This window comes from Dermacentor albipictus, unplaced genomic scaffold (assembly GCF_038994185.2).
Source record: "Dermacentor albipictus isolate Rhodes 1998 colony unplaced genomic scaffold, USDA_Dalb.pri_finalv2 scaffold_14, whole genome shotgun sequence".
Classification (NCBI taxonomy): domain Eukaryota; kingdom Metazoa; phylum Arthropoda; class Arachnida; order Ixodida; family Ixodidae; genus Dermacentor; species Dermacentor albipictus.
The window spans coordinates 10,940,168-11,202,851 of NW_027225568.1; the positions used below are offsets into that span (position 1 = coordinate 10,940,168).

General features: G+C 46.2%; 4 protein-coding genes and 1 long non-coding RNA gene across 41 annotated transcripts; all 5 read right to left on the reverse strand.

Annotated features, from left to right (window-relative positions):
• Positions 1 to 8,101: 8,101 nt before the first annotated feature.
• LOC135905849 (zinc finger protein ZFP2-like) lies at positions 8,102 to 42,412 on the reverse strand. Of its 11 annotated transcripts, XM_065436938.2 has the most exons (9): positions 31,376 to 31,738; positions 29,095 to 29,165; positions 27,173 to 27,308; positions 22,313 to 22,389; positions 15,394 to 15,520; positions 12,493 to 12,617; positions 11,479 to 11,605; positions 9,285 to 10,461; positions 8,102 to 9,196 (listed from the first exon to the last, which is right to left on the reverse strand). In XM_065436938.2, exons 1-8 carry the CDS (start codon positions 31,495 to 31,497, stop codon positions 9,921 to 9,923), a joined length of 1,326 nt encoding a protein of 441 aa, XP_065293010.1. In that variant the 5' UTR covers positions 31,498 to 31,738; the 3' UTR covers positions 8,102 to 9,196; positions 9,285 to 9,920. The 11 variants fall into 11 exon arrangements, with proteins under 11 accessions (XP_065293010.1, XP_070384840.1, XP_065293009.1 ...); XM_070528739.1 differs by lacking the exon at positions 31,376 to 31,738 and adding an exon at positions 42,310 to 42,412 and having other exon boundaries at positions 8,102 to 10,461; XM_065436937.2 differs by having other exon boundaries at positions 8,102 to 10,461.
• Positions 42,413 to 50,521: 8,109 nt separating this feature from the next.
• On the reverse strand, positions 50,522 to 119,212 carry LOC135905848 (uncharacterized). Of its 5 annotated transcripts, none has more exons than XM_065436932.2 (8): positions 118,899 to 119,212; positions 114,848 to 114,983; positions 110,098 to 110,174; positions 107,399 to 107,525; positions 66,646 to 66,734; positions 66,002 to 66,183; positions 57,031 to 57,080; positions 50,522 to 51,077 (listed from the first exon to the last, which is right to left on the reverse strand). In XM_065436932.2, exons 5-8 carry the CDS (start codon positions 66,730 to 66,732, stop codon positions 50,905 to 50,907), a joined length of 492 nt encoding a protein of 163 aa, XP_065293004.1. In that variant the 5' UTR covers positions 66,733 to 66,734; positions 107,399 to 107,525; positions 110,098 to 110,174; positions 114,848 to 114,983; positions 118,899 to 119,212; the 3' UTR covers positions 50,522 to 50,904. The 5 variants fall into 5 exon arrangements, with proteins under 5 accessions (XP_065293004.1, XP_065293007.1, XP_065293006.1 ...); XM_065436935.2 differs by lacking the exon at positions 114,848 to 114,983 and adding an exon at positions 117,057 to 117,127; XM_065436934.2 differs by lacking the exon at positions 118,899 to 119,212 and adding an exon at positions 118,768 to 118,868.
• An 11,189-nt stretch (positions 119,213 to 130,401) lies between these two features.
• On the reverse strand, positions 130,402 to 199,117 carry LOC135905846 (serine-rich adhesin for platelets-like). 23 transcript variants are annotated; one of them, XM_065436912.2, is made up of 17 exons: positions 198,974 to 199,096; positions 194,981 to 195,250; positions 192,499 to 192,569; positions 190,562 to 190,697; positions 175,521 to 175,597; positions 172,957 to 173,083; positions 170,101 to 170,174; positions 169,027 to 169,153; positions 167,979 to 168,008; positions 153,473 to 153,591; positions 151,929 to 152,055; positions 148,447 to 148,520; positions 145,454 to 145,589; positions 141,350 to 141,426; positions 135,941 to 136,014; positions 134,541 to 134,665; positions 130,402 to 132,558 (listed from the first exon to the last, which is right to left on the reverse strand). In XM_065436912.2, the coding sequence occupies exons 2-17, from the start codon at positions 195,100 to 195,102 to the stop codon at positions 131,958 to 131,960; spliced, it is 2,097 nt and encodes a 698-aa protein (XP_065292984.1). In that variant the 5' UTR covers positions 195,103 to 195,250; positions 198,974 to 199,096; the 3' UTR covers positions 130,402 to 131,957. The 23 variants fall into 23 exon arrangements, 18 of the variants coding, with proteins under 18 accessions (XP_065292984.1, XP_065292985.1, XP_065292986.1 ...); XM_065436913.2 differs by lacking the exon at positions 194,981 to 195,250 and having other exon boundaries at positions 198,974 to 199,117; XM_065436914.2 differs by lacking the exon at positions 198,974 to 199,096 and having other exon boundaries at positions 153,515 to 153,591; positions 194,981 to 195,405.
• LOC139051759 (uncharacterized) lies at positions 177,314 to 181,834 on the reverse strand. The gene is made up of 3 exons (XR_011509532.1): positions 181,468 to 181,834; positions 180,594 to 180,707; positions 177,314 to 178,174 (listed from the first exon to the last, which is right to left on the reverse strand). It is a non-coding gene; the product is annotated as an uncharacterized lncRNA (long non-coding RNA).
• Positions 199,118 to 206,163: 7,046 nt separating the features above from the next.
• LOC135905845 (uncharacterized) lies at positions 206,164 to 232,798 on the reverse strand. Its single transcript, XM_065436911.1, has 5 exons — positions 232,651 to 232,798; positions 225,666 to 225,748; positions 225,019 to 225,200; positions 212,657 to 212,706; positions 206,164 to 206,615 (listed from the first exon to the last, which is right to left on the reverse strand). Exons 2-5 carry the CDS (start codon positions 225,744 to 225,746, stop codon positions 206,473 to 206,475), a joined length of 456 nt encoding a protein of 151 aa, XP_065292983.1. The 5' UTR covers positions 225,747 to 225,748; positions 232,651 to 232,798; the 3' UTR covers positions 206,164 to 206,472.
• Positions 232,799 to 262,684: the final 29,886 nt, after the last annotated feature.

Here is a 262,684-nt window from a genome sequence, read left to right on the forward strand (position 1 = left end):
TTACTTCATTTAGGCAATCATCAATGTTTTTATTGCGTAAGTAACGGTGAAAGGTATACCACAGGCACGAAATGTGATGACCACAAAAGGTAGTGTTCCCAAGAGGGAGCTTTGTAGTCTAGTTTCAGCGCACTAGCAAAGGTCACGCTCGAGACATCACGAGTGAAAAGTGAGGAGACTTTCAATTATATCTTGTAGGCTTGGCTTCGCCCACGAAAACAGGCAGATAGCTGTAAAGATTTCGCTACACTAACGGAGAATGCTTCGCATTAAAATACAGGCGAGCCATCGCATCCCTCACTCCTTTATCGCGTTGCCGTAAGTTCTGCGGATGCTGTTGATGAGTGAATTCCCGCTCGGATTGATCATATCTTAACCACCTATCTATTTTGTGCTCAGAAAAATGCGCACTTGGAGCTTGATTATCAAGAAAGACGGCAGCACAGTGAATATAGTTGCGACGCTTTAAAGTGGTATGTCTGTCTGCAGGGTACCTTTTCCGTCCGAATAAGAGCCGGACTCACGGCACTGATATAGCGTCTAAGCTTTCGACCATCATTCGCAAGCGTCAGACGCTGTTGCGGTATGTGCGATGATTGTCGTATCGCGCGACACGAACGATGCATCCCATTGCTCGCATACGTCAGTCCTCTTGGCGAAAGCAGTTGAACTAATGTATTTGCAAGTGAGACGAACAGATGCAAACTCTACTTTAGAGGTTGCATACCAATTACTGGTCCCCCTGGTCTTCCCTAGTTACTGCACCACTCTTAGAAGTAAATTGAAAACGCGGTCCTAATACACAGAGAGGCTGTGATTACAAGTAGACTGTAACCACTTTTTTGCAGCGAAAGAGGTTGATGCATGCACTAGCACAGTTACGGGAATGCAAGTCGCAGCTTCTATCATCCTACACCCATGTGGACCATTTGGGAGAACCGTAGAAAACAGAATTGCTGTTTTTTTTTTATTAAACTTTCTTGATCTACAAAATTCTGTTCGTATCCTGCCAGAGTAATACAGATGCGGATCCCGACGTTTACACTAGAACGTATTCTTGCATTGTACCACGAAGTAGCACACACAGAGAGACTAGAAGCAGACAGGACTAGCGCAAGAAGCTGCATCGTCATGTCTTCAACTTCATGTTGATTAACGAGCTTCGACTGTTTTTGAAGAAAGTAGTGTTGAAAAATGCGCATGCGTGAATTCGTTCGCACAGTGAAGCAAGCCGGGTTTATTCCATAGTTTCCTAGAATGCACTGGAAGGAATTCGGCCGCTGCAATTGTAAATTATGGGGTTTTACGTGCCAAAACCATTTTCTGATTATGAGGCACGCCGTATTGGAGGACTCCGCAAATTTTGACTACCTGGGGTTCTTTAACGTGCACCTAAATCTAAGTGCACGGGTGTTTTCGCATTTCGCCCCTATCGAAATGCAGCCGCCGTGGCCGGGATCGGCCGCTGCAATTGTTGAGCCGCCATGGGTAGGATGGGATGTACATGGATTAGTCTGGTCATCGTACTTTTTGATCCAGACGCTGTGTTGAATAAGTTTATTACGTTTTATGTGCCTCCCTTACACTCCTAAAAGAAGTGAGCTAGAAACGAGGAACAAGCCGTTTTCCTCCTTCAGGCTGGTGAGTGCCTCCTTCACACGCACTTCATATGTCGCGCAATCTTGTGGCAAACAAAAGGGGAAGAACGTTTATCCCTTGCCTGCGTATCTCACGTCACCGCCGCCGGTGACCCCAACAATGGCGGTAATAACTTCTTTTCGACGGAAAGTAATGCTAAGCAGCATAACCTAAGGTCTATACCTTTCACGACAAGCAACCACCCATGTCAAAGCTAACGGGATGCGATACAAGAATAGTGGAACACAAAGGAGCGCCCAGCTGGTGACACAGAGAGAGACAAGCGCGTACTCAGGCATGTCGGCCTAGGCACCGCCGATATCAGCCAGCCTTTCTCGCTTTGTTGCGTGAAAGTAGGATGAGGAGAAGATTAAGCTATGTCAAATGTATGAATTTGGGTTCGTTTCGAAGCGCCATCCGCGACGTCTTCGAAGCGGAAGCAAAATACGCTTGCTCGCGCCGTTGCCACGTAGCTGGGCGGGGTGAGCGCCTCACCGCCGCCAGCGACGCCGTACGATCCACAGCTAGAACACAAACCGTGCCACCAGAGCCACGAGGCACATGAGCGCACCATGTAACCAGATATACATCAGTATATCCATCTTCACCTGCGTGCCCGTTCGGCACGCAAGTGACGAACTGACATACTCCATAGTCGGAGCTATCCTTTCCTATGACTTGTGAACTTGTGCGTCAGCAAGGGTCGCACCTTTGTTCTAATAGTGCTGAGTTTGTTAGCTGTAGTAGCACGGTTTAAGGCGCACTTGGAGTAAATAGGGACTCGAGTGGCACCGCTAGAATTGCGTGTCGGCCCGAACTATCTCGTAGTCCCGTGCGCACATTCGGCTAATTTTCGTAGTGTCCGAAATAACGTAGCTCTTCACGCAGTCTACGTTGGCTGATCGGGGTGCAAATCAAAACGCAGTCGCCGGGCTTGTATTTCACAAAGCGTCGTCGAAGACTGTGGCGTCGGCGGTCCGTCCATGGCTGGTGCTTGATGTGTAGGCGGGCAAGTTGCGATTCTGCGGTGTGCTGCATAAAGTTGGCAGCGTCCAGATTCTCTTCTCTTCGGTGGTGACACGCCGTAGCATGGCGTTGAAAGCTGCTGTTGGGTTCCTAGCGTGAACTAGCACGAATGGCGCGATATGCATTTTTACTTGCACTGTAGTGTTGTAGGCGAAGGCTCCGTGCGGGAGGGTGGCATCCCACTTCTGGTGTTGGACGTCCGTGCGCATCCCACTCGGCGTTATCATGCACCCTCCAGCTGCCTACATCGAGAAGCATGTCGACGTTGGCTGTTCGTGGTCTTGGGTTAGTTTCTTTGCGACGTCGGGTGATGGCTGCATCGCATTGTGCCGCTATTACGTGGCGTCGTGTGGTCTTCAGGCGGCGTATATTTTCCTTCGGAGCGTCGTCGAAATGGCAGAGCGGCATTGCATCATCATGGAGCTTGATCATGCGTTGGCGCTGGAGGATCTTCAGTATTTCAACAAGCAGCATCCGCACCTCCATCTTTTGCCGTTTTTAGTTTTTTTTTGCAAATTGTTTCACAGACCAGCCACGGATTGGGCCAGTGTACTGTAGCGCTGCAGTGACAGGTTCTGCATTGGCGACAGCGATGAGGAATATCGTCGGAGTCTCCACTGAGTTACAGCCAAACAGACAGCGCTTCGATCACTGTTCGCCGACGTCGGCGTCGACACCGAAAACGTTCACGAAACTCCGCAACTGCAGATAGGAACACACCATCTTTCGTCGGAAGGATTGCTGTATGAACGTATAGTGCCACGAAGACAGATACGAGGATAGCAAATGAAGCGGAAAGGCTTACCCGTCCTGAAGAATGACCTGAGCTACCGAGGGCACAACTCATTGCTAAGTTACCTCACAACGCACCGTCTTCGATGGCTTCGGCACCTGTTGAAACAACGTCAGCTGATGATCTCCAGGTCATCAACGTTCTGCGGTCGCTCATGAATGTCATTCGCGTTATACTTACCAACATAAAACCTTCGTTTGAGCAAAGCGCGCTACAGGTGCTGGACACTTTCATTCCAGTACGTGCAGCTCTTGGTTGAAATCATGGATCTCCAGAAGCCGTCATTTCGTGATGAAGTCCGGAATGGGTCGAAATTTTAGTGGAATACCAGAGGACTTAAGTCCCGCATGTCGGACTTTGGGCAGTTTCTGTTCATGAATAAGTTACCTACCATCATCATCTGCGAGCCCCTATCAGAGAACATCTGATTATCCGGGTATGAGTGTTTCATGTCCACCACTCGCGGAGAAGGCCGGAAGATCATCGTATTCACACGACGTGATCTTACGTATGGTCATCATCCAGTGCCACCGGACCAAGAAAACCAGTACGTATGTCTGACAGTGAAGAAAGGCAAGCTCACTTTCACAGCAGTTGGAGCCGCCCTTTTGCCCTCAAGTCGGCTGGACTGCGAGTGGTTACGGCGAATCACGACAGCGACTCCGGTGCCTTTGGGTATGACTGGAGATTTTAGTGCCCGCCACTATCTCTGTGGAAGGTTTAACATAAATTCGAGAGGCAGAAGATTAGTGTTACTTTTCTCTGAACAAGACTTCTGCTTGTTAAATGATGGAAGTACCACCTTTCAGCGTGAAACTGTCTACTGTAGCTGCCTGGACCACATCTTTATTTCACGCTCCTTCACTAGAAAGGTCAGGTGGTTTCCGGATATTGAAACGCGGAGAGGTGACCAGCTATCCACTTATCTTAGGATATAAGGGTTGACGGGTGCAAAGTTAGCCTGCGTCACGCAATGTATTGACTGGCCAAGGTTCAAAGCAAATTGTCGAAGACGGCTGTCGTGATGAGTTGTCCTCTCGCCTCGACGAAATCATAAAGGGTGCCCTAGAGGTTGCCATACATTCGCTTCCGAGAATTCATACAGGCACCGAATACGACATTAAGCTGAAGAAGCTTCGTGCAATTCGTCGCCGTGATGAGCGAAGATACAGGCGCACCAACTCTGCACATGACTTGAGGTTGGCCAGAAGAACTCAGAAGAAAATTCAGCGTCCTATGGACAAACTTGCATCGCAAACATGGATGTCATTCTGCGACTCTTTGGACTCATGAGAACCTTTGTCTCACATATGGAAAACTGTTCGTGGTGTCCGTGGAACCCCTCAGTAGCGCCACCCATTTAGGTCTTTGGCAATTCACCAACAATGCAGAGAGAATGACGTCGCTGAAGATTTCTGCAGGAGGATTGCGGGCGAAACTAGCCTCACTGGAATGTTGACCCTTTACCTCACCGATTTGACACGACCCCCGCATGGAAAGTCCTTTCTCAAAGCTGCACTTGCCTTGTGCAAGCGTTGATCCTCAGCAGGACGCGATGGTATAACCTACCATGCCCTCTGTAATCTTGGCGAAGAGGCTCGGAAAGGGCTCCTGCTCTTGTTCAACAGCTCCATGCAGACAGGCACAGTTCCCCAGGAATGGAAGACCAGTCGCCTAATTCCGCTGCTCAAGCCTGGCAATTCACCTGTAGACATTGCATCATACCCACCAATTGCGCTTGCCCGTTGCTTCGGAAATCTAATGGAGGGGTTTATTGTAGCACGGCTAGAATAGTACCTCGAACATTACTAGGTATATCCAGATGCAGTGGCCGGTTTCAGGCGTGGCTGTTCTTCGATAGACAGCGTTAACGGCTTGGTGACGTACGTCAAGCACCAGAAGTTCTGCAAAAGCTTATCTGCTGCCCTGTTTCTGGATGTGAAAGGAGCGTACGATAACGTAACGCATGAAGCGATTTTCAACGCTTTAGAGGCAGTAGGACTTGACGGCAAGGTATATTTATTGATAAATAGCTATCTACGTAAGAGATCCTTTTTCGTACACACCGAAGATGGCCCGACCTCCCAGAATTACAGTAACCGTGGGATGCCTCAGGGCGGAGTACAGAGCCCAACGCTCTTCAGTCTAACACTCCTTGGACTCTCCGACATCCTGCCAAGCACCGTCAGGCTCTCCATCTATACTGACGACATTTGCATTTGGATGTTGGTTGTGACGCGACTTGTGAAGCCACGCCCGCGGCTTCAGAAGGCAGCCACTTTAACATCATCCTACCTTCGAGAACAAGGACTTCATATATCATGTGCAAAGTGTGCATTGGTGGCGTTTACCAGAAAATCAGTCTCCATACGTGAAACCCTTCGACCGAAAGCTGATCCCGTACAGCATGACTCAGATTTTTGGGTGTGGTCATTGACAGAAATCGCTTCTGGACCCCTCATGTGAATTATGTGAGGAAACGCCCGACAGAAATTTGCCAATGTTTAGCTTAGTAGCAGGAAAGACATGGGGCGTGCCAATGCAATCTATGCTGCAACTGTACAGGACCGTCTTTATGAGATTGCTGTGGCACAGCCTACCGGCCAGGTCAAACACCTGCAGAACTAACCTGAATATAATCCAAAGCATCCAAATCCAAGCCCTCAAGATGTGCCTTGTTTCATCGCGGAGTGCGTCAACGATGCAAGTTATTGCAGTCGTCCAAGAGGGCAATCTTAGAACGCAAATTACCATTGAAACAAGGCATGTTGCCATAAGACACTTCACCCGGAACCCTACCCACCATCTGGCAAGTCTCCCAGTAGATGGGCCACACACGACATTCAGTGCGACTGTCTTGGTGAACCGTGCCTCTATCAGGTCAGGATACACACCTGCGCAAGACATTCCATTCCGCCATGGTGTGTGCGCCCCACTCAAGTAAACCTTACAATCACTGGAGTTCAGAAGAAGTCGGAGTTGCCGTCATCAGCACTCAAGCAACTAACTTTACTTATCTTGTACGAGAAATACAGCGACTGCACATACGTCTATGCTGATAGATCAACTACATCAACCAGTTCCGGTGGCGCTGTAGTTATACCAACAATGAGAATAACCCAGCAGTTCAAGACTTCCCATGTCACTACGTCTACAGCTGCCGAGCTTGCCGCTCTCCGCGATTCGCTTCCAAGGCCGGCCTTGGAATGTGTGCAGTCGTTTCTCCAACATTACCTCACGATCAGCTCACGTGTGAAATCTTGTCCATCACTTAAGAAAGGCCATGATATCTCTTTTCAATGGATACCAGGTCATTGCGGTATCATAGGAAATGATGACACCGATAAGGCAGCTCGGACGTGAAACTGAGACCGCTGCGTCCCCATTCCTCTCTCAAGGACCGACGCCTTGAGACAACTTCGCATTCTAGCGCGCACGATCTCCTTAGCAGAGTGGAATACCGCACATACAAGGCACACATGACAGACTAAACAGTCTAAACTTGTCGCTGCAACTAAGACCTCCGGCCGGTCTGCACCGCCGCGAAGCGTCTCTTCTGTGTCGGTTGTGGCTTGGAGTGCTTTCACGAATGCCTACTGAGCACTAATTGGAATGACTGATAGTCCTTAATGTAATGTTTGCGGATGCGAGGAGAACACTGACCACTTATTCTGCCATTTGTCCCCAATTTCAGGCACACAGAATCTGTGTCTAACACAATGAGGAAATTAGATGATCGTCATATGAGTGAACAGACAGTACTAGAGCACGGTGCCCACCGATCATCGGCTCAGAAGGCACTTTTGTGTTTCCTCAGAACGTCTGGTTTGCGCGAGCGGCTTAACACAAGTACTGTCCGTACACGCCTCTACACCTCTCTCCCTTCTCTCTTCCCCTGCCCCCTTACCCTAGCGTAGGGTAGCCAACCAGACTCTTGACTGGTTAACATCCCTGCCTTCGTACATTTCTCTCTCTCTCTCTTCGCGACGGTGTTGGCCAGCTTGCGAATTAAATCCGGCGTGAAGCAGTTGCTTCCAACCACGCACGAGGAAACACGTTTTCTTCCGAGACATGACCGGGTCGACGTAAAGAGGGTTCATCTCTTCTGTAATAATCGCGATATTCTCGTTCGGTAGCTGCACGCAGGTTTCAAGCAGAACTTCGGCTCGCTCCTTGCGCACGACTCTCGTGCATGCTTGTAGGAAGACGCTTCGAAACAGCTCCCGCACTTTTAAGCTGAACTTTCGGTTCTGGAACCAGGTCCAGGTGGTGTCTTTCAATGAGATATAGTCATGCCGTAGCTTATCGTCACAGTTTCAATTATTAAATGTAGGGCGTAGGTTTCCAGCCAGCTTTCCAGAACTTGATATGATCTACGGAAGATGGGTGGCTCCCTTTGTTTTTGCATAACAATCGTTGTAGGCGACATAGGGTGTTTCAGTGCGACTGCTCACAGGGCCACGGTATTCCTAGTTTTCTCGGGCACACGTCCGTTTTATTGCGGTAGTTGTAGCTTGCGGCTAGGTCACTGACCCATGGCGACGTTTACACAGTTTACACGGCTTGCATGGTGTATGCGGTAACGAAGAAGCTTGTGTACGAGATGTCGCGTTGTAGTGGCAGTGAAGAACAGAAAGAACCGTGTGCCCCGAAATACTCTTTATTGGGCGAACGTGAACCCACAAAACAAGTTGCACTCGGACAGAAAGATAGTTATGGGCACAAGCGTCGATCACCCAACAAGAGATTTACGGCTAACGAACGTCGCATGAATCATCGAAGATTCCAGCGCAATCCTTGGTGCTTGCATGCCTTCCAGAATGCAGGACTGTATCAGCGTCGCGCGTGCAATCTGATTATACAAGGTTTGACTAGAACGTAGAAAAAAATATATAATCAACAAGAAACCTCGAGAATCATCTGATGCATGCAGGCGCGTCATGCACTGAGTGGTAACCGGCGATTGTAAGCCGGTGAAGCGCATTCACAAGAAGATGTGCAAGTGCGCGTGTCAATATGCCTAAAACCTGCATCTCACATTTCCTGTCATTGCTCGCGCAGATGCGTTTGTCACACGTCACTAAAAAAATTCCACAACTCTAAATACAGAACAGTGGGAGTCATAACAGACGTCTTCCAAGTGTATGAAGGACTGCCCTTGAAAACATGAAGCCGCCACAATAAAACAAGTAAAATTTTCGTAGTGCGAGAACACGTAATCTCCAAATTATTTCAATCTAATAGTCTCACGTCATCAGCTTAGTTTATGGTTTCCAAGAAAGATTTTAGGTATGAATACAAGAGCCAAGAGAACCAAAACAGTCAATACATTGGACAAATTTTAAACGAAATAAATTTTTGCAAGCGCTGGATGCGTCTATACATTGTCGTAAAACCGGACTCTGGAAGGCAGCAGGGCTTAAGTTCCTTAATGACAGTTTACTTGACAGATTACTTTTCAGTGAGGGATGTTCCCTTCTGACCACACTGCAAAATAATTAAGCAGAGGGTCCATTAGAGCTTGCTTACTAGTACATTTCAAAACACTTGCAAAAAAATCTAATGGAACGGGGAGTCAAGGATCTTGTGCGGCCGTCTCGACCTTCTACTTACACAAAACACAAGCTTGCAGCCCATCAAGATTTGTCTTGAAATAAATGTGCTAAAGCTGCTTTCGCGAATGACACATGTAGTTGTGCGAACAGTAAGCGCTGGCCAGGACCTGCAATATACTTCCACCTTGAAGCACCCCAAATACTCCTGGCGACGACGTTTTGTCTCGTAATTTTGAAAAACCAGATGGCATCGATCACATCATGCATTTTACTAGACAGTTTTAAATGTAAAAAGAAGCCGGCCTTTGCACAGGTACGTTTGGTTAGTTTCTCACTCCTGTGAAAGTGTGTCAGCGTTGTTTCCCAGCAATACTTCACTGTCACGTTGTTATGCAAAAGCCGTGGGTGATTTACTTGCGTGCTAGTGAGAATATTACGGCTGCCCATCCCTATGTGTCACGAGGTGCGCAGTTAGTCTAACTTCGTCTCCAAATGAATCTCCGCATAAGTAGCAAGTATTATTCTGGCACAGGTATCCGTCAAGGGTTTCTTTCTCGGTGTAGTGATATGACCCAGACAGTGTTTTGTCCCCGTGTATGCTTTGGCGGTGATGACTGAGACGTGAGTTGTCTAAAAACGATTCATTACATAATTTGCAAACGAAAGCTCTGTCACTACAAGGGATGTTGAGATGACGCCTGAGTTCTTGTTTTGTTTCAAGTGGTGTAGTAGATTTGGGGCATACATTGGGCCTCTCGTCCGTGTGAGCGTACTGGTACCTACAGAGATCCGTCATCCGCACGAGTGATTTACTAAATGCTTCGCAAGTGTACGGTTTCTCGCCTGCATGTGTGGGCTTATGGTCATTTAGATGAGAAGACTGGCGGAACACTATTACAAATATCGCATTAATGGGGTTTCTCGGCTGTATGCGTGCGCTTATGTTTATTTAGATGACTAGACTGGGTGAACGCTTTATTACAAATATCGCATTTGTGCGGTTTCTCGCCTGTATGCGTGCGCCTATGTTCATTTAGATGACTAGACTGGGTGAACGCTTTATTACAAATATCGCATTTGTGGGGTTTCTCGCCTGTATGAGTGCGCTTATGTTTAGTTAGATGAGCAGACTGGTTGAACTCTCTATTACAAATATCGCATTTGTGAGGTTTCTCGCCCGTGTGCGTGCGGCTATGTAGAGTCAGATTATAAGCCTGGCCGAATGATTTGCCACACGTTTCGCACTTGTGTTGTTTGCCTGTTGTGTTCCGGCAGTGTTTTACGAACTTCGAATTCTTTACAGACGTTAGTTCGGATGCTTTGAAAATGTGGGCGGCATCGCCCGTGTCTCCGTCGGCATGCCCATGTGAGGCATCCTGTTTGCTCGAAACATTGCCAGTAAAATCGCAGAATTCTCGCCCTCCCCTTCCTCCAGTTCCAGTAGCGTTCCTGCAAGTAGAAGGACAATGAAGCTGAATATGGGCCACTCTAATTACGGGACGACAAAACACATTTTTCGGCATTGAAAGTTCGACAGACTAAATCGCGCGTTTATAGCAAGGCTATTTGCACAACCTGAGCGCGATGTCGCAGCAAAGGTCCAGAAACGCGCCCTCCGATGTGAGTCGTTTGGCACAGAAACAGACCGTATTACCTGAGCTAAAACAGACTTCCTTTTTGTAGGACCCCTCGTACCTCAGGAAGAGTAACATAATTGGAAATGCTTCAACTGCGTACTATACTATTCACGTTATCTCTAACAAATACAGGAGGTGGTAGACGGATTGAATCCTTGGATATATGTCATAACTCAATACATACATACTAAATACATGTCGAGTAATGTGAAATATTTCGATGTTTTAACGCAGAATCCATAAAATCTGCCACTGAAGAAGTTTTTTAAAGATCATGTTGTGCAAATATACAGTACAACGCTCACTGCAACGTTTGTCAATCTAACATAGAAACCTGTATTTCTTTCTCTTGATTCCATGTCAATGACATTTGCTGCGTTAATTTCATGAAGTTTGCATGCGTGGAGCTTCGGCATTGTAGGTGCGTCATCGTCTCTACCGTTTAGGGCAGAAATGAAAAAAAAAGTCCGGACAGAAAAGGACACATGCACAATTGCCTAGTTTATGCTTTCTCTCCAGTGTATATTTTTTTAATTACTGCTCTATATGCACTGGACGGCATTGTCTGGTGTATGGCTGCTAGTATGCTATTTTTTTGTTTACCTTTATTTATTCTTGTTATTCTTTCCTTAGATCCTGTGCTAATGGGTCCTGTACATGCCAGCGCCATATTGTCTGAACTGCAGATGACATTTGGCAATTCAGGGAACAACACTTCCATCCGTCGCACAAGTTCGTCAGTGCAAGTATAACTGAGTCATAGACAACGTTTCGTGTCGTTTCAGTGAGTTGCTCCATCGAAAGGAATTCATACAAAAGCATGGCTCACCAGGCGTCGTTTCCAAAAATGTTCGATCGTTCCTCCATGTGGGCGTAGCTTGTACTGGCGACTGGGCTGCTGCTATAGACCAGATGTGTGAAAGAAGTGCTCCCGGTTTCTGTGTTGTGCGTATGTCCTGAAAGCAGAGGTGCCGATTTGACATAGTGCGACAACTAGGCTGGAGAATTCCGTGATAGGAACGCGCAGGAAGCACTGCGGCCGTCTGAAATAATTTTCTAAATTGAAACAACAAAAGTGGGAACGTACGACGGGATGTTACAAAAACGACACGCATATGTTTCGGGAGTTGTTGATTGCTGTATTCATTCTTGTCTTTTCTGCCTTGACCGGAGCTTGGTTGACCTGGCAATGGCTGATATTTGTTCACTCGCTTCTTGTCACGCTTTGATAATGGTTGTGCTCTGCGATAAGCGAGTCAGCGCCAGACGCCGGTGCTGCATGTCCTACGACAAAAGGTGACATAGAAGTGCATGTACGCAACAATCGCTGCGTACCTGAATAGTTAACCCTGAAAAGCGATGAATGGTTCACGAAAGAGAAAGTTGTCATTCATTACTATGAAACCTGGACATCTTCGCGAATTTTTTCGGTGATCCTCATATCAGCGCTGAGACAAAGAACATTTACATTAGCAGAGCAAGATCATTAAGGTACGAGCGGATTCATGCTGGCTTGGCTTTCAGAGGGTAAGGGCTGCATATTGGATGAGGCAAAGCATATTTAGCACAAAAATGACTTAACCAAAGCAAGAAAAGGTTAGATCAGCCGAGAACTGAAAGATGTATGAATGACACTTACTCAACCATAATTCAGACAGCGGTGATGCAGTTAACATTGTTGGCATGTTAAAGGTGCCCTGGTGGTCAAAATAAATCCACAGTCCGCTACTACGATGCGCTTCATAATAAAATAACGGTTTCGACGCCTAGAATACCAGAATTCATTCATTCATACTGTTGAAATGCATTGCGTGCGATATCAAAAGTTAGCTTGCTCAATCACCTTGACGGCAAGGCATGGTATACCAGTGACCGAAAACATTCCCGCACCTACCGCAGTCGGTGTATGTGCTATCAGCCAGGTGGTATTGCGTGTTCGCTTTGTCAACACGGGTTGTCTCAGGAATTCTGCAACACAAGACAGATATTCACATGAACACTGAGGCAATAGTGGTTGGACAAAGATTGTAGCGGAAGCCAACGTTTCGACTAGGGGACAGAACAGACGATGAGAAGGTTCTGTGTGGAAACGTTTGCGTCCAAAATCCTTAAGGCGCACAGGCATATTGTACTGAAACAATTTAGCGCCATCTATGATTTCGGAATGAAAGAGGTCCCGTACCATTATAGACGCTGTCTTTGCGGAAAGGCGAAGCTATTACATCTATGATATATTAAAACAATAACGAAAGTAAGGTTAGTATTTCGACAGTGTATATTCCAAGACAAGCTCACGTATTATCTAAATCAGTGTTATACCACGTGCCCAATGACACGCATAACACGTAATTTAATGACCTCTAAAATGCCCGGTCAAAACGATAGCGTGATGAGGAGGGCCGGCGAAGGATACTGTAGGTGCTTGTGCCAGTGTGAACGTTCCCTGATGCTTCCACTCTTTACAAGAGGTTTCTACTGCACAGGTCAAGACAGCAGGAAGACATTGCGTACCAAGGCGTCAGATTTTTCTGCTTGCCGTCTCATGGTCTTCGAAGCGTCCTGGCTTTCAAAAAACGATGCCGATCCTAAGTCTCAATATCCCGCATTTCCATGCATGGAATACAAAGGCGCAGTGGAAATTTTTCTTCTACATACTGTGCTAAAAACCGATGCGGCACCTGTATTTGCAAGGCATAGAGAATGTTATGTCTTAAGCGCCGACCGCGATTTGTATCTCGCTACAATAGTCGATTTAAACTTACGCCTACGGGAACACTGGTCGACGCATTCGCTTTTAGGGCTATGTATATTTTGTGAATGTGTGCCGCAAGGTATAGACTGTATGATTTATGTCGGAAAGTCATGTCAAGGCCGCCGCTTTTGTTCACAGTGCACGGGAACCCTCTTTGCATAAAGTAAGGGAACTGCCGCAGTGTGTACCGAGTCACATCAGCAGCACGGAAGCCAAATTATATTCCGTGGCATGCAGCAAATAGCCAAGTATCTATCATCGGCCGTTCATCCCTCACCTGAAACGTGAGAGGCTATTCGGCCGAAGATCTCACACACTTGCGAACCAACACAGTTACGCTGGCTATTGAACGATTGTTAATGACGAACTAATGTACACCCATCTTGCCATCTCGGAAACTGAAGCCTCGTTTGTCAACATGTCCCAACCTACCTGCCAAGGCTTGTTCTGCCGCTCTTCGGCGAGCTTATTCTTTATTGCAACAACAAGTATATGGACATCCCAGACGCAGTTATGCCGTCGGCGTCACCATCGCCGTGACGTTCTGTATAAATTCCAAGGGCGATACTATGGTATGCGCTCCCACAACGCTGTGTGTGCGATTGTAAGCGCGCGTTTATTTAAATGGTCACGCACATCTTTGACATCACACTAATGGCTTTAATGGGCGAATAATGGACGCGCAAGCCTTTGAGGAATTTATGAATGGGGCATACATGTGCAATTATAAAATATTACGTGGACGTGAACCGAACTGCCAATTCAGCGCAGCATGACTAAGCGAATCTGTGAAACAATCGCGAACGCGCGCTCGAAGGCGAAAAGCAGAGCGGAGAGCAAGTGTGCTTGGTCAGCATTTCCCGCTTCATGTTTTCATGTGTTCATTTTTGTGGGGAAGTCTTACACTGATAATTGCATAACGCGACGTTTTGGTGTGAAGTTCTTGAACACAGGCGAAATCGAGACGAGCATATTGATGTAGCTGTTACCATTTATTTCTTACCTTCTCTGTGGAAAGAATGAAGGAATGGCGAATTCTGGGCAAACTGTGTGGACTGGACTGGTCAGGGTGCTTGCACTTTACACAAGCACTGCAACTTGTCGTATTATAGGTACAAGACTCGCTTGCTCAGTATTCCTAGTAGTTGACATATCATAGCTACGTATCAATCAGGGTGAGAACTTCCCCCAATAATTCATGTTCTCTTACTGAGATATGTGCGGCTAAGCAACTCATTCAATAGCCGTTACCTAATAACTTTCCTCTTATGGCCTTGGAAGCGTTTGGTGAAGGGAGTGACAATAAAATTAAAAAAAAACAGAATTCTGGGGTTTTTATGCACCGAAACTACGATCTCATTATGTTGCAGGCTGTATTGTGAGAGCGCGGAGTAATTTCGACCGCTTCGCTTATTACCAGCGCACTTATGCTACATTGCCTCGGTACACTTACACATCCTCTGTGTCATCGTACGCGCTTTCTTTTAGATGAACATCTCGTTCCTCACTATGTTCATCTCATCTCATTATGAGGCAAGCCTTAGTGTGGAAGTACGGAATACTTTCGGCCACTTTTCTTACTGCATGCGTACCCACCGTACACGGCCCCGGTAAACATAGATATGCTGCGTTTCATTTTGACATCTCTTAGATGAACATCTTCCTCTTCATTATGTCCATATATTTCACAGGGGGAGTGAGTCCCTAAGGTAACCATCCTGAACGCGTGCCTTCAGGTCTAAAAGGAGTAACATACTGACTGTTTTTTTTTTGCTCTGTCCGTGTCCAGTCGCGCTCTTACAACTATTACGTATGTCATGTCAAGCTCCGCATGCCGAACACTCAAAACTGCTGATGCAGCGCCTGTTTCAGGCAACAGAGCTGGCCCTTACCGGGAGAAATTAGCAAGTACAGTCATGATTTTTCCCCGGGTAGCCATCCCTCTTGTCACTGAGTTTCTTTGGAATTAAAATTTTCTAGATGTGGGCTCACCTGGCGCCGCCTTCTGTAATGGCAGGTGCTTGCTCCATGCCTGTGCGGCTTGTGCTGGGCATTGCGTGATCAATGCTGGTGCTGGACCCCAGGTGCAGGTAACTCGTGTTGCCATTGTCAGTCACACCTGTACGGTACAAAAGTACAGCAAAGGTCTTCATTCCCCGCTTTGCAAGGGCAATTCATAGGAAATGAATGCTTCAGTATTATCGACGGTGTGAGGCAAGAAGGTTTAGTTGTGGGGGAACCCTACTGCAGGGATACCGGAGTCTATGCTTTTTCCATATATAACTATGTCTTGAATCGACGCAAGAACTTCGTGCTCAGCGATGGGGATACCGAGGACGAGCTTAATTCTTCTAAAGATTATCACGCTCTATCTCCTATCGCGGACACAATAGGACAGTGTTCGAAGGAAAATAGGACATGTCGATTTCTTGTGCGTGCAACCCTTGACCCACCATAATTGCTGGATTATCTAGATATAGGCGCATTAAATACATGGTGGAGTTCTTTCCTTTTGCTAAACCATTACGAGAACTACACCTAACGCGTTACAGAGGAGGACAAAGCAAAATTAAGAGGGCACATTTCTACAGAGGAAATAATTTTTTAAGCCTGATCAGAGATTCTTGACCTCCTATGACACATGTGTCACGACGTACTCGCCTTTCAGAAACTGGGTATCCGAACCCCATTTGGCCACGCCTGCGGCTGAAGTTCCTGAGCGCAGGCGGCAAGCAATGCAAATATGCAATGCAATGCAAAACGGTTGTCCTCTCGAATGGCCTTGTGTATGCCACCAATAGACTATCAACGGAACATCAACAAGGATTGGTCAATGAGATTATCTATGACACGTGTTGCAGACAGAAGATTAGTTGGAAAGTAATATGCAAGTCTTAATTCACGGGGCAACGTCATTAAATGGTGCAACGGTAAGCGTGAAATTGCTTTAAAAGTGTGGGATGTGCCCATAGCGCTGCAAGGATTGGAGCTAGTAGCGCGTGTTCCCAAAGTGCGCAGAAACTGCATGACATGGAAAAAAAGGAAAACCGGAGAGATTAGAATACGTGAATACGGCATAACCCTTGTCAGGATGCGAGGAAGTTCCCTACAAAACAATGAAGGGCACATCGTATTGCTGAATACACCTTTACGCCTGAGGAGTGGGCAAGGGAGCACCCGAAGGATGCAGTCACGGCTAAACCTGTTCGTCTTTTTCATGCAGGTCTTTGCCTCATGCATCGACACTGCTTCTTTTCATCCCGTCGACTGTCAGTGTGCTGCGCCGTGGAATGAACATCACCATGTGCCAGTGACGATGCTCTTCCATGCCAGCACTGGATTTCGCAACGACACCTATGACTGCTGCAATGAACGTTGTCGGCATTCGCCATGGCTATCCTAAGTAACATCGACATCATCAAATTTCATGGAAACCGCCCCTCAAGATTTCTTCGCCAGTGGGCAAGGCAGCACCCGAAGGATGCAGTCACGGCTAAACCTGTTCGTCTTTTTCATGCAGGTTAGTAGATATCGCAATTCCTGTGAATTTAAAAGCGATTCCCTCTGTTTGGTTGTGCTGCCTTGCCCAGGCGTCTTGCTTCAATGTTTTGCTGAGTGTTTTGACTCATTTTGTCAGCTTGCACTGTTGTTAAGCTTGGACGTTGAGCTTAATCCAGGCCCAGGGATAGCAGATCAACTCGAAGAAATTCTCCGAAATCAAACAGCGTCTTCATGTGAACTAAAGGCTATCGGAGTTAAGCTAGACTCGCACATTACCTCGACAAACGTGAGATTGTCTTCCATTGAAGGTAAACTGGAAGTGCTTTCACAGACAGCTAAAAGGATGGAGACATGCGAGCAAACGCTTGTGGAACTAAACGAAGAGATTGCTTCACTAAGGAGAAATGTGGACAACATTGAAAATTATTCTCGACGAAACAATCTGCTCGTGTATGGGACTCAGGAGTCTGAAGCAGAGACGGTAAATAGTCTTAAAGAACATATTCTAACAGAAATGTTTGAACGTGAACTTGAAATAAAAGTAGAGAGCCTAGAAAGTTTACACCGCCTAGGAAGAAAAGCGGTAGGGAAAGCGCGTCCGGTGATTATAAGGTTTTTTGACTTCAGTGAAAAAGCGGAACTTCTCAGAAATGCTTCGAAGCTGAAGGGAACTCAAACGTACATTTCGGAAGACTTCTCACCTAGGCTAAGAACAATTAGAAAGCTGCTCTGGGCTACTGCTAAAGATAAGGAGCCTGAGGATAAAGTGTACCTTAAGTATGATAAATTAGTCATTAACAAAGAGGTCTACGCGTGGGACGAAAGGAAAAATCAAAGGTTTAAAGTACCTGAAGCCGCTTCACGCGGTATTGATCACAGTTATGAGAGCGGTGTAACGAAAGCCTCACAACCGGGGAAAAATGCAGGTCGTCCGCGAAGGAAACGCGCCAATGCTTCTAGTACTTGACAAGCCACAGGTTCAGAATCACTGTCTTTTTTTACGCCCATGGTTCTTCGAATCAAGCGAAGCATAAACCACCATCGATTAATATTAATGCCGGTAGTTGTCGTGACATCAAGACGACCCCATCACCAGATACGTGCCAGTTACGTGTGATATCCCTGAATGCTAGAAGCATTGTAAACAAAATAGATAGCCTTGAAGTTCTGCTCATTTCTTACGATCCTCACCTACTGGTGATTTCCGAGACATGGTTACATAGCGGTATTCTTGATGAAGAAATTGTGCCACCGGACTACGTCATATACAGACGCGATCGCGGCTCACGTGGTGGAGGCGTTGCTGTGATTGCGAAACGTGCAGTAAGCGTAACGCTGCTTGAACAAATTGATCAGCATGAAAGTTTATTGTTGCACGTTACTGCGCATGGTCTCCCTTTTCTTCTTTGTGCTGTGTATCGTGCACCTGATGCAGCGGATTCTTTCATGTATAGTTTATTTGACGGCTTACTGCCTTACCAAAACCGGAACCTAATTATTACCGGTGATTTTAATTTCCCTGCTATTGATTGGGATAAACCGTATTATGGCCTGTCTGCCTCATGTGATATTATTCTTGATCTGATGTTTTCTTTAAACCTTAAGCAAACCGTTCATGCATACACCAGAGAGACATCTGTCTTAGACCTTTTCTTTGTTAGTCAAACCTTTTTTGATGGAGTGCTTAGTGTTGAAGCTGGAATCTCGGACCATCGTCTCTTGTTCTTCTGTTGTGTTTCGTCAGTTGTTGCCGGGATGCGACCAATTAAAATGATCAAGGACTACGCACGCGCTGACGATAACGCAATCATCGACTCTTTACAATCACAGTTAGATAACCCTTGCAGCAATGACCTTCATAGTTTATGGCAGCACTTTAAGAATACAGTACAGTATACTATTGAACATTTTGTTCCCCTTAGAAAGGTTTGTATTAATCGCCGCAATCCTTGGATAAGTCGTGAAATTATTCAAATGAAATGTAAAGTAAGGCGCTGTAGGAAGAAAAAAATACCTTGCCCGCAACAGTTCCAGGTTCTAAAAGAGGAACTTGCCTATAAGTTAAAACTAGCAAAGTCACGTTATTTTGACACGACGCTCCCCGAATTTATTAGAAGTGATCCCCCAAAATTTTGGAATTTTCTAGGTCGCAGGAGTGACCACTTGACCAAAATTCGAGTTAATAACAGCGTTGTAACCGACTCCATGATCATAGCGCAAAGATTTAACTCGTATTTTCAAAGCATGTTCCTTATGGAACGGGCAACCACAGCAAGAATTCCAGTTGAAGATCCTGGTGACGTACCAACTATCTCTGTGAACGGTGTTGTGTGTATGCTGCGTAAACTCGCAGAAAAAAAATCCGCGGGTCCCGATGGGCTTCCAAATGCCTTTTTGAACCGTTTTGCAGCACAGGTATCTGTTTTCTTAACGAAGATCTTTCAAGTCTCGTTACTTTCGGGAGATGTACCGGAGGACTGGAGGATGGCCCGCGTTGTGCCAATTCTAAAAAAAGGCGACATGCTAACCATTTCTAATTATCGACCAATCTCTATCACTTCCTCTTGTTGCAAGCTGCTTGAACACATAGTATCGGGTTATCTTAACTCTTATCTTGCTGAAAATACCATTTTATCACTTGCACAACATGGCTTTCGGAAAGAAATGTCCACTGTGACACAGTTAGTTACAACAATTCATGATATTTCTGTTGTGCTTGATAAATCGGGGCAGATTGATGTACTTATTTTAAATTTTCGCAAGGCATTTGACACAGTTCGCCACAGTAAACTTATTTATAAACTGGAAAGTATTGGCGTCCCTACTTACCTTGTTAATTGGATTAATGCTTATTTAAAACACAGGACACAGTACGTAGAGGTTAATGGTTGTAAATCTGAAGTGCTTCCACTTACGTCAGGTATACCCCAAGGAAGCGTTTTAGGCCCACTGCTATTCTTAATTTGTATTAATGATTTGCCGGCTGCTATTTCCGAAAATATCTCTGTCAAGCTTTTTGCAGATGACTGCATTCTCTTCAAGAGCATAAACGAGCGTAATGATAATTACCTCTTACAAAACTCACTATTAGCTGTTCATCAATGGTGCCTTAAATGGAATATGCAACTTAACCTAGATAAAACTGTCCTCTTGCGAATTTCGCGCAAAAAACTGGTTTCTCCTTTCTCTTAAAGCCTTTTAAATCATTCTATTATGGAGGTCACACATCATAAATACTTAGGGGTTACAATAACAAATGATTTAACTTGGTCTGAGCATATTGCAGACATTTGTTTCTCATCATTTTCCAAGCTGTGCTTTCTGAGGCGGAAGCTTAGAGGCGCTCCAAGTAAGCTTAAACGTCTTGCATACATAACATTCATCAGATCAAAATTAGAGTACGCGTCGGTCTTATGGGACCCGTTCATAACGAAGGACATTTACCAGCTTGAGATGGTGCAAAGGAAAGCGATTAGGTTTATTTAAAACAAATACAGAAGGCTTGATTCACCTACGACACCAATGAAAACAAATGACATCCAACTACTTCAAGTACGTAGGAAAATGTCCCGTTTGTTGTTTTTTGCATAACCTTTTCGCACATAAACTAAACATTTCGCATCCCACAGAACTTAAACAGCTATCGTCTAGACCAACACACATTTACTGGAACCAATTTTTGCAAGAACTGAAACATTCAAATACAGTTTTTTCCCGAGGACCGTTTCCGACTGGAACTGTCTTCCAGGGGCCATCTTTCAGTCCCCTAATTTTCTTAAAGCTCTAGAAGAGCATTTGTTTGAGTGAATGAGAGCTGCATATGTGCGAAAGCGTATATATATGTATGAATATGTACATGTGTATACATATTTTTCTGCTTGTCTATTAGCGGCAATCTGTTAAACTGCCGTTCTTTCTTTTTATTTTTTGATGTCACAGTGTATTTACATGCCTTGTATAGCCCCTCCTGCATGGGCCATAACTGTTCGCCTGCAGTATTCTGAAATAAATAAATAAATATGCAATCTGATTTACAGAAAGCCGGCTAAGAATGATAATCACATTATTACACCCACTGCCATAGTGTCAACGCCTTCGTAGGTCACAAAAGCATTAAACGCCAATTCCCAACCACATCACTGAAGATACGAGTTGCAATAGCTTTGACATCCAACGAACTACAGTGCGATTGATTAGTCGTAATTTATGGAGTTCATTTTTTTTTAAAGTCCAGCATACTCACTTTTGCTAGTCACGTTATTAAACTCTCAGCGCGTATCAGTCAGTGTTATGAAATAGGTTGCACAGATACATGCAGAACGGAATATGCTTGATATATCTATAGAATGATAATCAGCTTACAGAATAGACCATTCAGTTTGGAAGGCCGTTGTATCAGCAAGGTGCAGACTTTCTTGTTAACACAGCAGTATAATTTTCAGGTGGTGCCACACTTATTGGAAATCGTTGTGTACTGTGATTCTTAATCTATCAATGCGATTGAAGCTCGTTAAAGTTTCAAAAGCATATGGTGGGGATACCTGTTAATGATTTTTGCCCACAGAGCGAAATACCTTGCAAATAATTTTGTCTTACTGAGTTACGGTTTCATTAATTTTGGGATGTTTACGTTGCATTTGTTGCTTTCTTTATGGGTATAAAATAAGGGTTTCAGTACAAAATGATTTGGGCTGCCCCAAATTGTAAACTGGGACTTGTATACAGTGGGATATGTCGGCTGCTGATTACATGCTACACGTGAACAATTCTCACGCTGTGCCGAAAATGTTACAGCACCGTTACAACCCTCCGCTATAGTAGACACCTTAAACGCCACCCTAAATTCAAATCACACGCTGCGATGGTATCAAAACATTTTCTCTTCTAAGTTTCATCGGTTCAAAGAAAAAAGTACCTAAAGGTAGCGCGATGGAGCCACTGAGATTATCCTTGCTAAACAAAATTGTAGACCATTGGCACGCACCACTGGTTCCAGTTGCCAGTGAATTGATCATGGCATCGAACCTAGTCTCGCTTTCTCACCTGACCATCTAGGCGTGTGCATTCGCAATACAGTCATATAAGCACAAATTCGTTCAAAATCTCGAACTGCACGATGTCATATCAATTTGCATGTGTTCCCATCAGCGCAGACAGAGAGAGAGAGGAAGGACAGGAAAGGCAAGGAGGTCAACCAGACGAGGAGCCGGTTTGCTATCTTACACTGGGGCTGTGGGAAAGGGGACACACATTTCTTTCTAAGCACATTGATGAAGTGGCTCATGCGGAAACAATGTTGGCGGTGCTGGTAACTTGTCTCTTTATACGCCATAAGTACACTTCTGCCGCGCAACATGTTGAAGCTATCTTCCTTGTTTGTTGTAAAGGCGAGTGACCTAGGCCTACGTACCGTCGACGTTGTAAGTACCGTCGGTTATTGGCCTTTGATGAGTGTTCCACTGGTAACGCCAGGCATCGCCAGAAATGCTGCAATTATTATACATGTTGGTGTTAGATACAGCTGTGGCGAAAAATTGTAAATACATGTTGTTAAAACAAAGTTCAAGAAAGGCAAAGTACTGTTTAGTAAACGGGCTACTTGAAATGTTTCGTACTCACTAAAGGCACATTGCGCTGGCTGGCATAGAACGAACCGCACACTCGAGGTAATATCTGGTGCAGGGCACTCATCCACCGTAGTCGAAACGTCCCCTACCTTCACTTGAACGAAAATCGTCAGCTTAATGGTCAAATTACAACGGGTATCATGCCTCCGGGTGTAGTTCCCTACATAACATGCGTGCTCCGCTTACCACAGTGGCAGAATCCTAACAATTCCTGAATAAAATGCTCCATGGAACATTTGTTATTCAATAATAATAAACAGGTTGGGGGATAAAGGAGACACTGTGCGGATGGTTTCTGCAAGGCTGATGCAAAGCAGCGCTCATGTTAGAAAAATTTTCCTTTGTACCCTCATGTTGTCGTTCGGCATCGCCATGGAGAATGTAGTATTTTCGCGCTAATTACATTCATGACTGGTGTATCCCGGAGCTGTGAGAAATATATTGCATTTTTGGTAGTATTTGAAGTTATAGGCTTATGTTCCTTGCTCTTAATACAAAACAGATTGTGTCTCATAGCCAAATGTCAATTTGAATAGTTCAGAATGTGAGGATGGATTCGAATGAATTGCCCCTCAACGAAGATGGAGTTCATAAATATTTCTTTGCAAACTGTGCTAAGTTTGCTTCTGCTATGCCAGTCGCAGCTGCTTATCTGATAATTGAATGAAGGATCAAGTTTATTGTGAGAACAGCATGAAAAAACATGACAGTCACTTTAGCATACGCCATAGATGGTGGAAGTTAATGTCTGCGCGCTCAAGAGAGAGCCATCGAATTAGTCGATAGTTTCGTCCGAATGCGTTCTTGCTTCTTATTACTTCTTTTTCCCAATAAAGGTTGTGGGTTCGAGCGCCCTAATTAGGCTACCTTAATTAACTGGGCCTTAGTCATATCCGCCATAATTAACACCAAATGTCGTGGATTCGACTCCTATCCAAGATCCTGAGTTCAAGTGCCTTAATTGACTCTGGAATAATTGACTGTCTTTTTTGGCATGGTTAGTGGCGTCGAATCAGCATAGTCAGTTGCTTAGTAACTCAGGGGACCAACTGCAATGCATGCTCACTGACCTGGAGAGGCAAAGCAGAAGGGTGGGTCTAAAAATTAATCTGCAGAAAACTAAAGTAATGTTTAATAGTCTCGGAAGAGAACAGCAGTTTACGATAGGTAGCGAGGCACTGGAAGTGGTAACGGAATACACCTACTTAGGGCAGGTAGTGACCGCGGATCTGGATCATGAGACAAATTATCAGAAGAATAAAATGGGCTTGGGTGCGTTTGGCAGATATTTTCAGATCATGAACAGCAGGTTGCCATTATCCCTCAAGAGAAAAGTGTATAACAGCCGTGTCTTACCAGTACTCACGTACGGGGCAGAAACCTGGAGGCTTACGGAACGGGTTCTACTCAAATTGAGGACGACGCAACGCGCTATGGAAAGAAGAATGATGGGTGTAACGTTAAGGGATAAGAAAAGAGCAGATTGGGTGAGAAAACAAACGCGAGTTAATGACATCTTAGTTGAAATCAAGAAAAAGAAATGGGCATGGGCTGGACATGTAATGAGAAGGGAAGATAACCGATGCTCATTAAGGTTTACAAACTGGATTCCAAGGGAAAGGAAGTGTAGCAGGGGGCGGCAGAAAGCTAGGTGGGCGGATGAGATCAGGAAGTTTGCAGGCACAACATGGCCACAATTAGAACATGACCGGGGTAGTTGAAGTATGGGAGAGGCCTTTGCCCTGCAGTGGGCGTAACCAGGATGAAGATGATGAAGAGTGGCGTCGATGTGGCAGCGATGTGAAAGACGACGACGACGAACAAGCCAACAGTGATACGAGCACTCCAATTTTCTGTGCAATCACAGCGCGCCTTGAAACAGAGATCTTGGGCTTTCCGCCTTAAAGATGTCCGATGACGGATACACTGTACATGATGAGCGCAGCTGAAACGCTACGTCCTACTGCAATTGTTCTCAAATGGCAAAGGGCAGCATATGGTTACTTTTTGTTTGCTTTTTAAAAAATATTCGGAGCCCTGTAATATAAATTTCAGTGTTAAAGGAACCTTTAAAACAACACTAGAAGTGATTTCATTGGCCCAACTACTCGTAGCGGGAAGAGGGCCAGCTTGCCCAGCACTTTGTCTGCTCTGAAAAATACATTGGTCGCCCTTAGGCAACAGGCAATGAGATAAGCAATCGTCCTAAACCAAACTGTTGCTTTTGCCTCACCGGCCTTATGTTTAAGTTACCGGAATTTAATGTATCTGTTATATTTGTATGAAGTTGGTTAACACTGACACACATGCGTACGATTTATCGCTCCCGCACAGCACACGAAACAACTGACATGTGCATAATCTATTTCAGCATACACCGCGTGTGCTAATAGGTTGAATACAAGTGCGTTCATGTTGAAACGCCCAGTGGATGAAATATGCCGACAATGAAATTTTCTGCTTCTTCAATCTCAGTCTTCAAATCTACATTTCAACACTGATTGTAATCTGCTTTACTGCAACATAGATTACCTCTATTGTTTTATTTCTTTTGCTTTGGTGGCACCTGCTTGTTTTTCCTAATTAAAATAATGAACATTTCAAGCTATACCTTCTGCTTTCTATATTTTATAAATTTGTATATGAACAGTAGGAACAGTTGGGCGAGTTTATGTGCTAACATAATTGTAAATCTGACCTTGAGAGGCAGCGCGCCATCCCGTTGTTTCTATTCTCTGTGTGCGCCACTGGCGCTGTTTTGGAATTAGGATTGCGCAGTCGCTTGTATTCTGTTACTTTTGTTGTGGTGACTCAGCCAAATATGTGCCACGATTCAAACAATGTGATGTTACGTTGCAAGTTTTCGTTAACTCTACTGGCTTAGGTGGTGTCTACATTGCATTATGTGCTTAATAAGTAAAAGGAGGTAAATAAACCACATAATGTAAATCGATAAAATAAGTAAAAATTTATTATTTTGTGAAGAAAAAAGAAATTTTTATTCAGGAAATACATAAATTAAAATTTAGGCAGAATTCTTCGCATGATCAATGTCGACCTTAATTCGACCAAAAGCACTGGTTACTTGTCGGGGTAGAACAACAAATAAAAACCTAAAATCTTTATCTTACAAAAAATTGCACCGACTATTATGTTACTGCCGAATGCCTAATTTGAGCGCAGCTGCATACGTGTTTTCATTTCGCGATATATTGACTGGCGCGGACTTATTATAGCGCGGCGCGTTGCAAACGGAGCCAGTGTGGCGCGACTGCCTCGCGAAACGGGAGATCGCGAGAGGCAGCGCGTGGGTGACGCGGGGGTGCGATTCACAGCAGCCGCCGCAGACATCACTTCATGCCGTGACACCACCCTCATTGATGCGTCGACGTCATTTATTGTTCGTTATTCTGCGGCAGTTGTGCTGTCGCAATTGTGTTGGGATTATGCCGTCGTTGTCATGCCATAGCTGTCATTGCGTCGTTGTCACACAGACGCTATCATGAATTTGATGTCATACGGTATAGTCATCATGCCACCTGTGCGGTGCGGTCGTCGTCATTATCGCTTTTTTATGCGATTGCTTTACCGAGGTCGTCACGTAGTCTTTGTCATACCTCCATCATGGCTTCAGAATGCGCCTGTAATTGTCGTTATGCCGTCGCCATCGTACGACTTTACCATTACATCAATATCATTCCTTAAAATTACAATTAAGTTATGAGGTTTTACGTGCCAAAACCCCGACCTGTTTATGAGGCACGCCACAGTGGGGGCCTCCTGAAATTTTGACCACCTGGAGTTCTTTAACGTGCACCTAAATCTGACTACACGGATATTTTCGCATTTCGCCCCATCGAAATGCGGACACCGTGGCCCAGATTCGATCCGGCTACCTAGTAATACCATTCATTCTTATTCCATTATCATTGCGTTAGCGTCATACCGTCATCATGCGTCCGGGCTCATAGATCACTTTCGTAAGTGAAAGTCATAGCAAAGCGGTACAATATTGGAGCATGTGGCATACAGTCGAATCATCGAAAGTCTAAGATTTGTCGCTGCACTCTGAAATGAACGTCACTTAAGCAATATGGGCCGTCACTGCCTTGCTCGATTGCTTTAGGCACCCGCCGTGGTTGCTCAGTGGCTATGGTGTTAGGCTGCTGACCACGAGGTCGCGGGATCGAATCCCGTCCATGGCAACCGCATTTAGATGGGGCGAAATGCAAAAACACCCGTGTACTTAGATTTAGGGGCACGTTAAAGAGGCCCTGGTAAAAGAACCCCTGGTCCTCCACTACGGCGTGTTTCACAATCAGAAAGTGGTTTTGGCACGTAGAACCCCATAATTTAATTTCGTCTTTAGACGGACGCCTTTCTCTTTAGTAACTTTGCAAACGAATATGGTTTAGTACGTACGCATTTCACAAACTTGCAAGAGTTCTGAGCATGACAGGCATGTTAGCACCACCTACACCATAACCCGTGTTTGTAACAACGGTTGTTATTGTGCGCATTTCACGCATCAGAGATCTTCTCCATAGAAAAAAGACAGTGGAGGCACAGTTGCACCACGGGCAGCATTACGCACTGTCTGTGATTTGCTTTATGCAAAAAAATTTTTCCACACGTGGGCTCACCTAGCAATGTTTCCCGGAATGACCGATGCTTCCTCCATGCCTGCGCGGCTTGTACTGGTCTGTGCATATTCAACGCTGCTCCTGAACTCCGCAGGTTGGGCACTGGCGATTCCGCTTTCAGTGAGATGTGTATGGCCTGATAGAATAACAGAGGTGTTAGCTCGTCACTGTGCAAGGGTCATTCAGCGAGCGTCAACAGTGCGTGCTGAAAAAAAAATAACTACAACGATTAGTTGAAGCTTAGTGACAGGATAACCTGACTTCAGGACTTCCGTGTGTGGTGCTATTTCTGGCAATGTACCTTCAATACATATGACGAAACAGACGTGCTTGGCGGAAATTATGCAACGTTGGCTTTCTTCAAAAGTACGTGCTGTATTTATTACACTAGAATAGAACACGATAGCGTTCCACGCTAGGACAACAGTACGCATTTTTAACGCGATAGCTCTACGGGCATGATGTCGCAGAAAATCCGGTGTCTGCGTCCGGCACCGGCGCTGGCCGTCTTGTGAGCAAAACATCATTCCGAATCAGGCATACCGAACCACGCAGGCCTTTCGTGTAGCGCAAAGGCGTTACTGAACTTAGCGAATTTAAGTAAAATGCGTCGGAAACACCGTAAATTGCGAGTTACACACAACCTACAGACATGATAGCGTAAGATTGTAATTTGAATACACGAGAAAATATTTTTTTAAGCGGACACTCAAACACAAACCCATTTCCCAGCGTTTCTACCACTTATGGAGCGGCGTCCAGATGGCGCTGGCCTCCGACCATAAGCGGCCCACGCAAGAAGCCGCGTTTCTACCAGAAAGCTCGCTTTCGTGCATAGCGTATGCGGCCAGCGTTTCCCGGTAAACAATACTGTTACATAAGATGCAGTTACCGGGAAGCGCGAGAAGCAGCCAGGGATCTTGGAATGGTATCGCGTTCCACTCTTGAAGGCAAAGCTAAAGCGTCCTGCACATATTTTTGTGTGTCTAATCGGAGTTAAATCTTGGCTCTACATTTCCAGCAATAGGCATATTTCAGGTTTTACTAAGGTGGCGATGGGAAATATGCAAAATTCCATAAGCAAGCTTTTGCACTAACCTAACTTGCCTTAACCATAAAGGCCGCGTTCTCGTTATAGTAAAGTTCCATAGTAGCGCAGAAAACTAAAGTTTAGCTTGGGAGATTGTCTAAATACGTTAGAAATACGCCGTAACCATTGCACTAAATTTGCTGAGGTCTGTTTCACTTAAAGGAAAAACTTCAAATGTAGTGACTGGAGCAAACGAAGTTTTGTTTTGACGGTGAATGTTTTTATAAATATCTTTCAATGTTGAATTTCTAAAAGGTGAGCAATATCAAGCTTTCAGATGTAATTGAGCGATAAAAGGATGAGACAGTTTTGGAAACAGCATCTAATAATATACCTAAAATTTTCGAAATGATATATGCAGTGCTCTGCAATATATTACAATGTTGTGGATAGGACTTGCAAAGCGCTCGCAAACATTCAAAAGTCCTGTAACTTAGTAATTTATGAATCAATTTCGGCCGCCTTAGGTGCTTGCTCTAGCACATACAGTTTTACAGAGCTGTGATATCATTTTTCTTTTTTTTTTGGGGGGGGGAGGGGGGCAGAGCTAGAAATTTGTAAACTATGTTCTTATCATTCGTGTTGTCCAAGTATGGCTTTCACGTTGTATGGCTTTAAGGCACCAATTTTCCCAATCTGCTATCCTGTTAATTCGCATTAGGGCTGTTCTTACGGTAACTGACACGGTAACCGACACGGCGACGCGCGTAAAGTCTGTCCTTTTGTGCAGTAAATGCACCGCTGTTGTGGCCTATGTCAATTTTCTTGACTTTGAGGGTGGTCAAGGGTCTTCGCAAGTGGTATTGATAGTCGAAGGCCGTGCCGAACATACCAGTGACGTCCGTGGCATCGTTGTGGCTGTTCATCGCGTTCCACAGGTCTTCGAAGGAGTCATCGCAAATCCTAGAATTGGACATATGTATTATAATCGGACTCTTTGTACAGATAAGGAAGGAAACATTCGCAGAAAGTTTGGTGAAAGCACAATTTGGAACAAAGCAACTGCTATTTTGTTAACGAATGTGATACATGTAAAGTTTAATTTATCCCTATGCTCACTTCTGGCTCGAACAAGGGGAACCTTGTGCAATACATGGAGTGGGGAGCCCGATCATCGATCGTAGAGGATACGCCTCTGACTTGCATGAACATGCAAATCAAGTTTAGTTTAGATTAGTTTAGAACTTATGTTTATGTTCACTTACAACGGTTCTGATTAGTGCTTTGTAGTTGGCTATACGTGTTCGGTTTTCAAGTTGTCGTGGTGCCAATAACTCATGGAGGAGGATCGCAATGATAATTTTGGAATATGCTAACTGGAATATTTTTGTCTAATGGTTCTATGAAATAGGGTGAGGCTCAAAAAAAGAGGGTGCATGAACTCCTTGCATGCTTTGATTCAAAGCAGGGTTGCAATAAAAAGATGCTCGTTGCGCGGCCACTTGGATTCGCAATCGCCGCGGTGGTATTAGGATGTTCAAAGCAATATCAATACGAATCGTGGATCCGCGCCATGAGCAATCAATCTTTTAAATAATTAAAATTAGGAGCAACATGGCTCCCACAGAATAACAGTGAACCGACAGTTGCCTCTTAGGGAACACTCATTTTGAGCGCTTGAAAAGAGAAGGACGCAGTCATTTGAAATTTAGCATATGTGAGAAAAATGTGAGGCTTATAGCGCGTGAAAAGGCAAGGTTGAAAGGAAGACGTGACATGTGTGTGTCACGTCTTCCTTGCGTTTTTGTCTTTCCACGCGCTATGAGGCTCACGATATTGTACCAACAAGCCCATATGACTCACTGCATTACGACAAAAATGCGTTCTTTTGAGTTTCCTTCACAGCTGCCTCTCGGAAAAATTAGGTTGAGCTGCGGGGCATGAACAAGCCACAACGGCAGACATAAGCCTCAGAAAAAAGAAACGCAAATGAAGGGGCGGGCTTCTGTAGTTGTATACCGCAAATCACTCTTACTGGCGACTTCTTTACTGCAGCAGTAAAAAAAAGTTGTCGAAGCTTACTCTGTAAAACCTCACATAGAACTTAAATATACTTATAAGTTTCCCTTCAGCTATAAAAGGAAGAGACATCATCGAGCTGACAGCCGCGCGATGTGCAGCAGGAATGAACGGTGCGAAAGAGTTCTTACGTTATGCGTTAAAGAAACTCTCGTAACGGGGGCGAATCAGTCGTCCGAGACAGCCACCCAGTACGCGATGGCATTTCAGGAATCGCCCGCCCTACTACAGATGAGTAGTTTCTTTGCTCGTTTTGTATGCGTTTCTCTCTATAGTGCCGGAATGGCGGAATGTGGTCGCGCGCTGGCCATGCCCATACGCTAGTTTGTTTACGCTCCCACGCTGGCTGCCAGGGCGGGAAGTCACGTGAAGCAGTGGGCACTGACGGGCCATGTTGTGATCGCTGTGTCGAAAGGTACGTCGTGTGTACGTGAATCCCAGAATCTAAAGGTACGTCAGACGTACCTGATTTACTTCGGTTTTGGTAGCTCCGCGGCTCCCGCCTACCAATGTTTTGCGCATGTTTTTGTGACGGACGTTTATTTAGCTCAAAGGGGACCATTGGAAAAATATGCCTTTAAAATTTCATAGTTCGCAGCATTCGAAAAGCCTGACATGAACGAAATTTTGCTTCACTGCGTGGGTTTCTTTAGCTGGCACGTAGACCGGTGTGCGCTTTTTGCATTTCACCATCAGCGTTGATAGGCCGTGGCTCCAGGAATAACAGGGGTGACCTCGAACTCGGCAGCACAATGCCGTAGCCACTGGGCTACCGGAACAGGTATGCGACGCGGTGACCAAACACGAGCGACAAACATGTTCTTCGATAGAAGCACTTGCTGCCCGCAGTGACATTCCTTTGGACCTTAACGACAAGCAGCCGCATCTGTGCTTACCTTGACGATATTTTGGCATCAGCCGCGCATCGACGTGCGAAAAAAGTTAAACATTTCGCCCACGTACGCAGGCTGAAGTTGTCAGTCAAAGGCCTGCCTTGAAGTAAGAACAAATCTATAGCTATCAACGCCTGCGTTCCGGGTCATTCCCTACGGGAACAATATTCGTCGAGACTTTTTACCAGCGGCAAGACTCACGTAGTGCTACAGTCTGAAGTGCCCGAAGCGCCTTCGAAGAATTCCTGGCTTGTGCTCGGCATTGCTTCGTCGTCGAAGTTAAACGCAGGAGGCGTGTGTCCACTGTTACTTTCTTCAGCCATGGCTGTTTGGGCGCCTCTGGAGCACTAGCGTCTGTTTCGTGACAGAAGCACGTATGATTGCCGCCCATGCGCAGTCAATGCCGATGGGTAAAGGGAAAAAATGAAACGTTTGGCTCTTTGGAAATTAGAAGACAGCCGTAGGGCTCATCTGAAAAAAAAAAAGAGCGGATAGAGTACGTCACTACCTCGACGCTAAAATGCTCATATTTTAACGGTAGAAGAGGCGTTCTAATAACCCGCGCTGTCTTGCCACAACACGATCAAAACCGTGTAGCCCCCTCTCCCAGTTAAAAACCGTTGACATGAAATGTCTTCTTTTTTAAGCCGAAAGTCTAAGATGGCTCGTGGGTCGAAAATTTGTCCGTAGGGCGTTATGGCATCAAAATTCAAGTGCATGCGCCAGTATTTCTTTATCAATAAAAAAAAAGAGTTCGATCACCTTTCCTCGCGTTTAACGGACACCCTTCTATTAAGCAGTGTAGCCTCAAAAGTGTCTGCGTGTGGTTTCCACGGTTTTGTAAATGCCTGGCGAGCAATGTACACGTGTCTTATGAGGTTTTGAGGAGTATCAGTACGTCTGCGTCAACTGGACATATATCTGTCGTATAAGGTTAGCTCTGTCTGTCTGATTTGCCTTTCCGTGTCCGTCTCATTCTGTGCTACGAGAATATATAAAGGTCCCTGTAGCTAGCTTCGTTGAATTAAGCGCTAAAAACATCATTCAGGGAACCTACGTGTGTTTCCCAATGGTCTTCATAGACTTGCCACGGCCGTTCTAGCGGGCCTTTAACCACGCAGAAAGAGTGGCGATGCTTAGGTGACCGAAAACGAGCAACAGCGAAAAGCGAGTTAACATAAAGCAATGATGATGGATATTGTTTCTTGGCGCAAGGGCCAGAAATGGCCAAAGAGTGCCATGACATTTGATTATGAATGGCAATGAGTATCGTTGAATATGGCGTGAAACGACTGGCTGTATATTGGCCTAAAATATTCGCTATAAATAGTGTAAAATCTGTATCTATTAAAATAATGCCAATGAAAAGTGAGTTCTATGGTTGTAAAAGTACGTTGTGAATGAGTAGATACTAAAACGTGTTAATTTATAGCAGCACTAGTGCCTCTGCGGAGCCCTTCAGCGCAAGGGCTGCGAGGCATGTGCTTTGTGAGTGATTCCATTGCAGCTACAGCCTCTAGGCAGAGGCTGTGCTACAAGTAGCCTGGCCAAATAATGTCTATTGTATTAGTTTCTTCTAAGAAGTTCAGTACTAATTTAAAATTAAATAGAGGGTCATTGCCTAAAAAGAAGACTGGGTGTAAAGGTACATTATGACGGTATAAGAATGGGAAGAACTTTTTTCTCTCCCTTTATAATAATGGGCACTGAACGAGAACATGAAGGACTGTAAGTCTACTGCCACACCTAGTGCATGTTGGAGGGTTAGTTCCAGTTAGAATCTACGAGTGAGTGCTATAGGTATGTCCAATTCTTAATCTACAGAGCAGTACTTCCTGATGTCTTGTTGTTTTCTCAGAAATCCAGTTCCCTATCTTTGGTTTGATTAAATGCAGTTTGTTTGATACCTGAGTGTCCCATTGCCTTTGCCAATATTTCCGTAGTTTATATTGTAAAATAGGCTTAAGGTCTGTGTAGGGTACAGGTATATTGAAGTTTGCGTCACAAAAAGCTACAGCCCTTTCGTCAGCAGCTACGTTGCCCTCTATGCCTCTATGGCCAGGCACCCAACAAAGAACAATTATTTGGTTCGACATGTATGCTGAGCATAGAAGGTTGTAGGCTTCATTAAGGATAGGGTTTTTGTGTTTTCGCAGACTTGATATGCCATTAACAACGCTTAATGAATCTGTGAATATGAGAGCCTTTATTATACCTGTTTGCTTTATATGTTTCACAGCAGAGAGGATCGCGTATGCCTCCGCTGTGAAAATGCTGGTGTTTGGATTTAATGCACCGGACGTTGAGAACGACGGTCCGAGAGCTGCATAAGCTACACCACAAGTTGACTTTGAAGCGTCTGTATAAAACTCCGCGCAGGAATAGTTAGCCTGGAGTTCGAGGAAGTGTGAATGTATGTGTACCTCAGGCGCATGTTTTGTTAATGCGACGAAAGACATATCACACTGGATATTCTGCCATTCCCAAGGTGGTGCAATGTTAGTGGGAGTCATTAGGACTCTTTCTCGATGTTGAATACCAGTTTCATGAGCTAGTTATTCTAAGCGCACAGAGAGAGGAGCTCGAACAGATGGGCGGTTATGGTGAAGTCTTGCAGAAGATAAGTCAAGGACAGTTGAGTGACACGGATGTTCGTTATTCGATTTACATTTTAAAAAGTAGGAGAAGCTCAGATACGTTCTGCGCAGATGTAACGAGCATTCGTTCGCCTCCACATACAGACTTTCCACAGGGCTTGTCCTAAATGCGCCTGTTGCCAGCCGTATGCCTAGATTGTGGACTGGGTCGAGGATTCTGAGAGCACTATCCGATGCGGATTGGTATACCACGGCTCCATAGTCGAGGCGTGATCGTACAAGGCTCCTAAATAGGCTAAGCAAACACCTCCTGTCACTGCCCCAGTTTGTTCGAGAAAGTAGCTTCAGCAGGTTCATTGTCTTCAGGCACTTCGCTTTGAGATATTTCAAGTGTGGAATAAAATTAAGTTTTGAGCCCAACATAATACCTAAAAATTTGTGTTCAAGGCTGACCGACAGTCGTTGTCCATTAAGGTGAATAGTGGGTCCTGGTGATATGCCTCTCTTGTTTGAGAAGAGAACACATGTGCTTTTTTGAGGGTTAAATTTAAAACCATTTTCTTCTGACCACTTTGAGAGTTTGTTTAGGCCGAGCTGTAGCTGCCTCTCGCAGATGCTAAGATTGCACGATCTAAAAGCTATCTGTACATCGTCTACATAGACCGAGTAAAAGAGTGTGCGAGGTATGACGGTGTGTAAGGAGTTCATTTTCACAATAAAGAGAGTACAGCTCAGCACTCCACCCTGCGGTACACCTGTCTCCTGTACGAATGATCGTGACTCCACATTGCCAACTCTAACACGAAACGTTCTGTCAGACAGGTAGCTTTCAATATTGGTCAGCAGGTTGCCACGTATACCCATTCCAGAAAGATCCCGAAGGATCCCAAAGCGCCACGTGGTGTCATACGCCTTTTCCATATCAAGGAACACAGAAACGGCAAGCTGTTTGTGGATAAAGGCTTCACGGATGTACATTTCCATGCGGACAAGCTGGTCTGTCGTCGACCTGCCTTCCCTGAAACCGCATTGGTATGGGTCTAATATTTTGTTGGTTTCAAGATAGTGGAGCAAGCGTTTATTCACCATCTTTTCAAAGAGTTTGCATAGGCAGCTTGTCAACGCTATCGGTCTATAACTGTTTGCCAAGGAAGGGTCCTTACCCTGTTTCAAAATGGGAATTACAATGACCTCTTTCCAGACAGAGGGAATCTGGCCAGAAGACCATATACCATTGTAAAGAAAAAGAAGAGTTTTTAGTGTTTCAGATGGCAAGTGTTTTAACATTTCATATATTATGCGGTCAGAGCCTGAGGCAGATTTGTTGCAGCCGTTTAGTGCTGCTTGAAGTTCTGCTATGCCAAATGGTCTATTATATACCTCACATTTTGCAGTTTTTAACGCGATAGCGTTAAGGAGCTCGTGTCGCAGAAAAGCCGGTGTCGTCGGCGTCGGTGTCGGCGTTTTGCGGCGTTGACAGTGAGCGATAAATCACGGCAGGCACTCCATAAATAAAAAGCAACTTCCAAGATGGGCTGGGTGGGAATCGAACCAGGGTCTCCGGAGTGTGAGACGGAGACGCTACCACTCAGCCACGATTTCGATGCTTCCAAAAGGTACAAACGCGCCTCTAGTGAATGCGGTGTTGCCTTCGAAACGAGCCGTGGAAAGTTATACTGTGGTGTATATCGGTAATTATGAACATGTAACTTACAGAAGTCGCAATTACACGAGTAGCGAAGTGCGTTTCGCTGCATTTCTTCTGCGCTTTCCGCACACGGAGAGCCATCTTGCGGCAAACACAGAAGAGCCCCTCCTCTCCATGTACGGCGCTGCCCCGACAGATGGCGTGCCACGCGCGCATTGGAGCTGTCGCGGCTCGGACTCTCTCCCCTGACAACGCTTCGCCTTGCTCCCTCTGTAGAATCAAGCGTCCTTCCTTTCTTTAGATCACTATCTCTCTATCTCTCTGCCCGTGCCGATCACGGCGTTTGGCTGGCGTGCATCGTTTCCCCCTCCGGGATACCGAGTTCTTTGGTTCGCTCCGCTTGCTCAGGCGCACGTTTCGTTGCTGCGCCGAACGCCGCGTTGCTCGACCATATGGCTCGACGCTCACCGCGTCTGATGCGGGGCGCCTCGTAAGCGATGGCTGCCCTGTAGCCCATTGTCTTACACCCATTGGCGGGTCGAAGGGAACGCTATCGCGTTCCACTCTTGAAGGCGAAGCTTAAGCGTCCCTGTGATGGCGGCATGACCGCGAGTATGCGGCATGCTCGCCATCACAGTTCACGCGGTGTGGAGCGTTTTCGCACGTTTCAGAGGCATGGTCACGGGAACTACATTTTGCACATGTCTGGCGGCCTCGGCAGTTCTGTGAGCTGTGGCCGAATCGCTGGCACTTAAAGCATCGTAGGGGATTTGGAATGTACGGTCTCACTCGGATTTTCACATACCCTGTCTCAATAGCGTCGGGTAGGTTGCTTGAGCCAAATGTAAGTATTAGGTGCATGGTATTGATTTCTTTTCCGTCACGTCTTATTTTAATTCTCTTAACATTGATCACGTTCTGATCGTTCCAACCCTCTAGTAGTTCAGCTTCAGACAATTCTAGCAGATCAGCATCAGATACAACGCCACGGGTAGTATTCATGGTACGGTGTGGGGTCACTGTGAGTGGAACACCCCCAAAAGATACAAGTTTGGACAGTTTTTCATATTGTTTCTGATCGCGGAGCTCTAGGAGAAGATCACCGCTAGCCATTTTCGATGCTTTGTATCCGGGACCGAATACTTCCCACAGAGTTTTCGAGACAACGAAAGGCGAGATCATTCTTACTGTCTTCTCAGGCTTATCAGAGTGGATGACATGAAAGCGGGGAAAGTTCTGTGTACGATTGCCAAAAAACTTAAAGACATCTTCGGTGCAACCTCGTTTCTGAGGGCGATCAGGAAGTTTGGGGAAAGAAGTTTCCATGAAAATGTATAAAATTCGGCAACAGCGCCGACCGCCCACCACGGAGCCCAACGAGGCGACGCTGCAGAGCTTGCATGCAAGTCTGCACGACGCCAGCCGTACGCCGCCACTATAACCAAATATGGTGTACCCAAGATTGGATAGTCACACAGGGTTAACCCTTGCCGCCAAGAAGAAGGAAGTAAATAGAAGGGAGAAGAAGACAGGAAAGATGTAAAGTGAGAGATAAAGACGAAGGTTTGAGAAGAGAGAGACAGGAAAAGGCGACTGCCGATTTCCCCCGGGTGGGTCAGTCCGGGGGTGCCGTCTATGTGAAGCAGAGGCCAAAGGGGTGTGTTGCCTCCGCCGGGGGGCCATAAAGGTCCAATCACCCAGCATCAGCTCAACCCCCAGGATACCCCTTTCCCCAGACACGGCTAAGCCGCGCACGGCTACACGCGGGAGGGTCCAACCCTCGTGTGCTCGGGTCCGTGGTGTCGCCACACACCAAACGCCTGCTTGCGCAGACGCCCCTGCGGGGTAACATAAAGCAAGTAATAATAGAAAGTTACAACGCATTCGAATGACAGAGTTCAAGTAATTTAATGAATCTCTTGCGAGCGCGCAGGCTTTCGCTTTCATCCTCTTTACCGCATGCTAAAGAAAGCATAATCTTTTAATTTTTCTTCTTCAATTAAGTACTATGAATTGCAGGGGAGGATTTGTGCACGTTAAGCAATTCGGGAATACATATAATGTAAACATTTTCACTTCCAGAACTCTCTCTCTTAAAGCGGACGCAGTTTGTCCTCGGTCCGTTAGGGGGCGTTGCGGTCGTGGGTGGGGAGGTCGTGCGTTCTGGATGTTGCTGTTAATGAGCTCTCCTTTTACCCTTCTTGCGTTTGCCAGCGGGAGCGTTTGTCATCGTGTTTTTCTTTTTTTGTCTGCCGGCTCGGTGAACACGTGATCCCATTGACAGGTTGAGTGCATTCAGACCATCTAATTAATTACCAAAGATGGCAGCACAATCACAAGCACATTTTATTCATTTTTCTTTCGTGGAAATATTGGAAGTTGTTTCGCGCTATAGGATAGGATAGGGATAACCTTATTAAAGTGCCGGCAAACGACGGTTTAACGCGTCGTGACGCTGGCCAAGCGTCGACCCGGGGTTATACCCTACTCTGCACTAGCCCAGTTGGGCCCGTTTGTAGTTGGTCATGACGCTTGTGCTTTTCGAACGCACACCGGGCCTGCTGGACGGCCCATAGTTGTGAGTCCTTGTCTGCAGACTGCAGTGCATCTTGAAGTTCGGGTGCTGTTGCACCTCAGGGCGGTCCCTCCTTTAGCAACCAGTTTGTTGCATTGGTAGGCGATCCCACTGCAAATGACCTGTCTCCCGAAGCTCCACCGACATTACTTATTGGGTAGCGTGGCGTTCTCGGTGAGCTGCAGGAATCCGGTAGACTATGGCGACCGAGTAAGGGCGAGACGACGTTTTGCTAGGGCGAAACTTGCATTGTTTTATTCCATGTTAGTTGAAAGAAAATAAGAAGAGAATGAATCATCAAGTATTAAGTATGAAGTATATCACAAGTACATTTCGGAGCCCCTTAAATAGGCTCTCTACAATCGTGTGGGCGGGATCTTGCTTTCGTCGATGACACGTGACAAGCACAGAGAGAAGGCCCCTCCGCCTGCAGTACCAAGCACGGGAAGGAGAAGTCGATCCTCTTTTCGACGAATCTGGGGAGAGTGTCGAGTGAGTGACCTCTCGGGTAGCGTGGGGATGACGCAGCACCCACGGGCCCCGAAGAGACTGGTGAAGGGGATGTCGATCCTCATTTCGACGGATCCAGGGAGAGGGTCGGGTGGGTGACCTCTCCGGTAGCGCAGGGATGACGCAGAACCCACGGGGCCCGACCATGAGAGGGGAAGGGGATGACGTAGCACCCACGGGGCCCTTGGCGTCCGGCCATACCTAACAGCGGGTAAGTCCTGGAGGTAGCTGCCGTAGGGCGCTATGATGCAGCCGCGAAGCCTACGTGGCTTGCGATTGGTGTTCTATCGCTTCTGCTGCACGCCTGACCCGTAGGTGCACCGATCATTTGTTCAGGCATGTGATAAGATGCGAATTAAGAGCTGATGCCAGGTCCCGGTCCCTGCGGATCGTTTAGAGTTCCTTCCAGTGATGGCGCCACTGTCGTAAAATTTCTTTCACACTCGCTACAGGCGGCGCTGATCTTGTGGAAAAAAGAATGCCGTGCTACCTGCATCGCCAGTTCGAAAAAATTTTGTTGTGCGAACTTTCATGAAATATGGAATTTAAAGACTGCTGCATACATTCCGAGAATTGTCCAGTAACACGTAACCGTTGTTTGGCTCTAATCTTAGTTCGCTTTTGTTTACTTGGTTTTCATAGCTTTTGCGTGTCTAGCTACCCATCGCTTTCCGATGTCTAAAAATGCATGCGCATTAGTAGATAATTCTCAGAATTTCGGTAGCATCTTGTGTTGGTTATCATGTCTGTCCTGCATAGACCACATCATGCTGCATATTGAAACTGTCGGATTGTAACTTGTTCATCAAGCAACGTTTCAGAAGTAGTCAATAGACCTACTTAGTTGAGAAGTGTGTCTTGTTCAATGTCTGTAGAGTGTGCCCTAAGTGATTCGACGTCCGAGGAAAGCAGCGACAACCCACCTTTTGCTTTGACCGCAGCTACGCACTGGCTAACCTTGCTGTACGCGGTCTGAAGTATCACTTTGTTCAAGCGCTGCACTTCAGAAACGAGAATTTCGTCATTGCGCTTCCCTTTATGTGATGAAATGTGAAAACGTGCTTGGCATTTGTGAGATATAGGCTTTAGGAGCTGGTCGCTCTTAAAGGAGCGGCGTACACAATTTTCACGGGTAGAACATTTCTTAGGCTGCGAATCATCTACAATTACACTATTATCCCAGCTCCCAACCAGCTATTCTATCATCTATCACTAAGAAGAAAATACATTGTCACATGTACAAATTAGACAACGTGCAATCAAAATCGCTCTGTAGGTGGTTGGACCTCCGAAAAGCACAGTCATGGCGAGCTCTCCGTGGCATTCGCGCTTCTCCTCCGCAACGCAATACGTTGGAGGCACTCGCTCTCCACCAAGGCTAACGAGAAGTGAGTGTTGCAGAAGATTTTTATGAGGCAATGGCAGGTGACAGAGTGCTACGAAAGAAAATTTAATTGTACGACGTTTCCTTCATGCAAGTTTCTGGAACGGACGATCCTTTCTCGATGGAACAACCGGAAGCTGCTCTACTGTTTCATTCTCACTAAAGGCACACTGCGCTGACTGGCATAGCACAAACAAAATGCGGGGCAGTTCCTGGTGCAGGCCAATAATCCACCATTGTCGAAACGGCACCTGCCTTGACTTTCACGAGCACTGTCAGCTTAACTGTAAGAGTATTTACAACGGGTATGATGTGTCCATGTGTAGTTTGCTATATAAAATGCTTGCTCTACCTTCCACAGTCATCTAATCCGAAGAACAATTTTGGAATGAAACGTTCTGCTCTATGGAACATTTCTTATGGATTAATAAAATAGGTTGAAAAAAATGGCTGTGGCTTAGGTAAGGTTAAGCCCAGGATGCGAAGCATACTAGCCTTTATTTTAGTTGTTGAACCACTGTTTAGCTTGGGGAACTGCTGTTGCTTGGCTATTTTTTCTTCGGCTAGACGAAGAAACAACTCATGCGTTACTCTGCTTCGCCTTGGACGCCCCGCATTGGACGCGGTGAGCGTCGAGCAACGCAGCGTTCGGCGCTTCAACGAAATGTGCGCCTGAGCAAGCGACGCACGCTTGAGCCTTAGAAACAGCTCGTTTCTAAGGCAACACCGCATTCACTAGAGGCGCTTTTGTACCGCTTTGAAGCATCGTACTCGTGGCTCAGTGGTAGCGTCTCCGTCTCACACTCCGGAGACCCTGGTTCGATTCCCACTCAGCCCATCTTGCAAGAGTTGAGCCAAAGCCACTTCTTCTCTGTCGTGACGTCACGGTGTCACGTGGTATTCAAGGCGACACCGCCGCGCCTGAGGAGCTGGGTTGAGCTCTGGTAATATGCTTCGCATAAAATAAAAATGAGAGTGTGTGGATCGTTTCTCCAATTACGATGCAAACCAGCAGTTGCATTAGAAAATATTCATTTGTACCCGTCTCTGGTGATTTGGCATCGCCGCGGTGAATGTAGCATGTACACGCTATATACATTCAACACTCACGGATGCCGGAGCTATGATGAATATATGGTATTTTGTATATTTGCAAGTATGGACCTGAAAGACTTGCCCTATATAGAAAACAGATTTTTTGTCTTGTAGCCCAGTCTTAATTTGAACAATTCAAAACGAAATGATGAATTCCAATGAATTGAGGATCAATGAGGATGCAGTTCATAAATGATTCTCAACAAGCGATGCTCAGTTTCCTTCTGCTATGCTGCTCGCAGATGGCTATCCGAGAATTTCTTGAAGGATCACGTTTATTGTGAGAAGAGCAGGAAAAATTTCCGATGACAGATGCAATGCTGAGCAAGAGCGTGGCTAATACGCGACGTGCTACTACAGTTGTTCACAAATGGTAATGGGTAGCGTAGTGTACCATGACTTTCCCCTACTTTATCACTGCTCTATACAGTCGCCCGTGTTTGGTAGTTTAAAAACAATTTATAACCCTTTAATATAAATTTCAGTGGTAAAAGCACTCTTAAAAAAACAAAACCAGTAGTGGTTTCATCGGCCAAACTACTCCAAGCGACAAAAGGGCAGCTTGCGCAACGGTAAGTTTTCTCTTTAATACTCATTGCTCACCCTTATGCAACACAGGCAAACGTACAAGCAATCGTTTCATACCAACTTGTGGTTTTTCCACCAACGGGCTTAAGTTTTCTAATGATAGAGTGTTTTGCGGGAATAACGTACTTAGTAACACTTTCTTTACGTGACAAATTACAGTGTTTTTGTGCACTCTGACGATTCGTCCTGAAAAGGCTTACCGGTTCGGCAAAGCAAGCGTGCAGTGCAGTGCTTACAGCTAATAAAATCAAAGGCGCTCTTTCGTGCAAGACACATCACCGGAAAAACTCATGCCGCACTAGGGTGCCTGCACATAAATTTTCACCACCGGGGCTTCTTTAACGAGCACCTAAAAGCATGTAAACGCGAGTCTTTTACAGTACAGGAGTGAGTACAGTACAGGAGAGTGAGTACTAGCACCCAGTTGGGTGTGCGCAGCGCAGTAATTATACATAAGAGAAAAAAAAAATTCTTCGTTAAATATATTCATTTCGCGTTGTGACAAGTCTTATCTTAAGAGCTAAATAGCTGAATTTGCGCTGGACTTTGACACCATTTTCGCACCGCCCATGCATCGACGCGTCCGTATCTAAGAAAGTTGCCTATTTAAAATCTCAAGTTGGCTGTCAACAAAGCCCCGTTTCAGGTAGAAAAATGCATAGCTGGTAAGTCCTTCATTCAGGGCCGTGTCTGCGGGTAACAGTATTCAATTAAAATTTCACAAGCGGTAAATCTCACGTTGTGTAGGTGCCCAGAGTAGAGGAAGCCCCCTGGGTGTCGTTACGGCTTGCACTCGAGGTTACTTCGCCCGTGAAGCTGAACACAAGAGGCATGTATTCATCGCTCCTTTCTTCAGTCATGCCTTGTGTTTCGGTGATTTAATGGTCTGGTATGTATTCACCACTGCGCGGCGCTGAATCACCGCGCATGCGCATTGAGAGCCAAGAACGAACGCGAACAAATAACGCTTTCGGCATTACGCGATTTATAATAAAATGAGATTGTAGATGTTTTAAAAACGAGATGATAGAGTGCGCCGCTACCTTGACGCTAAAGTGCAAATTTTTGAATGCGAACAGAGTCACCCTGATTACCCGTGCTATCTTTCCGCGAAATCATGTAAAAGAACCAACGCTCACTTCCAAAAAAAAAACGTTTATGTGACGATATCGTTACTTTTTTTCGATGCTCTTGTCAACGTGAAGCGCCCAGCTTGCAAGGGAGAAATTGCTGCTTGTGTAAGGACTCTTGAAAATGTAGGAGGTACACCAGGTAAATTAGCCCTAACAAGCGTACGATTATCAGATGTGAAATATAATTCTTTGTTGGTGACACCTATCAACCCATGATTCTGGCGAAATATTTGGAATGACTGCGCAAAGCAGCTATGTCGTCGTTCTAAGTGGTGTTGCTCACTTGAACGCGATGGTTTCGTTAAAGTTTTTTTTATATTTGCTTGCGCGTGTGTTCAAAGTGTTCAAAGTGTGCCGTGCGCTTCACTTTAAATTTTGCGTCACCTAACGCACGGCATTAAATTATTGGCGAAATGTGTGAGTGGAGGCTGTCAGTTATCGTGACAGTTCACGCGTCGGCATCAGACGCGCTGTCTCTTGTCGTGACGATTAAATGCGGAACGCTCGGCGAAGAAGCGTCGCTTTATGTTCGTTCACTCTCCGTAACACAGACACAGAGTGTCCGACGCGCAGAAAAATTAGTTGGTGGAATGTCTTCTAGACACTGTTGCTTTGTCTGAAAACTGTTGGATATGAATGGTGTCGCACGCAATAGCAAATAATTCTTTGAATATATTTCGCATACATTGCTATACATTAGGACTGTGTGCTCGCCATAGTACTTTTGACTAATGAAATATGTTTTGACTGGCCAATTATAATAGTTGCGTTATTCTGGACGAATAAAAGTGAAGTTGCTTTTGAAACCTCTGTGACGTTGGGCTTTCTTTCCTATTTGCTCACATTCTTAAGGAACCGAATGGAGCAATTGCCGCCAATAAAAGCCTAATTATGTTCACATTAAGACATACTCCACTCCCCTAGTTAAATGATACGCTGGCGCTTCAGCTGAGGCGAATTCGAAGCTCGCCTCAGCCTAATAAGGAAGATAACTGCTGGCGTAGCACTCGGCTAGAGAACCTGGTATTTATGAGCTGCACATGTGTGGCCATACATAATTGAGGATGTATAATTTTTTAGGAGGGTTTCCGTACAGTGATAAAATGAAGGAAAAGACATTACAAAGAAAAAAAAGAAAAAAAAGGAACATAACATGTGATTTGAACTCGTGACCCTTCAATGTTGCCCGGAAAGGTAGCTGAGGCGGTTGGTTCGTGAAGCCACAGGTTACTTTCAAGCGCCATAGCTCCTGCTCCGAGCCTCATACTAGAGCTACACGCTAGAGCTAGAGCTATACGATGCCCGCGCAACCTTGAGCGATCGGAAAGCGCGTTTTCCCTTCTTGGCCGGCGGAGAGGGCGGGGGGCTTCGTTCCGGCCGCAAAGCTCTCCACATCTCTGCAAGGTGCCTGGTGGTGGTCTCGTGCTGACGATGACCTCTCGGTGAGCGCATATTCCCCCCCCCCTCATCTTTTAAGAGGTTCAATACATACAAGCATTAGTCTCGCAAACCAGATTTATTTCAAGGGAATTTCCCACGTCTCAATAATTTCTCTCGTCGTATTCGAGTGATGATTGTCGTGTTATAGTTTGTTAACGAAGCTTTCCCTCAAGTCTAAATATTTTAAGGCAGTTTGTCGTGTGCGGATCATGGCCACGCATGCTTATATCGCCTTCCGTTTCTCTACCACGGTTGCGCTTTAAAACCACGGCGCTGCAAGTTTGCTTCAGAGACTTTCCTTCCCTCTTCTCCACCCTTAAACTGGCTCTCTTAACTACTACACGCAGAGACAAAGCAACAACACGCGCATTAGATCCTATAGAGGAGATGAATATTTACAATTATTATTACGGTTATAAATATATTCGAGTGCTGGTTGCCGTGTTATACTTTGTTAACGAAGCTTCCCCTCAAGTCTAAATATTGTAAGGCAGTTTGTCGTGTGCGTATCATGGCCACGCATGCTTATATCGCCTTCCGTTTCCCTACCACGGTTGCGCTTTAAAACCACGGCGCTGCAATATTGTTTTCCTCCCCTTCCTTCTTCTCGGCCCTTAAACTGGCTCGCTTAACTACTACACGCCGAGACAAAGCAACAGCGCGCGCATGTGATCCCATAGATGAGATGAATACATATATATAGAAAAGTATCAGTCTTAGCTCTCGTAGTAAAGCCTTCTGAGCCGTTTCATTTTTTTTCTTTTTTTTCTTTGAAAGAAGTCCTATTAGGGTTATTATAGTTACACGAAGGTATTTCGCCCTCGTAAGCAGCAGTCCTTGAGATAATTACTCTGGCTAGCTTGCCACGCTATGCGTGCCACCCTCGCACCTGTTTAAGCTTTTCCTAGACCCTAGAGCTATACTATGTCCGCGCAACCTTGAGCGATCGGAAAGCACGTTTTCTGCTCTTGGCCGGCAGAGAAAGGAGGCTTTGTTCCGGCCGCAAAGCCCTCCACGTCTCAGTAAGGTGCCTGGTGGTGGTCTCGTGCGGACGCTGCCCTCTCGGTGAGCGCACATTCCCCCTCATCTTTTAAAAGGTTCTATATTTACAAGCATTTGTCTCGCAAACCATACTTATTTCAAGGGAATTTTCCACGTCTCAATAATTTCTCTCGTCGTATTCGAGTGCTGATTGCCGTGTTATCGTTTGTTAACTAAGCTTTCCCTCAAGTCTAAATATTTTAAGGCAGTTTGTCGTGTGCGTATCATGGCCTCGCGCGCTTATATCGCCTTCCGTTTCTCCGCCACGGGTGCGCTTTAATACCACGGCGCTGCAATTTTGCTTCAGAGACTTTGCTTTCATTCCTTCTTCTCCTCCCTTATACTGGCTCTCTTAACTACTGCATGCAGAGACAAAGCAACAGCGCGCGTATTCGATCACGCGCTCGCCGAGTACGTGATCAAGCTTTTCCTAGTCTCTAAAGCCGCTTGAGTTCGCCCTTCTCCACGGGCGGCCTTCGCGGACACCATCAGTCCCTTTCCACACATATGGAATAATTTGGTATATATCTGGATATGAATGACATGACAGGAGTGCATGACCTAACATGAATGGCATGACATGAATGGCATCAATTGCATAACATGATATTACTGACCATGCATGCATCAGCACGTCATTCCGGGTCCTTCTTATGTAATCCACGCATGTCTCACCCCACATGTCCTAATACATACATTAAAGAAATAACCTCGACTTCATCCCCTCCTGTCATTTTGTCAATTTCATGACAATGGTGTCATGACATGCATGCAAATCATGTTACTTCATTTATATTATAGATATCGTGATATATAACTTGGAAGAAAATTAAACCGACATGAATGACAATCATGTCATGACATGAATGTTATAATTGAGATGAGTATAATGGATAGAATCATATTTGTTACATATCATATTCATGTATGTTATAATCATATTTCATGCCATGTATGTCACAAAATGATTGGCAGGAACGCCAATGTCTATGTCAAGCCACTGCATGATTCCAAAGAATGTCATAGCGTGACAAGAATTAGATAAACTCGTGACATGCATCCATGCATGCACCACATCTCATTTCCATGACAAGAACTTATTATGACCAGTGGACCAAGTTGTGTACTAACTTGGACCGATGATTGTACGTATATAATCGTGTTAGGGATACTGCTATTGTCGTTGCATCTTTATTCCAGTTTCGTATTCTGATTCTTGCGTCTGATTCCCTCATGCCATTAGCGCTCGAGCTTGGTGGCACACGTAAAAAAATTTACTTAGTACTTATGGACGTGTCCTAGAAATAATAGACGAAATATGCACAGACAATCCTGGGAAACATTAATGACCAGCTCGAAGGAAGAGGATCAAAAAGAAGTCATCCGCATGGCCATAGACGCCACTGAGCTCCAAGAAGCATCAGCCAGATGAAAAGTGAGAAGCAAGATGGAAAAACTGGAAGAATGACTCCTCGGTACTCTATTTGCGGGTGCAAATAAACGTTATTGCCCTCTCTCTGTCTCTCTCTATTTAGTACATACTGCAGACCAGACTGTGGTCCTTTCATGACGGGCAGACATAATTACCTACAAGACTAGGAAATATAAGTAGAAAGATGCATATAGATACATTCATATACATTCATATTCTAAGGATAGCAATTAGATGAACAAACTATATTTTCTTTGATACATTGCCCACAATACGATTTGTGAAAAGTTTAAAACACAAAGTTTACTCAATCATTGTTACCGGTCGATTGTAGAAAGCGGAAGAGGGTGCGAACAGAGCGACGTAACCTAGATGAAACCACAAGATTAGTGAGAATAGGCAACTAATCGTTACGCACCAAAGGCAAGGGTGTTTGAGAGTGGAGCTTGCCGTGATCATTCAATAGCGAAGAGAACACATTTACGCAGACACACTCCCCAGCGCAACGAAAAAAAAACATACACATTCAAAAAGACAGTCAATAGTTGCACATGACACCTCAGCAGCACGCGTGCCGGGAGATGGTTGCATCTTTTAAAACAGCGTCTGAAAATCAAGTTTCCCGTGAGCGTTGATTTCTGAGCACCGCACAACATCGCGCCTCCTCCCCTTTCCTACCAAAACTCGTACCGGACTTTGACAGCCCTTCTCGTCGATAGCAGGCCGCTTAATCAAACAGAGGTACGCTCGTTCCTGGAGCACAGTGTCCGAATACGAAAACGCTACAGGAACTTCCACCGTGGCAGCGTGATCACGGCTCGGCCAAGGCTGAACGAGGCAGCCTTGCACCATGCCACTCATTCGCATCGCTAAAAAGGACAGAGACGTCAGATTGAACTTGAGTATGGCCGTCAAGGCACCCATTTGTGTCCTCCAAGTGATACCACGGGCAGCCGTTAGCGAACATTTATTTCTGCATTTTCTTACCCATCTCGCTCTCCATGCCCTTCTTTCACAATAATTAGATCGTTCGTAGAAACCATGAAATCGTTGTTACCGTCGTTCTCGACTTGCTGCCGTCGTGAAACGCGCGCACTCGGGTCAATTATATTTAACTGTACGGGCGTCACACACAAAACACACACGTTTAAAAAAAAACGCACTAGTCAACCTGGTAACGCTTTTATGAGCCCCAAACAATGCTACATAGCTAGCTGCCTGTATCGACCGTGTGCTTCGCACAAGGTTGTTCCCTACAGTGAGTGCGATCTGCAGAATTTCTTTCCTCAGGTCACTGTTGCGTCTTACTTCGCTTTCACAACATTTACGCTTGGCTACTGCTACCTACAGACGCTGTGCAAGCGCTCTGTTTGGTCATAACTAACAAAAACAATTACAACACATTTTACAGAACAAAATAAGGCGTAAATTCATTCTAAGGCGCAGTTAGGTTCATTTTTACATCGAAGCTGTAAATCGTTAGGCGATTCGCCCGTCCGTCTGATGCCTGTACGCCGAAAACTCCTCCCGCGCAAACCCATGCATATGTGTCAAATCAGGCGCGAGATTGGCTACGCCAGTAGCGATGTCGTTCCTCTTCGTCGCAGCCGTTTACTCTCGCAGCAGTCTCTCTCCGGATCCGAAACGCGTAGGCCACGGGTCATAGCATTCCTGAGGAGCAGGATTCTTTCGATCAGTAACGCCGCGAGCAGAACCGGGAACGAGCTCTTTTTTAGATAAAATCTTTCATCACCCAGAATTAGAGAAAGAACTGCTGTCACTGCACTGCACATCCCGATGATTACGCCATGCAAATAAGGTCGGCATACCTTCTTTGAGAAGGAATTCCTTTTCGCTTTCCTGGCTCCTACATACACCTTACGAGTGGAATCACCTTCCCGAAAATCTCGCTACAATTCTGAATCATGAAATTTAAAAACCCCATAGCTAATATTTTATAGAGCCCGCTTTTGCACCTGCTATGGTTATGTTCATGTTCAATCTTGTTTTATTTAGTTTCATTGTTTATTTGGTAATAGCGAACTTGTATGTTACATCCGACTTTTGTACCCACTTTTATAGTAGCCATGTTAATCATACATTGATTTATGTTTCACATGCTGCTTTCATTCAGCAATCTTATTCTTTGTATTTATTGTTTCACACGCCCTCTCTACTGCTTCGGCCCCGAGGGTATATCAAGCAAACATGGCTAGCCGATTCGTCCGTCCGTGTGTCACCTGTACGCCGAAAACTCCTCCAGCGCATGAGCGAAAAGAGGCGCGCGACTGGGTGCGCCATAGTGACGTCGTTGCTCTCCATCGGAGCCGACTGCGTTCGCAACAGTTTCCCTCCGGTTCTGAAATGGATAGGCTACGCGTCATAACCACTCCTGAGGAACAGGCAGCTTTCGATCAGGAACGCCGCCAGCAGAACCGGGAACGAGCTCGTCTACGCCGTGATGATGCAGCAGCCCGGGCACAAGAAGAGGCTCGTGCAGCCGAGTGGAATCGGCAACTGCGCACCGAGAATCCGGTAGGCTACCAAGCCATCGCTAAATGAACCGTTGGGATTAATGCAGTGATAAACACCGGGGCCACACGTTTCAGTTTCGCTGGTTAATCATCTGTACGGAGTGTTCGGACGGCAATTTTTAAAGCTTTCTTTCGATGCAACGTAAGCGCCAAGGATATGTGGCGCTTTCTGCCAAGAGCTGAAGCGGAGACCATGTGGCATTCACCCATCTCCCCTGAAATAATTCCTCTGTGAAAGTTCAATGGTCCATGTGCGGAACATTGGTATGCCCGTGTTATATCGGTATTAATCGACGCTGGGCAAGCTTATATCCTTGGCTCTTAAAACTAACCTAAAAATATGACACATTGCGATTATAAAGAAAACCAGTGCTTAGGTTTCACGCGTCGAAAGCACTATCTTATCAGGTACACCGTACTGTCGAACTCTGGTAGAATTTTGACCACGTACACGAAGTACACGAGCGGTCTTGCATTTTGCCTGCATCAAAAGGCCCCTGCCGCGTCAAACAGAATACCCGCGACCTCCGCAAAGCAACACCCAAGTCATTAGGCTACCGCGCAGAGTGATAATGAACAACTTATGTGCTTAGCACATCGGTAGCAACGTTTACGATACTTCTTTGCAAAGGTAATTAATGAATAAAGGAGAACTTCCTGCTGATCAAGTGCAAGTTAAGCTACACCACTTGGTGAAGCTGAAATCCGTTTTCAATGACCCATTTTCTTTGGGAAGCAACTTTTGTCCAGGAAAAGAAAAGGAACAAAGCAGACACGTTTGCAATCCCTTGCGTTTATTTCAAAGCAATTGCATAGGTGGTTACAAGTATACGACACACGGGAAGCAATAATCGCAAAGGATCTAAGTCGACCACAAATGCCACGCTTACTTCTCGAGTTACACATTGGTAATGTCAGTCAAACATGAGATGTCAAACTTCAGTTGTATTGTTAGAAGCACGTTCATATTGTGACACAAGAGTAGAGCACATGGGCGGTAAGGCAATTAACAAGCAGAAAATGCTGACCACTGCAGTATTCAACAGATAATTTTCTGATCAGTGGTACGGTTCCTGTTTGCGTTTACACAAGGTAGCGTATGAGCCACACAAAGAGCCCAGGAGCGGAAAAATTACCACGGCTGATTTCTGGAAGGGAACCGATCGCAGCCTACCTAGAGCAATTTTTGCAATATGCCATAAGAATGTTGTACGTAGCATTCTTCAGCTCTACTTAAAAGGCTAGCAGAACAGCGTTTGTCAGAGGCTTAGACATCCGTAAAGAGTTCGCATCACACCACAAAGGCCCGAAAGGAAGACACATACTGAAGCCCGATCAAGTCATTGTATTCTATGGAAGATTTCTTGCTATATTAGCTCTAAACAACGCCAGGAGACGATGACATGCATCTTTGCCGCGCTGCACCCACGAGTAGAGCAACATGCACATCAAGAGATTATCTACCGGCTGTAATATGGTCAAAAGTTCTTGTCCGCCACATACCCACGAGTGGAATCATTGCGTGCTGCACGCTACGCAAACAGGAGTGCTGCACGCTAGGTAACATTTACCGCCACCTCACGACTCTTATTACAATAAAACCCGAAGAAATAAAATAGGCGTCGTCAACATGTTTAAAATCGGGTATAGGCAAGGGCAAGTAAAAACGTAGGTAAAATCAGGTAGGTAGCGGGTATAAAATCACGTTTGTCTTAAAATGAGTATTAAAAACACGTAAGTATACGGATGTCAATTAAAAGGGTTGCGCCATGAGGTGGCAGCTACAACATGCGAGGTTTTTTTTAGGATAACACTGAAAATGGCTCGGGTCCGAACAGTCAGGAGAGAAGCATCCTTTCTTGACGAGGAAAGAGAAGTCCGGGAGCTCGAGGGGGGCCAACCCACCGGGCGTACGTGATTTGGTCGCTATTGGAGAAAGGAACAGAAGAGCATGTATTGTAGCAGTGCTTGTACATGCAACTTAATGTAGGACCGAGTTATTCGATCACGGTGACTGCACATTCATTCCGCCCGCAAAACTGCTAGGTTAGCGTTCCCACAAAGAGTTGGCGACCCAACACACAGTACACGACTGCGAACTGCAGCTGATTTATTAAAAGGAGACTAAAGACGAACACGAAGTCAAGCGAAAGTGATAGATCAGTGCTCGAGAATATCTAAGGTGCCAATATTGTCGCGACGAGAGCCTTAATAATCAAGACGTTGAGGTAAATGAAATAAGAGACTCCCACGGGACATCCTAGTACTTGCCCGATTACGAAAGCACTCATTTAAATTTTGTCACTAGCACTCAACCACTCACTGCCGAAATATTGCTTGTATGGTGTAGGACTAAATTGCGAGCTACCTAGTTCTATTTCATTTTTAGAACAAGAACTCATCGAAATGCCCCTTGAAAACGACGCGGGTGGTCGAAAGTTTCGTTTTTGCTCGATTCCGCACCGTCGACATTTTCGTGTTTCAGTAGTTTCGTTATCTCGTAGTTCTGCACTGGTTTTTCTGGATCGCGACACTCGCACAAAGTGAGTGGCAGAGAATTCAATTTCGTTGTGATGTAGCGGGATGCCCGAACGGTCTACGCCACATGACCGACACGCAGCTGGCGCGGGCAATCCACCGCACTGTCTTGGCTCGGTACCCGCCGTCTGTCGGGCGCAGATTTACTCATCGAAGGCAGCAAAGTGTGGTGATGGCGCATGCAACGTCACAACTCCCCTGTTGGGTGCCCGGAGATTTTAATTTCTAAAAACGTATTCGCACCCTTCAGATGTAATTTCTTCGTAAACTTTTCTTGGCACGATAAAAGCGTTGCGATGTTTCTGGGACTGTATTTGAAGAATTCACGCCGACTTAATATTTGCCTTTAGTGTCCTTTTAAAGTTTGGCTTGGAGATAAAAGCGCAGAAACTCCCTAGTTGCACGGTCGCTTGATTGAATTGAATGAAGTTTGCGGTATTTCAGACTGCAACTGCCAGTCACAGCCTTGTGTTCGGCAGGTTGTTTCTTTGATGTCATGCTGTAGCCATTACAAAGAAATTGATTAGGGAGAAATTGCTTGCTAGTTTATTTGGAGCGTAGAATTGATAAGTATACAAGTAGACGTATGGGCGTAGAAAGGCAACAAGGACGCGTCGTGGACAGGTCCCCAATCACTAGAGGGATTCGGTATTTCGATAAGAATTTTAACAAGGAGTATTTCATTTTTCATATGGGCATAATGTTTTAATATTTAAGAAGCGCAATCTCACAGAAATATTTATGGTTGGGGAGATTTCAATTGTTTTAGACATCGCCGAGACATGCCCTTTACACATAGAACTGTATAGAGCCGTCCGGCTCTATACAGTTTTATTAAGTTTAATAAGGATGTTTATCAAGTATATTAAGTATAGTAAGTTATTAAGTATATCAAGCTGCAGTTTTTGAGCAAACAAATCAGTTGGGCCTATTACCTGCCAACAAGCCGATTTGCATGTTGGAAGGCTCAAACGGTGATTGTTGGCAACTGCCTTTATCCTGCCATCAAGAACTCCTGGCGACATTTGATTTCGTTTGGTTCTCGAATTCTCGCTTCGCTCATTTTCCAAGAGTAGGACTTACTGAAACGCTCCTACAGAAGCTTGTAAAATGGAGAACTGGGTGGACTAGCACGGAGACCGAACAATTATATGAGGTCTGATGCTGTGCCCTCTCTGTACAAGATTGCCCACAACAGCAAGAAAGGCGTACGGAGACGCGGTGTGCCTCTTGTGTTCTCCGTCCCCACCAAGCTCAAGAATACATTTTCCAATTTGCTATGATGACGTAAAAAGGAGGAAACCACACGAGACATTCTACGACATTCACGCAATGTTGCACAGCAGTGGTGTATGAGGTTCTATTCTCCAGTGGCAAGTGCTATGTTGGCGAGACTGGGAACTGCGCGAGTCAAAATGAGGGAGTATGCGTAAAATTTCAATAAGACTGACTGCGCACAATTGGTGATGCATGTTAACACTCGTGGATGCGAGCTGCAATTCGGTAGTGTACGAATTGTGGGCAGGAGCAGGAACTCTGCCGCAAGAGAAACACTTGAGCATTTGATATTAAGAAACATGGTGATAAGTGTCAGCAGTACGTCTCTTTCTTTGTATGCCACTGAGTTTCCTCTGTCGGAGTCAAATCAGATTCGACACCGCGTCAGGTGCTTCATGTACGGTAAGATGCGCAAGCGTGCACTCGTAAGTAAAATAAACTGCTGCTGATAATGACGCTAGTTCGTGTACTTTTCGAAGTCCTTCGTGCCAACCATACATCTAGGTATCCAGCAACAGGGTATACAGAGTTTTGATTTAGAACCTCGCATGCTCTCCACAAATCTTGCCGAAAATCGATATCAGATTATGCAGAATGCTTACAAATTTACAACTCTGCACCAAACCAGATATCTCAGTTTTGTAAACTGCACCTGTCAAAGAAACTAAAGCGCATGAAGTTAATACAATTTCAACTCTTACTCAATACTGTTGTAATGCTTACAAGTGTTTAGCAAAATCCGAACTCCCAAGCTAGCAGTTCCGTCGGGATCAGTCTATAATACATTATCTTGCCCGCTTTAGTGTCTGTAGGTGCTCTTCAGAGAATTCAGAGCAATATTTACAACCAAAGTGAATAGTTGAAAACAGTGCTTACTTTTGCAATTCAACTTTAGTAATGTCATTAAAAATTAAATTGTGGGGTTTTACGTGCCAAAACCACTTTCTGATTATGAGGCACGCCGTTGTGATGGACTCCGGAAATTTCGCCCATCTTGGGTTCTTTAACGTGCACCTAAACCTAAGCACACCGGTGTTTTCGCATTTCGGCCCACATCAAAATGCGGCCGCTGTGGCCGGGATTCGTTCCCGGCGACCACGTGCTCTGCAGCCCAACACCATAGCCACTGTTTACCCTGTTGAGTATTCGACTTCATACTTGAGAGAACTTCTGCCAGGCTGTCCTCGCGTCTTTCCTATTTAACATGTTGAAATTCTATTAGAATTTCGGCCGTAGGATATTCACGTAGTTTGCCCCCATGCTTAATTTTGTCCCCTTCATGCCTTTCTGAAATCGTCCTTCCACCAAGGGACCCGTCTTTTGAATGAAGTGCCACTTGTTTGAGGAATGAACTTTTCAGCGCCATCATTGATAAAAGCGGTAAAGTATGAAACGGCATGATCTATACTAAAATTATCCATAAAATCTTTTCGCAAGTAGTGGATTCCTTAAAACATTCACAGTCAGCTTTGGCTAGCTTCTAGCGTGGGGCGTCCGGATGGAAGTCAGGTTGGTTTACTAAGTTCAGCGCTAGTTGGACAGATTTCCGGACAGATTTTTAATTACACATCAGTCTAAATCAGAAAAGACAGAAGCGAAGGGGGATCGCAGGTCTAGTGACGAGTATAAATTATGATGTGGATTACAATAAGCATGTTCGTACTTTTGGTGAGGCACGCTCCGGAGGTTAAAAGCAAAGTTACAATGAGTCGATCTATCCGGTTGCATCGCGAGTCTCCGCACATCGTGCTATGAGCGTTAAAACCTCCCAAGAGTATGTTAGGCTTGGGAAGCAGATCAACGAGGTTATACTTTGTCGAGATGATCGTTCGGTGGTATATAAATGGAATATGCAGTGACTGATTAAAAAGAATGTCCCGAACTAGCAGTGCCTCAAGGAGCGTCTGAAGCGTCGACGTGTCGGCAAACTACAGACTTGTCTGCGACTATGCCGACACCACCGGAGGCGTTCCTCGTCTCGCTCTTTCCAGAAGATGCTGTAATTACGAAAAAAATTGGCATTCGTAGGCGTCAGATGTATCTCTTGAACATACACCAACATTGGATTGCGTTAGGGTAGTAGTTCTATAATGCCGTCAAGGCAATGAAGAAGCCCTCCGACATTCCACTGTAGTATTTGTGTTTCCATAATGATTAAGGTATTTTGTGCTATTTGTTTTAGAGACTCATATTAGCTCACGGGCCCTTTCCGGGTACCGTGACGCGAGGTTTTTCTTTTCTGGAGCGATCACGATAATCTAGCCGCTCCTTGTGAAGGCCTCGACAAGCTGGACGAGACCTTTGAGACCACCAGCCCAGAGGTCGATGGCCCCTTCTGCTGAGATGGCGGAGCAGCACGAGCTGCAGCCGCCGAGGGGAGCGGGGGGGGAGGGGGGAGGCAGGCGCTGATGGCGTCACCGCCGGCTCGATACGTGTGGGCCGGACATTCTGTTAACTCAAGATCTCCAAGAGGTCAGCCTCAGTGAGGTAAAGGAAATCAACGCCCGAGAACGCCGCGGGTGGTGTCCATAGCACGGTGCAGGGTAACTGTTACTTGGGTCTCCCCCCAAATGATACTAGTTTCGGCAGTTTCTCATATTGCTTCTGATCACAGAGCTCTAAGAGGAGATCACCGCTTGCCATCCTTCACGCCTTATAACCTGGACCAAAAACTTCACACAACGACTGAAACAAGGAACGGTGAACTGGATCGTACTGGTTTGTATGACTTTTCAGAGTGAATAATGTTGAATCGAGGAAAGTTCAGGATTTGGCGTCCGAAAAAACGGGAAGACATCTTCGGTGCGCCCTCATTGGGGGCAATCAGGGAGTATAAGGAAAGCATTTGCCATAAGTATGCATGGTGTTTTCAGCACCGATGCCAACCGCCCATCATGGAGTCCAAAAGCGGGACGTGACAAGTTCCTGCGAGGGAAGCCCTGCCAACGCCAGCAGGAAATGGCTGCTATAACCAAACACAGCATAACCAAGAATGGCTAGCCACACAAGGTTAACCCTTGCCACTGGGACACTCGGAAGTGAGAAATGAAGAGAGGACAGGAAGCGGCCACCGACGATTTCTTCCAGGCGGATCAATTTGGAGGTACCCTCTATGTGCAACAGAGGCCGAAGAGGAGGTGAACAACGGATTACAGTACTTTCAAAAAGTGTGTGGTGAATCGGTCACAATTGGAGTACTTGAAAATACCGGACCTGATGTTGACGTATCTGCTCTGTGATATCGGGGCGAAATTGCTCTCATTTCCGGCGGTACTATGCTATGAAATAAATTAAAAGTGGTTATTTATTTAGTACTTTAGGAAAATTACTTCAGAATTGCTGATCCGTTTCGCTTTAGTAGTAGCCCACACAAGGAGATTTTACATGCACAAAATAATGGACCATAAATACATGCACCATAACTACGCATAATAACGTCTTATTCACGTTGCCGCACATTTCAGTGTACGTATTGCAGCTAGCGGTGTGCAAGACTTAGAACGAATTCTGAGGATGGCACCGATTTCCAGATATGTGCTGTAAAACTTGCGGCAAAAACTCCCTGTTCCACTTACTTTCGAAAGAATACTGTTTTGTGCGTTGAAGTTTAAAAAATAAGTCAAGGCATTTCATCAGACAGTCTGAAAATCAGTGTTTCCAAACTTGCTTATCCACAGAATTTGTCCCGAGTCGATAAGCTGTGCAGGCTCACTAGCCGCAACTCGCAGATTTAAAAATGCGAGGTAAAGAAATAAATCAAAATGATAATTAGCGTAATTGTGTTAATTATTCTGTGAGGCAACAATCTTTCGTAAAGTAATAGCCGCTACATAGCGCTTTTGCATCAGTGGTTCAAATTGTGCTATCTCCCACAGGCAACTTAAAGATTCTGCGCAGCTAAAGAATAACCTTAATGTTTTCTAATTCAGCAAGTTGAACGCATGTTTTCAGCATGAGTCGTTGCAAAAAAAAATGTGTGCCTTTAAAAAATGCATCTTTGTACGTGTTTCTCATTCTTGCAACGTAGGAGGGATAATCGTAACTGAAATTTAGTGATAGCCACCTTCTCCCTTTGGGTCCATCTCCACCAGACCATCCGCACCCCGTCCTGTCCTGAAAAAAAAGAACACGTCATATGTAAATATAACTACACGATGACAAATGTTATTCACAGTATCAGCACATGACGCCTGCACGCAGAGGGTTCGTCGCGATATCAAATCCGTGAAGTACCGCCAGTGCTTGCGCAAACCGATCCGCGACGAAAGCCTACAACGTGTTAGAGAACGCAGGAGGGCTCTCCTATCGTGCTCTGCTAACCTATGGCGCTTTCATTCAACGAGAGTAGCGCCATCAAAGGCGGACAAGGGCGGATCTTTTCTGCTGGTCCTCATTTATAGCTGCCTGACGCGAACGACAACATTCGGTGCACTGCACGTAATTGGCGACATGAAGTAATAAGTGGCTTCACTGGTCAAGACATTCCTACATTAAGACTCTTTTGGAACAACGGCACGCAGGTTTACTAGCTGCACCTTGAAGACGCTTATTGTACTAAAGTATTAGCCTAGTTAAATGTTCTTTCTCTAGTGCAGAATTAGTATTACGCATGTCTGGGGTACCGCAGCGCATCGTCTCACTCCAAGATTTTATCTTCATCCCTTATAGTTGTCTGCATATTGTTATTTCGAGCTCCGCGTGGTCAAACATGGCTACAGAATCTTTGCGGTGGGCCTTTGTGCCTTTTGGCAAATGTCATGCGCCCAACGTCCACTTGTGCATGTTATGCGCCCAAAGTTCACGGGATATACTTTAGCGAAAATGTAGCAGCCCCGGTTACACGTCGGTTAGACGTCGAGACGTACACGGGTGTTTTCGCATTTCGCCCCACATCGAGATGCGGCAGCGGGAGCCGGGATTCGAACCCGTGACCTCGTGCGTAGCAGCCGAACACCATAGCTATTAAGCAACAACGGCGGGTAAGGGATTGATTGCATTAGAAACGATGGGAGATATGAACGCACACATAGTTGATTTTGACAACCATGCTGATTGCAATGGTTCTCTAATGTTAAATCTGTGGGATCAAGGGAAAATGAGTCATGGACAGGTAACGTGGCAATGCGGAAGCAGGCAGTCATGTATACACTACGCCTTAGCCTCAGAAATGGCCTAAAAACTAGACCAAATGATACACTAACATGGAAGAATTCGCCTGGTAGTGATCATAGACGTTTAACTTCAAATCTTGCGAGAGGTACTATGCAAAGCACGAACCAATAGCATCAGAATTAGTAAAAATAAATGAACAACAAATAACAAGCACAGAAATTACGGGCTGATCCATTCATATGGTGGCGCATTAGCCATCGAAGCTGTCGATCACACACCGAGCAACTATGGCAAAACTCCGCGGCCAGAAACATCTTGAATCTGGAGTTTGCACCGGTGAAACTCGAATGAGGTTGCAACTCGCGCCTCTCGTACTCTGCTTGTTCTTCGGGATGTTCCCATTCATCTTGGCGTTGCAACTGTTGCAGTGATCTACCTCTGAAATGCATAATCCGGTTATCACACAGCCCGGCGGCAACCGCGGCGCACACCGTGTTTTCTTCGCACAAATGCCGCAGCGTTGCATGGAGGGCAGATGACAGGACACGCAGGCAGCAGCAATGGCGGCCAGCCCGGGTGCACTCCCCTACTGCGCAGGCGCGGCGTGCCGTGAAATCACGTGTCCGTTCTGCCGCGCCGTACTATAGTTCGTTATCTTTTTTGGCTCCTTTACTGGCGTAATCCAGCCCGGATAGTCACCCCCTCCCTGCGAAAGCGCACATACGGCTCATCCCTACAGGCTCGTCAGGCACGCAGCTTCGCTGTACGAACAGAAGAAAATGGAGGCTTTTCCTACAGCAGTCAGAATACAAGTTGTAGACGTTACGCAGAAGGAGATAAGACAGACATCCATAAAAACTGCTCAATCACAAAGGGGAAGCCACGTAAGTGATGGAACAAGGAAATAAAGCTAGCTTGAAAGGAGCGTAAGCAGGCGTCTAGGGATCAAGGAGAAGCAAAAAGTTGGGACTACACGCAGAAGAGTTGCTGCTTAGCTGGAACAAATACCGACAAAAAGTGCGGCGAATGACCTTGTGCAACAGAAAGAAATACACAAGCGAACGTTCTGTGAATTACATTTACATCAGGCACAAAGGCGCCCAAAAAAAGATTCTTGAACAACATAACAGCACTCGTAGCTAAACTAAAACTCGCAAACGGCTATAAGAGTTGAAAACGGTAACAACTATGAAGTTGACGATGCACTGGGGTACATTACAGACGTTGTGAGGGATGACTTTGGCACGAAAGAAAGGGTAGTTGAGACACAGATCCAGCAACAACAGAGAAGCCTGGCATAGTCCCAAATGCGGCAGCAGGACCCAGTTAAATTCCAATCAGGCTAATAAAAACTGTCCTAAGAGCAAGGTACCGATGACTAATGCCATAGGGCAAGTGATTTGAACCAGGAAAGTTCCGGCAGATGGTGTGAAAACGAAATGAACATCCACAAAGATAAAGTTTATAAGGATCAGACGAGCTTGTACAGGCCAGTTACAGTAACGTCCGTGATAATGTCACGGGGTCAACAGTAGGCAGAAGTATATTTACAGGATATTGACAATTGCAGCAGCTGACAAGATGGTAGACAGCGCGCAAAGTCCAGAGCGTCGTCTTCTTTCGACCAAGATGAAAAGTGTTCTTAAGGTGTCACATGATCCCTGGCGGCTGAAGCATCGGCTCACTGCTGGTTAGGAGGCAGGCGAGTGGTACGACTTTCTACGACAATGTTCCCATCATCCTTCAACAAATCTGTTACCTGATCCTTCCCCACTGTTTTCCCCCTTTGCATAGCTCCCAAGGCGTTCTTTACTCCTTCCGGTGTTACTTGTGGGATTTCAAATTCCTCTAGACTATTCTCTCTCACATTGTCGTCGTGGGTGCTACTGGTACTGTACAAATATCTATTGAACTCGTCAGCCACGTGAACTATCTCATCCATATTAGTAACAATATTGCCGGATTTGTCTCTTAACGCATACATCTGATTCTTGCCTATTCCACAATCTACGTAAAATCGCAAACTGTAGTCCTTTTTTCCTAGTACAACAGGGGTGCCCATGGGCTTCAAGAAGGTTCAATGATGTTACGAGAAAGTATCTTGTCAACTTCATGGCGGATGATGTGTCGCTCGGTATGCGAGACGTAGTAGGGTCGCCGATGGATCAGACTCGCATCACCCGTGTTCGATGTTTGACGACAGATGTTTGTCCTAGAGGACGCTTTTCAAGGTCCAATATGTCCCATTACAAGGCAAGGAGGCAAAGTAGTTCTTGAGCACACTGGGGCGGAAGGTTGGGAGCAATCATTTTCTTTAGGGTATTCAAGTCTCAAGGGACAGGAGGCGAAGCAAGAGTTGCACACGAGGAGCGGTCACAAGTTCAACCCAAAATGTGGTAGTATCGGGCCAGCGTGACTTGCGCCAGGGATATTCCGCGCGGGGGTGCTTGTGTACAAAGTCCAAAGTTCACAAGCGGTAGGCACGACATGTTGTCCGAAATGGTAATGACGGTGTGAAGAAAAGCGACGTTATACGAGAGCAGGACATCTGCATTAGAGGATACGACGTAGTCACCGTTTGTCACAGATGCAACGGGTGAAATACTTATGTAGATAATGTCATGGGGAGGGAGGCGATATGCTTTGTGAAACAGCCGTGTAAGAGCACTATCGGGAGGGTCAACACCAGCAGGTAGAGCGAGTTGCACAACGCCAGCAGAAGAGCCTCTCAAAGCGGAATGTATCGACAAAATCAATACCCAGGATTAGGTCGTGAGGGAAGTGCTCTAGAACAATAAAATAAAACAAGCACGATGTCCGGCGACACTCACGAGAGCCAGGCACATGCCAATAAGGGCTGGTGTTCCACTGTCGGCGACTCGGATTACAGGCGACGGGGCAGCAGAGGACTTTCTTGAGACGATTCCGAAGCTGAGCATTCATCAGGGATACGTGCGCGCCTCGTCAGTCGGAGCTGTAACTGGTACACCATCCACGTTCACTGATAAGGTTCCGATGTGTGGGCAAGGTCAGAAGAGGATTTTTGGGTCTGGTCGGTTTGGCCGCACTTATTTGAGCAGACGGCCCGCAGAAATCGGAGTGTGTTCCAAGATTTACGCGAAACTACTTACGCACCCAATTATTTAAAAAAACCATGGATAAAAATGAAATGGTGCAGTCTTAGGTTTGAGAACGAATTTCGGGTAAATGATGACACGGAGCATGGCTTATGTCGAAGAGTCAGTGCTGCCCTCTTCTTCAGAGTAGCTTCTTTTCCTTCATTTATCGTCGGCGTCACAGTTCGCCTTTCACGCGACCACGAAAGTTCCACAAAATTTTATCACTGCACCATAACACATCTCATGACAACTTCACTGGTGTGCACTTTTCACACTCGGGACGCATGTATGTATTCCAGTCTAGAGTAGGCTCCAAACGAATAACGATGTCACACGAGTTTATCGATAGAGATACAATACATTCCTGCAACTATTTACAAAGAAACAGGTGGCTTATTCTGCGAACTCCAGCTTTTCTCTTTGCCTTAGACATGGCACCCAATATTCTGTCATTGATCTTGCGGAAGCGAACGCATGATTTTTCTGCCCCGATCTCTAATTGCTCCAGCACTTGGGCACGCAGCAGTTATTAGGCATATCCGGGTATAGACGTAATCCACATTTCATGGCAATGTAAGGCTTGCCGGACGCATAACCGAATCGAAGCACAAACACAAACTACGAGCGCGGTTCACGACCAGAAAATGCGCGCTCGGAAGCATGTCGCCGCATGCCAGGTCTTTTGTAACCCCGAAGCTATCCAAGGAACGGCAGGTGCATCTAATCGAATTGTTATCGCCGTCGTCGGTAACTCGCTCTTCCGCCTCTCATTTTCAACACAGGTGCGCCGCTCGTAGCACGCTGCACGGAACTTCTATGTGGGCCTCTTTTGCGTGACGTAGCTCAAGAGGAAATGTTGTAGGAAGACGGCCTTAAGTTCTCGAGGGGGTGTTGGTGTAGCTGGCTCCTGAAATTATGGGTTCGCGACACTGAAATACTTTCATCTTGCTGCTATGAGCCGATTTGGAAACTTTTTGCAGGAGAACGCTCTCTTGATAGGTAAAAATTTCCAGCGTATAACCAAAGTTTGCTGTGCGGCCTGGTGAGAGGCGCTTGAAGAAAGCCTCGGCAACATGGGTCAAAGTGAGCGGCGAAAGCGCACAAGTATCTGTACCTAAAAGCGTGGACACAAAATGAAGGAAAATGTAAGCAATGTTATCAACCAAGTACAGGTAATTGAAGGCCTAAATAAACAAGCAGCAGTAATCAGAAAGTGGGAGAAACAGAGGCAGCGAATTGGATGCAAAGAATGGAAATGAAAACTACCATGGAAATTTCGAACAACAAAAAAATTACAAGGGAGAACTTGAGGTAAAGTGAAGGGACGTGCATTGCCATTTAAAGCTGGAGCTGAATGCCGAAGCACGCTGAGATACCGAAGGGTATATTAGCAATACGATGAGGCATGTGCACAGCGTAGCAAACGACTGGACGAATGCAAAGGCATTCGTCCAGCGAGACCAGTACGCAGCGTACGCAGTAATGGTGGCCATGGGCGGTGCATTGGCGGGCTGGAGGGGAGAGGCGCGCACTCTCCGCTATAGCCGCGACTCGGCGGTTGGTCCGCGTAAACCTGTAGCTTAAAGGTTCGCACGGAATCGTTTGCCGTCGCATATTCGCCATGGCCGACGCGTGTCGTTATTCGTGATAAACACAGCCTGCGATTCTTGCCGACAACGTTTCTGGATCTGTCAGGAATTTTCCTTTAAGGCATTCCAGAGCGCGGATTTCGCGCGAGTCGCCCGCTCCACACCGACACTGTTAGTCTACATTCGACGTGTGCGATGTAGAGATGCACGAAATGTCTGGAAAATGATGCAGCACCGGAAACAATCGCTCTTTAATATCACCTATGACTGGACTGACGTGCGAAGTGTCCCAAAGCGCTGACTTGTACGAGGGAAAGTTCTAATGGTGTTTTACTCCGACCCTGTTGAGGCACGCGTTCATGGCTTAACGGTTTCGGCATCAGGCTTCCATGCTCTCAGGTCCAGTAAATATACATACCCAAGTTCGTTGCCGGATTGATTCCCATCAGCATAGCACAATTCGTAGTGCAATGCAAGTGTAATGCGGAGGCTGTGGGTTCAGCTCGAACGTGCGACAAGTTTTCTTTTCGTCCACTTTCATTTCCCCTTTTGTTTGCTGCATTTCAGTATCAACCACAGCCAATTTTATCGATGCTTTCATGTCATTATCTGTTGGCTTTATATGGTTATGATTATCCGGGGTGATTTACGCAACTTGAACAAACAATTTTAAAAATTGACTAACCGCAAGTAAATGCTAAGATCAATTCTGCAAATGTTTGAAACTTCATTTTAGGGCCAAGTGCGCTTCGTTACGTTGTAGAGGGCATTCGAAAACGACCGGTCCAATTTCTTTTTGCGGCAGCGTACATGCCGCGTGGCCATTTCTTTTTTCCGACCTTTAAAGAAAGCCCGAAATATAAGATTAAGAACAACCACATGACGGCAAACTCGGTTTCATTCAGTTGCGGCTAACCACTTTTCTTTAAAATCCTTGGTTCAAGTTACGTGAACCACCGTTCATATACAGAGAAGGCAAAAAAGCAGGTTGGCTCCATTGGTGTAGGGTCACAAATGACAACTACGTACGTGGAAACACTTCGTCACTATCCAAGCGTTTCGGCTGGTATTTCAGCCTTCAGTCAAAATAGGCGAAGGCTGGTCCACCAAACGAAACGTCTGGACTCGAGGTAACGAATGCGACGTACGTGCATATACATCTTATAGCGCACCACTGAAGGCGCAAACACGGGCACGCGTCGGCACGGGCCAATGCGTGTAATGCGTCATAAGCGTAGGTAGAGAAAAGGGTTATGCGTGGCGACGCACAAAGATTTTACCGACTACTGATGCTAGAAGATCGGCGATGCGTGGCGAAACATCGACGGCGTCCGCCAATCACCGGCTTCGAAGTCTCCGGCTGCTATACGTATCATGGGGCGAAATGCGAAAACACCCGTGTGCTTAGATTTAGGTGCACGTTAAATAACCCCAGGTGGTCAAAATTTCCGGAGTCCTCCACTACGGCGTGCCTCATAATCAGAAAGTGGTTTTGGCACGTAAAACCCCAAATATTATTATTATTATTATACGTATCATGGCCGCCAATGCGAAGACGCCGATACCAATGATCGTGCGAGTTCTCTGGACGCATGCCGCGTGCGACAGTGTCCATGAAAGACGGTGTTGTGATAGGAGACAACGATACAGTCGACAAGCGTGGGTCGACACTGACTTCAACACTGAAATCTAGCGTGCTGCTTATTTGTCCGTTCGGGGGTAAGCAAGAGTTTGCAAAAACATGAATGCCGACTATGCAAGAATAGAAAATACAAAAACGAACAAAGATTTTCCACGCACACGGGAAATTTCGTATTTGTAACAATTGAGATTTAGAGGTAATAAGCAAAAAATGGAAATGTGGAGGAAGCAATGCGACTATTGCCAGTCGGAAGGCTGCGGTCACTGCGAGTCAGCGTATGCCAAGCTGCTGGAATGTCGTAATACTAGATGAAGACGGGTCATCGCACTGCGTTAAACGGAGATGCGTGCCCAGGGAATATCGATGCCAGTGGGTTCAGCGTGTTCAGCGAAAGTGATACAAACGACATCAGTTCTAACAGCGAAGCTGTATACCCCTACCGTCGAAGGAAATTTTCGTGTCGTATGCAAAAAAAAAAAACACCCCATACGTGGTCCGATACAGAATATAGTGCAATGCCCACCTACCCGCGGCGCAGTTCACCATTAAGGGGCCCAAATGCACAGCTTTGCTGGCCATCCTTCACAGAGTGGAAGGGCACTATGGTCCTTTCGTTTAACCGTATTTTTGTTCTTTTTGACCTTTTATCTGGTGCAACAAAACTCCGTCACGTGGTTTTTACATTGGTGAACAGCTTAATTCTGTGGCAATCCGCAATTTAGTGGAAATGCATTTTCATTGTATTCCACTCGTTAACGATCAGGTACAGCGTTCACGCATATAAAGCTCGATGCATGCCGAACAGTATCGAAGTGGCCTTTACCGACTTCTTTATGCGAGCTTTCAGAAACCGGGCAGAGATTCGATCTAAATAATATGTCAGATAAAAATGTCAGTGGCGTTGTAACGGCAATGCTAAAGAAATTGACGCGAGCATTACGTCGCACCCATTGGAGGTGCCTGATCCATGCTGTAGAACACGTTCATCAATTTGCAATGTTGGTCAGGAGCGCTCTCGACATATCCTGCACCTACGAGGAGCGAAGTGCAACTCACAGTGGGGTCCAGAGCAGACCACCGTCAGTTGCACCACACACACGCGTGCGCTGTTCTAAGCCCCGACATACTCGTCTACCTATACCACACCAGCGGCTCCGCACACTTCACTCGCAGTTTCTTCCACGCCTAATGCTAACGATTAAGAAGCCCCCTTGAGTATCACCTTGAAGCACGTTCAATATCAGGATATGGCATGAAAATATGCGATGCAGCGCCAACTGGCTAACCAAGCACTTTTATACTTTCGTTGCTGGCTGAGATAGACGAATGAAATTTACCATAATTAGGACAAAGCTGCTTTGTCCACTTACAAGCATATATTGCTTTCAGCACCTAACCTGGGTATCTAACCGGGATACAATTGTTGCCATCCTTCACAGCATACCTGCAGGTAATAACAACCAACTTCAAAAGTGATTGTGTCCCTGAGCAGTCTAGCATGAGAATATAAATTTGTGAAGCAGCAAAAATCCGCAATGACAACGAGGCGATCCCTTCCACTTTCCCACTCACCTTCTAGGTGCCTTGGCAGAAGCACGTTCCCTTTTGTGCGCCTCTTTTGTGCAGAACTTGTCAAAGGTAGCCGGGACCTTGGTGCTGTCATTCCATTCGGGGCGTTGCGAAGACGAAGCAGCAGGCCTGCAGCCAGCGTGTCTATCTGGACGCGCTCCGCCTGAACAGAAGTGGCCTTGGAACTGCACATAAACAGATAATTACAGATTTTTAAAACTTCAGGGACATAAGCTACGCAAGCCTATTTGCCGAGGCTTTTCTTGCAACTTATATGCAACTTATAACATTTGAAGCTCTGTTAGCGTGCTACCATTGTTCAGCTTTTTTAATAGCGGAAAATAATAAACTCACTTTCGAGCGTAACGCAACCTTTTTCTTTCACAATTACACGGCAGGCTGTGGACACAGATAACTGCGTTTTGTTTGCGAAATTCTGAACCTTCTCTAAACTGACTCGTTCACTTTTACTTTAGGTGAAAGTTTTTTTTTACCCTCCAAGGCTGTACCTGCAGTTGAAGGATACCTTTTTTTTTGCAAGTACTTGTGAAACAAAATTTTAATGATATTGTAACAGCTCATCACAAGCAATAAAATTGAGACATTCGAAATATCGCTCATGCTTCCAGAAGGGTGTAGGGGCTTACATTTACAGGCTTGCATCTTGAAGGCCTCATGAGACGCTGCTGAGGAGAAGCTTGCAGGCGGCGCTTCACGCGGCAAGCAGGCGACATGGCTGCGTCGAACGTACAGTCGTAAGTTCATTGGCCGGGTTTTCACACGTCGCAAAGCAAAACATTCGAGACGGCACCGTGCAGGACACAAGGAACGGGTGGGGGGGTTATTCTATAAGTGTCCACCTAGTGGAATGTCCGTTTAGGCTAGGTGGGAATTGGCCGAGGGTGCCCGTTTTTCTTCCTAGCTGGTTACGCAACCCAGCCAAACAGCAGTTCAGCAGCAGCTGAAATGGACATGCGCTCCAGGTGGATATTTAGAGAATAACCTTTCTACTAGGATCACTAGGATTAACGCTGACCAAGTGGAATTCGTCAACGCGCACCGGTCATTTCTTGCGCGAGTGTTTTTCATACCGATCCTGTCAACGCGAGTTAGGTCACGAGAAATTGAACTCGCAACTTCGTGCTCTGCGAGCTACGTTTACCAGATCAGCAGCAGTGACTGTGCCAACGTGCTTGCATATTTGATCTGTAAGGCAAAAAAAATGGCTGTGGCTTAGGTAAGGTTAAGCCCAGGATGCGAAGCATACTAGCCTTTATTTTAGTTGTTGAACCACTGTTTAGCTTGGTGAACTGCTGTTGCTTGGCTTTATTTGGTTCGGCAAGACGAAGAAACAACTCATGCGTTACTCTGCTTCGCCTTGGACGCCCCGCATTGGACGCGGTGAGCGTCGAGTCGAGCAACGCAGCGTTCGGCGCGGCAACGAAATGTGCGCCTGAGCAAGCGACGCACGCCTGAGCCTTAGAAACAGCTCGTGTCTAAGGCAACACCGCATTCACTAGAGGCGCTTTTGTACCGCTTTGAAGCATCGTACTCGTGGCTCAGTGATAGCGTCTCCGTCTCACTCCGGAGACCCTGGTTCGATTCCCACCCAGCCCATCTTGCAAGAGTTGAGCGAAAGCCACTTCTCTGTCGTGACGTCACGGTGTCACGTGGTATTCAAGGCGACACCGCCGCGCCTGAGGAGCTGGGTTGAGCCCTCGTAATATGCTGCGCATAAAAGAAATTTGAAGGTGGTAGGGACTACAAGCTTCGACATTCGACAGTTGTCAAATGTAATGCCTAGTGACATTCGTCAACAGCCTAAAACTTATGTGGCATAGAAGAAAAGAGCATAGGAACATATATTTGAGGGAGTTGGTACAGATACATGACGGAAATAAACAGCGCAACTTTTCCGCAAACTGTAGGACACTACAGGGCGGCGCTTGCACCTGTCGTCCTGTCCTACGGTCAGCGTAAACGTTGCACTGGTTATTCCCATTAAGACAGAGCATGGTTCAGAAGAATATGGAGACTTGGATGAGAACAGTGGGTTGGTATTTATCTGGTTATATTAGGTACCTGCAGCCCCGCGTGGGGCTTTGCTGTATGGTAGAACAATCACTGAATACAGTGATGCGATCGTACAAGATGCGGTAGGCAATCGCTGTAAATCTTATACAGCTGGCATAAGCAAAATCCCAAAATATAGAGGAAGGACAATTGCCTTTGATCTTACAGAGGTGGAAGCAATCCCGTCATTTAAACGGAAACTGAGGCGGTGTGGTAAAAATACAATGCAAGAGGCTCTTCCACCCGTTTATTGCTTTTCAAAAGATGCATTTATAGAAGCAGTCATTCGGCAAATGTATTCACGCCGTGTTGAATAGGGACAGCAGTGCCATTTGATAGAGTGAAGATTACTTATGTCGTACATGATGCTGTCGGCTCCGGGAGCAGAGCTTAGACAATCGTTTACGGAAGCCCTGAACTCGGCGACACTAAATGAACGGGCGCAGGATTCGTTTTCATTACACTTCCTGGTCAGGGGACTGTTGTATTGTTTTTGTTTTGGGATCGACTCAGAATAATGTTCGGAGATAGACACACGCTCGAAATGTTGCCTAAGGGCGTTAGCCTGGTCTTCAACTTTGCCTTGTAAGGCAGACGACATTATTTTCTCTACCGGTTTCATACTTGTCCTGGAGGGCAGGTATTAATGCTGCAGGCGTATTTTTCCGAGGTTCCTCTTCTAGCAATGCACAGTGTTCGTCTTCCTTAGAACTGTTTTAAGTTAGAGGTTCAGTTGTTTGAGACTGGAGTAGCATGCCCCAAGCCTTATTCTGTTTTATTTTTTTCTGTGCGTTCCTGCAATCCTGATTACTCGACGACATGAACCTTTTGTTTGGAGCCTCATTCGTTTGCTAGACGCACTCTAATGCACTCTTTTTGGAGCAACCTTTGGTGCTCGCACGATAAACAGAAGGCACGGACGACAGGGTCCACTCAACCTGTTGCTCTGTTTAGAACGAGTCCGTCGGTTGTGCTAGCTGCAAGGATGCGATTGTGTTTTCTGCAATGAAATGCGACATCGTTCGCGAGCGCATGAGTGCCAGAACACAGCTTGTCTTTCTGAAAATTCGCCGTATGCATTGTTGTGCCATTACCACAAGCCCAGATTCCGAATCTGCAAGATGCAGAATTTATCCTGCGAGCGCCCAAATTCTCCCTTGAAAAGTCAAGATGCTGAGCCGTCAGGCAGAGGCGTCCTGAGGGAGAAGCCTCGGCTGGCAACTTGTTCAGACGTGTCACCAAGGGCCAGACAGCCCCGCGCCGCACCTCCTTTTGCCTGGAGGTCACCGCGCGCGCGAACTTTGAACCGTGTGGCCAGCGCGGTCGCTGGTTGGACCTCTCGGACGACCGCCGAGTGCTGACTTTGTATTGGGCCGTTTGAGTGACAATGGTTCCTCGGGGATTATAAAAGCAGCGACGCGTCGCCTCGAAAACCGGATCCGCCGACCCACCGGGAGAGAGTGCCGCTCCCGACTGGGGTGAGATGTGTCACGCGTTTTCGCCGGACGTCGCCGTGCGGGAACAGTCGCGTTTGCTGTGAGATCTCGGCCCCAGTGCCGACACGTTCATGTCCTGTATAATGACCTGTATAGTGTATAAAGTCCCTTTTGTTATTCTCATCGACGCCTGGCTCGGAGTCTTCGCTACCAACGCTCTGTCACGAAACGGGTGACGAGCGCTACGGGACCACAAAGTCGTAATAGTGGTGCAGCGGTGCAAAGTCGTAACAGCGTGGCGAGCCAGCCAAATGTGGACCAACGATGTTCGTGCCATCGAGTGCGACCCTTTGTGTGTGGCTGTAGTGGAAAGTGGTGCACGTAGCAATGAAATACTGCACACATCCGCCGCCAAGGTTTGTGAGTGGTGGCCCTGGCTAACACTGACAAAAATACCCAAGAAAGTGGATGGGAAGACGGTACCGCGGTAGCTGAATTGGCGGAGCATCGCACGCGTAAAGCTGAGACGTAGTGTCGTTCCCCACCTGCGGCAAGTTGTGTTTTCAGCGATGTGCGATTCCATTTTTTGAAATCTATTTGATTCAATTAGTAAGTGCAAGTAATTCCTCGTATGTGGTAATTCCTTGGTGTCTATGTTTGCTTCTTATGATATGATTAATAAAAATCGGGCCCCTTGGTTAATTTCCTATCTTTTCGTTCATTATATATATATGTATAAACCTCATGACCTCGAGCATATATACCGGAATCCACCAAAGACGGTCAGGCACATGTCAGTCGGATCTTATTTAATATGTTACCATATGTGCTGGCTAATTAGAAGAGCGTTAGGAAGGCATGAGACAGTCACAAGAAAACTGCCATGGAGTGCACATTAAGAAGACATCTCAGGCTTGCAAGAATCGTGTGCAACAGAAAGACATCAGAAAATTACAAACGAGCATCAGAAAGCCAAATGATTGATGTTTCACATGAGTCTCGCGAGTTTCAACTCGTCTCATGTTCTTAGGGTATTCTTCCTTTCGCTTCATTTGTTCTGTTGTGTGCTCCGTGTATGACATGTGATGTGACAAGCCCTCTGCTACGCCAACTGACAACAAATCACGATATATTGTAGATTTTTTCCACCAATAAGGTTAAGCCCGCGAGATACAGCTGACGCTACCGTGCCTCCACAAGCGAACATTGCAGGGCGCATGCGCTATGGCAACATCGCTACCATGCGTGCTTATACCTTGATCGCAAGCGTGTGCCGAATTGTACCATCCCACCACCTAGAACATGGGCGCCGGGGTCACCTAACGTCGAGAAATCACGCAGGGCGCGTTCTCGCTTGCCTAAACGTTCCTTTCATTTCAGGATTTGCTCCCCTACAGCTGTCACTGTCGCGTAAGGTGCCTCCCCGCCGGACACGTGCATTGCTCGACAGGATTTCATGGTAGCGGCACCACGTAAAGTAACGCTGGTAACTTCCAGTTGGCGCACCATCACCAATGGCGCTAGCTGCGTCTTAATATGGCCGAGATATGCTGAGCCGTGCTCATTATAAAGCAATGCCTCACGCCAAACTCGCTCATAATAGCGGGGCGCGTCGGGCACCACCAACAGATATACCAGTGTGTACTATACTTTTGGATGAACACGAGCGCGTCTTGATATCAGGCCAAGCGCGAAGTCGCTGGGCGGCGCAATCATGCAATTCGGCTAGCGCTAGCAGTGGTCGTGATTTTGCTCACCATAGTACATATACGTATGTACTCGCGCACCACTTTGTCGAAGTAGAAAAGCACGAAGGCAAACCATGCTCAAGTCCGCGCGCTTGACATTTGCATCCGCGTTTTAGGTTAAGCTAGGGAAGGGAGAAGCACCTTTGAAGACAAAGCACACCACCAAGTGTCAAAGGACCACTTATGCTACTTTCTCCTGCGTCAGAACAAACGCGATACGGTCCACGTGGAAGTAGTGGCGATTCAGCCGGGTGCGAGAAACCAAAAGCGCAGCAAATGGCGCGGTAAAACGCGTGTGCAAGCTGCGCCTGAGCAGCTGTGCCTTTGCCACATAATGATGTCCGCGAGTATAGGCAGGGCTGCCGTGTTGAGAACGGTGCACATGCGCGGTGGAACGTGTCCTGGTTAGGTCGCGCATCGATGAAGAGTCATGCGCTTTCCTGTTTACTATCAAAAACTACACGACTGCAAGTAGGCCACGCTTCGGCGTCAGTGCCGTGGTGCACCAAAGGACGAGCCACAAGCTACAACCTGGTGTTTAATAGGCGGCACAGCAACCCTTTTCTCTGGAGCGCATGACTGCAAGCAAAACACGAGCAAAGAAGCTGTGCTATTGCGAAGGTGCTTGCGTAACACTGCATTGCCCGAGAGCACTTTGTGGCTCCGACTAGTTGCAAACATGTCCCAAACCGGCCAGAAAGTCCTTTCTTTGCACCGCAGGGCATCGATTAAGCGCGCTAGACAAATGTGACCAACTATGCTACCAACGAAGTCGTAACTGTACGGATAGCTCCCGGAGTCAGAATGGCAACAATACCGACAGTCTTCTGACGAATTGGGCTGGTCTGACGTACAAAAATAGGGTAATGGCAGATTCGTTGAAGCATGGCGGGCATGTTATAGAAAACGTGGCGACCCTATATACGCAATGCCTCATGGCCTCGAGCGTACCGAAATTTTGAAAGAACGCCAACATAATCTTAATCCACAAGAAAGGGGAACGCCAAAGATTGAAAAATTATAGGCCGATCACCTTACTGTCCGTTGCCTACAAAGTATTTACTAAGGTAATCACAAATAGAATCTGGAGCACCTTAGACTTCTGTCAACCAATGGACCAGACAGGATTTCGTAAAGGCTACTCAACAATAGAATATATTCAGACTGTCAATCAAGTGAGAGAAATGTGCGGAATATAACCAACCCTTAAATATAGCTTTCATTGATTACGAGAAAGAGTGATTCAGTCGAAACCTCAGCAGTCATGGCGCCATTACGGACTCTGGGTGTAGACGAGCCGTGTGTTAAAATACTGAAAGATATGTATAGTGGTTTTACAGCCACCGTAGTCCTCCATAAAGAAAGCAAGAAAATCCCAATAAAGGGTGTCAGGCTGGAAGGTACGATCTCTGCAATGCCATTCACAGCGTGTTTACAGGAGGTATTCAGACACCTGGATTGGGAAGAATTAGGTAACTCAAGGGACCAATTGCAATGTATGCTCACTGACCTGGACAGGCAAATCAGAAGGGTAGGACTACAATTTAATCAGAAAACTAAACAAATGTTTAACAGGCTCAGAAGAGAACAGCAGTTCACAATAGGCAGCGATGCACTGGACGTGGTAAGGGAAATAATCTACTTAGTACAGTTAGTGACCGCGGATCGGGATCATGAGACTGAAATAATCAGAATAAGAATGAGCTGGGGTGCGTTTGGCAGGCACTCTCAGATCATGAACAGCAGGTTGCGATTATCCCTCACGAGAAAAGTGTGTAACAGCTGTGTCTTACCATTACAGAGTCGATCACACTTGTCTAGAGTGGCCCGAAGGCTGCTCCGCACTGCGCCTGCGACGCCTAGCAACAAGCACCGGATTCGAGATGTGTTGGCTGATAGCGCCACGCACGTGGGCGCTGCGGCATTCGCGGGCGGCCAAGATAAAGGCCTGCGTGATTTACGGGTCTCGAGCACCGGCTTTTTATCACTGGACGATCACTGCCAGCTGAGCTACGAACGTGACACGGCTAGAATGCTGCGGCCTGTATCTTGGCTGCCCGCGAATGCGGCAGCGTGCACGCGCGTGGCGCTATCGGCCAACACATCTCGAACCCGGTGCTTGTCGCTAGGCGTCGCAGGCGCAGTGCGGAGCAGCCGTCGGGCCACTCTAGACAAGTGTGATCGACTCTGTACTCACGTATGGGGCAGAAACCTGAAGGCTTAGGAAAAGGGTTCTACTTAAACCGAGGATGACGCAACGAGCCTGGAATGAAGCATGATGGGTGTAAATTTAAGGGGACAGGGTAGGTCCTATTCTAGCCATGCATTTTGGGCTATGTTCGTGACCCTTTTTCTCGTGATCTGCTGGGATTAGAATATTAATCTTGGTGACATTGTAATCAGCAATGTTAGGTAGTGTTACTGAACCAGGATTATTTTTTTTTAGAAATTAGATTTTTTGCTTTCATTTTTTACTGGACCCACCAAATTTTAGAGCCAAAATCTGCAGTAAATAGCCTGTAAATAAAAATCCCCTACAAGAATATTTATATTCCTGGTTCAGTAGACTTTCTGTAATGTTTGCTCAATATCTGGAAAATGTTATCGTCCTAGCCCTTGTTTCTGAAAAAAAGGGTCAAATGCAGCAAAATTTGGTGTTTTGAGATAATTGGCTTTGAAGTGGAAGAAAGCTTTATTGCAATATAGGACCATAGAAACAAATTGTGGCGCATTTTTGCAATAGCCACCAGCCTGGTAGTCCCCTCCATCGTCAACACTTCTTTTCTGTACTAGCTGCTCTGTTTTCCGGGCCTCCTTAGTTACCAGTCGTCTAGCCCTCTCTGCAAAGTACAGTCGCCGCCGCTCAACTTCGCGCAACCACTGGACTGTGAACCGTCCTGGAGAAACTCCGAATGACCTCAAAATGTCGGCTCGAGCAATGCTGCGGTCAATTAAAGATAGCACAGCATCCATTGTCGCTATTTTCGGCGTCTTGAGGCCACGAAAGACATTCTTCGGAGCGCGGGGGGGGAACGCTGCGTTCGCCGAAGAGTGCGGACGTGCCTCACATGCGCTCCGTGATTTTGGGGTCCTTTGACCCGGTTAATCCCATCGGACTACCGAAATTCTGGTCGGAATCGACGTCGGAAGTGAAGAGGACCACGAGGATACCAATTTCAAGCCGATGGGTCCTTTTTTCGGATTTTATCGGCATTTGAAGTTCCCACGTGGTCGGCAGGGCGTTACGTACGGGGCTCCGCGGCCTTCCCGGCTTCGGCCCGCGGTGAAGACGCATCGGAGCGATGTCCCGAACGAGCAATCCGAGCTACGACCAACCCGTGACCTTAAGACCGACAAGATTTTCGGCTGAATCCCAGGAAAACATGGAAGAAGACTTCCACGACACCATCGAAGTGGCCCACATGCAGCAAGACCGAGACGGCCTCGCTGCAGCAGGGATCCAAGCCCCGGGAAGCAGCACCTCAACGATCCAACGCTCACAAGTAAGCGGAATCGACAGAGAAAAAGAAGACGACTGGATAGTCGCCATGTCGAAGAAACAACGGAAACGCCAAGACGGCGGCGGCAAGCAGCAAGTCTTGGCGGGAAACGGCCTAGATTGCGCGCCTTTTTCAGGGGCGACGAAGAACGCAGCTGGCGCGCCAGCCGCGGCGGAGAAGAAGGAGAGGGAGGGAGCGCCGAGGCGACGCCTGCCTCCGCTCCCCAGAGACGACTTTAAAATCGTCCTCCGGCCGAGAGGACTCGCAGTCAGAGACTTGCACCAACACCACGTGGCGCGGGCGGTAGTCGCAGCTACCGAGCGGGGATGTAAGGAAGAAGACCTGATCATCCGGCTGCGCATTGGATCGAACATCATAATTGTGAGCACCAGCAACGAAGAAGCGGCCAAGAAGATTATGCGCATCAAGCAGCTGAGCTTCGGAGGCAAGAACTACGCCGTAAACGCACACGTGGCGGCGCCGGACGGCACGCTACGCGGGGTGATCCACGGAGTGGATCCGGAGACTTCGCCCGAGGAACTCAAGGCAAGCCTCAGAGTTCGCACGCAAGGCGTGAAGATCCTAACAGCCAGAATGCTCGGGAGATCCAGCACGGCCATCATCACCTTCGACGGCCCCACCCTCCCGAAGCAAGTTCTCTACCACAGCGGAGAATTTTGGTGCTACCCGTACCGGCCCACGAGGCAGGTATGCTACACCTGCGGCCAACAGGGGCACCGAATGGACGTCTGCCCGAATCGGGAGACTAGGGCCTGCAGACAGTGCGGTCTCCAGAACCCGGCGGCAGACCACCCATGCACACCCAAATGCCTGCTGTGTGGCGGCGACCACGTGGCGGGCACGAGAGACTGCAAACAGCGACTCAAGTCGGCGAGCGAGCTGCGGTGGGGCCCCCTGCAGCAGCAACGCCGTAGCCGGGGCCGCAGCCGGGGAAGAACACCAAGATGGTTCCGTGACGAGAGTCAGGAGTCGGGCCGGAGCAGCCGCGGGGGCAGCCGGAACCGGAGCCAGAGCCGGGGATCCGAAAAGGACGAGTCCTTCCCACCCCTGGGCGGCAACGACAAGCAACAGCAGAAGCAGACGCAAGGGCAGAGACAGCAAAAGAAGAAGAGCGGCGGCGTTAAGGTGAGCTGGGGAGACGGCCCTCCCAAATCACTCTTTGCTCCGCACTCGAACACAAACAACACACAAACCGCACGCGAGAAACAGCTAGCGGAGGAAAATACGACACTTAAACGTGAACTTGAGCAGCTTAGGAAGCAGCTAAGCGAGGTTATCAGAGAACTACGTGAATCGAGGACAGGCTATGCCCCGCCTAGGACTCTGACCCCACCGCCTAGGGCGATGGAGACGGGGCAACAACACCACGAGGGAGGGACCTCCAACGATGACCTTAAAACCTTCATGATGAACATGCAGAGGCAGATGCAAGAGCAGATGCAGCAGTTAAAAAGCGAAATGCAGCAGGGACAACAAAAGTTTGCCCTGTTAGAACAGAATGTCAGGACGCACATCAAGAGCCAAAACACACAGAGAATAACCAATGATGCTAGAGACAGATTACTTAACGAACGCAGGTTCGGCACAGAAACCCCCAACGCAAATAATGGTAACCCATCATGGCAGAACGCTTCCAACAATTAGAGATGTGGCAGTGGAACTGCAGGGGGTACAGGCAAAAACAAGGCCTCCTGCAGCAATTCATCTATGCCAGAGGAACCCCACCAGACGTAATTATGCTACAGGAAACAAACTGCACCCCTACGCTTAGGGGCTACACGTGTCAGGAAAATGGCCGTACGGCAACTCTCATTAGCAAACAAGTAGTAGCCATAGCACATAACGAAATAAAGGACACCCGGATCGAACACGTGATCACGGAGATAATCCCCAAAAAGAAAGCACGATCTAAAAGCACTTATATTATAAACCTATACAGCCCGCCCAGACAGAAAGATGGGGACTTTATTAGGCTCTTTACGGAGGCGAAAAAGTTCGCGGGGAACAACACCCTAGTAATAGCAGGTGATTTCAACGCCAAGAGCCCGAGGTGGGGCTACAATAAAGACGACAAGAAGGGACGTGGCATTTGCGCTGCAGCAGAACAGGCAGAGTGCGAATTGCTAACCGACGAACACCACCCAACTAGACAGGGGAACAGCGTCAGTTCAGACACGTGCCCTGACTTAACCTTCGTAAGGGGCGCCAGACAAGCAGAATGGGAGAACCTGCTCGAGAACCTTGGAAGCGACCACCACATAATAAGGATCAGCACAACCGCAAACAATATCAAGCGGAAAATAGGCAAGGTCCGCCTAACGGACTGGGACGCCTTCAGAGCACACTGCAAGCAGATCAAGGGCGACATTGTATCTGCGGAGGAGTGGAGCCAGCAACTCAGACAGATCCAAGAACTCTATACTAAAGAGGTGGATAGAACCGAACAAACTCCGGAGGTGGACAAGCGGCTCCTCAAGCTATGGGAGGCGAGACGCGGCCTCACCAAGCATTGGAAAAGACAGAAGTTCAATAGGAAGCTAAAGATTAAAATAGCCGAAATAACTAAACAAGCGGAGGAGTATGCAACGCAGCTGGCTAGGCAAGGATGGCAGCAATTCAGCAACGCGCTGAACGGCACCCTCAGCACGGCCAGGACGTGGCAGATCCTCAAGTCCCTCATGGACCCGAGCAAGAACAAATCAGAAAGCGGCAAATCGATTCAGAGGCTGGTGCACCAGTACACGGGCACGGACGAACAGCTACTCGAGGAAGTCCGGGTCAAATGCTACGGCAGAGACCAGGTCGAAAGCTACCAAGAAGAGTACCAGGGCGAAGAGAATCCCACCATGGATCGGCCCATAACGAGAGAGGAAGTCGTCGAGGCGATCAGGTCAGCAACAAAAAACACAGCAGCGGGGGCGGACAGAATCAAGAACTCGCTCATAAGAAACCTCAGCGATGGCGCCATAGATCAGCTCACAGCCTACTTCAACAAGCTCTGGCACGAAGGAAAAGTGCCGTCCGAGTGGAAACACGCGGTAGTGGTAATGATCCCGAAGCCAGGCAAGAAACTCCAGGTCGAGAACCTCAGGCCGATCTCCCTCACGTCGTGCCTGGGCAAGATGTACGAGAAAGTAATCACAAAAAGGATCCAGTCGCACCTAGAGAGGAACCAACTGTACCCAGACAGCATGTACGGGTTCAGAGCCCACCTGTCTACGCAGGACGTACTACTCCAACTCAAGGAGGAAGTACTCGAGAAAATGCCGAGAAGTGGCGAAAACGTTGTCATGGCCCTCGACATAAAGGGAGCCTTCGACAACGTGAGCCACGCCGCCATCATGGAAGGCATCAACAACACCAACTGCGGGGGAAGAACCCACGACTACATCAGGGCCTTCCTGAGCGACAGAACAGCGACCGTGGGACTAGGCGAGCTGAGAAGCGACGTCTTCACCACGCCTTGCAAAGGAACACCCCAAGGCTCCGTGATATCGCCCGTCCTGTTCAATATGGCGATGATCGGGCTAGCAAGACGCCTCAAGGAAATCCCGGGCATCCAACACGCGATGTACGCCGACGACATCACGGTGTGGGTCACCCAAGGATCGTTAGGGGAGAAGCAGGACAGACTACAAGAAGCTGCGACCTGCGTAGACACCTACGTCAGGGAGAGAGGCCTCAGATGTTCGACGGAGAAGTCGGAAATCATCAGGATCGGAAGAAATCCTACCAAAGCCTCGCTGGAAGTAGTTCTAGAGGGGCAATTGATCCCAGAGCAGAACATGGTACGAATCCTAGGCATGTGGCTGCAGAGCAGCCGAAAATGCAGCCATACCATCAGCCTGCTGAGAAGAGCCGCGGAGCAGGTTGGCAGAATGATCAGTAGAGTCTCTCAGAGAAGGTACGGGATGAAAGAAGAAGATACCCTCAAACTCGTCAACAGCCTAATCGTTAGCAGAGTTATGTACTCCTTGCCCTACCACGCAACAACAAAGGCGGAGCGAGAGCAAGCCGACTGTATTCTCAGGAAGGCACAAGATTGCTCTACACCTGCCCAGAAACGCATCAAACGAGAAGCTACTCCAACTCGGAATCAGCAATACCTTCGATGAGCTTGCCGAGGCTCAATTGGGGGCACAACTCATCAGACTCAGAGGCTCCTCTACGGGAAGGGCGCTCCTGAGAAGGTTGGGTCGGAACACGTGCGGACTGGTAGACAGATACGCGGACGTACCGGACGACCTTAGAAAGACCTTTAATGTAGGACCCCTGCCTAAAAACATGGATCCTAACCTACACGAGGACAGACGAACAGCAAGGGCCGAGCAGCTAGAAAGGAGGCTAGGCCGGTCAGAGAACACAGTCTATACGGACGCCTCCATGTACGTACATGCAGGGAAGCGCTTAGCCGCTACGGTGGTAGCTAATAGCACAGGAGACATGGCCACATGCGCCTCAGTGGAGGTCGTGGGCATAACGGAGGCCGAGGAAATTGCCGTCGCGCTGGCGGTAGCAGAAGGCTATAGGAAAGGCCGATCCCTAAACATCTTAACAGACTCGAAAGACACGTGTAAAAACTATACGAAGGGCAGAATTAGTGGCATGGCCCTCAGGATAATCAGTGGGGCAGCAGCCTCTGCTGAGCAGACACCCATACAACACATAATCTGGGTCCCAGGCCACGCAGGCGTAGCGGGGAACGAAAGAGCAGACAGCCTAGCTCGAGGGCTTACATACCGAGCAGGCATGTCAGATGTTCTGGAGCTTCAGCTACTAGCATGCGAGGGGGGATACACAGAGACATTACAACTATACAGGGGGACTAGATTCAAGTACCCACCACCACACAAAGCCCTCACGAGGGAGGAAGCAGTCGGCTGGCGTAGGCTACAAACAAACTCCTTCCCCAACTTGTACATCTATAACAAGATGTCACCAACACAATACAGAGCAAACTGCCCCTGGTGCGGCGACACACCCACACTATACCACATCACATGGGAGTGCGAACGAAATAAAGCATTCCACCAACACGAATTCCCGAGTGCGGAGCAATGGGAGAGCCGGCTCACCAGCAGCGAGCTCGCGGCCCAAAGGGCCTTAGTGCGGCACGCTGCTGATGCAGCGCGACTCAGTGGAGCCCTGGACTAGGGGCCCAACCTTGCTGAAGAGAAGCCTCAAGTCGCCGGCGCCAAGAAAGACGACGGAGGCTTCGAATCCGCGAATCTCTTAAACGATCTCATTAAAAGTTTTCTACTACTACTACTTCGGAGCGCGCTCCCATAAAACCTTGTTGAACGCCTCATTCGCGTTCTGAGTTTTTCCATGGAGACATTTCTGGAGAACCTCAGGCTTTGAGAGCTGCTGAAACACCGGCGTTCTGCTTCAAGCGTTCCGCCGAGCGCGAAAGCTTCGATGGAGACGCTCACGTGGTGGCCGCGGCGCCCACTCCTGGATTGTGTTGCTGAGAATTGGCGTCATTGGACGTCTACTTATGCCGGTTTCCGTGGAAGACACGTTTTTTAAAGCATTTCTTTGGCTTCGCCATTGCATTACCGCTAAATACCCAGCACCAAAGTATAAATAAATTCGATTGTCCGCGAAAACACGCCAAAGCACGAGCAAGACGCCGCGCGTTGCGAGTAATCCACTTGCGTCTTAGGATTCGTTTGGCTAAGTGAAATATGCTAGCTAGGTTTTCACTGTTGCCACATGAGTGACAGCCATACCGCTAAACGTGACAAAAAATAGGCGGGGAAAAAAATTTTTTTTCAGTTTAGGAGAGGCAAAGTTTCCGAGCATGTTTCAAAGGGGGCGTGGCTGGATGCTGCCCAGGTTTGGAAAAATGTTGATTGTGAGGTAAATATTTCGCGTCCGCGCAAATGAAACACTGGGCCATGTTAAGGAAAAAATAGAGATTTTAAATAACAGAAAAACAAATCGATTTTTTTCGGAAAATTTGCCTACCCTGTTCCCTTAAGGCATAAGAAAAGAGCAGAATGGATGAGGGAGAAAACGCAAGTTAGACATCTTAGTTGAAATCAAGAAGAAATGGGCATGGGCAGGTCATGTAATGAGGAGGGAAGATAAGCGATGGTCATTAAGGGTTATGGACTGGATTCCAAGGGAAGGGAATCGTAGCAGGGGTGCCAGAAAGTTAGGTGGGCGGATGAGATTAAGAAGTTTGCAGGGACAACATGGCAACAATTAGCACATGACCGGGGTAGTGGGAGAAGTATGGGATAGGCCTCTGCCCTGCAGTGGGCGTAACCAGGCTGACATGACGAACAATTCGTTCCTGCACAATCCTTTGTCTCTCCAACATCACGAGCATACACATTTTTTTCTGCTTCAAATGCATAAGTGGAGACCTCTGAATGAATTGCATATGAGGAAGAGGCCTCTGTGTCCAATGAAGTTCCTATCTTCCGCTTTAACTGCAAGTCGTTCAAGTAAAAAAAACCTGGTTGAACGCCCAAACGGAGCATACGGGATGTAGAGGTACGCTGACAACCACGCCCACATGTTCCTTTATAGAGCACCTAAATTGAAATACATACAGGCATTCATATTTCAACCCAACCAGAGTTCGGCCCCCGGTAGACAGGGACTTGCGACCACGCACTCAGTAACGGCCCAGTCACACAGCGCCGATACTACACCATTTTTTTTTCTACCAACCCACTGCGACAGCTGTCCAAAATTTCAGTGGCCCTACCATACTGTGCGACGCCAATAGCTGGCACATCATTCGCAAGCGGCGCTTCAGCGGGGGCTGAATTCTCCGCAGATGTCAGACTATTTTCTTCAAGAGACGGCCACCCTATCACCGTGCCTGCCGCAGAATTTTTGCTCATTTCTGCACCGGTGCTCGCTTTTTTGTTTATCTTTACCCATCCTCAAAAACATTTGAGAAAATCCTAAATAGTCTGCAAGTAACCTCCGACAGTGCATAACTTCCTGCGTTTTTTTTTTCGATTTGCAGGTATATAGGGCTACCATTGGTCGTTCGCTTCAAGTACGGTATAAACCATGTAGTGCTCACATGAAATCGCAGCAAAATGCTGCGAGACAGATTCGCGCAAATGAGTAGCGTCGCATTATACGTGGAAGAGTGAATATAAGCGACCGGTCTTTGGAAACAGCTGTTTGGCAAACTGATAGGGAGTTCTTGCTTTTCGTGCCATAACCTCGCCCGAGTGCGCACCAAACGAAGTGAAAAGTAGTTGATATTATATCGCTATGGCCATAACTGAACTACACGGAATTGGGCAGCCCGAAATTGGACTGGTCTCGGCCTAGAATCACTGGGCGTTTAGGTCAGGCCGTTCGCTATTGCGTCCACGTGCAGCCGTTGTCCGGATTCGATCCCGTGACACCACAGCCACTAACAACCACGGCGGCTACGACATAAGCAGCGCGCTACCTCGAGACGTAAAACACCTCTAGCACGGCAACAACACACGTACTACAACACAAACTGCAACACTTCTTAAAGGGAGCATTGTAAGACGGCGTCAGGAATAGGAATATAAAATGCCTTCACTGACCGTATCTGTCGCAAGCACTGCCGTTGACGACAGCAGACTGGTCTGTTGGTACACCGATGCGCACAGCACGGCTGATGAAGCGAGTGTGTGACGGGCGTGACCGCCGTAAGGGGCTTTAAACCGTTTAGACCGCCGGCACACTAAACGCTGCGTAACGGCAATCGCTGGAAGCATTGCACATGCGCAGTACACGTATGGTGAGACTGTCTTTTCGGCGCGCGAACACGTCACTGTAGAGGCTCATTCGTCGTCTGCTAGCCGCGCTCTTGGCTTGTGAGCTGATGCTTTCGGCATTTTAATTTCCCTCGTTCTTTAACTCTCTGTGCTTTGAAAAAACAGGGTAGAAAAAAAAAGAAAAAGGACATACCTATGGAGGGCGTGTCTCTGTATTGCCTTCAGTGTTGTTCCAAACGCACTGACGGATATAAAAAATATGCGGGCTCTTCTGTATCCGAGAGCAGATGTAAGCACGGAATGGCTACCGGCAAAGCAGAATGGTTGGAGTAATTACGACGATGACCCACAACCATTTCACGACCACCACAACTATCGGCGACGCGCCGGACCCTGCCGGCATGGTCACACAGCGTGGCGCCATCTCTCGAAGGGGGCGGCGCAAAACGCGCGCCGCGGAAGCCAACCACCACACGAGATGTTCATTTGAGGGATCGCCAGACATTTGCACACAGGCGCGAGTAAGAGGGCGTGAGAGAGAAAATCTGGGGGCTTTTGCTCCTTGAATATATGACACTGCCTAGGCACTACGGGGGAGGTTTTTTTAGCGCGTGTTGCATGCCTTTGTCCCCTAGTTCACTCCGCCGCTGGCTGCCAGCGCGGTGAGGCAATGGGCACGGACGCCCCGTTTGGTGATCGCTGTGACTTAAGGGGCAAGTTTCTGAGTGTGTTGTACAAGTCACGTGTCGCTTTTTGCGTCGCGACGATAGATTCGATTTTTTACAAGCACTGCACCAGGAGGCCACATATTACCGGCAAACGGAGTCCTCAGGAGAGCACCTGAGGTTATAGTAAAGCAGGCCGCGCAGGATTTTCGAGGCACCCAAGGGCTAGCGGGGGCGTCAAAGCTGGAAGCAGGGCGGCACGTGGGTTGGGGCCGCGGAGGCCGAAGCTTGCCCCAACCCACGGACTAGTGATGGTTCTAGCGTTAGTGTCCCCTTTACCGCATTCGTTTCCTGGAGGCGCCACCGCGAAAAATTGACACGTTGTTGCAAATAGCGAGACAAACGATTTAATGAATACAATTACATCGAGCCGCCAACTTCTGACGCTAGGTTCAGCACTACCGCGCCCCGCGACTACTGGAACACCAGTGAGAACTTTGCCTCTTGTTAGGATCGGCCTGCAGCTATTTCAGCCCACTGCACGTGTTCCGATCCAACCGGGACGGTGGCGCACTTCAGAGAACTGCGGATAACCGGCAGCCCCGTGGCGAGGGGTCAGCTCAGGGGTGTTCTCGAGCAGAGGTAATTGGCGGAACCTCCCCATTCGCTTTTCGAGACACCAGACAATGTGCTACCCGGGCGCGCCACCCGGGACGGCTCCGAGTTCGACGAAGCAGGCTTTGTGCGACACACGACAACGCCGCCCTGTTCTGCTATGGGTGGTGGAGTTGCCGCGGGAACGCTGACGAGGGCTCCTTCCTACGCGCCGACCACGACGCAAGACAATGTGCTACTCGGCCGCACTACCCGCGTCGGCTCAGAGTTCTACGAAGCCCCTCTGACGTCGGCTCCGCACCATTGCACCTATGTGTGCGTGTGTGTGAGCCCTCCTCCCCCTCCAAGTCGAGAGCCCGCCTCCTCCAAAAGGGCGGGTCATCTACAATGACGTCGAACTATGACGTCGAGCGGAGTGTTTATAAGCAGCGATTGTCGGCTGCTAGAGTGTGCTCGTTGTCGTGCTCGAAATGTACTCGTGAGCTGTGTGCTCGTAAGCTGTTTGCTGTATGTTCGTCTTGAGAGCTCCATTTGGGAGTCACGCTAGACTGTGTAACATGTAAATAAATCCTGCTCTCTTAAGTCCTGACGAAGACTCAAGCTCCTTCCTACAGCTACGACTGCCAAATCTTACATCTGAATCGCAGCGGTGAGATCGGCCTACAGCTCCTAGATCGTCCAACAACTCTAACAAATGGTGGCAGCTGCGAGATCGTCCGACGAATCTTACATCGGGTTGGCAGTGGTGAAATTGGCCTACGACTCGGAGACAGCAACGGCTGCTGACGGACGTTGGCACATGGTGACCGACCGGTATCCTGATGAAGTTGGAGGCGACTTGGGATTGACCACCTCTTGCAACTGACTGGATACGGCGGAGAAGCACTGGTGATATGGTGCTGCTTCAGTAGGTAAGCGTTTGGTCTTGGCTGTAAGATTTACCAGGCTTCAATTCCTGTGTGTTTTTGAATTTAATTCGCTGGGGATCTTTTACTTGCATTTTGATTTGCGTGGGTATCACAGCAGGTATTGTGTCACCGCAGAGCCATCACATTAGGACCATGGTCCTAATCTGTTTGACGAGAGCTGACCTGTTGTGGTTGTGTGAAGAGATCGAGGTATATGTAGAGGAGGACTTGAAGTAATCAGTGATTCGTAAAACCATTCTAGAAATTAACAACGATTCGAAATTCATAGAACAAATGAGTAAACGAATCCTAAGCAAAAAAGAGGAACAGGAAGCAATTAGGCAAGAACAGGATGAATTTAAGCAAGAACAGAAATAAGCTAGGCAGGAACAAAAGAGTATTTCGCAGGAAGAATGTCTAACATAAGTAAGGAGGTAGTACATTGATGCACTCAACAAAGAGATTGAATGTTTTGAGCAGTTAATCGAGCAAAGTCAGCAGCGGCTTGAGAAATCTGTAAGCTGGACGCAGCAAAAGTGGGAGGAAGTAGACAGTAGATTTCAGTCGAAAGCCGAGAGAAGGAGTAGTACCTGTGAGAGTAGCAGTACGTTCATATGTGAACTCGAAGTGCTAGTAGCTAACGATGCCTTAGTGGCAACAGAGGCCATTAAAGGCCAGACTGAGAGCGACGAGGTGCTGTGCCAACAGAAGACTAGAGACAGCTAGGCCAGCTGCGAACAAATTGGCAAAGTTACCGCGCGTGTGCGTCGCATCTCATGGTATCGAGGTCGTTAGTGAGGTACAGGGTACTGTTGACCCGACAGACACGAGCACCCATGTCGAGTCAGATCTGCGTGCCGAAGTGAAGTGCCAACTGGACGATGCAGTTGAGGGCAGCTCTCAGGATTGCGAGCTGCGTAGCTCACGAAAGAACAACTGCATTGTTCAGGGATCGGTGTGGCTCTCCGCCAGTCTAGGTAGCCAAGAGAGGAATGATTTAGTTAAGGATCATTCGGACTGTGCGGGTAAGAGACCGATCCGGGCCGAAGAGAGGTGTACCGGCAAGCACGAGGCGCCAGAGGACGGCATGAAAGTGAGTGCGAGGAAACAGCACCTTAAAAAGAAGCGCCGTAAAGATCAGAATGCGGTGATCAATGTAACGCCGCCAATGGCGGCGACAAACGCAAAAAAGGCAGAGCACCAAGAAAAGAAGGGTGCGGTCATCGTTGACGACGTGTGCGCGTCAAGCACGTTTTAGACACCGGCCTAAAGGAGACCGAGAAACAGGTCCTGCACGGACGCGGACAAACGGCACGGGGCAGTTATATTCCTCGTCGTTCCGTCGTTCTTTTCGAAGCTCAGCGTGTAGTACAAAGAAGCGCAAAGTGGCAAGACGAAACGAGGTGATAGGGAGTAGCGACGCGGTCAATCGAGTTCGTGATGAAAGGCGAGCGCCAGGACGCAAATTAGCATTAGACTGTAACGTCTTGGGGGAGCTGATAGTGAGTAAGCCCTTTTGTTGTTCCTCGGTAGCCAGAGTCGCTTTCAAACCGCGACCACCTCGAGTACGGCTGAAATAGTACGAGTCAGTTGTGGGAGGCCAAGAGAGCTTCCGTAGGTGGAAAACGTGTTGTTTTGTTTTATTTTTGAACATTTGCAAATTTTCGCGATTTGAGACTAGAGTTTATTTCAGTATGTAAGATATGAGCTTTTTTATGTTTTGTTTGAGAAGCTCGAGATTTGAAAGACGTGTTTTTTTGTAAACATGAACTTTGGCGAGGTATTCATTAATAAGTAGATAGGCTTTCTTTCTTGTGTGTCTTTGAGTAACCTCAAGGTTAAGGTTATCGTTGAGAGGCCTATAGTAACGCGCGTGTGTATTAGTTAACCTTCGTTTTTTGTTTGCCACTTTGTTTATTTCCTAAGGTTAAGCGCATAGGTTTTCAGTAAGTGCATCAAATGCACAAAGAAGAACTCTTAGATCCGTTAGCGTGTGTCCTGCGTCGACGGAAGGAAGCAGGTTTATTACTGGGTTGCTCGTGTGTGTTGAGGGCAGCCGTATTCTGACTTCTCTAATGAGCGTGCGTGGAACATTGTTTAAGGGTTCTGCGGTGTGCGTGAGTTACGCAAGGTGATTGTTCGCTCGCGGCGCCGTATATTTACGTCATTGATCCTCAAAGGGTTAAGAGCGAACAAATGCGATATGTCAACTTATATATCACGTGAAATTCTTACGTTGTCTACAAGGGTTTCGGAAAAGCTGTATTTACAAATTTCTACATTGTTTCAGATGCATGCATAACAGATCATTTTTGTCAGCTTTAAATGTACTATGAGTTGCAATTCACCGAATTGCGATATCATTCGTTTTGCTGAGTTATGGAGTAGTAAACGTGATAGTTTCGTTTTCAAAACATTTCAAAGTTTTTCTTTTAACTGCAACCAATCTCGTCAAGTTTCTTGCTATGGTTGCCGAGAAAAACGAATTCTTCTTTTACATGTATTTAGATAGGAGCACACGAGCTAAACCTTCCTCTTAGCGGATTTGCTGTGAAAGAAAAATATACAAGAACGCCTCAGCCGTCAATATTGGCGCCCCAAATTTCGTCACAATGGCACCATCACCTTCGGCATGGCTCCGTGAGCAGCTGCCAAGCTGTTCACTTTAGTCGTCTTCCTTCCCTCGGCGGCAGCTCATTGTCTTGGTGCCAGCGACGCGATAAATCTCCACCATCATTGCGTGATGCATCGTTTCTGCGACCAAGCAAGCTTTCGGCGGCACATGTTCGCTGCTATATTTACACTGAAACTTTACACTGCTTGCCTTTGAAAAACAGCGTGCATAAACGAAAGAGGACTGGCTACAAGGGACATGCTCACGGGGTCATCTATTGATAGCATCACAAAAGGCTTGTTGCGGTCAGGTTGACTTTACAGGTTTGTAAGGATGGGCACATTGGGTAGTTGGTTCATAATCAAAGAACAGCGCTTCAAGTTGTTAGCGCAGTGTGTGCGGGGTTCCTCCTTTGTGTCCCGCCTTGAAGCGCTGTTCTTTCTGTGAATTTACAGACGTTCTCTTTCTACGTCAGTTACGCTTTCCATGAGTGTTCACTTCGAGAATCACTTACAGAAGCATGTTTATTCAAAATTTCTTTGCTACGCTAGATAATCTCGAGGACCGGCTCCAAAGTGCTAATTTTCTTTACCCACCTAAAATTTATTACCATAAAGTTAATTAACGCAGCTTTGGTAATTACGCACACAAATTATCCACTTACTTCCCATTCACAGTTACAAATTTGAACACTCGTATGATAGAATTACGTCGCCAATATTTGCATTGGTTTAATGGTTCTGTTTGGTGCAAATAATGGCAGTCAGCCTATCGATGATGCTGTAGGGTTCTTATGAAGCTAGTATAAAAGCTTGGGCAGGTTTTCTTGGCGCAAATCAAGTTCATGAGCTTGACCACATGTGCCCAACCATGCACTTCTGTCTTAATAATGGACTAGTCTACACTATACAAGAAGCACCTCAGCGCTACGATAAATCACACAAGGTGTGCGAGAACATTGTGCGTGCTCCCGATCAGATTTCTGAGCGTTGCTGGCATCAAGCTCGGTTTCCTGGCATCATCAGGAATAAAAGCAGCTGCTTGGGGGAAAGCATTGGATAAATTTTCAGTACTTTCTAACATATGGATCAGCACCGACATGTACGTTTGAACAAAAAGTGCTGCAATATCATAATGAGGGTTTTGCTACATATATTTTGGCTGTCTAATGTTAAGATATAAAGAGAAAACACTGATTTTGCGACAAATAGTGCTGACATATGTACAGTCACGTGAAATATGAGCTACGAAACAGTACCCGTGGTGGAACTGGCCCCTGGACTACAGCGCTTCATTGAACTACGATATGCTGGTTTGATTAATACCAGTAAGTGGAAAGTGTTTATCTTTTGAATTTTTGGCATTAATTAACTTTAATTACGGAGTTTTACGTGCCAAAACCACTTTCTGATTATGAGGCACGCCGCAGTAGAGGACTCCGGAAATTTCGACCACCTGGGGTTCTTTCACGTTTAAAGCTAAGCACCACGGGCGTTTTCGCATTTCGCCCCTATCGAAATGTGGCAGCCGCGGCTGGGATTCGATCCCGCAACCTCGTGCTCAGCAGCCCAACACCATAGCCACTGAGCAACCACGGCGGGTAATTTTTGCATGTTGGCGCCGCTGTGCAGTCTTGCGGGCCCTTTTTAACATGAGCACTGTGTTTCAGCTAATATTCTAAGCAACTGTACACTTTTTCTTTTGTGTGTGTGCGGGGGGGGGGGGGGGGAGGAGCGAGTTTTCTTTAGCATCTAACCGCTGTTCCAAAGTGATTGGTTAGCTCAAGATGCGCCCGCATGTGTTTCTAATATCCAGTATGTTGTCACGAACTCAGTTGCGAAAGAGGTTTATCTTATCAGATTGCGTGCGTAAAGTGAATACTGGCGTACAGGCGCCCACATCTTTAACTGGCTTGCGGGAGCGGCGACGTTTCCGGCCGTCAGCGCCGTATGACGGGGCGAGGCTGGAAACAGCGTAGCAGACGATGGGCCCAGCTGAGCGCGCTTTGTCCGCATGCGCTTAGCTTCAGACTGTTTCCTTGCTCGCCCCGTCATACGGCGCTGACGCACGGAAAAGTCGCCGCTCCCGCAAGCCAGTTAAAGATTTGGGCGCCTGTACATTCTCCATCAAACTTGAGCACCAGAGATTGCGCTGAAATGTGCCAGCATTCTAATCTGATGAACCGATGCCTTGATCCATAGATCAGATTCACAGAAAGCACTACTTTGCGAGCAGCCATCGTTAGGGTTTGTTTTCTTTTCCAGCGCAAGCCCGCATTATAATGAGTTATATTCGTGACTCACTCGTTTCGAACAGTTTTGTTTTTCACATCACTACAACTTTGCAGTGCAGACGTTCTATATATTCATTGAGTGAATACTGGGAAATGTACTAAGACATTTCTTGCGTGTGCGTTTGCACATCTACTCTCTCTCATCTACATCTACGTCTATTAAAAATCTCCCAAAATATAAACAGAGGCCGATAAAAATGCGGGCATTTGCGGAAAGGTGAAACCGCTTCAAATCTCAAGACAACATTAAATATAAAAGATCAACTGAATATCAGAAAACTGTCACGTTGACAAGGTGGCCAAATTTTGGCAAAAATAAATTGGCCGTGAAAGCAGTTCATCTGAAACCCGGTGGTGCAAAATAAGTCGAGAATGTCGGCAAGTGTTGAAGAGAGGTCGAGTAGGTCCTGTGGACGATGTCAGCGACCGGCAGCTGTCAGGCGACTGCACGTATAAGTGACATGCCTGGTCGTCAGTCGTTACACGGTGATTGGGGTCTGAAATTTTGGACGCGGACGTGATCACAATAAGTGCAGTGCACTCTACGGTGTCATTCTTCGACGACTTGTACCGATTCTCGCAGAATGAGGATGGGAACAAATTGTCTTACCTGCCGACTGTCACCTTCCTCGAACTGCCAACATTCCTTACTCGCCGTATTTGCTTAGTTGCTATGGGGTTCAGCTGCTAAGCGCTATGTCGCGGGATCAAATATGAGCTACGGGAGCCGTACTTAGACCGGTGTGAAATGCGAAAACACCCGTGTGCTTAGGTTTACGCGGAGGTTAAAGAACCCCAAGTTGTACAAATTATTCCGGAGTTCCCCACCACAGCGTGCCACCTGCGATAGTGGTTTTGGCAATTAAAACCCCTAATTTATTACGTAACATTCGTTAAGGATGTCCTTGGCAGCCGCACAACTCTTGAATAGACGTAAGTGTCAGGAGTTTTGTGCGAGGTGTTTGAGTACGTGGGTAGCTTTTATGGCGTTCGATACTTGCTAGTCTACATTGCGGCTATATTATAGAGGAGGAACGGCAACATGGTAGACAATATGGAGAACAGACAAATCCCACATACTTTTAGATAGCTGTCTTCCTTCACGCACGTGGTTAACTGTGGCGGGAGACTACTTTGGGAACTAACTGCAAGTGCTATGTATGCCATACTCAAAGGTGTACCTGGCCCGGTGGTCAGTAAATGTGACGTAATACTGTGAGCAGCTTCGGCCATTGCATGCTAATGGACCTCCACCCCTTCTACGTCTACTTGTACTCTAGCAAAGCTTACCGTTACCATTGAATAGGAAGGTATACAATTAGTGCACTTTATCGCTGCCAACATATGGGGCAGAGGCTTGGAGTCTAACGAAGAAACTTCAGAGAAAGTTAAGGACTGCGCAAAGAGCTGTGGAACGAAGAATACCAGGCATAACTTTAAGAGGCAGAAAGAGATCGGTTTGGATCTGAGCAAACGAGTATAGACTACATTCCAATTGACATAAAGACGGGGCAAAATGCGAAAACACCCGTGTACTTAGATTTAGGTGCACGTTAAAGAACCCCAGGTGGTCGAAATTTCCGGAGTCCTCTACTACGGCGTACCTCATAATCAGAAAGTGGTTTTGGCACGTAAAACCCCATAAAAAAAAATTGACATAAAGAATAAAAATGGCGCTGGGCAGATCATGTAATGCGTAGAGTATATAACCGTTGCACCATTAAGGTGGCATAATTTGTACCAAGAGAAGAGAAGCGCAGTAGAGGATGACAGAAGACTAGGGGGTGCGACGAAATTAGGAAATTTGTGGGTGCTGGTTGTTGTCAGTTGGCTCAGGACAGGGATAATTGGAGATCGCGGAGAGAGGCCTTCGTCCTGCAGTGGACATAAAATAGGCTGCTGCTGCTGATGATGATGGAGTGCAAAAAATAACAAGCGTCACGACTGCTGTTAGTAAAGTGGCGCTTGTTTGCTTTTGCATGCCAGTGTAACGTTCTCGCATATGAAATTACCATCCGTGACACGCAGTTAGTCGTATGAGCTCTCGCATCAAAGTGGGTTCGAATGTCGAACGGACACCGGGGCTCGTAGCTTCCGCTGGGGGCTCCCGCTGGGTGTCGGCAGGAGCGGCAGCTTCGCGCTGGTGCAGCGAGTGGCTTTATGTGATACGATATCATTGCACGTTAAAAAGGAAAGCGAAGAAATAGGCAAAGGAATCGTTAAAGACTAAAAAGAACAGGCGTGAAGAAACTCGCGCGCGAAGCCGTTTCCCAACTACAAAAAGAGACGGCTTTACCCTCGCTTCACGCGACTCAACAACCGAATGTGACGTGCCTGAGGTGTTTAAACCCACGGTTAATTTGTACCTCTGTGACTCGGGCATCTTGCTGCGACGCTGAGACTAATCTGCATTGGGGTCTTTTACATGGGCACTTATCTACTGTCTACTGAATCCGGGATCCAGTACACAGCGATCGTAGGCTGGTTGCCAGCACCGTAATGCTGAGTGAGCTCAAACAACTCGATACAAATTGTTGGACCGTGCAGCAGCTACTATTCTTGATCGCGACCTCAAAAAATTGATCCGCATCAGGCTTGATTGCGATTTGAAGGGTCCGTGTTTCACGGCTAACAAAAGCGCCTGGGAGTCAAGGCGATTCAAACCACCGCTGCCGTACTCTCGCAACACAACATGCGGAGTCCAGATGCCACACAGAACGGTCCACATTCTTTTTAGAAATGGGTTACCTAAGCATACGCCTGTGCTAAAGCACTCGACTGCTTGCAACTTGCTACTGCAGAACTGGCACTGGTCAAACACGAGATAGAGAGAAAGTGAGAGACAGACAAGACGAGACTCGGATTACGCTGAGTTAAAATCGAAGGTGTAACTTTTTCGGTGTGATCAGGCAGGCGAGGACGAACAACTATTTAAAGTCAAGCGTCGAAAAATCACTTACGAAACAGATAACACAATACTGTTGACGAGCAAATGTATTACAGGTTGCTCATACTAAATTTATTGTCACACAAAACAACTCATACCACTGTCACACCGGCATTTTCAAACCCATTTGAGTCAAACGACGCTCCACTTCAGGGGTTTATTCGCGCTGTCACACGAGTGCATCAAAGGAGGCATAGTCGGAAGGAGCTTTGAGTCAGGGGTGTACGCGTTCGTTCTCTGAATTCTTAAGGACATGTCGTACGCCTTCTTGAGTCCAAAGGGCGTATAAGTGAAAAATTATTTACAGCATAATTATACAAGTTCAACTCTTACTTGTTGAAATCAAGTTTCCCAGTACGATACGAGCTTCTATCCACTAAAAACTGTCGTGACAGCCGGAATCTCAATGTTGCACACGCCGGTGCATGCAGCAGCACCGGCATCAGCCTCTTGCCCGCATCATCATCGACGTCAAATGGGTGTCGTGTGCGGTTTGGCGAGCGGCTGCTACGCATCAAAGTGTCGTAGGTTTCTGCGAGTTAGCTTTTCAATGCGAAGCGTCGTTTGCGAACTTCGGGCGTTCTGCATCTGTCTATTCACGTCTATTTGTCCTCAACTGTATTAATGGTATGAAAAAAATGATGCTGTCGTGGTTGTTAAACGCAATATATATCAGGGTATGAATGAAATGCATGCATGACCTTACATGGATGACATCACATATATATCACGATATGGATGATAGATTTCGTGACATGTAATGTGCGTCATTACATGCATGGCAAGACATACTAGCGCATGTTATGAAAGCGACGACGTGACGTGGCTTGTGATGGCATCTATGCCACTACAAATGGTATGATAACATATTGCTGTAGTTACTCGATAAATATGGAATAATTTGGTATATATCTGAATATGAATTACACGACAGGCGTGCATGACCTAAAATGAATGGCATGACATGAATGGCATCAATTGCATGACATGACATTACTGACCATGCATGTATCAGCACGTCATTCCGGGTCATTCTTATGTAATGCACGCATGTCTCACAACACATGTCCTAATACATACAATAAAGAAATAACCTAGACTTCATCCCCTCCTGTCATTTTGTCAATTTCATGACAATGATGTCATGGCATGAATACATATCATGTTACTTCATTTATATGTTAGATATCGTGATATATACCTTGCAAGGAAATGAAATCGACATGAATGACAATCATGTCATGACATGAATGTTATAATTCAGATGAATATAATGGATAGAATAATATGTGTTACATTACTGACATTTCATGCCATGTATGTCACAATATGATTGGCAGGTACGCCAAAGTCTATGTCAAGCCACTGCATGATTCCAATGAATGTCATAGCATAACAAGAATGAGATAAATTCATGACATGCATCCATGCATGCACCACATGTCGTTTCCATGACAAGAACTTATTATGACCAGTGGACCAAGTTGTGTACAAACTTGGACCGATGATTGTATAGATATGATCGTGTTCGGGATACCGCTATTGTCGTTGCATCGTTATTCCAGTTTCGTAATCTGATTCTTGCGTCTGATTCCCTCATGCTATGTGCGCTCGAGCTTGGTGGCACACGTAAAAAAAAATTACTTAGCACATATGGACGTGTCCTAGAAAAATAAACCAAATAGGCACAGACAATCCTGGGAGACAATAATGACCAGCTCGAAGGAAGAGGATCAAAAAGAAGTCATCCGCATGGCCATAGACGCCGCTGAGCTCGAAGAAGCATCAGCCAGATGAAAAGTGAGAAGCAAGCTGGAAAAACAGGAAGACTCTTGACGCCTCGGTACTCTATTTGCGGGTGCAAATAAACGTTATTTCCCTCTCTCTGTCTCTCTTTTTAGTACATGCTGCAGACCACACTGTGGTCCTTTCATGACGGGCAGACATAATTATCTACAAGACTAGAGATACATAAATAGAAAGATGCATATAGATACATTCATTCACATTCATATTCTAAGGATAGTAATTAGATGAACAAACTATATTTTCTTTGATACATTGCCCACAAAACGCTTTGTGAAAAGATCAAAACACAAAGTTTAATCAATCATTGTTACCGGTCGATTGTAAAAAGCGGAAGAGGGTGCGAACAGAGTGACGTAACCAAGATGAAACCACAAGATTAGTGAGAATAGGCAACTAATCGTTGCACACCAAAGGCAAGGGTGTTTGAGAGTCGAGCTTGCCGTGATCATTCAACAGCAAACAACACATATATGTAGAGACACTGCCCTGCGCAACGAAAAAACAAACGCACATATTCAAAAAAACAGTCCCATGTTGCACATGACACCTCAGCAGCACACGTGCCAGGAGATGGTTGCATCTGTTAAAACAGCGTCTGAAAATCACGTTTCCCGTGAGCGTTGATTTCTGAGCGCTGCACAACAACGCGCCTCCTCCTCTTTGCTACCAAAGCCCGTACCAGACTTTGACGGCGCTTCTCCTCGTTAGCAAGCCTCTTAATCAAACACAAAGGCGCGGTCTTTCCTGGTGCACACAGTGTCCGAGTACGACAACGCTACAGGAACTTCCACCTTGGCAGCGTGATCACGGCTCGGCCAAGGCTGCACGGGGCAGCCTTACACCATGCCACTCATTCGTATGGCTAAAAAGGACAGGGACTTCAGATTGAACTGCCGTATGGCCGTCAAGCCACCCATTTGTGTTCTCCAAGTGATACCATGGGCAGCCGTTAGAAAACATTTAATTTCTGCATTTTCTTACCCATCTCGCCCTCCATGCCCCTCTTTCACAATAATTGGATCGTTCGTAGAAACCATGCAATCGTTGTTACCGTCGTCCTCGACATGCTGCCGTCGTGAAACGCGCGCATTTTGGGGAATTCTATTTCACTGTACGCGCATCGCACACACACATAACACACCGGTTTTACAAATAACACACTAGACAACCTGGTAACGCTTTGCTGAGCCCCAAACAATGCTGCATAGCTACCTGCCTGTATCGACCGTGTGCTTAGCACAAGGTTGTTTCCTATGGTGAGGGGGATCTGCAGAATTTCTTTCCTCCGTCAGTGTTGCGTCTTACTTCGTTTTAGAGCGCAGCTCTTTGGCGTCCGTTCCTGGGTTTCGCGTCGTCGTCGGCGTTGTCGTCGGCCTCGTAACCAGCTCCGCCCCCCTTCACTGGAGTGGGAGACGAAGCACGCGAGCCGCGAATGGCGGAGACCAATGAGAGCGGCCCCTTCAGTGACGTGCGCGCGCGATGCTGGTGTCATGCGGACCCTCCTTACGGCTCGATGCGCACTCGTGTCTGGTCTCAGCGGATCCGCTCGTTTCGTACTATCGTCTGCTCGCGCCACAGCTCTCGCCCGCGCCTGTTTGGTTCTGTTGGGTCGGTCTCGTTCGCGCTTGTTTTGGTTGTTATTGTGTGAGATTGTTTCTTAATCTGATTGTATGCGCTATGCGAATTGTATAGTACTTTCTGGAAGCCAACGGCACCAGCGATCACACTGGAACCTTTGACGAGTCATGTATAAACGCCGGCTCGCTTGAGCCGCAGATCAGATTTTCGACCATTACCGACTCTGCTACATGTCTCTCTCAAATTCTTTGCTTCAAAATATCGCGAAATGGAAACACGTATAGAGCTGCGCTCAAATTTCGCATTAGGGAGTATCGTAATCGTCGGATAAATTTTTTATCACATTTACACTTGGCTACTGCTACCTACAGACGCTGTGCAAGCGCTCAGTTTGGTCATAACTAAAAAAACAATTACAACACATTTTGCAAAATAAAATAAGGCGTAAATTCATTCTAAGGCGCATTTAGGTTGATTTTTAGATAGAAGCTGTATATTGCTAGGCGATTCACCCGTCCGTCTGCTTCCTGCACGCCGAAAACTCCTCCGGCGCAACTCCATGCATATGTATGAAATCAGGCGCGAGATTGGCTGCGCCAGTAGCGATGTCATTGCTGTCCGTAGCAGCCGATTACTCTCGCAGCAGTCTCTCTCCGGATCCGAAACGCGTAGGCCACGCGTCATATGCATTCCTGAGGAGGAGGCAGCTTTCTATCAGTAATGCCGCGAGCAGAACCGGGAATGAGCTCTTTTTCGATAAAATCTTTCATCACCCAGAATTAGACAAAGAACTGCTGTCACTGCACTGCACATTCCGATGATTACACCATGCTAATAAGGTCGGCATACCTTCTATCAGAAGGAATTCCTTTTCGCTTTCCTGGCTCTTACGCACACCTTAAGAGTGGAATCACCTTCCCAAAAATCTCGCTACAATTCTGAATCATGAAATTTAAAAACCACATATCCAATATTTTATAGAGGCTGTTTGTGTACCTGCTATGGTTATGTTAATGTTCAATCTTGTTTTATTTAGTTTTTGTTTATTTGGTAATAGCGAACTCGTATGTTACATCCAATTTTCGTACCTACATTTCTAATAGCCATGCTAATCATGCATTGATTTATGTTTCGCATGCTGCTTTCATTCAGCAATCTTATTCTTTGTATTTATTGTTTCACACTCCCCTCTGCTGCTTCGGCCCTGAGGGTATATCAAGCAAACATGGCTAGCCGATTCGTCCGTCCATGTGTCACCTGTACGCCGAAAACTCCTTCAGCGCATAAGCGAAAAGGGGCGCGCGACTGGCTGCGCCATAGTGACGTCGTTGCTCTCCGTCGCAGCCCATTGCGCTCGCAGCAGTTTCCCTTCGGCTCCGAAATGGGTAGGCCACGCATCATACCCACTGCTGAGGAACAGGCGGCTTTCGATCAGGAACGCCGCCAGCAGAACCGGGAACGAGCTCGTCTACGCCGTGATGATGCAGCAGCCCGGGCACAAGAACCGGCTCGTGCAGCCGAGTGGAATCGGCAACTGGGCACCGAGAATGCGGTAGCCTACCAAGCCATCGCTAAATGAACCGTTGGGATTAATGCAGTGATAAACACCGGGGCCACACGGTTCAGTTTCGCTGGTTAACCGTCTGTACGGAGTGCTCGGACGGCGACGTTTAAAGCTTTCTTTCGATGCAACGTAAGCGCCTAGGATATGTGGCGCTTTCTGCTAAGAGCTGAAGCGGAGACCATGTGGCATTCACCCATCTCCCTTGAAATAATTCCTCTGTGAAGGTTCAATGGTCTATATGCGGAACATTGGTATGCCCGTGTTATACCGGTATTAATCGACGCTGAGCCAGCTTATATCCTTGACTCTTAAAACTAACCTAAATATATTACACATTGCGATGATAACGAAAACCAGTGCTTAGGTTTCACGCGTCGAAAGCACCATCTTATTATCAGGTAGACCGTAGTGTGGAACTCTGGTAGAATTTTGACCACGTGGGGTTTTCGTGCATCTAAACCGAAATACATGAGCGGTCTTGCATTTCGCCTGCATCGAAAGGCCGCTGCCGCGTCAAAGAGAAAAGCAGCGACCTCCGCAAAGCAACACCCAAGCCATTAGGCTACCGCGGCGAGTGATAATGAGCAACTTATTCGCTTAGCACATCGGTAGCAACATTTTCGATACTTTTTGGCAAGGGTAAATAATGAATAAATGAGAACTTCCAACTGATCAAGTGGAAGTTACGCTACACCACTTGGTGAAGCTTAAATCCGTTTTTTGTGACCCATTGTCTTTGGGAAGAGACTTTTCACAAAGAAAAGAAAAAGAACAAATAGACAAGTTCGCAATAACTTGCGTTTATTCCAAAGCACCCAAAGAAATTAAATAGGCGTTGTCAACATCATGTGCAAAATCAGGTATAGGGATCGGGCAGGTAAAATAAGTAGGTAAAATCAAGTAGCTAAAATGAAGTAGCTAAAATGAAGTAGCTAAAATGAAGTAGCTAAAATGAAGTAGCTAAAATTAAGTAGCTAAAATAAGTAGCTAAAATTAAGTAGCTAAAATGAAGTAGCTAAAATGACGCAGCTAATATGAAGTAGCTAATATGAAGTAGGTAATATGAAGTAGCTAAAATGAAGTAGCGAAAACGACGTAGCTAAAACGAAGTAGCTAAAACGAAGTAGCTAAAACGAAGTAGCTAAAACGAAGTAGCTGAAACGAAGTAGCTGAAACGAAGTAGCTGAAATGAAGTAGCTAAAATGAAGTAGCTAAAGTGAAGTAGCTAAAGTGAAGCAGCTAAAGTGAAGCAGCTAAAGTGAAGCAGCTAAAGTGAAGCAGCTAAAGTGAAGCAGCTAAAGTGAAGCAGCTAAAATGAAGCAGCTAAAATCAGGCAGCTAAAATCAGGCAGCTAAAATCAGGTAGCTAAAATCAGGTAGCTAAAATCAGGTAGGTAAAATCAGGTAGGTAAAATCAGGTAGGTAAAATCAGGTAGGTAAAATCAGGTAGGTAAAATCAGGTAGGTATCGGGTATAAAATCACAGATCTCTTAAAATGACTTAAAACACATACGCATACGGATGTCAATTGAAAGGGTTGCGCCATGAGGTGGCGGCTACAACATGCGACGTTTTTTTTAGGCCAACACGGAAAAAACTGGGGTCAGAACAGTCAGGAGAGAAGCATCCTTTCTTGAAGAGGAAAGAGAAGTCCGGGAGCTCGAGGGGGGCCAACCCGCAGGGCGTATTCGATTTGGTCGCTATTGAAGAAAGGAACAGAAGAGCATGTATTGTAGCAGTGCTTGTACATGCAACTTAATGTAGGACCGAGTTATTCGATCAGGGTGACAGCACATTCATTCCGTCCGCAAAACTGCTAGGTTAGCGTTCCCACAAAGAGCTGGCGACCCAACACACAGTACACGACTGCGAACTACAGCCTGTTTATTAAACGGAGACTAAAGACAAATACTAAGTCAAGCTAAAGTGATAGATCAGTGCTGGAGAATATGTAAGGCGCGAATATTATCGCGACGAGAGCCTTAATAATCAAGACGTTGAGGTAAATGAAATAAGACTCCCACGGGACATTCGAGTACTTGCCCGATGACGAAAGCACTCATTTAAATTTTGTGAGTAGCACTCAACCACTCACTGCAGAAATATTCCTTGTATGGGGTATGACTAAATTGCGAGCTGCCTAGATGTATTTCATTTTTAGAACAAGAACTCATCGAAATACCCCTTGAAAACGACGCGGGTGGGCGAAAAGTTTCGTATTTGCTCGATTCCGCAACGTCGACACTTTCGCGTTTCAGTAGTTTCGTTATGGCGTAGTGCTGCACTGGTTTTTCTGGCTCACGAAACTCGCACAAACTGCAAGTGGCAGAGAATTCAATTTTCATGTGATGTAGCGGGATGCCCGAACGGTCTACGCCACATGACCGACATACAACTGGCGCGGGGAATCCAGCGCACTGCCGTGGCTCGGTGCCGCCGTCTGTCGGGCGCCGATTTACTCACCGAAGGCAGCAAAGGGTGGTGATTGCGCATGCAACGTCACGACTCCCCTGTCGGGTGGCCGGAGATTTGAATTTCTAAAAAGGTATTCGCACCCTTCAGATGTAATTTCTTCGTAAACTCTTCTTGGCACGAAAAAAGCGTTGCGATGTTTCTGGGACTGTATTTGAACAATCCACGCCGACTTAGTATTTGCCTTTAGTGTCCCTTTAAGCTTTGGCTTGGAGATAAAATCGCAGAAATTGTCTGGTTACATGATCACTTAATTGATTTGTATGAATTTTGCGGTATTTGAGAGATAGTTAAAATTCCACCAACTGCCTATCACAGCCTTGTGTTCAGCAGGCTGTTTCTTAGATGTCATGCTATAGCCATTACAAAGAAATCCCAAGCGATTTCTCCCTAATCAAGTTTATTTGGAGCGTAGAATTGATAAGTATACAAGTAGACGTATGGGCATACAAAGGCAACAAGGACGCGACTTGGACAGGTCCCCAATCACTAGCGGGATTCGGCAGTTATTTCGAAAAGAATTTCAACAAGGAGTACTTAATTTTTCATATGCGCATAATGTTTTAATATTTAAGAAGCGCAATCGCACAGAAATATTCATGGTTGGGGAGATTTCATCTGTTTTAGACAACATCGCCGAGACATGCACTTTACACACGAACTCCCGCGGTCCGGTTCTATTCAGTTTTATTAAGTATGTTATGTTTACTAAATTTATTAAGTTTATTAGGCATATTGAGTTATATTAAGTTTTATTCAGTTTTATTAGGTTTTATTCAGTTTCATTAAGTACATTAAGCTGCAGTTTTTTCGGAAACAAATCACTTGGGCCTATTACCTGCCGAGAGAGAAGGACCTGTTCTATTGATTTGCATGTTGGAAGACTGTCAAAAGGCGATTGTTGCTAACTGCATTTATCCTGCCATCAAGAACTCCTGGCCACATTTGATTTCGTTTAGTTTTCGAATTCTTGTTTCGCTCCTTTTCCATGAGTAGGACTTACTAAAACGCTCCTACAAAAGCTTGTAAAACGCAGAACTAGCTGGACTAGGACCGAGACCCAACAAGAAAAATGTGAGGTCTGAAGCGATGCCCTCTCCGTACAAGATCACGCACAACATCAAGAAAGTCGTTCGGAGACGCGGTGTGCCTGTTGTGTTCTCCGTCCCTACCAAGCTCAAAAATATATTTTCCAATTTGCAATGATGATGTAAAAAGGAGGAAACGGCAACACATATTCTACGACATTCACGTAATGTTCCACAGCAGTGGTGTCTGAGGTTCTATTCTCCAGTGGCAAGTCCCATGTTGCGCAGACTGGGAATTGCGCGAGTCATATGAGGGAGCATGCGTAAAATTTGAATAAGATTGACTGCGCCCAATTAGTGATGCATGTTAACACGCGTGGAAGCGAACTGTAATTCGGTAGTGTACGAATTCTGGACAGGAGCAAGAACTCCCCCGCAAGAGAAACACTTGAGCGTTTGATATTAAGAAACATGGTGATAAGTGTGTCAGCGGTACGTCTTTCTTTTTATGCCACTGAATTTGCTCTTTCGGAGCCAAATCTGAGATTCGACAACGCGTCAGGTGTCTTTTGTACGATGAGATACGCAAGCGTGCACTCGTAAGTGTCTAGTTTTTTTTGCGTAAAATAAACTGCTGCTGATAATGACGCTCATTGGTGTACTTTTCGAAGTTCTTCGTGCCAACCATACATCTAGGTATCAAGCAACAGAGGATACAGAGTTTTGATTTAGAACCTCGCATGCTTTCCGCAAGTGTTGCCGAAAATTGATGTCTCAGATTATGCAGAATGTTTACAAATTTACAACTCCGCGCCAAACCAGATATCTCAGTTTTGTAAACTGTACCTGTCAAAGAAACTAAAGCGCATGAAGTTAATAAAATTTCACAACTTACTCAATACTGTAGGAATGCTTACAAGTGTTTAGCAAAATCCGAACTCCCAAGGTAGCAGTTCCGTCGGGATCAGTCTGTAATACATTATCTTGCCCGCTTTAGGGTCTCTGTAGGTGCTCTTCAGAGAATTGAGAGCAATATTTACAACCAAAGTGACTAGTTGAAAACAGTGCTTAGTTTTGCAATGCATCAACTTATGTTATGTCATTCACGACTTAGAATATCTGCTTCCGATAGTCAGTAGGCTTGACCTTTTCGTTTTAAATGAAAAAAAAAACTGGCTGTGGATTATCTAAGGTTAAGCCCAGGATGCGAAGCATACTAGCCTTTATTTTAACGCGACAGCGTTAAGGAGCTATTGTCGCAGAAAAGCCGGTGTCGTCGGCGTCGGCTCCGGCGTGCGGGGCTTGCTCAGGCGCAAATTTCATTGTCGCGCCGACCGCTGCGTTGCTCGACGCTCACCGCGTCCGATGCGGGGTGCGTAGCCGCTGCGCCGTAGCAAAGCCACCTAGAAACAGTCCCTGTAGCACGCCGCAACCTTCGCTTCTCATTCCAACGAGCAGCTCTGTCTCCAGGAGGCATCTAACCTCGTGAGTGTCTAGCAGAGGCAAGCGCAGCTGCTTATATACCGCCGCGACGCCGCAAGCGACGGCGTGAGTTGGAGCCCCGTTTCTCCTCTGTCGTGACGTCACGGTGTCACGTGGACAGCCTTGAAGGCGATGCCGCGAGCGACGGCGCGAGTTGGAGCCCCGTTTCTCCTCTGTCGTGACGTCACGAAGTCACGTGGGATTGTAGGCGACACCGCGGCGCCTGAGGAGCTGGGTTGAGCTCTAGTAATATGCTCAGCATAAAAAAGTTCGTTGACTGAATGTGTGGTCTTTAGTGGCGGAAGTGCCGGGTATGGCCAAAGAGCACCATGCCATGGAGTGTTAATGACGTCGATCTGGTGTGCTGTGATGAGTTCTCTGAAGTTGATGTGACGTGACGTGGATGTAAAGGGGCCTAAACATGGTCGCTAAATTGCGCAAAATCTACGTGTAATAAGATTATGGCAATGACTGATGACGTGTGCTATGAGGACTAAAATGCGTTGCGAAAGAATGATGCGATATACAAAATACGTAAGCTGCTAACATTGGCTTCAGCACTACTACTACCCCACCAGTGCCCTTGAAACATGAGAGCCCGGAGGCTCTGTGGCTTTTGCAGGCCTGCTATTTGATTTTCTTTGCGCAATAAGGATTGTACTGTATTGTATGCGCTATAAAAAACGGCTATCAAAGCGGCATCTTCTGGAAAGAGGAAGCGCTACGAAACTGCTGGGCTTATAACATGTAGGACAAAATCAAGATAGCGAGGACTGTTTGCTCTTGAAAAGCTGTTCTTGACCAAGAAACACAGCCGGATGAAGAGGGACACAATAGCGGTAAGCAAAAGGAAAATGCTTCTTCCTCTTACGGCTTCCCCTCACTCCAGGAAGACGAGGAGGATGGTCACTGTCATATCTACCACAGGTTGGGGGCTCGTTGCCACTCAAGAGAAATTTATGAGTGCCAAATATGTGTCCTATTCTGATTCGAGTGAATAGGACATGTGTTCGTGTTTTCGTAGTTGGGGGGCCAGAAACCCAACTTCAGCTTAATCACGTGAAGCGTATTGCTCGTTTCAGCATCCCACAAACGTTGCCAGTGGCATCGCAGTTTGTTTCATATGAAAGGCTTCAGATCTGTGGCAGGGGGAGCAGTAGAACAGTTAATACCTTGCGATTTCGTCGGCAAGCACGTTACCTTCGACTCCTCAATGTCCAGGAACCCAGCATATTACTTGACTACGAGAGGAATAACGTTGAACAGGAGTGAGTAGAGTTCAATAAAAACAGGATTTGTAAAGACATTAACGCTTTTACAAGGCTTTACGAGTGAGAGTATTATTGCTTCCTAAAATTAATTTCTTTACGTGTTTTACCACAGAGAGTACCGCATATGTGCATGGTGGTCAGGTTTGGAAAAATGAGTGGCCAACAGCAGCGTAAGAAACACCAGCCCGTGACATTAACGCGTCCGTGTAGAATTCTGAGCAAGAGTACTTCGATTGCAGTTCATGGAAATCCACTGCAATTTCGGGCTCCGGAGCGTGCTTTGTGAACTGTACAAAGGATGAATCGCGTTCTATCACTTCCCACTCCCGGGGCGGTAACAGCTTCCCGAGAGGCATTCGGCGATGTTCGAAAAGTGCGACTCATTCCTTCGCAAAGTTCTTTCACACGCAGAGAGAAAGGTAGTCTCAGAGAAGGTATATTACGAAAACGTGTTGCACACGGGAAATCGTTAACGGTTGTAGAACACGGACGTTCTGATTACAGTGCACATTGAGAAAGAAGGTGAAGCTCATATATGCTCTCTGCAAGTGGAGTGATGACTCGTTTGATTATACGCATAAGATTTCGGCAGGGCTTGTTCCGAATGCGCTAGTGGTCAGGCGGGTACCTAGAAGGTTGACGGGATCTAGCATCTTCAGCGCGCTTGGGGCGGCACTGATATACGACGGCACCATAGTCCAATTGTGACCGAATTAGGCTCTTGTCAAGATTCATTAAACATTTCCTGTCGCTGCCAGAGAATGTGACGTAAAATTTTCAGTGAATTCATTTTTATGCATTTCACTTTGAGATATCTTATGTGTGGAATAAAATGAAATTTAGAATCAAGTATGATGTAGGGGATACATGTAGGGGATAGGGATAGGGATAGAGGTAGGGGATACACGTCCTTTTTCGTAACTCTGAAAAGCTGCCGATAATCCACGCAAAAGCGCCATGAGCCATCCTTCTTTTTTACCAGTACAACAGGTGACGCCCGTGGACTACATGACGGTTGAATGATGTTCTTGGCAAGGATTTTGCCAACTTCGGCGTGAATAAGTGACGCTCAGCCGGTGACGCTCGATACGGGCGGCAATGAATAAGAGGAACGTCACCGGTATTAATGCGATGTTTAAGAGCTGTAGGTAAAGGATCGTTAAAACGATCGTTAAAGTCAAAAATATCGGTGTAGAAAAACAGAATGCGGTAGAGCTCACAAGCGTGGTCGGACGGCACGTCGGGTGCAATCATTTTCTGTAAGTCGGCGATTGTTAAAGTTGCCGACTGCGATGGCAGAGGAGGGTCGGCTGAATTGTCCTCTACTACAATAAATGCTACTGAGTGATCCTCGAATGAGCAAATCTAGTGCAGAGACATCGCGCGTGGCCGTACTTGTTTCGTCAAGCGAAAATTGAGCACTGGCAGGTAGACGCAATCCGCCGTAATAGATAAAACTGTATGAGGTACTGTGATCCCGTGCGTAAGGAGGTCGTCTTTCATAGGAGCCGCGATGTAGTGACCGGCGGGGACCGTCGGGGACCGTCGGGGACCGTCGGGGACTGGTGGGGATGACACGAAGACAACGTAAGTCAGTGAATAAGGTGGCAAGCGAACGAAGTCGACGGAACTGAGACAACTGGGGTGTGGTACAGAGGGATCCAGAACAGACAGGTCAAGGCGAAGAGTACTGGCGGAACATTCTATGAGAGGAGAATGTGCGGAGAGGAAGTCTGAGCCGACGATGATGCCGTGGGGACAGTGGGCTATGACTGAATAGCACGATAATGGCGAAGGAGACGCGGGCGGCACACATCCCAATTACGGGGATGGTGACACGGACAACAGGCGTCGTGGCGGGCGTAATTATTTTCTTCAGGCGGTCACGAAGTTGAGCGCGCATTACCGACAACTGCCCCCCAATGTCTATAAGAGCAGACACAGAAACACCGTCGACGTGCACGTCAAGAAGGTTCAGGTGTGTAGGCAACGTCAGAAGAGGATTCGGCGCCGTAGGAAGCAATGCAACGTCACCTCGAGGCACTGCATCGTCTGGTTTTCCGGCAGGGAGCGGCGTCTGAAGGGAACCGGCGAATAGGAGAGAAGGGCTGGGGAGAGCGAGATTGTCGTCGTTGAGGCGCAGGCGAACGAGAATAGGGGCGGTTGGGCGCAGGAGAATCAGTGGCGGCATTATCGGAGCGTGCGGCATATGGACGAGAAGGGCCACGTGGGGGGCGAGAGTAGGCAGTATAAGTATACCGGGTCGGGGAACTCCAGCGACTGCGACAGTGCCGAGAAATGTTCTCGATTCGACGGCAGCTGAAACAAATGCGTTTGTCGTCAGCAGTGCGCCATTCAGATGGGTTGCGGATATGTGGTGGGTAATAAGACGCGGGACGGTGCGGAATCGAAGAAGCCGGGTGGGTATCCGGGCGATGGGCCGAGCAGATGGTGTGAAGACCCATGTTTGCGAACTCCTCGCGGACAACCGCCTGGATCAGGGAAACCGTGACTGCAGGAGCGTTGGAGGGGCAGGAATCGAAGGCAGCCGGATAAGCGGCCTCGATCTCACGCCGGACGATCCTGGTAATATCGCCAGTGTTGTTGGGACGAGGAGCGTCGGCAGAGGAAGATGTCGCCAATGTGTTGGGCAGACGGGCAAACTGCTGGTCGATACGTCGGCTTTCAGTGAGTTACAGGCGGCCGCACTCTTTTATAACTGCATCCACCATCGCCACGTTGTTTAAAACGAGCAAGTTGAAGGCGTCATCGGCAATGCCCTTGAGGATATTGGAAACCTTGTCTGACTCGAGTCATGTGCGCGTCAACTTTGCGGCACCGAGCCAAGACGTCCTGAATATACGTGACGTAGGGCTCTGTTGACGTCTGCAATCGGCCGGAATGCGCTTTCTGCGCGGCAAGCTGGTGACCGTAGGGGTTGCCGAACAAGTCTCGGAGCTTTTGCTGAAGCGAATCCCAACTGGTGAGCTCATCTTCATGCGTCCAAAACCAAACTCGAGGTTTGCCACCGAGGTAAAGGAGTACGTTAGCGATTATGATAGCAGGGTTGCACAGATTATTGCGGCTGACGGGTTCGTACAGGCTGATCCAGTCCTCGACGTCTTCCCCATCTTTGCCCGAGAATACGCCAGGATCACGGGGAGCGGGGAGAGCGATGTAGGTCGTCGAGGTGGCAGCAGGTGTCGGGGCCGGTGGAGTCGAGTTGTCGCCGGCAGCCACGAAGGAAGGCTCGACGTACCGCCCACTGCGAAGCTCCATGACGAGGTACAGGGAACGTTCACCTCCACCAGATATGTAGGAAGACGCAGACTAAAAGCTATACACAAGTATATTTACAAAGACACACGCCGCACTTACCCAAGAGCGAACAGCCCACGCTAGCCTCTCATCGTCGTCGTCGTCTTATCACTGCTCTCCTCTTCGTCATCGCAAATACTGTTCCGTAGAGATATCATGGCTTTGCTCCACCTGGTGAACGCTCAGAACTGCTGCTGCAGCGCCTGGTTCAGGCATCAGAGCTAGCCCTTCATGGGACAAATGAGTGAGTACTGGCATGACTTTTCCCCGGTTAGCCATCGCTGTTGTCTCTGAGTTTCTTTGAAATTAATCTTTTCTAAACGTGATCTCACCTGTCGCTGCCTTCTACAATGGTTGATGCTTGCTCCAAGCCTGTGCGGCTTGTGCTGGGCCATGCGTGATCAAAGCTGTTGCTAGACCCCAGGTGCAGGTAACTTGTGCTCCCATTGTCAGTGACACCTGTATGGTACAAAAGTACAGCAAATGTCTTCATTTCCCGTCTTGCAAGGGCAGTTCATAGGAAATGAACACTTCATTATTATAGATGGTGCCAGGCAAGAAGTTTTAGTCGTGGGGGAGCCCTACTGCACCGCTACCGGAGTCGATGCTTTTCCTATCTGCAACTATGTCTTGAATCGACGCAAGAACTTCATGCCAGGCGATAGGGGTGCCGAGCCCGATCTTACGTCTTCTGACAGATTATTACGCTCTATCTCATATCGCGGACAAAATATCTATATCATATCGCGGACCCACTATAATTGTTAGATAAACTAGTTATTGGCGCATTAGAAACGTCTTCGAGTTCTTTCTTTTAGCTAAACTATTACGAGCGCTGCACCTAGCAAGTTACAGAGGAGGACAGAGAAAAATTGAAAGGGCACATTTCTACCGAGGGATCATAATTTTGTGTTTGAAGCTTGATCAGAGATTCGTAACTTCCTACTGCACATATATGTGTTAGCCAAAGACGTACTCGCCTTTCAGAAGCTGGGTATTCGAACCCCATTTGGCCACTCCTGCGGCTGAAGTTCCCAAGTACAGGTGGTAAGCAATGCACATTTAGCAGCTCATTAAGAAATCGAAAACGCTTGTCCTCGCCAATTACCCTGTGTATGCCATCAACAGACTATAGGACAACTTTCTAAACGATTGGCCAATGCGATTATCTAAGATTCGTGTTGCAGACAGCAGATTAGCCTGGAAAGAAATATGTAAGTCCCAATTCACGGGACAATGCCATTAAATGGTGCAACGGAAAGCGTCAAATTGCTTTAAAAGTGTGAGATGTGCAGATAGCACTGCAAGGATTGTAGCTAGTAGCGCATGTTCCCTAAGTGCGCAGAAATTGCATTACATTGAAAAAAAGGAAAACGGGAGAGAATAAAAGGCGAGAATACGGCAGAACCCTTGTCAGGATGCAAGGAGGTTCCCTACAAAACAATGAAGGGCACACCGCATTGCCGAATACACCTTTATATACAATCTGATTTGGAGAAAGCCGGCTAAGAATGATAATCGCATTATTACACCCAATGCCATAGTGTCTACGCCTTCGTACGTCACAAAAGCATTAAAAGCCTGGGAGGCCTTGCTCCAGAGCGAGGCTGAAGACGACCAGCGTCGAGCAATCCGCCTGGCCATTGAGGCCGTGAAGACTCAGCGTCCTAAACGCGCGGGGACTGCTTCGTACCCCCCACCCCCCTACCTGCATGTAGATTAAGAGGCGGGCACCCCAGCTCGGTGGAATAATAAAGTTTTCTATCAGTCAATCAAACGCCAATTCCGAAGCAGATCACTAAGTATTTCAGTTGCATTATCTTTGACTTCCAACGAACTAAAGTGCGATTGATCAGACGTAATTCAAGGAGTTCATTTTTAAAGTCCAGCATACTCACTTTTGATAGTCACGCCGTGAAAATCTCAAGGTGCAGCAGTCGGTGTTATGAAAGCGGTTGCACAGATACTGGCAGGACGAAAAAGGCTTGATATATTCATAGAATGCTGATCAGCTTACATAATAGAGCATTTTGATTGGAAGGCCATGTATCAGCAACGTGTAGGCTTTCTTGTTAACACAGCGGTATAATTTTCAGGTGCCGCCACACGTCTTAATATATCAATGAGATTAAAGCTCATTAAAGCTTCAGAAGCATATGGTGGGGATACATGGTAAAGATATATGGTAGCAGAGTGAAAGAACTAGCAAATAATTTTGTGTTATTGAGTTAGATTTTCATTAAATTTGTCATGTTTACGTTGCAGTTGTTGATATCGTTCTGGGTATAAAATAAGAGTTTCAGTAGAATTGATTTGGGCTGCCGCAAATTGTAAGCTCTAACTTGTATAAAGTGGGATATGTCGGCTGCTGATAACATGCTACACGGGAACAATTCTCACGTTGTGCCGAAAAGCTTACAGCTCCGTTACAACCCTCTGGCATAGACATCTTAAACGCTGCCCTAATTGCAAATCACGCGCTGCGATGGAATCAAAACATTTTCTCCTCTTAGTTTGATCGGTTCAAAGAAAAAAGTATCAGAGTGGTAGCGCGACGGACCCACTGAGATTATGCTTGCTAGACAAAACTGTAGACGAATTGTTATGCACTGATTCCAGTGGCGAGTGAATTGATCATGGCGCATGGAACGTAGTCTGCTTCTGACGCGACGGCCTATAGGTGCGTGCGTTCGCAATTTTCTGATATGAGAAGAAATTCGTTGAAAAATTTGAACTGCATAGATTTCATATGAATTTGCATGTATTCATATCAGTGCACGCAGGGAGAGGGTGCAAGGACAGGAAAGGCAGGGAAGTCAACCAGAGGAGCACCCGGTTTGCTAACCCAAAGTGGGGGTGAGGGAAAGGGCACACACATTTCTTTCAAAGGACATTGATGAAGGGGCTCATGCGGAAACAGTGTTGGCGCCACTGGTAACGTGCCTCTTTCTAAGCAATGAGTGCTGCCAGGGAACACGTTGGAGCTATCTTCTATGTTTGTTGCAAAGGCATGCGACCATGGCCTACGTACCGTCGACGTTGTAAGTCCCGTCGGTTATTGGCCTCTACTGAGTGTTCCATTGGTAAAGCCAGGCGTCGTCAGAAAGGCTGCAATTATTAAAGGTGTTGGTGTTAGATAATAACAGCTGTGGCGAAAAAGTTGAAATTGCACTTTTATAAAACAAAGCTCAAGAAAGGCAAAGTACTGTATGGTAAACGGACTACTTGAAATGTTTCGCACTCACTAAAGGCTCTCTGCGCTGGCTGGCATAGGACAAACGGCACATGGGGCAACATCTGGTGCAGGGCACTCATCCACCATAGTCAAAAGGGCCCCTACCTTGACTTGCACGAGCATTGTCAGCTTAATGGTCAAATTACAACGGGTATCATGCCTCCGGGTGCAGTTCCCTCCATAACATGCGTGCTCCACTTACCACAGTGGCAGAATCCTAACAATTCCGATAGAATATATTTTGCTCTATGGAATTTTTTTATGCAATAATAATAAAACAGGTTGTAGGGTAAAGTAGACACTATGCGGATGGTTTCTGCAATGCTGATGAAAAGCAGCGCTCATGTTAGAAAAATTTCCCTTTGTACCCGCATGTTGTCGTTCGGCACCGCCGTGGAGAATGCAGTGTTTTCGCGCAGATTTTGTCTCATAGCCAACTGTCAATTTGAACAGTTCAGAATGAGAGGATGAAGTCTAACGAACTGCGCCTCAACGAAAATGGAGTTCATAAATATTTCTTTGCAAACTATGCTAAGTTTGTTACTGATCTGCCAGTCGCAGCTGCTTATCTGATAATTCATGGAAGGATCAAGTTTATTGTGAGAACGGCTTGAAAAAAAAATGTCAGTCACTTTAGCACACGCCATAGATAATGGAGGTGAATGTATGCACGCTCACGACAGAGCCATCGAATTACTCGATGGTTTCGTCCGAATGCCCGTTCTTGGTTTTTATTACCTCTTCTTCAAAATAAAGGTTGTGGGTTCGAGCGCCCTAATGAGTGTACCTTATTCAAATGTGCCTTAGTCATATTCGCCCTAATTAACATGAAATGGTGGGGGTTCGACTCCTTTCCAAGGTCCTGAGTTCAAGTGCCTTAATTGACTCTAGAATAATTGACTGTCTTTTTTGGCATGGTTAGTGGCGTCGAATCAGCATAGTTAGTTGCTTAGTAATTCAGGCGACCAACTGCTATGCATGCTCACTGACCTGGAGAGGCAAAGCAGAAGGGTGGGTCTAAAAATTATTCATCAGAAAACTAAAGTAATGTTTAATATTCTGGGAAGAGAACAGCAGTTTACGATAGGTAGCGAGGCACTGGAAGTGGTAAGGGAATATACCTACTTAGGGCAGGTAGTGACCGCGGATCTGGATCACGAGACTGAAATAATCAGAAGAATAAAAATGGGCTGGGGTGCGTTTGGCAGGCATTCTCAGATCATTAACAGAAGGTTGCCATTATCCCTCAAGAGAAAAATGTATAATAGCCGTGTCTTACAAGTACTCGCGTACGGGGTAGAAACCTGGAGGCTTACGAAAGGGTTCTACCTAAATTGAGGATGACGCAACGCGCTACGGAAAAAAAGAATGATGGGTGTAACGTTAAGGGATAAGAAAAGAGCAGATTGGGTGAGGGAACAAACGCGAGTTAATGACATCTTAGTTGAAATCAAGAAAAAGAAATGGGCATGGGCAAGACATGTAACGAGGACGGAAAATAACCGATGGTCATTAAGGGTTACGGACTGAGTTCCAAGGGAAGGGGAGCTTAGCAGGGGGCGGCAGAAAGTTAGTTGGGTGGATGCGATCAAGTTTGCAGGCACAACATGGCCACAATTAGTAAATTATTATTATTTACATTACCCCTAAGGGCCCTCACATGAGGGTATTACATAGGGGGGGGGGAGAACAAACATGAAATATACACAAGAAATAAACTACATAAAATAAACGTACACACACGGAACATAAAATAAATATATATGAACAAGGGGTAAATGCACTTAGTCATGAAAACACAAGAACATTTTACATAATATGTTAATATGTGCATATAGGCATAAGTAATATCTAATCTGCTACCACTAACCGCTTTCTTGCAACAAAGTTTGGAAAGATGGTAGGTTAACTTCAGTAGCTATGCGTGATGGTAGGTTATTCCATTCTATTATTGTGCGAGGAATAAATGATTTTGGGTAGAGCGACGAGCGGCACATTATGCGTTTTACTTTGTTAGCGTGGTCACAGCGCGGGAAAACTGCAGGGGGGGGGGGTGAAAAGAAGTCTTCGTGAAGCGTGGAATGGTGATAAAGTTTATGAAGTAAGGTTAGGCGAGCAAACTGGCGTCGACGTGATAGTGATTCCAACTCGGCACGTTCTTTTAACGATGTGACGCTGGTGAAGCGTGAATTATCGGAAAAGATGAAGCGAACAGCACGGTTTTGCAGATATTCGATGTTGTTAATTATGTTTGCTTGATCGGGATCCCATATGGCAGAAGCATATTCAATTTTTGGGCGGATCAGCGTGATATAAGCCAGTTTTTTTAAAAGAGAAGGTGCGTGCTTGAGGTTACGTTTAGGAAGACCGAGTGCTCGGTTAGCTGATGCTAAGACGGTGTTAATATGGTAATACCAAGGTAAGTCAGACTGAAGATGAAGGCCAAGATGCTTGTAAGTTGGCGCAAGTTCTACTCTAGCATTATTGAGAAAGTAGGTGGTAGGAAGTCGAGTGGAATGGTTGGTAAATAATGTTAGCTTGGTTCTAGATGTATTTAAAGACATTACCCACGAAGAGCGGGAAAAGGGTCAGCTTGCCCGACAGTTTGTTTTCTCTTTAAATACATTGGTCGCCCTTGGGCAACAGGCAATACGAGAAGCAATTGTCTTAAGCCAAGCTGTTGCTTTTCCTGCTCCGGCCTTATGATTAATTTACCTGACTTTAATGGCTCTTATCTTTGCAGCAAGTTGGTTGACGCTGACAGACATGCGCACAATTTAACTCCCCCGCACAGCACAAGAAACTACCGACCTCTGCATAACCTATTGCATCATACAGCGAGTGCGCGAATAGGTTAAATACAAGTACTGTCACGTTTAAACGCACAATGGATGAAATATGCAGACAATAAATTTTCTCCTTCTCCAATCTCAGTCTTCAAATCTACATTTAACCACTGATTGCAATCTGTTTTACTGTAACGTAGGTAACATGTATTTTTCTCTATTTTGCTTTGGTGGCACATCCTTGTTTTTCTTAATTAAAGTTGTGAACATTTCCAGCTATAACTTGCACCTTCAATATTTTATAAATTTGTATATGAATAGTAGGAACAGTAGGGAGAGTTTATGTGCTAACATAATTGCATATCTGGCCTTGAGAGGCAGCGCGCCCTCCAGTTGTTTCTTTTTTCTGTGTGCGCCCCTGGCGCTGTTTTGGAATTAGGATTGCGCAGTCGCATTTATTCCGTTACTTTTGTTGACGCGACGCAGCCAAATATGTGCGACGATTCAACCCACGTGAGGTTACTTGGAAAGTCTTCCTTATATCCACTGCCGTATGTGGTATCGATATCGCAATATGTACTTAAGTAAAAGGGGGTAAATAAACCACTTAATGCATATCGATAAAATTAAGCAAATATTTATCATTTTCTAAGAAAAATGGAAATGTTTACTCAAGAAATATATAAATTAACATTTAGGAAGAATTCTTCGCACGGGCAATGTCGACCTTAATTCGACCAAAAGCATTGGTTACTTGTCTGGGGTAGAACAACATATACAAACCTAAACTCTTTCTCTTACAAAAAATTGCACCGACTATTATGGTACTTCCGAATGCCTAATTTGAGCCCAGCTGCATACGTGTTTTCATTTCGCGATATATTGGCAGGTGCGGACAGTGTCTCGTGAAGCATGTTGCAAACGGAGCCAGGTGCGGCGCGACTGCTTCGCGAAATGGGAAATCATCACTTGCGTGCCGTAATCCCATTGCCGTCATGCCGTGACACCATTCTCGTTGATGCGTCGACGTCATCGTTTGTTCGTTATTCTGCGGCAGTTATGCTGTCACAATTGTGTCGGGATTATGGCATCGCTGTCATTGCGTCGTGGTCACACACACGCTATCATGCATTCGCTGCCATACGGTATAGTCGTCATGCCACCATGGCGGTGCGGTCGTCGTCATTATCGCTTTTTCATGCGGTCGTCTTACCGTCGTCGACACGTCGTCCTTGTTATACCATCATTATGACTTAGAATGCGCTTGTAATTGTCGTCGTGCCGTCCCCGTTGTACGACTCGACCATTACATCAATATCATTCCTTAAAATTAAAGTTAAATTATGAGGTTTTACGTGCCAGAACGACGACCTGATTATGATGAACGCCGTATTGGGGGACTCCGGAAATTTTGACCACCTGGGGCTCCTTAACGTGCGCCTAAATCTAAATATACGGGTGTTTTCGCATTTCGCCCCCATCGAAATGGGGCCGCCGTGTCCGTATCTTTGCACACGAATGTGGTGTAGTACGGATACAGTTGACAAACTTGCAAGAGTTCTGAGCATGACAAGCGTGTTAGCACCACCTACACCATAACACGTGTTTATAATAACTGTTGATATCGGGCGCGTTTCACGCATCAGAGCTCTCCTTAATAGAAAAAGTTTGACAGTGGTGGCATAGTTGCACCACGGGCAGCATTACGCACCGTCTGTGATTTGCTTTATGCAAGGAAATTTTTCCAAACGTGGGCGCACCTAGCAAGGTTTTCCGGAATGGCCGATGCTTCCTCCATGCAAGCGCGGCTTGTACTGGGCTGTGCGTGATTGATGCTGCTGCTGGACACCATAGGTAGGGAACTGGTGATACCGCTTTCGGCGACATGTATATGACCTGAGAGAATAACAGAGGTGTTAGCTCGTAAATGTGCAAGGGTCATTCAACGATCCTCAACATTTCGTGCTGAAAAAAAAAAAACCACGAAGATTTAGTTGAGGTTTAGTGTTAGAGTAACCCGACTTCAGTACTTCCGTATGCGGTGCTCTTTCTGTGAATATGGTTTCAATACTGATGACGAAATAGACGTGCTTGACGTAACTCTTGCAATGTAGAATTTTCCTTAATATAAGTGCTCTATTTAGTACACCAGAACATAACACAACAGTGTTCCATGCTGAATACGAGATTACGCATTTTTAACGCAATAGCCCTATGGGCCTCGCGTCACAGCTAATTCGGTGTTTGCGTCCGGCGCCGGCGTTCACCATCTTGTGAGCAAAAAATCATTCCGAATCAGGCATACCGAATCACGCAGGCCTTCCGTGTTGTTTAGTGACATGGTAACCTGACTTCCGTGCTTCTGTATGCGGTGAGCTTTCTCTAAATATGCCTTCAATACATATGACGAAAGAGACAAACTATACAACTTGGGGTTTCCACTAAAATATGTGCTGTATTTAGCACACCAGAATAGAATACAACAATGTTCCATGCTGAATACGAGATTACGCATTTTTAACGCAATAGCACTACGCGCCTCGTCTCACAGCTAATTCGGTGTCTGCGTCCGGCGCTGGCGTTGACCGTCTTGTGAGCAAAAAATTATTCCGAATCAGGCATACTAAATCATGCGGGTTTTCCATGTCGCGCAAATGTGTCACTGACCTAAATGAATGTAAGTAAAATGCGTCAGAACCATAGTAAAATACGATTTACACACAACCTCCAAAGGTGATAGTATCGGATTGTAATTTGAATATACAAGAAAATCTTCTTTTGCGTGGGAACTCAAGCACAAACCAATTTTCCAGCGCTGCTACCTCTCTTGCACCACGGGCAGTGGCGTACCCATTTCCGTGCAAAACCATCCAGATGGCGCTCGCCTCCGAGCATAAGCGGCCCACGCAAGAAGCCGCGCTTCAAACAGAAAGCTCGCTTTCGTGCATAGCGTTTGCGGCCAGCGTTTTCCGGCAAACATTACGGTTACACAAGATGCAGTTACCGGGAAGCGCGAGAAGGTGCCAGGGATCGTTGAATGGTATCGCGTTCCACTCTTAAAGGCGAAGCTAAAGCGTCTTGCAAATTTCGTTGTGTCTGTAATCGGAGTCGAATCTTTGCTCTACATTTCCAGCAATAAGCATATTTCAGGCTTTACTAAGCTGCGGATGGCAAATATTCAATAGTTCTTAAGTTACCTTTTGCACAAACCTAACTTGCCTTAACCATAAAGGCTCCTTATAGTAAAGCTCCCTAGTAGAACAGAAAACTAAAGTTTAGTTCTGGGAATTCTGTCTAAATACATAAGAAATACGCGGTAAGGTTCGCACTAAATTTGTTGAGGTCTGTTGTACTTGACAGAAAACATTAAAATGTAGGGACTTGCGCAAACGAAGTTTTCTTTTGGCTGTGAATGCTTTTATAAAAATGTTTCAATATGAAAGAATTTGTAAATTATGAACAATATCAAGCTTTCAAATTTAATGGAGCAATAAAAATGATAACACTGTTTTGGATACATCTAATAATATATCTAAAGTGGTCAAAATGATAAAATATCCGGTGCTCTGAAATACGATACTATGTTATGGGTAGGACTTTTGAGAAACGCTCGTAAACATTCAACAATTCTGTAAGTTTGTGATTCATGAACCAATATTGGCCGCCTTAGGTGCTCTAGCTCATGAAGTTTTACAGAGCTGTGATATGTTTTTTTTTTTTGGGGGGGGGGAGAGCTACAAATTTGTAAAATATGTCCTTGTCATTTGTGTCGTCCATGTTTGGCTATCACGAATTATGGCTCTCACGCACTAACTTTCCTATCAGCTATCCTGTTAATTCGCATTGGGGCTGCTCGTACGGAAACCGACATGGTGACGCTCGTAAAGTGTAAATGCACCACTGTCGTGTCGTATGTAAATGTTATTTTCGTTGCGGGTTGTTAAGCGTCTTCGCAAGTGGTATCGATACCAGTGAAGTCCGTCGCATCATTGTGGCTGTTCAGTGCGTTCCACAGGTCTTCGAAGGAGTCGTCACAAATCCTAGAATTAGACATATGTATTGGTATCGGATTCTTTGCTTCCAGGTAAGGCGGGAAATATCTGATGAAGCTTTTGTAAAAGTACAATTTGGAAGAAGCAAACTGAAATTCGTTAATGAACCTGATACATGTAATGTTTCATTTTACACAAATGCTTACGTGCTGGCTGGCATGAGGGGAATAAAACAATGAAAGTTTATTAACTCACGTATGACACGTGCAGCTGCCTTTCCGAATAATTAAGTTGAGTTACAGGGGCACGAACAAAGCGCATTTGCAGACATAAGCATCAGAAAAAAAAAACGTAAATGAAGGGACGTGATTCTGCCGTTGTATACCGAAAATCATTCTAACTTGCGACTTCATTACCGTGGCAGCAAAAAACGTTGTCGAAGGTTTAATAGTTAAAACCTGCTTTAGAACCTAAGTATACTTATAAGTTTCACGTCAGCAATAAAAGGAAGAGACATCAGAAAGGTGACAGCCGCGCGATGAGCAGCACACGTGAATGGTGCGGGAGTGTTTTATGTTATGCCTTAGACTAACTCCCGCACAGGGGGCGAATCAGTCGGCCGAGATAGTCACCCAGCACGAGATGGCATTTCAGGAATCGCCCGACACTTGTGTGCTGGCGTGAGTAATAACGGGTGCGAGAGAGAAAATCTGGGGCCTTCTGCTTCTTGAATATCTGAATTTGCCTAGGTATTACGGAGTAGTACATTCTTTGCTCGTTTTGTATGTGTTTCTTCCTATATTTTCGGCATTGCGGAATGAGGTCGCGCGCTGGCCATGCACTAGTTCGTGTACGCTACCACGCTGACTGCCGGCGCGGCGCGGTGACTCAGTTGAAGCAGCGGACACTGACGGGCCATTTGGTGACCGCTGTGTCAAACCGTACGTCGGACGTACGCGAATCCCAGAATATAAAGGTACGTGGGATGGACTTTCCCGAGCCAAGCGGTGCTCGTGCTGAGTCAGTCAAGCCGGATCATACCATTCTCGCGCTTTACGGTGCTCTGCCTTCGTAATTAAGATCGCTCAATTACGCGGCGGAGCTGTAGGAGCAGTGGTAGAGACCGGGCCTGCTCTCCTGGAGCAGTATCTCCTCTCGTGCCAGGCTTAAGATACGTCGGGCGCGCCAGCAGTGCTTTGCTTCGGTTTCGCTAAAGCTTCGCGGCTCCCGCATACCGATGTTTTGCACATGTTTTTGGTAAGGACATTTGTTTAGCTTTAAGGGGACCATTAAAAAATGCCTTTGAAAGGTGACGGAGAGCAGCATTCGAAAGGCGTTACCCGACCGAAATCATACTTCACCGCCTGGGCTTCTGTAATGGGCATGTAGACTAGTGTGCATTCTTGAATTTCAGCATCAGGGATGATGGGCCTTTGCTCCGAAAGCATTAGGGGTGACCTCGAACTCGGCAGCGCAATTCCGTAGCCACTGCGCCACCGGAACAGGTTTGCGATGCGGTGACCTAACACGAGCGACAGTAATGTTCTTCGATAAAAGCATTTGCTTCCCGCAGTGACATTCCTTTGGGCCTTAACGATAAACAGCCGCAGCTGTGCTTACTGTGAGGATATTTTGGCATCACCCATGCATCGACGCGCGAAAAAAAGCTAAGAATGTCGCCCACTTACGCAGTCTGAAGTTTTCTGCCAAATGCTTGCTTTGAAGGAAGAACAACTCTATAGCTTTCAACGCCAGTGTTCCCGGTCATACCTACGGGGGACAATATTCAGTGAGAATTTTTACAAGCGGCAAGACTCACGTAGTGCAACAGTCGGAAGTGCACGAAGTGCCTTGCAAGAATTCCTGGCTTGTGCTCGGAGTTGCTTCGTCGCCGAAAGTAAACGCAGGAGGCGTGTTTCCACTGTTACTTTCTTCAGCCATGGTTGTTTCGGCGCCTCCGGAGCACCAGCGTCTGTTTCCTAACAAAACCACGCCGAATAGCCGCGCATGCGCAGTTAGTGCCGGTGAGGAACGGGAACAAATGAAATGTTTGGGTCTTTGCAAACTAGAAGGAAGCCGTACAGATCATCTGAAAAAAAGACACGATAGAGTGAGCCACTACGTCGACGTTAAAGTGCTCATATTTTAACGATATAACAGGCGACGTGATAACGCGCGCTGTCTTCCCAACAATTCATCAAAACAGTGTAGCCGTTTCTCCCAGTCAAAAACCATTGACATGAAATTTGTTTATAAAGGCGAAAACCTTTCATAGGTCATGGGTCGAAAATTTGGCCGTCCGGCGTGATGGTATCAAAATTCAAGCGCATGCGCCAGTATTTTTTTATCAAGAAAAAAAAAGAGTTCGATTGCCTTTCTTAGCGTTTAGTGCACACTTTTGTAAATAAGAACTGTAACCAAAAAATGTCTGCGTGTGGTTTCTTCGCTTTTGTTCGTGTTTGCCGAGTAATGTACACGGGTCCTATGACGTTTTGAGGAGTATCGGTATGTATGGTTGAACTGGAAATACATGTGTCGTTGAAAGTTAGCGCTGTCTGTTTGTCTAATTTGCCTTTCCGTGTCCCTGCCTTTCTGTACTAAAAGAATATATATACAAGCCAACGTAGCTACCTTCGTCGATTAAAGCGCTAAAAGCTCATTCAGGGAACCAGCATGTGTCTCCTAATTGTCTTCATAGACATGTCATGGCCATTCTAGCGTGCCTTTAACCACGTAGAATCAGTGAGGATACTTGGCGACCGCAAAAGAGCACAGGGGCAAAACGAGTTAAGAGAAAGCAAGTAATAATAGAAAGTAACAATGCTTTCGAATGACAATGTCAAAGTAACTTATTAAATGTCTTGAGAGTGCGCAGGCTTTCGCGTTTATGCTGTTTTGCTTTAACCGTAATCTTTTGCTTTCTTCTTCCTTAATAGAAGTGCTACGGCTTCCATGGGAAAATTGGTGCACGTTAAGGAATTTCGGAATATATATATATATATATATATAACGTAAACATTTTCATTTCGAAAACTCTATATCTTAAAGCGGACGCGATTTGTTCCCAGTCTGTAAGGGGGCGCTGCGGTCAGGGTAGGTTGCTCGTACGTTCTCGATGTTGGTGTTAACGAGCTCTTCTTTTACCCTCCTTCTCTGGCCACCGGGCGCGTTTGACATTGCGTTTTTCTTTCTTGTCTGTTGACTCCGTGAACACGTGGTAACCATAGACAGCTTGAGTGCATTCAGTCTATAGAATTGACAACGATGGGCTCTGGACCAAGTACCTTTGTTTCTTACTTTGTGTGGAAAAATAGGAACTTTTTTCATGCCCGGCTGTATCAGCGAAGCCTACGTGACTTGTGATTGGGGTTCTATCGCTGCTACTCGACGCCTGACCCATGGATGCACCGATTGTGTGTTCACGCATGTCATAAGGCGCGAATGAAGAACAGATGCGAGGTCCGGGACCCTGCGGTCTTTTTGGAGTTACTGTCGCTGTCACTGTCATAAGCTTTTATTTTTCACACTCGCTACATGGAGTCCTGAAGTCGTGAAAAAAAGAATGCTATGCAAGCTGCACCACCAGCCCGAAACAATTGTTGCCACGCACTTTTACGAAACCGGGAATTAAAAGACTGCTGGATAAATTCCGAGAATTGTCCACTAATGCGTAACCCTTGTTTCGCTCCAAACTTAGTTCGCTTTTTTTTACTTCGTTTCCATAGCTTATGCCGGTCTACCTACCCATCGCTTTTCCGATGTCTAAAAATGCTTGCGCATTAGTACGCAATTCTCAGAATTTCGGTAGCATTTTGTGTTGCTTATCATGTCTGTCCTGCATAGACCACATCATGCTGCATGTTGAAACTCTACGATTGGAACGGGTTCATCAAGCCACGTTTAGGAAGTAGCCAAAACATCTACTTTGTTGAAAACTGTGTCTTGTTCAATGTCTGTATAGTGAGCACTAAGTCATTTAATGTTGGAGGAAACCAACGAAAAGCCACCTGTTGCTTCGGCCTCAACTACACACTGGTTGACCTCACTGTACACGGTCTAAAGTCGCACTTTGTTCAAGCGTTGCATTTCGGAAAGGAGAATTCCGTCATACCGCTTCCCTTTGTGTGACGAAATGTGAAGAAGTCATGGGCATTTGTGAGATATAGGTCTTATGAGTTGGTTGCTCTTGAAGGAGTGACGTAGACAAATGTTAGGGGGAGAAAAGTTTTTAGGCTTCGAATCATCTGCAATTACTTTATTATACCAGCTCTCAACCAGCTATTCTATCATCTGTCTATCACGCTGAAGAAAATACATTGTCAAATGTACAAATTAGACCAACAACACTTGAAATCATTCTGTAGCTAGTTGGACTTCCGCAAAGCGCTGTCTCGCGTATGGGGAACTCTCCGTGACCTTCGCGCTTCTGATCAGCAACGCCAACTCTTTAAGGCACTTGCTGTCCACCAAGGCTGACGAGAAGTAATTGTTGGAGAATACTTTTTTGTGGTTATTGCAGGTGACATAGTGCTACGAAAGGAAATTGTACGAAGTTCCCTTGATGCGAGTTTCACCAACGGACGAACCTTTCTCGATGGAAGAACTGGAGGCTGTTCTAGCCATTTGCAGGCTTTCCTCTTCGCCCCTAAGTAGACACTATATCGTACGTCGCTATCTGCCACCGTGACCATGAAGCGTGTGAGATCGCGCTGTTTCATCCCGATGTTTCATGAAGTCACGATGAAGTTGCCTTTGGGTCGAAGCGTAGCCGTCTTTTCGCAATCCTAAAGCAAGCCTTCCCTTAAACACACATCACATCGGCCTGTTGCTCTCGCCAGATGTGTTCGTAAATTGATAGACAGGGTGATCTCCTCACGCCTCAAAAGGTTTCTTGAACATTACAATGTTTAAGGAGAGGCAATGACAGGCTTTTGACGTGGCCGTTTATCGGTCGACTACATCATTGATTTTTATTCTTCAATTGAACAAGAGAAATGATCCAAACGCCGTGACGGGTGCTGAGGGTAATGATTCTTGCGAAGCCCTCGTTCACACGCTCCTGTCCGCTGAAAACCGTGGCCACCCTTTTCGGTGAATTTGATGGTACCTGGCCTGAAGACTTCCTATCATCGCCAATGATAGTGAAACTACCAACCACTGCACCAGCTGCTGAGTTCCACAAGTTGACGTTTTGAGCCCGGGTTTTTCGACCTAGCTAAGATAAGGCTACTGGAATCCCTGGCACAGTCGGTCAGCCTATAAATCTACGCAGATGAGATTGGCATCTGGATTTAGGTAGTAATTGCCCGCAGGTTCACGCGAGATTACAACGAACTGCAACGCTCACGTCTGCTCATCTTAAGGGACAGTACGTCTCGGCGCCATAACAGCAGGACACGCTTTAGACGTCTCCATGAGAAAATCGATGACAGGATCTCCGGTGTATGCTATTGGCCAGCCTATCTTGTACAAGAGAACTCATCGATATTTAAAGATCTATGTTGACGGCGTACTGTTCCGGAGCCCCCATGCATCTTTCCCAAGCCAGTCATGTCGATCAGTCACCGTTTCAAAGTAATCGCTAGAAAAACATGCGGATCCTTGGTTTCCTAGTGTTAAGGCACTCCGGTGCTGTCAAGCACTCGGAAGAAACATTTGACATTATTTGAGAACATTCAAGCTCATGCGTTTCGAACCTGTCTTGGTCTTCCGCGATGCCCTTCAAGGGCTGCAAGAATTGCCATCGCCAGGCAACATCCCAGCAGTAGTTATGTCACCGCGCACACCCTTAGAAATGATTTCCGGCCCCTTTGCCGACACTAGTCTCAACGCATTGCTTCTCACTGGAAAAGTAGACCAGCGGTAACTTTCTCCGGCATTCTAGCCGCCTACCAATCATCTCTTTCGTTTCATTTCGCCCTTGCAGCAAGATCGCCTTGTGTCCTTTGCAATGTCTCCGTCACCCACAAGTGCGGCTGTGCATTCCGCGAGTTGTAAAGAAGCCTGACTGGCCAACTCGCGTCCTGAATCAAGCCGCTCTACATATACTGCATGATTCTTACACCATTCGAGTTTCCATTTTACCGTTGTCTCTTCGACTGTAACCAGCTCTGCTAGTGAGGCAGACATTTCATCGACCTAAATCTGCACGAAATTCAGGATCAGCCACGTCAGAACACTGACTGGGTCCATACTTTGCGCCCTCTGCAGCGCTATGTCATATGTGCATCAACAGTCAACAAATCGCTGGGCTGTATTCTGTGACACGAAGGCAGCCGTGCAATCGCTGTTATGAGCTCTTCTTCCCAGGCCAAATGAACTATTCGAAGTGGAGATACGATTAAGCTGCCACCCAGCGGTGGAGAGAGGCCATGCAGTTGTATTTCAGTGGCTACGAGGGCGCTGCCAGATTGCTGTAAATAAAAAGGCCGACAAATATGCCCGTGAGACACATGATGTATGTGCGTGCTCCCCAATACTATTGTCGAGAACGGGTGCACCACGTTAACTCAGTGGCCGGGCAAATATTACTATTGCAATGAAAGTGAACACACCGGGGTTCTCTAAGCGGCTCCTAAATGCCATGTACCCGCATATGAGATTACAAATCTTATCCGCTTTTAATTTTTACCTGGTTGATTTTAATTTTACCTGGTGGACCTCCATAAGAGCACAGCAAAAGCTTTCTTTTTCATGGTCGCTGTGCATGCTGGCCTCGATGTTGGAGACTTTTTTGCTTATTCCCAGGGAAGACCTTCATGAGCCGTCATAGTTGCATTGCCTGAAGACAGCGGTTCGTACCGTAATTTATCAAGGCAGGAATTAACGAAGGTGATTTGACGTCTAAGTGCGATCAGCCCTTTATTGACTAGTGTTGCCTACAGACAAAATAGGAGAATGCTTTTTTACTTGCGGAGTTTTGGTAATAATTACGAAGTTTCTGGCGAAATGCCTCAACACTTAATGAGTGGCAGCAAGCGTAATTAATTTGTTGGTATAAAGGAGGAACATAGGACCAGGACGAAAGACGATTGGCATGCCAGTTACTCTTCTTTGAGAGGAGAACAAGCACTGTGAGAGGAGAAAAATAGATGGGAGGTTCCCGATGGAAGATAACCGACAATGAACGTGATGCAAAGGAAGGGATGTGCACGCTTTTGTTCGCATATGACGAGAGCTGTAGGGACAAGTTCCAAACAATAGCACAAGTGACGTCTGGTGAAACATACTTTCAGTTTTCTGAAAGGGGGATTTCCCATTATTTGTGAAAATGTCCCCACCTAATAGTTTTTCTTTGATGAATGCGCTTAATATCGATGTGACTTGCACATTCGGAATGAAAAAAATATATATTTTTTGTTGGGTATTTATATGTAGTGACAATAGAGACAATAGGTGTTTAGCGAGGTATGCTCCACAGCCGTGTCGAACATCTTTCAATACGGTGTTCGCAGGAACTCTATGTTAGAGCACGGAGCTTCTAAAGACACACGCCGGGTAATTTTGTAGCTGGAAATTGTGAATTTTGAAGTTGGAGAGGTGTGGAATTATTTGAAAGTCTATAATAATGAATAATGTGTGTTTTCTATGGAATAGATATTAATAAAGGGCAAAAGAGTTGTCGTCCACCAAGATATAGCACGACTATACAAAGGAAACCCGTGGTTTCCTTCGTGCTATAGTTTGTGCTTAATCAGAATAAATGACAACTTTTCTCTTTCATGATGATTCGTCGACCATGCGGTTCGCATAATTGATTTACCAGAATAGTTGTTATTTGGGATTGCAATTTTTTATTAGTTTACGAGCAGTTTAACCGCCAACTGTGCGTACCCCAACATTATATTGGGGCAAAAGTAGCGGCTACTCAGGTACTCAAATGATTGCTGGGTCTCCCCAGACGAGATCAGCGATTGAGGTTACTTGAGGCTGCGTCAAAAAGAATATCTTGCGGAGTTCTACGTGAGCAATTGTTCTGATGGTCTTTCAGAGCTTGTCGGAACCTAGTCGCAGGATTTCCACTTCGGCGAGGGCACTAGGCGGCTATGTTTCTGAGTGCGCATTTCGAGAATCGTATCCTGGCCCATGGTTTCCGGAAGAAATTTCGCGACGGTCTTAGCCGGCTTACGAATTTAATCCGGTATAAATCTCTTGCTTCAAACCACGCATGATCAAACACGCTTTCTTCTCAGGAAATGAGGGTTGGTATTTTGCTTAAAGATCGCGACATTCTCATTCGGTAGCAGTGCAAGGGTTTCAATTAGAACTTCGACCCGCTCGTCGTGGACGACCCTCGTGAATATTTGTAGGAAGACGCTGCGAGACCGCTCCGAAGCTGTTAGGCTTGACTCTCGGATCTCGGTCCACGTACTGAAGGTGTCTTCCAGTGAGATATAGACATGCCGCAGCTTATGGTCACAGTTTCAATTGTCGATTGTAGCGGTTCTTGCGTAGGATACCAGCTAACTTCTGGGATCCTCATACAATGATCCGCGGAAGATCGGTGGCTGCCTTCGCTTTTGCAGCACAATTGTTGTAGGCATCACGGGGAATGTCATTGACGTTGTTAGCTTAGCCATGATCTTCACAGTCTTTAAGGGCAGACGTCGGTACTTTGGTGGTAGTAGCCTGTGGCTAGGTCTTTGGCCTATGGCGACGTTTATACCACTTTCAGGGCTTTCTGACTGTATCCAGAAAATGTAAGCTCCTCTACAAGATGTCGCGATGTAATGACGGTGAGAGAGAGAGAGGCAGAGATAACCTTTATTAAAAGAATATTTAGAATAATCGCAAGTGATCGGGGCCCATAATCCAGCTCGTCGCTGGCTCTTGCCTACTCAGCTATCTGGATCAGCTTGAGATGTTCGTTGAGGGCCAAGCTGAACGGCAGTGCCTCCCATTGCTCCATTATGGTATTCGTGTCGGGGTGTTCTATGTTGTGTAGCGCGCACTCCCACGTCTTGTGTCATAGAGTTGGTGTGGCCCACCACCACGGGCACTGGAGGCTGTGGGATGTTTGCGATGTAATATGTGTAGGTTCATGTAAGTGCGCGTCTGGAGCCTACGCCAGGCAGTGGCCTCCTCTGTATTTAGATTTCAATGGGGATGTGGATATCGCAAGCGACTCCCTCTTTGGTAGTTCACGACGGCTGACTACTAGAGGTCGACGGGGTCCGGGTCTTCTACAGCCGGCGTGTAGTGCTCGGTTATGCAAGAATCTTCGAGCTGCTCTGTCGGCCTGCAGCTTACTCGTGATGCCAGTGTGGCCCAGTATCCAGAAGGTGGTTTGGGTGGTGATGTCCTCAGGGTCCTCCTTGGGTATTTGGGCTAAGACTTGTGCAGCAGGTCTTCCGATTCTTCCCGGTAGGAAGTTCCGGCAGGCCTGCTGGGAATCCCCAAGGATCTTCAGTAGCTTGTTTGCGTGTTGGACTTCGTGGATGGATAACGCGATGGCTAGCTCCTCGGCTTCCGTGATCGTACAGGGGCGGGTCGATGCAGTGGAGGTAACGTGGTCTCCGCGGTCGCATACCACAGCCACTGTGCCCTTGTTCTTCGTCCCATACGTGGCCGCGTCCATAAAACGGGACTTGGCGTGGAACCTGAATGTTTTCTCCATCTACTGGGCCTTCGCTCTCCTGTCGGAGTGTACGTTCGGGTATATGTTACGTGGTATTGGATCAACGTGATAACTGTCCTGGGCGTGACGACGTATTGAGCAGGTTTCTTGGGTTCGTGTTGGCATTGCTTGGAAGCCCAAGGTTTGTGGCACCTGCTGGGCCGTGTGAGTCCGCGCAAGTCTCTGTTGTTGTGACACGTGAAGGGCTTCTGTCAGTTCGCTGAGGGCGTTGTGTAACCCTAGCGCCAATAATGTTTCAGTCGATGTACTCATCAGCAGGCGGAGAGTGGTCTTGAAAGCCGACCTCAAGATTGTGTAGGCCTGCTTCCTCTCTGAGTGTGCCAGATAGTAGAAGGGAAGGCTGTATGTGATTCTGCTCACCACCCGGCTTCTGACCAGTCGGGGCGTTGTCCCTTTCCTTCACGCCTCTGCCGTTGTATGTTACGCAGGAGCTCATGCGTGATGTCGCCTGGACACAGGTTTTGAGGAGTGTAAGGGCATGTGTGGTATGCTTGTTGAAGTGCAGCCGTACGCCAAGCACCCTGAGCAGTGGCTTCTCTTGTATGTGGCCCCCGTTGAGGTATACCTCGAGTTGTCTTGTTGAGCCTGTGGGGACTGTGTAGGTACCCCGGCGTCGTCAGTATCGTAGGAGCTCAGATTTCTCGGGGGAACACTTTAGCCCCCGTTGCCTTAAGTATTCTTGGATGAGGTGAGCTGCACTATGTAGCCATTCTTTTCCGATGATAGACCCTGTTGTGCTCTACAGTGTTACATCGTCTGCGTAGATTGCGCATCGAAGACCTAAGTCCTGCAGTTTACTTGCGAGGCCAATCATGGCGACGTTCAAGAACGTGGGTGAGATGACCGCACCTCCTGGTGTGCTCAGGAAGCTATGAACATATTTGTACCTTCGCTCTCTGCAGTCGGTGTTGGCGAGCCCTTCTAGGATTCTTTGGTGGCTGACTTTGATATAGATTGCTAGGAAGACGTGTTCGCCGCTGTAGAGAACGCTGCTGAGGATTTATTCCTTCATTTGGAGTAGTAAGTCTTGTGTGAAGAGGCCTGCGCGGGAACTGAACATGGTGTGCGCCAGCTGCTTGTCTTCGAAATGTCTCTGTAGTGTCGCGTTCATAATTTTCACGTGCACCTTGCCGATGCAGGACATGAGCGACATGTGTCTGAGGTTTTCGAATGACAATTTCTTGCCGGACGTGGGGATCATGATTATTCGGTCGTGTTCCCACGTCGCCGGCACCGTACCTTGTTCCCAGTGTTGGTTGAGAAAGGCCGTGAACGTGGAGGTAGGCTAGTCGCTCAGGTTTCCGATCATAGAATTCGTGATGCGGTCCGTGCCCGCCTCTGTGTTACTGGTGGTGGCTGCGATTACTGGTCTCATTTCGTTTACTGTGATAGGTTCGTCTATTAGTGGGTTGGTTTGTCTTGTGTAGGGTGTTGTACATGGTTGTGTGGAAGCGGGATCTCCATAACACTTGGCCTTAATAGTATCACCGAGATCTTGTTGGCTACCTGGGTAGGTATGTAGTAACCGCTCCAGTGCCTTGTGGCCTCTGGGTTTGGTGGGACCCAGGATGGTTTGAGGATGTGCCATGTTTTGGCTGTATCCATGGTGCCACCGATGGAGTCCCAGAATCTATAACAGTTCACCGAGGCGAGTTTCATCGTATAGTCTTCTGCTTCCGCTGTGATTTGTGCTATATGTGTCTTCTGTTTCCTGCTCTTTTGTGCTTTCCGGCAGAGGGTGATGCCCCGTTTGGCATCGCAGAGTTGTAGTAACTGGGATTCACCTCTGGGGTTGGCTCCGTGCTGGCGACTTCCTTTGTGTGGTGTTGTGTATGTCCAGAGGTTGTCGCACCCATCTTCCAGGTTCATGATCGTGTCTGCGTCCTGTTCTTGGGCTTCCCTGATGCGAGTTTTGCTGTGCTGATCTGTCTGCAGAGGCATCCAGTCTGTAGTGTTTATTTAATATGTAGTGCTCGCTGCCCAAGTTTTTGATTGTGCTGAGCCATTCGGCTCGCGTGGTGTGCTGAAGAGGTGGTCGGGAGTGGAGTCGCTGGTTAGGCTGTTCCCTTCACCAGTTGGTATGTTTGGCTCTGTGAGGAGTGTGAGATGACGTAATAGTTTTCCTAGCTGGAAATATTTCTAGCCCGGTATCTAGTACTCCCCCTCCCCCCCCCCCCCCCCCGCGTGCTCTGTGCTTTGAAATTGTCTAGATTACCAGGGGGTTGTCTTTATCGAGGCGGAGGGTGTCCGCAAATAGTTTGCCTACGTTTACCCGCCTTCGGGTGGAGGGGGGGGGGACGCAGTATATGTTTAGGACGAAGGCGCTATGTTTCTGTAGACGAGTTCGAGGAGTACGTGTAGTACGTACCCGTCTTTTCTGGGCTTGTGTTACATGGGTGTGATGTTTCTGTCTACTAGTGCGGCTACCTTCCACTTGTCTTTACTTCTGTGGTATTATTCGTAGCCATGCAGTGTTGGTCGGGTACGGGGCTCTCTAGGGCTATGAGCCCCGGTGGTTTTGAGGAATGAGCGATGACTTTTCTCATCGCCCTTTTTTTTTCCTTCGGTACTCACCGCAGTTACATCACCGTGGGTAAATTTCTAAGTTTTCATCGACTTGGCTTTATGGTCTAGGCATTGTTAGATGTTGCGTTCGGTGATGTTATGATCTGGCCTAATTGGTTCGGTCCTGCCACAGCTGTGACCTTAAATTGGTTGTGTCGTAGGGTCTTTTTAAGTTTTGTGGAGTGAAGCTGGTCCTTAAGCTTGCTGTCTAGAGTGGTTTCCATGCGTTTTATTGCTCTGTCTGTGCGTTGTATCGCAGCCTGTTATTTGTTCAAACTGGGCGCGTGTAGCATCCATGTAGGCGTGCATGTGGAAGCGGATGGCATTGGCATGGGTTTGTAGGTCAGTGATGGCCTTGTGTAGTGCCAGCTCTTGTGGTATTTGTGTTAGCTATGTAACTTGTTTGGGTTGTCGGTTTTCTTGAATGAGCGTTTGTATCCGTGCGTGCATGCGCACGTGTTCCTGCTCAAATTTTACAGATGCGGCGTGTGTGCTTTTTCATACGAGGCGGAAGCTACTGCTGTCCAGGTTACCTCGTTTTCTTTGGCGTTAGTTTTCTTCAGTGAGGCTTCCTTGGTCTTTCGTTGGTGCTGCCTGCTGAGATTGGTTGGGCGTCGACCGAGATCACCATCTGGGCGACCGAAAGTGAGGCCGGGCGCGAGAGCAGGAGTGAGATGTGGACCTTGGGTTGGAACCCGACTGGGATCCATAGACGCTCGAAGACTCCGCGTAGTCAAAGTCGGAGTCTTCCCGCTGAGCTGAACCACGAAGGGAAAGGTCAGCCGCCATGGTCGACTGAGTGACCGGGTGGAGCTGCTGTTGGGTTTTGAGTGTGGTGGTAAAGGCAGGTTTCCCTCTGCCAGAATGCGCTTGGCTTGTTGCACATGGTTGTGGCCGGGAAATGTGCCCCTCTGCAAAGAGCGCGATTCGGAACACAAGTGTGTCCGGCGTCTGGGTTAAGGTGGGTGCAGACGTTGCACGCACAACCATTCGGTTGTGGCAGACGTCTGGTTGGTGTCCAGTGGTTCTACAGATGTAGCAGAATTGCCTTGCCGACTGGCTGTCTCGGCAAGGCATCTCCCCTTCGAAGAAGGGAACAATACAGTAAGAAGAACCGTGAGACAGGAAACTATCGCTTTATTGGGCGAACGTGAACCCACAAAACAAGTTCACTAGGACAGAAAGATGGTCCGATAGATCCGAGCACATGCATTGATCATCCAAGAATTGATTTACAGCTAACGAGCGTCGCATGTTCGTACGTGATTTATCAAAGATTCCAGCGCAATTGTTGGTGCTTGCATGCCTTCCAAAATGCGGAACTGTATTCGCGTTGCGCGTGCGATTTGATTACAGAAGGTTCGACTACAACGTAGAAAAAGTACATCATCGACGAAAAACATTGACAATCTTGTGATAATGCAGTCGCGTCATGCGCTGAGTGGTAACAAGCTTTGTAACCTGCGAAACGCATTCACAAGAAGAACATATACAAGTATGCGTGTCAATATGCCTAAAAACTGCATCACGTTTCCTGTCATTGCTCGCACAGATGCGTTTGTCGCATCAGGGTAAAAAGATTGTACAGCAGTAACTAGAGAACATTGCGAGTCTTGACAGACGGCTTCCATATGGATAAAAGACTGGCTTTTGATGCTTTAAGCCACCACAATAAAACAGCTAAAATTTTTGTAGTTGGTGAACACGTGATATAGTGAAGCTCCCAATTATTTTGATCTAATGCAGTCTCACTACTCTCATCAGCTTAGTTTATGGTATACAACAAAGATTTTCGGTATGAATACAGGAGCCAAAGAGAACGAAAACAGTGCATGCATTCAACAAATTTTAAATGAAATGTTTCTTATGCGTAGACTGTGTGTACATACAGTCATAAAACCTGTCTCTGGAACGCAATAGGGCGCAAGGACCTTAAGTAATGACAGAGATTACTTGTTAGTGTAGAAGAAAACAGTACCTCATTTTTAAATGCTTTCCAATAGGAGATGTTCCCTTCTATGGACATTCGGATATCATAAAGCACAGGGTTCATTAGAGCCTGTTCACTACTAAGCTGTCAAAACACCTACAAAGAAACACTGACAGAACAAGGAGTCAAGGATATTGTGAAAGCACCTCAACCTTCAACACAAACTTGCAGCCCATAAGGATTTGTCTTGAAATAAATTTGCTAATGCTGTGTTCGTGAACAACAAATGCAGTTACGCAAACAGTAAGCGCTGGCTAGGATCTGCCGTATACCCCGACATTGAAGCACTCCAAATACTTTTGGCGACGACATCTTATAACTTGGAGAAACCAGATGGCATCGTTCACATCGCTTATTTGACTAGGCCGCTTTAAACGTCAAAAGAAGCCGGCCTACACACACGATGCGTTTAGTTAGCTCCTGGATCCTCTGAAAGAATATCCGCGTTGCTTCCCCGCACTGCTTCACTTTCACGTTGGTATGCAAAAGCCACGGGCGATTTGGTTAACTTGCGCACTAGTCAGACTTATCTCTGGACACCCCTCTGCGTCACGATGTGTGTAATAAGTTGATCGTCGCCTCCGAATGCATCTCCACACAATTGGCAGGTAATATTCTGGTACAGCTGTCCATCGACGGCTTTCTCTGTGAGAGCAAATGCGCCCTGCGTACACTAATACGGGGTTTCATCCATGCATGTAGCTTCGACGGTGACGATCGAGAGCCGAGTTGTTCTTGAAGAATGCATTACATATTTCGCAAACGAAAGCTCTGTCCCCACAACACAAGTTGTGATGTTTGAGGTTTTTTTTGGTTTTGAATGGTTTGGAACACTTCGGACAGACATGCGGTTTCTCGTCTGTGTGAGTGTAGTTGTGTGTACGGAGATTGCACGACTTCGCGAATGATTTACCACATGTTTTGCAATTGTATGGTCTCTCGGCTGTATGTGTACGTTTGTGGATATCGCGGTGATGAGATTGCCGAAATGATTTTTCACATATTTCGCATTTGTAGGGTCTCTCGTTTGTGTGCGTGCGGTAATGTGTGGCAAGGAGACTAGCCCGGTGGAATATTTTACCGCAGGTTACGCATTTGTGGTTTCTGCCTGTTGTATTCCGGCAGTGATTCACTGAATTATTCACAGGATCACTTGCTTTGCAAGTGTAGGCTGTATCGCCCGTGCGTTCCTTGGTGTGCCCATGTAAGGCATCCTGTCTGCTGGAAACATTGGAACATGCACCGGAGAACTCTTGCTGTTCCCTCCCTCCTGTTCCAGTAGCATTCCTGCAAGTAAACGTGCAATGGGGCTCAAAATGGGTGACTGCTGTTACGGGATGATAAAAACACATTTGCCAATTGAGAGTTGGACAACCTAAATCGCGCGTCCATAGTAAGGCGATTTGCACAATCTGAGCTGTAACCTGCTACATTTATATTTAACGCTCGATTTGGCGTCTAGATTGGCAGCAATTGAACACTGGAGCTTTTGTTGTGTCTATTTCGTTAAACTTGAAAACATGAACTGTGGTCCGTGAAGTGGATATAAATAAAAAGTGTTATATTTATTACATTATGAAAAGCCTAAATGTAACCTGTCCAGACGAGTAGAACTATCTGAAAGCGAAGCTTATGTATGAAACTTACATGCTCTAAAGATTAAAGATAGTCGTACTTCTTGGACACGCTAAGGAGAAGCATTCAGGAAAATGTCCAGAAATGTACCCTCGGAAGTGAGATGTTTGACCCAAACAGACCGTATTGCCTGAGCTAAAACACGTTTGCTTTTTATACAAGCCCTTGTAGGTAAGGAGGAGTAACATAATTGCAAATGCTTAAAAGGCGTACTGTAGTACTCGCGTTATCTCAGTCAAATACGGGGGGGGGGGGGGGGAGGGGGAGCTGCTCTTCGTCGGCCATATGTCAATACACAAATATCAAATACATATCGAATAGTATGAAGGGTGCCAGAGTTTTCAAGCGCAGTGAATGAAATCTGCTGCAGAAGGGTTCCTTTTTTTGAAGATCCTATTCTGCAAATATACAGTACAACGCTCATTGCAATGTTCGCCAATGTAACATAAAAAACCTCTATTTCTTTCTATTCATTTCTTGGCCATGAGATTTCTTGTGCGTTAATTTCATGAAGTTTGCATACATGGAGTTGGCATTGTTGGCGCGTCATCATTCCTACTGTTTAAGGCAGAAATGCTAGAAAAAAATACGAACAGAATACGAAACACGCACAAGTGCCTCTTGTGTGCGTTCTCTCCTGCCTGCTGTTTTTTGAAGTTACTACCCTGTTTGTACTGGATGAAAATTGTTTGCCGTGTTGCTGTTAACATGTTATTTGTTCGTTTACCTGTATTTATTCTATCAAAATTAAGTTATAAGCGTTTTACGTGCCAAAACCACTTTCTAGTTATGAGGCACGCCGTAGTAGAGGACTCCCGAAATTTCGACCACCTTGGGTTCTTTAACGTGCACCTAAATCTAAGCACGTGGGTGTTCTCGCATTTCGCCCCCATCGAAATGCGGCCGCCGTGGCCGGGATTTGATCCCGCGAGCTCGTGCGCAGCAGCCCAACACCATAGCGGGATTTGCGTTTTCAGAGGAACCGGTCTAGGCTGAAGAAAACATTTCTTCAGTGACTTACGTTCGATTTGAAAACTAGTTGGTGGTATTTCATTTAAACAGTTAAATTCAAGCAACCGCATCAATCACAACTTTGATCCATCCATCCATCCATCCATCCATCCATCCATCCATCCATCCATCCATCCATATTTGCGTGAAGTTTGGGTTTGTGAGGATTTCCACAGGATCTGCTCCTAAAATAGTATATGTCAGGGTGCTGCGTAATACATCTATTTTGTGCACTTTAGATGTGGAATTAGGTGCAGTTTAGAGAATCGCGGCGTTCGCTTTATTGCCGAGTTTCTGAATTTATGATACGTGCGAGGCAAATCAAAAATGCAATTCCTTGCAAAATTAATAATTTTTTCAAATGGAGTAACTGGAATACTTGTGCAATGGGTTGTTCAGCAGACTGATCTCATTTTCAATGTACTTAGGTCCTGAGCTCAAGATTCCTGTTACACCAGCGCCATATTGTCTTTACTGTAGACTACATTTCGCATTTCAGGCAACAACGCTTTCATCCGTCGCAGAAGTTCGTCAGTGGAAGTATAATTGAAGCACAGGCAGCGTTCCGTGTCGCCTCACTGAGTTCCTCCATCGAAAGGAATTCATACGAAAGTTTGGCTCACCAAGCGTAGTTCCCAAAGATGTCCGATGGTTCCTGCAGGCGCGCGTAGCTTGTACTCGCCATTGGGCTGCTGCTGCAGACCGGAAGTGTGAAACCCGTGCTTCCGATTTGTGTGGCCTGTATGCCCTGAAATCAAGGTGCCGATTTGCCATCGTGCGACAACAAGGCCGGAGAATTCCGTGGTAAAAACGCGCAGGAAGAAAGAAGAAACCCTGACAGTGCTGCGGCCGTCTCAAGGGATTCTCTAAATTCAAACAACAAAAGTGGGAAGCCACAGCGTAACATTACGAAAAAGACGCCCGTGTGTTTCGGGAGTTGTTCGTTGCTACATTCCTTCGTTTCTTCTGCATAGAGCGGAGCTCGGTTGACCTTAATAATAATACTATTTTGGGTTTTACGTGCCAAAACCACTTTCTGATTATGAGGTACGCCGTAGAGGAGGACTCCGGAAATTTTGACCACCTGGGGTTCTTTAACGTGCACCTAAATCTAAGCACACGGGTGTTTTCGCATTTCGCCCCCATCGAAATGCGGCCGCCGTGCCCGGGATTCCTCGGTTGACCTTGCAAGGGCTGATTTTTGTTCTATCGCTTCTTGGCGCGCTTCCATAACGGTTCTGCTCTGTGATAAGCAACTCGGCGGCAGACGACAGTGCTGTCGGTCATACAAGAACACTGTACATGCAAATGTATGTACGCAACAATCGCTGCATAGTAGGTTGCCGCTGTTATTGAAAAATAAAGTGAAGTAAGCATTCGATATTTTGCCTTTAATATCTCTGGAACGAGATTGGGCTTATAGATATCCCAGTTAACCACAAAAAGCGATGAATAGTTCATGAAAGAAATTTGTCATTGGTTACGATGAAACCTGCACATCTTCGGGTGACCCTAGTATTAGCGCTGAGACAAAGGACATTTGCGTTAGCAGAGCAAGGTCATTAAAGTTCGAGCGGATTCCAGCTGGCTTGGCTTTCAGCGTGTAAGTGCGGTTGGACTTGGGACTTGTTGGCAGACCTTGCACCCCACTCTTAGGCTGTCACAGTATATTAGATGAGGCAAAGAATGCTTAGCAATAAAATTACTTAACCGAAGCAAGAAAAGTTTGGATCAACCAAATAACGAAAAGGTGCATGAATGACATTTACTCAACCATACCTCAGATTATCGGCGATGCTCTTTAACATTGGTGGCACGAGGAACGTCCTCTGGTGGTCAAAATAAATCCGGAGTCCCTCGCTATGGTGTGCCTCATAATACCATCGTGGTTATGACATAAAACCCAGAATTAATTCTTTCATGCTGTTGAAATGTATTGTGTACGATAGCAAACGTTAGCTTCCTCAATCATCTTGACAGCAAGGCATGGTACGCCAGTGACCGAAAACCTTCCCGCACCTACCACAGTCGGAGGATGTGCTATCCGCCAGGTGGTACTGCGTGTTCCATAGGTCAACACGGGTTGTCTCAGGAATTCTGCAGCACAAGACAGCTATTCACGTGAGCACTGAGGCAATAGTGGTTGGACAAAGATTGTAGCGGAAGCCAACGTTTCGACACGGGGACACAACAGTTGAGGACAAGTTCCTGTGTGGAAACGTTTGCCTCCAAAATCCTTAAGGCACACAGGCATATTGCACTGAAAGAATTTAGTGCGATCTATGATACCGGAATGAAAGTGGTCCCGTACCAATATATACGCTGCCTTCGCGGAAGGGCGAAGCTATTACATCTATAATATATTATTAAAACACTAACGAAAGTAACGTTTGTAGTAATTAGACAGTGTATATTCCAAGACACGCTCACGTAATAACTAAATCAATACCACGTGCGCAATGACACGCATAACGCGTAATCTAATGACTTCTAACACGCCCGGTCAAAAAGATGGTGTGATGAGGAGGGCCGGCGAAGGATACTGTAGGTGCTTGTGCCAGTGTGAACGTTCCCTGATGCCTCTACTCTTTACAAGTGATTTCTACTGCACAGGTGAAGGCAGCAGGAAGACATTGCGAACCAAGGCCTCAGATTTTTCTGCTTGCCGTCTCTTGGTTTTCGAAGCGTCCTGGTTTTCAAAAAAACGATGCCGATCCTAAGTCTCAATATCCCGCATTTCCATGCATGGAATACAAAGGCGCAGCGGAAGTTTTTCTTCTACATAGTGTACTAAAAACCGATGCGGCACCTGTATTTGCAAGGAATAGAGAATGTTATGTCTTAAGCGCCGACCGCGATTTGTATCTCGCTACAATAGTCGATTTAAACTTACGCCTACGGGAACACAGACGGACGCCTTCGCTTTTAAGGCTATACATATTCCGCGAATGTGTGCCGCAAAGTATAGACTGTATGATTTATATCGGAGAGTCGTGTCAAGGCAGCCGCTTTAGTTTAAAGTGCACGGGAATCCTCTTTACCTAAGGTAAGGGAACTGCCGCAGTGTCTACCGAGTGACGTTAGCAGCACGGAAGCCAAATTATATTCCGTGGCATGCAGCAAATAGCCAAGTATCTATCATCGGCCGTTCATCCCTCACCTGAAACGTGAGAGGCTATTCGGCCGAAGATCTCACACACTTGCGAACCAACACAGTTACGCTGGCTATTGAACGATTGTTAATGACGAACTAATGTACACCCATCTTGCCATCTCGGAAACTGAAGCCTCGTTTGTCAACATGTCCCAACCCACCTGCCAAGGCTTGTTCTGCCGCTCTTCGGCGAGCTTATTCTTTATTGCAACAACAAGTATATGGACATCCCAGACGCAGTTATGCCGTCGGCGTCACCATCGCCGTGACGTTCTGTATAAATTCCAAGGGCGATACTATGGTATGCGCTCCCACAACGCTGTGTGTGCGATTGTAAGCGCGCGTTTATTTAAATGGTCACGCACATCTTTGACATCACACTAATGGCTTTAATGGGCGAATAATGGACGCGCAAGCCTTTGAGGAATTTATGAATGGGGCATACATGTGCAATTATAAAATATTACGTGGACGTGAACCGAACTGCCAATTCAGCGCAGCATGACTAAGCGAATCTGTGAAACAATCGCGAACGCGCGCGCGAAGGCGAAAAGCAGAGCGGAGAGCAAGTGTGCTTGGTCAGCATTTCCCGCTTCATGTTTTCATGTGTTCATTTTTGTGGGGAAGTCTTACACTGATAATTGCATAACGCGACGTTTTGGTGTGAAATTCTTGAACACAGGCGAAGTCGAGACGAGCATATTGACGTAGCTGCTACCATTTATTTCTTACCCTCTCTGTGGAAAGAATGAAGGAATGGCGAATTCTGGGCAAACTGTGTGGACTGGACTGGTCAGGGTGCTTGCACTTTACACAAGCACTGCAACTTGTCGTATTATAGGTACAAGACTCGCTTGCTCAGTTGTCCTAGTAGTTGACATATCATAGCTACGTATCAATCAGGGTGAGAACTTCCCCCCAAAATTCATGTTCTCTTACTGAGATATGTGCGGCTAAGCAACTCATTCAATAGCCGTTACCTAATAACTTTCCTCTTATGGCCTTGGAAGCGTTTGGTGAAGAGAGTGACATTAAAATTAAAAAAAAAACTGAATTCTGGGGTTTTTATGCACCAAAACTACGATCTCATTATGTTGCAGGCTGTATTGTGAGAGCACGGAATAATTTCGACCGCTTTGCTTATTACCAGCGCACTTAAGCTACATTGCCTCGGTACACTTACACATCTTCTGTGTTATCGTACGCGCTTTCTTTTAGATGAACATCTCGCTCCTTACTATGTTCATCTCACCTCATTATGAGGCAAGCCTTAGTGTGGAAGTTCGGATTAATTTCGGCCACTTTTCTTACTGCATCTGTACCTACCCTACAAGGCCTCGTTAAACATAGATATGCTCTGTTTCATTTTGACATCTATCTCTTAGATGAACATCCTCCTCCCCATTATGTCCATATATCTCACAGGGGGAGTGAGTCCCCAAGGTAACCATCCTGAACGCATGTCTTCAGGTCTAAAAGGAGTAACATGCTGCCTGTTTTTTTTTTTTACTCTGTCCGTGTCCAGTCGCGCTCCTACAACTATTACGTAAGTCATGTCATGCTCCGTATGCTGAACGCTCAAAGCTGCTGATGCAGTGCCTGTTTCAGGCTTCAGAGCTGGTCCTTACCGGGAGAAATTAGCGCGTACAGCCATGATTTTCCCCTGGGTAGCCTTCCCTCTTGTCACTGAGTTCCTTTGGAATTAAACTTTTCTAAATGTGGGCTCACCGGGCCCCCCCTTCTCTAATGGCAGGTGCTTGCTCCATGCCTGTGCGGCTTATGATGGACATCCCGTGATCAATGCTGGTGCTGGACCCCACGTGCAGGTAACTCGTGTTACCCTTGTCAGTGACACCTGTACGGTACAAAAGTACAGCAAAGGTCTTCATTCCTCGCTTCGCAAGGGCAATTTATAGGCTTGCTTCATTATTATCGAGGGTGCGAGGCAAGAAGTTTTAGTTGTGGGGGTACCTTACTGCAGGGCTACCGGAGTCTATGCTTTTCCCATCTATAGCTATGTCTTGAATCGACGCAAGAACTTCGTGCTCAGCGATGGGGATACCGAGGACGAGCTTAATTGTTCTGAAGATTATTACGCTCTATCTCATATCGCCGACACAAAAGGAGAGTGTTCGAAGGAGAATAGGACATGTCGATTTTATGTGCGTACAACCCTTGACCCACCATATTTGCTGGGTTCTCTAGATATAGGCGCATTAAATACATGGTGGAGTTCTTTCCTTTTGCTAAACCATTACGAGCACTACGCCTAACACATTACAGAGGCGGACAAAGCAAAATTGAGAGGGCACACTTCTACCTAGGGATAATTTTTTTAAGCCTTATGAGAGATTCTTGACCTCCTATGACACATACATGTGTCATGACGTACTCGCCTTTCAGAAACTGGTTATCAGAACCCCATTTTGCCACTTCGGCGGCTGAAGTTCCTAAGCTCAGGCGGTAAGCAATGCATATTTAGCAACTCATTAAGAATTCGAAAACGGTTGTCCTCGCCAATGGCCTTTTATATGCCACCAACAGACTATCAACGGAACATCAACAACGATTGGTCAATGCGATTATCTAAGACACGTGTTGCAGACATAAGATTAGTTGGAAAAAAAATATGGAAGTCTTAATTCACGGGGCAATGTCAGTAAATCGTGCAACGGAAAGCGTCTAATTGCTTTAAAAGCGTGATATGTGCGGATAGCGCTGCAAGGATTGTGACTAGTAGCGCATGTTCCCAACGTGCGCTGAAATTGCGTGACATAGAAAAAAAAAGGAGAACGGGAGAGATTAGAAGGTGTGAATACTGCATAACCCTCGTCAGGATGCGAGGAGGTTCCCTACAAAACAATGAAGGGTACACCTTATTGCTGAATACACCTTTATATTCAATCTGATTTGGAGAAAGCCAGCTAGGAATGATAATCGCATTATTACACCCAATGCCATAGTGTATGCCTTTGCACGTCACAAAAGCATTAAACGCCAGTTCCGAACCAGATCACTAAAGATTTGAGTTGCATTATCTTCGATTTCCAATGAACTACAATGCGATTGATAAAACGTAATTTAAATAGTTCATTTTTAAAGTCCAACATACTCACTTTTGCTAGTCACGCCGTTAAACTCTTGACGTGCATCAGTCAGTGTTACGAAATAGGTTTCACAGATACTGGCAGAACGAAAATTGTTTGATATATCCGTAGAACGCTAATCAGCTCACAGAATAGAGCATTCGGTTTGGAAGGCCGTTGTATCAGCAAGGTGTAGACTTTCTTGTTAACACAGCGGTATAATTTTCAGGTGGTGCCACAGTCATTGGAAATCGTTATGTACTGGGATTCTTAGTCTATCAATGCGATTGAAGCTCGTTAAAGTTTCTGAAGCATATGGTGGGGATACTAAGTAAAGATTTATGCTAACAGAGCGAAAGAACTAGGTAATAATTTTGTCTTATTGAGTTACGGTTTCATTAATTTTGTAAGGTTCACTTTGCAGCTGTTGCTTTCTTTCCGAGTATAAAATATCACTTTCAGTAAAAATTGATTTGCGCTGCCCCAAACAGTAGACTGACTTGTATGCAGTGGGATATGTCGGCTGCTGATAACATGCTACGCGTGAACAATTCTGCCGCTTTGCCGAACATGTTACAGCGCCGTTACAACCCTCCGTTATAGCAGACACCTTATACGCCACCCTAAATGCAAATCACACGCTGGGATGGTATCAAAACATTTTCTCTTCTAAGTTTGATCGGTTCGAAGGAAAAAAGTATCCAGTGGTAGCGTGATGGACCCACTGAGATTCTGCTTGCTAAACAAAATGGAAAACTGATTGGCATGCGCTCGTTCCAGTTGCGAGGTAATTCATCATGATATTGAACCTAGTCTCGCATTCTGACGTGACCATCTTGGAGTGTCCATTCGCAATTCAGCCATATACGTACAATTTCGTTCAAAATCTTGAACTGCATGATGTCGTAATAGTTTGCATGTATTCCGGTCAACAGAGACTGAGCGAGAGCAAGGACAGGAAAGGCAGGGAGGTCAACCACACGAGCATCCGGTTTGCTAACCCACAGTGGGGTGAGGGAAAGGGGGACACACATTTCTTACAATGGACATTGATGAAGTGGCTCATGCGGAAACAGTGTTGGCGCCGCTGGTAACGTGCCTCTTTATACGCAATAAGTACACTTCTGCCACGCAACATTTTGAAACTATCTTCCACGTTTGTTATAAAGGCGAGTGACCTAGGCTTACGTACCGTCGACGTTGTAAGTCCCGTCGGTTATTGGCCTCTGCTGACTGTTCCATGGGTAAAGCCCGGCGTCGTCAGAAATGCTGCAATTATTAAAGGCGTTGGTGTTAGACACTTACAGCTGTGGCGAAAAAGTTGAAATTACATTTTGTTAAAACAAAGTTCAAGAAAGACAAAGTACGGTTTAGTAAACGGGCTACTTGAAATGTGTCGCACTCACTAAAGGCACACTGCGCTGGCTGGAAAAGCACAAACGGCACACGGGGCAACATCTGGCGCAGGGCCCTAATCCGCCATAGTCGAAACGGCACCTACCTTGACTTGCATGAACATTGTCAGCCTAATGGTCAAATTACGAGTATAATGCCTCCGGGTGTAGTTCCCTAGATAACATGCGTGTTCCATTTGCCGCAGTGACAGAATCTTAATTCTGGAAGAAAATGTTTTGCTCTATGGAACATTTTTATGCAATAATAATAAAACAGGTTGGGGCATCAGGAAGACACTGTGCACATGGTTTCTGCAATGCTGATGCAAAGCAGCGCTCATGTTAGAAAAATTTCCCTTTCCCCGCATATTGTGGTTCGGCATCGCTGTGGAGAATGGAGTATTTTCGCGCAAATTACATTCATGACTCATGCATTCTGGAGCTCTGAGAAATACAGCGCATTAGGGGCTTAAATACATTGCTCCTAATAGAAAATAGATTTTGTCTCATAGCCAAGTGTCAATTTTAACAGTTCAGAACGAGAGGATGAATTCGAATGATTTGGGGCCCAACGAAGATTGAGCTCATAAATATTTCTTTGCAAACTATGCTAAGTTTGCTTCTGCGATGCTAGTCGCAGCTGCTTATCTGATAATTTAATGAAGGATCGAGTTGCCATAGATGGTGGAAGTTAATGTCTGCGCGCTCAAGAGAGAGCCATCGAATTACTCGATAGTTTCGTCCGAATGCGTTCTTGCTTCTTATTACTTCTTTTTCCCCATAAAAGTCGTGGGTTCGAGCGCCCTAATTAGGCTACCTTAATTAACTGTACCTTAGTCATATTCACCCTAATTAACACCAAATGTTGTGGATTCGACTCCTATCAAAGGTCCTGACTTCAAGTGCCCTAATTGACTACATTAATTGACTGTCTTTCATGGCATAGTTAGTGGCGTTGATGTGGCAGCGATGTGAAATACGACGATGACGACGAACGAGCCAGTAGTGATACAAGCACTCCAATTTTCTGTGCGATCACAATGCCACCTTTAAACAGAGATCTAAGGCTTTCCGCCTTAATAATATGTCCGTTGACGGATACACTGTACAGATGAGCGTAGCTGAAACGCGAGGTACTTTGCAATTATTCTCAAATGGTAAAGAGTACCGCAGCCCCCCTCCCCCCCCCCCCTTTTGTGGTGACTTTCCACTTCTTTATCACCATAATATAAAGTCGCATAGGTTTGCTTTTTAAAACAATTCGGGGCCCTTTACTATAGGTTTCAGTGTTAAAAGAACCCTTAAGAGCAATACCAGAAGTGGTTTCAATGACCCAACTACTCGGAGCGGGAAAAGGGTCAGCTTCCCAGCACTTTTTCGCTTCAAAATACATCGGTCGCCCTTAGGCAACAGGCAATACTACAAGTAATCATCCTAAACCAAACTATTGCTGTTGCTCCAGCGGCCTTATGTTTAAATTACCGGACTTTAATGTATCTGTTATATTTGTATCAAATTTGTTAACACTGACCCGCATGCGTACAATTTATCCCTCTAGCACAGCACACGAAACAACCGACACGCGCATAATCTATTGCATCATACAGCACGTGCGCGAATAGGTTAAATTCAAGTACGTTCATGTTTAAAGGCGCAGTGGATAAAATATGCCGACAATAAAATTTTCTGGTTCTTCAATCTCAGTCTTCCAATCTGCAACTATCACTGATTGCAATCTGCTTTACTGTAACATAGATAACCTGTATTTTTCTTTATTTCATTTGCTTTCGTGGCACATGCTTGTTTTTCTTACTTGAAATAATGAACATTTCCAGCTATAACTTCTAAGGTCTATATTTTATAAATTTGTATATGAGCAGTAGGAACAGTTGGGCGAGTTTATGTGCTAACATAATTGTAAATCTGACCTTGAGAGGCAGCGCGCCGTCCCTTGTTTCTTTTCTCTGTGTGCGGCCTGGCGCTATTTCGGAATTAGGTTTGTGTAGTGGCAGTTATTCTGTTACTTTTGTTGACGTGACCCAGCCAAATATGTGCGACGAATAAACCCACGTGACGTTCCTTTGTAAGTCTTCCTTAACTCTACTGGCTTATGTGGTTTCTATATCGAAATATGTACTTAATTAGTAAAAGGATGTAAATAAACCACACAATGACAATTGATAAAATAAGTAAATATTTATCATTTTGTAAAGAAAATAGAAATTTTTACTCAGGAAATATATGAATCAACATTTAGCCGGAGTCCTTCGCACGATCAATGTCGGCCTTAATTCGATCAAAAGCATTGGTTACTTGTCTGGGGTAGAACAACATATAGAAACCTAAACTCTTTATTCATCTTACTAAAAATTGCACCGACTATTATGGTACTTCCGAATGCCTAATTTGAGCCCAGCTGCATACGTGTTTTCATTTCGCGATATATTGGCAGGTGCGGACAGTGTCTCGTGAAGCATGTTGCAAACGGAGCCAGGTGTGGCGCGACTGCCTCGCTAAATGGGAGATCGCGAGAGGCAGTGCGTGGGTGACGCGTGGGCGCGATTCACTACAGCCGCCGCTGTCGTCACTTCAATGTCGTAATCCCACTGTCGTCATGCAGTCACAGCACCCTCGTTGATGTATCGACATCATTTTTTTGTTCGTTATTCAGCCGCAGTTGTGCTGTCGCCATTGTGTCGGGATTATGCCGTCGTTTTCATGCCATCGTTATCATTGCGTTGTCGTCACACAGACGCTATCATGCATTCGTTGTTATTACGGTATAGCCATCATGCCGCCTTGGCACTGCGGTCGTCCTCATTATCGCTTTTTCCGGCGGTTGCTTTACCGTCGTCGTCATGTCGTCCTTGTCATACCTCAATTATGACTTAAGAATCCACCTGTATTAGTGATGCCATCGCCATTGTACAACTTTACCATCACATCAATATCATTCTTTAACATTAAAATTAAGTTGTAAGGTTTTACGTGCCAAAACTAAGACCTGATTATGAGGCACGCCGTAGTGGGGGACTCCGGAAATTTGGCCACCTCGGGCTCTTTAACGTGCACCAAAATCTGAGTACATGGGTGCCTTTGCATTTCGCCCCCATCGAAATGGGGCCGCCGTGGCCGGGATTTGATCCAGTGACCTCGTAATATCATTCCTTCTTATTCCATCATTGCGTTAGCGTCATACTGTCATCATACCTCCAGGCTCATAGGTTACTTTGGTATGCGAAAATCATAACAAAGCGGTACAATATTTGAGCACAAGGCATATAGTCGTATCCTCGAAAGTCGAAACATGATCGCTGTACTCTAAAATGAACGTCACTTAAGCAATATGGCTCGTCACTGCATTGTTCGATTGCTTTAGACACCCGCCGTGGTTACTCAGTGCCTGTGGTGTTAGGCTGCTGACCACAAGGTCGCGGGATCGAATCCTGGCAACAGCGGCCGCGTTTAGGTGGGGGCGAAAGGCGAAAACACCCGTGCACTTAGATTAAGTGCACGATAAAAAAAACCTCTGGTGATCGACATTTCCGGGGTCCTCCACTACGGTGTGCCTCATAATCAGAAAGTGGTTTTGGCACGTAGAACCCCATTTTTTAACTTAATTTTCTATTTAGACGGACGCCTTTCTCTGTACTAACTTTGCAAATGCATAAGGCGTAGTACGTACGCATTTGACAAACTTGCAAGGATGCTGAGCATGAGAAGCATGTTAGCACCATGCCACGTGCTTAGAGTAACGGTTGATATTGTGCGCGTTTCACGCATATTAGAGCCCTCCTCCATAGAAAAAGTTTGACAGTGGAGGCATAGTTAAACCACAGGCAGCATTACGCACCGTCTGTGATTTGCTTTATGCAAGGAAATTTTTCTAAACGTGGGCGCACCTAGCAAGGTTTTCCGGAATGGCCGATGCTTCCTCCATGCAAGCGCGGCTTGTACTGGGCTGTGCGTGATTGATGCTGCTGCTGGACACCATAGGTAGGGAACTGGTGATTCCGCTTTCGGCGACATGTATATGGCCTGAGAGAATAACAGCGGTGTTAGCTCGTAAATGTGCAAGGGTCACTCAACGAGCGTCAACATTTCGTGCTGAAAAAAAAAAAACCCACGAAGATTTAGTTGAGGTTTAGTGTTAGAGTAACCCGACTTCAGTACTTCCGTATGCGGTGCTCTTTCTGTGAATATGCTTTGAATACTGATGACGAAATAGACGTGCTCGACGTAACTCTTGCAATGTAGAATTTCCCCTAAAATAAGTGCTGTATTTATTACACCAGAACATAACACAACAGGGTTCCATGCTGAATACGAGATTACGCATTTTTAACGCAATAGCCCTATGGGCCTCGCGTCACAGGTAATTCGGTATTTCCGTCCGGCGCCGGCGTTCACCGTCTTGTGAGCAAAACATCATTCCGAATCAGGCATACCGAATTACGCAGGCCTTCCGTGTAGCGCAAATGTGTTACTGAAAGAAATGAGTTTAAGCAAAATGCGTCAGAAATATAGTAAAGTTCGAGTTACACACAACCTACTGACATGATAGCATCAGATTGTAATTTGAATATACGAGAAAACATTCTTTTACGCGGGAAGTCAAGCACAAACCAATTTTCCAGCTTTTCTACCTCTCTTGCACAACGGGCAGTGGCGTACCCATTTCCGTGCAAAACCATCCAGATGGCGCTCGCCTCCGAGCTTAAGCGGCCCACGCAAGAAGCCGCGTTTCAAACAGAAAGCTCTCTTTCGTGCACAGTGTATGCGGCCAGCGTTTCCCGGTAAATATTACGGTTGCGTAAGATGCAGTTACCGGGAAGCGCGATAAGGGGCCAGGGATCTTTGAATGGTATCGCGTTCCACTCTTAAAGGCGAAGCTAAAGCGTCCAGCAAATGTCGTGTCTATCATCATCATCATCATCATCATAATAATAATAATAATAATAATAATAATAATAATAATAATAATAATAATAATAATAATAATAATAATAATCCTAGTTACGCCCACTGCAGGGCAAAGGCCTCTCCCATGCTTCTCCAACTACCCCGGTCATGTACTAATTGTGGCCATGTTGTTCCTGGAAACGTCTTAATGTCATCCGCCCACCTAACTTTCTGCCGCCCCCTGCTACGCTTCCCTTCCCTTGGAATCCAGTCCGTAACCCTTTGTGACCATTAGTTATCTTCCCTCCTCATTACATGTCCGGCTGCACGTCATCATGACTGCACGTAGGGGCATAGACTTGTACCACCTTCAATTTGTACCTCTTATTAAGTTTCCCAACAATTCCTGCCACCCTCTCGTTAATGCTATAGAATTCCTGTATGTTACCAGCTATTTCCTTATTAATCAGGAATCCGATTCCTAGTTCTCGTCTCTCCGCTAAGCCCCGGTAACACAGTACATGCCCGCTTTTTAGCACTGTATGTGCTTCTTTCGTCCTCCTAACCTCACTGAGCCCTATTATATCCCATTTACTACCCTCTAATTCCTCCAATAAGACTGCTAGACTCGCCTCACTAGAAAGCGTTCTAACGTTAAACGTTGCCAGGTTCAGATTCATAATCGGGGTCAAATCTTTGCTCTACATTTCCAGGAATAAGCTTATTTCAGGCTTTACTAAAGTTCCGATGGAAAATATGCAAAATTTCGTAAGTTGGCTTTTGCACAAACGTAACCTCCCTTAAGCATAAAGGCCAGGTACTCCTTATAGTAAATCTCCTTAGTAGCGCAAAAAACTAAAGTTTAGCTCAGGAGATTCTGTCTAAATACATGACAAATACGCCGTAACTATTGCAATAAATTTGCTGATGTCTTTACACTTAAAAGAAAACGTTAAATTGTAGGGACTGGAGCAAACTAAGTTTTGCTTTGCCTGTGAATGTTTTATAAAAAAATTTCAATATGGAATAATTTGTAACATATGAGCAATATCAAGCTTTCACATATAATGGAGCAATAAGAAGGATAACACAGTTTGGAAACATCTAAAGATACATCTAAAGTGGTCAGAATGATATATTACGCGGCCCTCTGAAATATGATACTGTGTTGTGGGCAGGACTTTGAGAAACGCTAGTAAACATTCAAAATTTTTGTAAATTGGTAATTCATGAACCAATATTGGCCGCCTTAGGTGCTCTGGAACATGCAGTTTTAAAGAACTGAGGTATCTTTTTTTTTGGCGGGGGGCAGACCTACGAATTTGTAAACTACGTCCTTGTCAGTTGTGTCGTCCAAGTATGGCTATCACGCTGTATGGCTTTCACGCACCAACTTTCATATCAGCTACTGTTTTAATTCGCATTGGGGCTGTTCGTATGGGAACAAACACGGTGACGCTTGTAAAGTGTGTCCCCTTCTGCAGTAAATGCACCGCTGCCGTGGCCTATGTAAATGTTCTTTCCGTTGAGGGTGCTTAAGCGTTTTCGCAAGTGGCATCGATGGTCGAATGCCATGCCGTACATACCCGTGACATCCGTGGCATTGTTGTGGCTGTGGGTAAGGGTGGTTGAACTCGGGACTTGTGGACGGAGTTTGCGCTACATTCTTATGTTGTCACAGTATACTGGATGAGGTGAAGAATGCTTAGCAATAAAATGACACAACCGAATCAAGAAAAGTTTGGATCAACCGAATATCGAAAAGCGGTGGGAATGATATTTACTCAACCACACATCATACAGCGCCGATGCTGTTTAACATTGGTGTCAAGTTGAAGGTCCTTTGGTCGTCAAAATAAATCCCGAGTCTCACTATGGTGTGCCTCATGAAATCATGGTTTTCACACCTAAAACCCCAGTATTCATTCATTCATGCTGTTTAAGTGCAATGAAGGCATGGTATAGCAGTGACCGAAAACAATCCCGCACCTACCGCAGTCGGTAGATCTGACATCAGCCATGAGGTACTGCGTGTTCCATTGGTCAACATGGGTTGTCTGAGAAATTCTGCAACACAAGACAGATATTCACATGAACACTGAGGCAACAGTTGTTGAACAAAGATTGTAGCGAAAGCCAATGTTTCGACTAGAGGACACAGCAGAACAGGTCAAGTTCCTTTGTGGAAACGTTTGCCTTCAATATCCTTAACGCACACAGGCATATGGCACTGAATCAATATACTGCGATCTATGACATCGGAATCGAAGAGGTCTCGTGCCAATATAGACGCAATCTTCACGGAACGGCGAAGCTATTACATCTCTAGCATGATATAACAATAAGGAAAGTAAGGCTAGTAGAATTTTGTGTGTATTCTAATAACGGCTCACGCATTAACCACATCAATGTTATAACACGTGCCCAATGATACGCATACACGTAACCTAACGACGTCTAAAATATCCCGGTCAAAAAGATGGCGTGATAAGGAGGGCTGGCGAAGGAGACTGCAGGTGCTTGTCCCAAAGCGAACGTTCCCTGATGCCGCGACCCTTTACCCGTGATTTACGGCGCACAAATCGAGAGAGCGGGAAGAATTTCGTATCAAGGCGTCATAATTCTCTGCTCGCCGTCTCGTGGTCACCTCGTCCCCACCTCCCCCACGCGTAGAAGTTCACGTGACTTCCAAAAGTCCACCTGTGCGGCACATGTGCAGTGAAACTGAGGATAGAACGGTGGTGGCGACGATGCGAGAGCACCTCGAGATTTCCTATCATAATCTTTCTCACATTATCACCTATAGGCAAATAGACATCACATTATCACCTCAGACAGACATCACAGACATCACATTATCACCTAGCTTTCTAATAGACATCGTGCTGCTATGGTAATGCGGGGATATGGGTGTCCGAGGAGCCGTCTCTAAAGTGGCATGGCTTGAAACGTGGCCTTGACTTCATAGACACCATATTTTGTAAACTGAAATATTCCCAATATGGTGTCATCCAGCGGCACAACATCTTTTGGTAACGTGTATTCGCCTACAGTAGACAAGCGTACGCTAGTAAAATGTTGCCATGCTTACGCAAATCTTTTCTGTTCCCCAACATCACGGGCTCGCAGGCAGTCTATAGATTTCATATAATTTTACATCCAAGCACAAGCGCTCACGACTGAAAATAACAGATTATCGTTTAACATTAAAGAAAGAACTGATCATTACATACTATTTCAGCAGAAAAAATCAAGCATCATTAAAGACGAAGTGGTGCTGGTCATGCGTGTCTCTTGAGGTGTCCTGGCTCTGCGAAAACGATGCCGATCCTATGTCTCCACGTCCCACGTTCCCATGCATGCAACACAAAGGCGCCGCGGAAGTTTTTCTTCTACGTAATGCACTAAAAACAGATGCACTTCCTCTATTTGCCAGCAATAGAGAACTTGCTGTCTTAAGCGCCTACTGTGATTTGTATCTCGCTAATATGGTTATTTACACAACTTACACATACGGGGAGACTGGCCGATGCAGGCGCTCCTAATGCTATACATATTCCGTGCATGTGTGGCACAAGGTATACAATGTATGATCCATATCAGAGGGTTGTGTCAATGCAGAAGCCATTGCTGAAGGTGCATGGAAACCCTCTTTGAATACGGTAAGGGAAGCGCAACAATGTGTACCGAGTGACGTTAGTAGCAGGGACGCCAAATGATGTTGCGCGGCATACTGCAATTAGCCAAGAATTTAACATTGGACATTGAACACTGACCTAAAACTTGACAGGCTATTTGTAATGTTAGGCCGAAGATCTCGTAAGGTTGTGAAACAACACAGTTACGTTGGCTATTCAGCGAGTGTTAATGGCGGATACATGCGCAGCCGTGTATCTGGGAAACGGTTGCGTCATTTCTCAACGCGGCTCAACCCACCTGCCAAAGTTTGTTCTGCCGCTCGGCGGTCAGCTTATTCTTTATTGTGGTAGCAAGCATATGGACAATCCAGAGAGTTGTGCCGTCGGCGTTGCGATCGCCGTGTTGTTCCGTATAAATTCCAAGGGCGATAGTGCGGTCTCCGCTCCCACGACGCTGTGTGTGTGAGTGTAAGCGTGCGTTCAACTGGTTACGCACATCTTTGAACTAAGATCAATGGCTTTAATGCGAGAATAATGGACGCGTAAGTCTTGGAAGAGTCCTGGTATCGGGCACACATGCACTGTTGTAATATTGCGTTAATGTCAACCGGACTGCTAACAAGTGCCGTATGACTAAGTGAATCAGTCAAACAATCGAGAACTCGCGCGGATGCATGAAGCATAGCCCAGAACAACTGAGCTTGGTGAGGCTTTCCTGCTCCACAGACTCTTTCCATATTGCATCGTACTGCTTTATGTTTTCCTGTCTTTTCATTTTTGTGGTGAAGTCATACACTGAAAATCGCTTAAAATCGTCTCGTTGTGAATTGCTTCACACATGCGAAGTGGAGACAAGCTTATTGACGTAGCTTTTCTACTTATTTCTTGTCCTCTCAGCGTAAAGAAAAAACGAAAGGTGAATTCGGACCAAAGTGGGCTGACTAGACTGGCCAGGGTGCCGGCACTTCTTTACACAAGCACTGAAACATGCCGTATTATTGGTACAAGACTCGCTTGTGCAGTTGGCCTAGTGGTTGACGTATCACAGCTACGTATCGATCTAGGTGAGAAGTCGCCCTGCGAGACATAAGGAACTACGGCAGGCTAAATTTAAAACAGCTACTTTGACATCATCAACGTTAGGGAGGGCTTAATTACCAAAGAGAAGAAATGGTAGGATTATGCAGTACTTTCCTTGACATTTTGGGATATTTCGTGTTCTTGTACTGATATGTCTTCGGCTCAGCAGCTGCTTAAATTACGGTTACCTAATAACGTTCTTCTTATGGCCTGTCATACGTTTGGTGGAGGTAAAAATATTACAAATTCAAAAACTTAATTCATGTGTTTTTATTTGCGAAAACCACCATCTCACTATGAGGCAAGTCTTAGTGTGGAAGTACGGATTAATTGCGGCTACTTTTCTTGCTGCCTGCCTACCCACCCTACACGGCCTCGGTAAACTTAAACATCTTCTGTTTCATTTTGATATCTATCCTTTAGATGAACATCTTCCTCCTCACTATGTTCATATATTTCACAGGGTGGAGTAAGTAACCAAGGTAACAATCCTGAAAGCGTGCCTTCACGTTTACGGAAGTGCAACATGCTTCCTGATTTTTTTTACTTTGTTCATGTCCAGTCACGCTCATGCAACTATTATGTCATGGCAAGTTCCGCCTACCGAGCGCTCAAAACGAGGCAGTGCTTGTTTCAGGCATCAGAGATAGCCCTCCCCGAGAGAAATTAGTGAGTACAAGCATGATTGTTCCCCGGGTAGCGATTTCTGTTGTCTCTGAGTTTGTTTAGAATTAAACTTTTCTAAATGTGGGCTCACCTGGCGCCGCCTTCTACAATGGCTGATGCTTGCTCCATGTCTGTAAGGCTCGTGCTGGGCGTTGCGTAATCAATGCTGGTGCTGAACGGCTGGTGCACGTAACTAGTGCTGCCATATTCACTGACACCTGTACGGTACAGAAATACAGCAACGGCGTTCATTCGACAGTGTGCAAGGGTGATTCATATGAAATGGATATTTCATTATTAAAATGGTGCGAGACCAGACCCGTTTAGTAGTGGGGGAACGATACTGCACTGCTACCGGAGTCGATGCTTTTCCTTTCTGCAACTATGTCTTGAATGGGCGGAAGAACGTCGTGGCAATGGGGATACCGAGCACGATTTTAACGCTTCTGAAGATTACTGCATTGTATCTCAAATCATGGGCGCAACAGAACAGCATTCGAAGGAAAACAGGACGCGTCGATTTCTTGTGCGTGCAACCCTTGACTCAGCATATTTGCTGGATTATCACTTATAGGCGTATTGGATACGTCGGGAAGTTCTTGCCTTCAGCGAAACTATTACGAGCACTAGACATTGCATGTTACAGACGAGGAGAAAGAAAATTGAGAGGACACATTTCTACCGAGGGATTATAGTTTGTTTTAAGCGCGATCAGGAATTCTTAACCTCCTATGACAGATACATGCGTTAGCCAACGACGTACTCGCCTTTCAGAAACTGGTTATTCGAAGCCCATTTCGCGACTTCTGTGGCTGAAGTTCCTAAGCGGGGCTGTTACCAAAGCGTTACAATTTGAGGTAGTGGCACGCTCAGAGGAAATCACTATGTACTATGACTGTTAATCTGTCAACGCGAATAAATTTGTGGAACTTTCAGAAGCGTATGATTTGGTTAGTAGGTAAAGATTTATAATACAGAACGCGAAGAACTAAGCAACAATTCTGTGTCTCTTTGCGTTACATATTCATTAAATTGGTAATCTTTATGCTGCTGTTGTTGCTTGGCGTTATATGTTGCAGCGTCAAATGGTCGGTTGCTCGTGACATGCTATGCGTGAGCAATCCTGACTCTGTGCCGAAAACGTGAGAGCACCGTTATGACCGTCCGGTATATGCATCTAAAACGCCACCCTAATTGCAGATTACTATGTGCATTGGCATGAAAACACTTCTTTGTCTACTAAATCTGATCGGTTCAAGGGAAAAATTACGGTGGTAGCACGACGAACCCAGCAAGATTTTCTTTGGCAAATAAAATTGTATGCCAATCGTCGCACGCTGATTGAAATTAATAGTGGTTAAATGATCAGGGCATGCAACGTAGTAGGGGTCTCGGCTTCACGGACACGCTCCAGCTAGGAGCGTGTCCTGGTAGTTCACCTATGAGAAAATTCGCTCAGAAACTTGAAGTGCCTACCTTTTGCATGACCCTGCTTGTATTCACATTAGCACAAATTTCTTGCTATGGTCAGTGATAAGGTGGTTCATGTCGGAAAGAGACTTAGTGCCGCTGGTAACGTGCCTCCGTATACGCAATAAATGCACAGCTGCCACAATGGACGTACGGGCTACGTACGGGCATGGTCGTGGTAAAGGTGAGAGACCATCGCCCACGTACCGTCGACGCTGTAAGTCCTGTCGGTTATTGGCCTGGGCTGAGTGTTCCAGTGGTAGCGCCAGGCGTCGTCAGAAATGCTGCAATTAATAAAGCCGACGATGTTATGCTCTTACAGCTGTGACAAAAAGTTGAAATTATGGTTTATTAAAAGAACGTGTACAAAAAGCGAAGTACTGCTTTGTAAGACGCTAATTGCAATGTTTCGTCCTCAGTAAAGGCACACTGTACTGGCTCGCATAGGACAAGCTGCACGAGGCGCTATGTCTGGTGCAGGGCACTAATCCAATATATTCGAAACGGCACCTACATTGACTTGCACAAACACTGTAAGTTTAACTGGTAGAGTACTTACAATGTCAACGATCCTTACACATGTAGTGGGGTATATAAAATGCGTACTCCAATTTCCGTGGTGACAGAATCCTAACAATTTTAGAATAAGATATTTTGCTACATGGAAAATTTTTTGGATTAATAAAACAGGTTGAACGATAAAAATGACACTGCGGAGATTACTTTTGTAGTTCTGATGCAAGCCAACGTTGATACTAAAAAAAATATCCCTCGTAGAAGCCTGCCCCCTACCCCGGTCACTCAACGCACGCGTGTTAGCCGGCGTATCAAGGGCTTCTGACGGCTCCGGCAGAAAAAAAAAAGAGGAACGGAAAGGAAAAAAAAGGGGGGGTGGGGATACGCCAAGAAATCAAGCTCAGTGTTGTTGCCTATAGCTTGAAGTTTAGCGTAGCGAATACATTCTAATGCTCCCTTTGAAGCGTTTATACCTATTGGTTGCAATGTCTTGAACTTATGGTTAAGGTATGATTCTCTATTTTCTTTCTCGTTCAGAACGGAAGTTTGACTGTAAGATGTAGAGTTTAAGTTCATCAAAGTTATGACCTGGTTGGCTGAAATGCTCGGCGACGGCGTCGAAACGTTGGCTCCTGCATTCACCTTGTTCACGTTTTTCTCATCGTTTTGAATTTCCATCTCCCGCATTCCCCGTGTTTAAGCTGGAAGTCAGTGCGACACATTACCGTCTTAACGGAAGACGGCGGCCAGTGAAGTGCAGTCAGCTACCATTTTCGAAAAAAATTGAGGCGTATACTGGGAATGCGAATAGTTAGCACGAGAGTAAGCACCCTCTCCCTTCTTTTTTCGTCAGCGCCATCCGCGTATCGCTGTAGCTTGGTTTCGAGGCTATTTGCCACCCTTTCGTGTGTTCCCACTTACATTGCTCGCGATAGTACTCACCAACTCGGCAAATAAAGTCAGGCAGTACGCGTTAAACTAATAAACTCCGACGTTTTAGGTGCCTGAAACAGGACCTGATAAAACGCGTCCTACAGTAGAAACAGCATTTAGACTTTCAACACCGGGGCTTTTTTAACGAGCGCCTAAATGCAGGTAAGCGCGAGTCTTTTTACAGTGCGCTATCATCGAAATACGGTGGTAACATCCGAAAATGTAGCCGGGACTTGGACCTACAGCATGCAGTGCTGGGTGTGCAGTGGGAAAATCATACATAAGCGAAAAAGATTTTATTCGTTAAATAAATTAGTTTCTCTTTGTGACAAGTTTTATCCCGAACGCTAAGCAGCTTTGTCCTGAACATAACAATACGCACCGCCCGTGCATCGAAGCGCCTATATGCAAGTCTCCGATTCAAAAGCTCAAGTTGGCCGTCAACAAAGACTCGATATGGGTGGGAACATCCGTACAGATGTAAAAGCCTATTACGTGGTTCATGTCTAAGGGTAACAATATTCAATGAAAAATTAATAAGCAGTAACAGCTTACGTTGGGTAGGTGCCCAAAGAAGACGAAGCACCCCGAGTGTTTTCACGGTTTGCGCTTAGGGTTTCTTCATTCGTGAAGCTGAACACAGGAGGCGTGTGTTCGTTGACTCTTTCTTCAGCCATGCCTGATGTTTGGATGGCGACGAACTGGCGTGTATTCACGAGTACGTGATGTTGAAGCTCCGCGCATGCGCAGCCGATGCCCAAAACGAACGGAAGGAAACATCGCTTTTGGCAGTTCGGGATTTAGAATAAGTTGACGCCGCATATATGAAAATTCGAGAGATAGGGCGCGCCACTAGGTTGATGCTAAAGTAGAAATTTTGCAATGATAGCAGAGGCACCCCGATTACCCGTGATATCTTTCCGTTGAATCATCTAACCAAACTAACCCTCACTCCCCCCCCACCCCCCAAAAAAATTTGTGTTCATGTGACGACATCACTGCTATTTTTATGCTCTTGTCAAAGTGCGCCGTGGAGACGTCACTGTTTTGTATCGACTGTGGTTTGGCGTTGCCTTTACCAAAGCCTATGCATTCCGCATTGAGATTACCGACACCGCAACCTGTGACCACTGCGGCCGTGAAGAATCAATTGACCATATTTTGCACGCCTGCCCGCGGTACCGTCTACAGAGGGAATGCCTTCGTCATAAACTTGACCAGCTGGGCAACCAACCAATATCGGGGAAAAAAATTCACACCATCGAAAGGGCCTAACGTCACAGAAGAAGCCTGTGCAAGCACTATTGCGCTTTTTGCGATCTACTGGCCTTTTTGAACGTCTTTAACTGGAACACCTTTATGTGTGTGTGTGTGCGTGTTTTTTCAACGCTTTCTTCTCTGTCCTCTTTCCAACCCCTACCTCCCGTCCCCACTGTAGTGTAGCAAGCAGGAGACTGGTATCTGGTTAACCTCCCCGCCTTCCCTCTTCATCTCTCTCTCTTGTGAAAGCGAAGTACACAGTTTGCAGGGGATAAATTGTTGTTCGTGTAAGGACTTGTGAATGTGTAGAAGGTATACGAGTTAAATTAGCCATAAGCAGCGGGTTATTACCAGATGCGACAATTTTGCTGACTATCACGCTCATGTTCAAATAAAGCAGACAGTTCGTATCGCCGTACGAGGTACGCTCACTTTTCTCTGTTATCCATAAATTGCAGTTCCGCTTTCCCAACATCAAGCAATAAGGAACTGCAGCTGCTTCGCAGTTCCCGCGCTTCTTCGGTGACAAATGCTCATGCGTTGCGCATAGCCGTAGCTTAGTCAGGCCTCGCGCACTGGGGTCAGTGTCGCGTCCCGGTCATCGATTGGGCCACAGTCGTAAATTGCGTTTCATGCCGATCATGATGAGCGCTGTAGTTGTTAAATTTAGTATGCTGCTGATCACTCCCAACGTTACACATATGTGCCGTACAACATTTGTTCAAATATGGGATACAACCAACCAAGGGTGACCGCTTTATAACGCTGCGAGTATGATAGCAGATGATGGCGGAGCCGAGGCGCAACAAGCCGAGTCGGTAGTCGAGTCGGTTTTCGCTGTGCTCTTGCCGTGTAAACATTCAAACTCATTTTTCTCGCCCTCGTTTGAACCACGAGTGGGAGAGGCTTCATTTAGTTGCGCTTTCAGTGCAATTTGAAGCTGATGGCTCTATAAAAGAATTGCCGCCACATCAAATACGACATATTGCTTAGAACGAATGAAGGTAAGATGAGACGCTGATCGTTTGAAGCTTGTTTTATATCGCGCAGGCTGTAGCATGCCATTTCTATTCCCAGCAGCTACATAATACTGCATTAGAAATACACTATAGCGAGCATCAATACGCGGTTTCAACTCGCTTATGGTTCAGGCAATGCTTATTTAATTCCATCCGGTGCATGCGCCAGAAAAACTCACTAAATAAAGTTTTTCATTTATTGATTACTTCATTTAGGCAATCATGAATGTTTCATTGCGTAAGTAACGGTGAAAGGTATACCACAGGCACGACATGTGATGACCACAAAAGGTAGTGTTCCCAAGAGGGAGCTTTGTAGTCTAGTTCCGGCGCACTAGCAAAGGTCACGCTCGAGACATCACGAGCGAAAAGTGAGCAGACTTTCAATTATATCTTGTAGGCTTGGCTTCGCCCACGAAAACAGGCAGATAGCTGTAAAGATTTCGCTACACTCACCGAGAATGCTTCGCATTAAAATACAGGCGAGCCATCGCATCACTCACTCCTTTATCGCGTTGCCGTAAGTTCTGCGGATACTGTTGACGAGTGAATTCCCGCTCGGATTGATCATAACTTAACCACCTATCTATTTTGTGCTCAGAAAAATGTGCACTTGGAGCTTGATTATCAAGAAAAACGGCAGCACAGTTAATATAGTTGCGACGCTTTAAAGTGGTATGTCTGTCTGCAGGGTATCTTTTCCGTCCGAATAAGAGCTGGACTCACGGCACTGATATAGCGTCTAAGCTTTCGACCATCATTCGCAAGCGTCAGAAGCTGTTGAGGTATGTGCGATGATTGTCGTATCGCGCGACACGAACGATGCATCTGATTGCTCGCATACGTAAGTCCTCTTGGCGAAAGCAGTTGAACTAATGTATCTGCAAGTGAGACGAACAGATGCAAACTCTACTGTAGAGGTTGCATACCAATTACTGGTCCCCCTGGCCTTCCCTAGTCACTGCACCACTCTTAGAAGTGAATTGAAAACGCGGTCCTAATACACAGAGAGGCTGTGATTACAGGTAGACTGTAACCACTCTTTTTTGCAGCGAAAGAGGTTGATGCATGCACTAGCACAGTTACGGGAATGCAAGTCGCAGCTTCTGTCATCCTACACCCATGTGGACCGTTTGGGAAAACCGTAGAAAAGAGAATTGCTGTTTTTTTTATTAAACTTTCTTGATCTACAAAAGTCTGTTCGTATCCTGCCAGAGTAATACAGATGCGGATCCCGACGTTTACACTAGAACGTATTCTTGCATTGTACCACGAAGTAATACACACAGAGAGACTAGAAGCAGACAGGACTAGCGCAAGAAGCTGCATCGTCATGTCTTGAACTTCATGTTGATTAATGAGCTTCGACTGTTTTTGAAGAAGAAAGTAGTTTTGAAAAATGCGCATATGTGAATTTGTTCACACAGTGAAACAAGCCGGGTTTATTTCATAGTTTCCTAGAATGCACTGGAAGGAATTCGGCCGCTGCAATTGTAAATTATGGGGTTTTACGTGCCAAAACCACTTTCTGATTATGAGGCACGCCGTATTGGAGGACTCTGGAAATCTGACTACCTGTGGTTCTTTAACGTGCACCTAAATCTAAGTGCACGGGTGTTTTCGCATTTCACCCCCATCGAAATGCAGCCGCCGCGGCCGGGATCGGCCGCTGCTATTGTTGAGCCGCCATGGGTAGGATGGGATGTACAAGGATTTGTCTGGTCATCGTACTTTTTCATCCAGACGCTGTGTTGAATTAGTTTATTACGTTTTATATGCCTCCCTTACACTCCTAAAAGAAGCGATCTAGAAACGAGGAACAAGCCCTTTTCCTCCTTCAGGCTGGTGAGTACCTCCTTCACACGCACTTCATATGTCGCGAAATCTTGTGGCAAACAAAAGGGGAAGAACGTTTATCCCTCGTCTGCGTATCTCACATTACCGCCGCCAGTGACCCCAACATTGGCGGTAATAACTTCTTTTCGACGGAAAGTAATGCTAAGCAGCATAAACCTAAGGTCTATACCTTTCACGACAAGCAACCACCCATGTCAAAGCTCTAGCTCGAACGGGATGCGATACAAGAATAGTGGAACACAAAGGAGCGCCCGGCTGGTGACACAGAGCGAGACAAGTGCGTACTCAGGCATGTCGGCCTAGGCACCACAGATATCAGCCAGCCTTTCTGGCTTTGATGCGTGAAAGTAGGATGAGGAGAAGATTAAGCTATGTCAAATGTATGAATTTGGGTTCGTTTCGAAGCGCCATCCGCGACGTCTTCGAAGCGGAAGCAAAATACGCTTGCTCGCGCCGTTGCCACGTAGCTGGGCGGTGTGAGCGCCTCACCGCCGCCAGCGACGCCGTATGATCCACAGCTAGAACACAAACCGTGCCACCAGAGCCACGAGGCACATGAGCGCACCATGTAACCAGATATACATCAGTATATCCATCTTCACCTGCGTGCCCGTTCGGCACGCAAGTGACAAACTGGCATACTCCATAGTCGGAGCTATCCTTCCCCAGTGGCGTAGCCAGGTCGTCTGGCATCCGGGGCCCATAAGTATTCTGTCACCCCCCCCCCCCCCCCACCGGGTGTAGCCGGCGGAAAGACGGGTGTCTCCAGACGTATATGACAACCCCCCCCCCCCCCCCATCACTGGCCCCTGCATCCGGGGCCCACAGCCCCCCGGCCCCCCCCTGTTGCTACGCCACTGTCCTTCCCTATCATTTGTGAAGTTGTGCGTCAGCAAGGGTCGCACCTTTTTTCTAATAGTGCTGAGTTTGTTAGCTGTAGTAGGACGGTTTAAGGCGCACTTGGAGTAAATAGGGGCTCGAGCGGCGCCGCTAGAATTGCGTGTCGGCCCGCACTACCTCGTAGTCCTGTGCGCACATTCGGCTAATTTTCGTAGTGTCCGAAATAACGTAGCTCTTCACGCAGTTTACGTTGGCTGATCGGGGTGCAAATCAAAATGCAGTCGCCGGGCTTGTATTTCACAAAGCGTCGTCGAAGATTGTGGCTTCGGCGGTCCGTCCATGGCTGGTGCTTGATGTGTAGGCGGGCAAGTTGCGATTCTGTGGTGCGCTGCAGAAAGTTGGCGGCGTCCAGATTCTCTTGTCTTCGGTGGTGACACGCCGTAGCATGGCGTTGAAAGCTGCTGTTGGGTTCCTACCGTGAACTAGCTCGAACGGCGCGATATGCATTCTTACTTGCACTGTAGTGTTGTTGGCGAAGGCTCCGTGCGGGAGGGTGGCATCCCACTTCTGGTGTTGGAGATCCATGCACATCCCACTCGGCGTTATCATGCAACCTCCAGCTGCCTACATCGAGAAGCATGTCGACGTTGGCTGTTCGTGGTCTTGGGTTAGTTACTTTGCGACGTCGGGTGATGGCTGCATCGCATTGTGCCGCTGTTACGTGGCGTCGTGTGGTCTTCAGGCGGCGTATATTTTCCTTCGGAGCGCCGTCGAAATGGCAGTGCGCCGTTGCATCATCATGGAGGTTGATCACGCGTTGGTGGTGGAGGATCTTCAGTATTTCAACGAACAGCATCCGCACCTCCATCTTTTGCCATTGTTGGTTTTTTTTGCTAATTGTTTCACAGACCGGCCACGGATTGGGCCAGTGTACTGTAGCGCTGCAGTGACAGGTTCTGCATTGGCGACAGCGATGAGGAATACCGTCGGAGTCTCCACTGAGTTGCAGCCAAACAGACAGCGCTTCGACCACTGTTCGCCGACGTCGGCGTCGACACCGAAAACGTTCACGAAACTCCACAACTGCAGATAGGAACACACCATCTTTCGTCGGAAGGATTGCTGTATGAACGCATAGTGCCACGGAGATAGATACGAGGATAGCAAATAAAGCGGAAAGGCTTACCCGTCCTGAAGAATGACCTGAGCTACCGAGGGCAGAACTCATTGCTAAGTTACCTCACAACGTACCGTCTTCGATGGCTTCGGCACCTGTTGAAATGACGTGAGCTGATGATCTCCAGGTCATCAACGTTCTGCGGTGGCTCATGAATGTCATTTGCGTTATACTTACCAACATAAAATCTTCGTTTGCGCAAAGCGCGCTACAGGTGCTGGACACTTTCATTCCAGTACTTTCAGCTCTTGGTTGAAATCATGGATCTCCAGAAGCCGTCATTTCGTGACGAAGTCCGGAACGGGTCGAAATTTCAGTGGAATACCAGAGGACGTAAGTCATGCATGTCGGACTTAGGGCAGTTTCTGTTCATGAATAAGTTACCTACCATCATCATCTGCGAGCCCCTATCAGACAACATCTGATTATCCGGGTATGAGTGTTTCATGTCCACCACTCACGGAGAATGCCGGAAGATCATCGTATTCACACGACGTGATCTTACGTATGGTCATCATCCAGTGCCACCGGACCAAGAAAACCAGTACGTATGTCTGACAGTGAAGAAAGGCAAGCTCACTTTCACAGCAGTTGGAGCCGGCCTTTTGCCCCCAAGTCGGCTGGACTGCGAGCGGTTACGGCGAATCACGACAGCGACTCCGGTGCCTTTCGGTATGACTGGAGATTTTAGTGCCCACCACTATCTCTGGGGAAGTTTTAACATAAATTCGAGAGGCAGAAGATTAGTGCTATTTTTCTCTGAACAAGATTTCTGCTTGTTAAATGATGGAAGTCCCACCTTTCTGCGTGAAACTGTCTACTGTAGCTGCCTGGACCACATCTTTATTTCACGCTCCTTCACTAGAAAGGTCAGGTGGTTTTCGGATATTGAAACGCGGGGAGGTGACCAGGTATCCACTTATCTTAGGATATAAGGGTTGACGGGCGCAAAGTTTGCCTGCGTCACGCAATGTATTGACTGGCCAAGGTTCAAAGCAAATTGTCGAAGACGGCTGTCGTGATGACTTGTCCTCTCGCCTAGACGAAATCATAAAGGGTGCCCTAGAGGTTGCCATACATTCGCTTCCGAGAATTTATACAGGCACCGAATACGACATTGAGGTGAAGAAGCTTCGTGCGATTCGTCGCCGTGCAGAGGGAAGATACAGGCGCACGAAGTCTGTACATGACTTGAGGTTCGCCAGAAGAACTCAGAAGAAAATTCAGCGTCGTATGGACAAACTTGCATCGCAAACATGGATGTCATTCTGCGACTCTTTGGACTCATGAGAACCTTTGTCTCACATATGGAAAACTGTTCGTGGTGTCCATGGAACCCCTCAGCAGCGCCTCCCATTTAAGTCTTTGGCAATTCACCAACAATGCAGAGAGATTGACGTCGCTGAAGATTTCTGCAGGAGGATTGCTGACGAAACTAGCCCCACTGGAATGTTCACCCTTTACCTCACCGATTTGACACTACCCCCGCATGGAAAGTCCTTTCTCAAAGCTGCACTTGCCCTGTGCAAGCGTTGATCCTCAGCAGGACGCGATGGTATAACCTACCGTGCCCTCTGTAATCTTGGCGAAGCGGCTCGGAAAGGGCTCCTGCTCTTGTTCAACAGCTCCATGTAGACAGGTACAGTTCTCCAGGAATGGAAGACCAGTCGCCTAATTCCGCTGCTCAAGCCTGGCAATTCACCTGTAGACATTGCATCATACCGACCAATTGCGCTTGCCCGTTGCTTCGGAAATCTAATGGAGGGGATGATTGTAGCACGGCTAGAATGGTACCTCGAACATTACTAGGTATATCCAGATGCAGTGGCCGGTTTCAGGCGTGGCTGTTCTTCGATAGGCAACGTTATCGGTTTGGTGACGTACGTCAAGCACCAGAAGTTCTGCAAAAGCTTATCTGCTGCCCTGTTTCTGGATGTTAGAGGAGCGTACGATAACGTAATGCATGAAGCGGTTTTCAACGCTTTAGAGGCAGTAGGACTTGACGGCAAGGTATATTTATTGATATATAGCTATCTACGTAAGAGATCCTTTTTCATACTTACCGAAGATGGCCCGACCTCCCAGAATTACAGTAACCGTGGGATGCCACAGGGCGGAGTACAGAGCCTAACACTCTTCAGTCTAACACTCCTTGGACTCGCCGACATCCTGCCAAGCACCGTCAGGCTCTCCACTTATACCGACGACATTTGCATCTGGATTGCGGTTGTGACGCGACTTGTGAAGCCACGCCCGCGGCTTCAGAAGGCAGCCACTTTAACATCATCCTACCTTCGAGAACAAGGACTTCATATATCATGTGCAAAGTGTGCATTGGTGGCGTTTACCAGAAAATCAGTCTCCATACGTGATACCCATCGACCGAAAGCTGATCCCGTACAGCACGAGTCAGATTTTTGGGTGTGGTGATTGACAGAAATCGCTTCTGAACCCCTCATGTGAATTATGTGAGGAAACTCCCGACAGAAATTTGCCAATGTTTAGCTTAGTAGAAGGAAAGACATGGGGCGTGCCAATGCAATCTATGCTGCAAGTGTACAGGGCCGTCTTTATGAGATTGCTGTGGCACAGCCTACCGGCCATGTCCAACACCTGCAGAACTAACCTGAATATAATCCAAAGCATCCAAATCCAAGCCCTCAAGATATGCCTTGTTTCATCGCGGAGTGCGTCAACGATGCAAGTTATTGCAGTCGCCCAAGAGGGCAATCTTAGAACGCAAATTACCATTGAAACAAGGCATGTTGCCATAAAACACTTCACCCGGAACCCTACCCACCATCTGGCAAGTCTCCCAGTAGATGGGCCCCACACGACATTCAGTGCGACTGTCTTGGTGAACCGTGCCTCTATCAGGTCAGGATACACACCTGCGCAAGACATTGCATTCCGCCATGGTGTTTGCGCCCCACTCAAGTAAACCTTACAATCGCAGAAGTTCAGAAGAAGTCGGAATGCCGTCATCAGCACTCAAGCAACTAACTTTACTTATCTTGTACGAGAAGTACAGCGACTGCACATACGTCTATCCTGATAGATCAACTACATCAACCAGTTCCGGTGGCGCTGTAATTATACGAACAATGAGAATAACCCAGCAGTTCAAGACTTCCCATGTCACTACGTCTACAGCTGCAGAGCTTGAGGCTCTCCGCGATTCGCTTCCAAGGCCGGCCTTGGAAAGTATGCAGTCATTTCTCCAACATTGAACTCATGATCAGCTCACGTGTGAAATCTTGTCCATCACTTAAGAAAGGCCATGATATCTCTTTTCAATGGATACCAGGTCATTGCGGTATCATAGGATATGATGACACCGATAAGGCAGCTCGGACGTGAAACTAAGACCGCTGCGTCCCCATTCCTCTTTCAAGGACCGACGCCGTGAGACAACTTCGCATTCTAGCGCGCACGATCTCCTTAGCAGAGTGGAATACCGCACATACAAGGCGCACATGACTGACTAAACAGTCTAAACTTGTCACTGCAACTAAGACCTCCGGCCGGTCTGCACCGCCGCGAAGCGTCTCTTCTGTGTCGGTTGTGGCTCGGAGTGCTTTCACGAATGCCTACTGAGCACTAATTGGAATGGCTGATAGTCCTTAATGTAATGTTTGCGGATGCGAGGAGAACACTGACCGCTTATTCTGCCGTTTGTCCGCAATTTCAGGCACACCGAATCTGTATCTAACATAATGAGGAAATTAGATGATCGTCATATGAGTGAACAGACAGTACTAGAGCACGGTGCCCACCGATCATCGGCTCAGAAGGCACTTTTGTGTTTCCTCAGAACGTCTGGTTTGCGCGAGCGGCTTAACTCAAGTACTGTCCGTACACGCCTCTACACATCTCTCCCTACTCTCTTCCCCTGCCCCCTTACCCTAGCGTAGGGTAGCCAACCAGACTCTTGACTGGTTAACATCCCTGCCTTCGTACATTCCTCTCTCTCTCTTCGCGACGGTGTTGGCCAGCTTGCGAATTAAATCTGGCGTGAAGCAATTGCTTCCAACCACGCACGAGGAAACACGTTTTCTTCCGAGACATGACCGGGTCGACGTAAAGAGGGTTCATCTCTTCTGTAATAATCGCGATATTCTCGTTCGGTAGCTGCACGCAGGTTTCAAGCAGAACTTCGGCTCGCTCCTTGCACACAACGCTCGTGCATGCGTGTAGGAAGACGCTTCGAAACAGCTCCCGCAGTTTTAGGCTGAACTTTCGGTTCTGGAACCAGGTCCAGGCGGTGTCATTCAATGAGATATAGTCATGCCGTAGCTTATCGTCACAGTTTCAATTATAAAACGTAGGGCGTAGGTTTCCAGCCAGCTTTCCAGATCTTGATATGATGATCTACGGAAGATGGGTGGCTCCCTTTGTTTTTGCATAACAATCGTTGTAGGCGACATAGGGTGTTTCAGTGCGACTGCTCACAGGGCCACGGTATTCCTAGTTTTCTTGGGCACACGTCCGTACTATTCCAGTAGTTGTAGTCTGCGGCTAGGTCGCTGACCCATGGCGACGTTTACACAGTTTTCACGGCTTGCATGGTGTATGCGGTAACAAAGAAGCTTGTGTACGAGATGTCGCGTTGTAGTGGCAGTGAAGAACACAAAGAACCGTGTGTCCCGAAATACTCTTTATTGGGCGAACGTGAACCCACAAAACAAGTTGCAATCGGACAGAAAGATAGTTCTGGGCACAAGCATCGATCACCCAACAAGTGATTTACGGCTAACGAACGTCGCATGAATCATCGAAGATTCCAGCGCAATCCTTGGTGCTTGCATGCCTTCCAGAATGCAGGACTGTATCAGCGTCGCGCGTGCAATCTGATTACACAAGGTTAGACTAGAACGTAGAAAAAAATATATAATCGACAAGAAACCTCGAGAATCATCTCATGCATGCAGGCGCGTCATGCACTGAGTGGTAACCGGTGATTGTAAGCCGGTGAAACGCATTCACAAGAAGGAGATATGCAAGTGCGCGTGTCAATATGCCTAAAACCTGCATCTCACATTTCCTGTCATTGCTCGCGCAGATGCGTTTGTCACACCACACTAAAAAAATTCCACAACTCTAAATACAGAACAGTGGGAGCCATAACAGACGTCTTCCAAGTGGATGAAGCACTGCCCTTGAAAACATGAAGCCACCACAATAAAACAAGTAAAATTTTCGTAGTGCGAGAACACGTAATATATTAAATCTCCAAATTATTTCAATCTAATAGTCTCACTGTCATCAGCTTAGTTTATGGTTTCCAAGAAAGATTTTAGGTAAGAATACAAGAGCCAAGAGAACCAAAACAATCAATGCATTGGACAAATTTTAAACGAAATAAATTTTTGCATGCGTTGGATGCGTCTGTACATTGTCGTAAAAGCGGACTCTGGAAGGCAGCAGGGCTGAAGTTCCTTAATGACAGTTTACTTGACAGATTACTTTTCAATGAGAGATGTTCCCTTCTGAACACACTGCAAAATCATTAAGCAGAGGGTCCATTAGAGCTTGCTTACTAGTACATTTCAAAACACTTGCAAAAACATCTAATCGAACGGGGAGTCAAGGATCTTGTGTGGCAGTCTCGACCTTCTGCTTACACAAAACACAAGCTTGCAGCCCATGAGGGTTTGTCTTGAAATAAATGTGCTAAAGCTGCTTTCGCGAATGACACATGTAGTTGTGCGAACAGTAAGCGCTGGCCAGGACCTGCAATATACTTCCACCTTGAAGCACCCCAAATACTCCTGGCGACGACGTTTTGTCTCGTAATTTTGAAAAACCAGATGGCATCGATCACATCACGCATTTTACTAGACAGTTTTAAATGTAAAAAGAAGCCGGCCTTTGCACAGGTACGTTTGGTTAGCTTCTCACTCCTGTGAAAGTGTGTCAGCGTTGTTTCCCAGCAATACTTCACTGTCACGTTGTTATGCAAAAGCCGTGGGTAATTTACTTGCGTGCTAGTGAGAATATTACGGCTGCCCATCCCTATGTGTCACGAGGTGCGCAGTCAGTCTAACCTCGTCTCCAAATGAATCTCCGCATAAGTAGCAAGTATTATTCTGGCACAGGTATCCGTCGAGGGTTTCTTTCTCGGTGTAGTGATATGACCCAGACAGTGTTTTATACCCGTGTATGCTTTGGCGGTGATGAGTGAGACGTGAGTTGTCTAAAAACGATTCATTACATAATTTGCAAACGAAAGCTCTGTCACTACAAGGGATGTTAAGATGACGCCTGAGTTCTTGTTTCGTTTTAAATGGTGTAGTACATTTGGGGCATACATTGGGCCTCTCGTCCGTGTGAGCGTACTGGTGCCTACAGAGATCCGTCATCCGCACGAGTGATTTACCACATGCTTCGCAAGTGTACGGTTTCTCGCCTGTATGTGTGGGCTTATGGTCATTTAGATGAGAAGACTGGCGGAACACTATTACAAATATAGCATTATTGGGGTTTCTCGCCTGTATGCGTGCGCTTATGTTTATTTAGATGACTAGACTGGGTGAACGCTTTATTACAAATATCGCATTTGTGAGGTTTCTCGCCTGTATGCGTGCGCCTATGTTTATTTAGATTACTAGACTGGGTGAACGCTTTATTACAAATATCGCATTTGTGGGGTTTCTCGCCTGTATGAGTGCGCTTATGTTTAGTTAGATGAGTAGACTGGTTGAACGCTCTATTACAAATATCGCATTTGTGAGGTTTCTCGCCTGTATGCGTGTGCTTATGTTTATTTAGGTGGACAGACTGCCGAAACGATTTTCCACATATTTCGCATTTGTGAGGTTTCTCGCCCGTGTGCGTGCGGCTATGTACAGTCAGATTACGAGCCTGGCCGAATGATTTCCCACACGTTTCGCACTTGTGTTGTTTGCCTGTTGTGTTCCGGCAGTGTTTTACGAACTTCGAATTCTTTACAGACGTTAGTTCGGATGCTTTGAAAATGTGGGCTGCATCGCCCGTGTCTCCGTCGGCATGCCCATGTGAGGCATCCTGTTTGCTCGAAACATTGCCAGAGAAATAGCAGAATTCTTGCCTTTCCCTTCCTCCAGTTCCAGTAGCTTTCCTGCAAGTAGAAGGACAATGAAGCTGAATATGGGCGACTCTAATAACGGGACGACAAAACACATTTTTGGGCATTGAAATTTCGACAAACTAAATCGCGCGTTTATAGCAAGGCTATTTGCACAACCTGAGCGCGATGTTGCAGCAAAGGTCCAGAAACGCGCCCTGGGAAGTGAGTCGTTTGGCACAGAAACAGACCGTATTACCTGAACTAAAACAGGCTTCCTTTTTATAGGACCCCTCGTACCTTAGGAGGAGTAACATAATTGGAAATGCTTCAACTGCGTACTATACTATTCACGTTATCTATAACAAATACAGGAGGTGGTAGAGGGATTGAATCCTTGGATATATGTCATAACTCAATACATACATACTAAATACATGTCGAGTAATGTGAAATATTTCGATGTTTTAACGCAGAATCCATAAAATCTGCCACTGAAGAAGCTTTTTAAAGATCATGTTGTGCAAATATACAGTACAACGCTCATTGCAACGTTTGTCAATCTAACATAAAAACCTGTATTTGTTTCTCTTGATTCCATGTCCATGACATTTTTCTGCGTTAATTTCATGAAGTTTGCACGCGTGGAGCTTCGGCATTGTAGGGGCGTCATCGTCTCTACCGTTTAGGGCAGAAATGAAAAAAAAATACGGACAGAAAAGGACACATGCACAATTGCCTAGTTTATGCTTTCTCTCCAGTATATATATTTTTAAATTACTGCCCTATATGCACTGGACGGACATTGTCTGGTGTATGGCTGCTAATATGCTATTTTTTGTTTACCTATATTTATTCTTGTCATTCTTCCCTTAGATCCTGTGCTAATGGGTCCTGTTCATGCCAGCGCCATATTGTCTGAACTGCAGATGACATTTGGCAATTCAGGGAACAACACTTCCATCTGTCACACAAGTTGGTCAGTGCAAGTATAATTGAGTCATAGACAACGTTTCGTGTCGTTTCAGTGAGTTGCTCCATCGAAAGGAATTCATACAAAAGCATGGCTCACCAGGCATCGTTTCCAAAAATGTTCGATCGTTCCTCCATGTGGGCGTAGCTTGTACTGGCGACTGGGCTGCTGCTATTGACCAGATGTGTGAAAAAAGTGCTCCCGGTTTCTGTGTTGTGCGTATGCCCTGAAAGCAGAGGTGCCGATTTGACATAGTGCGACAACTAGGCTGGAGAATTCCGTGATAGGAACGCGCAGGAAGCACTGCGGCCGTCTGAAATAATTTTCTAAACTGAAACAACAAAAGTGGGAACGTACGACGTGATGTTACAAAAAAGACATGCATATGTTTCGGGAGCTGTTGATTGCTGTATTCATTCTTGTCTTTTCTGCCTTGACCGGAGCTTGGTTGACCTTGCAATGGCTGATATTTGTTCACTCGCTTCTTGTCACGCTTTGATAATGGTTGTGCTCTGCGATAAGCGACTCAGCGCCAGACGCCGGTGCTGCATGTCCTACGACAAAAGGTGACATAGAAGCGCATGTACGGAACAATCGCTGCGTACTAGTTTGACCTGAACAGTTAACCGTGAAAAGCGATGAATGGTTCACGAAAGAGAAAATTGCCATTCATTACTATGAAACCTGGACATCTTCGCGAATTTTTTCGGTGATCCTCATATCAGCGCTGAGACAAAGAACATTTACATTAGCAGAGCAAGATCATTAAGGTACGAGAACATTCGTGCTGCCTTGGCTTTCAGAGGGTAAGGGCTGCATATTGGATGACGCAAAGCATATTTAGCAATAAAATGACTTAACCAAAGCAAGAAAAGGTTAGATCAGCCGAGAACTGAAAGATGTATGAATGACATTTACTCAACCATAATTCAGACAGCGGGGATGCAGTTAACATTGTTGGCACGTTAAAGGTGTCCTGGTGGTCAAAATAAATCCAGAGTCCCCTACTACGATGCGCTTCATAATAAAATAACGGTTTCGACGCCTAGAATACCAGAATTCATTCATTCATACTGTTGAAATGCATTGCGTGCGCTATCAAACGTTAGCTTCCTCAATCACCTTGACGGCAAGGCATGATATACCAGTGACCGAAAACATTCCCGCACCTACCGCAGTCAGTGGATGTGCTATCAGCCAGGTGGTATTGCATGTTCGCTTCGTCAACACGGGTTGTCTCAGGAATTCTGCAACACAAGACAGATATTGACATGAACACTGAGGCAATAGTGGTTGGACAAAGATTGTAGCGGAAGCCAACGTTTCGACTAGGGGACCGAACAGACGAGGAGAAGGTTCTGTGTGGAAACGTTTGCCTCCAAAATCCTTAAGGCGCACAGGCATATTGTACTGAAATAATTTAGCGCGATCTATGATATCGGAATGAAAGAGGTCCCGTACCATTATAGACGCTGTCTTTGCGGAAAGGCGAAGCTATTATATCTATAATATATTATTAAAACACTAACGAAAGTAAGGTTAGTAGTATTTAGGCAGTGTATATTCCAAGACACGCTCACGTAATAACTAAATCAACGCTATACCACGTGCCCAATGACACGCATAACACGTAATTTAATGGCCTCTAAAATGCCCGGTCAAAACGATGGCGTGATGAGGAGGGCCGGCGAAGGATACTGTAGGTGCTTGTGCCAGTGTGAACGTTCCCTGATGCTTCCACTCTTTACAAGTGATTTCTACTTCATAGGTCAAGACAGGAAGACATTGCGAACCAAGGCGTCAGATTTTTCTCCTTGCCGTCTCTTGGTCTTCGAAACGTCCTGGCTTTCAAAAAACGATGCCGATCCTAAGTCTCAATATCCCGCATGTCCATGCATGGAATACAAAGGCGCAGCGGAAGTTTTTCTTCTACATAGTGCACTAAAAACCGATGCTGCACCTGTATTTGCAAGGAATAGAGAATGTTATGTCTTAAGCGCCGACCACGATTTGTATCTCGCTACAATAGTCGATTTAAACTTACGCCTACGGGAACACTGGCCGACGTATTCGCTTTTAAGGCTATAAATATTCTGTGAATGTGTGCCGCAAGGTATAGACTGTATGATTTATGTCGGAAAGTCATGTCAAGGCCGCCGCTTTTGTTCAAAGTGCACGGGAACCCTCTTTGCATAAGGTAAGGGAACTGCCGCAGTGTGTACCGAGTGACATTAGCAGCACGGAAGCCAAATAATATTCCGAGGCATGCAGCAAATAGCGAAGGATCTATCATTGGCCATTCATCCCTCACCTGAAACGTGAGAGGCTATTCGGCCGAAGATCTCACACACTTGCGAACCAACACAGTTACGCTGGCTATTGAACGATTGTTAATGACGAACTAATGTACACCCATCTTGCCATCTCGGAAACTGAAGCCTCGTTTGTCAACATGTCCCAACCCACCTGCCAAGGCTTGTTCTGCCGCTCTTCGGCGAGCTTATTCTTTATTGCAACAACAAGTATATGGACATCCCAGACGCAGTTATGCCGTCGGCGTCACCATCGCCGTGACGTTCTGTATAAATTCCAAGGGCGATACTATGGTATGCGCTCCCACAACGCTGTGTCTGCGATTGTAAGCGCGCGTTTATTTAAATGGTCACGCACATCTTTGACATCAGACCAATGGTTTAATGCGCGAATAATGGACGCGCAAGCCTTTGAGGAACTTATGAATGGGGCATACATGTGCAATTATAAAATATTACGCGTATGTGAAGCGAACTGCCAATTCAGCGCAGCATGACTAAGCGAATCTGTGAAACAATCGCGAACGCGCGCGCGAACGCGAAAAGCAGAGGGGAGAGCAAGTGTGCTTGGTCAGCATTTCCCGCTTCATGTTTTCATGTCTTCATTTTTGTGGGGAAATCTTACACTGATAATTGCATAACGCGACGTTTTGGTGTGAAGTTCTTGAACACAGGCGAAATCGAGACGAGCATATTGATGTAGCTGTTACCATTTATTTCTTACCTTCTCTGTGGAAAGAATGAAGGAATGGCGAATTCTGGGCAAACTGTGTGGACTGGACTGGTCAGGGTGCTTGCACTTTACACAAGCACTGCAACTTGTCGTATTATAGGTACAAGACTCGCTTGCTCAGTATTCCTAGTAGTTGACATATCATAGCTACGTATCAATCAGGGTGAGAACTTCCCCCCAAAATTCATGTTCTCTTACTGAGATATGTGCGGCTAAGCAACTTATTCAATAACCGTTACCTAATCACTTTCCTCTTATGGCCTTGGAAGCGTTTGATGAAGGGAGTGACATTAAAATTAAAAAAAAGCTGAATTCTGGGGTTTTTATGCACCAAAACTACGATCTCATTATGTTGCAGGCTGTATTGTGAGAGCACGAAATAATTTCGACCGCTTCGCTTATTACCAGCGCACTTAAGCTACATTGCCTCGGTACACTTACACATCTTCTGTGTTATCGTACGCGCTTTCTTTTAGATGAACATCTCGCTCCTTACTATGTTCATCTCATCTCATTATGAGGCAAGCCTTAGTGTGGAAGTATGGAATACTTTCGGCCACTTTTCTTACTGCATGCGTATCCACCGTACACGGCCTTTGTAAACATAGATATGCTCTGTTTCATTTTGACATCTATGTCTTAGATGAACATCCTCCTCCCCAATATGTCCATATGTTTCACAGGGGGAGTGAGTCCCCAAGGTAACCATCCTGAACGCGTGCCTTCAGGTCTAAAAGGAGTAACAAGCTGCCTGTTTTTTTTTTCCTCTGTCCGTGTCCAGTCGCGCTCTTACAACTATTACGTATGTCATGTCAAGCTCCGCATGCCGAACACTCACAACTGCTGATGCAGCGCCTGTTTCGGGCAACAGAGCTGGCCCTTACCGGGAGAAATTAGCGAGTACAGTCATGATTTTTCCCCGGGTAGCCATCCCTCTTGTCACTGAGTTTCTTTGGAATTAAAATTTTCTAGATGTGGGCTCACCTGGCGCCGCCTTCTGTAATGGCAGGTGCTTGCTCCATGCCTGTGCGGCTTGTGCTGGGCATTGCGTGATCAATGCTGGTGCTGAACCCCAGGTGCAGGTAACTCGTGTTACCATTGTCGGTCACACCTGTACGGTACAAAAGTACAGCAAAGGTCTTCAGTCCCCGCTTTGCAAGGGTAATTCATAGGAAATGAATGCTTCAGCATTATAGACGGTGCGAGGCAAGAAGGTTTAGTTGTGGGGGAACCCTACTGCAGGGATACCGGAGTCTATGCTTTTTCCATATATAACTATGTCTTGAATCGACGCCAGAACCTCGTGCTCAGCGATGGGGATACCGAGGACGAGCTTAATTCTTCTCAAGATTATTACGCTCTATGTTATATCGCGGACACAATAGGAGAGTGTTCGAAGGAAAATAGGACATGTCGATTTCTTGTGCGTGCAACCCTTGACCCACCATAATTGCTGTATTATCTAGATATAGGCGCATTAGATACATGGTGGAGTTCTTTCCTTTAGCTAAACTATTACGAGCACTACAACTAACGCGTTACAAAGGAGGACAAAGCAGAATTGAGAGGGCAGATTTCTACCGAGGAATTATAATTTTTTAAGCCTGATCAGAGATTCTTGACCTCCTATGACACATACATGTTTCACGACGTACTCGCCTTTCAGAAACTGGGTATCCGAACCCCATTTGGCCACGCCTGCGGCTGAAGTTCCTAAGCGCAGGCGGTAAGCAATGCAAATATTTATCAGCTCATTAAGAAATTGAAAACGGTTGTCCTCGCGAATGGCCTTGTGTATGCCACCAACAGACTATCAACGGAACATCAACAACGATTGGTCAATGAGATCATCTAAGACACGTGTTGCAGACAGAAGATTAGTTGGAAAGTAATATGAAAGTCTTAATTCACGGGGCAACGTCATTAAATGGTGCAACGGTAAGCGTGAAATTGCTTTAAAAGTGTGGGATGTGCCGATAGCGCTGCAAGGATTGTAGCTAGTAGCGCGTGTTCCCGAAGTGCGCAGAAACTGCATGACATTCAAAAAAAGGAAAACCGGAGAGATTAGAATACGTGAATGCGGCATCACCCTTGTCAGGATGCGAGGAAGTTCTCTACAAAACAATGAAGGGCACACCATATTGCTGAATACACGTTTATATACAATCTGATTTAAAGAAAGCCGCCTAAGAATGATAATCACATTATTACACCCACTGCCATAGTGTCAACGCCTTCGTAGGTCACAAAAGCATTAAACGCCAATTCCCAACCAGATCACGAAAGATACGAGTTGCAATAGCTTTGACATCCAATGAACTACAGTGCGATTGATTAGGCGTAATTTATGGAGTTCATTTTTAAATTCCAGCATACTCACTTTTGCTAGTCACGTTATTAAACTCTCAACGCGTATCAGTCAGTGTTATGAAATAGGTTGCACAGATACTGGCAGAACGGAATATGCTTGATATATCTATAGAATGATAATCAGCTTACAGAATAGACCATTCAGTTTGGAAGGCCGTTGTATCAGCAAGGTGTAGACTTTCTTGTTAACACAGCGGTATAATTTTCAAGTGGTGCCACACTTATTGGAAATCATTGTGTGCTGTGATTCTTAATCTATCAATGAGATTGAAGCTCGTTAAAGTTTCAAAAGCATATGGTGGGGATACCTGTTAATGATTTATGCTCACAGAGCGAAATACCTTGCAAATAATTTTGTCTTATTGAGTTACGGTTTCATTAATTTTGTGATGTTTACGTTGCATTTGTTGCTTTCTTTATGGGTATAAAATAAGGGTTTTAGTATAAATTGATTTGGGCTGCCCCAAATTGTAAACTGGGACTTGTATACAGTGGGATGTGTCGGCTGCTGATAACATGCTACACGTGAACAATTCTCACGCTGTGCCGAAAATGTTACAGCACCATTACAACCCTCCGCTATAGTAGACACCTTAAACGCCACCCTAAATTCAAATCACACGCTGCGATGGTATCAAAACATTTTCTCTTCTAAGTTTCATCGGTTCAAAAAAAAAGTACCTGAAGGTAGCGCGATGGAGCCACTGAGATTATGCTTCCTAAACAAAATTGTAGACCACTGGCACGCACCACTGGTTCCAGTTGCCAGTGAATTGATCATGGCATCGAACCTAGTCTCGCTTTCTGACCTGACCATCTAGGCGTGTGCATTCGCAATACAGTCATATAAGCACAAATTCGTTCAAAATCTCGAACTGCACGATGTCATATCAATTTGCATGTGTTCCCATCAGCGCAGACAGAGAGAGAGAGAGGAAGGACAGGAAAGGCAGGGAGGTCAACCAGACGAGGAGCCGGTTTGCTATCTTACACTGGGGCTGTGGGAAAGGGGACACACATTTTTTTCTAAGCACATTGATGAAGTGGCTCATGCGGAAACAATGTTGGCGGTGCTGGTAACTTGTCTCTTTATACGCCATAAGTACACTTCTGCCACGCAACATGTTGAAGCTATCTTCCTTGTTTGTTGTAAAGGCGAGTGACCTAGGCCTACGTACCGTCGACGTTGTAAGTACCGTCGGTTATTGGCTTTTGCTGAGTGTTCCACTGGTAACGCCAGGCATCGCCAGAAATGCTGCAATTAATAAACATGTTGGTGTTAGATACAGCTGTGGCGAAAAATTGAAATTACATGTTGTTAAAGCAAAGTTCAAGAAAGGCAAAGTACTGTTTAATAAACGGGCTACTTGAAATGTTTCGTACTCACTAAACCCTTACAAAAATTTTTAATGTGTTTTTTTAGAAAGTCTTTTGAACTTTCTCTATAGAACTCTATTGTGTTTATTTTGATTGCCTATAGAATTTTCCTATAGAGTTTCAAAAGTTATTTGGCCACCGCATTCTTATAGGAACTCTAAAGACACATTTCTATAGAACATTTCTATCGAGTTGCTTTAGAGATGCTAAAGACAAATTTCTATAGAATATTTCTATCGAGTTGCTTTAGAGATGCTAAAGACAAATTTCTATAGAATATTTCTATCGAGTTCCTTTAGAGATGCTAAAGACAAATTTCTATAGAATATTTCTATCGAGTTTCTTTAGAGATGCTAAAGGCAAATTTCTATAGAATATTTCTATCGAGTTGCTTTAGAGATGCTAAAGACAAATTTCTATAGAATATTTCTATCGAGTTCCTTTAGAGATGCTAAAGACAAATTTCTATAGAATATTTCTATCGAGTTTCTTTAGAGATGCTAAAGGCAAATTTCTATAGAATATTTCTATCGAGTTGCTTTAGAGATGCTAAAGGCAAATTTCTATAGAATATTTCTATCGCATTGCTTTAGAGATGCTAAAGACAAAAATTCTATAGAATATTTCTATGCAGTTGCTTTCGAGTCCCTACAAGCAAATGCCTATAAAAGCTAGGCCGATGTGTGTAAAGTACTTGCAATTTACCAAAGTTCTACTGTAGGCAATAAGGACTACAGTAAATGCAGTGGCAAAATAATTGGTGCTACAACCACAAAGTATTCAGTTTGAAATGTTTATTGCACTTCAGACTAGATACATGCTTCATATATGTGACATACACACTTCAGACTAGAACTTGCAACACACAAACTGTAGCTGCCAACATGCTTCTCAGGTCAAGCTGGTGGTGCAAACACACGAAACATGAGGTAAAAGAATCAGTGGCAGACTTGATTACAGTTGACACCTCGCAATAACAGGCTTGACTAGGACAAGAAACCATACCATTAAAACTGCAAAAGGAGTGCCTGTTCCAGCAGTGCACATTAAATGTTTGGATACTAAAGCCTGAAAATAGACTGATATGAATGTGCACTCCAATGTTGTGTCAGCCTGACGAAACGACACAGCATTTTAGTCTGAGCAAAAATAACACTGGCACTCGCTGCAAAAATGTGGCAAATAATGGCTTTCACAGATAAGTACACCATATACCGAAACCACACGGCATTTTAGTCTATGTTTATGTGTAAAATTAGCACTGGTAGGCCCTGCAAAAATGTGGCAAACAGGGGTTATCATAGAGCAGTACAGCATATATCGTAAAAAGTTTAAAAGCTTGTATTTCGTTGTAAGGGAAACAATTTTGAGATCAGAGCCAATATTCTAATTAGGGTGAGAAATACAAACCAGACCGACACACGCAATGACTAAAAAAGAGATTTAGCTCAGGAGCTCCTATGTAATGCACATGAACAGTAAAATCGGTTTTCTCGGCAACTATGCAACCAAATTTGATGAGGTTTGATACATTTAAAAATGTTTAAATAATTGTTTTTACATTAACACCATCAATTTTCATTAAAATTTTCTGAAAATAGCAAAACTTGAAGGAAAAGGACTTAGTTTGCAACTGTAAATAAAAAAAAGAGCTAGCACAAATTCGTTAATTCTGTAAATTTTCCTACTCAAATACATCCAAAATACAGAAATACTTTTGAGACAACCACAGCACTAATTTGAATTAAGTTTGCGGCATTTGAGAATTCTACCTGTTGCAGGAAGAACTATTTGGCAGGTTTAAGAAAAATAACACCACGAAGCTTACTAATCCCCGTCTCTGTGCCAGAAAGAGATATCATAGTTCTGCAGACTCCATCTGCTATGTCTAAAGTCAACAAACTGTATATATGAATTTACAGCTTACATGAAATTGTTGCAACGTTTGAGAGTTTCGCGCATCTGCTCATAAATTAGTGATTGTATATTAGAGCAGCATATGGTATCTCTAATTTGACAGATTAAATTATGGTATTAGGTCCAACAGAAATGTGATCTCATTTTTTGTTATATAAGATTTGTTAACCTTACTGCTCTGTTTCTTCAAAATTTACAGTTTCCATGAATTCGTGCTACGTGAATTATGCTTTTTCAAATAATGTTTACTTTGATGCAACAATATTTCTTTATTTTACCTGACTCCTTGCTAAAAAAACTGCACAGTATTCATGAGATATGAATAAATAAATATTAAGTCAATAAGTAAACAAACAAATATTGCGGTTTGTCTTAGCATTCCACCACCAGCATGAACTGTAGGGAGCTTTGGCTACTGCCCACATGGTTGCAAGTTCATTCTTACATGACCACCTGCTATTTCACTTCCCAGGAATGGAGCGAGGAAAGGCTAGTTTTTGGCCTCATTTGGTCCGTCTAGTAACGGCGACGGTGGAGCCTGGAAAATAAAATTGAAATTAATTTTCAAAAGGTGTAATGAACATTCAGTCATAATGTATTAGCAGGCACAAACATGCCACAAATATCTATATAGTTGTAGCATTATGCTAAGTTTCATTTCAGTATTTCAGAAAAAAATCATAACAGAAAGGTGGCAGAACGCCCCACCTCCCCACCACTCTGCCAAACAGTGGCAGTTCTTTTGAGAATCACTTTTGAGAATATTTTTGCTTTCCCAAGATTCGGTGACATCAGCACTGGGCCAATGTGCCTGGCAGTAGAATATCATTGCTGATGACAAAAAGCATCTCCGAACGACAACAGCCTAGTCACACATTAATCTCATCTTGCAATGACAACACATTCCCATTTATAACATAAGCAAGCAGGAACACCCATGAGCTAAGTCCTATACAGATGTCACACTATGCATAGAAAATTTTTTTTTTAAAAAGAAGGGAATGACCTACTGGCTTCTATTGCTGAGCGGTAGACAAAATTAATATTCCATCCGCTATTAGCCATAGTTGGTATGTACTATGCTTAACATGCGAATAATAAATTTCTCACATGGAGCCTGGGCAATCATGACGATGCATCTAAGTATGCATTGTATGGGGAACAATAATGTTTTAAGTTGTTTTCGCAAACTATGATGGATAACTGCCAATTTGTGGTATTTGGAACACAGTCGCGGTGTCACTGTCAGATACAATGGACACAGTATATTCGTGCTTTTTGAGTTATTGAAAGAATTAGTTTCTAATCTAGTACGGGTATGTACACTGATATGTATCCTAAACGCAATGATAAGACTGCCCAATTGCAATTGTCCTTCTTGCAACCTGGCATGTGAAAAACAGAAAACAAAAATTATACTAATCAAGTAACTTTGAAAATTGATTGCATAACTGCTCTATAGGTTAAGCAGAAAATTTAACAAGAAATAACGTGCCTAAAACTAGTTGCAACAAACAAATTTGTTACTACGAAGGTTGCGGACAATTCAGTAAACAGATTGTGACCCAGTCTTTTTATGTGGCATTCCTCAGCGATGTTATTGGTCAATTGGTTGCCGCAGCTGAACAAAACAGATGAACAGTCTAAATCTGGCGCGCAGCCCCAGTCCCATCGGTGCATGGTCAAGTGGGATGAACATACTGATCCGGGGAGTGAATTATGGTGCTGTCTTAGGTACGTGTTGAGGCACCGGCCAATCTGTTGCATGTACATTTGACCAAATATACACATGATCACAAGAATAGACTACACTACCCCTGACAGACAAGACAAATTTAGTGGTATCTAAGCAAGCCTTTCTTGTCAGGGTGCCATATGCACAGAAGTGTGCAAGAGAATTGAGAAAGGCAAGCAGGCAAGGGAGGCTTGCTCGGTGAAAGATACCACCAAATTTGTCGTGTGTCACAGGCAGTGAGTGCACTGTATCCCTTTCACATGTGGTCAAGCGTACATAGGGCAAACTGGCCGGTATCTTATGTGTATAAGAGATCACTATATTTCATTTAAAAGACCAGTATGGTCATCCAACTTGGTCGTACATTTCCACAACGGGGCTTCATGTTGGATTACAACCGTTCATCTGTTTTCATCCACCGTAAAAACTGACAAGTGAAATCGATGAGGCATACCACATATATAGTAAGAGATGTGGGTGAGCCCCCATATTTAATGCAACAAACAAAAAAGGCATCCTGTGTAGGTCACAAGGTATCCATATCAGTCTGTGCCTATGTACTACAGAAGTAAATGCAGCTTAGTAAATACTGACCTTCATATTAATTTTCAAGAAATTAAAGCTCACCAAATGTGTATTTTGCAGTGGCTGTTACTATGGGAACAGAGAAGTAACTGTAAAGATATCAATGATAAACAAAGATGTGCACACTACGTGCTTAGACCTGTGACATTATTAGTCCACTACCCTTCGAATTCCTACATGCACAGAAAACTGCACGAGATTGTAGCACACACAGAAAAAAATTATGCAAATAGGGGTACAGCATAGGAAATAGTTTTCAAGGAATAAAACCCCAATAAAAAGTCATAAATACACTATTAGGATCTCAAGTCCTAATCAATTTCCCAACCAGACAGGCAATTCTGTCGAAATGTTTAGCTTCAAATAAATACACTATGTACAAAGCAAAAAATATATGTAACTTGCAGGTAAGCAACTTACGCAAAAGAAATACTAAACATCAGGAATGGTTGGGTATAGTTTTATACACAACACAATCATGTGGGCATAATGGCTATGCACACTAATAGGTAGCAAGTTCAATGAGGTTGCATAAATATTTAGTCTCTTTAGTATGCTGCATTAAGTAATGTGTTGACAAACTTCACCATGAATGACACCAAGCACCCTTTTTGGAACACGTACATTTCATACACACCTGTCATGACCATCCAGATCACACGCCATGCTGCTGCAGCCATATATCCACAGGGTCTGCATTTCTTGGGGCTCCTCGATCTTGTAGTTTATGTTGTGGGTCACAGCCTCGCCACTACAAAATCAATTCTATGTTAGCTTATAGCAGTGGCACAATAAAGCTGTGATATCGTGAAAACATGCAATCAGCACCTAAAAGAGTCACGAAAACAATGTCTGCACTAATGTGGAAAGAGAGCAAATGCTTGAAATCATCGAATGTCATGACAATGCGAACCTCTACATCGAATAAAGTTTTGGACGCACCGCAGCAGCAGATTACAATCTAAACTTAATGTTTTTTTTCCATTACTTAGTATAGGCAACGTTCCCCTGTAATGCTTAGTTAAGTCAGTTATGTCAACACCTCTTGCCTTGGAAATAAAGCTGTACTAGTAGCATGCTGTGATTGGCTTACATTTTTTTCTTAGAACTGTTCGTTAGCCAAAAACCTCGTAAGCAGAGATTGTGCACAACGTCGAAGCATTTATAAGTGAGGAAACGTCATTGAAGAAAGAATCGATGAAGAGGTAGACGGGTCGTTACTATGCAACTTTAGCAGACAAGCGGGAGCTCACGCACAACTGCACAAGGCGAACACGATTTCCGAAACTTTTCTCTGGGGAAGCAAACGCTTATCAGGATTATCAATTCCGCACTGTGGCAATAGAGTTGCGTACACAATTCTTACAACCAGCGCGTAGCAAGTATCAGCACAGGGTTCATTGTTGTCGTGGGTGTTCCACTTACTACGTTCGCAAGGCACTCTATACACACACGGGAAGCACACACAACACGGATGAACGCACGTGTAGTTGGCGAGCACGATTGCTTACCGTTTCAACAGTACGACGAGGTCGAAAGGCACTCTCCAAGTTTCCAGTGATGCGTCTGCGATGTTACTTGCAGCAAACAAGCCACTGGGTAGTGGACGAGCTGAGGCGCGCTAATAATACGCATTACTTCTTTGCGCCGTCCACCAAACTTTCCACGAACACAAGCGGAGACAAAGGGAACGCACTCCATGGCATGAAAATCGTTGGTCCACATTTAGCCGGCGCGCCACGCATACGGCGTGCTTACAGCGAGACTCAAGCCATCTTCTGGCACTTTCGTGCTCGCGAACTACGTCTCATTTCATTACAGCAAACCTAATAACACACGATCAAACAAACACATCGACGCAGCTCGCACGACAACCGTTGAAGACGGAGCAATAACAACACGCCGTATCTTCGTATTCTACCTGTCGCGTTGAATACGAAAATACCGACGCCGCCAGCGCCGTCTGTATAATAGTGCGGCTGCTGTGGCCTCCGTGATTCCTACAATCATACCCACTACAGCAGGTTTTGTGCTGTTTTGAGCCGGCCTTTGAGCCGAACTACATACATATGTTGTTAGACAAGAAGAAACATTGACATGCTCATATTGTGTGCTATAGTTTAGGGTAGAAATAAATTACATGCAGTATTCTTGCTTTTGAATCGCTTATGCCACATGTAGTCAGCAAAAAGCATGGCCTTCAAGATCTCGACTATTTACCCTGTGTAAGCTATCGCTGCGGTGTGATTTTAACGATTTCAACCTCGGTCACTGGCCTTAAAACCCTAACTGACTTTATGCGCAGCCGTTACCTGCAGTGCCTGGCGCCCTCACTTTGTTTCTCATTGAAGTAACTTCCTGCTGTCGTTTAAATGTAGCCCAGAAATTGTCGACACAACCTCGGAGGTACACGTGTGCAGTGTGTGATGTTTCCGTGCGCTTTTGTCCGTCGCACAGCAACGTATATACGATGATGTTTAATTTTACCCGTGAGGCACAGGTTACGCTTATGTGTTCCCTATCTTGCTTTCGTGGCGATGCGCTTATCATGCGCGGATCGCGCTCATGTGGTCTGTGACTTTTCAAGATTCCTTGAAAAAAAAAACAAATCGTTTCTGCAGCGTGCATTTGTCGCATTTGAGTGGTATGTGCCAGAAATGTGCGGCGGCGTTCGATCTGTTTCCGCCCCAAGTGCTGCAGTCACTGCATGCCAGCAAATAGATATGACGCGATTGCTAAGGCGCAGTTTTGCTTAGTGTTTCTTGGTATACATCTTTGTGATAAAGGACGTTAGAGAGTTTCCTAGCCAGCGTTGGCAGACAACTACTGTCGGAGGAAGCTATTCTCGGTCCATGGCCTGACACTGCAATTTCAATGCGTGCCACAAAAGCATTGTTGAAGTTCCTGCAGGACACCAAGCTCGACGAGCGGCTCTAGCGAGGCAACTGTCTCATGTACATAAGCACTCACCACTTCTCTTATCATCATCATCCATCCCAATACTTTCACTCCCCTTCCCTCTTCCCCAGTACAGAGTAGCAGACTAGAGCGCACTAGCTCAGGTCGACCTCTCTGTCTTTCCTATCAATAAATTCTATTCATTCATTCTTTGTGATTTACCTGCATATGCGATATAAACCACAATGCGCGCTTCCGTTATATTTCTTTGGTTTTCCTAATTTCGATTAGTGTGATGTTTGCCTCGGTCAATGAGTGTCTTTTTAACGATGCTCTTACTTGATAGTGAAAAACCTCTGAAATGCCGATTGCAAAAACCAGCGTCTTCCAGTGCCTTCCAGTGTGAAACCAGCGCGTTTTTCTTTTTTCTTTTTCTTTCTTTTTTTTAAGCACTGGATCGCACTGGGTACGCTGGCGCTCGCTGGGACTCACTCGAGACCAGTGAGAACGCTGGATAAGAGCTGGGTCACACTGGAAGAGACGCTCGCATTGGAAACGGCGCTGGTTGTGTTTGTGCCGCGCTGGCTCCAGCACGCAAGGACGAGCGCTGCTGAATATTAGATGCTTTATACGATTTCATGGCTTGATACTAGTATCTTGTCCTAAATAACGCTATATCTTAGGGTCATAGAACTATTTCGTGTCGCAGCATGGAATAAAGGTGCGTGAGCTGCCTTGTTTATTCCTGCACATGTGACACTGAAAATCACTTTCGTTTTTTGCATTTTGCCTTTTGACAGGGCGGACAGCTAAATTCTTTAACGAAACCACGCAAACGCAGAGGACGCCGCTTTTTTAGTAGTTCGCACGTAACATATGACTGGGAGTTATCGCCATTGTCGCAGTGTTGTGAAGTGGACATGAAATCCAGAAGTCGTTCAGACGCGCTCGAACGGACCCCGAGTTCGAAGCCTACCGCTGCTTGATATTATCGCACCGATAACAAGGCTGAGGCGATTCGTGCGCTTCCACTTTCCCTATTGTACTAAAAAGAGTTCTGAGGCTCAAATACACACATTTTAGCTTTCGCCAGCTACCCGCGCCGAGATCAGCCCCATCGAAGCTTAGGCATAGCGTGTCCGCCGAGTCCGTCTGCACGCTATCGGCGCGTCTAACCTCAAGAATCAAGAAGTCTAAAAAGGATAAATTACTTTATATTTCAGATTTCGCATCGGTGCTTTTAAATAAACAATTTTTTCATGTCTACAGTGCCAGCACAAGAAGTGAGGAGCGCCGATGTGACGCATCATAAACGCAGGTATATGTGCTGTCGCCGAAGGCTCCCAGCACTAGCCTGCGTTTCTCTGACGAATATATATGGCTAGACAGACGTGTAGACTGAAAGCTAAGGCATCACTGAACTAAGAAAACATTGCATACCCCTCGCGTGAAGAACAAGAAACGGCTATCGAAATCGGCAGTAACAGCTCATTCATGCAGCGTCCCGGGTCGGTGGTTCATTTAGGACTTTTTTCGAAGCTAAAATACCAATCGCAGTCGATGTTATGGCACTTCCGAGCACACTATTGAATACGGAGAGCAAATTTTTCTTTGTGGTACAGGCGTGAGCTTTAGTTGCTGGCCGATAGCGCATCTACCACGTCTGTGCAAGACTCCTCTCTGTGAAACTAAAACTGCTTCTCGATTTTGATGAGCTAAATTATCCGCCCATGTCCGAATAAAGAAAAAAAAAATGCTGACGTGGCGTAGCGGTAATGAGCCGGGCTGCGGATCTGCAGGTACGACGATCGAATCCTGGTCAGAGCACTTCTGTTTTTACATGTTCATTTTTTCGATTTATATTGTACTAAAACGCTATCTGTTGCTTTCTGTATTAAAAAAAAAAGACATACGGTGTCCAGGCACCGCGTATTTAACGCGCTAGAGCTGTTTTTCGCACCAGTAACCAGCGCCTCCCAGTACGCCGCGCTTGCCCAGCGCCCCATGCATCCAGCGCGCGGCACTGGACCCATAATCCGGCGATGCACTGGATACTGGGTACTGTTTATAGAGTGAAAATATAGAGCCGTTCTTAGACAGGCTGCACTTTAGCTTGTTTAATTTCCTATAAACGTTCCTTTACAGAACTCAGTACGTATGCCATATGATGGCACACGTTTAGAACGGGAATGGAGAGCCAGTCTAGAGACAGGCCGCATTAGAAGTTCTGAAAACGTTCTATAAATTTTTCTATAGAATTTGGTACATAAGATGTCAATACGACCTCTATAGAACTTTTATGGAGGATGTAGAGCCATTCTATAGACAGACCGCATTAGAAGTTCTGAAAAGGTTCTATTAACATTTTTCTGTAGGATTTGGCACATAAGATGTTAATACGACCTCTATAGAACGTTTCCGAAAACGTTCTATAAAACATTTTCTATAGAATTTGGTACATAAAATGTCAATACGACCTCTATAGAACATTTATGGAGGGTGAATGGAGAGTCAGTCTATAGACAAGTCGCATTAGAAGTGTTAAAAACTTTCTATAGACATTATTTTATAGAATATTGTACATATGATGACAATAAACCCTCTATAGACTGCTTATAGAGCGTGAATGGAGAGTCAGTCTATAGACAAGCCGCATTAGAAGTGTTAAAAACTTTCTATAGACATTATTTTATAGAATTTAGTACATATGATATCAATACAATCTCTATAGAACATTTATAGAGAACGAATGGAGAGCCATTCTATAGACAGGTCGCGTTAGAAGTTTTAAAGACATTCTATAAAAATTACTTTATAGAATTCAGTACATAGGACGTCAATATACCCTCTATAGAACATCTATTGTGTGTGAAATGACTTGTTTCTATAGAAAGGTTTCTATAGACTTCTTATAGAGATTCTATGCAGACGACTCTATAGATCGCGAGTTCCTATAGAGTCCCTTTTGACTCCATAGGAACTCATTAGGAGTTCTAAAGGAACTCTAAATCCATTTTCATAAGGGAAGGCACACTGCGCTGGCTGGCATAAAACGAACCGCACACTCGAGGTAATATCTGGTGCAGGGCGCTCATCCACCGTAGTCGAAACGTCCCCTACCTTCACTTGAACGAAAATCGTCATCCTAATGGTCAAATTACAACGGGTATCCTGCCTCCGGGTGTAGTTCCCTACATAACATGCGTGCTCCGCTTACCACAGTGGCAGAATCCTAACAATTCCTGAATAAAATGCTCCATGGAACATTTGTTATGCAATAATAATAAACAGGTTGGGGGATAAAGGAGACACTGTGCGGATGGTTTCTGCAAGGCTGATGGAAAGCAGCGCTCATGTTAGAAAAATTTTCCTTTGTACCCTCATGTTGTCGTTCGGCATCGCCATGGAGAATGTAGTATTTTCGCGCTAATTACATTCATGACTGGTGTTTCCCGGAGCTGTGAGAAATATATTGCATTTTTGGTAGTATTTGAAGTTATAGGCTTAAGTTCCATGCTCTTAATACAAAACAGATTGTGTCTCATAGCCAAATGTCAATTTGAATAGTTCAGAATGTGAGGATGGATTCGAATGAATTGCGCCTCAACGAAGATGGAGTTCATAAATATTTCTTTGCAAACTGTGCTAAGTTTGCTTCTGCTATGCCAGTCGCAGCTGCTTATCTGATAATTGAATGAAGGATCAAGTTTATTGTGAGAACAGCATGAAAAAACATGACAGTCACTTTAGCATACGCCATAGATGGTGGAAGTTAATGTCTGCGCGCTCAAGAGAGAGCCATCGAATTAGTCGATAGTTTCGTCCGAATGCGTTCTTGCTTCTTATTACTTCTTTTTCCCAATAAAGGTTGTGGGTTCGAGCACCCTAATTAGGCTACCTTAATTAACTGGGCCTTAGTCATATCCGCCATAATTAACACCAAATGTCGTGGATTCGACTCCTATCCAAGATCCTGAGTTCAAGTGACTTAATTGACTCTGGAATAATTGACTGTCTTTTTTGGCATGGTTAGTGGCGTCGAATCAGCATAGTTAGTTGCTTAGTAACTCAGGGGACCAACTGCAATGCATGCTCACTGACCTGGAGAGGCAAAGCAGAAGGGTGGGTCTAAACATTTATCTGCAGAAAACTAAAGTAATGTTTAATAGTCTCGGAAGAGAACAGCAGTTTACGATAGGTAGCGAGGCACTGGAAGTGGTAACGGAATACACCTACTTAGGGCAGGTAGTGACCGCGGATCCGGATCATGAGACAAATGATCAGAAGAATAAAAATGGGCTCGGGTGCGTTTGGCAGACATTTTCAGATCATGAACAGCAGGTTGCCATTATCCCTCAAGAGAAAAGTGTATAACAGCTGTGTCTTACCAGTACTCACGTACGGGGCAGAAAGCTGGAGGCTTACGAAAAGGGTTCTACTTAAATTGAGGACGATGCAACGCGCTATGGAAAGAAGAATGATGTGTGTAACGTTAAGGGATAAGAATAGAGTAGATTGGGTGAGGGAACAAACGCGAGTTAATGACATCTTAGTTGAAATCAAGAAAAAGGAATGGGCATGGGCAGGACATGTAATGAGGAGGGAAGATAACTGATGCTCATTAAGGTATACAAACTGGATTCCAAGGGAAAGGAAGCGTAGCAGGAGGCGGCAGAAAGTTAGGCGGGCGGATGAGATTAAGAAGTTTGCAGGCACAACATGGCCACAATTAGAACATGACCGGGGTAGTTGAAGAAGTATGGGAGAGGCCTTTGCCCTGCAGTGGGCGTAACCAGGATGATGATGATGAAGAGTGGCGTCGATGTGGCAGCGATGTGAAAGACGACGACGACGAACAAGCCAACAGTGATACGAGCACTCCAATTTTCTGTGCAATCACAACGCGACCTTGAAACAGAGATCTAAGGCTTTCCGCCTTAAAGATGTCCGATGACGGATACACTCTACATCATGAGCGCAGCTGAAATGCTACGTCCTACTGCAGTAGTTCTCAAATGGCAAAGGGCAGCATATGGTTACTTTTTGTTTGCTTCTTAAAAAAATATTCGGAGCCCTGTAATATAGATTTCAGTATTAAAAGAACCTTTAAAACAACACTAGAAGTGGTTTCATTGGTCCAACTACTCGGAGCGGGAAGAGGGCCAGCTTGCCCAGCACTTTGTTTGCTCTTCAAAATACATTGGTCGCCCTTAGGCAACATGCAGTACGATAAGCAAACGTCCTAAACTAAACTGTTGCTTTTGCCCCACCGGCCTTATGTTTAAGTTACCGGACTTTAATGTATCTGTTATATTTGTATGAAGTTGGTTAACACTGACACACATGCGTACAATTTATCGCTCCCGCACAGCACACGAAACAACTGACATGCGCATAATCTATTTCAGCATACACCGCGTGTGCTAATAGGTTAAATACAAGTGCGTTCATGTTGAAACGCCCAGCGGATGAAATATGCCGACAATGAAATTTTCTGCTTCTTCAATCTCAGTCTTCAAATCTACATTTCAACACTGATTGTAATCTGCTTTAATGAAACATAGATTACCTCAATTTTTTATTTCTTTTGCTTCGGTGGCACCTGCTTGCTTTTCCTAATTAAAATAATGAACATTTCAAGCTATAACTTCTGCTTTCTATATTTTATGAATTTGTATATGAACAGTAGGAACAGTTGGGCGAGTTTATGTGCTAACATAATTGTAAATCTGACCTTGAGAGGCAGCGCGCCGTCCCGTTGTTTCTATTCTCTGTGTGCGCCACTGGCGCTGTTTTGGAATTAGGATTGCTCAGTCGCATTTATTCTGTTACTTTTGCTGTCGCGACTCAGCCAAATATGTGCCACGATTCAAACAACGTGATGTTACGTTGCAAGTTTTCGTTAACTCTACTGGCTTAGGTGGTGTCTACATGCATTATGCACTTAATAAGTAAAAGGAGGTAAATAAACCACATAATGTAAATCGATAAAATTGAGTAAAAATTTATCATTTTGTGAAGAAAAAATAAATTTTTACTCAGGAAATACATAAATTAACATTTAGGCAGAATTGTTCGCACGATCAATGTCGACCTTAATTCGACCAAAAGCACTGGTTACTTGTCGGTGCAGAACAACAAATAAAAACCTAAAATCTTTATCTTACAAAAAATTGCACCGACTATTATGATACTGCCAAATGCCTAATTTGAGCGCAGCTGCATACGTGTTTTCATAACGCGATATATTGGCTGGCGCGGACATATTCTAGCGCGGCGCGTTGCAATCGGAGCCAAGTGTGGCGCGACTGCCTCGCGAAACGGGAGATCGCGAGAGGCAGCGCGTGCGTGACGCGCGGGTGCGATTCACAGCAGCCGCCGCAGTCATCACTTCAGTGTCATAATCACATTGCCGTCATGCCGTGACACCACCCTCATTGCTGCGTTGACGTCATTTGTTGTTCGTTATTCTGCGGCAGTTGTGCTGTCGCAATTGTGTCGGGATTATGCCGTCGTTGTCATGCCATCGCTGTCATTGCGTCGTTGTCACACAGACGCTATCATGAATTTGATGTCATACGGTATAGTCATCATGCCGGCTATGCGGTGCGGTCGTCGTCATTATCGCTTTTTTATGCGATTGCTTTACCGTCATCGTCACGTAGTCTTTGTCATACCATCATCATGGCTTCAGAATGCGCCTGTAATTGTCGTGATGCCGTCGCCATCGTACGACTTTACCATTACATCAATATCATTCCTTAAAATTAAAATTAAGTTATGAGGTTTTACGTGCCAAAACCCCGACCTGTTTATGAGGCACGCTACAGTGGGGGCCTCCTGAAATTTTGACCACCTGGAGTTCTTTAACGTGCACCTAAATCTGACTACACGGATATTTTCGCATTTCGCCCCATCGAAATGCGGCCACCGTGGCCCAGATTCGATCCGGCTACCTAGTAATATCATTCATTCTTATTCCATTATCATTGCGTTAGCGTCATACCGTCATCATGCGTCCGGGCTCATAGGTCACATTGGTAAGTGAAAGTCATAGCAAAGCGGTATAATATTTGAGCATGTTGCATACAGTCGAATCATCGAAAGTCTAAGATTTGTCGCTGCACTCTGAAATGAACGTCACTTAAGCAATATGGGCCGTCACTGCCTTGCTCGATTGCTTTAGGCACCCGCCGTGGTTGCTCAGTGGCTATGGTGTTAGGCTGCTGACCCCAAGGTCGCGGGATCGAATGCCGTCCATGGCGACCGCATTTAGATGGGGCGAAATGCAAAAACACCCGTGTACTTAGATGTAGGGGCACGTTAAAGCGCCCCTGGTAAAAGAACCCCTGGTGCTCCACTACGGCGTGTTTCATAATCAGAAAGTGGTTTTGGCACGTAGAACCCCATAATTTAATTTCGTCTTTAGACGGACCCCTTTCTCTTTAGTATCTTTGCAAAGGAATAACGTGTAGTACGTACGCATTTCACAAACTTGCAAGAGTTCTGAGCATGACAAGCATGTTAGCACCCCCTACGCCATAAGCCGTGTTTGTAACAACGGTTGTCATTGTGCGCGTTTCACGCATCAGAGATCTCCTCCATAGAAAAAAGTTAGACAGTGTAGGCACAGTTGCACCACGGGCAGCATTACGCACCGTCTGTGATTTGCTTCATGCAAAGAAATTTTTCCACACGTGGGCTCACCTAGCAATATTTCCCGGAATGACCGATGCTTCTTCCATGCCTGCGCGGCTTGTACTGGTCTGTGCATGTTCAACGCTGCTCCTGAACTCCACAGCTTGGGCACTGGTGATTCCGCTTTCAGTGAGATGTGTATGGCCTGATAGAATAACAGAGGTGTTAGCTCGTCACTGTGCAAGGGTCATTCAGCGAGCGTCAACATTGCGTGCTGAAAAAAAAAAACTACAACGATTTGTTGAAGCTTAGTGACAAGATAACCTGACTTCAGGACTTCCGTGTGTGGTGCTCTTTCTGGCAATGTGCCTTCAATACATATGACGAAATAGACGCGCTTGGCGGAAATTATGCAACGTTGGATTTTTTCAAAAGTACGTGCTGTATTTATTACACTAGAATAGAACGCGATAGTGTTCCACGCTAGGACAACAGTACGCATCTTTAACGCGATAGCTCTACGGGCATCGTGTCGCCGAAAATCCAGTGTCTGCGTCCGGCACCGGCGTTGACCGTCTTGTGAGCAAAAAATCATTCCGAATCAGGCATACCGAACCACGCAGGCCTTCCGTGTAGCGCAAAGGCGTTACTGAACTTAGCGAATAAAAAAATGCGTCATAATGCGTTAGCGAATAAAAATGCGTCAGAAACACCGTAAATTGCGAGTTACACACAACCTACAGACATGATAGCGTCAGATTGTAATTTGAATACACCAGAAAGTATTTTTTTAAGCGGACACTCAAACACAAACCCATTTTCCAGCGTTTCTACGACTTATGGAGTGGCGTCCAGATGGCGCTGGCCTACGACCATAAGCGGCCCACGCAAGAAGCCGCGTTTCTACCAGAAAGCTCGCTTTCGTGCATAGCGTATGCGGCCAGCGTTTCCCGGTAAACATTACTGTTACATAAGATGCAGTTACCGGGAAGCGCGAGAAGCAGCCAGGGATCTTGGAATGGTATCGCGTTCCACTCTTGAAGGCAAAGCTAAAGCGTGCTGCACATACTGTTGTGTGTCTAATCGGAGTTAAATCTTGGCTCTACATTTCCAGCAATAAGCATATTTCAGGTTTTACTGAGGTGGCGATGGGAAATATGCAAAATTCCATAAGCAAGCTTTGGCACTAACCTAACTTGCCTTAACCATAATGGCGGCGTTCTCGTTATAGTAAAGTTCCATAGCAGCGCAGAAAACTAAAGTTTTGCTTGGGAGATTGTCTAAATACGTTAGAAATACGCGGTAAACATTGCACTAAATTTGCTGAGGTCTGTTGCACTTAAAGGAAAAACTTCAAATGTAGTGACTTGAGCAAACGAAGTTTTGTTTTGGCGGTGAATGTTTGTATAAATATCTTTCAATGTTGAATTTCTAAAAGGTGAGCAATATCAAGCTTTCAGATGTAATTGAGCGATAAAAGGATAAGACAGTTTTGGAAACAGCATCTAATAATATACCTAAAATGGTCGAAATGATATATGCAGTGCTCTGCATTATAATACAATGTTGTGGGTAGGACTTGCAAAGCGCTCGCAAACATTCAAAAGTCCTGTAGCTTAGTAATTTATGAACCAATTTTGGCCGCCTTAGGTGCTCTAGCACATACAGTTTTACAGAGCTGTGATATCAATTTTTTTTTGGGGGGGGGGAGGGGGGCAGAGCTAGAAATTTGTAAACTATGTCCTTGTCATTTGTAGTGTCTAAGTATGGCTTTCACGCTGTATGGCTTTAAGGCACCAATTTTCCCAATCTGCTATCCTGTTAATTCGCATTAGGGCTGTTCTTACGGTAACCGACACGGTAACCGACACGGTGACGCACGTAAAGTCTGTCCTTTTGTGCAGTAAATGCACTGCTGTTGTGGTCTATGTCAATTTTCTTTACTTTGAGGGTGGTCAAGGGTCATCGCAAGTGGTATTGATAGTCGAAGGCCGTGCGGAACATACCAGTGACGTCCGTGGCATCGTTGTGGCTGTTCATCGCGTTCCACAGGTCTTCGAAGGAGTCATCGCAAATCCTAGAATTGGACATATGTATTATAATCGGACTCTTTGTACAGATAAGGAAGGTAACATTCGCAGAAAGTTTGGTGAAAGCACAATTTGGAAGAGTGAGTGAGTGAGTGAATAAACTTTTATTTGGTCCAGCAAAGCGCGATAAAACGCGCACCTGGCTAATCCCACGACGGGACTGACAGATCTAGTCTGCCGGCCCGATCGCGGGCGCGCTGGACGGCCAGGATTTGATCCTCAAAGACGGGACTTCGCAGGAGGGCGTCCCACTCTTCCTTGGTGAACTTCGGGCCCAGCGAAAGCAACTGCTATTTTGTTAACGAATGTGACACATGTAATGTTTAATTTATCCCTATGCTCACTTCTGGCTCGAACAAGGGGAACCTTGTGTAATACGTGGAGTGGGGAGCCCGATTATCGATCGTAGTGGATACGCCTCTGACTTGCATGAACATGCAAATCAAGTTTAGTTCAGATTAGTTTGGAACTTATGTTTATGTTAACTTACAACGGTTCTGATTAGTGCTTTGTAGTTGGCTATACGTATTCGGTTTTCAAGTTGTCGTGGTGCCAATAACTCATGGAGGAGGATCGCAATGTTAATATTGGAATATGCTAACTGGAATATTTTTGTCTAATGGTTCTATGAAATAGGGTAACGCTCAAAAAAAGAGAGTGCATGAACTCCTTGCATGCTTTGATTCAAAGCAGGGTTGCAATAAAAGGATATGCTCCTTCCGCGGCTACTTGGATTCGCAATCGCCGTGGTGGTATTAGGATGTTCAAAGCAATATCAATACGAATCGTGGATCCGCGCCATGAGCAATCAATCTTATAAATAATTAAAATTAGGAGCAACATGGCTCCCACAGAATAACAGTGAACCGACAGTTGTTTCTTAGGGAACACTCATTTTGAGCGCTTGAAAAGAGAAGGACGCAGTCATTTGAAATTAAGCATATGTGAGAAAAATGTGAGGCTTATAGCGCATGAAACGGCAAGGTTGAAATGAAGACGTGGCATGTGTGTGTCACGTCTTCCTTGCGTTTTGTCTTTCCACGCGCTATGAGGCTCACGATATTGTACCAACAAGCCCTTATGACTCACTGCATTACGACAAAAATGCGTTCTTTTGAGTTTCCTTCACAGCTGCCCCTCGGAAAAATTAGGTTGAGCTGCGGGGCATGAACAAGCCACAACTGCAGACATAAGCCTCAGAAAAAAGAAACGCAAATGAAGGGACGGGTTTCTGTAGTTGTATACCGCAAAATCATTCTTACTGGCGACTTCTTTACTGCAGCAGTAAAAAAAGTTGTCGAAGCTTACTCTTTAAAACCTCACATAGAACTTAAATATACTTATAAGTTTCCCTTCAGCTATAAAAGGAAGAGACATCATTGAGCTGACAGCCGCGCGATGTGCAGCAGGAATGAACGGTGCGAAAGAGTTCTTACGTTATGCGTTAAAGAAACTCTCGTAAAGGGGGCGAATCAGTCGTCCGAGACAGCCACCCAGTACGCGATGTCATTTCAGGAATCGCCCGCCCTACTACAGATGAGTAGTTTCTTTGCTCGTTTTGTATGCGTTTCTCTCTATAGTGCCGGAATGGCGGAATGTGGTCGCGCGCTGGCCATGCCCATACGCTAGTTTGTTTACGCTCCCACGCTGGCTGCCAGCGCGGCAAGTCACGTGAAGCAGTGGGCACTGACGGTCCATGTTGTGATCGCTGTGTCGAAAGGTACGTCGTGTGTACGTGAATCCCAGAATCTAAAGGTACGTCAGACGTACCTGATTAGCTTCGGTTTTGGTAGCTCCGCGGCTCCCGCCTACCGATTTTTTTCGCATGTTTTTGTGAAGGACGTTTATTTAGCTCAAAGGGGACCATTGGAAAAATATGCCTTTAAAATTTCACAGTGCGCAGCATTCGAAAAGCCTGACACGAACGAAATTTTGCTTCACTGCTTGGGTTTCTTTAGCTGGCACGTAGACCGGTGTGTGTTTTTTGCATTTCACCATCAGCGTTGATAAACCGTTACTCCAGGAACAACAGGGGTGACCTCGAACTCGGCAGCACAATGCCGTAGCCACTGGGCCACCGGAACAGGTATGCGACGCGGTGACCAAACACGAGCGACAAACATGTTCTTCGATAGAAGCACTTGCTGCCCGCAGTGACATTCCTTTGGACCTTAACGACAAACAGCCGCAGCTGTGCTTACCTTGACGATATTTTGGCATCAGCCGCGCATCGACGTGCGAAAAAAGTTAAAAATGTCGCCCACGTACGCAGGCTGAAGTTGTCAGTCAAAGGCCTGCCTTGAAGTAAGAACAAATCTATAGCTATCAACGCCTGCGTTCCGGGTCATACCTACGGGAACAATATTCGTCGAGACTTTTCACAAGCGGCAAGACTCACGTAGTGCTACAGTCTGGAGTGCCCGAAGCGCCTTCGAAGAATTCCTGGCTTGTGCTCGGCATTGCTTCGTCGTCGAAGTTAAACGCAGGAGGCGTGTGTCCACTGTTACTTTCTTCAGCCATGGCTGTTTGGGCGCCTCTGGAGCACTAGCGTCTGTTTCGTGACAGAAGCACGTATAATTGCCGCCCATGCGCAGTCAATGCCGATGGGTAAAGGGAAAAAATTAAACGTTTGACTCTTTGGAAATTAGAAGACAGCCGTAGGGCTCATCTGAAAAAAAAAAAACAGCGTATAGAGTGCGTCACTACCTCGACGCTAAAATGCTCATATTTTAACGGTAGAAGAGGCGTTCTAATAACCCGCGCTGTCTTGCCACAAAACGATCAAAACCGTGTAGCCCCCTCTCCCGGTTAAAAACCGTTGACATGAAAAGTCTTCTTTTTTAAGCCGAAAGTCTAAGATGGCTCGTGGGTCGAAAATTTGTCCGTAGGGCGTTATGGCATCAAAATTCAAGCGCATGCGCCAGTATTTCTTTATCAATAAAAAAAAGAGTTCGATCACCTTTCCTCGCGTTTAACGGACACCCTTCTATTAAGCAGTGTAGCCTCAAAAGTGTCTGCGTGTGGTTTCCACGGTTTTGTAAATGCCTGGCGAGCAATGTACACGTGTCTTATGAGGTTTTGAGGAGTATCAGTACGTCTGCGTCAACTGGACATATATCTGTCGTATAAGGTTAGCGCTGTCTGTCTGATTTGCCTTTCCGTGTCCGTCTCATTCTGTGCTACGAGAATATATAAAAGCCCCTGTAGCTAGCTTCGTCGAATTAAGCGCTAAAAACATCATTCAGGGAACCAGCGTGTGTCTCCCAATGGTCTTCACAGACTTGCCACGGCCGTTCTAGCGGGCCTTTAACCACGCAGAAACAGTGGCGATGCCTAGGTGACCGAAAACGAGCAACAGCGAAAAGCGAGTTAACATAAAGCAAGTAATAATAGAAAGTAACAACGCATTCGAATGACAGAGTTCAAGTAATTTAATGAATCTCTTGCGAGCGCGCAGGCTTTCGCTTTCATCCTCTTTAGCGCATGCTAAAGAAACCATAATCTTTTAATTTTTCTTCTTTAATTAAGTACTATGAAGTGCAGGGGAAAATTTGTGCACGTTAAGCAATTCGGGAATATATATAATGTAAACATTTTCACTTCCAGAACTCTCTCTCTTATAGCGGACGCAGTTTGTCCTCGGTCCGTTAGGGGGCGTTGCGGTCGTGGGTGGGGAGGTCGTGCGTTCTGGATGTTGCTGTTAATGAGCTCTTCTGGGCCTGCCTAAATGTACTTCAACGGAGCGCATGTTAGCTTTGGGAGTGCACAATACTTTCGACGAACTGAGGCAAGCCACCCTGATGCGACAGAGGGAGCGCCTCAGCTTCACAAAAACTGGTAGGGCAATATTGGCTAGACTCAATATCCCAGCATACCCCATTTATCTCACAGAGCAGGCCGTACCTCTCCCTCCTTCGATGAGATCCAAAATTACAGTAGCCCCAATTCCAAAGAATATGCAGCCAGAGTACAACAAAGAAAGGCGCAAAGCACGTGCACAACACATTCAATCAGCCTACTCTAACAACCATAGGTACAACACGTACTACACGGACGCAGCTCTGTATGCAGACACGACCGGGCAGCGCTACCAAAGGAGGTACGCCCTGGCAGTCGTGCACGCTGTCAGCCAACAGCAAATTACCGCGTCGGCCACGGCGGGATCCCCAGCCTCGGCTGAAATATTAGCAGTGGCGATCGCACTCGCTCACGCGGAGCGTTTGCAAAGGGACTCGGTCGTGGTCACGGACTCCCAGGAGACATGTCGCATGTTTCTCAAGGGGCACGTGACTGCGGCTAGCCTCGCGATAATCCCGAAATCCTTCAACAACCATCATCGCCTACTCTGGTGCCCGGGCCACGCGGGGGTACAGGGGAACGAAAAGGCTAACGCGTTAGCTCGAGGGTTCACTAACCGAGCGACGGCGTCCTCTTCTAACCCCAACCACCCGCACTACCCATCACAAAATTCCACCAATTTAAATGCCAAAGACATCCTTGCTCATCAGCGTGGAGTCCGAAGAAAATACCCGCCGCCTCACCCACAACTTAACGGGGAAGAGGCCGCCGATTGGCGTAAAATAGAGACCGGGGTGTTCCCCCATTTAAAATTGCTAAACGCCATGTATCCCACTCGTTATAGGGCCAACTGTCCTTGGTGCGGTGGCATACCTACCCTAATGCACATAACCTGGGAGTGCACTAAGCACCCTCATAGGCCAAACACCAGTAGGACAATGGAGCAGTGGGAAGCACAGCTCGCCCGCTCCGATCTGGCAGGACAAAAGTCCTTAATTAGCCAGGTCAGGCAGGCGGCAGAGGCCAGTGGGGCCCTGGACTGAGAGGCTCCGACCACCCCTCCTTCAAATCTTTAGAATCACAATAAAGTTTCTCTCTCTCTCTCTTTTACCCTTCTTGCGTTTGCCAGCGGGGGCGTTTGTCATCGTGGTTTTCTTTTTTTGTCTGCCGACTCGGTGAACACGTGATGCCATTGACAGCTTGAGTGCATTCAGACCATCTAATTAAGTACCAAAGATGGCAGCACAATCACAAGCACATTTTATTCATTTTTTTTCGTGGAAATATTGGAAGTTGTTTCGCGCTATAGGATAGGATAGGGATAACCTTATTAAAGTGCCGGCAAACGACGGTTTAACGCGTCGTGACACTGGCCAAGGGTCGACCCGGGGTTATACCTTACTCTGCACTAGCCCAGTTGTGCCCGTTTGTAGTGGGTCATGAGGCTTGTGCTTTTCGAGCGCACACCGGGCCTGTTGGACGGAGTTTCCTTCTACTATGCTGCTCGCAGATGGCTATCCGAGAATTTCTTGAAGGATCACGTTTATTGTGAGAAGAGCAGGAAAAATTTCCTATGACAGATGCAATGCTGAGCAAGAGCGTGGCTAATACGCGACGTGCTACTACAGTTGTTCACAAATGGTAATGGGTAGCATAGTGTACCATGACTTTCCCCTACTTTATCACTGCTATATACAGTCGCCCATGTTTGGTAGTTTAAAAACAATTTATAACCCTTTAATATAAATTTCAGTGGTAAAAGCATTCTTAAAAAAACAAAACCAGAAGTGGTTTCATCGGCCAAACTACTCCAGGCGACAAAAGGGCAGCTTGCGCAACGGTAAGTTTTCTCTTTAATACTCATTGCTCACCCTTATGCAACACAGGCAAACGTACAAGCAATCGTTTCATACCAACTTGTGGTTTTTCCACCAACGGGCTTAAGTTTTCTAAAGATAGAGTGTTTTGCGGGAATAACCTACTTAGTAAGACTTTCTTTACGTGACAAATTACAGTGTTTTTGTGCACTCTGACGATTCGTCCTGAAAAGGCTTACCGGTTCGGCAAAGCAAGCGTGCAGTGCAGTGCTTACAGCTAATAAAATCAAAGGCGCTCTTTCGTGCAAGACACATCACCTGAAAAACTCATGCCGCACTAGGGTGCCTGCACATAAATTTTCACCACCGGGGCTTCTTTAACGAGCACCTAAAAGCATGTAAACGCGAGTCTTTTACAGTACAGGAGTGAGTACAGTACAGGAGAGTGAGTACTAGCACCCAGTTGGGTGTGCGCAGCGCAGTAATTATACATAAGAGAAAAAAAAATTCTTCGTTAAATATATTCGCTTCGCGTTGTGACAAGTCTTATCTTAAGAGCTAAATAGCTGAATTTGCGCTGGACTTTGACACTACTTTCGCACCGCCCATGCATCGACGCGTCCGTATCTAAGAAAGTTGCCTATTTAAAATCTCAAGTTGGCTGTCAACAAAGCCCCATTTCAGGTAGAAAAATGCATAGCTGGTAAGTCCTTCATTCAGGGCCGTGTCTGCGGGTAACAGTATTCAATTAAAATTTCACAAGCGGTAAATCTCACGTTGTGTAGGTGCCCAGAGTAGAGGAAGCCCCCTGGGTATCGTCACGGCTTGCACTCGAGGTTACTTCGCCCGTGAAGCTGAACACAAGAGGCATGTATTCATCGCTCCTTTCTTCAGTCATGCCTTGTGTTTCGGTGATTTAATGGTCTGGTATGTATTCACCACTGCGCGGCGCTGAATCACCGCGCATGCGCATTGAGAGCCAAGAACGAACGCGAACAAATAACGCTTTCGGCATTACGCGATTTAGAATAAAATGAGATTGTAGATGTTTTAAAAACGAGATGATAGAGTGCGCCGCTACCTTGACGCTAAAGTGCAAATTTTTGAATGCGAACAGAGTCACCCTGATTACCCGTGCTATCTTTCCGCCAAATCATGTAAAAGAACCAACGCTCACTTCCGAAAAAAAAAACGTTTATGTGACGATATCGTTACTTTTTTTCGATGCTCTTGTCAACGTGAAGCGCCCAGCTTGCAAGGGAGAAATTGCTGCTTGTGTAAGGACTCTTGAAAATGTAGGAGGTACACCAGGTAAATTAGCCCTAACAAGCGTACGATTATCAGATGTGAAATATAATTCTTTGTTGGTGACACCTATCAACCCATGATTCTGGCGCAATATTTGGAATAACTGCGCAAAGCAGCTATGGCGTCGTTCTGAGTGGTGTTGCTCACTTGAACGCGATGGTTTCGTTCAAGTTTTTCTTATAATTGCTTGCGCGTGTGTTCAAAGTGTGCCGTGCGCTTCACTTTAAATTTTGCGTCACCTAACGCATGGCATTAAATTATTGGCGAAAGGTGTGAGTGGAGGCTTTCTGTTATCGTGACAGTTCATGCGGCGGCATCAGACGCGCTCTCTCTTGTCGTGACGATTAAATGCGGAACGCTCGGCGAAGAAGCGTCGCTTTATGTTCATTCACTCTCCGTAACACACACACAGAGTGTCCGACGCGCAGAAAAATTAGTTGGTGGAATGTCTTCTAGACACTGTTGCTTTGTCTGAAAACTGTTGGATATGAATGGTGTCGCACGGAATAGCAAATAATTCTTTGAAAATATTTCGCATACACTGCTATACATTAGGACTGTGTGCTCGCCATAGTACTTTTGACTAATGAAATATGTTTTGACTGGCCAATTATAATAGTTGCGTTATTCTGGACGAATAAAAGTGAAGTTGCTTTTGAAACCTCTGTGACGTTGGGCTTTCTTTCCTATTTGCTCACATTCTTAAGGAACCGAATGGAGCAATTGCCGCCAATCAAAGCCTAATTATGTTCACATTAAGACATACTCCACTCCCATAGTTAAATGATACGCTGGCGCTTCAGCTGAGGCGAATTCGAAGCTCGCCTCAGCCTATTAAGGAAGATAACTGCTGGCGTAGCACTAGGCTAGAGAACCTGGTATTTATGAGCTGCACATGTGTGGCCATACATAATTGAGGATGTATAATTTTTTTTAGGATTGTTTCCGTACAGTGATAAATTGAAGGAAAAGACATTACAAAGAAAAAAAAAGGAACATAACATGTGATTTGAACTCGTGACCCTTCAATGTTGCCCGGAAAGGTAGCTCAGGCGGTTGGTTCGTGAAGCCAAAGGTTACTTTCAAGCGCCATAGCTCCTGCTCCGAGTCTCATACTAGAGCTACACGCTAGAGCTAGAGCTATACGATGTCCGCGCAACCTTGAGCGATCGGAAAGCGCGTTTTCCCTTCTTGGCCGGCGGAGAGGGGGGGCTTCGTTCCGGCCGCAAAGCTCTCCACATCTCTGTAAGGTGCCTGGTGGTGGTCTCGTGCTGACGATGACCTCTCGGTGAGCGCATATTCCCCCCCCCCCCCTCATCTTTTAAGAGGTTCAATACATAGAAGCATTTGTCTCGCAAACCATACTTATTTCAAGGGAATTTTCCACGTCTCAATAATTTCTCTCGTCGTATTCGAGTGCTGATTGCCGTGTTATCGTTTGTTAACGAAGCTTTCCCTCAAGTCTAAATATTTTAAGGCAGTTTGTCGTGTGCGTATCATGGCCACGCGCGCTTATATCGCCTTCCGTTTCTCCACCACGGGTGCGCTTTAATACCACGGCGCTGCAATTTTGCTTCAGAGACTTTGCTTTCATTCCTTCTTCTCCTCCCTTAAAGTGGCTCTCTTAACTACTGCACGCAGAGACAAAGCAACAGCGCGCGTATTCGATCGCGCGTATTCGAAGGGCGCTCGCCGAGTACGTGATCAAGCTTTTCCTAGTCTCTAAAGCCGCTCGAGTTCGCCCTTCTCCACGGGCGGCCTTCGCGGACAACATCAGTCCCTTTCCACATATATGGAATAATTTGGTATATATCTGGATATGAATGACATGACAGGAGTGCATGACGTAACATGAGTGGCATGACATGAATGGCATCAATTGCATGACGACATTACTGACCATGCATGCATCAGCACGTCATTCCGGGTCATTCTCATGTAATCCACGCATGTCTCACCCCACATGTCCTAATACATACATTAAAGAAATAACCTCGACTTCATCCCCTCCTGTCATTTTGTCACTTTCATGACAATGATGTCATGACATGCATGCAAATCATGTTACTTCATTTATATTATAGATATCGTGATATATAACTTGCAAGAAAATGAAACCGACATGAATGACAATCATGTCATGACATGAATGTTATAATTGAGATGAGTATAATGGATAGAATCATATCTGTTACATATCATATTCATGTATGTTACAATCATATTTCATGCCATGTATGTCACAAAATGATTGGCAGGAACGCCAAAGTCTATGTCAAGCCACTGCATGATTCCAAAGAATGTCATAGCGTGACAAGAATTAGATAAACTCGTGACATGCATCCATGCATGCACCACATCTCATTTCCATGACAACAACTTATTATGACCAGTGGACCAACTTGTGTACTAACTTGGACCGATGATTGTACGTATATAATCGTGTTCGGGATACTGCTATTGTCGTTGCATCTTTATTCCAGTTTCGTATTCTGATTCTTGCGTCTGATTCCCTCATGCCATTAGCGCTCGAGCTTGGTGGCACACGTAAAAAAATTTACTTAGTACTTATGGACGTGTCCTAGAAAAAATAGACGAAACATGCACAGACAATCCTGGGAGACATTAATGACCAGCTCGAAGGAAGAGGATCAAAAAGAAGTCATCCGCATGGCCATAGACGCCGCTGAGCTCCAAGAAGCATCAGCCAGATGAAAAGTGAGAAGCAAGCTGGAAAAACTGGAAGAATGACTCCTCGGTACTCTATTTGCGGGTGCAAATAAACGTTATTTCCCTCTCTCTGTCTCTCTCTCTTTAGTACATACTGCAGACCAGACTGTGGTCCTTTCATGACGGGCAGACATAATTACCTACAAGACTAGGAAATATAAATAGAAAGATGCATATAGATACATTCATATACATTCATATTCTAAGGATAGCAATTAGATGAACAAACTATATTTTCTTTGATACATTGCCCACAATACGCTTTGTGAAAAGTTTAAAACTCAAAGTTTACTCAATCATTGTTACCGGTCGATTGTAGAAAGCGGAAGAGGGTGCGAGCAGAGCGACGTAACCTAGATGAAACCACAAGATTAGTGAGAATAGGCAACTAATCGTTGCACGCCAAAGGCAAGGGTGTTTGAGAGTCGAGCTTGCCGTGATCATTCAATAGCGAAGAGAACACATTTATGCAGACACACTCCCCAGCGCAACGAAAAAAAAAACGTACACATTCAAAATGACATTCACAAGTTGCACATGACACCTCAGCAGCACACGTGCCGGGAAACGGTTGCATCTTTTAAAACAGCGTTTGAAAATCAAGTTTCCCGTGAGCGTTGATTTCTGAGCACCGCACAACATCGCGCCTCTTCCTCTTTCCTACCAAAGCTCGTACCGGACTTTGACAGCGCTTCTCGTCATTAGCAGGCCGCTTAATCAAACAGAGGTGCGCTCGTTCCTGGAGCACAGTGTCCGAATACGAAAACGCTACAGGAACTTCCACCGTGGCAGCGTGATCACGGCTCGGCCAAGGCTAAACGAGGCAGCCTTGCACCATGCCACTCATTCGGATGGCTAAAAAGGACAGAGACTTCAGATTGAACTGCAGTATGGCCGTCAAGGCACCCATTTGTGTCCTCCAAGTGATACCACGGGCAGCCGTTAGCAAACATTTTATTTCTGCATTTTCTTACCCATCTCGCTCTCCATGCCCCTCTTTCACAATAATTGGATCGTTCGTAGAAACCATGCAATCGTTGTTACCGTCGTCCTCGACTTGCTACCGTCGTGAAACGCGCGCATTTGGGGGAATTCTATTTCACTGTACGCGCGTCACACACATAACACAACGGTTTTACAAAAAACACACTAGTGAACCTGCTAATGCTTTTATGAGCCCCAAACAATGCTGCATAGCTAGCTGCCTGTATCCTCCGTGTGCTTCGCACAAGGTTGTTTCCTACGGTGAGTGCGATCTGCAGAATTTCTTTCCTCCGTCACTGTTGCGTCTTACTTCGCTTTTACAACATTTACACTTGGCTACTGCTACCTACAGACGCTGTGGAAGCGCTCTGTTTGGTCATAACTAACAAAAACAATCACAACACATTTTACAGAACAAAATAAGGCGTAAATTCATTCTAAGGCGCAGTGAGGTTCATTTTTACATCGAAGCTGTAAATCGCTAGGCGATTCGCCCGTCCGTCTGATGGCTGTACGCCGAAAACTCCTCCGGCGCAAACCCATGCATATGTGTCAAATCAGGCGCGAGATTGGCTACGCCAGTAGCGATGTAGTTGCTCTTCGTCGCAGCCGATTACGCTCGCAGCAGTCTCTCTCCGGATCCGAAACGCGTAGGCCACGCGTTATACGCATTCCTGAGGAGCAGGCAGCTTTCGATCAGCAACGCCGTGAGCAGAACCGGGAACGAGCTCTTTTTTCGATAAAATCTTTCATCACCCAGAATTAGACAAACTGCTGTCACTGCACTGCACATCCTGATGATTACACCATGCTAATAAGCTCGGCATACCTTCTTTCAGAATGAATTCTTTTTCGCTTTCCTGGCTCCTACGCACACCTTACGAGTGTAATCACCTTCCCGAAAATCTCGCTACAATTCTGAATCATGAAATTTAAAAACCCCATAGCTAATATATTATAGAGGCCGTTTTGTACCTGCTATGGTTATGTTAATGTTCTATTTTGTTTTATTTAGTTTCATTGTTTTTTTGGTAATAACGAACTTGTATGTTACATCCGATTTTTGTACCTACTTTTATAATAGACATGTTAATCATACTGATTGCTCTACTGCTTCGGCCCTGAGGGTATATCAAGCAAACATGGCTAGCCGATTCGTCCATCCGTGTGTCACCTGTACGCCGAAAACTCCTCCAGCACATAAGCGAAAAGAGGCGCGCGACTGGCTGCGCCATAGTGACGTCGTTGCTCTCCGTCGGAGCCGATTGCATTCGCAGCAGTTTCCCTCCGGTTCCGAAATGGGTAGGGCACGCGTCATACCCACTCCTGAGGAACAGGCAGCTTTCGATCAGGAACGCCGCCAGCAGAACCGGGAACGAGCTCGTCTACGCCGTGATGATGCAGCAGTCCGGGCACAAGAAGAGGCTCGTGGAGACAAGTGGAAACGGCAACTGCGCACCGAGAATCCGGTAGGCTACCAAGCCATCGCTAAATGAACCGTTGGGATTATTGCAGTGATAAACACCAGGGCCACACGTTTCAATTTCGCTGGTTAACCATCTGTACGGAGTGTTCGGACGGCAATTTTTAAAGCTTTCTTTCGATGCAACGTAAGCGCCAAGGATACGTGGCGCTTTCTGCTAAGAGCTGATGCGGAGACTATGTGGCATTCACCCATCTCCCTTGAAATAATTCCTCTGTGAAAGTTCAATGGTCTATGTGCGGAGAATTGGTATGCCCGTGTTATATCGGTATTAATCGACGCGGCGCCAGCTAATATCCTTGGCTCTTAAAACTAACCTAAAAATATGACACATTGCGATGATAACGAAAAGCAGTGCTTAGGTTTCACGCGTCGAAAGCACCATCTAATTATCAGGTACACCATAGTGTGGAGCTATGGTAGAATTTTGACCACGTGCACGAAGTACACGAGCGGTCTTGCATTTCGCCTGCATCAAAAGGCCGCTGCTGCGTCAAACAGAAAACCCGCGACCTCCGCAAAGCAACACCCAAGTCATTAGGCTACCGCGGAGAGCGATAATGAACAACTTGTTTGCTTAGCACATCGGTAGCAACATTTACGATGCTTCTTTGCAAAGATAATTAATGAATGAAGGAGAACTTCCTGCTGATCAAGTGCAAGTTAAGCTACACCACTTGGTGAAGCTGAAATCGGTTTTTAATGACCCATTGTCTTTGGGAAGCAACTTTTGTCCAGGAAAAGAAAAGGAACAAAGCAGACACGTTCGCAATCACTTGCGTTTATTTCAAAGCAATTGCATAGGTGGTTACAAGCAGACGACACATGGGAAGCAATAATCTCAAAGGATCTAAGTCGACCACAAATGCCACGCTTACTTCTCGAGTTACACATTGGTAATGTCAGTCAGACATGAGATGTCAAACTTCAGTTGTATTGTTAGAAGCACGTTCATATTGTCACACAAGAGTAGAGCACATGGGCGGTAAGGCAATTAACGAGCAGAAAATGCTGACCACTGCAGTATTCAACAGATATTCTTCTGATCAGTGGTACGGTTTCTGTTTGCGTTTACACAAGGCAGCGTATGAGCCACACTAAGAGCCCAGGAGTGGAGAAATTAGCACGGCTGACTTCTGCACGGAAACCGATCGCAGCCTACCTAGAGCAATTTTTGAAATATGCCATAAGAATGTTGTACGTAGCATTCTTCAGCTCTACTTAAAAGGCTAGCAGAACAGCGTTTGTCAGAGGCTTAGACATCCGTAAAGAGTTCGCATCACACCACAAAGGCCGGAAAGGAAGACACATACTGAAGCCTGATCACGTCATTGTATTCTATGGAAGATTTCTTGCTATATTAGCTTTAATCAACGCCAGGAAACGATGACATGCATCTTTGCCGCGCTGCACCCACGAGTAGAGCAACATGCACATCAAGAGATTATCTACCGGCTGTAGTATGGTCAAAACTTCCTGTCCGCCACATACCCACGAGTGGAATCATTGCGTACTGCGCGCTACGCAAACAGGAGTGCTGCATGCTAGGTAACATTTACCGCCACCTCACGACTCTTATTACAATAAAACCCATAGAAATAAAATAGGCGTCGTCAACATGTGTAAAATCAGGTGTAGGCATCGGGCAAGTAAAAACGTAGGTAAAATCAGGTAGGTAGCGGGTATAAAATCACATTTGTCTTAAAATGAGTATTAAAAACACGTAAGTATACGGATGTCAATTAAAAGGCTTGCGCCATGAGGTGGCAGCTACAACAGGCGAGGTTTTTTAGGATAACACTGAAAATGGCTGGGGTCCGAACAGTCAGGAGAGAAGCATCCTTTCTTGAAGAGGAAAGAGAAGTCGGGGAGCTCGAGGGGGGCCAACCCGCCGGGCGTACGTGATTTGGTCGCTATTGGAGAAAGGAACAGAAGAGCGTGTATTGTAGCAGTGCTTGTACATGCAACTTAATGCAGGACCGAGTTATTCGATCAGGGTGACTGCACATTCATTCCGCCCGCAAAACTGCTAGGTTAGCGTTCCCACAAAGAGTTGGCGACCCAACACACAGTACACTACTGCGAACTGCAGCTGATTTTTTAAAAGGAGACTAAAGACAAACACGAAGTCAAGCGAAAGTGATAGATCAGTGCTCGAGAATATCTAAGGTGCCAATATTATCGCGACGAGAACCTAAATAATCAAGGCGTTGAGGTAAATGAAATAAGAGACTCCAACGGGACATCCGAGTACTTGCCCGATGACGAAAGCACTCATTTAAATTTTGTGACTAGCACTCAACCACACACTGCCGAAATATTGCTTGTATGGTGTAGGACTAAATTGCGAGCTGCCTAGTTCTATTTCATTTTTAGAACAAGAACTCATCGAAATGCCCCTTGAAAACGACGCGGGTGGTCGAAAGTTTCGTTTTTGCTCGATTCCGCACCGTCGACATTTTCGTGTTTCAGTAGTTTCGTTATGGCGTAGTGCTGCACTGGTTTTTCTGGCTCGCGAAACTCGCACAAACTACAAGCGGCAGAGAATTCAATTTCCATGTGATGTAGCGGGATGCCCGAACGGTCTGCGCCACATGACCGACATGCAGCTGGCGCGGGCAATCCACCGCACTGTCTTGGCTCGGTACCGCCGTCTGTCGGGCGCCGATTTACTCACCGAAGGCAGCAAAGTGTGGTGACGGCGCATGCAACGTCACGACTCCCCTGTTGGGTGCCCGGAGCTTTGAATTTCTAAAAATGTATTCGCACCCTTCAGATGTAATTTCTTCGTAAACTTTTCTTGGCACGAAAAAAGCATTGCGATGTTTCTGGGACTGTATTTGAAGAATTCACGCCGACTTAATATTTGCCTTTAGTGTCCATTTAAGCTTTGGCTTGGAGATAAAAGCGCAGAAATTCCCTAGTTGCACGGTCGCTTGATTGAATTGAATGAAGTTTGCGGTATTTCAGACTGCAACTGCCAGTCACAGCCTTGTGTTCGGCAGGTTGTTTCTTAGATGTCGTGCTGTATCCATTACAAAGAAAGTGCAAGCAATTTCTCCCTAATCTAGTTTATTTGGAGCGTAGAATTGATAAGTATACAAGTAGACGTATGTGCGTAGAAAGGCAACAAGGACGCGACGTGGACAGGTCCCCAATCACTAGAGGGATTCGGCCGTTATTTCGATAGGAATTTTAACAAGGAGCATTTCATTTTTCTTATGGGCATAATGTTTTAATATTTAAGAAGCGCAATCTCCCAGAAATATTGATGGTTGGGGAGATTTCAACTGTTTTAGACATCGCCGAGACATGCCCTTTACACACGAACTCCCGCCGTCCGGCTCTATACAGTTTTATTAAGTTTGAGGATATTTATTAAGTCTATTAAGAATATTAAGTTTTATTAAGTATATCAAGCTGCAGTTTTTGAGCAAAGAAATCGGTTGGGCCAATTACCTGCCAACATGCCGATTTGCATGTTGGAAGACTCAAACGGCGATTGTTGGCAACTGCCTTTATCCTGCCATGAAGAACTCCTGGGGACATTTGATTTCGTTTAGTTCTCGAATTCTCGCTTCGCTCATTTTCCATGAGTAGGACTTACTGAAACGCTCCTACAGAAGCTTGTAAAGCGTTGAACTAGGTGGACTAGCACGGAGACCCAACAAAAAAAATATGAGGTCTGAAGCTGTGCCCTCTCTGTACAAGATTACCCACAACATCAAGAAAGGCGTTCGGAGACGCGGTGTCCCTGTTGTGTTCTCCGTCCCTACCAAGCTCAAAAATACATTTTCCAATTTGCTATGATGACGTAAAAAGGAGGAAACCACAAGAGACATTCTACGACATTCACGCAATGTTGCACAGCAGTGGTGTATGAGGTTCTATTCTCCATTGGCAAGTGCTATGTTGGGGAGACTGGGAACTGCGCGAGTCAAAATGAGGGAGCATGCGTAAAATTTGAATAAGACACTGCGCACAATTGGTGATGCATGTTAACACTCATGGATGCGAGCTGCAATTCGGTAGTGTACGAATGCTGGGCAGGAACTCTGCCGCAAGAGAAACACTTGAGCATTTGATATTAAGAAACATGGTGATAAGTGTTGTCAGCGGTACGTCTCTTTCTTTGTATACCACTGAGTTTCCTTTGTCGGAGTCAAATCAGATTCGACACCACGTCAGGTGCTTCATGTACGATAAGATGCGCAAGCGTGCACTCGTAAATATCTAGTTTTTTTTTGCGTAAAATAGACTGCTGCTGATAATGACGCTCGTTCGTGTACTTTTCGAAGTCCTTCGTGCCAACCATACATCCAGGTATCCAGCAACAGGGGATACAGAGTTTTGATTTAGAACCTCGCATGCTTTCCACAAATGTTGCCGAAAATTGATGTCGCAGATTATGCAGAATGTTTACAAATTTACAACGCTGCACCAAACCAGATATCTCAGTTTTGTAAACTGCACCTGTCAAAGAAACTAAAGCGCATGAAGTTAATACAATTTCACGACTTAATACTGTAGCAATGCTTACGAGTGTTTAGCAAAATCCGAACGTCCAAGCTAGTAGTTCCGTTCGGAACAGTCTATAATACATTATCTTGCCCGCTTTAGCGTCTCTGTAGGTGCTCTTCAGAGAATTGAGAGCAATATTTACAACCAAAGTGAATAGTTGAAAACAGTGCTTACTTTTGCAATTTAACTTTGGTAATGTCATTAAAAATTAAATTGTGGGCTTTTACGTGCCAAAACCACTTTCTGATTATGAGGCACGGCGTTTTGATGGACTCCGGAAATTTCAGCCATCTTGGGTTCTTGAACGTGCACCTAAACCTAAGCACACGGGTGTTTTCGTATTTCGCCCCACATCAAAATGCGGCCGCTGTGGCCGGGATTCGTTCCCGGCGACCACGTGCTCTGCAGCCCAACACCATAGCCACTGTTTACCCTGTTGAGTATTCGACTTCATACTTGAGAGAAACTTCTGCCAGCCTGCCCTCGCGTCTATCCTATTTAACATGTTGAAATTCTATTAGAATTTCGGCCGTAGGATATTCACGTAGTTTGCCTCCATACTTAATTTTGTCTCCTTCATGCCTTTCTCAAATCGTCCTTCCACCAAGGGACCCGTCTTTTGAATGAAGTGCCACTTCTTTGAGGAATGAACTTTTCAGCGCCATCAATGATAAAAGCGGTAAAGTATGAAACGGCATGATCTATACTAAAATTGTCTATAAATTCTTCTCACAAGTAGTGGATTCCTTAAAACATTCACAGTCAGCTTTGGCTAGCTTCCAGCGTGGGGCGTCCGGATGGAAGTCCGGTTGGTTTACTAAGTTCAGCGCTAGTTGGAACTGAAAATTTCCGAATAGATTTTTAATTACACATCAGTCTAAATCAGAAAAGATGGAAGCGAAGGGGGATCGCGGGTCTATTGACGAGTATAAATTATGATGTGGATTACAATAAGCATGTTCGTACTTTTGTTGAGGCACGCTCCGGAGGTTAAAAGCAAAGTTACAATGAGTCGATCTATCCCGTCGCATCGTGAGTCTCCGCACATCGTGTTATGAGCGTTAAAACCTCCCAAGAGTATGTAAGGCTTGGGAAGCTGATCAATGAGGTTGTACTTTTTCGAGATGATGGTTCGGAGGTAAATATATGGGTTATGCAGTGACTAATTTATAAAAAGAATGTCCCGAACTAACAGTGCCTCAAGGAGCGTCTGAAGCGTCGACGTGTCGGCAAACTACAGACTTGTCGGCGACTATGCCTACACCACCGGAGGCGTTCCTCGTCTCGCTCTTTTCAGAAGATCCTGTAATTAAGAAAAAAAATTGGCGTTCGTAGGTATCAGATGTATCTCTGGAACATACACCAACATTGGATTGCGTTTGGGTAGTAGTTCTATAATGCCGTCAAGGCTATGAAGAAGTCCTCCGACATTCCACTGTAGTATTTGTGTTTCCATTATGATTAAGGTATTTTGTGCTATTTGTTTTAGAGACTCATATTAGCTCACGTGCCCTTTCCGGGTACCGTGACGCGAAATTTTTCTTTTCTGGAGCGATCACGATAATCTAGCCGCTCCTTGTGAAGGCCTCGACAAGCTGGACGAGACCTTTGAGACCACCAGCCCAGAGGTCGATGGTCCCTTCTGCTGAGATGGCGGAGCAGCACGAGCTGTAGCCGCCGAGGGGGGCAGGCGCTGATGGCGGCATCGCCGGCTCGCTGCGTGTGGGCCGGACATTCTGTTCACTGAAGCTCTCCAAGAGGTCAGCCTCAGTCAGGTAAAGGAAATCAACGCCCGAGACAACGCCGTGGGGGGTGTCCATAGTACGGTGCGGGGTAAGTTTTTTTTGGGTCTCCCCCCAAATGATACTAGTTTCGGCAGTTTCTCATATTGCTTCTGATCACGGAGCTCTAAGAGGAGATCACCGCTTGCCATCCTTCACGCTTTATAACCTGGACCAAAAACTTCACACAACGACTGAAACAAGGAATGGTGAACTGGCTCTTACTGGTTTGCATGACTTTTCAGAGTGAATAATGTTGAATCGAAGGAAGCTCAGGATTTGGCGTCCGAAAAACGGGAAGACATCTTCGGTGCGCCCTCATTGAGTGCGATCAGGGAGTTTAAGGAAAGCATTTGCCATAAGTATGCGTGGTGTTTTCTGCAGCGATGCCAACCGCCCACCATGGAGTCCAAAAGCGGGACGTGACAGAAGTTCCTGCGAGGGAAGCCCTGCCAACGCCAGCCGCAAGTGGCTGCCATAACCAAATACAGCATAACCAAGAATGGCTAGCCACACAAGGTTAACCTTTGCCACTGGGACACTCGCAAGTGAAGAGAAGACAGGAAAGATTATAAGAGGAAAACGAAGATTGAAGAGGACAGGAAACGGCCACTGACGATTTCTTCCAGGTGGATCAATCTGGAGGTACCGGCTATGTGGAACAGAGGCCGAACAGGAGGTGAAGAACGGATTACAGCAACCTTGAAAAAGTGTGTGGCGAATCGGTCACACTTGGAGTACTTGAAAATACCAGACCTGATGTTGACGTATCTGCTCTGATATCGGGGCGAAATTGAAAAGGAAAGTACTGCTCTCATTTCCGGCGGTATTATTCTATCAAATAAATTAAAAGTGGTTATTTATTTAGTGCTTTAGGAAAATTACTTCAGAATTGCTGATCCGTTTCGCTTTAGTAGTAGCCCACACAAGGCGTTTCTTACATGCACAAAATAATGGAAATTCGCTGTGGCCTCTAACACTATCCTAATCATCGATCAAAATTACTCGATGAGGTGGTATTACGTCGAGAAATTGAAATGCTCAAATAAAGATGACCATAATTACGTATAAGAACGTCTTAATTATTCACGTTGCCGCACATTTCAATCTACGTACAGCAGCTAGCGGTGTGCAAGACTTGGAACGAATTCTGAGGATGGCACCGATTTCCAGATATGCGCTGTAAAACTTGCGGTCAAAACTCCCTGTTCCACTTAACTTTCGAAAGAATACTGTTTTGTGCGTTGAAGTTCAAAAATAAGTCTACCGTCAATGCATTTGATCAGACAGTTTGAAAATTAGTGTTTCCAGATTTGCTAATCCTCAGAATTTGTCCCGAGTCGGTAAGCTGTGAAGACTCAACAGCCGCAACTCGCAGATTTAAATATGTGAAGTAAAGGAATAAATCGAAATGATAATTAGCGTAATTGTTAATTCTGTGAGACATCACTCTTTCGTAAAGTAATAGCCGCTACACAGCGTTTTTGTATCAGTGGTTCGAATAACCTTTATGTTTTCTATTTCAACAAGTTCAACGCATGTTTTCAGCACGAGTCGTTGCAAAAAAAAAAATGTGGCTTTAAAAAATGCATCTGTGACTCATTCTTGCAACGTAGGAGGGATAATCGTAACTAAAACGTTGTGATAGTCACCTTCTCCCTTTGCGTCCATCTTCCCCAGAATATCCGCACCCCGTGCTGTCCTGAAAAGAACGCACACGTCATATGTAAATGTAACCTCACACGATGATAAATGTTATTTACACTATCAGCACATCACACCTGCACGCAGAGGGTTCGTCGCGATATCAAATCCGTCAAGTACCACCAGTGCTTGCGAAAAACGATCCGCTACGAAAGCCTGCTAGGTGTTATAGAGAACGCAGGAGGGCTCGCCTATCGTGCTCTGCAAACCTACGCTTTCATCCAACGAGAGTAGCGCCATCAAAGGCGGATCTCTTCTGCTGGTCTTCATTTATGGCTTGCTGACGCGAACGACAACATTCGGTGCACTGCACGTAATTGGGGACATGAAGTAATAAGTGGCTTCACTGTTCAAGACATTTCTACATTAAGACTCCTGTGGCATAAAGGCACGCAGGTTTACGAGCTGCACCTTGAAGACGCTTGATATATAAAAGTATTAGAACGTTGAACTAGGCTTTCTCTAGTGCCGAAGCTAGCATTACGCATGTCTGCTGTACCGCAGCGCATCGTCTCCCTCCAAGATTTTACCCTCTTCATCCCTCATAGCTGTCTGCATATTAGTTCGAGCTCCGCGTGGTCATACATGGCTACAGAATTTTTGCGGTGAGCCTTTGCGGCTTTTTACAAATGTCATGCGCCCAACCTCCAATTGTGTATGTTATGCGCCCAAAGTTCACGGGATATACTTTAGCGAAAATATAGCAGCCCCGGTTAGACGTCGAGACGCACAAGGGTGTTTTCGCATTTCGCTCCCCATCAAAATGCGGCCGTGGGAGCCGGGATTCGAACCCGTGGCCTTGTACGTAGCAGCCGAACACCGTAGCTATTAAGCAACAACGGCGGGTAAGGGATTGATTGCATTAGAAGCGATGGGAAACATGAACGCACACAGTTGATTTTGACGGACATACTGATTGCAATGATTCTCCAATGTTAATTCTGTGGGATGAAGGGAAAATGAGTCATGGACAGGCAACGTGGCAATGCGGAAACAGGCAGTCATGTATACACTACGCCTTAGCCTCAGAAATGGCCTAAAAACTAGACCAAATGATAATAGACTAACATGGAAAAAAGCGCCCATGTAGCGATCATAGACGTTTAACTTCAAACCTTGCGAGAGGTACTAACGCAAAGCACGAAGTAATAGCAAAGGAATTCGTAAAAAGAAATGAACAGCAAATAACAAGCACAGAAATTTCGGTCTGATCCAATCATAGAGTGGCGCATTAGCCATCGAAGCTGTCGATCACAGACCGAGCAACTATGGCAAAACTCCGCGGCCAGAAACATCTTGAATCTGGAGTTTGCAACCTCGAAGGAGGTTGCACCTCGCGCCTCTCGTACTCTGCATGTTCTTCGGCTAGTTTCCATTTATCTTGGCGTTGCAACTATTGCAGTGATCTACCTCTGCAATGCATAATCCGGTTATTACACAGAACGGCGGCTACCGCGGCGAACACCTCCGTGTTTTCTTCGCACAACTGCCGCAGCGTTGCATTGAGGGCAGATGACAGGACACGCAGGCAGCAGCAATGGCGGCCAGCCCGGGTGCACTCCCCTACTGCGCAGGCGCGGCGTGCCGTGAAATCACGTGTCCGTTCTTCTGCGCCGCACTATAGTTCGTTGTCTTTTTAGGACCCTTTACTGGCGTTACCCAGCCCAGATAGTCACCCCCTCCCTGCGAAACCGCACATACGGCTCATCCCTACAGGCTCGTCATGTAAACAGCTTCGCTGAACGAACAGAAGAAAATGGAGGCTTTTCCTACAGCAGTCAGAATATAAGTTGTAGACGTTACGCAGAAGGAGATAAGACAGACATGCATAAAAACTGCTCAATCACAAAGGGGAAACCACGTAAGTGACGGAACAAGGAAATAAAGCTAGCTTGAAGGAAGCGTAAGCGGGCGTCTAGGGATCAAGGAGAAGCGAAAAGCTGGGATTACACACAGAAGAGTTTCTGCTTAGCTGGAACAAATACCGATAAAAAGTGCGGCGAGTGACCTTGTGCAACAGAAAGTTAAATACACAAGCGAACGTCCGCTGAATGACATTTACATCAGGGACAAAGGCGCCCAAAAAAGACTTGAATAACATAACAGCACTCGTAGCTCAAACTAAAACTCGCAAATGGCTATAAGTGTTGAAGACGGTAACAACTACGAAGTTGACGATTCGCTGGGGTACATTACAGACGTTGTGAGGGATGACTTTGGCAGGAAAGAAAGGGTAGTTCAGACACACAGATCAAGCAACCACAGAGAAGCCTGGCGTAGTCCCAAATAATGCGGCAGCAGGACCCAGTTAAATTCCAATAAGGCTAATAAAAAAACTCCGTCCTAAGTGCAAGGTACTGATGACTAATGCCATAGAGCAAGTGATTTCGACCAAGTAAATTAAACGAAATGAACATCCACAAAGGTAAAGTTTATAAGGATAAGACGAGCTTGTACAGGCCAGTTAGAGTAACGTCCGTGATAATGTCACGGGGCTAACAGTAGTCAGAAGTATATTTACCGGATATTTACAATTGTAGCAGCTGACAAGATGGTAGACAGCGCGCAAAGTCCAGAGCGTCGTCTTCTTTCGACTAAGCTGAAAAGTGTTCGTCAGGTGTGAAATGACCCCTGGCGGCTCAAGCATCGGCTCACTGCTGGTTAGGAGGCGAGCGAGTGGTAGGACTTTCTAGGACAATGTTGCCACCATCCTTCAACAAATCTGTTACCCTATCCTGCCCCATTGACTTCCCCTTGGCATAGCTCCCAAGGCGTTCGTTACTCCTTCCGCCGGCTTTACTTCTGGGATTTCAAATTCCTCTAGACTATTCTCACATTATCGTCGTGGGTGCTACTGGTACTGTACAAATCTCTATAAAACTCCTCAGCCACGTGAACTATCTCATCCATATTAGTCACGATAGTGCCGGGTTTGTCTCGTCACGCATACATCTGATTCCTTGCCTATACCACAATCCACGTAAAATCGCCAACTGTTGTCCTTTTTTACTAGTACAACAGGGGTGCCCATGGGCTCCAAGAAGGTTCAATGATGTTACGAGAAAGTAACTTGTGAACTTCATGTCGGATGATGTGTCGCTCGCTATGCGAGACGTAGAAGGGTCGCCAATGAATCTGACTCGCATCACCCGTGTTCGATGTTCGACGACAGATGTTTGTCCTAGATGGCGCTCTCCAAGGTCCAATAGGTCCCATTACAAGGCAAGGAGGCCAAGTAGTTCTTGAGCACACTGTTGCGGAATGTTGGGAGTAATAATTTTCTTTAGGGTGTTCAAGTCTGAAGGGACAGAGGCGAAGCAAGAGTTGCACACGAAGAGCGGTCACAAGTTCAAGCCAAAATGTGGTAGTATCGGGCCAGCGTGACTTGCGCAAGGGATATTCCGCGCGGGGGTGCTTGCGTACAAAGTCCAACGTTCACAAGCGGCAGGCACGACGTGTTGTCAAAAATGTAAATGACGGTGCGAGGAAAAGCGACGTTATACGACAGTAGGACATCTGCCTTAGAGGATACGATGTAGTCACCGTTTGTTATTGGTGCAACGGGTGAAATACTTATGAAGGTAAAGGCATGGTGAGGGAGGCGATATGCTCTGTGAAACAGCCGTGTAGGAGGACTACCGGGAGGGTCAACACCAGCAGGTAGAGCGACCTGCACAACACCAGCAGAAGAGCCTCTCAAAGCGGAATGTGTAGACAAATTCAATATCCAGGATTAAGTCATGAGGGAAGTGCTCTAGAATAAGAAAATAAAACAGAAGTACGATGTCCGGCGACACTCACGAGAGCTAGGCACATGCCTATAACGGCTGGTGCGCCACTGTCGACGACTCGGATTACAGGCGACGGGGCAGCAGAGGACTTCTTGAGACGATTCCGAAGCTGAGCATTCATCAGGGATACGTGCGCGCCTGTGTCAATCAGAGCTGTAAGAGGTACACCATCCACGTTCAGTGATTAGGTTCCGATGTGTGCGCGCAAGGTCAGAAGAGGATTTTTTGCGTCTGGCTGGTTTGGCCGCATCACCTCTAGGTGCGGCACCTGTTAGTTTTCCGGAAGGAGCTAGGGGACGGTGGTTGACGAGATGGGGGCGATTGGGAGAAGCGGCAACGATGCGAAGGAGAGCAGCTAGAGGGGGTAGGCACAGAAGTGTCGCCAGAATTTACTGGCTGCGTTTTCGGAGGGAAGCGAGGAGCAGCATGAGGGCAGTGGGATGGGAGGTAGGGCCAGGGGGTCGAATTCCACAAAGAACGGCAGTGACATGAAATATGGCCGATACGGCCCCGAGTGAAGCATATAGGTGTGTCGTCTGGAGTGCGCCATTCGGCCGGGTCGCCATACAGCGTAGGAGTACTCAGGCTGCGGTTGCGTATGAGTGTTGGGCTTAGTGCAGTCAGGCCGATTAATTGAGCAGACGTTAGTGAAGCCAACGTTGGCAAATTCCTGGCGCACGACGTACTGGATCAGTGAGACGGTGGCCTAGCAATTCTCGGGGCATGGGTTCGGGTAGTGACAGGAGATGCGGCTTCTATTTCACCTCGGATGATAGGTACGATGGCAGAGCAATCGGGCGTGGGCGCACTGCGGATGTCTTAGCAGGTAGAAGTAGAGGCCGTGTCGGAAGGCGGGTAAATGGTTGGGCAATGCGGCGGCTCTTGGCTTCTTCAAACCGCCGGCATTCAGTAATAATGGCTTGCACAGTGGAAGAATGCTTGAACACAAGGAAGTGGAAAGCATTATCTGCTATGCCCTTAATGACATGTGCGACTGTATGATGTTCGGACATCTTCGGATCCACTTTGCGGCACAGAGCGAGCACGTCTTGGATGTACGTGAGGTAGGATTCAGTGCACGTCTCGACAGGCGAAGCAAGGTCGTTTTCGGCGGCACGCTGCCGTCCAACAGGCTTGTCAAACAAATCCTTGAGCTTCTGATTACAAATGGCCCAGCTAGTAGGTTCCTCTTCGTGGGTCTGAAATATCAAATTAGCGAGCCTGATGGCCTGGTCCCAGTGGTTGCCTGCGGTCAACCGCTCACATAATTGAAGCCAGTCTTCAAGAACAATGTCGTCCGTTCCAGAAGAGGTTCCTGGGTCGCGAGGTTGTGCTAGAATGACGGTGGGCGTGGGTGCCGACGTACCCGCAGCATCTGCGCCTTGATCTGGCATTGCAGGTGCAACCAAGGAGCGCCCGCTACGTAAATTCTTGATAATGATGCCGCAACATCCACCAAAAGTGTTAGGGGGTGAAAAGAGCTAAGAAGTATATTTACATTATAATTAGTAATTGGAGCAGCTGACAAAATTGTATACAGCGCGCGAAGTCCAGAGCGTTGTCTTCATCAGCGTGGCACAATATATAGAATGGTAATGCAAGCCGTAAAATGGGAGCTGCCGAATTCAGTGGAGAAAATTATGTACTGGATGAACTACATAATTGGTTCAGGCCAGGCAGACGCTGAGAGGATAATATGTTCGTACTAACTCAGTGCATGGAAATTAAAGATGTTGAGAATAGAACTTTCCCGATGGCATTTCTAAATACTGAAGCAGCTGATGGCAACATAGACCGAGAATTGTTATCGGATATTAAGCACGAAGGTATAGAGGACGATTTCGTGGAGCTGCTAGGAGAGATATCTAAACATCAGAGTGCAAGTTGTAGTGGTAGGTCGAAAAGGTAATGAAGTAGAGAATATTCACGAAGAACTGAAGCAAGGATGTGCTCTGTCTCAATTGTTCACGCTATATGTTAGGTGCATAGGAAGACTGGAAAACAGCGAATTAGGCTTTAATTGATCACAGGCACGTGATGGACAAATTGTGCAACAGAAGGTCCCCGCACTCATCAACGTGGACAACTTAATGCTACTAGCACACAATGCAATAAATTTGCAGACAGAGCCCAATACGTGTGGCAACGCAAGTACAAATCTAAGCTTCAAATTTAGCACAGAGAAATCGGGAATTCTGTTCTGTACTGAAGAGAAGAGTAATTACGTGGTCTCAATTCAACAGCAATTCATACTCATTGTCAAGCAATATTAATACCTAGGCGTACACATAAACGACTTACTGAAGCACCAACCAAGATCATCTGAAAATGAAGGGGAGCTGAATGCAGTAATACTGAAACATAGGACACTATGGGGCCACAATACATACGAGTTAGTACATGGGATCTTCAAAGAAGTAATGGGGGAAGCGCTGACGTTCAGAAATACCATTTTGTGCCCAAAATCGGATAAATTGGCTGGGTTGGAATTCAGCTGTCGGTGGGCCGGTTGTGTTTGGGTGCCCACGGAAAAACCACAAATAAGGCAGTGCGAAAGGACATTGGTTGGGCCTCGTATTAAGTCAGAAACAGAGCAAAATGAGTCTTAAGGGCACCTCCCAAGTCTGGCCGTTTCGACCTGACAAGCGCAGCGCATACATGCGCGATAAGGATCGTCTCCGCAAAGTATTACATAGCTACGCGCCCCGGAAAGATATGCAGTTTCAAACCGAATGCCGTTGTCTCGGCTACACGCGGCCGCTGCGCTCCAAGCCGGAGGATGACGTGCACGTGGTAGTGTGCCTGCGTACGCGTGTCTGTACTGTGACGTTGCTCGTGGTGACACGACTTCGAGAATTATTCAAGGCAAGATCTGCTATTTGTGCAATATGTTGCTTGAATAGACGATGTAAAGCTTACAGAAATAAAACTCGCAAATAGAATGCGTGTTAGTTTTACTTCCCACCGTAGCAAAAGAGATGTACTTCCTCTCCTTGTTCGCATGTCGTGCAATCGGTGCGCGCAGACACCGAAACTCATTTTGCACCGTGTTCTAGTGGGAGATTGTGCTTTGTGATCCGCTTGTGTGATCCTCAGTATTCGTGTAGTACTGACGTATTCTGCTAGTGAAGTGTCCTCGTGGACAGCGCGCATTATCGTGCGCTGCACGAAGCGAGACAATAGACAGCTTTAGGTTAGGGGATGCAAGCAGCTTGCGTAGACGTAGACCCAGACGTAGGGATCTGAGCATGCGCAGCACCGTGGGCCCTAGTTCTTGCGTACGCAAGCCGCTTGCGTCGCCTAATCTAAAACTGCTGAACAGCTCGCGCGCGAACGCCGTCAGCGGAAGTGCACAGCGTAGCAACGAAGCCGGAAGAAAGAAAGAGAACACGAAAAGAACAAAAGAAAAACGAAAGAAAAACGAAAGAAAAACGAAAGAAACGAAGAAACGAAGAAACGAAGAAGGGCGGGACCCATTAAGTATGCGTCATGCGATCCTCTAGGTCCGGTACGGGAGAACACGAGGAATAACTCGCTTGTGGAGGCTAGATGGGGCAAGTGGAGAGGGTATCTGGCTTGCCAGTGTAGCCAGCACAACGTAGACAACAGGAGGCCTCAGCGCTCGGCGGGTGACGTCACTGAGAAGAGGCCGGCGGTGTGCTAGGGGATACGGTTTAAATGAAGGGAACGAGCCCTTATGGGCAATGTTAACCAGAGGCCACTTATTCTTTTTTTTAGGCGTAGTTGAGCAGACGGCCCGCAGAAACCGGAGTGTGTTCCAAGATTTCCGCAAAACAACTTACGCACCCAATTATTAAAAACCCGTGCATAAAAATGAAATGGTGCAGCCTTAGGTTTGCGAACGAATTTCGGGTAAATGATGACAGGGAGCATGGTTTATGTCGAAGAGTCAGTGCTGCCCTCTTCTCCAGAGTAGCTTTTCTTTCATTTATCGTCGGCGTCAGAGTTTTGCCTTTCATGTGACCACGAAAGTTCCACAAAATTTTGTCACTGCACCCTAACACATCTCGTAACAACTTCACTGGTGTGCCCTTTTTCACATTCGGGACGCATGTATTTATTCCAGTCTAGATTAGGCTCTAAACGAATAATTTCTGTTCGAGGCCTTAAGACGTAAAGTAAAGCAGTGCAGATATATACAACACCTCACACGAGTTTATCGATGGATATACAATACATTCCTGCGACCACTTACAAAGAAAGAGGTAGCTTATTCTGCGAACTCCAGCTTTTCTCTTCTTTGCCGAAGCATTGGCACCCAATATTCTGTCATTGATCTTGCGGAAATCAACGCATGATTTTTCTACCCCGATTCCTAATTGCTCCAGCACTTGGGCACGGAGCAGGTATTAGGCATATTCGGGCATGAACGTAATCCACATTCCATGGCAATGAAGGCTTGCCGGACGCATAACCGAATCGAAGCACAAACACAGAGACTACGAGCGCGGTTCACGTCCAGAAAAATGTGCGCTCGGAAGCATGTCGCAGCATGCCAGGTCTTTTGTAACCCCGAAGCTATCCAAGGAACGGCAGGAGCATCTATTCGAATTGTTATCGCCGTCGTCGCTCACTCGCTCTTCCGTCTCTCATTTTCAACACAGGTGTGCCGCTCGTAGCTTCGTAGCACGCTGCACGGAACTTCTATGTGGGCCTCTTTTGCGTGACGTAGCTCAAGAGGAAAGGTTATAGCCAGAAGGCCTTAGGTTCTCGAGGGGGTGTTGGTGCAGCTGGCTCCTGAAATTATCGGTTCGCGACACTGAAATATTCCTATCTTGCCTCTATGGGCCGATTTGGAAAATTTTTGCAGTAGAACGCTGTCTTGAGGATAGGTAAAAACTTCCAGCGTATAACCAAAGTTTGCAGTGTGGCCTGGTGATAGGCGCTTTAAGAAAGCCTCGGCAACATAGGTCAAAATGAGCGGGGAAAGCGCAGAAGTACCTGTACCTAAAAGCGTGGACACAAAATGAAGGAAAATGTCAGTAATGTTATCAACCAAGTACAGGCAATTGAAGGCCTAAATAAACAAGCAGCAGTAATCATAAAGTGGGAGAAACAGAGGCAGCGAATTGGATGCAAAGAATGGAAATGAAAACTACCGTGGAAATTTCGAACAACAAAAAATTACAAGGGAGAACATGTGGGGTAAAGTGAAGGGAAGTGCATTGCCATTTGAAGCTGGAGCTGAATGCCTAAGGACGCTGACATACCGAAGGGTATATTAGCAATAAGATGAGGCATGTGCACAGCGCAGCAAGCATCCGGCGACCGCTCAGCACATTTGAATGTTATGCGAAAGTATTCGCCCAGCGAGACCAGTACGCAACGTACGCAGTAATGGTGGCCATGGGCGGTGCATTGCCGGGCTGGAGGGGAGAGGCGCGCACTCTCCGCTATAGCCGCGACTCGGCGGTTGGTCCGCGTAAACGGTAGCCGCCGCATATTCGCCATGGCCCACGCGTGTCGTTATTCGTGATAAACACAGCCTGCGATTCTTCCCGACAACGTTTCTGGATCTGTCAGAAAGTTTCCTTTAAGGCATTCCAGAGCGCGCATTTCTCGCGAGTCGCCCGCTCCACACCGACACTGTGTTAGTCTACATTCGACGTGTGCGATGTAGAGATGCACGAAATGTCTGGAAAATGATGCAGCACCAGAAATGATCGCTCTTTAATATCACCTATGACTGGACTGACGTGCGAAGTGTCCCAAAGCGCTGGCTTGTACGAGGGAAAGTTCTAATGGTGTTTTACTCCGACCCTGTTGAGGCACGCGTTCATGGCTTGACGGTTTGGGCATCAGGCATCCGTGCTCTCAGATCCAGTAAATATACATACACAAGTTCGTCGCCGGATTGATTCCCATCAGCATAGCACAATTGGTAGTGCAATGCAAGTGTAATGCGGAGGCTGTGGGTTCAGCTCGAACGTGCGACAAGTTTTCTTTTCGTCCACTTTCATTTCCCCTTTTGTTTGCTGCATTTCAGTATCAACCACAGCCAATTTTATCGATGCTTTCATGTCATATGTTGGCTTTATATGGTTATGATTATCCGGGGTGATTTACGCAACTTGAACAAACAATTTTAAAAATTGACTAACCGCAAGTAAATGCAAACTACATGCAACCGCATTCTGCAAATGTTTGAAACTTCACTTCAGGGCCAAGTGCGCTTCGTTACGTTGTAGAGGGCATTCGAAACGACCGGTCCAGTTTTTTTGCGCCAACGTACATGCCGCGTGGCCATTTTTTGCGACGTTTAAAGAAAGCCCGAAATATAAGATTAAGAACAACCACATGACCGCAAACTCGGTTTCATTCAGTTCCGGCTAACCACTTTTCTTTAAAATCCTTGGTTCAAGTTTCGTGAACCACCGTTCATATACAGAGGAGGCAAAAAAGCAGGCTGGCTCCATTGGTGTAGGGTCACAAATGACAACTACGTACGTGGAAACACTTCGCCACTATCCGAACGTTTTGGCTGGTATGTCAGCCTTTAGTTAAAATAGGCGAAGGCTGGTCCACCAAACGAAACGTCTGGACTCGAGGTAACGTATATGCACGCACGTCGCTTTCATTTTATAGCGCACCTCTGAAGGCGCAAACACGGGCACGCGTCGGCACGGGCCAATGCGTGTAATGCGTCATAAGCGTAGGTGGCGAAAAGGGTGATGCGTGGCGACGCACAAAGATTTTACCGACTACTGATGCTAGAAGATCGGCGACGCGTGGCGAAACATCGACGGCGTCCGCCAATCAGAGGCTTCGAAGTCTCCGGCTGCTATACATATCATGGCCGCCAATGCGAAGACGCCGATACCAACGATCATGCGAGTTCTTTGGACGCATGCCGCGCGCGACAGTGTCCATGAAAGACGGTGTTGTGATAGGAGACATAACGATACAGCCGACAAGCGTGGGTCGACACTGACTTCAACACTGAAATCTAGCGTGCTGCTTATTCGTCTGTTCGGGGGTAAGCAAGAGTTTTGCAAAAACATGAATGCCGACTATGCAAGAATAGAAAATACAAAAACGAACAAACATTTGCCACCCACACGGGAACTTTCGTATTTGTAACATCTGAGATTTAGAGGTAATAAGCAAAAAATGGAAATGTGGTGGAAGCAATGCGAGTATTGCCAGTCGGAAGGCTGCGGTCACTGCGAGTCAGCGTATTCCCAGTTGTTGGAATGTAGTAATACTAGATGAAGACTGCTCATCCCACTGCGTTCAACGGAGATGCGTGCCCTGACAATATCGATGCCAGTGGGCTAAGCGTGTTCAGCGAAAGTGATGCAAACGAAGTCAGTTTTCACAGCGAAGCTGTATACCCCTACCGTCGAAGGAAATTTTCGTGTCGTATGCAAAAAAAACACCCCATACGTGGGCCGATACAGAATATAGCGCGATACCCACCTACCCGCGGCACAGGTGCATTTCACCATGCCGACATGCACAGCTTTGCTGGTCATCCTTCACAGAGTGGAAGGGCACTATGGTATTTTCGTGTAACAGTATTTTTGTTCTTTTTGTCCTTTTATCTGGTGCAACAAAACTCCGTCACGTGGTTTTTACATTGTTGAACACGTTAATTCTGTGGATATCCGCAATTTAGTGGATATGCATTTTCATTGTATTCCACTCGTTAACGATCAGGTATAGCGTTCACGCATACCTGATCCGCATCGCATACCGCATCGAAGCTCGATGCATGCCGAACAGTATCGAAGTGGCCTTTACCGACTTCTTTATGCGAGCTTTCGAGAAACCTGGCAGAGATTCGATCTAAATAATATGTCAGATAAAAATGTCAATGGCGTTGTAAAGGCAACGCTAAAGAAATTGACGCGAGCATTACGTCGCATCCATTGGAGGTGCCTGATCCATTCTGTAGAACACGTTCACCATTTTGCAAGGTTGGTCAGGAGCGCTCTCGACACATCCTGCACCTACGAGAAGCGAAGTGCCACTCACAGTGGGGTCCAGAGCAGACCACCGTCAGTTGCACCACATACACGCGTGCGCTGTTCTAAGCCCCGACATACTCGTCTCCCTATACCACACCAGCGGCTCCGCACACTTCACTCGCACAGTTTCTTCCACTCCTAATGCTAACGATTAAAAAGCCCCCTTGAGTATCACCTTGAAGCACGTTCAATATCAGGATATGGCATGAAAATATGCGATGCAGCGTCAACTGGCTAACCAAGCACTTTTATACTTTCGTTGCTGGCTGAGATAAACGAAAGAAATTTACCATAATTATTAGGACAAACCTACTTTGTCCACTTACAGGCATATATAGCTTTCAGCACCTAACCTGGGCATCTAACCGGGATATAATTGTTACCATCCTTCACAGCATACCTGCAGGTAATAAAAACCAACTTCAAAATTGATTGTGTCCCCGAGCAGTCTAGCATGAGAATATAAATTTGTGAAGCAGCAAATATCCGCAATGACAACGAGGCGATCCCTTCCACTTTCCCACTCACTTCCTAGGTGCCTTGCCAAAAGCACGTTCCCTTTTGTGTGCCTCTTTTGTGCAGAACTTGTCAAAGGTAGCTGGCACCTTGGTGCTGTCATTCCATTCTGGGCGTTGGGACGACGAAGCAGCAGGCCTGCAGCCAGCGTGTCTGTCTGGACGCGCTCCGCCTGAACAGAAGTGGCCTTGGAACTGCACATAAACAGATAATTACAGATTTTTAAAACTTCAGGGACATAAGCTACGCAAGCTATTTGCCGAGGCTTTTCTTGCAACTTATCTGTTCTTAAAACATTTGAAGCTCTGTTAGCGTGCTAACATTGTTCAGCTTTTTTAATAGCGGAAAATAATAAACTCACTTTCGAGCGTAACGCAACCTTTTCTTTCACAATTACACGGCAGGCTGTGCACAGATAACTGCGTTTTGTTTGCGAAATTCTGAACCTTCTCTAAACCGACTCGGTCACTTTTACTTTAAGTGAAAGTTTTTTTTTTACCCTTCACGGCTGTACCTGCAGTTGCAAAAAAAAAAGGTATCCTTCAAGTACTTGTGAAACAAAATTTTAATGATATTGTAACAGCTAATCAGAAGCAATACAATTCAGACATTCGAAATATCGCTTATGCTTCCAGAAGAGTGTAGGGGCTTACACTTACAGGCTTGCAGCTTGAAGGCCTCATGAGACGCTGCTGAGGAGAAGCTTGCAGGCGGCGCTTCACGCGGCAAGCAGGTGACATGGCTGCGTCGAACGTACAGTCGTAAGTTCTTTGACCGGGTATTCAACGTCGCTAAGCAAAACATTCGAGACGGCACCGTGCAGGACACAAGGAACGGGTGGGGGGGTTATTCTACAAGTGTCCACGTAGTGGAATGTCCGTTTAGGTTAGGTGGGAATTGGCCGAGGGTGCCCGTTTTTTTTTCCTAGCTGGTTACGCAACCCAGCCAAACAGCACTTCAGCAGCAGCTGAAATGGACATGTGCTCCAGGTAGATATTTAGAGAATAACCTTTCTACTAGGATCACTAGGATTAACGTTGACCACGTGGAATTAGTCAACGCGCACCAGTCATTTCTTGCGCGAGTGCTTTTTCATACCGCTCCTGTTAACGCGAGTTAGGTCACGAGAAATTGAACTCGCAACTTCGTGCTCTGCGAGCTCCAGATACCAGATCAGCAGTGACTGTGCCAACGTGCTTGCATATTTGATCTGTAAGGTAAAAAAAAAGGAAATTTGAAGGCGGTAGGGACTACAAGCTTGGTTGACAGTTGTCGAATGTAATGCCTAGCGACATTCGTCAACAGCCTAAAACTTATGTGGCATATAAAAAGAGCACAGGAACATACATTTGGGGGAGTTGCTACAGATACATGACGGAAATAAACAGCGCAACTTTTTCGCAAACTGTAGGAGACTACAGGGCGGCGCTTACACCTGGCGTCCTGTCCTACGGTCAGCGTAAACGTTGCACTGGTTATTTTCATTAAGACAGAGCGTGGTTCACAAGAATATGGAGACTTCGATGAGCAACAGTGGGTTGGTATTTATCTGGTTATATTAGGTACCTGCAGCCCCGCTTGGGGCATTGCTGTATGGTAGAACAATCACTGAAAACAGTGATGCGATCGTATAAGATGCGGTAGGCAATTGCCGTAAAACTTATACAGCATAAGCAAAATCCCAAAATATAGAGGAAGGGCAATTGCCCTTGATCTTACAGAGGTGGAAGCAATCCCGTCATTTAACCGGAAACTGAGGCGGTGTGGTAAAAATACAGTGCAAGAGGCTCTTCCACCCGTCTATTGCTTTTCAAAAGATGCATTTATAGAAGCAGTCATTCGGTAAATGTATTCACGCCGTGTTGAATAGGGACAGCAGTGCCATTGCTAGAGTGACGATCACTTATGTCGTACATGATGCTATCGGCTCCGCGAGCAGAGCTTCGACAATCGTTTACGGAAGCCCTGAACTCTGCAACACTAAATGAACGGTTGTAGGATTCGTTTTCATTACACTACCTGGTCAGGGGACTGTTGTATTAATTGTTTTTGTTTAGCCATTGACTCCGAATAATCTTCGGAGATAGACACACGCTCGAAATGTTGCCTAAGGGCGTGAGCCCGGTCTTCAACTTTGGCTTGGTCAGTGACTTAAAGCAAAATGTAAGGGTGACGGCATTATTTTCTCTGCTGGTTTCATACTTGTCCTGGAGGGCAGGTATTAATGCTGCAGGCGTATTTTTCTGAGGTTTCTCTTCTAGCAATACGCCGTGTTCGTCTTCCTCAGAACTGTTTTAAGTTAGAGGTTCAGTTGTTGGAGACTGGAGTAGCATGGCCCAAGCCTTATTCTGTTTTTTTTTTTTCTGTGCGTTCCTGCAATCCTGATTACTCGACGACATGAACCTTTTGTATGGAGCCTCATTCGTTTGCTAGATGCACTCTAATGCACTCTTTTTGAAGCAACCTTTGGTGCTCGCACGATAAACAGAAGGCACGGACGACAGCGTCCACTCAACCTGTTGCTTTGTTTAGAACGAGTCGGTCGGTTGTGCTAGCTGCAAGGATGTGCTTTTGTGTTTTCTGCAATGAAATGCGACATCGTTCGCGAGCGCATGAGTGCCAGAACACAGCTTGTCTTTCTGAAAATTCGCCGTATGCGTGGCGAGGCAGCCAAATGAGGACCAACGATGTTCGTGCCATCGAGTGCGACCCTTTGTGTGTGGCTGTCGTGGAAAGTGGTGGACGTAGCAAAGAAATAATGCACACATCCGCCGCCAAGGTTTGCGAGGGGTGGCCCTGGCTAACACTCACAAAAATACCCAAGAAGGTGGATGGGAAGACGGCGCCGCGGTTGCTGAATTGGCAGAGCATCGCACGCGTAATGCTGAGACGTAGTGTCGTTCCCCACCTGCGGCAAGTTGTGTTTTCGGCGATGTTCAATTCCATTTCTTTGTAATTTCATTCAATTAGTAAGTGCAAGTAATTTCTCTTATGTGTTCCTTGGTGTCTATGTTTGTTTGCTTCTTATGATATGATTAATAAAAATCGGGCCCCTTGGTTAATTCCCTATCTTTTCGATCATTATATATATATATGTATAAACCTCAAGACCTCGAGCATACCGGAATCCACCAAAGACGGTCAGGCACATGTCGGTCGGATCTTATTTAATATGTTACCACATGTGTTGGCTAATTAGAAGTTCGTTAGGAAGCCATGAGACAGTCACAAGAAAACTGCTCTGGAGTGCACATTAAGAAGACATCTCAGGCTTGCAAGAAACGTGTGCAACAGAAACACATCAGAAAATTACAAAGGAGCATCAGAAAGCCAAATGATTGATGTTTCACATGAGTCTCGCGAGTTTCAACTCGTCTCATGTTCTTAGGGTATTCTTCCTTTCGCTTCATTTGTTCTGTTGTGTGCTCCGTGTGTGATATGTGATGTGGCAAGCCCTCTGCTACGCCAACTGACAAGAAATCACTCAATATTGTAGATTTTTTCCACCGATAAGGTTAACCCCGCGAGATGCAGCTGACGCGACCGTGCCTCCACAAGCGAACATTCCAGGGTGCATGCGCTATGGCAGCATCGCTACGATGCGTGCTTACACCTTGATCGCAAGCGTGTGCCGAATTGTACCATCCCACCACCTAGAACATCGGCTCCGGGGTCACGTAACGCCGAGAAATCACGCAGGGCGCGTTCTCGCTTGCCTAAACGTTCCTTTCATTTCAGGATTTGCTCCCCTACAGCTGCAATGTCACGTAAGGCGCCTGCCCGCCGGACACGTGCATTGCTCGACAGGATTTCATGGTAGCGGCACCACGTAAAGTAACGCTGGTAACTTCCAGTTGGCGCACCATCACCAATGGCGCTAGCTGCGGCTTAATATGGCCGAGATATGCTGAGCTGTGCTCATTATAAAGCAATGCCTCACGCAAAACTCGCCCATAATAGCGGGGCGCGTCGGGCACCACCAGCAGATATACCAGTGTGTACTATACTTTTGGATGAACACGAGCGGGTCTTGACTTCAGGCCAAGCGCCAAGTCGCTGGGCGGCGCAATGATGCAATTCGGCTAGCGCTAGCAGTGGTCTTTTTGCTCACCATAGTACATATACGTATGTACTCGCGCACCACTTTGTCAATGTAGAGAAGCACGAAGGCAAACCATGCTCAAGTCCGTGCGCTTGACATTTGCATCCGCGTTTTAGGTTAAGCTAGGGAAGGGAGAAGCACCTTTGAAGACAAAGCACACCACCAAGTGTCAAAGGACCACTTTTGCTACTTTCTCCTGCATCAGAGCAAACTCGAAACGGTCCACGCGGAAGCAGTGGCGATTCAGCCTCTATTGCGAGAAACCACAAGCGCAGCAAATGGCGCGGTAAAACGCGTGCAGAAGCTCCGCCTAAGTAGCTGTCCCTTTGCCACATAATGATGTCCGCTAGTATAGGCAGGGCTGCCGTGTTCAGAACGGGGCGCATGCGCGGTGGAACGTGTCCTGGTTAGGCAGCGCATCGATTAAGAGTCATGCGCTTTCCTGTTTCCTATTTCCTGTTTCCTATTTCCTATTTCCCATTTCCGACTGCAAGTAGGCCACGCTTATGCGTCAGTGCCGTCGTGCACCAAAGGATGACCCACAAGCTACAACCTGGTGTTTAATAGGCGGCACAGCAACCCTTTTCTCTAGAGCGCATGACTGCAAGCAAAACACGAGCAAAGCAGCAGCTGTGCTATTGCCAAGGTGCTTGCGTAACACTGCATTGCCCGAGAGCACTTTGTGGCTCCGACTAGTTGCAAACATGTCCCAAACCGGCCAGAAACTCCTTTCTTTGCACCGCAGTGCTTCGATTAAGCGCGCTAGACAAATGTGACCAACTATGCTACCAACAAAGTCATAACTTTACGGAGAGTTCCCAGAGTCAGAATGGTCACAATACCGACTAGTCTTATGACGAATTGGGCAGGTCTGACGTACAAGGATAGGGTAACGGCAGATTTGTTGAAGCATGGCGGGCATATTGTTCTAGAAAAATTGGCGACCCTGTATACGCAATGCCTCATGACCTCGAGCGTACCGGAATTTTTTTTAAGAACGCTAACGATCCTAATTCGTAAGAAAGGGGAACGCCAAAGACTTCAAAAATTATAGACCGATCACCTTATTGTCCGTTGCCTACAAAGTATTTACTGAGGTAATCACAAATACACTCACTAGCACCTTAGACTTCTGTCAACCAAAGAACCAGGCAGGATTTCGTAAAGGCTACAAAAGAATAGACCACACTCAGACTGTCAGTCAAGTGAGAGAAATGTGCGGAATTTAACCAACCCCTACATATAGCTTTCATTGATTACGAGAAAGAGTGATTCAGTCTAAACCTCAGCAGTCATGGCGCCAATACGGACGCGGGGTGTAGACGAGCCGTGTGTTAAAATACTCAAAGGTATGTATAGTGGCTCCACAGCCACCGTAGTCCTCCATAAAGAAAACAACAAAATCCCAATAAAGAAGGGTGTTAGACAGGAAGGTACGATCTCTGCAATGCTATTCACAGCGTGTTTCCAGGAGGTATGCAGAGACCTGGATTGGGAAGAATTGGGTATAAGAATACCTTAGTAAATTGCGATTCGCTGATATTGCCTTGCTTAGTAACTCAAGGGACCAATTGCAATGTATACTCACTGACCTGGACAGGCAAATCAGAAGGGTAGGTCTACAATTTAATGAGAAAACTAAACAAATGTTTAACAGGCTCAGAAGAGAACAGCAGTTCACGATAGGCAGCGATGCACTGGACGTGGTAAGGGAAATAATCTACTTAGTAAAGGTAGTGACCGCGGATCGGGATCATGAGGCTGAAATAATCAGAATAAGAATGAGCTGGGGTGCGCTTGGCAGGCACTCTCAGATCAAGAACAGCAGGTTGCAATTATCTCTCAAGAGAAGTGTATAACAGCTGTGTCTTACCAGTACTCACGTACGGGGCAGAAACCTGGAGGCTTACGTAAAGGGTTCTACTTAAATCGAGGACGACGCTACGAGCTATGGAAAGAAGCACGATGGGTGTAACTTTAAGGCATAAGAAAAGAGCAGATTCGATGAGGGAGCAAACGCGAGTTAATGACATCTTAGCAGAAATCAAGAAAAAGAAATGGGAATGGGCAGGACATGTAATGAGGAGGGAAGATAACCGATGGTCATTAAGGGTTACGGACTGGATTCCAAGGGAAGGGAATCGTAGCAGGGGGCGCCAGAAAGTTAGGTGGGCGGATGAGATTAAGAAGTTTGCAGGGACAACATGGACACAATTAGCACATGACCGGGGAAGTGGGAGAAGTATGGGATAGGCCCTTGCCCTGCAGTGGGCGTAACCAGGCTGACGATGACCTACAATTCGTTCCTGCACAATCCTTTGTCTCTCCAACATCACGAGCACAAACATTTTTTTCTGATTCAAATGCATAAGTGGAGACCTTTGAATGAATTGCATATGAGGAAGAGGCCTCTGTGTCAAATGAAGTTGCTATCTTCCGCTTTAACTGCAAGTCGTTCAAGTAAAAAAACCTGGTTGAACGCCCAAACGGAGCATATGGGATGTAGAGGTAAGCTGACAACCGCGCCCACATGTTCTTTAATAGCGCACCTAAACTGAAATACATACAGGCATTGATATTTCAACCCAACCAGAGTCCGGCCCCCGGTAGACAGGGACTCGCGACCACGCACTCAGTAAGGGCCCAGTCACACAACGCCGACACTACACCATTTTTTTTATCTACCAACCCACTGCGACAGCTGTCCAAAATTTCAGTGGCCCTATCATACTGTGCGACGCCAGTAGCCTGCACATGATTCGCAAGCGGCGCTTCGGCGGGGGCAGAATTCTCCGCAGATGTCAGACCATTTTCTCCAAGAGACGGCCACCCTATCACCGTGCCTGCCGCAGAATTTTCGCTCATTTCTGCACGGGTGCTCGCTTTTTTTTTTATCCTTACCTAAGCTCAAAAACATTTGAAAAAATCGTAAATAGTCTGGAAGGAACATCCGACAGAGCGTAACTTCCTGCGTTTTTTTTTCGATTTGCAGGTATATAGGGCCACCATTGGTCGTTCGCTTCAAGTACGGTATAAACCATGTGGTGCTCACATGAAAACGCAGCAAAATGCTGCGAGACAGATTTGCGCAAATGAGTAGCGTCGCATTACACGTGGAAGAGTGAATATAAGCGGCCAGTCTTTGCTGAACAGCTGTTTCCAGACTGATGGGGACTTGCTTTTCGTGCCATAACCTCGCTTGAGTGCGCACCAAACGAAGTGAAAAGTAGTTGATATTATATCGCTATGGCCATATCTGAACTACACGGAATTGGGCAGCCCGAAATTGGAGTGGTGTCGGCCTAGAATCACTGGGCGTTTAGGTCAGGCCGTTCGCTATTGCGTCCACGTGCAGCCGTGGCCCGGATTCGATCCCGTGACAGCACAGCCACTAACAACCACGGCGGCTACGACATAAGCAGCGCGCTACCTCGAGACGTAAAACACCTCTAGCACGGCAACAACACACGTACTACAACACTTCTTAAAGGGAGCACTGTAAGACGGCGTCAGGAATAAGAATATAAAATGCCTTCACTGACCGTATCTGTCGCAAGCACTGTCGTTCGCGAGAGGAGACTGGGCTGTTGGTACACCGATGGGCACAGATCGGTTGATCAAGCGAGTGTGTGACTTGTGACTGGCGTGACCCCCGTAAGGGGCTTTAAACCGTTTAGACCGCCGGCACAGTCAACGCTGCGTAACGGCAATCGCTGGAAGCATTGCACATGCGCAGTACACGTATGGTGAGACTGTCTTTTCGGCGCGCGAACATGTCACTGTAGAGGCTCATTCGTCGTCTGCTAGCCGCGCTCTTGGCTTGCGAGCTGATGCTTTCGGCATTTTAATTTCCCTCCTTCTTGAAATATCTGTTCTTTGAAAAAACAAGGTAGAAAAAAAAGAAGAAAACGGACATACCTATGGAGGTCGTGTCTATGTATTGCCTTCACGGTTGTTCCAAATGCACTGTCGGATATCAAAAAATATGCGGGCTCTTCCGTATCCGATAGCAGATGTAAGCACGGAATGGCTACCGGCAAAGCAGATTGGTTGGACCAACTACGACGATTACCCTCAACCATTTCAGGACCACCACAACTATCGGCGGCGCGCCGGACGCTGCCGGCATGGTCACACAGCGTGGCGCCATCTCTCGAAGGAGGCGGCGCAAAACGCGCGCCGCGGAAGCCAAGGTCCACGCGCGAAGCCAAGGACCACACGAGACGTTCATTTGAGGGATCGCCAGTCATTTGCACGCAGGCGCGAGTAAGAGTGGGCGCGAGAGAGAAAATCTGGGGGCTTTTGCTCCTTGAATATATGACCCTGCCTAGGCACTACGGGGGACGTTTCTTATCGCTTGTGCTAGGCGTGTGTCGCTAGACGTGCCAGCATGCCATCATTGCGGAGTGGAGTCGAGTTTGTTTACTGTCGGACGCTGGCTGCCGGCGCGGTAAAGAAGGTGAAGCAGCGGGCTAAGTCCTGGCGGATCGTAGCTTTCTCGCGCGTTATGGTGATGTACCTTATAAATAACAGCACAGATGTTTCCGTGGGAGCAGTAACTACCATAGTGGAGCCCGGGCCGCATATATTGAAAATGTACAAGGCAGAGCGCCTTAGCAGCCGCGGTTGAACGCAAGTCGCTGAAAGGCCGCCGTTGACACTGACTGACCCACTACCAGCTCCTTGAATATATGACTCTGCCTAAGCACTACGGGCAAGGTTTTTTTAGCGCGTGTTGCATGCGTTTGTCCCCTAGTTCGCTCCGCCGCTGGCTGCCAGCGCGGTGAGGCAATGGGCACGGACGCCCCATTTGGTGATCGCTGTGACTTAAGGGGCAAGTTTCTGACTGTATTGTACAAGTCACGTGTCGCTTTTTTCGTCGCGACGATAGATTCGATTTTTTTACAGGCACTACACCAGGAGGGCACATGTTACCGGCAAACGGAGTCCTCAGGAGAGCACCTGAGGTTATAGTAAAGCCGGCGGCGCAGGATTTTCGAGGCACCCAAGGGCTAGCGAGGGTATCAAAGTTGGAAGCAGGGCGGCACGTGGGTTGCGGCCGCGGAGGCTGAAGCTTGCCCCAACCCACGGACGAGTCACGGTGCTGGCTTTAGTGTCCCCTTTGCCGCTTTCGTTTCCTGGAGGCGCCGTCGCGAAAAATTGACACGTTGATGCAATTAGCGAAAGACACGAATGAATAAATATAATTACATCCAGCCGCCAACTTGTGACGCTAGGTCCAGCACTACCGCGCCCCGCGACTACTGCAACACCAGTCAGAACTTTGTCTCTTCTTAGGATCGGCCTGCAGCTATTTCAGCACGCTGCACGTGTTCCGATCCAAGCAGGACGGTGGCGCACTTCAGAGAACTGCGGTTAACCGGAAGCCACGTGGCGAGGGGTCAGCTCAGGGGAGTTCTCGAGGGAAGTCATTCGCGGAACCTCGCCATGCGCTTTTAGAGACACCAGACAATGGGCTACCCGGTCGCGCACCCGGGACTGCTCCGAGTTCGACGAAGCAGGCTTTGTGCGCAACACGACAACGCCGCCTTGTTCTGCTATGAGTGGGGGAGTTGCCGCGGGGACGCTGACGAAGGCTCCTTCCCACGCGCCGACTAAAATGCAAGACAATGTGCTACTCGGCCGCGCTACCCGCGTCGGCTCAGAGTTCTACGAAGCCCCTCTGACGTCGGCTCCGCACCATTGCACCTATGTGTGCGTGTGTGTGAGCCCTCCTCCTCCTCCAAGTCGAGAACCCGCCTCCTCCAAAAGGGCGGGTCACCTACATAGACGTCGAACTATGACGTCGAGCGGAGTGTTTATAAGCAGCGATTGTCGGCTGCTAGAGTGTGCTAGTTTTCGTGCTCGAAATGTACTCTTGAGCTGTGTGCTCGTAAGCTGTTTGCTGTATGCTCGTCTTGCGAGCTCCGTTTGGGAGTCACGCTACACTGTGTAAATGTATCTCATGTTCAACTGTAAATTACATGTAAATAAATCCTGCTCTCTTACGTCCCGATGAAGAGTCAAGCTCCTTCCTACAGCTACGATTGCCAAATCTTACATCTGAATGGCAGCGGTGAGATCGGCCTACAGCTCGTAGACCGTCCGACCACAATAACAAATGGTGGCAGCGGCGAGATCGTCCGAGGAATCTTACACTCTGAAGGTAGGTCGGACAGACTTTCTCGCGCCTGCGGCGCTGGTACTGGGTGAGTCAATATTGTCACCGGCGGCGTTTCAACCACTTGCGTTCATCGCGGTTGTTAAGGCGCTCTGCCTTCTAGATTTTCAATATATGCGGCCCGGGCTGTACTACGCTCGTTACTGCTCCCACAGAAACATCTGTGCTGTTATTGACAAGTTACATCACTGTACCGCGCGAGAAAGCTACGATCCGCCACGACTTAGCCCGCTGCTTTACCTCCCTTGCCGCAGCGGCAGCGAGCATCCGACAGCAAACAAACTCGACTCTACTCCGCACGTCTAGGGACACACGCTTACAACACGCGCTAAGAAACCTCCTCCGTAGTGCCTAGGTGGGATCATATATTCAAGGAGCAAAAGCCCCCAGAGTTTCTCTCTCACGCCCGCTCTCTGTGTGTGTGTGCGCCTGCGCACATACGACTGGCGATCCGTCAAACGACGAAGCAGTTCGACGAAGCAGGCTTTGTGCGCAACACGACAACGCCGCCCTGTTCTGCTATGAGTGGGGGAGTTGCCGCGGGAACGCTGACGAAGGCTCCTTCCCACGCGCCGACTAAAATGCAAGACAATGTGCTACTCGGCCGCGCTACCCGCGTCGGCTCAGAGTTCTACGAAGCCCCTCTGACGTCGGCTCCGCACCATTGCACCTATGTGTGCGTGTGTGTGAGCCCTCCTCCTCCTCCAAGTCGAGAGCCCGCCTCCTCCAAAAGGGCGGGTCACCTACAATGACGTCGAACCATGACGTCGAGCGGAGTGTTTATAAGCAGCGATTGTCGGCTGCTAGAGTGTACTAGTTTTCGTGCTCGAAATGTACTCTTGAGCTGTGTGCTCGTAAGCTGTTTGCTGTATGCTCGTCTTGCGAGCTCCGTTTGGGAGTCACGCTACACTGTGTAAATGTATCTCATGTTCAACTGTAAATTACATGTAAATAAATCCTGCTCTCTTACGTCCCGATGAAGAGTCAAGCTCCTTCCTACAGCTACGATTGCCAAATCTTACATCTGAATGGCAGCGGTGAGATCGGCCTACAGCTCGTAGACCGTCCGACCACTCTAACAAATGGTGGCAGCGGCGAGATCGTCCGAGGAATCTTACACTCTGAAGGTAGGTCGGACAGACTTTCTCGCGCCTGCAGCGCTGGTACTGGGTGAGTCAATATTGTCACCGGCGGCGTTTCAACCACTTGCGTTCATCGCGGTTGTTAAGGCGCTCTGCCTTCTAGATTTTCAATATATGCGGCCCGGGCTCTACTACGCTCGTTACTGCTCCCACAGAAACATCTGTGCTGTTATTGACAAGTTACATCACTGTACCGCGCGAGAAAGCTACGATCCGCCACGACTTAGCCCGCTGCTTCACCTCCCTTGCCGCAGCGGCAGCGAGCGTCCGACAGCAAACAAACTCGACTCTACTCCGCACGTCTAGGGACACACGCTTACAACATGCGCTAAGAAACCTCCTCCATAGTGCCTAGGTGGGATCATATATTCAAGGAGCAAAAGCCCCCAGAGTTTCTCTCTCTCGCCCGCTCTGTGTGTGTGTGTGCGCCTGCGCACATACGACTGGCGATCCGTCATACGAACGTCTCATAAAGACCTCTGGGCGTTGAAAAGAGCACAGTCAACCCTGTCTCAGCGCCAAATGACAATCACATTATATTGCACTGTATCTGCTTTCTGAACGTCGCTATTGGAATTAGCAAATTAAACTTCAGTAGACAAAAAGCACAGCTTGATTGATATTGTGAACAATTAGGAAGAAATCTGAAGCAATGTTATTTTTTATAACTTGTTTAGACCTTGACTAGTATATACTAGTCACTGTTTTTACTCACTGTTTAATATACTAGCACGTTAGTTTCAACTGTTTGCGCCAAGATGGTAGTCCTTTGTAACAACATATGCATTCATGGCACCTAGTTGGAACATTCGTATTGCATTAAAGCAGTGTTTCGGTAGGCGATGGGCGGTTATCTCACAAGGCTGGAGCAAATCGTCTTGCACCCTCTCAGCAGAGGGCGCAATGACTTGAAGAAACGGCAAATTTAAACCGTAAAGCAATTTATTACAGCTGAAGTTTTGAACAGCAATTGCGGAGCGAGTGTAATTCAGTCTGTCTGCACGCGCATGCTTTTGTGAGGCAACAGGGAAACAGAGGGAGTGTATATGGGTGCGCACACCTCGAGCGTGAGCGCATGTTTGTGTCTCAGCATTTGAATATGCGTGCGCACGAGTGCGTGTATGCGCGTGCGAGTATGCGCGTGTTTGTGCGTGCGTGCAGTACCGTGCGCGTGCGTTGGTACATCTTTTGCTTGTGTGCATGCGTGGGCGCGTGTAAATGTGATTGCGGGATAGCTTGTGTCGTATATCTCTCTCTGTGTGTGTGTGCGTGTGCGTGTGTGTGTGCGTGCGTGCGTGCGTGTGTGTGTGCGTGCGTGCGTGTGCATGTGTGTGTGTGCGTGCGTGCGTGCGTGCGTGTGTGTGCGTGCGCACGTGTGTGTGTGTGTGTGCGTGTGCGTGCGTGCGTGCGTGCGTGTGTGTTTTAAAGCGAGCGAGTTAGCGAGCATTTCTCCGCTTACACCTTTCTACTCTTGGAGATGAATCGGATATAGAGTTTATTTAAACCCATATTTAAACCTACAAGACAAGAACGAATGGCTTTGCATTCATAGCTGTATTTCTTTCTAAAAGTGAAATCAATGCAAAAAAAAGAAGAAAACGCAGTTCCCTTCCACTCTGTGTAGAAGTATGACCAGCGAAGCTGTACATGTGGGCCCCTTAATGGCGAACTGCATCTCCGCCGCGGGTCGGCCCGGTATTCCACCATCATCGGGATCGGCCCACTTATGGGGCCGATCCCGTGCATGGGGCCGATGAAGCGTGCTTCATCTCCGCCGCGGGTCGGCCCAGCATCGCACCATCTTCGGGATTTTGTTCTACACGGGGACACGATAGTGGGGAAAGTAGCCCTTAAGGTGAAGCTTTAGCTCAGGCCCAGCTCCAACGCGGCCTAGTGAAATACATGTGAAACGCGAAAACGCTTTTCTGAAATAACCCCTGGACCGATTTATATAAGTGTGTTACATTTAACACAGAAAGTAAAATTCTAGTGACTGTTGGTAGCGGAATTTCAATTTACGACTTGGATTTTATTGAAAGAATTTTCTAAATGTCGAAAGTTCGAAAAAAATAGAAGCACGAAGTTTACAAATTAATAGCGCTCCGTCAAGAACAGATATCGCGTTTCTGTAAATTCTTTTCGCCAGATGCGACTGCCTATCGTCGATTGTTTATTGCAGTTTCCAATTCTTCTTAGCGACTTGTTTCGAAAAAAATTGACCGTAATTTTTCTAGGGTGACCGTAAAGTGAGAAAGAGATATTGTGCGCTGGTATATATGTACTCTTCATTCATGAATACCAACAATAAAAAAGGAAACAAACCTTTAAGAATTGAAAATTGTATCCCTTGTTACACTTCAAGGCTTTGAAAATGCGCCTACTAGAATATTTCGCAAGACCCAAACTTTCCTGCTCTTACACTAGTATGTACATCCATGGCATAATCGAACTGCGTAGGTGCGTGCACTCAAGAAAACTGTGTGATTGTGTGCCCTCATGAGAGCAAAACATGTGACAAACTTCCGCTAATCTTCATCTTATCGCCACCCAGAGACAATTAGGTTTCGCGAGTCTCAAAAAAAAAAGCAACGGAAACGCCTCACTCTAAGAAAAGTTTACACCCTTTGGAGTGCCCCATCTGCCACACAACAATAATCGTCGTATGTCTTTCTTTAACGTTGCGAGCCCGCTACTTTCCACTAACGAACGGCAAGCGCGTTATCAGCATGATAGCATTCCCGAAAGGAAATAGCGGACGCGCCGTTTTCAAGAAAGGAAACGCATCAAGGCAGATGACGGTTATCGTTGTGTGGCAGAAGGGGCACTCCAAAGGGTGTAAACTTTTCTGATAGAGTGATGCACGGCGGCATCCTTCTTATGCGCACCCCTGTGAGCACTAAACGAACGAGAAACAAGCGGTCGCCCTCTGAGCGATTCGTAACGACATATCCATCACTTTCGCAAGCGCAAGAAGCCGAAACCGCCTGCGGAACAAAACCCAAGCAGCCGCCATCCCGCGCGTGCGCCAATGCGCGAGCGGTACTACACAGACGCGCGGGAGCAAACTAGCGCTAAAATAAACCATGCAACAAAAAGTGCGAGAGGGAGGTGCGCGAAAAACATTCCCTGTATTCCCACATAGTGGCAGCACATGACAGAAAAATAAAAAGTTAGGAAATTGGTGCGCTTTTTAGGTGTACACATGGCGCCGTAAATATACAGCATCGGCCGCTTTGGAGTTCAATCGCGGCGTCGTATATCTACGTCATTGACCCTCAAAGGGTTAAAAGCGGACAAATGCGATATGTCAACTTATATTTCACGTGAAATTGTTACGTTCTGTACAAGGGTTTCGGAAAAGCTGTATTTACAAATTTCTACATTGTTTTAGATTCATGTATAAGAGATCATTTTTGTCACCTTTAAATGTACTATGAGTTGAAATTCACAGAATTGCGATATCATTCGCTATTGCTGAGTTACGGAGTTGTAAACTTGATAGTTTTGTTATCAAAACACTTCAAAGTTTTTCTTTTAAGTGCAACAAATCTCGTCAAGTGTCGTGCTGTGGTTGCCGAGAAAAAAACGAATTTTCCTTTTACATGTATTAAATAGGAGCACAACAGCTAAACCTTCCTCTTAATGGATTCGCTGTGAAAAAAAAAATTATACAAGAACGCCTCAGCCGTCAATATTGCCGCCCCAAATTTCGTCACGACGACACCGTCACCATCGGCACGGCTTCGTGAGCAGCTACCAAGCTGTTCACTTTAGTCATCTTCCTTCCCTCGGCGGCAGCGCATGGTCTTGATGCCACCGACGCGATAAATCTCCACCATCATTGCGTCATGCATCGTTTGTGCGACCAAGCAAGCTTTCGGCGGCACATGTTCGCTGCTATATTTACACTAAAACTTTACACTGCTTGCCTTTGAAAAACAGCGTGCATAAACGAAAGAGGCCTGGCTAAAAGGGACATGCTCACGGGGTCATCTATTGATAGCATCACAAAAGGCTTGGTGCGGTCAAGTTGACTTTACAGGTTTGTAAGGATGGGCAGATTGGGTAGTTGGTTCATAATCACTAAAAGAACAGCGCTTCAAGTTGTTAGCGCAGTGTGTGCGGTGTTCCTCCTTTGTGTCCCGCCTTGAAGCGCTGTTCTTTCTGTGAATTTACAGACGTTCTTTTGCTGCGTCAGTTACGCTTTCCGTGAGTGTTCACTTGGAGAATTTTTGCTGGCATATCACTTAGAGAAGCATGTTTAGTCAAAATTTATTTGCTCGGCTAGATCATCTCGATGACCGGCTCCAAACTGCTCATTTTCTTTAGCCCCCTAAGATTCCTTACCGAAAAGTTAATTAACGTAGCTTTGTTAATTACGCACACAACTTCTCCACTTACTCCCCATCCAGAGGTTACCAATGTGAACACTCGTATGATAGAATTATGTCGCCAGTATTTGCATTGGTTTAATGGTTCTGTTTGGTGCAAATAATGGCAGTCAGCCTATTGATGGTGCTGTAGGGTTCTTATGAAGCAAGTATAAAAGCTTGGGCAGGTTTACTTGGCGCAAATCAAGTTCATGAGCTTGAGAACATGTGCCCAACCAAGCACTTCTGCCTTAACAATGGACTAGCCTACACTATACAAGAAGCACCTCAGCGCTACGATACATCACACAAGGTGTGCGAGAACATTATGCGTGCTCCCGATTAGATTTCTGAGCGGTGCTGGCATCAGGTTCGGTTACCTGGCATGATCAGGAATAAAAACAGCTGCTTGGGGGAAAGCATTGGATAAATTTTCAGTACTTTCTAACATATGGATCAGCACGGACATGTACGTTTGAACAAAAAGTGCTGAAATATAATAATGAGGCTTTTCCTGCATACATTATGGCTGTCTAATGTTAAGACATAAAGAGAAAACACTGTGATTTTGCGACAATTAATGCTGACATATGTACAGTCACGTGAAATATGAGCTACGAAACAGTACCCGTGGTGGAACTGACCCCTAGACCACAGCGCTTCATTGAACTACGAAATGCTGGTTTGATTAATACCAGTAATTGGAAAGTGTTTAGCTTTTGAATTTTTGGCATTAATTGACTTAAATTACGGAGTTTTACATGCCAAAACCACTTTCTGATTATGAGGCACGCCGTAGCGGAAGACTCCGGAAATTTCGACCACCTGGGGTTCTTTAACGTTTAAATCTAAGCACCACGGTCGTTTTCGCCCCCATCGAAATGCGGCCGCCGTAGCCGGGATTCAATCCCGCGACCTCACACTCAACAGCCCAACACCATAGCCACTGAGCAACCACGGCGGGTAATTTTTGGCATATCGGCGTCGCTTTGCAGTCTTGCGGGCCCTTTTTAAAATGAGCACTGTGTTTCAGCTAATATTCAGAGCAACTGTACACTACTTTTTTTGGGGGGGGTGTGTGTGTGGGGGGGGGGGGCTAGTTTTCTTTAGCGTCTAACCGCTGTTCCAAAGTTATCGGTTAGCCCAAGATGCGCCCGCATGTGTTTCTAATATCCAGTATGTTGTCACGAATTCAATTGCGAAATAGCTTTATCTTATCAGATTGCGCGTGTGAAGTGAATACTGGCGTACATTCTCCATCAAACTTGAGGACCCGAGATGGCGCTGCAATGTACGAGCATTCCAATCTGATGAACCGGTGCCTTGATCCATAGATCAGCAATACTTTGCGAGCAGCCATCGTTGGGCTTTGAGTGTTTTCTTTTCTAGCGCAAACCCGCATTATAATGAGTTATATTCGAGACTCACTCGTTTGGAACAGTTTTGTTTTTCACATCCCTTCAACGTGAGAGCGTAGACGTGCTACGTCATCATTTAGTGAATACTGGGAAATAGACTGACTTTTGTTGCATGTGCGTGTACACATTTAACGCAACAATTTATTTTTCATAACTAAATTTTTAATTTAGGGAGCTGTAAGAGACAGCAACCTTATATTAACAGGTGTTCTCAGTAATTAAGAAATTTTAAATGCTTATTAGTCGGCTTTCACCCCATGGTAAGGAATGTCAATAAATATATCCTTATGATAATAAAAAGCCTATCCGCTTGACAATGTTTCCTCTGAGTTCGCCCTTTGCAAGCTGATACCGTCTTCATGCTAGTTCGTATCGTGGGCCTTTGACATATGTCCAACCGTCAAACAAAGGGTTATTCCGAATGTTTCATTCCAGGAAAGCGTGTTACTCTCTTGCCTTTCACTCCCGTTCACAAACACGCATAAAACGAAACTTCTGCGTGAAGAGCGTCATTAGTCCAAACTCACGAGCTACCGTAACTCACCTCACCTATATCGCTGTCATTTAGGCTTTGATAAGCAATGTACGTTTTAAATCGACGCATCACGAATCCGAAAAGAGCTGCCCGCGACAAGCCGAGCTAGGTTTCTTTCATTTCGTAGACAATATGGTAGACAATATAGATTTCATGTCAGACAATATGGAGAACACACAAATCCCACATATATTACCGCACAATAATTTTAAATATTGGTATTCCTTCACGCACATGGATGACCGTGACAGGAGACTATTTTGGGAACTAACTGCAAGTACTATATATGTCATACCCAAAGGTGTACGACCGGGTGGCTAGTAAATGTGACGTAATATTCAGAGCAGCTTTGGCCATAGCATGCTAACGGACGACGACAGCTGACTTCCAACTATGTACGCGCTGTAAGTGATGTTTGAAACAATGGAATACCAACTAATCCATACCCAAACCCTGCTGCATTTTAGCTTTGGTTGCTGTTGGTACGAAACCGCGGAGCTGGAGCAACTGAAATTCTGGTTCAACTGCGGGAGTTTTCACGTAAAACGATATTGTCTGCACGCAGCCTCCCGCATTCTTAACTAAATTGCACGAACACAGACTTCGGCCTCACTCGTTGCCTTGCAGCGGCAGTAATCTGCTAGACCGGCAGTAGTACGCGCCGGCTAACAAAATACTCTCCAGTACAAGCGTCGCATGCTACGATGTTTCCTTCACGACTACGAGGAAGGCGCGAAACAAAACGGACGAAGGAAGACGACACGGGATAACCACGTCGGCGCACTAATAACATGGCGTTTTATTTCTTGACACAGGAATAAATAGCTGCTGCCGAGGGTCAAAACATCAAGAAAAAACAGTACCGCCGTCTGCATCACGCCACGAAAACACGATACAGAACAGCTTCTTAAGCGCCGCTCCCAAGATACGCCAGTTCCTTGGTCGATAGAGGAACTGATGGTTCACTGATACAAGCATCACCGCGCTTCTTGATCTCAAGCGCTTCCAATATCTCCCTTCTCAGTTGATCATCTCCTCTGTTCAAAACACAGGTTCTATCAAAATCTTGAGTGCACTTGTGAGCCTTACAATGAGCACTAATGAGACCTGAGATCTGGTTTTCCATCTTTTAACGATTGTCATACAATCTGTCATTCAGACATCTGCTCGTTTGGCCAACATATAATGCACCACACGGCAAGGGAACAGAATGGATGGATACAGCTTTCTTGGATGTCCGGCAAGGTTTAACGCCACCCGGGCTCAGGTCTCCCACGGGGGAACGTCAAGGCCCTGCCTCGACGCCGTTTCACGGGCTTGCTGGACTGCCCACGTCTGAATTCCGAGGTCAGAGCTGCGCAAAGTGGCTGCCCACTTGGACAACAGGGTCCCCAGACCAACTGCGAACCTTCCTATGACTACATTGCACTCCCGCAGCATGTGTTTAAGTGTTGCTGGTCCTTGCTGGCACAATTTGCACGTGTAGTCCTGATGTTTATCTGGGAAGATACGTTTCAGACGGAATGGATTAGGGAAAGTGTTCGTCTGGAGTTGTCTCCAGGCGACGGCCTGCCTCCTGTTCAATTTGGGACTCGGCGGTAGGTATATCCTTCTGGCGTTTAGATATGCACTGGTTATGTCGTTGTATCTGGTTAGCCTGTCCCGTTCTGCGCGAGGAGTGTTCGCTATCGTGCGAGAGGCGTTGCCCTGTTCGGCGCGGCAGGTCATGTCTCGCGCCGTGCAGTGCGTCGTCTCGCTTAGGTTCGGGAGCGCGTCGCCTTCCGTGGTGACGTGCGCGGGGAACCATATGATCCTCGATCTCGCGGTTCTGGATCTGCCCGCTTTGACCAGAATTGTAAATTCTACCTTTGGCGTAATTCTTTACTGCCCTTTGCGAGTCGCTTAGTACGACTTCGCACTCCTGTTCTGTGAGGGCCACCGCGATCGCTGCTTCCTCCGCTATTTCCGACTGTTTGGTATGCACTGCATGTGGTTCTGATTTTGGAGTTTGTGTCTATGACTACGGCGGTGTATTTTTGGCCGTTCGTATATTCAGTTTGCGTCGACAAACCGCGCATTTCTCTCCCTGCCGAATGAATGGAGCAGAGCCTCGGCTCTTGCTTTTCGTCTACCTCGGTTGTAATCGGGGTACACGTTTCTTGGAATGTTTGCCATCGTAATGGTGTCTCTGATTTTGTTGGGGATTTGCATTTTCTGGCCGTGCTGGTTGTGGTATTGTTATGATTGGGGGTTCAACCCCATCGCTCCTGATCCGTTGTTAAGAGTGGAGTCGGGTATGAATTAGAAGGTAGCTGGCCCAAGCTGTCGTCCAACTTATCCACGCTGAGGACGTTGATGAAGGGAAGCACCGCTTCTCATCGAGAACGAAGATTATGGGTGTAATTACAGTATTTATATCAGTCTAACATGACTGTTTGAGAAAGTACATCAGTCTAACATGACTGCTTGAGAGAGAGTGTCCTGAGCAGCCGCACAACCGCGGTGGTTAAACTCTCGGTCCTCCCCCGATACCCAGGTGACGGAAACGACCGTCCATGCACCGTAGCCGAGGTGACCAGGCACCGTAGGGGAGAACGAGGCACCGTAGAGGCATTTATTCCCCGAACTGCAGCGCGCCCGCCGGCCGCCCATTGTCTGGCGTCTTGGTCGGCGCGTGGGAAGGGGTCTCAGTAGACGTTCCCGCGGGCTCAGTAAGAATAGTTGGCCTGCCGAGCCCGTGTAGTTACAATGGCGACTTCGTCAAACTCGGCTCCAGCGACGGAGAGTTGAGGACGCATGTATTGTTGTTCACCCACAGTCGACTTAGTCACGCCGTGGCTAGAGGTGTGCGGCGACGCTCTCGGAATGTTGCCGCCACAGTCGCAACTGGGCGGCAGAACTTGAACTGCAGCTGGCCGTTCTTAACAGTATGTTATGCCGAGCGTGTTCATAATGTACCTTCCCGTCGTGGTGGTCGATAGGCGCTCGAGCTGCGAGATGCGTTTTGCTTCGGAGTTTTCTTCCAGGGTATTTTATATACCAAGCTGAGCCAGGAGCTCGGTGCTCGTCGATTCTGGGAGGCCCAGGGCTATCTTGTACGTTTTCTTTATGAGCGTGTTGATCCTGTTCTTTTCCCCGATGTACCAGTTGTGGTAGGCGGCTGACAACGAAGGAGTGGATCAGTTGAATTACGTTTTCTTCCTTCATGTCCGCGTGTCTATTGGTTGTTCTCTTTATAAGCCTCGTGGTTTCGCCGTTAGCTCCATTGGCCTCAACGATCATTCCGAGGATTTTGATCTTGTTTACTTTGGGGATTGCGTTTAATAATAATATTTGGGGTTTTACGTGCCAAAACCATTTTCTGATTATGAGGCACGCCGTAGTGGAGGACTCCGGAAATTTTGACCACCTGGGGTTCTTTAACGTGCACCTAAATCTAAGCACACGGGTGTTTTCGCATTTCGCCCCCATCGAAATGCGGCCGCCGTGGCCGGGATTCGATCTCGCGACCTCGTGCTCAGCAGCCCAACGCCATAGCTACTGAGCAACCACGGCGGGAAGGGGGGATTGCGTTTCCGCCTTGGGTGTAAAGGCTGATTTCATCGTACTCCCGGGGTGCCGTGTAGCTCTTTGGTGGCATGCCTCTGCACTTGGGCCGGTAAAAAAGTAGTTCGGACTTGCTAGGGGAGCATTTGAGGCCCATTCGTTGGACGTACTCTTCGACTTTGTGAATGGCCGTTTGTAGTGCGTTCTCAATTTGGCCGTCACTGCCGCGGTCCGCCCAAAGCATTATATCGTCTTCATATATAGCGTCGTGGATTCTTTCGATTTCCCGTAGTTTGCTGGGGAGACCCAGCATGACTAATTTGAAAAGGAGTGGAGATATAACTGAGCCCTGAGGGAGTACGTGCACTTCCTTGGGTTCGTTCTTCGGACTCGAAGTCGTTAACCATCAGGGTGGCTTTGCGATCGTTCAGAAAGACTCTCATGTAGTTGTAGGCCCTTTCCCCTAGGTTCAGATTAGACACTTGTTTCAGGATCGACTCGTGAGTGACGTTGTCGAATGCTTTCCCCAGGTCTAGCCCTAGGATGGTTCTGGTGTTTCTTGTCTTGTCGTCAAGGATCTCGTTCTGCAGTTGCAACATGACGTTGGTGGACAGGCGGGATCGTAAGCCTATCATGGTGTGGGGGTAAGCTTCCGTCTCTTGTAGATGGCTGTTGATAGGGTTCAGGAAGGCGTGTTCCAATACCTTACTCACGCATGACGTGAGAGAGATTGGGCGCAGGTTCTCCAAACTCAACGGCTTTCCGTGCTTGGGTATGGGGATAGCCTTGGACCTCTTCCACTGCTCCGGGATGTGGACTTCTCTCCAGCACTTGTTCATATAGCCCGTGAGTTTGGTGACAGATTTGTCGTCCAGGTTTTTGAGCGTTTTGTTGTTAACTCTGTCCGGTTCTGGGGCTGACTTGCCGTTGAGTCCTTGGCGTGCTGTGTTGATTTCCGCCTCACTAAAGTCTTCATCTAAGTTGGTACACTTCATACAGTGTACCGGCCGTGCTCGACCGTCGGTTGTTGCAGGAGGCACTTGTCGCAGAGTTTCATGACGATTTGCTTCTCACTCGCCACCCCTTTCTCTTTGTGCAGAATTCTCTGCATAAATTACTTTCTTTACACAGCCGAAATGCTTCTGCACATGTTTTTCGCGCACACCTGTTTATTTTCCTGATCTCCTGCATTCACTTTAGCACACATCAAACCAAGACGTTTCGGAGCGGAAAATAATACCCGAACACCAGCTGGTTTGTCTACTTTTGTTATAAGCAAAAGGTGTCCCCGGTGCGGCTAGTTTAGTGCCTGTAACTAATGCGCACAGGTGTGTGCCACCGTTGATGAGCGGGCCGTGTACGATGTGATTTAGGCAACTGCAGGGCTGCTCTTGAGTAGGTGCAAACGACTCATGCTGGAGTTCTCTAATCTTGAATCTAAAAAAAGGGCACCCCCAATGCAGCTAGTACTGTAGCTGTAGCCGAATTCCGGTTGATAAGTGTGGAAGGGATGGTAACACTCTGTGACGGAAGCCACACAACAATGGTAGATTATGTAGATGTGACATAGCCATTGGTGTGCAGTATGTGATAGCGAGTGCTGTAGCATTTATTAATATACTGAAAAGAAAAATATTTCAGCGCTGGTCCAGGACTTCATTCGTGGCTCTAGAAGCCAGGCACATTTTAAGGGCTTTGAAAGGTCAGATAGAAAGAGAGAGATCATTTATTTGAAAGAAGGCAGAGAGATCGGCCTGAGCTAACGCGCTCTAGCCTGCTACTCTGTACAGGGGAAGAGGGAACAGGGACATAAAGGTGTGATGAGACCCGCTGTGGTTGCTCAGTGGCTATGGTGTTGGGCTGCTGAGCACGAGGCCGCGGGATCGAATCCCGGCCACGGCGGCTGCATTTCCATGGGGGCGAAATGCGAAAACACGCGTGTGCTTGGATTTGGGCGCATGTTAAAGAACCTCAGGTGGTCGAAATTTCCGGAGTCTTCCACTACGGCGTGCTTCATAATCAGAAAATAGTTTTGGCACGTAAAACCCCATAATTTAAAGGTGTGATGAGGGACGATGATGGCATAGAAAGAGGGGTGCGCAACGGGGAAAGCAAGTTCAACATTCTGATCGTAAACATTCAGAAATCTCATCCATGAAGCCCCTATCAGGTTCCACATCAAGTCTGTACTTACCAATTCAAGTGAACCTAGAGATAAAGCCGCGAGCACGAAGCTAGTGTGTGGGCCTCCCCTGCGTGATCAGCACAAGCGCCAAACAAAAGCTTTGTATCATGTAAAGAGCTGCGATAGGCGGCTCCAGCATGGCGAGCACCTGAAGGGCACTTTTAGCGGACAGATTCTCGACACCATCGAGAATCACGCGCATTGACTCTACCAGGCGCTTCAACATTTTCTTTATGATCTCCTTCTCATTGTGTCCATCTCCTTGCTTGCCCGTAGTGACATTCTTGGCTTCATGGCGCAGAGGACCACTAGAGCCCGCTGGCATGGCCGTGGGCCTAGATGGCAGCAAAGGCCATTCCATGTCTGTATCAGCCAGTGGAGGTGAATGTTTGCCGCGTGCTGTCGTCGACCTTGAATTAGCACTAGGCGCCGTTACCATCCTCGATGTACGCACAGGTAGAGGTGGTCGTGGCGCCTGTGCCCCGCCATGTACTTCTTTTGAAATGGCTTTGTGACGCTTCTTTAGCGAGCGTTGGTCATTTTGGCAAACAGATTGAGCAGCCTCTTTACGTGAAGATTGGTCTTTTGCCATTTTTTTTTCAAAGAATACGAACTTCTTGTTTCATCTTCGGGCATTTCTTCGAAGTCGCTTCGTGAGAGCCAGTGCAGTTGGGCCATTCAAATGAAGATGCATCTCATTCGGTGGTATTACGCAATCCGCCGCAACGCGAGCAGGTGGCTTCACTTCTACAAACAGCACTCACGTGTCCTATCTTGAGACATTTCCGGCACTGAATAGGCCTCGGAACGAATGGCCATACACGAATCACGTAGCCCACTTTGACAGGCACTGGTAATGTCGAAGAAGCAAATATTAACCTGATACATCGGGAGTGCCCGAAGCGGTGAATCTCAAGAATGCGCGCCGATTACCTCAAAAGAATTTTGAGGTCTGCATGCTTCATTTCAAGCTCCACGTCGGAAATCACTCCAGTCGTTGTCTCGTTCCCGTAAGTAATACAGGAGCGGATGGGGAATGCGCTTAACTGTAGAATGGTCTTTAACTTCTCCAATATTGCGGCAATTTTCACATCTATTGTCAGGTTGTTCTTGCGGGCGTTGATCCCGAACTCGTTGATTTGCCCAAGGGCCACACTTTCAACATATTTGGTTAGGAACTGCCTGCTGAGGGACTTTATGCTGTGCGACGGCTAGAGCGGCACGTAAGAGACCATGATGGATTCCTGCTTACTCTGATTCGATGAAGTCGCCTCAGTCGAAATACGGCGCATCTTATTCATACGGCAGCCCATGACTACGGTGTACTCGCTGTCAGAGTCAATGGCTTCTGGCGTTGAGCACTCCCAGGAATCGAGCTGGTCCGAGCTTCCAAAGGCACATCGTCCAAAAATGAGCGATGAAGTAGACGACTGACCTTGTTCAGGTGGTCGTGGGAACATCTTCTTGGGTAACCTTGATGAAATAACTCTAACAAAACTGGCAAAAACATAAAAAAATTGCATAAAAGCGGGAGTCCCAGAGCACCAGTGCGCTCTGGGCACTTCTATTGAAAGGTCAGTGTGAGCAAGCTGAGTACCTACGAGAGAAGCTTGTGGGCGACATGGCACTCTGGCAGCGAAGCATACCTATGCTTGCAAGCTCTTGCCGCAGAAACATGGAACTTGACTGTGTCTTGTTTTCTTTCTAGGGTTATGCGCGTCGTTAATGTATATATGTGTGCGTGCGTGTGTCTGTGTGTGCCTCTGCTTCAAATGTACTATTTCTTGACAATTCGCGCTCGTCTTGTGTACACCATTTGGTCTCGGTCTTTTCAAACATTTTATACCTCTTAATGTTGCATGTCATAGTTTTTCCATACTCCAGACCTGGCCACTAAGAAGGAATGTGTTGTCACTCAATAGCCTTTACCACCGCCGAGGGGCTTGGCACTGGTTAAGGGGTTGACGCTGTTGGTACGAAACACTGCTTTCTTCTGCTAGTCTGTTGTCGAGAATATTTGCGCAGAATATTTTTGCAACTTGTCTAAAACTGGCCGCCCGCACTCCGCATGCATTTCCCTACTTTGATCGTGCGCCCCCGGTGTACTTGTGTATTGCTTCTCAAAAAGCGGAGCGCTCTATTCACGCAGTTTTTCATGTGGTAAGATGACATTACGCAAGCGAAGTCATTCACGTGCATACGCACAGCTCCTACGCATGTGAAGCTAAAGCTATCTAATCCTCGCTGTGGGATACGGACGTAGATTTTTAGTTTGCTATTACTGCAATGCTGCACGATGACCGCGTTTTAAGTTCATCAGAATTACAAATCCTTCATTTTGATCTCAACCATGCGGCATAAAAGTAAACAAAGATTTAATTATTCGAACTTTATGGCAGACAGCATTGCCATTCCAGACTGAAGCTGCCAGCATGTTCTCTAACTCGGAAGCCTTATTTATTCAAGCATCCTTGTATGTGTCTAGTTTTAGAGCGATATCTTATTTTAGCCACATTTGAAAAAAAAAAAGTGAAGGCAATTTGTAGTGGCTCTTGTAGAAGTATGATAGCGTTACTGAAAAAGGAATGACATACGAATGCACTTTGAGGTCAAAAGATTTATCAATTCAAGAATGAGAAACACGCTGTTCCGAGAACAAATTTGAGCCAGTGACTATAAAGCGAAATTGAATAACTTGAACCAACCCATAGGTGAGGAGTGAAATAGCGTTTTTTTCTTTTTTAAATACCGGGAATACACTTTCAGTAAAATATGAGCACGAAACCACAGAAATTTTCGGACCGTCCGAGCCAGTTGGTATTTATAAGGACAGCATGCTCCGTGCATATATTTGTTTCTTTATTTTCTCCCCTTCAGCATATGGAAGAGGGGGAGGACAAAGCTGCCAGAAACACGGCTGGGAAAACCCTCAACCCGCTCAAAACATGACCAAATGAATGCCAGAAAACAGATAGATGGCTCAAGTGACAAAACAAAATAAAAATGGAGATGTGGTTTGGATCACACGGGAGTCACCGCCGACACGTACGCTTATAATGAAGACCAAAGCTTGCAACGTGTACAGTACAGGCTGATCAATTGAAATTCAGCAGTGACAAGCTTACAACTAGTTTGACAAATGCTTTAAACAGATCCGTAGGATGTCAATAAAAGGAACATACACAAAATATGCCGCGCATGCCGGATGCACAATTATATCATGGCTAATTCAGTCAGATAACTCAATGTTGTTCGGACGGACATTAGCCGGAGGAAGCTTGTTCTTTTTGTCCCGCCTCCTTCCTTTCAAGATGGCGTCCACTGCCATCTTGTCCATATTGGTTATGGGACATTCGCACATTATATGGAAGACGAAGGCGAATAACAAGCTGAAGAACAGCAGTCCAATGGCATCCGTGAGCTGCCTGACAGAGTAGGCTCATTATCATTCGCACGTAAAGACACTGTTGCAGTTTTGTTATTGTTTATCAACCACGACAAATTTGGAAGCTAGGTTATACTAATATCGTAGCTAAAGATAACACTGAGCAAAATTAAGATACTAGGTAAGAAAATAAGATATAAAAGCAAACTTCAGGGTGACTACGTGGAAAGGAACAGAAATAATCAAAATATTTTCTAATTGCTTAAAAGTAAGAAAACTACCGCTACATAGTAAGCACATTACCAAAGATCCAAGTACTATACTCATATGAAGTGTAATGTAGAGCCACAACATTACTTATGACCGGCATTAGCACAACATCTGATCATGCTGACATGTAGAGTTCACAGCAAGGCATATAAACTTGTCAAATGGAAAAAGTTATCATTGTATTACATTAACATAAAAGAAACAAATCATGCCACCAAAACACACGATTTTCTTGACAAAAAGGTCATCATTAAGGTATATTGCCGCACAAATTACGTCACACAAATTGTGCAGCGTTAGTCACGAATAACTAGTCAGGTCACTGTTCAAGAAAAACGCGCAGGTGTTTCATGACGTCTCGTTGTCGGGAATGGTCCAGGATGCAAGAACTCTCTATACAGATAAGAGACTTCTATCTAAGACGTCTAAGACATCAAGACTCCCACAAACAGTATCGCAATGGCGGTAAAATTCTGAATATTCGACGACGATGTGTTTGCGTGATGAAGAAGGCTTAGTTAGCCCAAGTTAGCTAAACACTTCGTAGATAATGGGTCGTGTACACGAAGTCAAGACATAGGCGATGTAACAATGTCTAGAGCCCATTCAAACTTCAGGTTTGGCGAGGAGCGCAACAAAGGCCGGGTCCACGTTGTACACGAGATGCCATTTCGTCCGCTCATTGTATCATGCCGTACTTGGCAATTTACGACTGCCCATTTGGCATCTGACGTAGAAAACGCTATGGGTGCCAGTTCATTCAAAGTATGCTTCGCTGCAGCCACTTTTCCCGCTACTTCATTTCCAGTAAATTCAATATGGCTTGGGATCGACTGCATACGAATTTGATGATCAGAATATGATGCAATGGCCAACGTTTTCTTAGCTTCGTAACAAAGTGACAAGTTGTCACCGCGAAAACATCATTGCATTACTCTCTCCAGGCCTGCTTTGGAACCTGAGTTAATCACCCAGTTGCGACTGTATGCATTTTCAGCAATTCATCGTCGGTATGGTCCATGCTGCAGCTGTGCAGAGCACTAGAGACTTTTAGCGTGTCCGCTATTCCAGCATACTGGGGCGGTTTGGGCGGGATTACGGGATGGTCGGGGCCGTAAACGTGAGCGGCCAGATTGGTGGCGCCAGCTGGTGGTGCAAAGCTCAACTCCCTGAACACAGAGCCAATTATACATTCTTCTTAGCTGGGGGTGTAAGTTTTCGACAGTGGCGTAATTGTGAACACATTTACGCCGCTGTCGAAAATGTTCACCAGGAGCGAAGCAGAATAAACTAGGGTACTGCAAATTTAGCTCTGTGTTTGTCTGGTTGAGTTCTACAACACCAGGCGGCTTCACCGCTCCGGCCGCTCACATTTACGCCCCCAATCACCCGGTAATCCGCCCAATCCACCCCAGTTTGCCAGAATAGCGGACACGTTAGAAGTCTTTACTGTTTCTGAGCTTTTTACGGTACAGCTAGCCGGTTATGCCGAACACATCTAAAACAAACATTCGTACCCTCGAAAGTTTGCAAGGACAGGCTCCACGGACATGTCTTGGACTACCACGATGCGCTTCGACACACGCAACAATCATGATATCTAGAGACTACTTGGTTCCAACATATATAACGATTGACAGCCTTACAGCACACACTCTATATCTTTGTCGCGTACCCAGTCGTTACATTGCTGCCTTGCCAGCACAAAACCTCAAGTCACATTTTCTAAACTTGGTGCGACACATCAAGGCTACCTCCTGTTGGAATTTACGCCAGCAGCAAGACCACTGTTGCCCCTGTGGCTCCTACGACAACCACAAGAAACGCCTCACGATTACGGTAATAACGAAGAAGACCCCTCATACACGCGTCATTCAAAGTGGCTCAACAACAGTTCACAATGTCATTACTGAACGAGGCATATAAACAAGGAACGCACATTTACACCGATGGATCTGCCTCAGCCACTAGCTGCACAGGCGCTGTCATCATCCCTGCCTTACAAATTACAATTACTTTCAAAGTGTCCCAAATAACGACCTGTACGGCAACAGAGCTTACCGCTCTACGTGCCGCGGTTAAATACATCGCACAAGCCAAACCTCGAAAGTGGGTCGTTTTTGGTGACTCCAAGGCATGCAGCCCTTCTGAGTATGCAGTCAGCCTTACGGCGCAAGATCCAAGACTAACTGGTGCTTAAGACTAGAGAGGTTCTCCATCAAGCCCTCATAAACGGAGATGACATCATCTTCTAATTTCATCGGGGGCACTGTGGCATCGTTGGAAATGATCTTGCTGATAATGCCACCCGGTCAGCGTATAAAGAAACCCTGACACTTCCTATACCCTTATCCAGGACACATGCTGCGAGGAGTCTTCGTTTACTTGCTCAAACCAAGACTGAAGCTCTGTGGAACACCCCAATTTTCTCCAACTGCCGTCTCCACCGGTTGGATCCTACATTGAAGCTGCCGATTCCATCGTACTTCTCCCGCCGTGATGCAACCTCACTGTGCCGCCTCTGCTGAGGGGTGGCTTTTACAAAAGCCTACGCATTCCTTATTCGAATATCCGACACACCGATATGTGACTCGTGCAACTGTGAAAAGACGATTGAGCACGTGTTGTGTTTTATGATCTCTATGACAACGAACGCGACGTTTTTCAAAGGGTGTTAAGCCGGCTAGATAACCGACCATTTTCAGAGACTAAGATTCTCGGACCATGGCCCCATGCGTCGCAGGCTTACAAAGTGACGCAAGCACCGCTACGTTTCATGAAAGCGACTGGCCTCAGTGACCGATTATAAGCGTGAAGTTATGGGCATCCGCATGTACTCACACCGATAGTACTTTCTTCCCTCCCTCTCCTTTCTTTTCTTCCCTTAAACCCCTTCCCCTGTGTAGGGTAGCCAACCGTGCGTGCATATGGTTGACCTCCATGCCTTTCCTTCCTTTTTTTTCATCCATCCATTCATCCATTCAGCAATTGATATGGCAGCTTCTTAACTGCCGAAAAGCTTTGCTATTGTAGATGACGTTTCATGTATTAATTGTATTTTTGTCACTGCTTTGGACTCAATGAAGATGTTGGATGCCAAGGGTAATGGCAGAGAGTATTCTGCTTCACGTAGGCCCTGTCGCTCGTACATCGTACAACACTGACATAGTATGCTTCTATACATACAGGTGTTACACATACATACAAGAAATACATACATAATTATACATTTTCAAATCCAAACACTGTAGATCCAACACAGTAAGATATGTAATATGGACAAAGATGTACAAGCAGATCACTCTGACTTAAAAGAAATAATCATAATAAAGCATTTAAAATAATACAGAAGTGAAACAACAGGACTTATTGATATAATTTCAGACAAGGAAACTAAATATGCCGTCATAACTTTTTTTAACTTCAATGATCCGAAGCTTTTCACAATAGTGGTCTCATTTGGTTAGGCATTTGTGAGGGTTCAGAGTAATTGTATTATTTGTATTCTATACCATATGTTGTCCTGCAAAAAGGAACTATACAGGGCAGATGCCTGAAATTGTATTACGCAATACCTGGGATGTACGTTTGGTAAAATGCGTCAGCATCTTCCTGAATTTCACCCTGTATGTATATAGCGAGCTTAAGATCATATATGCACGTGGGTCACATTTAAAAGGCCATATTTCAAGAAAAACATTTGCCACGTTATTGCGGCTTCCAAGGTTTTCAATGCAACAAACTGCTTGTTTCTGTAAACAAATTAGGCCGTCCGAACTTGATTTTTGAAGACGTCCCTAGAATGACTTCGGAGGAATGCAACGGTAAGTTTTCTGGAATTGGGCTGCCACCACTGCAGTAGAAAATTTCAATAAAATATAGTTGCTAGAAACTTAGAAATTTGTTAATGGCGCATTTCGATACCTCCTACAATTAAAATGTTCCTTTCTTCAAATAGTTCAACTTAAGTAGAAGGTATGTCGATGTATTTTCTTGATTAAAAAGGCAGAGAGGTTAACCTGAGCTAGTGCACTCTATTCTGCTACTCTGCACTGGGAAGAGGGAAGGAGAGTGAAAACACAAGGATGGATGATGATGATAAGAGAAGTGGTGAGTGCTTATGTTCATTAGACTGGGGCCCTACTACAGCCGCTCGTCTTGTTTTCTGTCATGCAGAAACTTTAACAGCGCTTTAGTCGCCCGCATTGAAGTTTCAGTGTCAGGCCATGGTCGAGAACAGCGCGCTCCGACAGTGGTTTCCTGGCAATGTTGGTTAGGCAATTATCCAACGGCCTTCGCTCCAGCAGAAATGCTGGGGATTCGGACAATATGGGTTCCAACGTTTCAGGCATTGGACATTGTTCGCAATCTGGGCTGTTCGAGTGGCCGCGGTGGGGTGTGCATAGCGGCGGGTGAAAGCAACGCCCAGCCACAACGGCGGCCGAATCCCTCATAGCAATGATGCTTTGCTCCGCGTAACCATCGCAGGCACACAAAATTTACCTTCTCGGTCGATCACATGTAGACGTCTCTGCTTGCTGTCAGAATTGGCTATGTATCTCTTTGTAAGGTCCCGCATGAGTGACTCGATCACTAAGCTCGTGTCAAGTCGCGAGTAGGCAATCTGCACTTTATCAGAGGAAGAGAACGCCGATATTGCCTATCTGTCACGGATCTCATTGACACTCACACTACAGTGACCAGGCACCCAGTTAAAAGTAATCAAGTGGTCACCTCGCTTGGCACTGCGATGAAGTCCAGCAATCTGCAACGCGAGCCGGCAATATGGTCCTTTCTTTAAAATAAGTTTTAGCGCCTGCAACGCTAATTTTCCATCGCAGAACACCAGCCATTTGTGAGGAGTCTGCATTATCATAAAACGGACAGCCTCCCGTATTGCCACCAGTTCCGCAGCCGTAGATGTCAATTTGTGGTTCGATTGAAATCGCCGAGTAATGTTAAGTTGTGGGATAACAAATGCCGCCGTTGTGGCAGATGGTATAACCGAACCATCGGTATGTACTTGTACAGTCCCACAACATGATGTAAATATATAAGACAGGGTGAGCTGTTACAGGCCAAGGGAAGAAACACGGATTTTCTTCGTTATTCCAGGTATTTGGAGCCCCACTAGTGGCCTCGTTAATGTCCACAGACATGTGTCGGGGATGTTGGTGGCCTGGAACCTTGCAGGTATAATGTCTGCGTGACATGCAATTGCTTTAGAAAAAAGCATAGTCAGGGTTGGTTGTTGGAAGTGATCACCGAGGATGGTGTGAGTGTCTGGTCTGCAGGCGAAGATTAGTTCACACAGGTTCACAAGGCATGTATAAGTCAATTAGGCAAGCCCGTGCTTCCACTATTGTGCCTTCAGTTGACGAGAATCTAGGCAAGTACTTATGCAGAACGTTTGTTTGGAGGCTCTCCGGCGTGCGCATACAAGATGACCCCCAGTTGGATTGCACAGGCATGCTGTAGCGTGTGCAGCCCTCCAAATGTACCTGGTGCACTTGGAACAAACTCCGTTCAGAAGAGCTCCATCACAGTCCAGATATAACACAAATAACGTATATGAAGTGCATAACCTAAGCGCAGTAACAGTAACACCCAGAATAATGCTTTGTGGCAGTGAGGTCAGATTGTTTCCAACATCATATTCTTTCCTATTTCAAAATAACTTTAGTTAGATTATAAATGTTTCCTTTCAGACAGTAAGTTTCCAATTTCTGTTGCAGTACTGTGTGATAAACCGTGCCGAAAGCTTTGTATATATCTAAGTAAACCACTATGGCTAGTAAAGCAATGAAGGGGGCTAGTTGGTGAACGTTCATGGTTATATTGCGCTCAGTTTTACACAGACCATATTAAATGAAAGACGGGACGTGGACGGACGTAGCGCAACCTACGAACTGTTTATTACTGTTAAAGAACGCTGTTATATACAAGGAATGTCTCCTTGTATATAAGCGCGTTCTTTAACAGCATTAAACAGTTGGTAGTTTGCGCTACGTCCGTCCACGTCCCGTCCTTCACTTAATATCGTCTGTGTAAAACTAAGCGCAATATAACCATGAATCACTATGGCTAGCTTGTTACTGTGCAGTGCAGTATTTATGAGTTCTGTAAGAACAAGAACTGCGGGAGACGTTGATCTTTTGGGCCTGAAGCCATGCTTATTAGGACACATCATGTTATATTTATTTTAAAAATTCTGTATAGGCTTACGAAGTACCTTTTTAAAAACTGTATTAATTGCAGTTAGTACGGATATCGGCCTGTAGCTTTGTATGTCCGACCCCTCACCGCTTTTAAAAAAAGGCATGACCTTCGCTACCTTCAGTTCATCAGGATACACTCTATTGTCCAGCGAATGGTTAAATGTGTACAGTAAATGTATTCGCAGTATATCAGTGCTGGATTTTATCAGCCTAATAGGTATTGCATCTGGTGCTGACGCCTTACCGATTGAAAGCTTACTAAATGCTGTAATTATTTCTTGAATTTCTGTCAGGCAATGCAAAGGTGTTCTTGACACGCTCTGGCATCTGCACCGAAGGAGCATCATCATCAGCATGTAGCTGTGCAGCTATCTTAGGCCCTATGGAGGGAAAATAGGCACTAAATAATTCAGCTGTACCTTCATCCACAGTTTCAGGGAAAGTGCTAGATGAAAGGTGCCAGGGAAAGTGCTAGAGGCACTCAGAAGTAATTTGCAGAAGTCTTTGGCTACCTCAACTTCACGCCGGCCTTGCCGGACGGCGATAGAGCTGAACGGGTGCAGCTGTTATATGGGTAGTCGAAAGCTACGCACAATTTGCCAAAATATAGAGAGACATTTTCTCGGGTTGAGAAAGCCACGGAATGATCCCTACCGCTGTTTGCTGAGCTTGTCAAGGTGCCGTTGGACATGACGTTGAGCCGGGCGAGTTGCAGCGACCTTTAATAGTGATTTGGTCCTTCTGCATTTCCGTTCTGCTCGACGCCGCATCGCACGAAGTCGCTTGTACTGGCCATCAGTAGGTGAATTAGGTAGAGGTACGCTGAATTGTTTTGTTCTGTCGTGCAAAGCTGGCGCGATGACATCTCAATATTTCATGGTGATTTCATGATTTTACAAGCGGGGTTCACAGGTTCTTGAAACGTTGGCCAGTCGACGCAACGCACAGCGTACGGAGCTGGAAGATGTGACCATTTCAACCGGATATATGTTGGCAGATGGCCACTTCAATGGGTGTCGAGATCAGTGCACCATCGTGTAGCAGAAAGCAGACTCTTCAAAGCAAACGCAATGTCAAGACAACTGCTTTAGTAAGAGCCTCGAAAATATGTTCTCGAGCCATCATTGATCACCATGTAGTCCTAACGAAGCACGAAGTCTGCCTAGTCTCTGGCACGAGCGTTCGTCGAAGCAGAGCACCGCGTAGGATGGTGGACACTAAAGTCGCCAATGACTACGTGGGGACCTGGACAAGTTTGCAATACAGACAGCAAATATGCATATGCTATTTACGATGTTGGAAGTAAATATCCTCCAAATGCTGAGAATGTGCGCCGTTTGTGCTTTAGCATTCCGCAAACGTACTCGTTGGAATTGTGTGGCGAAAATTTGCGACATGCCTGCCATGATTTCTCATTTCACCTGCTCGGCCAAACATGCATGCACATTCACACAGATCCGGGTGTTATATGTGCAAATAATTTCACCAGGGCATACTCAGGCATGTCAGACTGTCTTAGGCGCCTCTACCGAGCTGGTTATTAGTAGTATTTGCCACTTCTCCTTTCTAAACATTAAAGAAATAAAGGACTACGAGAAAATGGCCTCTTTAGATTGAACTAGGTGTAATCGGGATCGCCAAGGCAATCCCAAATTCTCCGTGACAAATGAGGGTATTTTAAAGATGCCCTGGTGGTCAAAATTAATTCGGAGCCAACCACTACGGCGTCCTTCATAATGAAATCGTGGGTTTCACATGTAAAACCCTAGAATTCCAATTCAATTCAAATGCACTCGCACACGGCACTCTACAAAGCGTTTACGTCATTTGCAATTTGGTGAACAACAAATTACTATGTGCACATATTACTTGTCGACAGTTGTTACTCATTCGTTACAATCACCGCACGTGCTGTCTAGCTGCATAGAAAAATCTTCCGTTTCATTGTCATACAGAGCGGCCCAGCGCATGCAACATCAAACCCCAGTCCTTCGCAAGGCACCTGAAATGTGGCTGGTCTAATTGCCTCGCCGCCTAGCATGTTTCTATTGTTCAGTCTCCTAGTGGAACTACCATGGTGCAATATTTAAACAGCTGATTCGGAACCTAAAAGTCATGAGGTCAAACCCAGTCAGCAGATAAGGGTATTTGTTCTGCTATGCGGCAAGTTTTTATGGTCGACGAATGGAAAGAAAGCACCAGACGAAGGCTCGTTTATGATCTGTAAATTGATACCCTTAAATAACCCTTGAAAAACAAAAATTGACTGACGATAAGACACTCCCTAATGCGAAATTTTAGCGCATCTGTGTACTTGTTTTCATTTCGCGATATATTGGCTGGCGCGGACGATCTGTCTCATGCGCCATTTTGCAAATGAAGCGATATGTGGTGCGAGCGCAGGGCTAATCGGCAGATGACGAGAGGCGGCGCGTGGGTGACGCGTGGGCGCTATTCACATCAGCCGCCGCAGACAGACCTCCGCTCATTCAGCGCTTTCTTTCCATACAGACGAGAGGCGCTATTTTGGCGCCATCTCGTAGCCATCGTCACCGCAAAGCCTATTTTGCGGGGCTCTACGCTTTCGGCGGCAAGGCTGTACCATGTACTGATCTGTTATTTTGCTGTCGACAGGCTGTCCGGTTGCGCACGCACTCAAAGCTATTGATCCGGCTATCAGGAAACACGCATCGACGTGTGCTGGCTGCCTGGATCACCGATTTTTGCATCAGGATACCAAAGGACCAGCATCGGCTTCATTCTCTGTCGCCCTACGTCGCTCCCATCGCCTTGGTCACCTGGTCTCGGCAGCCCAATCAAGTCTGACTACCCTCTACAAAAGGACTGGTCTCGCTGAGTCCCGTCGCAGTCGGCGGCAAGGCTGTACCATGTACTGATCTGTTATTTTGCTGTCGACAGGTGAGTTGAAACGACCACCTGCCCGCGTTCTTTTTCTGAGTTGTTCTCTGCCGCCGACTGCACCACAATGCCTGATTGTACCACTTGTGCTGAGCCATTGCCGCGAGACGATAAGTTTCTGACGTGCTCTGTTTGTAATGAAGCTTTCCACCTGGGTAAAAACTGCTCGGCGGTCGCTGAATCAACTTTTTCGAAAATGTCGGCAGCAAAACGTGGGTCTTGGGTATGCCCGGCATGCAAGACGCAAACCGTCAAGCAACCTTCAATGGGTAATAAATCGGATGATGGAGTACTTGAACAGCAACTTTTGACTGTAAACGATAAACTGGACCGGCTGACGACTACTGTTGAAATGTTGGCTAGTCGAGTGGAAGAACTACTGACCTTCAAAGCTATCGGAGAAAAAACTGCAGAAACTGTTCTACAGATACAGGGGTCGCTTGATTCCCTTGCTGTTAAATATGAATCGGTGTCATCGACAGTAACTGCGAACCAGATAGCAGTCGGCGAGCTTGGTACGCAAGTAGATACACTCTCCTCTAAGATTGCTGCCCAGGCTGAGTTGCTTGAGAAGGTTGGCTCTGAACTTAGAAAATTAGTGCAATACAGCCGACGCTGCAATTTCGAGATTCATGGCCTGCAATATAACCCCAACGAGGATTTGCCTTCCTTCTTGTCAGGACTAGCGGCGAAGCTAAGCATTCCCGAATTCAAACTGACCGATGTTTCTGCTGTGCACCGACTTCCCGCGCGCAGCAATACCATTCCTGTAGTCCTTGTGCAAATGCACACTGTTTCGGCCAAACAGCAATGGCTCGCTGCACGAGGAATCCTACGTGACCTTGCTCAAGACAGTACCTTTCCACGGCTTTACTTCAACGATAATCTTTCGCGTGCCCAACGGGAACTGTATCGGCTGGCAAGGCAGAAAGGCAAAGAATCAAAATTTAAATTCGTTTGGACCAAAAACGGCAGGATACTGGCTAAGAGGGATGAAGATGCACCTATTCTGCATATCAATAAGGCATCTGATCTCGAGAGTATTGCATGAGCATGAACAAAGTTGCCTTCAAGACATGTACTAATCTAAACGAGGTTCTTAGTTTCTTCCCAAATCCTAATGGTTGCGCCTTCCGTGCTGTTCACGTCAACATTCGTAGTATTAGAAAACATTGGGACCATTTTCAGGCCTTAATTACTCCTTTCAACTCCTATTTCGATGCGATCGTACTTACCGAGATTAACATACCGTCCGCCTGCGTCAATCAGTATCAGATTATTGGATATCAAGTTTTTTCATACACTAGGCCAATTAAAAGGGGAGGAGGCGTGGCAGTTTTCATCCGGGACACATGGGCAACAACTGCGCTGACTTTCTCGTTTTCCTAAGCTGAAATTGTGGCAGTG

Excerpts from the sequence above, each read along its gene's own strand:
- LOC135905849 (XM_065436938.2), bottom strand. The coding sequence starts at position 31,497 with ATGGCTGAAGAAAGTAACAGTGGACACACGCCTCCTGCGTTTAACTTC. Across the intron at positions 29,166-31,375 it reads ACTTCAGACTGTAGCACTAC|GATTTGCGATGACTCCTTCG; the intron begins GTGAGTCTTGCC and ends GTCCAATTCTAG. Across the intron at positions 15,521-22,312 it reads CGGTACTTACAACGTCGACG|GTGTGACTGACAATGGCAAC; the intron begins GTACGTAGGCCT and ends TGTACCGTACAG.
- LOC135905848 (XM_065436932.2), bottom strand. The coding sequence starts at position 66,732 with ATGTCGCCTGCTTGCCGCGTGAAGCGCCGCCTGCAAGCTTCTCCTCAG. Across the intron at positions 66,184-66,645 it reads CAAGATGCAAGCCTGTAAAT|TTCCAAGGCCACTTCTGTTC; the intron begins GTAAGCCCCTAC and ends GTTTATGTGCAG. Across the intron at positions 57,081-66,001 it reads TCTGCCAAGGCACCTAGAAG|GACAGGACGGGGTGCGGATG; the intron begins GTGAGTGGGAAA and ends CTTTTTTTTCAG.
- LOC135905846 (XM_065436913.2), bottom strand. The coding sequence starts at position 199,095 with ATGACTGAAGAAAGGAGCGATGAATACATGCCTCTTGTGTTCAGCTTC. Across the intron at positions 175,598-190,561 it reads ATTCCGGGAAATATTGCTAG|CATTTCTGGCGATGCCTGGC; the intron begins GTGAGCCCACGT and ends TATTAATTGCAG. Across the intron at positions 169,154-170,100 it reads TAGCACATCCACTGACTGCG|GGCATACGCACAACACAGAA; the intron begins GTAGGTGCGGGA and ends CTCTGCTTTCAG.
- LOC135905845 (XM_065436911.1), bottom strand. The coding sequence starts at position 225,746 with ATGTCACCTGCTTGCCGCGTGAAGCGCCGCCTGCAAGCTTCTCCTCAG. Across the intron at positions 225,201-225,665 it reads GGCCTTCAAGCTGCAAGCCT|TTCCAAGGCCACTTCTGTTC; the intron begins GTAAGTGTAAGC and ends GTTTATGTGCAG. Across the intron at positions 212,707-225,018 it reads TTTGGCAAGGCACCTAGGAA|GACAGCACGGGGTGCGGATA; the intron begins GTGAGTGGGAAA and ends CGTTCTTTTCAG.